The sequence below is a fragment of the Onychomys torridus genome, chromosome 6 (genome assembly GCF_903995425.1).
Source record: "Onychomys torridus chromosome 6, mOncTor1.1, whole genome shotgun sequence".
NCBI classification, from domain to species: Eukaryota; Metazoa; Chordata; class Mammalia; order Rodentia; family Cricetidae; genus Onychomys; species Onychomys torridus.
Window position 1 is genome coordinate 103,028,583 of NC_050448.1, and position 288,358 is coordinate 103,316,940.

At 42.4% G+C, this 288,358-nt stretch overlaps 5 protein-coding genes across 11 annotated transcripts; 2 read left to right on the forward strand and 3 right to left on the reverse strand.

Moving 5' to 3' along the window:
* The first annotated feature begins 4,543 nt into the window (after positions 1-4,543).
* Neurog2 (neurogenin 2) lies at positions 4,544-7,014 on the forward strand. Its single transcript, XM_036190992.1, has 2 exons — positions 4,544-4,917; positions 5,165-7,014. Exon 2 carries the CDS (start codon positions 5,166-5,168, stop codon positions 5,967-5,969), a length of 804 nt encoding a protein of 267 aa, XP_036046885.1. The 5' UTR covers positions 4,544-4,917; position 5,165; the 3' UTR covers positions 5,970-7,014.
* A 36,227-nt stretch (positions 7,015-43,241) lies between these two features.
* On the reverse strand, positions 43,242-166,481 carry Alpk1 (alpha kinase 1). Of its 2 annotated transcripts, XM_036189410.1 has the most exons (14): positions 166,158-166,481; positions 120,899-121,129; positions 116,133-116,287; positions 78,101-78,299; positions 72,595-72,654; positions 70,840-70,926; positions 69,204-69,280; positions 68,315-68,410; positions 66,991-67,095; positions 63,089-65,195; positions 62,696-62,849; positions 55,309-55,471; positions 45,426-45,612; positions 43,242-43,810 (listed from the first exon to the last, which is right to left on the reverse strand). In XM_036189410.1, exons 2-14 carry the CDS (start codon positions 121,017-121,019, stop codon positions 43,611-43,613), a joined length of 3,711 nt encoding a protein of 1,236 aa, XP_036045303.1. In that variant the 5' UTR covers positions 121,020-121,129; positions 166,158-166,481; the 3' UTR covers positions 43,242-43,610. The 2 variants fall into 2 exon arrangements, with proteins under 2 accessions (XP_036045303.1, XP_036045304.1); XM_036189411.1 differs by lacking the exons at positions 43,242-43,810; positions 45,426-45,612; positions 55,309-55,471 and adding an exon at positions 55,751-55,794.
* Positions 166,482-174,348: 7,867 nt separating this feature from the next.
* Positions 174,349-182,975, forward strand: Tifa (TRAF interacting protein with forkhead associated domain). 3 transcript variants are annotated; one of them, XM_036191003.1, is made up of 4 exons: positions 174,349-174,646; positions 175,038-175,229; positions 176,156-176,199; positions 181,753-182,975. In XM_036191003.1, exon 4 carries the CDS (start codon positions 181,766-181,768, stop codon positions 182,321-182,323), a length of 558 nt encoding a protein of 185 aa, XP_036046896.1. In that variant the 5' UTR covers positions 174,349-174,646; positions 175,038-175,229; positions 176,156-176,199; positions 181,753-181,765; the 3' UTR covers positions 182,324-182,975. The 3 variants fall into 3 exon arrangements, with proteins under 3 accessions (XP_036046896.1, XP_036046897.1, XP_036046898.1); XM_036191004.1 differs by lacking the exons at positions 174,349-174,646; positions 175,038-175,229 and adding an exon at positions 175,238-175,247; XM_036191005.1 differs by lacking the exons at positions 174,349-174,646; positions 175,038-175,229 and adding an exon at positions 175,400-175,455.
* A 15,165-nt stretch (positions 182,976-198,140) lies between these two features.
* On the reverse strand, positions 198,141-230,432 carry Ap1ar (adaptor related protein complex 1 associated regulatory protein). Of its 4 annotated transcripts, XM_036190863.1 has the most exons (11): positions 230,079-230,432; positions 216,740-216,788; positions 215,789-215,815; positions 212,875-212,900; positions 208,136-208,232; positions 206,564-206,662; positions 204,549-204,604; positions 203,666-203,739; positions 203,346-203,474; positions 199,578-199,836; positions 198,141-199,455 (listed from the first exon to the last, which is right to left on the reverse strand). In XM_036190863.1, exons 1-11 carry the CDS (start codon positions 230,153-230,155, stop codon positions 199,386-199,388), a joined length of 963 nt encoding a protein of 320 aa, XP_036046756.1. In that variant the 5' UTR covers positions 230,156-230,432; the 3' UTR covers positions 198,141-199,385. The 4 variants fall into 4 exon arrangements, with proteins under 4 accessions (XP_036046756.1, XP_036046758.1, XP_036046757.1 ...); XM_036190865.1 differs by lacking the exon at positions 206,564-206,662; XM_036190864.1 differs by having other exon boundaries at positions 199,388-199,836.
* A 28,913-nt stretch (positions 230,433-259,345) lies between these two features.
* On the reverse strand, positions 259,346-286,784 carry Fam241a (family with sequence similarity 241 member A). The gene is made up of 2 exons (XM_036190812.1): positions 286,507-286,784; positions 259,346-261,486 (listed from the first exon to the last, which is right to left on the reverse strand). The coding sequence occupies exons 1-2, from the start codon at positions 286,648-286,650 to the stop codon at positions 261,241-261,243; spliced, it is 390 nt and encodes a 129-aa protein (XP_036046705.1). The 5' UTR covers positions 286,651-286,784; the 3' UTR covers positions 259,346-261,240.
* Positions 286,785-288,358: the final 1,574 nt, after the last annotated feature.

Here is a 288,358-nt window from a genome sequence, read left to right on the forward strand (position 1 = left end):
GGGGCTACACAGCAGTTTCTTTCTGCAGAGTGTAGACACGCGCCCTCTTGGCGTCGTCGCGGGACTCGAATAGTCGTCTGTCGAAAGTCTGGACCATTTGTCCTCTCTTGCCACTTGTGAGGTCGAAGTGCTGACCTCCCCACAGAGACACCTACCCTAAACTTTAGGGCTTTGGGCCATCTCAAAGTTCAAGCTTCTCAGAAGGAACAAAGGTTTTCTAAAAATCTCCACCCCTTGACCCCTCCCCTAACTTCAACTTTTTCTCTAGCTACACGCAACCCGCCTCCTTTCTAAGGCTTGGTTGGGGATGAGTTTAAATCACTAGGCTCCCATTTCTTGATAACAGCATGCTTTGAGCTTTTGTTCTCTTAAAGTAGGATTGCACACTGAAAGAGGGACTGAAGACTAACAGTTTGACCCTTGAGGACAGTTCACGCTCTGGCCAGGCGCTGCCTTAGGTCGCCAGCCTCGCCGGGGCTATTCACGAGATCCCCGCCCCCTTCACACAACATTTCAGCCGGGTTTCATCTACACAAACTTTCAGACCACACAAGTGCCTCTTGAATTTATTTAAGTTAAAAGAGTGCTCCAAGGATCTAGCTAAGGATGTTGGTCACGTCTTCGCAAAGCTGAGTGCAAATCCAAATTGCTTTTTCTTTCGTTTTCTGAGCAAAACTGAGCACAATCTCGAACAAACAGAAGTCTGCTGTCCAGACAATTGAACACGGTCAGTTAGCTGGCCTCTGGGGTGCACAGTATTGTTAGCTTGTCTCCGGACTTGTTTCTTTTCTTTTTTGAATATTATTTTTCTAGTGAAAAATATGTATAGAAGTGTTTTGGTATTAAGAGCTAGCAGAAAGCTGGACCTTGTGGCACAGGACTTTATTCCCAGAACCCAGGAGGCAGAGGCAGGGGAATTTCTGAGAGTTGGAGGCCAGCAGTCTCCATAGTGAGCTCCAGACAAGCAAGAGTTAAAGGGCAAGACTCTGTCTCAAAAAATTAGAGGAGGTGGGGGTTGGGGAGGGGAGAGAGAGACAGAGAGACAGAGAGACAGAGAGAGACAGACACAGAAAATAACTCTTGAGAGCTACTGGCACAAACACACGTAATTCTTAGTCTCCAAACATTTACATCTGTACTTCACAACGTAACCTAAAACACACTCATCACATAAACCAAAGAGCTTTGTACTCAAAAAGTGAAAATCTGTGAACCCATAACATCTTGATGTTTAAATGAATTGGGGATTGATAATATCAAAACCTGAATATGCACATTATTCTAAGTTTCTTGACACTTTTGAAATGTATTTTTGCATTCTTTGAAGAAAAACCTCCATAATAAGAAATGTGCAGCCAATCTTAAAAACTATTTTACCATTTGTCAACATCCGCTCAGACAATTCTGTGTGCATTATTTGCATGAACTGCAGACATAGTATGGATTTGTCCTTTAAAAAAAAAAGATTTGTTGCTGGGTGTGGTGGCACACACCTTTAATCCCAGCACTCAGGAGGCAGAGGCAGGGGGATCTCTGTGAGTTCAAGGCCAGCCTAGTCTTGCACAGTGAGTTCCAGCTGTGTGGTTACACAGAGAAACCCTGAAATATTTGTTTATTCTATTTTATATGTATGAGTGTTTCGCCTGCCTGCATGCATATATACTCTATGTGTGTGCCCAGTGTCTGTGGAGGCCACAAGTTGAGGGAAGAGGGTGTCAGATCTGGAACTGGAGTTAGGGATGGTTGTGTGCCTCCATGTGGGTGCTGATTACTGAACCCAGGTCCTCTGCAAGAGTAACAAGTACTGTCAAGTAAAGTGCTAAGCCATCTCTCCAGCCCTTTAGGTGTGGATTTGGCAAAGGGAGGCCTGTACTTACTCAGGGAATCGGAACAACATAAAACAATAGCAGCATTAAGAAATGGGGAGTCAGACACCCCCATGCTGCTAACAAGCAGTGTGAGAATTCCATCGTGTGTTCCACTGGCACTAAGTGTTAGGCCCAAGTTGATGTCATTGTTATTCTGGGCTACACAAGGCTCATCAGCTTTCCCTTTAAAGCTTGTATTTAACTGAATTATGATTATGTTCTGCCAATATTTTGTCTTTAAGTCACCCAGCACTCCCTGCTAGGCAAAGAAGAAGAAGAAGAAGAAGAAGAAGAAGAAGAAGAAGAAGAAGAAGAAGAAGAGGAAGAAGAAATTTGCCCATTTCTACTGATACCCAAATAAGCCTTCCTTTGTTTTCTGCTGCATTAATTTAGTAGCTTGTCTTTGCTGGCAGGCAGCCCCTGTGGAGAGGTGGAGCTATCCCCAGGCTGACACAGCAGGTTCCTCTCATCACCCTGGTATTTGTTTTTAATGGTCTTTGATCATTTCATCAGATCCTACTGTTCCCATCCTTTACTCCACTCAAGTTTATGAACAAACACAAACTCAGCACTCACTCCCACAAGTTCCTCCAGCTCCCATCCTTCCGGCCAAGGCCAAAGTGGCCCTGAGTGGGTTTTCTTTTAGGGGGATGTGAAGAGTGGTTAAGGGCTCGGTGTCAACGGTCGCTACTTATAAAATAGTGACCACGTGCACCTGCAGCCTGTGGAGTAGCCCCAGAGACCCCAAAGAAGACACTCTGAGAGGGCCAGATGCTGGATGCTGAGGACACAATGTGCCTTTTCATGTCCAGCACTTCAGTCCTATCTACAAGGGAAATCAAGCTGTTCTGAGAGGATCTAGCGGTAACTAGATGAACTAATGCTTTTAAATTTAAGAAATTGGTTTTTAAAGGAAGAAATGAAAACATGTATCAAAAAACAAATTGAAAATCACTTCCATTTTGATAGAAAAATCTGAAGGTTGGGGAGCTGCAAAGACCAAGAGTCTTGCCCGGGACCTTAAATTTCCTCTTCCTCATCCTCTGCACTCCATCCAGTCTTGCTCGTTAGTACTCTGGGGAAACCGAGCCAACACGCACACTCCCTGGCAGCACTCTTCTCGGAAATTCAACTTATTTTCACGTTGCCTTCGGGGATGCTCCGCTTCTGAGGGTTCCGAGACGGGGAGTGGGGCACCTGCGGATCATCTCTTTCTCTGACTCGGGTAGACTGCTAAAGTCACTCTGAGACGCTCCTAGTTTGCAAAAAGTATGTCCAGGGGTGGAGTCCCGTGACACCCACGACTCGTCCAAGATGGTACTCTGCCCAGGACTCACTTCTGGGGCTCTGGTTCTGCGCCTAGGAGAAATCTGTAGAGTGACAAGAGGGGCCGCGCGCGCGGCGTCGGGGGAGGAAGCTAAGGGGGAAGAGCCGAGAAGCAATTTGGAACAAGTTTCCTCTCCCCACCCTCTCCTGTGGTTGGAAAAGCTGGAGATTCTGGAGGAGGGGCGCAGTGTCTCAACACCGCCCCACACAAGTGGAGCCGAGGTCACACAAGTGTCAGCGTGGCCCATTCGCTTCTAGGAGCAGCAGCCTCTGCCACCCACACGGGAAGTCACACTGGTCTAACCTATTGTCGATACCCACTCCCTGTTGCACCAGAAGCCCCCCAAATTATGACAGCGCGTGAAGCCTTACTGTGCAGCAGGTCAAGTGAGTGCGTTTCTGTCTTTAAATGCCTATCAACTGCTCTCCCACCGATCTCCTCTTCTTGGGGACGTCTCTGTGAATTCCCACCCTCCTCACGGTCCTACTCGAGTTTCTCCAGAACTCAAACACACTCGCTCACATAGTGCCTACTGCCTGGGCCCCGTATGTACCCCTTCCCTTTCCTAACCAAACGAAGGTTTTTATGTTTTGTTTTTGTTTTTGTTTTGTTTTGTTTTGTTTTAAACCGTCTACTATTTGATTCAGCCCCAAAGAGGCTTTGCCTTCTCGGGGATTCTGACCCCCATTAACTAATTCCGCGGCTCCCATGGTCCGCGAGGCCAGACTGCAATGGGTGGGACGCGGCTCCGCGCATCCCGGCAGGGGCAGCCCCTGCTGCCTTGAGGACCCGGGAGGGAGCTATACTCCGGGTGCACCCCCCTCCCTGCTCCATGGGCCCCCAGCGCTCGGGCCCCTAATGAGCTGCTGAAAGGGAGCGGGCTCCGGTGCGCGTGGCTCGCAGGCCTCCCGGAGTCCCGGGAACACTGATTGGCCAGCTGCGCCTCGCGACCTCCTTTCATTAATAAATTAGCGGCACGCTCCAGCCGAGCGCGAGCTACCAATCACAATAGACAGCGGCGGCGACAACGGCCGCAGCTTGAGCCGCCGCCGCCGCCGCCGCCGCAGCTTCGGGAGCTCGGGCTGCAGCCTGGAGCGCCAACAGGAGCTTTAGAACCATTTTATGCTGATTAGATAAAGGGGGGACGGAGGGGAGGGGGTGATGGAGGAGGAGGATGGATGGCCGGGCCAGGGGAGGGGGAAAGAGACTAAAGAAAGGGAAAGAAATGAATGATGATAATACGATGAAAAGAATAAGCTGGGGAGGGAGAGCGGGGGAGCAGGAGGAGGAGGAGGAGAGGGCGGGGGAAGGGTAGGTGAGGAGGGGGCCCCGGGGCAGATCTGATTGTTTTCTTGGTGGTATATAAGGGGTTTTAAGGAGAGTCGTGTGCCAGACACGCAGCCACTGAACCACAAGCAGCTCGGCTTTAACTGGAGTGCCTGGGAGTCGCGTGCCAGCAGCCGCACGGCCAGGGACTGACTGACAGACAGACACGCACGAGCACGACAACACACGAGACCCGGGCGGGCTGCCGCGGTCGCCGGGGCTCTTGGCAAAGTCACCCAGCAGAGAGGCCCCCCGCAGAGGTGCGCCTAGGAAGCGCCAAGCCCTCGGCGCTCCAGAGGAGCGAGGGACAACGCTCTTGGTTCCCGGCTGCGGGGACATTCCCGGACACACACCAGAGCAGCAGCTGGTACCGGCGACACATCTGGAGCCCAGTAGGTAAGTGCGCGCTCCGCGCCTCTCAACTTCGCTGGCAGTTTCCCCGCACAGGCTGACTTTCTTCCGGTCGCCCTAGACGCAGTGGCATCTGTGACCCGCACAGTGCACGGTCAGCTGGTGGCTCAGCCAAGGGCCCTCCTCCCCATCCATTCTCGCCTTCTTTACGGGTGCACCTTGCGGGGACCCGACAGAGACACTTCTACCGGTCTGTTCTGGTAGTAAATTTCATCTGCCTCTTCTTTTGCAGGATGTTCGTCAAATCCGAGACTCTGGAGTTGAAGGAGGAAGAGGAGGTGCTGATGCTGCTGGGCTCGGCTTCCCCGGCCTCGGCGACCCTGACTCCAATGTCCTCCAGCGCGGACGAGGAGGAGGACGAGGAGCTGCGCCGGCCTGGCGCGGCGCTTGGGCAGCGTGGGGCGGAAGCCGGGCAGGGGGTGCAGGGCAGTTCGGCGCCGGGCGCTGGGGGTTGCCGGCCAGCGCGGCTGCTGGGCCTGGTGCACGAGTGCAAGCGGCGCCCCTCGCGCGCACGGGCGGTCTCCCGAGGAGCCAAGACGGCGGAGACAGTGCAGCGCATCAAGAAGACCCGCAGGCTGAAGGCCAACAACCGCGAGCGCAACCGCATGCACAACCTGAACGCGGCGCTGGACGCGCTGCGAGAGGTGCTGCCCACTTTTCCCGAGGACGCCAAGCTCACGAAGATCGAGACGCTCCGCTTCGCCCACAATTACATCTGGGCGCTCACCGAGACCCTGCGCCTGGCGGACCACTGCGCGGGCGGCGGCGGCCTCCAGGGGGCGCTCTTCTCCGAGGCCGTGCTGTTGAGCCCCGGAGCCGCGCTCAGCGCCCCGGGAGACAGCCCTTCGCCCTCCTCTTCCTCCTGGAGCTGCACCAACAGCCCTGCGTCTTCCTCCGCGTCCTCCAACTCCACGTCCCCATACAGCTGCACTTTATCGCCCGCTAGCCCCGGGTCAGATGTGGACTATTGGCAGCCCCCACCTCCGGATAAGCACCGTTATGCACCTCACCTGCCCGTCGCCAGGGACTGTCTCTAGAGGGGCGGGCGAGCCTCCCTCTCCAAGTCCTCTCCCTGGCCCTCCTCCACCCGCTTCTCCCGCCCCCACCTTCCACGCCCTGGACTCCGCTGCACAGAGCAGAGGTGGCCGTGGCCATCCCTCGGCTGCTGGTGCATTCTTCGGCTGTGGGTTAACTTCACCCAGACAGTCTCTGATTTATTGAAGATGTGAGGATTTATGGTCAAAGAGGATTGTGGCATGTGGGGTTGGCATGGGGGGTTAGGAAGGGAGACTTCGTGAGACTCTAAAGACAGACACTGAGAAAAGATGCCATAACTAAGGAGTCTGCAGAGCGGACTGGCGCTCCTCCCCTCTCTGAGCTGCTGGAGGAGAACTCCAGTGGCAGTTCGTGTGAATCTCACAGAGGGAACGCAACGGGTCCCTGTGATCTTTTCACCTTCGTTTCTACAGAGATGTTAATGTCAGTGGAAAGAAATGTATCTTAGCATCTGAATGAATTTACCGGTAATAATATTATCCACACATTCGCAATGGCTGGCATCTGCTCTATTCCCATTGCAGTCTGCAGGCTGTGGGAACTTCACCTGTCAAACCAAACTTTCCTTCTCTGAGATGCACTTTGTTCTTTTTCCCAGATTCCTCACAATGCCTATTGTCCCGCCCTTCTCTTTCCTTTTTTTTTTCTCTCCATTTTGCCATCTGTCTCTTATGATTTATAAGGGGGAAAAACTTGTTTTGTTAGAGGGCCAGGTTAGAAGTCATTGTATAATTTGTAGGCTTTTGTAAGGATTGAATGCAAGCGTGGAAATTTAGGCTGAACTCTCTATCAAAAGGAAAAATGTGGAGGAAAAGGGAAAAATCAGGAGGGAGGACTGCTTCATGCATTATTTATCTCGACCTCTTAGGGGAGAAGGAACTCCCCCATCCTTTCAAAAGATTAAAAATAAATCAACAGTCTGAAAACCTAAGCAGACACGGGGCATTACCAGGATCAGCCACACACGTGTTCCCTTCTATTTATTTTGAAGAAAATTTTCATGGGGAAAGTATGTATTTTTTTGTATATTCTACAGAGTTTATTCTAGTATGTATTTGTATTTACATCTTGAACAAGAAAATTGTTTTGTGATTAAGCTATAAATAAAGTATATAATTTTCATAAATTTGTATTGAGTTATTTTTTGCTGATGTCTTTAATGCAGAGTGAGTTGTATTTTACTAAAGTTCTTGGCATGTTGAATTGAGTATATTTGTATTTCTTGGGTAATGTTTGGAATTTCACTAAAAAAATTACAAAATATGGAATCAAATTTGAAACACCAATACTGAGATAAGAGTGTATGTAATTCATCACCAACCCAAATTTTGCCTTAAGAAATCACTTCTTAGAGGCAGGCAGATCTCTATGAGTTCAGAGCCAGCATGGTCTACAGAGTGAGTTCCAGAACAACTAGGGCTACACACTGAGGTCCTGTCTCCAAATAAATGCATCATTCACTTCCTAAGATGGGGAGGTAATTTAGTGGTAGAGCACTTGCCCAGCATACCAAAGTCCTGGATGTCTAAATGAATAAATACGTGTTTAGTCAAAGAAAAGAATAAGGGGTGTGTGTGTGTGTGTGTGTGTGTGTGTGTGTGTGTGTGTGTGTTAAATAATAATTACATCTCAACAGGCTTCAGAGTTCAGAAAAACTTTGATTTTAATAATGGTTGGGTCGGGCACACCTTTAATCCCAGCACTTGGGAGACAAAGACAGGGGATTGATGTGAATTGTAGGCCAGCCTGGTCTACAGAGCGAGTTCCAGGACACAGCCAGGGCTATATAGACAGACAGACTGTGTGTTTGTTAAGAAAAAGTAAGAAAAAGAGGAAAAGAAAAAAGAAAAGAAATTTCTTGGTAGTGTGTGCAGCTTTTTTTTTTTTTTTTCCAGTTAACTTCTGCTGGATTCACCTTTCATCTTTAGATAAATGGTAGGAACTGTGTACTATCCCCAAGGACTCCCACTTCCAGCTCTAACTTGTGGAACATAACAATATATTGTTAGTTTGTTATGGCTGGCTGATTTTGTACTAGCCACTTTGACAAGCTAGTTGGCTTCCAAAGGTGAAGTTCTGGAGAGAAGGAGACATTCAGAGTTGGCTCAAATACAAAGGGTACACTGAAGGAAATAGCTCTGCCTTCTAAACTTCCTTAGAGTCATTTGAAGAGGAGGCAAAAATGACGCCACTTACAATTCACTCTCAAACACTTCGATGGCTGAAAAACGACCAAGTAAAAGTTGACCACATTCAAGAATCAAGTCCCAGGTGAACAGGTGAACACAACAAAAATAAAATTATGTAATTAAAAAAAGTTGTTCATGTACTTTCTTCCTATGGATGTCATATTTGATTTTGTCCTGACTAAACCCTCGGTTCCTTTGCATCAAGAAATAACTGCTTCTTCTGGGGTTTCTGTCTGAAATTCTCCACAAATAAGGAATTTTCAGTGTTTAACACCTTTGAAATTTTTAATTTTTTTTATATTTATTTTATAAGTACGGTTTTTTCCCTATGTGTATGTCAGAGCACCATGTTGTGCAGTGCCTGGAGAGGCCAGAAGAGAGAGTTACCACCATGAGATTGCTGGGAATTGAATCTAGATCATCTGGAAGAGCAACTGGTGCTCTTAAAAACCACCTTCCCAGCTCCAGTGTTTAATATCTTCATAGTTACATTTTTAATCAAAGGAAGAATCAACCCAAAGATTTGTTCAGCTTTCATACTGGACAAAAAAAGGGGGGGAGAGGTCTGCTGGCCCCACCCCCTTCTTGTGATAAGCTAGGAATTGAACCCAAGGTGTCATGGATGCTAGGCAAGCACTTTATCAATGAGCTGTTCTTCTGCCTCAAAAACAGTCCCTTGTAGTTTAGAACCAACCCATTGTTCACGGGGTGATGATATGTTTTGGGAACAAAGTGGTATTTTTCTTATTCATGTCTGTTCTTTTAGTACTTAAAAAGCTACCCAGCCAGCAGAGGTTGGCAGTGAGAAAAGTCGACGACAACAAGGTTTTGATGCCAGGTGTGTCATCCTGTGTATGATGATTACAGTCCTACATCGCATCTTCTTTGGAAAAAAACCCTGAAGAAACAGCAGTTGAGAGCCAGGCCTTAAGCAGTAGAGGGCACAGCCATGATAGCTTTGAGTAATGGTAACATGGTCGATGACTCACCGCCAGGCATCTGGTAGCTTCCCCTCTACAGTTTCTCCAGGCCCAGAGGTTTGCCTACTTCCTGAAGGTGGGGTCTTGCAGGTAGTCCACACATACGCATCACATGCTACACGCCAGGGGTTCTGGCTTCGTACCCAGAGCCCTACAGAGCTCTTTCTTTCCCCATTTAATAGAAGGTTACCATACACCAGATTTGGTGTAGTTGTTTTTATGGTGCCCAATCATCATCAATAGTTAAAACATCAATAGTTAAAAATGCTGTTCTCGAGGTAGTGATGGCGGCTCAGTACAGAGCATGCTTGCTGTACAGTAGGACCTGCATTTGATCCCTGGCGTCCAAGTAAAAAAAAAAAAAAAAAAAAAAAAAAAGCCAGGCCAGGCAGTTCTGCTGCAATCCCAGCGCTAGAGAGGCGGAGACAAGCAGATTCCTGACCTTTACTGCGTGGTCAGCTAAGCCCAATCGTGAGCTCAGGTTCAGCGATACCCAATTTTTTCTTTCGAGATTATTATTTAATGGCAGCTTTTCTCCCTTCCCTTTCTTCCCTCCAACCCCCCCCCCCCCCCCCCGTGCACCCCCCCCTGTTCTTCAAATTCATGGCCTCTTAAAAAAATTGCTATTGCATGCATATCTGTATATGTAATACACATATATTCCTAAACATAACCTGTTAAGTCCGTATGATGCTACCTATCTGTATGTTTTCGGCGCTGACAGTTTGGCACCGAACAGCCAGTTGGTGTGCTCTCCACACCCATAGAGTCTCACCAACGTGGCAGCCCACATGTGAGCTGAACAAATATGGCACCAATGAACGCGAAAACCGGATGGAGAGCAGCAAACGAGGCCTCAGCGCTACACACAGACTCGGCTTGATACAAAACAACAAAAGGTGAGCAGGGACGAGGGAGAGGCCTGATGTTGACTTCTAGCTTACACACACACACACACACACACACACACACACACACACACACACACACACACACACACACTGCTGCTCTTCCTGGCTCACTTAGCCCTGGGAGTTCTCCATGTCTAACTGTCACTCCTAAAGCTAGTGGGCTGAGTCCTTTCAAATCCTTGTAAGGATGAACACAGGCAGAGGATAGAAGCGGCTGCTGAGTCTGCAGTTGGCACCAGAGCTTTCCCATTCTCCCTGCTCCACACTGTGAGGTCTTGGTGAGCTGGGTCTGTCTGCCCTACGGTCTCGGTGACTCGGGACTACGTCATTCATTCCAGCTCGGCAGGCTCTAATGAAGACAGACGCTCTTCTGGGGACAGTTCACTGCGCTGCGCTGCTGTTCCCAGATCTTTCTAGCAGTGGGGCTTAGTTTCGGTTGGTCCTCGAGAGACAGTAGGAGGTTTGACATTGGATGCATTATTGGTTGTAATGTATAAAACGATCTGAGGCTGCGAAGTGGGGAGAAAGAGCAGGACCTGGCCCAGAGAAAGGCCTGAGTTCAGAGGAGCAGCTGGGGCTTATGGGCGGTTCCAGGCTCTGTTGGAGGAGAGGGTCGTCGGTGGCCTTGGCCGCTAGGGCTGGGTCTTCAGTACAGCTCGGGAGGCCTTCACGCCCACGCTGGCCTCCGCAGAGCCACTGGATGGTCGCGGTCGCAGGTGCTGAGGCTGAGGAAGGGCTTGGCTCTCAGATCTGACTGGGAGCTGTGGCGCCCCTCAACCCCGAGCATCTCCTGCATCCCACAGCCGTGGGCGGGTGGTGACTTCTGGGCACTGACACCTGGAACCCGTTAAAAGCTCCTTCTCGGGCGGGTCCAGGACCCCCCCCCCCCAGGCTCCCAGGCAAGCTTTGAATGTATTAATTAAATAAAGCAGGCTGCCCTTGAATCGGCCAGTGGTGGGAGCTCCCAGGAGCGTGAAAGTCCTGGCCTGCGAATCAGCAAAAGAAATGTGTGAAAGGAGAATTAGTGAAATTAGGTTAGGCCAATAAAACGTGAGGGCTGCAGCACCCCTCCCTTCCTGCTCCCCAAGCCTGAGGCTAGAAGAGCTATCTGGTCTGATCTCATTGTTTCCCGCCCTGGCAGGGGGTTCATTGTGTGATAAATAATTCCCCCTCCGTTTTCTTTTATTCTTACTAAAAATGGGTATTTGCATAATCAGTGCTTTGAAGTGGCCAGAAATCAGAGGTTTGTGTGTCCCCCAAGTCTGCTATTGGGAGTGAAGCAACAAAGCTCGATCCAGATCTCTCTTTCATTTCGCTGCGAGCGTGTGGGGCAGACTGTCACTAACAGCAACGTTAAGCCGCTGCCTCCCTTTTAAAAGGATCTACTTTAATGATTAAACTTAAGGAATGTCCAAAGTGTGTGCGTGTGTGAGAGATGAACGCTCTCACCCCTCTCCGGCTTCTGCCTTCGGAGTTCATTGTCCGCCGAAGTTTGTTTTCCAAGGCTCTTGAGGTGGGGGCGGGGTGAGCCTGGATTCAGGCCGTCCCACGTGGCTTGGAGAGGGTCCCTACAGGGGTCCCCAGGGACCTGGGAGGCAAGGTCTGCTGTAGAGTATCTTTCTGCACCCCTCCCCCTCCCTCGGCGTTTGATTTTTCCAGTTTGGTTTCTTCAAGCAAAGGTGGACCATGTTCATCTAATGGAGGATCCGGATCAAAGTAGAGATTCAGTCTCCGGGTGCAATCTGAAGGTGGGGGTTGGGGGGCGCAGATCGGGGCCAGTTTTAGCGGGTACCCTTCCCGGGATAGAAGAGACGCAGTCATGCGGAAAGCAGAACGCCAAAGCCGGTGTGTCGAGCTATTATTATTCCCACTGCAAGGTGGCCGGGTGGGAAAGTTTCCTGATGGTGCATGCTCTGTAATAAATGACTTTTCCTCCTCCCAGGACCAAGGTCCGAGGGTGGGGAGGTGGGGACGGGTGTGCCTGCGATCTCTTACTTTTTAGAGTTGGATTATTGATGTGAAGCTCCTAGACCCAGGCCCAGGCTCAGCCTGCGTACAACCACCATCTCTCAGCAAGTGCAAATGGATGTCGGGAAGCAGCCGGACCCTGGGAACACTCTCACCGCCAGAGCCGGGTTCTTCTCCTAGCCCGCTCTTCACCTCCCGGGTCATTCTCCAGGTGACCCACCAGCTTTGGATCTCAAAGCTTCAGCGGTGGTCCGCTCACCTGCCCTCTACTTACCCTCTGATTTTTTCTTTTTACTTTTCAAGGCTGTAGCTGTGTAAGTGTTTGATTTTCTTTGTATCTACAGTTAAAAGAAAAAACAAAACAAAGTCGATACACGTTAGGAGAAAGAAAGACAGGGTCTCTCCAGTGATTCTTCCCGACAGAAGCTTGTCCTCAAGAACTGGCTTAGGGTGTTAAGACTGCTGGTACCTGGCGGACACTACAGAGTACACCCAACTCCAGAAATGAAGATCTGAGAGTTAACGCCGTCTCTAGACTCACGCCTCGTGGGGAAGCTGTTCCCACTGCAGGTGGCCTTTGAAAAAGGACTAGAGCTCTCTGGCAGATTCCATCACCCAGTTGTCCGCAACGCCCCTCCCTTTCTAACGAAGCCACCTTCTCCCATTTGTCCCCCTGCCCCTCTTCACCTTGCCCACTTGTCCTCACACCGTCATTTCCATTCCCGGTGCCCTTTGCTCCCTACCTGGAAGCATGTCTGGAGACGTTACACAATGGAGAACCCAGATCTCGCGATTGTATTTGATGTAGGAACGAACGAAAGCGTGAAACTCCATAGAAAATGGAAGCAGGAATCTTGAAAGTGAGAGCTGAGAGCCGGTTTCCATGGCAGCACCTTGCAGTAAAGCTTAATTCTATGTGACAAAGAGGTCATCTTCCCTTTCAAACGTGTTTATGATCCTTTTGTGTATTGTGTTTTGGCATAAAAGCTTGTGTGCCCTGACAGGGCTCGGCAGGCCTCTCTGTGACTCTCAAGGGGGTTTATTGCCTCCTTGGCATAAGAATAGCAGAAAGAAGCCAAACCAGTTCTGTTGTGACAAAGGAGGGATGCTATAGCTTACCATCATTTCCCCCTGTAATACATAAATCTCACTATGCATCGAAGCAATTAAAAATTAAGAATTATTTTTGTTTGTGTTTTCCACAACCTATTGCATTTGCTGAAAGACCTATGCAAACCAACCTGAGAAGACAGATACAATGGAAGGCTACAATTCATTTATTTCTTGCTTTATTTTTACCAATCATTTTGGAGAACAAGGCAAACATGGTAAAAGCTTTAAACATGCCTAGGAAGCTTTGTAGCAGGATGGCTAAGCACCAACTTGAGAAGAATGTTGTATTAACACATTTGTGCTTCTCCTACCCCAAGGTTCTTGGAATATGGCTACAATGTGTTATCAAAAATCAAGTTTATCTAAAGTAGTCCTAGCTTTTCTAGCTTGGAGGCAGATGAGGAAGAAACAGTGTATGTTGCTGATGAAACAGCAATGCTCCTCCAGGGTCCTCTGTTCAAAACCAGTTTCTCTTGACTTAGGAGGAGGGTCTCGAGATTATGTCTGTGTAACAATAGACGCGTGCACAGCAAAGATTTCCAGTGGCGCCCTTGACAGCGTCTGCAATGGAGCCCCATCATCTTCATTGGATATAGAATGCTTCACCAGACACCTTCAGCTACTGGGAAACTGACTTTTATTATTCTGTACGAAAATAATTTGAAAGGGGTTTGTTTCCGTGCTCCATGGCTGCATGCTCAGGTACTTTAGACTGTTGTGGTCTCCAGCACTGGCGCGGGGTGGTGGGGGAGGGGATTTCTTTTCTGGATTGCCCAAGTGTTTCTTTTTCAGGACATAGCTGTTATGTGCTCCAGCAGATGAAGCTGGACTGCACAGGGCAGCCTGCAGTAGTGCCTCCCTGACCTACACAGTGCTCAAAGCTTTGTGGATATTGCCTAACTCCCAAGCATTAAGATAGTGATGACCACAAGCACTGGAAAAACAGGTTGATGCAAAACTGCCATCCTGACATTGATGTCAACACTTTTTGGTTAGCACTTATTCCTTGGGCTTCTCACTCATCCCTTTTATTTGTAATGCATCTTCAAATTCTAGACATTTTTTTTTTTTTCAAATTCAAAAGGATTAGGATCTCAAAAGAGCATTAAAGCTGTGCCCAGTGGCATGGCACACACCTATAATTCCAACATGGGCAGAGAAATCTTGATTTTGAGACCAGCCTGGGCTAAATAGGGAGGCCCTATCTCAGAAAAGCTAAATCATAACAAACAATGCAGGACAAAGTATCATTATATTATTATAGAATTATATTATTATATTATATTATTATAGAATCTATGGTATCAGATGACTTGCCTGGTTTCCTTTCATGTATTTTAAAATTGGTAGTAGTAGTAGTAGTAGTAGTAGTAGTAGTAGTAGTAGTAGTATTGTTGTGTCTGTATGCATGGTATGTATGTGTGGGCACATGTACCACAGTGCACGTGTGGTGGCTAGTTTTTGGAGTCATTTCTTCTTTTGTAGTCTTGTGTGGATACCATTGGGTTTCAACTCAGGCCATCAGGCTTGTGTGGCAAGCACCCTTTACCCACTGAGCCATCTGGCTGGCTCATCATTCCATTAAAACAAAATCTTGGGCTGGAGATTTGGGTCAATGATTAAGAACATACACTGCTCTTGCAGAGGACCTAGGTTCAGTTCCCAGCAATTCACAGTGGTCTACAACTCCATCCCCAGAGGATCCAATTCCCTCTTCTGGCCTCTGTGAATACCATGCACATATGTAGAACACATACACACATGCAGACAAATACTCATACACATGAAATAGAAATAAATAAATCAACAGTTTTTGAGTGTACAGTATAATTCACTAGTGCTCTGTGTATCACATCATTGTATAAATGGAACAATGTTTACAAATTTCTACTATGACTTTTTCATTCAGCAAACCCGAACTTTGTACCTACAGGACTGTAACTCCCCACTTCTCCTTCTCCTCAGCTCCTGGCCACTGATAGTCTACTTTATGCTTCTGTGAGTTTGACAGCATAGTGTATTTCACATAACAAAAATGATTTCACTTTCCAAGCATGAAAGGCAGTGTTTTTTGTTTTTGTTTCCTCCCATTTGACTAAACTTCCATTTTCACCTTACTGGTGTTTGTATAAAACCCCACCCCTCACCATATCCAGTCCTGCTGATCAATTACATGGAGCCCTTCTTCCCTTTGCACAGCCGCTCATCCAGGGCCATTTTCCAGAAGTGCTCCCACTGCCTGGGCCCTTGTCCCTCCTTAGTGACGGTATCTACTCCTGAAGAGTCCTATAGGTAATGTCTTAGGGTTTCTATTGCTGTGATGCTGTGAAGAGACACCATGACCACGGCAACTCTTATAAAGGGATAGAAGATTATAAACATTTAACTGGGGTGGCTCACTTACAGCTTCAGAGGTTCAGTCCATTATCATCATGACGGGGAGCCTGGTGGTGTGCAGGCAGACAGGGTGCTGGAGGAGCAGCTGAGAGTCCTACATCTTGTAGGCAACAGGAAGTCAACTGAGACACTGGGCGGTATCCTGAGCCTAGGGAACCTCAAAGCCAGCTCCCACAATGACACACTTCCTCCAACAAGGTCACACACACTCCAACAAAGCCACACCTCTCAACAGTGTCACTCCCTATGAGATTATGGGGGTCAATTATACTCAAACTACCACAGGTCGTTATGGTTTTGTCTCACTTGTTCTAGGAAGGGCCCAAGACAGTTCTACAGGGCTGGAGGGTTGTTTGAAGAGTAGATGGATCTTGGGACACATGGATAAAAGTCACTGAGATAATGAAGCCTAAAAGGGTCAAAGGTATGGTCAACTCTATTTTCAAAAAGCTCTTAGTTTTTAAAAAGCTCATATTGGTGATCAAACTAGCCTCAAAAGCACAGAGATCTGACTGCTTCTCCTTCTGGAGGGCTGGGATTAAAGGCATGTCCCATCTTTATTTTTTATTTTATTTTATTTTGCATGTCCCATCTTACATGACCTCCTTAACAAGCTTTTTATGGCTATCTCTTTAAAAGTGAAAGCCAGGGACTAGAAGAAAGACCCAGTAGGCCAAAGCCCGACTTGCATAAGCCTGGAGACCTGAGTTCAATCCCTGGAATCCACATAAAGCGAGAAGGAGAACACAGACCTTATGAAGTTGCTGTACATACATGCATCCATATGCTGAGAGTGACGATAAATACAAATTTAATAAAATAAAAGGTAAAAGCTTAAGGAAGGCAACCAAAAGTATCCTTCAAGCTACGTTAAGTTTTCTCACTGACGTCTGACTTGCCATGTATCTTTGAAGAGAAGCCGAGTATTTCAGTGGTGGGGGCTGGGGTGGGGAGGTGTCTCTTTAAGCTGATTCCAGGTGTGGGGAGCATGATTTCTCTCATTCACAGACTCACCCTCATCCTGCCTCCTCTCCCCCTGGCTCCCTGATCTTCACAGGTGTTTCTTGATTTAGGCAACATGGCTCTGTAAGCCCATCACATAGTCATTTAAAATTGCTCTTCTTGGGGGAAAACAGATTAAGTCTCAGCTCTTCATGAATAGCTCTGCTCCTTTTTAATAAGGAAGAGCTAGACTGGACAAGTGCCGACGGCATATTTACCTTCATGAGCTAAAAGGGGGAAAAAAAAGTTAATTACTGCTCCGAGCAAGTTAGTCTGGCTGTCCTGAGCTGTCTTTTATTAGTTATCCCCTTCATTAATTTTCCTCACTGGATTTGCTGCTAATAGCTGCCTGGTCCAGCCATCTCAAAGCTGCATCTGTGCCATTGAGCTGAAAAGTAGGAGCCTGGCCAAAGGGGGATGGAGATGGGGTGAGGGGACTCTATTTACAGATCAGTTCTGATTAACATGACGGGCTGGTGTGCTGAAGAGGGGAGAGGGTGGCCTCAGAGCCTAGGGCTGGAGAGCAGAGGGAAGGCCGTGAAATCTGAAAGACCCAGAGGAAAAGGCTTTTGGATTCTCCCTTCTCCTACATGCCAGTGTTCCTTGAGCACCAGCTTAGATTTATGGGCTGATACAATGTGCTACTTTCACTAGAAGTTGTAAAAACATGTATATTTTATTAAGGAAACTTACTTTTCTTGTGTTTCCCTTTAATAGCTTACAACCTCCTAAAATACATTAATTCAGTCATAGGCAATTATAGAATGATATTGAGTTTCCATTTTTTTTTATTTAAGATTTATTTATTTATTATGTATACAGTATTCTGCCTACACGCATGCTTGCAGGCCAGAAGAGGGCACCAGATCTCATTATGGATGGTTGTAAGCCACCATGTGGTTGCTGGGAATTGTGCTCAAGACCTCTGGAAGAACAGCCAGTGCTCTTAACCTCTGAGCCATCTCTCCAGCCCAAGTTTTCATTCTTGACCCACATCAGAGGTATATTGTTTTGGTTATACCCAACTGTATTTATTTTTCATACATTATCATTGACAAGCATCCTCTCATACTGACTTAGTTTGGACTGTCTCCCCTCATGAGAATGTCAACTTCAGGAGGACAAGTTTGTGTTATGTTAATGCTGCTGGCTCTAGCATGAACATAAATGCCCCCACAGAGTAGAGGTTCGAGAAATGTGTGTCAGAGCTGGATGCAGCGGCACTGGCCTGAAGTCCAGCTACTCAGCAGGACGAAGTGTGAAGACTGTTTAAGATCATAAGTTGGAATCCAACTCAAAACAAATAAATAAACACTAGAGATATTTAAAACTGAAAAGTATTTGAGGTAAAGTCAACGAATGAAGAGATATTTCCACAAAGAATAGTTTTACTTCCTTGTTTATGTACATAATAGTTTAGTAACCAGTGAACTTTGTTTTTGCTATGAAGCAAATAAGTAAAGCATTGGCCTCCATTTGTAACACAGGCAGGCACCATAGCAGGTCTACTGATACATTCATTTCCCCTGCCTTATGTAGTAGTTCATCTTTTCAAGGTGCGCCTAGACTCTTCAAGGACTTCAAGCCTGCTTTCAGTGATACTGTAAGATCGTGAGTCGGGGTTCAGAATATAGTATCTGTAAATATAATTGCGTGAATAGCAAAGAGAAAATGGGAACATTTTCCTGCCTTTGTTGTGACACACTTGAGCCTGAATTTGCATTGTGTTGTTATGATCAAACAGATGACATGTCAGTACTCTGTTATGCGCAAGTTTTTATGTCTATCAGCTCAAGTTCTGATCTCACTTCTAACATATATTAACTTTGTCTTATTAAAAACAAAAAACTCAACTTACCTTGTTTCTTTTTTTCAAAAAAATTTCTTCTTTGAGAATTTCACACATATAAACAATAAAATATGATCATATCCATCCATTTTCCACTTCTAGTTCCCTGTTTTCCTGTATCACCCAACAGGTCCCCCTCCAACTTGGTGTCCTTTCCTCCTCTCCTCCCCTCTTCCTCCTACATCTCCATCTTCTTTCACATCACCTACTTGGTCACTAGGTTCAACTGGTGCTGTTTGCATGTGCATAGGTATGAAGCCTTCCACTGGATGAGGGGCAACACCCCCAAAGAAGAAGGATCCTCCGCGCTAGCAGCCAGTTGCTCCTCAGTTATAGTGAGGCCTCGTGAGCCCCTCCTCCCCATGGATGCTGGCGTTTTTGCTATCTTGATCTTGTGCAGGCCCTGTGCAAGCAACCACAAAAGCACTGAGTTCATGGGTGCAACAGCAATGCCCTGTCTAAACAGAAGACAGCATTTCATGGCACCCCTCTCTACCCTACATTTTTTCCCACCTCTTCTTCCCTGATGTTCCCTAAGCCTCAGCAGTATGTGTGTGTGTGTGTGTGTGTGTGTGTGTGTGTGTGTGTGTATGTGTGTGTGTGTGTGTGTGTGTGTGTTAAAGATGTCCCACTTAAAGCTGAATATTCAGTTACTTGCTCTCAGCACCATGACCACTTATGAGTCTCCATGTTGACTACTGTCCACTGCAAAAAGAAACTTCTCTGACAAAGGCTAACAGCAGCCCAGGCCTATGGATATCCATATTTAGAAGGCAGTTTGACAATGTGACCATTTAGCAAGAAAAGACCTGTAGGTTCTACCCTAGGGTCTATGACCTTTCCAGCCATAGGCTTTGGACCAGGTTTGCTACTACATCCCTAGTACTCTAGGGATGAGTTTTATCCTTTGGAATAGGCCTCAAATACAGTCAGAAAGTAATTGTTATCCTATAATACTCATGCCACTACTGAACCAGTAGGCTCACCTTCCCTGGAAGGTTAGTACAGTAGCACACAGGGTTCAGTTCTTGGTAAGATCAGTGACATCTTTCCCTACCATCAGCCCGCATATACCTCCAGGAACTGTGAAAACTAGCCAGCAGGGAAGATGTTTGTTGGTGTTTGAGACTGACTCTCTACATTCTGTAGTTAAATCATGTGGTACCTTCAATAAGAGTCTTAGCATGTTGTTTTGGTGGACAACCAAGACCAATGATTTAGTCTGTGTTGTTTGGGAGAGCTCCAGGGCCTCCTGGACCAAAGACTCATGGGGAGGTAGCCCGTGTCTGGCACTGTGATTTTTGTTTAATGATCTGTGTGCGCTGTTTGTTTCCTCTTTGTCACCTCGACACAAGCTAGAGTCACCTGGGAAGATGGAGTGTCAGTGGAGGAATTGCCTCCATCCGATTGGCCTGTAGGCAGATCTGTGGGGCGGTAATGATTGGTGTGTGATGGATGTGTGAGAGCCCAGCCTACTGTGGGTAGTGCCTTCCTGGGTTATATAAGGAAGCTAAGTGAGCAAGCTATGGGGAGCAAACCAGGAGGCAGTGTTCTTTTCTGCCTAAGTTTCTACCTGCAATTCTTTTCCCATCTTCCCTCAAGGAGGGACTATAAGCTCTGGACTGACATAAACCCTTCCCTGCCCAAGCTGCTTTTGGTGGTGGTGCATATGGCAGCAATGCAGACAAGCTAGGGACCATCTCTTCTGGGAGTACCACCTACAAAGGGGACTTCTGATTATCACTGCCCCCAACGTTACTTATTTTTATGTGTGCTGTGGATGATTGATTGATAAACAAAACACTGATTGGCCAGTAGCCAGGCAGGAAGTATAGGCAGGACAAGCAGAGAGGAGAATTGGGAGAACAGGAAGGCAGAGTGGGAGGAGATGCCAGCCTGCTGTCCAGGGAACTTCGTGTAAAGGCGGTAGGTAAAGCCATAGAACACGTGGCAACATATTGATTAACAGAAATGGGTTAATTTAAGATAGAAGAAGTAGATAACAAGAAGCCTGCCACCGCCATACAGTTTGTAAGCAATATAAGTCTCTGTGTGTTTACTTGGTTGGATCTGAGCGGCTGCGTGACTGGTGGGTGAGAGAGATGTGTCCTGACTGTGGGCCAAGCAGGACTGGAAAAACCTTCAGCTACATATGTGCATGAGTGCTTTGCCTACATGTATGTATGTGTACCATGTGCATGCCTGGAGTCCTCAGAGGTCAGAAGAAGGAGTTGTATCCTCATCATGTGGGTGCTGGGATCCAAACCCAGTTACTCTGCAGGCCATCTTTCCAGCTCCACCCCGGCTACATTTTGAAGTTAGTTTATTAACTAGTGGGATTCCATAAGACTTTATCATGCATCCTCAATTTTGCTTAATCCACCCTCCTCTACTTCCTTCTCTCCATCCCTTTACCCCCACCCCTGCTTAAACCTTTAACCTCCAGTAATTTTCTCTTTTTTAAAATTTTGTTTTTATTTATTTTTAATTTGTATGAGGGTTTTGCCTGCATGGTTTTATGTGTGTTATGTGCATGCCTGGTTCCAGCGGAGGCCAGAAGAGGGCAGCATCAGATCCCCTGGAACTGGAGTTACAGACAGTTGTAAGCTGCCATATGGGTGCTGGGAATTGAACTCAGGTCCTCTGGAAGAGCAACCCAACCAGTGCTCTTAACCGTGGAGGAGCCATCTCTCCAGCCTCTCCATTCTTCTTTCATATACTGTGTTCTACTAGCCTTTCTAATTGTATTTTTTAAAGCTTTATTTATTTATTTATTTATTTATTTATTTATTTATTTATTATGTATACATTATTCTGTCTGCATGTATCCCTGCCAACCAGAAGAGGGCACCAGATCTCATTTCAGGTGGTTGTGAGCCACCATGTGGGTGCTGGGAATTGAACTCAGGACCTTTGGAAGAGCAGACGGTGCTCTTAACCACTGAGCCATCTCTCCAGCCCTCTGATTGTATTTTTTAACTGGGTTGTGAAATAGTGGTTTCCACATGACTTCCCTCCTCTCCCTCTCCCCATCCTCCCATCTTCCTCCCTGCTTAAGCATTTCCTCCCCCAGAATTCCCTCTTAGTGTCTCCTTTACCTGCAGTCTACTCACTTGGTAGCCCAGGCTAGCCCTCAAACTCGCAGAGATCCACCTGGCTTTGCCTCCCGAGTGCTGGGATTACAGGCGTGCGCCACTGCCGCCGCCAAACATTTTCTCTCACTTGTTGCTGGGCTGCGACATTTCTCTTTCTGAGATGAGCTGGGCGGTGATCACAGCTGGATTGGCTAAGCGGAGCAATCCTACACTGTATAGCATCATTGTGTTCAAAGATAGACCACACTTACCACAGTAGTTCCACAAGGTTTATAACAGATAACCTGGACTTGGTGGCACACACCTTTAATCCCAGAACTCTGGAGGCAGAGGCAGGTGGATCTCTGTGAATTCAAGGCCAGCCTGGTCTACATAAAGAGTTCTAGGCCAGCCAGAGCTTCATAGTGAGGCCTTATTTCAAAATAAAGCAAAAGTATAGCAGAGCTGAAATTTCCTATAGCCTAGCCTAGCGGTGTCTAGTTAGGGTCACTGATACTACACTTACATAGATTTTTTTTTTTGAAATAAAAAAGCTTCACAAGGACCCCCCAGATACAGGCATTTTCTTCTCTTTTACAGAGGAAAACAATGACCTTTAAATAGTCCATCTCAATTGCCAGGCATGTTTCACTCTCCCCGTTCTGAATCCTTGTCATTTTCTTCCACATAGTAAAGTCTGACCTAACTTCTCTGCTATCTGTTCATTTGTTCCTAAGCGGAAGCACACTGTCTGAATGATGCCTTTAATGGTAGTTCAATTTTTTGATAGCTTTCATTTTTCCTTCCTTAGGCCTCAAGATTTATATATTTAGTATTTTCATATGAAACTTAATGATTAGTCAGATTTTTAAGAGAAAATTTAATGCTGTTTTAATAAGAACTATGGATTGGAAAGTGTGTCAAATATAACAAATATAAGGCATTGAAGGTTGATCTAAAGTGGCCAAAGCTAATGAGGGAACATTTGGGCTCCATCTAGAGATGAACTATGGATATAAGCGCGACTTGTTTGGGGTCCCCAGTGTCCTGGGGAGACTCAGCTTCTCTCTTCTAACTGGAATGTAGTTGCCTTTCCGCCATACTTGCACTTTGTGGCTTTTCGATTGTTTACACCAGGAGGTCCCAGGTAAGAGACATGAACAGTCTTCACTAGCGGTTAAGGGCCTCGCTCTGCAGCTCTGGCTTAAGGCATGTACCACCGTGCCAGGTGATTCTTGTGGTTCCCCATTCTGCCCAGGAACCTGAAACCCATGTTTGGTCAAAGTAGGATCTCTGTAAGCCAGTAAGAGTCGTTCCAGTGACTCGGGATGATGTCCGGGGATACTGCAGTTAGCCTTCAGTTATCTGTTGTCCTCTACCGCAGAGGACGTCTGCTGTGGGCCTTTCTGGGAAATGCCGGCTGCAGTGGAGAGCTGATTAATCCAAAGACCCACTCACTCCCGGAGCCTATCTTGGCTAATGTAGACCCAAAGGGCGGATCTTTTGCCTCATACTGAGTTCACTCTGAAGACTCATGCAGCTGAGACACATTGAAGCCACAGTGTCATCTCATTGGCTCATCGGGCTCCAGTTCTATATGTCTCATAGCCTCAGGCAGCTAGAGTGGCAGCTATGTTTCTCTTAGACTGTCTACATTCCAAGTAGAAAAAGAAGGAGAAATGTAAACTCCAAAGACAAAGAGGAGAAAAATCAGTGAGAGAGGCTTTGATTGTGTTAATGGTAAATCGCCAAGGTGGAAATTCACCAGCTCCTGCTATAGAGTCCCAGGTTGTCTTCCTGGTCTTGGATTAACACGTGAGATCACTGATGTACCTGTCACACGTGTATTCTAACTAATGATCTTAAAGGTGTCTATGTTCCCTGCAACTGAAAACTTTCTAGGATCAGAACCCTACTTACATTGTACAGAAGGCAATACAAAAATGGCGCTCTAAACATTCTCATCTTTTAGTTACTCAAAGTAACACAGTGGCTTCTGCTGAGAGATTTTGAGGATGTCATTAAAGTTTCAAATCAGGTGACACTGAGATTTAGACATTATCCAAGTGGATCTAACTCAGCCAGATGACACCTTTTAAAAACAGAGATTTGCTCTGACTAGATATTATTCAGTGTTCTGTTGCTGGCTTTGAAGGTAGAGGGTAGCTGAGGGTGATCCCTGGCTAACAACCAAGAAGAAATGGAGACTTCCATTCTACAAGTGTAAGGGACAGAATTCTGCTAGTAACGGAAATGGGTTTGGAAGAAGACTCCATGCTTGTGAGAGCATAGCCAACTGCATATAAATTTTAATTTTCTTAGACCCATGAGCAGAGATCTCACTCACAAGATCCTAATCTCTGATCTATAGACCTGTGAGATCATGAGCTGATATAGTGTTAATCTGAAGTGCATTGATAGATGGCCAACACATGCTGCTTCCAATCTAATAGGTCTCTCTGATGCTGTATGGTGCTTTGGCCCTGATGGCAAAAGATTTTGTGATTGTACATTATCAGAACCAGATGCTTTTGGAAAACCATGTTTATAGAATCCCGATGGAAAGTCATGATGTTAAGTGGGTACAGAAATGGAATCATAGGAACCTGGAGAGAAGGTCATGAAACAAAATGTGAATGAACGGCACTAACAACACAGAAAGGGGATGTTATCAATAAACAGGAATGGAAACAACTCACATGCACAGAGCGAGTACTAGCTAAGTGGGAATGGACACTAGTGCAGACCACTGTGGTTCTGCTGGTTGAGGGGATGAAAATATGATGCACAAACAGTAGCCGCAATGACAAAACCACCACTAAGCCTGGAACATCCATGCTGGGCTAGGTGGTATTTTAGAAACTTCTAGGCGCTCTTTCTGATTCTTACAGTTCATCTTCTCCTTAGTCACTGGGCAACAGGCATGAAGAATAATCCCGAGTTAATCAGGAAAGAGAGAGGAAATTAAGGACACCATTTTGGCATCGGAAACTTAAGCAGCCCTTTCAGCTTCATTGTGGACTTTAGATGCTTTGTATATTAAGTAGGAGACACATTTTTTTTTTAAACTCATGAAACATGAAGAAAGCTATGCTAGATGGTTACTAGATATTTAAAAAATAACCCATGCTTGGACACTTGCTTTGCAAGTGTGTTGACCTGATTTTGATCCTCAGCACCCGCTTGAACAGGTTTAGTGGTCTGTCTGTAGTCTAGCACAGAAACAGACCACTAGATCCAGAGGGCTGCTAGACAGAGACGGGATTTACAGAGCAAGTTGGCTAGCTGGACTAGCTGAACCACTGAACTCTGGGGCATTCAGTGTGAAGATCGGACTCCATATGCACTTGCACACTTGTACACATGCACCCACACACGTGTGTACTAAATGCCAACACATAGGCACATGTATAATACACATGTGACTTCATGTGTTGAATACACACACATATATGTTGAATGCACACACATACATGCATGCCACAAACATATGCACACATAGAATTAAAAAAAAGCACTTGAGCATGATTAATCTCAGCACTCAGGAGGCAGAGGCAGGTGGATCTCTGGGTGTTCAAGATCAGCCTGGTGTACATAGGAAGTTCCAGTCCAGCCAGGGCTATACAGTGTGACCCTGTCTCCACCTATATATATATATATATATATATATATATGTGTGTGTGTGTGTGTGTGTGTGTGTTTCATCGGAAGCATGGCACATAAGAATACAGTTTAGGAGACTATTATTTGCCCTAGAAGATTGGGGTTCAGTACATTTTGGCTACACAGCAGTAGAGTACTCCTAGAGATAATGACATCCCATCTCCAGAGTGGCAGAACAGATGTCCCTCAAGTCTCCCGGGTGTGTGACTTGCAGATCCATAAACAATGACATGAACCCGGGGTGGCACAACACTAGTATCATTGCTTTCCCTGCTTTTGATCCCTGTACCACAGATGACTTAGTTTTAGTGAAATAAACACTAGAAACTCCCACAGACCAGAAGAGGGACAAATCTCTGTAAGTGATGGTGCATGGTTCAAGCATTTTTGTTATTTTAAAAGCCCAGACAAAACCCAATGAACAACTGCCCCACACCTCCCCCACACCTCCCCCACACCACCCCACATCCCCCACCCTGTCCATGCAGGAGCCAATCCCTTTTCCACAGTCATTATCATTCAGATGAGTCTTTTCTGAAACAAAGATGTGGGCTTGGACACAGCTTCTTCAGACTCGGAGAATGCCTTTCTTATTTGGATTTACAAATAAAGAGGGCCCTCTGGATCTAATTAAGAGAGTTTCACCTGCCATCATTTATTCATTCACCTCACAAACATGAAGCACGTGCTGTGTTCAAGGCGGAATGCTAAATACTGGTTACACTGAGAGTTGGCCCACAATGGACCAATCATAAACTCATACTCTTAATTAATTTTGTGATTTTTAATGATTTAATTCTTTCAGCCACTGAGGCCTTATTAACTAGGAAGTGCCAGGCTAGGCACAAGGGTTGCCAAGATGAACTCACAGCCCCTGGTTTTATGTGCTCATAATCTAGTGGGGGTGTGTGTGTGCGGGACAAATAACTAATTATTGTGCAATTTAAGTCTCATCGGAAAGGTCTGCAGAGGCTTAAAGGAGAGAGAAAAGGAGGAGGAGGAGAAGGAGGAGGAGGAGGAGAAGGAGGAGAGAGAGAGAGAGAGAGAGAGAGAGAGAGTTACTAGGAAAGGTTGCTCCTAGGGGAGTCACAGGTCTTCTTGAAGAGAGTCTTGAAGAACAAGACAGTTTTCCAGGCTGACGCAAGTACAGGGAGACAGGTTGGAGAGAGCAGGTCTGCTTGCCTGGGAGAATGGGATTCTACCTGGAGATCAAGTTGGAGAACTATGGAATGAGAGAATCATGCTTGAGAACATTTAGCGAACAGCCAGGTGCTCTTGCCGATATTAGAACAGCCTTTAAAACAATCCTCTTACTAATTCTGTGAGAATTTCATACAATGTATTTTGGTCATATTCACTTCGTTCTCCCAGTTCTTCCCAGATCCTCCCCAACTTCGGTACCCACACAGCTTCATGTTCTATCCTCTTCTCTGTTCTTTAAGAACAAAACAACAACAAACCCCAGGCAGTCCAGCTTGCGTTGTCTGACTACTCTGGGGCATGGGGTCTGACCTGGAGTTTAATACATCTACTAGGTGTCAGATCATTAAAGAAAAGTGACTTTCCTTCTCCCAGAAGTTATAAAACACCCACAGCTCTGCAGTTAGGGTTGGAACTTCCTATCGACTTCTCTTTTCTATGCTGGGATTCTGCCTGGTGTGAATTTGTACGAGTCTTGTGCATGCTGTCACAATCACTGTGAGTTCATATTAGCATCTTCCCTGTTGTGGCTGGAAAACACCATTTTCTTGAAGTTATCTGCCATCTCTGACTCTTACACCCCGTATCATAGATCCCAGAGCCTTGAAGAAGGGGTGTGACAGCAACATACCATTTAGAGCTGAGCATTTCTGACACTTTGCATGTTGTCCAGTTTTGGGTCTCTGTGTTAATTACCATCTACTGCATGAAGAAGCTTCTCTGATGAGGGTTTTGAGATGCACTGTTCTATGGATATAGCGATTAGTCATTATGAGTCATTTGGCAGAATAATATTAGTAGGCTTTCTCATGGGGCCTATGCCCTATCTAGCCTCAGGTTCTTGGCCTAATTGACAGTGTCAGGTCTCATCTTGTGGATGAGCCTGAAATCCAATTGAAAAAGTGATACTCCCATAACATTTTTGTCACTATTGCAAAAGTGGGCCTATTTTTGCCAGGGAGGTTGTTATTGTAATTCAGGATTCATAGCTGGGTGATATAAATGACTTTCCCTCTGGTAACATGCACTGCACCTTCAAGCACTGTGAATGTTAGTGTGGGATGAAGCATCCAGGTAAGGTCCAGCTTGATTTCTCCATGTTCTATGAGTGTTCAGCAATAAGAGCTTACTTTCAGGTTCTGAAGGGTAATTAAGAGCATTGATTGGTAATTGGCTGCAATGTTTGTGGGTCTATGGGTCCCCACTCACAAACAACTCAAAAGGAAGTAACCCATTCCTGGTACCAGGGTTTTTATTTAGTTAGTGAGTATGGGATATCTAGTTAGGGTATTGTCCTGTATTATAGGGTAACTCCACTTACAATTTCTTTCTACATGTATTTTTATCTATTTTAGGAATCTCCTACAGTGATAGTTTTCCATGTGGTCTTTCAAAAGGCCTTTTGTATTAGTTATGCCTCCCATATTTCCTCCCCTACCCTCTCCTCCCACCCCACATAATTTAATCCATTCCCCTCTGTTTTTAATATTTTATTTTATTTCCCCTTCTTTGAAAGATTCCCCCATATCTTCTGGCCTCTTGCTATGGACATTTCAAAGGAAACATACATGTCTTAAGTTAAAAAGCTAGCATCCACATAGGAGAGAAAATGTGATTTTTTTTTTTTTTTAAATCTGGATTACCTTACTCGGAATGATTGTTTCTGGTTCCATCAATTAACCTACAAATTCAATTTTTTTCTTAATAGTTAAATAATTATTCCATTGTTTGAATGTGCCATTTTTTTAATTACCCATTTATTAGTTGATAGACATTTAGGCTGTTTCCATTTCCTGGCTATTGTGAATAGAACATCAATGAACATGGATGAGCATGTATCTCTGTAATATGATATAGAGTCCTTTGGGCATATGCTCCAGAGTGGCAAAGCTGGATTTTGCAGATCTATTTTCTGCTTTTGGAGGAACTTCCACACTGATTTCCACAGGGGCTGTACCAGTTTACATTCCCACCAGAAGTAATTAAGTGTCCCCCTACCCAATCATTGACAGCTTCCGCAATCTTCTCTTTTGTTTTGATCTTGGCGATTCCGATTGGGGTAAGAAACCTCAAAATATGGCTGGGCATGGTGCTGCACGCCTTTAATCTCAGCACTCAGGAGTCAGAAGCAGGTGAATCTCTGTGAGTTTGAAGCCAGCCTGGTCTACAAACTGAATTTCCGGACAGCCAAGGCTACACAGAGAAACTCTGTCTTGAAAAACAAATATAAAAAAACAAGAAACAAACCTCAAAGTAGTTTTAATTTGCATTTCCCTGAAGAGTAGGGACATTGAAACTTCTGTTTAGTTCCATGCTCTGTTTTTCAGTGGGGCATTTGGGTTTTGTTGTTATTGTTTTGATCCTTAGGTTTTTGAGTTCTTTCTGTCAGATGTTTAGCTGGTAAAGCATCCCCACCCCATTCCATAGGATGCTTCTGTATTTGATGTAAGGTGTTCTCTTTGGTACTAAAATTATTTAGTTTCATTGTGGTCCTATCTATTAGTTGTTGGTCTTAATGTGTTTGCTACCAGGATCTTATTCAGAAAGGCCTTTCCTGTGTCCATGAGTTCAAGCCTATTCCCCAGTTTCTCTACTTTCAGATTCAGGGTATTGGGTGTTACGCTGGGGTCCTTGATCCATTGTAGTTGAGTTTATGCAAGCCAGAGATAAGGATCTAGTTTCTTCCTTTTACATGTGGCTCTTTTATCAGGACCATTTGTTGAAGAGGCTGTCTTTTCTCTAGTGTATAATTTTGGTCTCTTGGTCAAAAATCAGTTATCTGTAAGTGCATGGACTTGTGGCCTGGTCCTCAATTCTTCACTGTAGCTGACCTTTAAATGCCTCTACTAGGCTATTTTTATTATTATAGCTCTGTAGTGTAACCTAAAGTCTGGAATGGTGAAATTACCACCAGTTCATTGTTCAGGGTTGTTTTAGCTATCCTGGGTATTTTGATCCTCCTGCCTCAGTCCAGAGTATCTGGGACTCCAGCTGCGCAGTACCACACCCAAGGAGTTAAGTAATCTTGGAAAAGTGAATTTAACAGAACTATATTGGGGAAAGAGGTAGGGTAATACTGACATCAAATGCTGTTCTTGGGGCTTAAGGTGTCGGTCAGTGGTAAGGTATTTGCAAGGTATACACCAAGTTCTAGGTTCATATCAGCAGTTGCATCAAAACAAATGAAAAACAACACTTGGTCCTTTTCTGAATACCAACCAAAATGTGACATTTTGCAAAGTCCTTCACAGACATTACTTCTGACTCTTAAAGCAGTGTCCCCAAGGTGGATCTTTCAAACAAACAAACAAACAAAAAATTATATGTGGGGACACCAAGGCTCCCAGTGGTCAAGAGGACTTAACTGGGACCAATTTGCTTATGAGTGACAGATTTAGATGTATTTCTATCTAATTTCCTAGACACTGCCCTCCACGGAGGCCCTAAAGTGTCTATAAGCAGCGAGAATGGACTTGACCACTGACCGAAGTTTGCCAGGCACTGCCTGGAAGGGAAGGACCGGGAAGGATATGCAACTCCAGGAATTATTGCAGAGTGCAGCATTTGTTTACTAATTTCTTTTTATTTTTTTAGTCTCAGGGAAGGAGAAAGAAGAAAAGTTATAGAAAATGGGTGTGGGAACAAGGCAGAAATAGTGAAGGCAGGGTACCATTCCACAGCCCTGCCATCTCATGCAGAGGAACCAGCTGGCTCTCTAATTAAAGCCTTTGTTTATTGAGGCAAGAATAAAACACTGGGCTTAGTGATGTGCATGTCAACTGGATTCATATCAAGAGGGATAGTTATATCATTAGATCTTCACCAATTTATTCACTTAGAAGACATGCCCAGCAAGGAAGATGTAGTCAAGAGAATATTACATGAAAATCTGAAACCAGTCAGTAACGGGGTGTTCCTAAATTTTTGAAGTGAGACAGTACCATCATCACGTTGCAGTGGCCATGGGGTTGAGCCCCTGCAGTGCCCCACAGTTCATAGCTAAGCTCTGGAACGTTATAGCACCTAGGGAGATCAATGCATCAGAAGTTCTACTGTGAGCATAGCATCTCAGCTATTATCCTGGGGGTCTGTTCTAGAAACCATCTTTTGGGTGTGTTTCTTCATTTGTTTCTTAAGTCCCACCTGCTGAGGGTCGCTCCTTAATACTGAAGAAAATACACTCAAAGTAAATTTGTCAACTGAGAAACAGCCATTCACAGTCAGTATTTTAAACCAGTTTGAAAAACAAAAAACAAAAAACAAAAAACAAACCCAAACCCCCAGGCTCAGCAGTTGGGAACATAGACTGTTTTTGTGGAGGACCTGAGCTTGAATCTCAGCATCCATACGACCACCTGGTAAGTTCAGCTTCCCAGAATCCTATGTTCTCTGCTGGCCTCACTGGGCACTTGCATTCATGGGCCCACACCCACTTCCCAACATACACATAATTAAAAATGAAATAATAAATATTAAAAAAATCTTATCAGCTTGAATCTAGACTTGGGTTTCTCTTGCTTTCCTAGTCTTAGCACTTTTGATAAGAAATGATTTTGGTATGGTTGTGACTAAGGAAATTGCTCAAATTCTTTTGTAGGGTCAAAATATGGAGTATTTAATTCATCTTCAGCAATATGGAGTATGTAATTCATCTTTCCAACAGAAGACACTGAAATAAATAAGCAACCCTGCATCCAGCTCTGCTTTAGTAATTGCATGGCATTGGCATGACCAAGCCAGAATAATATTTACTGAAAACATCATTTTCTTGATTACTGAAGTGGCTATTAAGATGAGTGGCTATAAAGACATTATCTTTCCTTTTTCATTTTTCAATTTTGTCTTTTAAGCATTTGAGATGCAAACTGGTTGGAAGATGTTTGTAATTGGACCCTTCTGGGCAAATCTTTAAATATGATCGAAGAGATAAAGGTCAATACATACCAAAGGACCCTTGTGCTCAGTTCATCCCGAGTTGCATTTTAATCAAACTTTTAAAAACATTGAATGACAAAGTCTTTTGACATCTTGGGCAATTTAGAATTGTCTATCCTCTGGTCATCAGCTGTGATTTAGCAACCATACTTTAAAAGTTGTTGACCCAAGTAGGTTGGACCTTAAACAACAGTGTTTCTGATCACCTTGCATGTCCCCTCTCCCGACTGGGAGCCTAGTGTTGAGTGCAGTAAAAGCTTATCCTTGGCAAGGCAGAGCACTATAGACTGTAGTGTGATTCACCCTTGTACCTAGTTACTTACATCCAAAGATGCTCAGGAAAACTTTCCTGTTGGTTGGCGGCATCCCAGCTTAATTCAGGTAGGAAAGCGGGGCACTGCGGAGTGGAGAGAAGACAGGAGGCAGAGGGTGGGCACAGGTCTCTCACAGCGAATGTTGTCAGTCATCGGAGCTGGGGAGCTCTGACTAGCCAGCCCTGTTTCAATCTGTCCTAGTTGGTGTTGGTCAGTAAGTCCCGAGCATTTGCAATTGCTTTTGTCAGGACAAAATGCAGTTTTGAATCTTTGCACATGTTATATGGCAAGAACTTCCAAGCTTTTTTGCTCTGAGCCTTTATGTTTCCCCATTGACAGATCTTGTTAACTTGTCTAGGGTGAGGCTGAGGCTGGCGCTAGGATGCTTGCGTGTGGGCCCAGCCGGGCTCTCTGCATGAGCTCGCCCTGGAGGCTGGGGAAGGATACAGCTGGCCAGAGGCTCCTGGCCCTTGTTTTCCATCCCCTGCAGGTGGCTGGGTGACTGCCGTCCAGCCCAAGGGAACATAGCTCACAATCCAGGTGCTGAGTCCAGAGAGAGTGTTCCCTATTGAAATCATGTTGGGAACATGGCCCCTCAAAGCCAGTCGCTGTGTGTTCTTCTGTTTTGTGGAAAAGACCATGGCAAATGTCTAACAAAAGTGTTTAAACGGTCCCTTTCATTTTTGGTGATTTGTGGAGGGAAAGGAGTTTAAATCTCATGACTGTCTTTAACAGAGAAAATACATGAAGTCCAATGTTGACTCTTGATCATATGGTATTCTTAAACACACACACGCTCATATAGAGTGTGTACTATGTGTGTATACACTATATATATTTCACAGAATAGAGATTAAAACAGATGAAGACCACAAATTAGGATATTCTTTGACTTGAAATCTCTAGGAATATAAAAACTGTGCTTTAAAATTATAATAATGAAGAAAATTTTAATAATGGTTTTGCCCAAAAATATGAAACTAGAAAGAAAACACAGAATTCTTTCTAATCAGTATTATTTATGGTAAGGTTTAAATGTAGGATGTAAATTAAAGTCTTTCTAGTTAAAAATAGTTCCTTGGCAAGCAATGGCCCTTTCTTATGTATTTTAACTGCTACAACTGTTTCACGGGACACCACGAAACATTTTGATACTTAATTTGTCTTCCTGCTTTTGAAAATTTCCCCTAAGAACAAGAGTAACAGTTACATATTTGACTGTGTGAAAGTAATTCTTTGTGTAAGGCAGTTATTTGCCTCTGCCTTGTGAAATAAAGGTTATAGCCTTGTCTTTCAATATGAGCTTTATGGCTATAAGAGATTTATTGAAAATTTGATTACTGTGTGGCTAGGACAATAGAGCAGCAGCCTTGATAACTGGACACTGTGGCTGACCGATCTGAAACTTCCTCCGATGAAGCCCATTGCCTGGGGGCCAACGGCTGCTCATTTATTTCACCAAATTTAAATCAATCCTGGAGGCAATCAGACAATAAATCGTGTGTCCATCTCTGGTAATCAAGTTGGCATCTTCAACAGCGAAGACTTGTACAAAGATTTCACAGCTCCCTTTTCAGGCTGGATTCCTCTTTGTGCTAGCTCATGCAGGGGATAAAAACGGTGCTTAGCTGTAAAATAACATTCTTTTTCTGTTCTCTTAGTACACTCCCTGCCTTACCACCTAGAAGTCGAGATGAGGGTTTTCAGCTCCTGTGAGACTGCCACTTAACTGCTTGAGGGGGATTCTTTTGTCTGGGCTTTGGAACAAGATAACCGACTTAATCTTCCTAGAAACACGTGAGTCGCCATGTATCATTTTAATCTGTAAAACACTAGGGCTGAGTAGTGTCACATGCTGATTTTACTTTTCTATGAGAAAGTGACTCCCTGGCTCAATGATGGATTGCTTGTTCCCTTTAAACAACAGTCAAGATGGTGAATGCCCTGGGGTGATAGACAAGAGTGTGCAGTGGGAAACGGGGCAAAGCTGATGGCCCAGTTCAAGTTCACCTGACAAAGCTGGTGCAGTTTGCAAGCAGCATTGGCGAGAGGATTATTCACACTTGCATTATATTTCTGAATGCATTTTCTCTCCCGTGCAGCTGCAGAGCTCCGGCACACTGGAGGCTTATGCACCATAATAAAGAGATTTCTTTTCTCTCTCATTCTCTCGGTTTTTTTTTTTTTTTTAAAACATGTTGCACCTAGTTTCCACAGAACTGTTCAGGCTGAGGACGTCTGTATATCCAAACAATACAGAACCAAACACCGTTTTCAGAACAATAGCCCCATTAAAGTCAGCAATGCTAAAGTCAGTAATGCCAGCCTGGTATTTCTCATCTCTAAAGGGGTAAAGACTAAACATTTTTAAGCTGAACTTAACTCCTGAAACTCAACTTTTAAAACAGAATTTTACACACTCAATAAGTGTGAGAATAAGATCAAAATTAGTTCACATTAGAAAAATGATAATGGAATTTTCCGAAGACCTCTTTGCATTCTCAATGTTCATCTGATGAAGAGTGAGATACACTAAAGAATGGAGAAAGAATCTGGAAATCATTGAATACACTAGTACACAAGGTTTCTGTATAAAATAAGGGTTGGACTGAGGAAACTCTGAATTTTAATTTCTTCCAGCCACCAGACTGCTGAGTAACTTTCTGAAGTCCAGAGGCTCAGACACTTTCCTATTGCTTCACATCTTTGTAGCAAGAAGGAGGGAGCAATAAGCAGTTACTGAAAACGTGAGAGTCACAGACATTCATCTCCAGCAGCTCCCTCCCTCCTTTCTTCAGTTTCTCACCCTCTTACTAAAGCATTGGCTGTTTAAGAAGACACTGTAATAAAAATGTGCTACACTGCAGGCCTGGTGAGACATTCAGCCATGTCCCTAAGGCCTGCAGTGATCCCAACCTGCCTTTTTGCTCTTCCCCATACTATTCCAGGATGTGTCTGTATGCACAACACAGGGTGGGCGTGGTGGTGTAATTTCTGGGGTGAGGTGTGACAGACACTATGGTTTCTGCCTGTCTGGCTGCTGGATTTCTCACTCTGCCTGAATCAAACTGTCAGGTCCTATGGAGGAGGAAAAACAGAGGCCGCTGACCCCCATGGCTGTGGGAGAGACAGTGGATGCATTCTTTCCAGGCCCAGTTAGGCTCTCTGATGATGACCACCCCCACTGACATCTCTACTATTATCTAATAAACCCCTCGTCAGAACTACCTAGCCAAGCCTACCCCAATTTCTGATCTGCAGACACTGCAAGGTAGCTAAGAAATGCAGGTTTTAAGACCTTGTGATTAGGAACTATTATTTGTGTTAGTGATAGTGTTAGGTAAATAATAGAAGACACTTGGCATGCAGCTCCAGTATGGATAATATGGTCCAATCTTAGATTAGCATTGGTGCTGGCTGAAAAATGACAGCTATTCAATTATTTTGAGAGTTTAAAGTAGACTTCCATAGATTGTAATGGGGCCTGGGAGAATAAAGGCTCTTAGGGAAGATGTTTTTCACTAGAAAGTTGGAGAATTAATTTTTATCTAGCATACAAAATAACGGACGTTATTATGACATTTTCTTTAAAAATTTAAAAAATTTTTTTAGGGATGAGAATGCTGTGTGTGTGTGGAGGTGAATGGACATATTTTACCAATTGGCTCTTTCCTTCCACCTTTTTGTAGGCTCCGGGGTTTGAACTCAGGCCACAGACTTGTACAGCAAGTGCTTTTATCCACTGAGCCACCTTGAGGGCCCCATTATCACATCTCCGTATACTCATATTTCCCCTCACTGTTGTTTCCCTTCACTTCTCCCCCCAAGTATTGCCTCTTCAGCTTTCATGTCACACATACGTGTTTCAATCTAGATTGTAATATGACCAAATGTACAGTATCCGTCCTTTCCTCTCCATTACTCTGGTGCTGTAGGAATCCACACCAGAAAGATGCAGGCAGCCATGCTGACTAAGTCAGCTAAAGTATATGAGTCCTTTACTAACTGGCAACCAAGAATGGGCTCATGAATAAAAGTATCTTGGTGTTGAAGCTCAGGGATACAGTGTTTTTAAAGGTAAAACTCACAAAGAGCATAATTCACGTCAACGTTAGATGGGCGCCAAAATAGCCTTGGTTTCTGGCAGGGTGCAGTAATTATTTCAGACATACCATGACAATTATTTTTTTTTAAGATTTATTTATGTGTATTATGTATACAGTGTTCTGCCTGTGTGCCAGATCTCATTACAGATGGTTGTGAGCCACCATGTGGTTGCTGGGAATTGAACTCAGGACCTCTGGAAGAGCAGCCAGTGCTCTTAACCTCTGAGCCATCTCTCCAGCCCCCGTGACAATTATTTTCTACTTATACTTTCTTTAGTTATTTTAATTTACATTAATTATTTAGGTTAATACACTGGGACCACCGTCAAGGTCATGGGAATCTCAAATGTGTTACCAAGGCAGCTGTAACTGTTGGTGGGTAGAGGGCAGAGAATTGTCTAAGCAGGTATGGAGTCAGGAAAAAGATGGTAGTCACTTCACTGTGACTTTCCTGGGGAGATGTGAGCAGATGTCTGTTTACCCCAGACAGCACCAACAGCAAACCAAAGCAATTATCCCATTCAGTCTAGCTTAGTGAATCAGTGAAGTTTTTGGGTTACTTACAGGAGCATGGGTGACTCAAAGCCAGCTACTGTCACCAAAAAGCCTACCCCAGCATGCGTGATGATTCATGAAAGCGGTGTCCTTAGAGCTAGCTCCCTGAAAGCTACTCTGGTCTGGTCAGAGACTATCCTTCCCAGCAATGTTAACTGCTTATGTAACCCTGGGAAGGGCCTTGTGAGCTTTTAAGTTTTAAAGCTTCCAAACACCTTAAATTTGTTTACTTTCTGAGCTCTTTACGTGGAGATAACATGAAGATTTGTCTGAGTTCAGCTTATTTTGCTTAACATTTTCCTGCAATGGTATACTTTCATTGTTATGGTTGGATAATAGTCCATTTTGTATGGATAACACATTTTCTTTACTTACCATGGGCGTCTGGGTTAGGATCTTCTGCCCTGGTGTGTGTGTGTGTGTGTGTGTGTGTGTGTGTGTGTGTGTGTGTGTGTAATATTTGCTCTGCCCATGACCTTGGGCAATATGGCCAGAAGGAGGTGGTGCTTCTTGCCATTGTACATACTGTATGTGACCTCTTAAAAGGAAAGGGAAGGGTCACGAGGCCCCTTCTCCCTGGTTCCTGCTTCCTGGTGTGAGCGGACTGCCAGGTGGATGACTTTAGCTGTTTACTTGGTTCTGTATTCATGAATGTATTTCCTCAATTTATATCCTAATAAATTCCATAATACTCCTTAAGTAGACTCCTGTGGATTTCTTGCTTATGTATGTGTCTTTGATCATGTTTGTGCTTATGTGGAGGCCAGAGATCTAATCATCTTCCTCTCTCCTGCCCCATCTTATTTTTTGATACAGGGTGTCACGCTGAACCTGGAGCTTTAACAATTTGGCCAAATCCACTGGCCAATGAGTGACCTGAACTCACAGGAATAAAGGGTTTGAGGAGGAGGACCAGGGATGAGAAAATAAAACAGACAAGCTGAAACCAGCTAAGCAAGTTTATTAAGAAGTACAGTATCTCAATGGGACAGAGTCAGCAGAAAGCTAACTAAGCAATGTTGGAAAGAAGAACACAGGATGCCTCAGCTACCACTGCCTTAAGACGGATGACCACAGGCCTTCAGTGGGGAGAGTTGGGCTCCTAAAAACCACAACCTTGACTCCTTTAGGGCTCTGGTCCCAGCCCTAAGACTGGATCTTGCCATGTCTGCCCCTGGGCAAGAACACAGAACCAACATTCCCTCTGTCCTTTCATCAGAGCTTCTGAGAAAGCCTTGCATAGTCCTAGCTCCCAACCCCTTCAAGCCATTATTTCATATCTCAACTGTACCAGCTTAAAATAGCTTGTGTTGATTGTCTCATGGTTCTTTTAGGGCAGGAGACTGGACATAGAGTGGGTAGCCCTGTGCTCAGTGTTTCACAGGGCTACCATCAAGACAGTGACCAGGCTATATGCTCATCTATCTGCAGCATGACCAGGGAAGAATCCATTTCTAAGCTTGCCAGTTTCTTCTCAAATTCCTTTAAGTAAAGAAAATAATAAATAGTATATTGGAGTCTGATAGTATTTTTCTCCCAGTGAATTTTGAGGAATAGATTTTATTTCCTACTTTAAGAGTCATATTTTCCAAATATTCTGTAATAAGCTTGTATGTGTCCTATCCCAAAGTAATATTGAGTAACTCAAAGCTAGGCATCGTGGTATATGCCCTGCAATCCTGCCGCTTGAGAAATCGAAGCAGGTGATATTGGGAGCTAGACCGACCCAAGACTTTCTCAGAGTCCCTGATAAAAGGACAAAGGAAACATTAGCTCTATGTCCTTTTCCAGGAGTGGACAGGCCATTCTAGCAGGAGCTGGGAAGACATCAGTGCTGAGAGCTATGTGGACTGCAGAGGTCCAGCTCAAGCAGTTTCGGCATAAAACAATATTAGCAGCTTGTATGGAGACTGTTCCTGTGATATGGTGTCAAAGAATCTGGCTGCTTTCCCCCCCCTCTCTTAAGAGCTTGTTTGAGGCTAAATTAAAAACTAATGGACTAATTCTTTGGTGGAGGCAATTTAGGCAGCATAACACTAAATCTTTGGTGTGGTTATTGTTATTACTATTTTAATTTAGTTAATTTATTTTATGTGTGTAGGTATTTTGTCTCCATGCATGTTTGTGTACCACGTGCATACTTGGTCTTCTCAGAGGCCAGAAGAGGGAATTAGATCACTTGAGACTGGAGTTACAGGTAGTTGTGAGCTGTTGTGTAGGTTCTGGGAATTCAACCTGGGTTCTCTGGAAATATGGCCAATGTTTTTAACTTCTGAGCATCTTTCCAGTCCCACAGAGTTATTCCTAATGAATGGTTTGCAGATCTACAATGGAGAAGAACAAGTGAGGCAGAAATACAAGATGTACAGTTTGAAGAGAAAAAGAGCACCACTGAACTTAATGTTGTGGGCAAGGTTTGTGCTGTAAGAGATGAGGGCATTAGTGCCATTAAGGAGAGGCCTCCTGCACAGCATGGGATAAAGAGAAGGGTGCCTTTGGGCAGGACCCACCCAGCTAAACTTGCAACTTGTGAAAGGAAAAGACTACGGTGTGTTCTGCTCCAAGAACACAACTCCAAACAGAATTCAGAGGGGTCAGGGATCATTCCAAACTGGCAGCCAAGCTTGGCAGTGTGGTCCATGTGGTGCTGGCTTTAGGATCATGACGGGTGAATGAGGGTGAGAAGGGATTGCGAATTCTTCCTCTGTGGTTTCAGAAAGCTGTGGAGGCAGTGTATGAAGGAAATCACTGTATGAAGGTCCTGAGAGGCTGACGTGTGAAGCTGTGAAAGTGAAGCCTAGGTTGTAGTTGAGATCTGTATTCGTTATTTTTCTGATGTTGTGATAAAACTATTTAGAGAAGAGAGTGTTTTTTTTTTTTTGGTGGGGGGGGCTTATGGTTCCAGAGGGACGAGTCCACCATGGCAGAAAGACATGGTAACAGGCCGCAGGCATGGAGGCCGGAAAAGAAGCTGAGATCTCTTTGCAGAGCAAAGAGAGTAAACTGGAAATGGCATGAGTCTTTAAAACTTCAATGCAGGGGTTGGGGATTTAGCTCAGTGGTAGAGCACTTGCCTTGCAAGTGCAAGGCCCAGGGTTTGGTCCTCAGCTCTGAAAAAAAAAACAAAAAAAAAACCTTAAATGCCCACCTCCAATGACATACTTCTGCTAACCAAGCCACACCTTCTAACCCTCCCCAAAGTGTTCCACCAACAGGGGACCGAGTGCTCAAGTACTCAAGACTATGGGGGGACATTCCACATCCAAACTATTAAAGGACCACAAAATGTTGGAGATGCCAAAGCTGTGAGGTCTCTGCCAAGGAGAGCAGCTAACAGGAAGTGGAATCAGCCCGAGAGAGAGAGAGAGAGAGAGAGAGAGAGAGAGAGAGAGAGAGAGAGAGAGAGAGAGAAATGTACGAAGTCAGCAAAGCTGAAGGGGCAGAGCCACCCAATCCTCATAAAATGAAAACCCCAGACTCAAGATCTGGAGCTATTGGATTTGGTATTTTCCCTGATTGGTTTCTATCTTGCTTTGGTCCAGTATTTCTTCTTCAATATTATGCCCCAATTCCCCACTTTGTGAGTGGTAATGTATATCCTGTGCCATTCTAGGTTAGAAGTATGTGATCTGCTTTTTGATTTTCACAGGGGGTTACAGTGAAGAGTCTTTAGTCTTAGAAGCAACTTTGCACTTTGAAACAGTACAGAGACTGTGCAAAACCATGAGGAAAATTTGAAGCTTGATGAAACGCATTTGTATTACATGACCAGGAGCCTAACAGGCCAGTGGGTAGAATGTAGTGGTGTAAACAAGAATATCCCTAGAGTCTTGGGTATTTAAAGATGTGGTTCCCAGGTGATGGTGCTGTTTGAGGAGAGGAAGGTAGTGCAACTGTATTGGAGGAAGTCCATCACTGGAGGTTGGTTTAGGGATTAAAAGCCTCATGTCATTTCCAGTGCACCTTACACTTTCTTTGGTTCAACCCTGGGGTTCTAAATGTGAGTGCTCAGTTTTCTTTTCTTTTCTTTCTTTTTTTTTGTTTTTTTTTTTTTTCCTGAGACAGGGTTTCCCTGTGTAGCTTTGCGCCTTTCCTGGAACTCACTTGATTGCTCAGGCTGGCCTTGAACTCACAGAGATCAGCCTGGCGAGTGCTGGGATTACAGGCGTGCGCCACCACCACCCGGCTCTTTTCTTTTCTTTTCTTTTCTTTTCTTTTCTTTTCTTTTCTTTTCTTTTCTTTTCTTTTCTTCTCCTCTTCTTCTTGTCCTTGTTTTTTGTTTTGTTTTGTTTTTCAAGATAGGGTTTCTCTGCATAGCTCTGGCCATCATGGAACTCACTCTGTAAAGCAGGCTGGCCTTGAACTCAGAGATCTGTCTCTGCCTCTTGCATGCTAGGAATAAAGACATGTGCTACCACCATCTAGTGACAGCAAGTGCTCAGTTTCAGTTCCTGCCACCATGCTTGCTGCTTGCTGTCAGGCCTCTGCTCCACCGTCATAGACTCTTACCCCTCTGCAACCATGAGCACAAATAAACTCTTGTATAAGTTGCCTTAGTTGCGGCGTTTTAACAGCAACAAAAAAGTAACATTTGTTTTTCCTGGTATGGTTTTAATAAAGCGGTGTGCCCATACATTCTCAGTTCACCCCAGTAAATTTATAGGTGGCACCCCATCTAATCAAGGAATGCCACTTATTAGTCTGTGTTGTTTGGATAGGTGGTGTTTACTTCTCCACTCAGGGACCTGGTTATCCTCTACCCTGACCTGGAATCAAAAGTTGCTTATAAGACAGAATCTCCCTGGGCAAGTCTGGAAAAAAAAAAACAAAAAAACAAAAAGCAAAACAACAACAACAACAAAAAAACACTATTTGAAATACAGAATAAGTCAGAATTGGACATAGCTTGATCTCAACAAACATCCACACTGGGCCCAGACAAGGGAGGAATGGGAAGTAAAGTCACAGTGGATTGGGGGATAGGACTGGTCCAGATCAGCACGGCTCTTGGCTATGTGCCCTGAGCAGAGACTCCACCTGCTTCCTTACTATGAGTCCCTGGATTGGTGATTGAGGGATGTCTGGAGCCCATCAGCAGCTGATGGCCCTGATGGCCTGGAGGCTTTGGAGACCAGGGAAGAAAGTTGTTGTGGAATAATCCTTTTGTACACTGTGAAGATTTGTCACTTGGATTGGTTTAATAAAAAGCTGACTGGCCAGTAGCTGGCTGGAAATATAGATGGGACAACCAGACACAGAGGAGGCTGGGAAGAAGGAGGGCAGAGTCAGACAGAGGGTCACTAGCCAGCCAGAGAGTAAGCAAGACATGCCAGAGAGGTAAATCCCACAAGCCTTGGGGTAACACATCCATTAACAGAAATGAGTTAATTAAGTTGTGAGAGCTAGTTAGTAAAAAGCCTGAGCTATCAGCCAAGCATTTGCAATTAATATTAAGTCTCTGTGTTGGTTACTTGGGAACTGATGAGTGGGAAAGAAAAGTATGCCTACAGAAATTAGCACATTTTATTCCAGAAGGAGCTGTTGGAGTGGAGCTTTTTAACAAGGCCTCAGTCTCACAGGTAGGGGCAAAGTAGATTTCCTTGCCTTATATAGATGAATTGTTAAATGGTCTTACTAATAAAAAAAAAACCCAGAGCCAGATATTGGGGGTTAAAACCTGAAAGATCAGAAAAGCAGAAAGAAGCCAGCCATGTTCTCACCACTTGGAGATTTGGCAGAGGATCCAATCAATAGTATCTGTTCTTTCTCAGTGGCTGTCCATTTCCCTTTCTCTGCCTGTCACTCTCACTTCCTCAGCATTTTTGGCTGTCACATCCCTCCAGTCTGTCACTTTTGCTTTCTCTGTTTGGTCTTCTTCCTAGGATGTACAATTCTTTGTCCATCCCTCTACACAAATTCCATGGTACTCCTCGATGACCCCTCACCCCAGACATCCATATAACACTGTATGTGATGGTTGATATTGATGGCCAGTTTGACAAGATCTAGGATCATCTAGGAGATAAACCTCTAAGCATGTCCATAAGGGATGGTCCAGATTATGTTAACCAAAGTGGGAAGACATCCTAAATGTGGGTGGTGCCATTGAGGCATTTTCAGCCCTCCCTTTGTACAAATCTTTTAGCAGGAAATAAAACTACTAATCATGTGTGCAGAAGATCTATGGGGCAAAGAGTGGGCTGTGGTGATCATGTGGTATGTTTCCATTTCTCTATCACATCTTTCATAGATAGAACTGCAAAGAAACCCAGAACACAGAGTTATCTTGTATCACACACAAACATATAATAAAGATTGGTGAATTCATCTCAATGAAGCAATTCTCTTTGTGTTGTTGTTTGTTTTTGCTCTTTTTGGGGGCTTGCCACCCAGCTCCCAAATGAATCACACATGGAGGCTTATTCTTAACTATAAATGCTTGGCCTTAGCTTCGCTTGTTGCCAGCCAGCTTTCCTTAACTTAAATTATCCCATTTGTCTTTTGCCTCTGAGCCTTTTATCTTTCTCTATTTCTGTATACCTTTTCTTTCTTACTCTGTGTCTGGCTATGTAGCTGTGTAGCTGGCCCCTGGTGTTCTCCTTCTCTGGCTACTTCTTCCTCCTTCCCTCACAGATTTCTCCTTCTATATATCCTCCCTGCCTGCCAACGCCTCCTGTTCCTTTCTCCTGCATCACTATAGGCCATTCAGTTCTTTATTAGACCATCAGATGCTTTAGACAGGCACAGTAACACAGAGTTAAACAAAGGCAACACAAACAAAAGTAACACATTTTAAAATAATATTCTACAACATGTATGGATAACAGTTTTATGAACAGTCAAATGTTAAAAGAAAAATAGAAATTGGAATCTTATCAGAAGACTCTGGGCTTTTTAAATATACAAGGAACTCTCAAGTTAGGAAAAGAGCAATATTGTCAGTTATAATAGACAATGACCAAAAACCTCCAAACAAACAAACAACTAAACCCACAAAAAAAAAACCCAAAACAAAAACAAAACAAAAAACCCAAATCACAATGGCTTAAATGACAGAAGTTTTCAGCTGAGCGTTGTATCCCTTATGTTGTCGTCACCATACAACTCAGGACCTCCAATATCACATACAACTGTAAGACCTAGACAGCCCCCTGGCATGTTCCTGTGTCAGAGGGAACAGGTCTGTAGGATTTTGTCCTGGAAAGCAAGTGTGGGCCTGGAATTGACACTTTTCAATTTCCCTGGTAAGTCAACAGCTGGAATCATCCAGTGGCTGAAAGGATCAATATATGCCATGCTGTGTGTCCTGAAGTAGGCAGATCTGATGCTGGGCTCCTGAAGTCCTGTCAAGCTGCCAACCTACAGCCTACATATTGCTTGGTTTCTCTAGTGAAGGTCTGGTCAGAGAGAGACGACGGCATATTTCATTACAGCTTGCATGCTGGTTATTAAAGAAGTAAAATATCCCCCGCTTCCCAAAATTTGTAGTGACGTCTTTCTGATCAACTGAGTGAATTTGAGGGTCTGTAAGATAGATGAGGCCTTTTCCATTGCCAGTCACCCAACCTAAAAGAGAATGAATACATCTGAGCACCACATACCCTAGAAATGTACACACATGCAAGTTTACACACATGTGCACACACACATGCATGCTTAAAGAGATACATTTAAAACTTGATCATCCTGTGGTTTATATTTATTAAGTTTCTGCCAAGGAATTTGAGATGAATATCCCAATTATTAATTTAAGGAGGAGAACTGAATACTATATTGTTACATGTGTCAAGTATGACATACTGAGATAATGAATATTCACAGAATTGTAGAGCATAAAGTTCATTCAGAATAATTATTAAAATCTCAATGTTGAGCATTTCTCTCTTGATTTAGAAGCTTCTTTATGCCTTATTCACTTATAGGTAAATACTGCTTACCCTACACTTGTTTATCAAGCACAGACACTGTACAGAAAAGTTTTAGACACTAAGTCCATAGTAGTGAACAAGATAAGGAAAAATGTTTGTACCAATTGAGCAAACATTTTCATGAAGGCAGACAGATCAGTAAACTATGAATATGTAAAACATTCAGTGTGACAGCTATAAATGTTATGAAGGAAGAACAGTGGATTAAAGAGTTCTTGTTAGAATATTCACTGACATGAATTATGGTGAACACAGTAACCAACAAACTGAAATATCAATATTAATGTGGATTTAAAGAAAAGTCAGTTTTAAGTACACACATCTTTCTGTTTTAAAATGATTGCAATTATGAAATTCAATTATCAGCTTTCACTATGGATAAAGGGCTAGAGAAAAGAAAAAGTGGAGATGATTTTAAATTCAATTAATTGATTATTATTAATTTGCCTGTGGAGGTGTGGTGGTTTGAATTAAAATGTCCCCTATACACCCATAGGGAATGGCACTATTAGGAAGTGTTGCCTTGTTGGAGTAGTGTGGCCTTATTGGAGGAAGTGTGTCACTTTGGGGGTGGGCTTTGAGGTCTCATATATGCTCAAGCCATGCCCAGTGTGACAATTCATTTCCTCTTGCCTGTAGATCAAGATATAGAACTCTCAGCTACCTCTCCAGCACCATGTCTGCCTGCACACCACCATGAAGATAATGAACTAAATCTCTGAAACTGTAAGCCACCACAATTAAATGTTTTCTTTTATAAGATTTACCATGGTCATAGTGTCTATTCACAGTAAGAGAAAATCCAACTAAGACAGGAGGCCAGAAGGAAGTGTCAGATAAGCTGGAACTAGAATCACAGACAGTTGTGAGCAGCTAGCCTTGTGGGTACTTGGATTGAGCCCAGGCCCTCTATAAGAACAGCAAGGGCTCTTAACCACTGAGCCATCCTCAGTCCATTGAAAAGAGTCGAGAGGATTCTAAAGTGAAAGGCAGTAATAAGAAGCTGATTTTATTCACATCCACTCAAGTGAATAGAAGCTCCTAGGGACCACTCTGTGACTGAGCCCAAGAGACCACAGCATGGATAATGAGATGCTTAAGTCACTCAAGAATCATTTCCTACATGCAGTAAAATCAATTAACCTTAATTCCAAATTGTACCCTGCACACAGAATGGTCTATGAAATATGATTAATGATTAGGGAAATCAGTTGCAATATTCAGAATAAAAAGTAAACACCTTCTTTACATACCTTGTAAATCAACCACAACATCTCTGTGCTTAGAAAACTCATAAGAAAAGTGGCCATAAGCCAAGCCATATTCTGTTGCTTTGTACTCAGTTTTGACTACTTTAGTGTTATTTGATAACTTGACAAATTCTCCCAGTATGTAAGGTTCCACACTGATGCATCCCTTTATAGTCTTGTCTTCCAAAATCTGAAACATAAAGATGAGAGACAGTATACACAATGGTGAAGTGTAGTGGATAGCCATCCCAGCATTGGCCTGGAAGTTCCAACCCCCACTGAGGCTTCAGTAATGGTCATGCCCACAAGGTGGGGCGGAGGAGGAAGCGGAAGACCAAGGATCGGGAAGAGCTCTCTCTCTTGGTTCCTGGACTCTGGACGCTGGAGGTAGACCGAGCAGAGTTCTCCAGAGAACACCGCCCAACTGCGCTATACCCTTGCCAGACCCTGTAACCTACCCCTTCATTAGTAAGTTACTCCAGAAAATAAACCTCCCTTTTAACTACGTGGAGTGGCCTTAATAATTTCACCAATATCTGGCGCTCACGTGGGGCAAATTCCAAAAGCCTAGGCGGCTCCCTTCCTCAGCCTCCTCCCCGGCTGGCGGGTACCTAAACCCACCTGCAAAGTTCCATTTAACCAGGGGACACCTACATGGTTCCATTCCCGAAAAAGGGAGCAGCTAGTCCAGTCTCAGTTCCCTAGCTTATCCCCCAGACCAGCGAAAACCGCTGTGAGTGAGATCTTCCCACTCCTCTGAGTGCCGTTTCCCCGCCATCTTGGCTCCTGCCTTCAGCTGCCACCAGCCAAGGTCGCCAGCAGGCCCTGCTTTGGAGCTATACCAACGCCTCCTGCTGGCTGAAAAGTGCTACGGCACCCCTGAAAACCACGGAAAGGTAAGCTTCTTTCAAGTAAAAGTACTTGATAATTTTACACCTTAAAACTGACTAACAAATTTTGAGTAATTCTTGTAATATGGCTGACAACATTACCTCACAAGAATTTAATAACCTTTTTGCCTGTATGATGAATGACATTTTCCTGAAAATATACGACCTCCCTAAGACATATCTGGCCTGTACCATTTTGACATTCATTATAATAATTCACACAGTGTTCAAACACTGGTTTCATAATAAGAACAAAGATGAGTCATTATTGGGACTGATACAGGCTTTAAAAGATAGCAATGAAGGCTTACAGAAAAAGATTCTGTCTATGGAATCTGCTGACCAGGACTTACATAAAAAGATTCTCTTTCTGGAATCTGCTAACCAGGAATTACAGGTTTTAAAAGATAGCAATGAAGGCTTACAGAAAAAGATTCTCTTTCTGGAATCTGCTAACCAGGATTTACAGGCTTTAAAAGTTAGCAATGAAGGCTTACAGAAAAAGATTCTTTCTCTGGAATCTGCTGGCCAGGACTTACATAAAAAGATTCTCTCTCTGGAATCTGCTAACCAGAATTTACAAAACAAGCTTGTACCCAAAATTGCTTTTATTGATAATAAATATGAGTATTTAATGGATAGAACACTAACTCTCCAGAGTGAAGTTGTAGCTACTCAGACAATATATAAGGAAGAAAAATTATCATTACTTGATAAGATAAGGTCCATGGAATCATGTGTTTCAGAAGAACATAAAAACTTCCATGATTCCATGAAAAATCTGGAATCCCTTACAAGAGAGGAGGTTTACTCCCTGGAACAGACCCTAGGTACTCGTTTACAAGCCCTGGAGGAAACTCTAAATAAACATGACAAGGGACCTAATAAGCAGAAGGGCAAGACCATACAGGTTGTAACATCTCCAAATGGCTCTCATACAATGGCTTATCCTGTTATCATCCATGAGAAGCCAGCAGATGACACACACCCTGAGCCATATACGCCATATACATTACAACCAATTTCAACAAGGGACTTTAAAAATATAAAGGAAGCAGTAGTTACATATGGGATACACTCCACATACATAAAACAGATGTTAAATTCGTGGTCTACCTCACATAGAATCATTCCAGATGACTGGCATCAGTTAATTTCAGCTGTTCTAGAATATAGCCAGCAGTTACAGTGGAAAAGCTGGTTGAGAGAAGAGGCAAGAAATTTAGAACAACAAGGTAAACTCAGAGGTTTTTGAGATCTCCCAAGATCAAATACTTGGTGAGGGATGTTTTGCTGACAGGAATGTACAAGCCATTTATGATGAGCATACAATATCCCTATGCCGTACAGCAGCTCTAAATGCTTGGGAAAAAATTCCAGAACCTGGAAAAGCAACTGAAGTATACACAAAGATATTTCAGGGACCACATGAACCCTTCACTGATTTTTTACAAAGGCTGAACACAGCTATAACAAAAGCTGTATCAGATAAAGAATTAAGAAAAGTATTAACTGAGTCCTTGGCATTCGACAATGCTAATGCAGAATGCAAAAGAATACTTACACCATTAAAGATCAGATCAGCTCCTTTGGAAGAATGGATTCAGTATACTAATAGTGTTGAATCTCTTAACTACAGTAATGAGGCTTGGATAGGAGAGACAAATCCCAGAGGTGTAAGAAGGCCCCGTGGTACCAAATGTTTTAAATGTGGTACACCAGGTCATATAAGTAAAAACTGTACATGGGGTAATCCTAGAAGTAATACTCCTTCTAGGAATAGCCTAAACAGAAGACCCCAACCACCTCCTGGATTATGTAGAAGATGTGGCAAAGGCCGACATTGGACCAGTGAGTGCAGATCAAAAATAGATATACGAGGCAACCCTTTATTAGCAGGAAATGCCTCAGGGGGCCTCTTGCAGGCCCCCAAATCAAATGTGGTAAGAACATTCCCAGCCACTGTGGAAGACATTCCTCTCCAGGACAACTGAATAAACCAATGTCTAATGTAAAAACTGATACTGCAATGGATGATAAAACAGCTCTGATAGATGAATCACAGTTTACAAAGAACACAATAAAACAAATATTTTGGCAGACTTCCATAAATGAACAAAGGCCAAAGCTTAGAATTCGAATTAATGGCTTGGTTCTGGAGGGCCTGGTAGACACAGGTGCGGATGTGACTGTAATTACACCAAAATCATGGCATCCAAATTGGCCTCTTCAAGAGGTAGATGTCCAACTTTTAGAAATTGGCACCCTATCTCAGATAAAGCAGAGTTCGAGATGGGTTGAATGCATAGGGCCAGAAGGACAGAGAGGAAGGCTGAAGCCATATGTAGCAAATGTAGCAGTAAATCTATGGGGCCGAGATCTGTTACAACAGTGGAATACCCAGATTAAAATTCCTACACTCTCAGAAAAGGAATACAGGCCAATGCATGTTTCTAGGAATAATATCATAACATGCTATAAAAAACAGTCACCAACCATTCAGGCTGTACACAAACAGAGCACAACTGCTGTTGAACTCTCAGAAGTACCAACTGCCTTACCTTTAAAATGGCTAACTAATAAACCTGTCTGGGTTGGACAGTGGCCTTTGACAAAAAAGAAGCTAAAAGCTTTAGAACAGCTGGTTCAAGAGCAGTTAAATGCTCAACACATTGAAGAATCTACCAGCCCTTGGAATTCTCCTGTATTTGTTATTAAAAAAAAGTCTGGTAATTGGAGAATGCTGACAGATCTGAGAGCTATTAATAAAGTAATTCAGCCAATGGGTTTCCTACAGACTGGGATGCCCTTGCCCTCTCTGCTACCCAAAGAATGGCCTATAATAGTTATTGACTTAAAAGACTGTTTCTTTACCATACCCTTACAAGAAAATGATAGAGAAAAATTTGCCTTCACAGTTCCTAATTATAACAATTCTCAGCCAGTCAAGAGATATCAATGGAATGTCCTCCCACAGGGAATGTTAAACAGCCCTACCTTATGCCAATACTTTGTGCAAAAACCATTGGAGTTAATTCGTGTAAAGTTTCCACAATCCATAATTTATCACTATATGGATGATATCCTATTAGCTGATCAAAGGTTAGACACATTAGAAAGCATGTTTGAAGAAGTAAAAAAAGTTTTGCCTCGCTGGGGACTGCAAATTGCTCCTGAAAAAATACAAAGAGGAGATTCTATTAATTACTTAGGATATAAGATAGAGTTACAAAAAATTAGACCCCAAAATGTACAACTGAGGAGAGATCGATTAAAGACTCTTAATGATTTTCAAAAGTTGTTAGGAAGCATTTCCAACTTATTGGGTATCATGGGAATACCCAAAGATGGACTACAAAATTTGGCTAATACTCTAGAAGGGGACAAAGAATTAAATAGTCCAAGAGAATTATCAGCCGAAGCTGAGAAGGAATTGGCTCTAGTAGAAAAGACAATTCGAGAAGCACATGTGGATCGTGTGGATCCAGAACTTAAATGTATTCTTGTCATATTCCCCTCCAGACATTCCCCCACAGGTATTTTGATGCAGAGGGACGATATTATATTGGAATGGATATTCCTACCACGTAAACCAAATAAGAAATTAAAGACTTATATAGAAAAGATCTCTGATTTGATTCGAAAAGGTAAATTAAGACTTCGTCAGTTGACAGGAATGGACCCAGCAGAAATTGTAGTACCTTTAACTAATGAGGAAATTTCGTCACTATGGAAAGATAATGAATACTGGCAGAGAGCCTGCAGTAACTTTTTGGGAGAGATTAACAACCATTATCCCAAAAGCAAGAGAATAGAATTCATAAAGAAGACTGAATGGGTCCTTCCTCACATTGTACGACACAAGCCAATTTCTGGAGTCCTCACATTCTATACAGATGCAAATAAATCAGGGAAAGCAGGATACAAATCAGGAGACTTAAGTAAAGTGGTACAAAGTCCATACAGCTCTGTACAAAAGGCAGAACTGTATGCCGTTCTTATGGTACTGATGGACTTCACAGAACCCCTCAATATAGTCACTGACTCTCAATATACAGAGAGGGTTGTTTTACACATTGAAACTGCTGAATTTATTCCTGATAATACAGAATTAACTTCATTATTCATACAATTGCAGGAAATCATCAGAAAAAGGGAACATCCTATATATATAACACATATCAGATCCCATACAGGTCTGCCAGGACCTCTAGCACAAGGTAATGATGAGATTGATCAGTTACTAATATGTAATGTGCTAGAAGCCTCAGAATTTCATAAGAAACACCATGTAAATGGCAAAGGTTTGAAGAAGGATTTCTCCATTACTTGGCAACAAGCTAAGGATATTGTGAAAAAAATGTCCTACTTGTTCCTTCTATAACCAAACTCCATTACCTGCAGGAAGCAATCCAAAGGGTATACAAAGAAATGAAATTTGGCAGATGGATGTGTCTCATTTTGCAGAATTTGGAAGATTAAAGTATGTACACCATACCATTGACACCTATTCAGGATTTCAGTGGGCAACTCCTATGAGTTCTGAAAAGGCTGATTCTGTGATTGCACACCTATTAGAAGTTATGGCCATCATGGGAATCCCTGTACAAATTAAGACAGACAATGCCCCAGCATATGTCTCCAATAAAATGAGACAGTTCTTTGCTTATTACAATATAAAGCATGTTACAGGTATACCACACAATCCCACAGGCCAAGCAGTCATAGAAAGATCCAATCGAACTTTAAAGGATATGCTAAATAAACAGCAACAGGTAACAATGACTCCTAGAAATAGATTGCATAGTGCTTTATTAACCTTGAATTTTCTCAATGCTGATGAGAAAGGAACAACAGCTGCGGAGAGACATTGGACGACAGACAAAACTCCTGAGCTAAACCAACCGGTTTATTTCAAAGATGTGTTGACCTCAGAATGGAAACCTGGATATGTCCTACGTTGGGGAAGGGGTTTTGCTTTTGTTTCCGCAGGAGAAGAAAAGCTATGGATACCAACAAAATTAATAAAAATTCAATTTGAACAGGAGAAACCCCTTGATGAGGAGAAGTAAAAGATCATCCACCAATGTGACATCTCTTCAGGTTGTAAGAAAAATTTAACAATCAAAGGTTGGGGTAGGGTTCTGTTTTTGTCTTTCCAGGATAATGGAAATACCCATCTTCCAGAAATCATAAGCCCTTGGATATCCGGATGTTTACAGCAGAAAGAAAGAATCTATTGGTACCAATCTACACAGGGTAAGATATCACTGTCTAACATCTATATCTCTATCAATCTAGAATAGTTGTGGTTCCAATTTAATTATAAACCAAGCTGGCTTTGGAGATGGAACTGGCTCACTCCTTCTCTAAACCCAAGCATATTGATAAAAGAAAAGGTTGAGAGATTCTTCAGTCCCATATCAGAAGAGCCCTCTGGTGTGAGACAGAAGGAAACCAATTATAAGGGACCATTATCTTCAAGATTCTAATTCTCTCCATGCTTACTCTTGATTTCTTGGAATCCTTTCTTACATGTCATGACATCTTTAAATCCAAACCTTCCATTCTGATAAAAAAATAAGTTTTTTCCAATAGCAATCTCTGAAGTCTCCAGAAGGAAGATGGGGCCCCAACAACAACAACTCTACCCAATCCAGAATGATGCCATGGTAATCATCATCATACTACACTTTTTGCCAAATTTTCAGATAATCTTACCCGTTACTCTGAGAGTTGCTGCAGAATCTACAGTTAGTCTAACTGAGATTTAACTATCTGAGCTTTCTCACAATACCCAACAGAGATACCATCGCTCCTTAAACAGCAGGAAGCAATTCTAAGAAAACGACGCCCCTTCTCGCTAAGGTTTCATATTTCTCAGGGTTATGGATAATGGTTCTAGGGTTGGGGGTGGAAGAAACTGTTAAACTCAGTACTCTCCTTAAGGAAAGAAAATATGTCTCAAAAAAAAAGGGGAAAAGAAGAAATGGAATGGATAGGTATAAGATATTATGGTAGACAGTAAACAAATTTAGTAATATACCAGCCTTTGCACTGTTAGGAATTCTTATATGTTGATACAAATATAAACTTTTTACATTCCTATTTAAGATAATTTGTATATTGATACAAATACAGAACTATGTTTGTTATATTGTACACATATTTTTACTCTTATGTGAAATATTTGTATATTGATACAAATGTGAATTTATATCTGTCATACTGTATGTATGTTCTACTTCTGTTTAAGATATTCTGTATACTGATATATATTTAGGATTATTATCATATTGCATACTGCACTATACATTCCTACCTCTGTTAAAGATATTTTGTGTATTGTCACAATTTAAAGTCATTGTCCTTTTACTGTGCATTTGCTTACAGACTGTTTGCCTTATTTATAGGAAGCTTAGTCCTTAGGTTGTTTAGGTAGATAAGACTTACATAGTTGTTGTCACCTATGCTTGTCATCTCTATAATTATGTTAGTTAGGTTATCCAGATTTATAAATACATAGGTCAGATGGACAGGTAATCTTCAAACACTTCATGGACCTAGAGAACATGGCATTTAAATAACTTAGAATTCTGTTGACGTGAGACATAATTGCTCCTGGCAGCACCAATTTGTTCCCGAGAGAATGTTGGGCTTCTAAGACATTTCCATTTGGGAGTTTGTCTTCTTGGCACAAAATGGCCTACTGGGCAAAGAACTGCCCTTGCCTCAACTGCTGACAGTACAAATGCTGTCCTTTCTGGACAAGCGGGACACAAGGAAAGCGACCACTATACTTTGCCAAGACAGGGTAAGATGGTCTTTCAGAATTCCTGCTTCTGAAAATGGTCTGTCAGATACTCTAGGCCTGTAGCCAATTTGAATGCACCAACGATGCTGAGAAACATTAGGTGACTGTCCAGGCTGCTAGCTGTCTCTGTCTACTCTTGCAAGACTCCCGAAAGTTGCTTGTGTCCTTCTCCCATTTCTCAGGTATTATTATATTCCTTCTCAGGTCTTTGATGAGGTTGGAGATTAGCAGTTATAGTTACAACTTAGTATATATACATATATAATATCTTAGATAGGATATAGTAAGTATTAGACTCAGATTCTTTAGGATAGGACACCTTTTGGAATGATCTTTGTAACACGCCACCTACCCATGCCCTAGACTTCCCTGGATTTTACTATGTGTTTTTTGCTTGATTTTGTTTGTACTTATTGTAATTCCAACTTATCTAGGTCATTATCCCTCATTACTCCTGGACAATATTTGATAACCATCTCTTTGTATATAGTCTTGTATTAGGTTAGAACTTTCTTATTTAGACAAAAGGGGGAGATGTAGTGGATAGCCATCCCAGCATTGGCCTGGAAGTTCCAACCCCCACTGAGGCTAATGGTCACGCCCACAAGGCGGGGCAGAGGAGGAAGCGGAAGACCAAGGATCGGGAAGAGCTCTCTCTCTTGGTTCCTGGACTCTGGACGCTGGAGGTAGACCGAGCAGAGTTCTCCAGAGAACACCGCTGGACTGCGCTATAACCTTGCCAGACCCTGTAACCTACCCCTTCATTTGTAAGTTACCCCACAAAATAAACCTCCCTTTTAACTACGTGGAGTGGCCTTAATAATTTCACCAATAGTGAAGGCCACAGTCTCTGCAGTAGGGTAGATCTCAGTTTGGACTGAGTCTTTGCTGTGTAGACTTATTACTCTAGATTTCAATTTCCTCAGAGATAAGTCTAAGAGTAATAATAATAACTCTTTAGTTTTGTTAATAGGATTAAATGATAAAAAATAAAGTACCTAGCATTACCTGTAGCATAAAATAGAATCTAAAGTGATTATTCTTCATAGACTAAATTTCTCACTTAAAAGAGTATATACCACAGGTGCTGGACAGATGGCTCAATGGTTAAGAGCACTGGCTGCTTTTCTAGAGGACCTGAGTTCATTTCCCAGCATCCATACATTGGCTCATTTCTATAAATCCAGTTCCTGGTTTCAATGGCCTCTTATGGCCTCCATAGGCATAAAGCATACAATGGTGCACAGACAATGCAGACAAAATATTCATACACATAAAAGAAATCAGGGCACTATGACTTCACCTCAGGCTGGCTTGCAAGAGTGTATGAGTGGATCATGCCTTGGCACTAGAGGCTACTATCTCATGCATTGCCATATGATGAGAGTGACTTACAGGTTAGTATCAATGCCTGTTAAGATGCTTGAATACTTTCTGACATGAAGACACAAATCAGATGATATTTGTATTATAAACACTAAAAAAAATGAGTCAAGGTTTCTCTGGCCAATGAAAAAAATCATTATAAACATGAACACAGGAAGGAGCCAATCTATCTAGAGAAACAGGGTACTCTTAATCCAAAAAGGATAAAGTAGTAGGAAGATTTGCCTTCATCTTTCTAAAGTAATGTTTAGCAAATAAAGAATGGTTTCAATGTCCAGACTAGAGGAAGGCAGATTAGGACAAATCTAAGAACTACCTAAAAATTATTTGAAAGTGAAGTACTTATGTTTTTTTTTCCTTACTAAATGTGTTTAAGCTACATCTCAGTATCACTTAGTTGCAAGGATTTGGAGAAAGAAATACAAAACAAAGGGTTATGTATCATGCTGAAGGAATAATTTGTACAAAATACAACCTTGAGGGTTCCTTTGAGGAGAGACAACACAAAGAGAAAAGTCTAGTAAGTATGCTAACTTAACCAGATGTTAGGAGCAACTGTTACTCTAATGTCCCCCATTGGACTGTCTAGTCCAAATGAATGTGTTGGAGGGGGACAGAGGGTCATTTCCCCCTTTTTAACAGGATGAAGTTGATAAAGCAGAAGAAGGAGCCAAGGAACTGGGTGTGTAAGATCTTATTACAACCATGCTAGAAGTAGACTTGTAATAGAAATATAACCTAATGTATTTTTGTAGACTTATGCAATCAGCCAAACTCATACTTTTTAAAGCCTTACCAGCAGCACTGTAGATGGGATGTAGAATATCTGCGTTGGGATCTTTTGTTCGTAGAGTCTCTTGTTAAATTCCATCACGTAATGTTGAGCTGTCATCTGCCGCTCCACGTCAGTGAAGTGGTGCCGGAGCCCCTTCCACTCTTTGTATTCCTTCCCAACGTATCTATGGATGGACAGAACCCACAGAGCAACATGTGAAATGATCGCTGCTAGAGAGTAAGTGACAGGTGATAGGAGACATGCAATTTAAAAGGCATTTTCTGTTCCTTATCGAATCAGTATCGATTATCTTAACTTCCGATTTAAATAATTTTATAAAAGCCATTTCTACACCAGAGCACAACAGCCCATGCTAGCTGGTCTGAAATGATACGGGAATATGGAGGGAAACTGACCTCTCATTGTAGCAGTTCCTCACACCTCTGTGTAAACCAGGGTCAACACGGTGTGCTCTGGAGCCCGATACTCTGTCATCTGCAGTGTGGTCTTAAATATATCAATTAGTCAGTGTGAAGTCCTTCTCTATCCCTTCCTTGTGTGATTTCGTTCTTGTGAATACTGACTTTACCAACACCTACTATGAGCACACCAGTGTGCTATTTCTGAGGCTACTGAGAAAAGTGTGAGATTCAAGACATGTAACTTCCAAGGGCTCATAGTCAAATTAGACAGAGACTATACAAGGTAGTAAGTAATTAAATATGACAGTAATTATAGTACTGTATTCCACTGTAGTGATCTCTACTATCAGTTAGCATGAATTTATTGGTAATGTTTCATGTGCTTGGAGTGACCTACAAAAACCAGAGGCGTTGTCAGCATCATAGACCATAATGAGAGCAACCTCCCCACCTAGAAATCTCTGAATACAGTATGTAACTGAACTCAAGGAGGCTACAGCTCTGAAATTCAGACTCCTTAGGATGACAGGGGACCTGGCAGTGAAAAGCGCACACACAGGTGGAGTCTCTGCAGCATCAGAGAGTATCCCAATGAGAAAGTGTCCTGAGAGGGACACCCAAGGCTGAATGCAGGTCTGCAGAGGGTTTGAACCAATCCAGAGTTTCCTTTATTGACTGAGGCCAGAAGTGTGTACAAAAGGGCTGCCCCTGTGGGGTGCCAGCACAGAAGCATATCTGGAACATTCTTCCAGAAGTGTGGATTGTCCCTCTATGAATAGGGAGACACGTTTCTTCTCACTTTATGCTATTTTTCCTTAGCATGGGTTTGTTAGCATCAAACTCCTGTGGCCACTTCTATTTTAATATGCAAATGTCTTCATTGTTTCTTCCATTAGATACCTTCAAGTATGTGACTGCCATTGTTTATGATTTCTATTGTTGCTACTGGGAAGTCAGCTGTCTATCTAACTGACGTTTCTTTGTATGTAAATAGTTTTGCTTTGCTTTTTTGATTGACTGTAAGATTTAAGATCATTTCTTTGTTTTAGGAAGTCTGAAGTCTCTTCTTCCTTCCTTCCCTCCCTCCATTCCTCCTTCCCTTCCTTCCTTCTTTTTTTCCTTTCATAGCCTGTTTGAATCCAATATAATTTTTGTATTTGAAAACTGGTGTCTTTTGGCAATTCTGGAAAATAATGAGAAAATTTCTGCTCAAACACTGCTTCTGTTCTCTTTTCTCTGTTACATTCTTTCAATCAGACATGTCTTAAACCTCCTCGTTCTGTTCTCTATGTTGCTTATACTCAACAAATTTCTCATTTCAGAGCATCCTGTGATATCTTGGTGCATTAGCTTCCTGGGGTTGGCACAGTGAAGCACACAAAGGAATCAGATTCTGTCATAGTTCTGAAGCCCAGATGTCCCAGATCAAGAAGCAATAGGTTACTGTTTTCTCTGCAGGCACCAAGGAAAGATCTTCTCTGGACCTTGCTCCTGGTTTGTGGGATCTCCTTGACCTAATTTAGCACAACTATAATCTTCATATGCACTCTCACTGTGTATAGGCCTACCTCCAAATTTCTTTTTCTAAAGGACAACAGCTGTGGTGAATTGAATAAGAATGGCCCTCATAAGCTCAGATATTTAAATGCTTAATCGTCAGGGAATAGAACTGTTTGAAAGAATTAGAAGGATTAGGAGGTGTGGCCTTCTTGAAGGAAGTGTGTCACTGGGGATGGGCTTTGAGGTTTCTAAAGCCTGTGCTAGGCCCAGTCTCTCTGCCTGAGGATCAGGATGTAAAGCTCTCAGCTCCAGGACCATGCCTGCCTACATGCTGCTATGCTTCCTGCTATGATGATAATGGACTAATCCTCCTAAACTGTAAGCAAACCTTTAATACCAATACTCTTGAAATTGTTCCACACCATAGAAGCAGAAGGAATATTACCAAACTCCTTCTATAAGGCTACAATTACCCTGATTCCTAAACCAAACAAAGATGCAACAAAGAAAGAGAACTACAGACCAATCTCCCTCATGAACATTGATGCAAAAATACTCAATAAAATACTGGCAAACAGACTCCAAGAACACATCAAAACAATTATCCACCATGATCAAGTAGGCTTCATCCCAGGGATACAAGGGTGGTTCAACATACAAAAGTCTGTCAATGTAATACGCTATATAAACAAACTCAAAGAAAAAACCACATGATCATCTCACTAGACACAGAAAAGGCATTTGACAAAATCCAACACCCCTTCATGATAAAGGTCTTTGAGGGATCAGGAATACAGGGAACATACCTAAACATAATAAAGGCAATCTACAGCAAGCCAACAGCCAACATCAAATTAAATGGAGAGAAACTCAAAGCGATTCCACTAAAATCAGGAACAAGGCAAGGCTGTCCACTCTCCCCATACTTATTCAATATAGTACTTGAAGTTCTAGCCAGAGCAATAAGACAACATAAGGAGATTAAGGGGATACAAATTGGAAAGGAAGAAGTCAAGCTCTCCCTGTTTGCAGATGACATGATAGTATACACAAGTGACCCCAAAAATTCAACCAAGGAACTGATACAGCTTATAAACACCTTCAGCAACATAGCAGGATACAAGGTCAACTAAAAGAAAATCAGTAGCCTTTCTATATACAATAGACAAACAGGTTGAGAAGGAAATCAGAGATACATCACCCTTTACAATAGCCACAAATGATATAAAATACCTTGGGGTACTCTAACTAAGCAAGTGAAGGACCTATATGACAAGAACTTTAAGTCCCTTAAAAAAAGAAATTGAAGAAGATGTTAGAAAATGGAAAGATCTGCCATGATCATGGATAGGCAGGATTAACATAGTAAAAATGGCGATCTTACCAAAAGCAATCTACAGATTCAATGCAATCCCCATCAAACTACCAACACAATTCTTCACAGACCTAGAAAGAATAATACTCAACTTCATATGGAAAAACAAAAAACCTAGGATAGCCAAAAGAATCCAGTACAATAAAACAACCTCTGGAAGCATCACGATCCCCGACCTCAAGCTCTACTATAGAAGTACAGAAAAACAGCTTGGTACTGGCATAAAAACTGACATGTGAACCAATGGAATCAAAGACCCTGACATTAGTCTGCACACCTATGAACATATAATTTTTGACAAAGGAGCCAAAAATGTACAATGGAAAAAAGAAAGCATCTTCAACAAATGGTGCTGGCATAACTGGATGTCAGTGCGTAGAAGGCTGCAAATAGATCCATGTCTGTCTGTCACTGTGCACAAAACTTAAGTCCAAGTGGATCAAAGACCTCAACATAAATCCAGTTACTCTGAACCTGATAGAAGAGAAAGTAGGAAGTACTCTTGAACACATTGGCACAGGAGATCACTTTCTAAATATAACACCAGTAGCACAGACACTGAGAGAAACAACCAATCAATGGGACCTGTTGAAACTGAGAAGCTTTTGTAGAGCAAAGGACACAGTCAGCAAGACAAAGCAACAGCCTACAGAATGGGAAAAGGTCTTCACCAACCCCACATCTGACAGAGGGCTGATATCCAGAATATATAAAGAACTCCAGAAATTAGACCTCAAAATGCCCAACAGTCCAATTAAGAAATGGGCTATAGAACTGAACAGACAATTCCCAACAGAGGAAGCTCATATGGCTAAAAGACATTTAAGGAATTGCTCAACATCCCTAATTATCCAGGAAATGCAAATAAAAAAAATGAGATACCACCTTATACCTGTCAGAATGGCCAAGATCAAAAACACTGAAGACAGCTTATGCTGGAGAGGATGTGGAGCAATGGGAACTCTCCTCCACTGCTGGTGGGAATGCAAACTTGTACAGCCACTTTGGAAATCAATATGGCACTTCCTTAGAAAATTGGGAATCCATCTCCCCCAAGACCCAGCTATAGCACTCTTGGGCATATACCCAAGGAATGCTTAATCATACCACAATGGCATTTGCTCAGCTATATTCATAGCAGCATTGTTTGTAATAGCCAGAACCTGGAAACAACCTAGGTGCCCTTCAACTGAAGAATGGATAAAGAGAATATACATATACACAATGGAGTACTACTCAGCAGAGAAAAACAATGGCATCATGAGGTTTGCAGGCAAATGGATGGATCTAGAAAAAATCATCCTGAATGAGGTAACCCAGACTCAGAAAGACAAACATGGTATGTACTCACTCTTAGGAGGATACTAGATGTAAAACAGAGATGACTAGACTGCTACTCACAACTCCAGGGAGGCTACCTAGAAAACAGGACCCTAAGAAAGACACAAGGATCGCCCAATGACAGAGAAATGGATGAGATCTACATGAACAACCTGGATGTGAGTAGGGGTAATGAAGGGCAAGGTTTGAGGGAAAGAAAGCTTAGGGGAGCAGGAGATACCAGATGGATCAAGAACAGAAAGGGAGAACAAGGAATAGCAGACCACGATAAATGAAGACCACACGAGAATAGGAAGAAGCAAAGTGCTAGAGAGGTCCCCAGAGATCCACAATGATACCTCCACTGTAGACTACTGGCAATGGTCGAGAGAAAGCCTGAACTGACCTAGTCTGGAGGTTGGATGGCCAAACACCCTAAACTGTGGTGCTAGAACTCTCATCCAATAACCAATGGAAGTGGATGCAGAGATCCTCAGCCAGGCCCCAGATGGAGCTCCAAGAGTCCAACTGGTGAGAAAGGAGGGACTGTAAGAGCGTGAATTGTTGAGACCAAGATTGGAAAAAGCACATGGACAAATAGCCAAACTAATGGAAACACATGAACTATGAACCAAAAGCTGAGGAGCACCCAACTGGATCAGGCCCTCTGGATAAATGAGACAATTGAATAGCTTGAACTGTTTGGGAGGCACCCAGGCAGTGGGACCCAGACCTGTCCTTAGTGCATGAGCTGGCTGTTTGGAACCTGGGGCCTATGCAGGGATACTTTGCTCAGCCTGGAAAGAGGGGACTGGACCTGCCTATATTGAATCCACCAGGTTTAAATGAATCCCCAGGGGAGTCTTGGCCCTGGAGGAGATGGGAATGGGGGGGTGCTGGGGGGAAGGTGGGGTCTGGGGCGGGAGGGGGGAGGACAGGGGAACCCATGGCTGATATGTAAAATTAAATTAAATTAAAAAAAAAAAAGAAATACTTTGTTTTGTAAGTGTTGCCTTGGCTGTGGTGTCTCTTTACGCCAGTAGAACAGAGACCGAGATCTGACAGTAGTGGGGTATGGGTTCATCCTACTCCAGTATCACTTCATCTTAACTATAGCTGGAATGGCTCTTGTTTCCCCAGTATGAATACTGAATTTCCACCTATGAATTTGGGGTGATACAATTCAGCTCGTAGCACCTCATTCTACCACTTATATATGACTTGGGGAGAGTTCTTAATATCACTGTGGCTTAATTTCCATCTCTTAATGTCCATCAGGACAACAGTAACACCTGCCTCACAGGATTTCTGAAGATTGGCTGAATTAGCATAAGGCATTCAAATGGAGCCTGACACCTAATATTATTATAACATTCAACTGTTCAAAAACTGTTTGGAGTCACCCAATTTCTCTATCTTTCTCCTTGATTTTGTACATTATTATGGTGTATGAACAGGGTCAACTTTTAAAAGTTTGAGGTTATCCATTATTTATTTTGTATGGGTATTAAAAAATGCAAATGTTATGAAATTAGATCCTAAGCTTAATGAGGGTATCACTAATTTTTCAAGAGATGTTTTGTTAAGTTTTATTCAGGAACAAAGCCAAATGGAAATAGGACTGCCCAGACATTTGCATCCATGTAGGTTTTCAAAGATAACCTCTCTGCTGACAATGCAGCCCTTCCTGAGTCAGCTCTGTATATGGGGTCTCCAAACACACTTCCTCTTCATTCAGCTTCTGCCTGCAACTATATCCTCACTCCATCCCACTTTGGAATTCTATGGCCGTGACTAGAAGGCCCAGGGATCGTTTATATCACTCTGGGTATACTCCATCCTTGAGCTCAGAGGATTCCCTTCCCTTTCATGTTGACTCTCCGATTTACTGTAGGAAGCACAGCTTAGTATGAGCATTGGAGAAACCAGGACTGTCAATCATGCAGGCCTGTTTTCTTCAATGGAAGGAAATGAATGATGCCTAGTCACCTGGAATGCCAGAGTGAAAAGTGGTCCATCAACCTGGTGATTCTTTGCCATTTTATTAGGAGCCAGCCTCCACCTGAATTCTCCCAGTATTCTGAACATTGTTTAGACCCTAATCCTGCAGTGAACAGAACACATCCCTATAAGAGAGGCCCCATGGACTTTGCATCCTCCACCAATAGAATCTATCCTTTCGCTTATCTCAGATCCTTTCTCTATGACTTAGCAAGAGCTCTGTTTAGCAGCCAATAGAATTCATTCTTATTGTAAAGGTCACAGGTCACAAGTTCTAGTGTGTTTAGATATAAGAAAAGTAAACCATGGGATCAGTCTCTGGAAGGCTACAACCCAGTGTCTGCAAAGACAGCACTGTCTTGAATTTCATTCAATACCTCTCACGGATCATCCCCACCTCTGCAGGCCATGATGCTTGTGTGTGTGTGTGTGTGTGTGTGTGTGTGTGTGTGTGTGTGTGTGTGTGTATATGTGAGTGTGTGTGTTTGGGGGGTACCCAACTATCTATAATATGGCTAAGTTCTCTAATTTTCTTGTCTGTACAATGGGTTTAAAAATGTTTCCCTAGTGAGCATGAGGTCATGTATACACAGCATCCAGACACTCACACAGCATAGTTCCATGATATACAGAAACTGTCATCAATTGACTAATGATGAGGAAGGAAGTCAATATAACTGAAAGCATATATTTTGGCCACATCTCAACCCTTTCAAATCTCATGAATGGCTACTTAAGCAAAAGAAAAATTAGCCTGATTATGCTGACGACAGAAGTTTTCCAGTAATACCTCCCCAGAGTTTCCTCTTGATGAAGATAGTGGACCCAGAATGCATTTCTCTGCTTGCCTTTCTTCTTCACGTTCAGGTAGTCCCCCAAATACACTACAGTTTCCTGGGCGGTCCACAACTCAGACTTTTTGGAATATTTTAGCAGAAGGGCATCTGGAAAAAAAAATGTTAGACTTCTCTAAGTCATTTTGAACAGGGCTTGGCACCCAGTAAGTACGCTTTGCATGCTCACAGTAGGTTCCCGGCAGGAAATTCCATGGCTAGAAAACCAATTTTCCCAGTAAATCACAAAATACATCTTTCATGAGTGGTATACCCAGCAAACTGTTCCAGGGGTTCACAACAGAAATGTCCAGAAGCCTGGAGCTATAGACTAAAAAGGTTGTACTTACTATGTGCTTGTTGGAGTTGACTGGGCTTTAAAACCCCTGTATTCTCCAGTCTCTGAAGCAGCCAATCATTTCTCACTCCTGCCAGAAGTTTTTCAAGGTCATCAGGCTGTAGGGTGCGAGCTTCAAGGATTTCTTGCCTGGTTTGCCCTGGCAATGAGACAAAAGAACTCCTACTGGAGTTCAGAGGAGACCATGAACTTTCCCCCTCCAAAGAACTGCTGGAAAAGGCAGGTGATTCCCGCCACCACTGTAAGGATGAGCTGGAGTTCTGACTACACTTCAGCAGGCTTCCAAGTTCCTTTTTTTCCTCTGTGGTGCTCAAGTCCTCCTCAAGGACTGGGAAGGGACTGTAGCCACTGACAGAGGAATTTGGCTTCTCATCTCTCTGACCTGGCCTCAAAGCACCTGGTCTGTGGGCACCATCCTGGCCAGTGGAGTAGACCTCTGTGCTGTCAAGCAGTTGGCCCTGCTCATACTCTGTAGAGGCATCAGGATCCACCCCTTGGTCTTTGACTGAGATGCCTGTCTTTGTTGAATCAACGTTTTGAACAGACCAATGAGGAGAGAAAGTCCTACATGTCAGCATTGAATGGTTGCCTTCTAAACATCCCAGGACTACCTGAGAGTGTGGCGGCTCATCTTCTTTGCTTTCTTCTGTTTCCCCTTTGGGGTCATCTGTAAAGGAGGGCCCTGTGAATCTTTCAGTGAGCTTCCCCCCATTCTTTCCTCTACACTGGTCTTTGATGTCATACTTGGTTTCTGGAAAATGACCAGGTATTTCACAGGTTTCTTCTTCTTGAACGGAAGGACATGTGGCCATGTCTGGGAACTTGCCAGAACCAGACGAGGATGAGGATGAGGAAGCAGAACCACATGAAGGGCTGCACTGAAGAGAAGTATTCCTAAGACCTTCATTCCTGAGATCCTGGTTTCCTCCAGGGGCTTCTGACCGCTCTGGACCCGAGGCCAAGCAAGTGTCAGTTGTGCTGGGAGGCTTAAGAGACGTGTGTTTGTGAAGCTGCCTTTGTGAAGACTCTAGGTTGTGATCTTCGGTTGCCTGAAGAGAGACACCATGCAGCTTTGAAAACGACAAATATGTTACTCTGCATCTTCTGTCACTCTTGGGCTCCTCAGACACAGCTGTGGAGCACTGAGTGTCCACAAGACGTTCTTCTTTGCTGGGTATTTTCCTTTCTGTATCCTCGACACCACAGCTCACTTCCTCCCAGCTTGTAGAAGAGCTGAGCCCTGACAGTTTGCTCCAAGAACTGGAGCTACGGCTGTCACTCAGAGACGAATGGGGAACATCTGCTCTGCCATTGCTGTGGCTTGGGGGCTCAGTCTCAGTCCCCACATCTTGATCCAGGGAGACTCGAAATGCCTCAGAATGGGTCCAGCTTCCTCTTCCTCTTCCGCGCCTCTCCTGGTCTTTCTCGGCCATCGGGGAGGAAGCTATACTCTTGCTCTCTTGAGAACACAGTCTCTCTAGACTAGCACCCATCGTATCCAGGCTGTTTGTTTCTGTTTTCAGAGCAGTGATACAGACATCTGGTTTTGTGTCTCTCTGGCTGCTCTTGCTGTTCCCACAAGTGCTTTCAAATACCTCACACACTGAAGTATGGTGTTGGGAGTAGGTTTCAAGAATTTGTTGGAAATCCACGTGCCCGTGCAAGATAGGCTTATCCAAGCCACATTTAAAACTCTCTGGGATGTAAGATCTATCATTTGGATTTGGGAAACTTTGAACTTGTAGATGTCTCTTCACCTGGCTGACAAGAGACATGATTTCCTGAGACAGGGCTTCTCTGTCCTGGCTTGTAGAGGACGTGCTAAAGGTGTAAAGCTTCCCCACAGCCTCCCTGCATAGCTGCCTTGCGGCACGGACTGCCTCGGTCTCCCCGTGGAGTCTGCATTGCGCCGTGGCGAGGCTGAAGGCAGCTTTGATGAAGCTGTGAAGCTCCTGCTTCCCACTGACCAGCTCTCCATCTTTCTTGGTCAGGAGGCCAATTGCAAAAGCCTGCTTGGCATCACACAGATACACACTTCTCATTCCCAGAGGACAGTCAGCAGAACAGCTGTATGACAACAAGCACGTGCCACGGATGGTCTGTGGAAAACAGTGAATGCAGGGCAGATAGTGCATTGGGTACTAGATGTGAATCAGAACAAACTTCTTCTCCTTTTCCCTTTACTTTTTTTTTTTTTTTGAGACAGGGTCTCTCTATGTAGCCCTGGCTCTTCTGGAACTCACTGTGTAGGTCAGGCTGGCCTCAGTCTCACAAAGATCTACCTGCCTCTGCCTCCCGAGTGCTGGGATTAAAGGTGTGCACCACCACCACCACCCAGCAACCCTTTTTATTCCTGGAGGATAATCTCTTGAAATATTACAGAAACATAAATACACACCACAGGCATCCTAAAGAGGATTCACAAATATTTAATGGAGGGTGTGAGTTTTCTTTTGGCGAGTGAGAAGGTATGGAAACATGAGTCATTGACTGGTATGGAGGGTAAGACATTATCTTTCCTTCAATTCTGCCATAAACCTGATGCTTGTGGACTGAACACGGCCAACTTATGATCTTTGTTGTTGTTCATTAGCAAATGGCATATGGTGGCTGGGTTGTCCATTGGATTGGTTGGAGAAGTCTGTGAAGACTTACCAGAGACAATTGCATAAGGGATGCAAGACCCCACCCCCAAAGGTGTATTGCACCATCCAATAAGCAGGAGGGAGTTTGAAATAAAAGGGGAAGAAGGAGGATGGATGCCTGCTAACACTGGCAGCCATGAGACTGAACTTCTTGTTCTCGATAGCTCCTGGTACTGTGATATTTTACCTTGCACCAGAGCCAAGTAATAGAGCCAATGAACCACAGATGGAAACCCCTGAAACTGTTAGCAAAAGGCAAACAACAACAAAATCAAAGCAAAACAAAAAACGAAGAACGGCCCTTTCCTCTCTGAAGACTATTTCTCACAGTATCTGTGTTTGTCACAGTGACAAAAGTCTCACTAACACACAGTCTATACCCAGGATACAAACATAAAGAATTTCTCCATGATTTAATTATAACCCAAACAACAGAGCAGTGGGTTTTAAACCTCTCTGTGTATTGAATCTGTGTACTGGCTTCCCATATGGATACCAAAATCTGTGGACGCTCAAGTCGCTTGGATAAAATGGTATGCATATAAAATATGTACACACATCATCTGTAGATCACTTATAATATGTAATACAGTGTCAATACTGTGCTGTCTAGGAATGACAAGAGCAAAGGTCTGTCTGTCCATGTTCTCTACAGATGCAAACATTTTGATCCAAAGTGGACGAAATAAAAATAATGGTGTGGAACTTGCAGATATAGAGTTGACTATATATATTTTTAAATTAATTGTTAAAAGTTATGTGCATGTGTGTCTGTTTGCAAGTTCATGCACTTGCCCATGGAGTCCAGAGAGGGTGTTGGATTGCTTGGAGCAAAGTCACCTGATATAGGTGCTAGGAAGCTAACTCAGGTGCTCTGCAGGAGCAGTCCTTGCTCGTAACTGCTGAGCCATCTATTCGGTCCCAAAGTTGAATATATTTCAAAATGAAAGATTTTGGAATGTTAATCGAAGAGATTTGCATTTAATGAGCATAGAGTAGATCCCAGGAACATGTGTTTTGAAGAGGCTCCTTGGGTAGTTCTGATTGGCTGCCAGCCTTAGGAACTCTTGCTCTGGAACAGGCAGCGTTATATGCCTGGACTGAAGTAACCTGGCTGCCATCAGAATATGGCCGTTCTGACTAACAGTACTTTCCTCTCGTGGGGTCTTAGCATAGCTGCCAGTGAGGAGCCAGAACCTACGTCAAGGTTAGATATTCCCTCCCTGCTGCACGGAGAACCTGTATTTACCATAGCTGTGAGCACAAACAGGGGTGTGTAGGCACTGAAGGCCGCCGCCAGTTTGCAGGCTTCTGCTGCTGACAACAAATGGTGGTCAAACTCCTGGAGCAAGGCCTGCAGGGAAAGAGAAAGGAATGTGAAGCAGCAGGTACTGTTTCTGTAGTAGTAAAGTAACACCTGTGGCATTCCAATGCTTTTCCTTCAAGATTCCAAGGGATCCCTGCCTTTCATCATGAATCTGTCAGAACAGTGCCAAGAAAGTCTCAGTGGGTCTAAAGATCCCAGAGCATCAGGTGTCCTGTCCTCTAGCTATGCCCATCCCTGTCCTGCATGCACAACCCAGAGGGCCTAGCATGGACAACATTAGTAAACCAGATGAGCCTCTCTGGGAAATGGGGGCAGTTCCTTATTCATAGAAACTGCACATTCTGCATCCAGGCTGGCTGGTGATCTCTGTTGTTCTTTGCAAAGGCCTCGTATGGCTTCACACCAATGAGGATTCATCCATTCATTCTGGAGACATATACTGGGCACCTCCATGGGGCCAGATATCATTCTAGATTTGAGGAAATGGTAGACTGTAAGTCTGCAAGGAGCTCATTTTCTATTGAAGAAGAGATCAGTACAAGTTATTAAAAAGAGCAGTAATATTAGACTAAGAATATGGACCAATGCTCTGATTTGAACAACAACAACAAAAAACTTGCCCGTGGTTGTCTTTCTCAGAACCTATCCACTCTTTATCTTTATTTTTATTTTTTGAGACAGGCCTCTCATTGGGACCTGGAACTCACAGATTCAGCTACAATGGCTGAGTAGCAAGCTCCAAGGTTCTTCCTATGTCTTCAGCACTGGGACCACAGGCTTGTGCCATCAGGCCTGGCTTTTATGTAGGGTTCAGGATCAAACTCAGGTCCACATACTTATATGGAAACACTCTGCCAACTGAGTTATCTCCTCCTGCCACCCCCACAGTGGTTTTGTTTTCTTTGGGTTTTTTAATTATTACTCCTTTATCACCAAGTTTGGACACTGAATTATGTAATACACTGAAAGGAAATGTATGGGACTGAAAGTCACTCTGATGCTATCCTCTCATTCACTCACTTGAACACTCCCAGTGCCCTTTGTATATTTGATCCAGTGCTAAAGGCTGGGAAGACCAGGATAAGTAGAACTGCTCCCATTAATATATGAGGGACTGTGCTCCCAACCCCTACCCTACTGGGCAAGAAGTGGGGTAACCAGCGCCAGGAATTGGTAGCCAAAACCAGCATTGACAGGTGTCTAGGAGATGCCACTCCAAATCATGTTTTTGACAAATGACAATTACCAAGTTAACCTGTGGGCTGTTCTTAAACTTTTCATAATCTGTTTTGCTCATGGAAACAAAGATGTCTGCCAGTATACCCAGTGATGTGGAAATGCCCTGTAAGGAGAACAAACAAATCAGACTGGAATTCTCTCATCTTATGTCCTACAGTCAATGACTCCATTCCAAGTGAACTATCTGCTTGTTGTTATTCTATGACTGTGACGTTGGAGATACTTTTGAATTGAACATCAGTGGGCTTGAGAGAGCATCACACCCCAAAGCACGAGGATGAATTGAAATATGGCTACTTTGAAGTTAGGTTTTACTGGGTTATCAGCACTAATTTATCTAATTAATAGACCCAAATAGTTGGCATGGGAAGAGATCTCATACTACTCTCTATCTGTGCTGCAAAAGAGGGTAGGTCTCACATGGACGGCCCAGCTCTGGGGAATGGAAGGTTCAAATAGTGAAGAGGACAGTCCCACAAAATTACAGAGAGTGAAACTACCAACATCAGAGCAAGGGTTGATTTTTAGTTTCTTAAAGATGCTATCGTGTGAACAATTAAAGGAAGCTTTGCTCACTCGACTCTTGGAAAATGACTTTATCCATAAGTATTGAGGCCATATCAGCTTTGTCAAAGAACCAAGTGAAGGCTAAATACATGATAAGATGGACACAGTGGAGCAGAGAGCTAGATTTAGAGTTGGTTGGTTAGGAATCGTTACAGAAACCTGTCACAGGCCAAGACTGACTATAAGACACAAGAAAGTTCCTAACTCTTCCTGGTCCTGTGCTTGTGTGGAATAAATAAGATGGTGCAGCTAGAATTGATGAATGATGAAGTTAATTGTGTTGTAAAGAGACAAGCAGGGAGAGGAGACGTGGCATGTAGGCACACAACTTTTTTATCTGGCTGAGGGAGTGTCCAATAGCCCACAACCGAGGCCCATATCAACTCTGCTGCTTCATACCACATGCCTGAAAAACAAAGGAAGAATGGGGTGGGTTGTTAGCAGCTGTGTCTTAGTGTACAGATGAATAATTAACAAGTAGTTATTTATATTTACAAATAGTAATTAATTAATTAGGAAGAAATTAGAAAACCAATACATTGGCAACAGTCATTGACTTCTGTTAGGAAAACTTAGGTAAGATTAGACCGACACACTCTTTGTTTCTTTCCTTTGGTTGTATATTGATAACTTTCCCGCATCATCAAGAAACTGTAAGAATGATCATACATTTGGTACCTGTCTTACTTAGGGTTACCATTGCTCTGATAAACCACCATGACCAAAGCAACTTAGGGAGGAAAGGGTTTATTTGGCTTACTCTTCCACATCACTGTTCTCCATTGAAAGAAATCAAACAGGAACTCAAACAGGGATTGAATGAGGAGGCCGGAATGAGGAGGCAGGAGCTGATGCAGAAGCCATGGAGGACTGTTGCTTACTGGCTTGCTGCTCACGGCTTGCTCAGTCTGCTTTCTTAGAGAACCCAGGACCACTGGCTCTGGGATGGCATCATCCACTATACTCACTAATTAAGCAAAGGCCCTGCAGGCTTGCCTACAGCTTGATCTTACAGAGGCATTTTCTGTATTGAGACCCCCTCCTCTCTGATGACTCCAGCTTATGTCAAGTTGACATAAAACTAACCAACACAGTCTGTAACATACAGATACATACATATATAATCTATGGTCATTTCCATTATTTATAAGAATAATAGTTACCATCTTCTATTAAAATTTTCAAAACTTTTAGTTTACCTTTTAGTCTAATTGAAAATTTTGCTCAAAATGAATGAGTAACCAAAGTCAGTGAGTAGCCACAATTCACAACTGTAAATTTTGCTAACAAAACAGAAAAAAAGATTTTCTCTTATTAATGTTGTTTGTTTGTTTGGTTTGGTTTGGTTTTTGATTTTTCGAGAAAGGTTTTCTCTGTGTGGCCCTGGCTGTCCCAGAACTTGCTCTGTAGACCAGGCTGACCTCAAATTCAGAGATCTGCCTGCCTCTGCCTCCCAAGTACTGAGATTAAGGGCATGTGTCACCACTGCCTGGCTCGTATTAATATTCTTAACAGTTATGGAATTTAAAAAAAAATTTTTTCAAGGTAGGGTTTCTCTGTGTAACAGTCCTGGCTATCTTGGAACTTGCTTTTGTAGAGTAGGCTGGCCTCGAACTCACAGAAATCTGCCTGCCTCTGCCTCCGGAGTGCTCAGATTAAAAGCGTGTGCCACCATCACTTGGCCAGTTACAGGATTTTTTAAAACTTGAAATCTCACTATTTTGCCCAGGCTGGCCTTAATCTCCTGGCTCAAGCTATCCTCCTGCCTCAGTCTACAGAGTTGGCTACACAGGTGTAGCTCAGCTCTTAACATCTTAAATGTTGTTTTCTTCTCAACAGGACAACTAAAGGAAGTGGAATGTGACAGTCCTGACCAGATAGAGTAAGGAACCTCCGCGGTACATTCTTACAGCCAGCCTCTGTATGTGAGCCCTGAAAGGGAGGATGATTGACACCAGACAGTACCTAGTTTTTGCAGAATTTGCCCTCTGATCTGTATACAGACTGACTGCACCAGGATTTTGTCACTTTCGTTTCTATACAGCCAGGTACCTGAAATAAAAAGGAAGACATTGGATGGAGTCAATAAGGAAAAGGCATAGTAAAATAAACCTATTTTCATAGATGTCTTCATGAACACATGCGACTTAGATTTGAGAGATGGCTCTAGTCCCCATGGCTCCACAGGGACCAGCTTCCACATGCTCTGCAGCTGTTTTATCGACAGTTCTTGCTCCCTAGGGCCTTCATCTCTCTCTTGTTTCACGTACCTACCTGTTTTCATGTCATATCAACCCAGGACCCTCTTCTCTGGCTTCTTAAGAGTTCATCTTGATCCCAGACTCAGTGCTATTCTAGTCTTGAAGGCTCTTAGGTTCCTGACCCCAGGTTGTCTTACCCATAGTGAGATCCCACTGTCTGTGGCTGTCTCACAGATGGCAGCAGGGGCAGTTCCAACAACACAAGATTCATTTGGATAGTGAAGGTGATGACTCCACACAGACCAAAAACATATGAGAGAACTCAATACCCATGTAATAAGACTTGCTAGGGATCCCTAGCCTGGCACTCAGGCTGGCCACTTGACTGCTTGAAGGGAGTAGTGAGTGGCTTTGATTTTTTTTTTTGTGTGTGTGTGTGGTGGTTATTGTGTGAGGTAGGTGAAGTTCTGCAAAGTTGGGCTGGAGTTCCTGGGCAAGCAGGCTGGGTTTTCAGTTGTGTGTTAGCATATTGAATTCTGCAACCGTGGGAGTTTGTTATGACATTTCCCCACAGGTACACACAGTACTATGTACTCTGTTATCTTTTGTGTTCTGTCTTGTCAACTGGCCCAGGGGATCGCAAAGGGAAAAAGGAAGGATTCTAAGTGTCAGTGGATAAACATAGAGTTGGGCTTTTCATTGTTCTGCTGCACGGCGCTGTTTTCTTCCTAGTTCCTGTGTGCGTGTGTGTGTGTGTGTGTGTGTGTGTGTGTGTGTGTGTGTGTGTGTAGGGGTATGTGTTTGTGTGCGTGCATAGTGTAGAAGACAGAAGATGTGAACACTGTGGCTTAGTGCTGGTGAAATACCGCAAAAGAAAGGTGTGCCCTGAATATTTGCATCCCAACCTGCCTTCCTTTGGCACTGTCCACAAATTCCAACAACCAAGAGCCCATGTGCCTCAGCCCACTGAACTCAAAGCTCACTGAAAACTGGCATAAATGCTCAGAACCCCCAACAAAACCTCTGGAGCTTTAAATGACCTGTCAGAGAACTTTCTTTCATGTGTGACTGAATGCCAAAAGGGAAGTAACTTCAAAAATAGGTTTTTATGAAAGTTGTTACATAACAAAGTGAATTTCCAAAACACGGAAACGCATGAAGCCCTAGGAGCATTCTTCTGAACCAGAAGCTCCATCCCCATCCCCACCCCGTGATTGTGTCCAAGGCTTCAACTGAGCCCTTGCAGGGGTTCACAGACTATCTACATTAGCAGTTACTATACACTAGATGAGGTCCTTCATGACGAAGCAATGAAGGACCAAACCTCTTCTGCTTTGCAGTTGAATTCAGAGAAAATAGAGACAGCAATCAGCAAGAAGCTGACAGAAGCCACTTCATTCCTCACTGCAGACCCAGTCCCAGGGAGTCCCGTGAGTAGCCAGCACAGACCGAGTTGTTATAAATCAGAACCACAGTAGGGCCTAAGGGACACATTGCTCTAGAGATGTGAAACGCTTACCAGTTGCTCCGTTGTTGCGTATCAGGCTGCTCAGGATGTACTCTGCCTTCAACAGTTTCCCTGAGAAGAAGCAAGCAGACACCAATGAGTTAGTTCCAAATATCCACATATTTAATGATAGTTTCTGTGCTAGGATTGATGCACTGTTACAGGGACCATGCCCTCTTTTGGAAATTCTCTGATTTAAAATTTTAATCAATAACTACATTATAAATAAAACTGAAAAAAAAGATATATTTCCAGAATTGGGAAACTGGGAAACTATATAGTATCTGAAGAGGTAATTAGATTCACACACACACACACACACACACACACACACACACACACACACACATTTATTGATACAGAGAAAGCAAGGTAGCAGAGGCAAATCTGGTAAAAGGTGGCTTGTCTGCTCTCTGAGAAAGCTGTACCACAACAGATCACAGTTGCCTAAGAACAGAACAGTTTCAGCCCCTCACCTATGCCTAGGGATTTGCAGTTATCTTTATTTTTTCAAAATGTTTTGTTTATTTTGCTTGAAACCACATGGGGGCCTTCTCTACAGGTTGCTGTTTTTCACCAGCAGGAAATGCAACTCATCCTTTTAATCATCCCCCCTTCCAATTGACTGGAAGCCCCACATAATCCGGACTCCTCTCCCTCTTTGCAGTCATGTTGGAGTTCTTGCTCCTTGCTCTCATCCTACTCTGTCACAGCCGCTTCCTGTGGCTCCTGTGCTCTCTTTGCCTGGCTTTCACATCTACATTATCATACTCGGAATTATTTTGGCCTGGAATGTCATTATTCCACATGTCTCCAAGACCTGCCCCTCCTCCTTCTCCTTCTTTGATCCTTCATTGAACTGTGACGGCCATGGGACTGGGGAGATGATTGAGTGGTTGAAGGCACTTGCTGCTCTTGTAGATTTCAGGTCCTAGTACTTATGCTGGGTGGCTCACAATCTCCTACAATTCCAGCTCCAAAGAGATCTGATATCCAGTTTTGGGCCCATGGGCACCTGCACTCACACACACACACACACACACACACACACACACACACACACACAAATTTTAAAAATTAAACAAAAACTTCTAACTGCCATCATCACCAATGGCTTTCCCCGATCGCATGGGTTGGTTGTATCAGATGGCGTTTCCAAAGCTTGAGGCATCATCTTTCACCCACATGCTCTTCTGTCAGTCCTGAATTCATTTCCTCTCTCCCTCACCATGAGCTGGCCTTGTGACCTGTCTCAGCAATGACACACTGTCTAATAGACACCATGGACTTTGTCTCATTTATGCACCAAGAGGTCTATCTTTCTATGTTTAATTTCACCCTTAGGAAAATAATCCTCCAAAATGCCTATTTTGCCTACAGTTTTAAATGATAGCTTTGCTGGTTATAAAATTCCAGGTAGATTCAAGTTATTGTCTCAGATTTGTGTTAATTCCATTGCTTTTTTGAGTATTTCTTTTTTTTTTTCTAGATATTTTAAAAATATTTTTGTTTGTTTGTTTTGATTTTATTTTTTTGAGACAGGATTTTACTATGTAGCCCTGGATGGACTGGATTTCTGCATATACACCAGGCTGTCCTCAAACTCACAGAGATCTGTTGGTTTCTGCTGCCTGAGAGTTGGGATTAAAGGAGTATGTCACCATGCCTGTCAAATATTTGTTTTATTTCTAATTATGTTGAATGTGTGTGTGTTTAGGGGTCTGGGCTTTGGGGTGAGCAGGATATATGTGTGTGTGTGTGTGTGTGTGTGTGTGTGTGTGTATGCAGGTGCCCACAAAGGCCAGAAGAGGGCCTGGAGCTGGAGTTATAGGCAGTTGTGAGCCATTTAACATGGGAGTGAAAACTGAACCCAGGTCTGCTGCAGGAGCAGTATGTAGTTTTAACCATTGAGCCATCCCTCGTTATGTGTAATGCTTTTAGTTGAGTCTAATTATATTTCCTATGTTAATGACTTGTTTTTTCTTCTTTCCTTTAAGATGTTTTTTTCATTATTTATTTTTGAGTAGTTTTGCCACACTGGGTCCAGGAAGGGCTTAGGGTGGGCAACACTCTTTCACTGTAAAGTTGGTCCTTTGTCTCACTTCTGGACATCCTCAGTCCTAAAAATCCCGTTGTGTTCATATGTGTGTGTGTGTGAGTGTGTGTGTGTGTGTGTGTGTGTGTGTGTGTGTGTGTGTGTGTGTGTATTCTTTTCTCTTTTAGCTTTTAGACTTCTCCTTCTCTTTTTCATCTCTTTTGTTTATTCTCACCATGTTCTTTAAACTGATGTTCCTTCCTGTATCTTTCCCTCTTGCTGATGGTGTTATTATGAGAATTTAGGTCAGGACGTCAGGGTTGGAACACCTAGGGAGCCTGCCCTAGGAAATGCATCTTTGTTTCCAGTTACATAGTGAGGGGAACAGGCGGCACGTGGTCTTAGCTGGTCCCTGGCTCCCCCATTGAGCAGCATCAGACCCAGACCTTCAGAAGCAGAATTCATGATTCATCACATTCCCAGGGTGTCACAGACATGTGACACCTTCCGGTGGATAGCACTGCCCAGGAGCACCATTCACTGTGCCTTTTTATGAATGGATGGAAAGGAGACTGAATGAAAATTATAGAGCACTTAGGAAACTCTATTGTCACGTGCCAGGTGATTCCATAACTTTTGAAACTTGTTTATTTATTTTTTTAAATATTTTTCCCTTTTACTTCACTTTCCCAACCAGATATTTTCTTGCCGTGTTCTCAATGACAGTTTTCAGTAGTTAGGCAACCCTCTCAGCCATGAAATGCCGGAAGTTCAGTGCACACATGGGGAGAGCTGCGGGGTACACTGGCTCTCTCTGCACCAGTGGTTCTCAACTTTCCTAATGCTGCACCCCTTTAACGCAGTTCCTCATGTCACCATGACCCCCACCATTAAACTATTTTCGTTGCTACTTCATCACTGTAGTTTTGTTGCTGTTGTGAACTGTCATGTAAATATATGACCTATAGGATATCTAATACACGACCCCCATGGTTGAATAAGCTTCCTTGCGACTTCTCCACAGTATCTGGGGGTGGGAGAAGTCACTATGTATCCTTTCACAGCCTGTGCAAAACCTTAAGAATTCTATCTTTCTGCATCTATTTTTAATCATGTGACTCAGGGTCCTGTCTTTGGTCTCTGCACAGAGATTCAAACCCCAGTCTCTTCCCTTAGGATCATGTCCAATGCAAACGCCGCTGGATATGTGTTGTGAGCAGTAGTCTAATGCTCTGACCCTGAATACTGACTATGTTATAGGCACTGCAAAGCCTTCGCTTCACAGTATTTACATGTTGGTAATGAGGGAAGGTTCTGTACTGGCTCAGTTCTTTAGGGAACCGGAAGTCTGTGCCTTTCTCTGTCACTGTGGTTTGAAATGTCTGCTTCCTGATTCAAAGTGAGCTGAGCAGCAGCCCCCCTGGGGTCTTCTCTTGTCTCCCTGACCCCTGCTATTTTGATACCTGCAACATATATTGAGTGGAAATCAGCAAGGACTTGATTGGAGGGGATTTCAGTTGTATAACTGTCTTCTTGCCTTCTTTACTGTCTTTCCTTACCCTGTTTATGAATACAGTCCCCAGCGCTTCCTTCACATGGACCAACTCTAAATACTCCACACCCAAACACACATACCCATTGTATTCGAGGGCTATGTAGGCGTACAGATGTTTTAGGGCAGGAGTTTATAAGAGCTAACCCTGAGGCTGTGTGTTTTAGCAGCTCTCAGGGAAATGCCTTTGAGCAAAAGACAAGCTCAACTGTTGAGAAATAAGACCCAGGACCTTTATTTTAGACTCAAGTGAGACAAGCAATATACCTTCCACGATAACATGAAGGCTTCATTGGAAGAAAAGCCCTCTGTCACCTATGTGATAGGTACAAGGGTATTAATGGTAAAGCAAGGTAAAGGAACCACTGGGGGGTGTCGCTCAGTGGTAGACTACTTAACTGGCAAACATGAGGTCATGGGTTCTATCGAGAGAGAGAGAGAGAGAGAGAGAGAGAGAGAGAGAGAGAGAGAGAGAGAAAGAAGAAGAAGAAAAAGAAGAAGAAGAAGAAGAAGAAGAAGAAGAAGAAGAAGAAGAAGAAGAAGAAGCCATTAGTTGGCTGTGTGAGAAGGTAAATTGCCACCATGCCTGTCTATCATTTGATCCTCATTTCCATACCATATCCCAGCAACTCTGTAGATGCAAAATATGCAACATAACTCTCTTGCAAGTGCAACGTGATGGGAACCTACATGAAAACTCTGCTGTTGCGTGGAGCCCTCATTGGCTTGTTCCCCATAGCAAGCTCTTGGCATGCCACTGTCATTGGGGACTGCCAGAGGCGCGTCTGTTGCTGGGTTTCCCTCATGTCTCCAATACCGCTCATGTATTAAGAATATCTGAAGGAAGATATTTTCCCAATGTTCAGCTTTCCTAGAGTTGCTCTGAAAAAGTGAAGAGTAAGTCACAGGCACAGATTTCTTATAGTTAGAAGAAGTTGCCAGAGTAGAGCTGAGCTTTTGCGGTGCTTGGACTGAATCTGACCTTCACATGGGCCAGGCAAGTGGCTCTATGCTGGGCTGTATTCTAGCCCTGGCGGGCAATCTCTACAAGTCCATTTTCTCCCGTGCTATTTATTTTATCGTCTCTTCTGCCTTAGCAATTGTCCCATTTAGTACAGTTACTGCAGCCCCCTTTCCAAAGAAATGAAGTAAAGAGACTTCAGCCTCCTACAGACCAGAGTTACTAAAATAACAGCAATAGCTGAAGCCAAGCAAGAAAAAGTGTGTGTGTGTGGATGGGGGAGGGGCGTGTCTCTGAGAGGGGCGATTCGACTTCTGTTTTCATACTTTCGCTCCACGTTTCTAAATTTACAGGTTATGAGTAATCGAAGTAATTCTAGACCTGTGAGGGAGCGGGCTGTGCTGTCACACACCCAGCCCCCACCTCGCCCCGGCTCCCCTTCTACGTCTTAAGTCGGCCTGTCAGCCTCAGTTTTCATTTCATTCAAAGTGACAGGGGGAAAAAAGATACTTTCAGCCCTAATCAGGTACTGTACCGGTGCTCTCAATGATGAAAAACCCTCAAATTGCTTCAGTGGGCTGTCAGCTCCATTGTAGGCTTAGTCAAGTGGCCCTACAGAACGGAGACAGGGGAGCTAAGAGAAAGGAGTCGATTTCTAATCAGCTTTTTAAAGGCTCTTGGTCAGAAGTATCGCAATTCAGATGCCCCTGTTTGAAAGCAGCGGGACAGATTTGTTAGCAGACAAAGGCTCCAATTAGTATTTTCCACACCCTTTCACAATTTTCTCTACTGCTTTTGGCTCTGAAACCCTTTACGCCGGGCCTTTGTGCCTGCCGAGAGGCGGGTGCAGGGGCGGCGTGGGCTGGGGCGGCAGAGGTGGCACCCGCCGGTGCCCGCGAGCGCCCCGAGAGGTCAAGTAGCTGGGAGCAAGCGGGCTGGGGACCAGCAGGCGCCAAGGGATGGAGCCCACCTGAGTTGACGGAGATCCGGGCTTGGCGGATGACCACCTGCGGGGCGATGGGCGTTGCGGGCTGCAACTTATGCAGGCCTTTGGCGACCTGCAGGAGTTTTCCCGAGACGTCGAGTCCGTACAGGAACCGGTCCATCAAGAAGACAATAGCGGCGGCGGCAGCGCAGTCCTGGGCGAGGATGGAGGCCCGCAAGGCCGCCTGCAGAAGCAACCACAGGACACAATGAACCAGACAACACCGCAGGTCCCCAAAGAAGGCCGCCCTGAGCCGAGCCTAGTCATCTAGGTACTCTTAATTAAAACAGCAATCAAGCTTGTAGCTATTGGGAGAAGTATACCTTAGTAAGTGATAAAATCATAAGAAGGAAAAATAATTAAGGAAAAGTTCAGTTCTGTTGATTAAATAGTATGTTTTGATTGCATTTCCCCCCTTCAGTGTCTAAAACCATAGCGGTGGGAAGTGTGTATTCTTTTTTTTTAAATTTATTTATTTATTATGTACACAGAAGAGGGTGCCAGATCTCATTACAGATGGTTGTGATCCACCACGTGGGTGCTGGGAATTGAACTCAGGACCCTTGGAAGAGCAGTCGGTGCTCTTAACCTCTGAGCCATCTCTCCAGCCTGTGTATTTCTTGTGAAATTAAAACAATGCAAAAGTGGGCACAGACTTAAAGTATGTCATTTCCCCACTCCTTAGTAGATTTATTTCCACTCTCCCCTGTGTCTGCTCTGGTTCCTAGTCTCCCTGATAACACTGAGGTCAAACTCCTTCTGGACAGGTGTGTCTCTTATTTGTACACAGACAGTAATTGATTCTTGGTCTTGCCTGGCCTCTTCTCCTCTGTCTGTCTGTCTGTCGTTAATGAGATCACACTACACACACTGGCTTTTTCCCTTCTTGGTTTAGGCATGATTGTATCAGTGAGAGCTTTTCACATCAATTCCTCTCTCTCTCTCTCTCTCTCTCTCTCTCTCTCTCTCTCTCTCACACACACACACACACACACACACACACACACACACACGCACACACAGGAGATTGAAAATTTTATATATGCATATAATGTGATTTGATCAAATCCACTCGGTAGTGGGTAGCCATTCCAGCTTTGATCTGGAAGTTCCAACCCTCATTGAGGCTTCAGTAACTGTCATGCCTACAAGGCAGGGCCGAGAGAGGACCCTTGAAGACCCGAGATCCAGATGCGCAGGCTCTCTTGGTTCCTGGACCCTGGACGCTGGAGGTAGACCGAGCAGAGTTCTCCAGAGAACACCGCCAGACTGCACCATACCTTTGCCAGACCCTGTAACCTACCTATCCCTTCACTTGTAAGTTACCCCACAAAATAAACCTCCCTTTTAACTATGTGGAGTGGCCTTAATAATTTCACCAATACCACTCCCCTTACCCTCTTCAGTTTCTCCTGGCCTTTACCCTTCCTTCATGTGTTGTTAAGCCATTGAGTCTACTCAGTGTGCATGGGTGTAGGACAACCCAATGGAGCATGGTCAGCAGCTACATCCATGAAGAAAACTTAATCCCTCTCCCCCAACAGCCATCCATTGTCCATAGCTCCTCAGCTAGTGCCGTAACTTCCTCATTCACTTCTGCTCCATGTTGGGCTTATGGCTAACCTGATGATATGCATGTCTTGTATATGTAGGTAGAGTTGCTGTGAGCAAAAACACTGTTCAGCAAACACTGTATCATTGCAGATGTTCACGCCTCTGGCTCTTACAATCTTTCCTCCTCCTTCTTTGGAAATGATCCCTGAGCCTTGGTGATAGCTGTCCCGTTTAGGACTGAGCACGTTGGCCTGGCATTCATTTCAACTGCCCTTTAGGGCAGGAAGGGGCTTTTTAAATGAAGGCGGAGTGACCCTACACCAATGGTCCAAGAGGAAGAACATCCAGGCAGACTATGCACATGTATTTGACATAAGCTGGCTTGAATTCCTGCTCTTCTCTCCTGCTTCAGCTTCCTAAGTGTTTGATTACTGATATGTACCACCACATCCACCCCTATTACATACATTTCAATTAAGAAACAATATATCAGTTCAGATTTTAAATCTGATTTTTATTATCTTGTTAATATAAATCACAAGTTTATAAAGGGGAAAAAAAATAAATATAACCTGAAAGTATATCATGAGTGAGAAGTGAAAATAAAGTCTAGGACTCAGTTGGTGGAATGATTGCTTAGCATACGTGAAGCCCTGGGTTCGATCCCCAGCCCCGCATAAACCACATGTAACCACTGTTCAATGTCATCCTGGGCTATGTAGTGAGCTAGAGGTCAACCTGGGCTGGAGACTCTCTTTTTAAAAAAAGAAAAGAGAAGTAAAAATAAACAAGGTGAGTTTCTATGGAAAACACTGTCATCTGTGTTGTTAGGGAGTTACAGTGAAGCCCTGTGATCTCGTGGTCACACAACTCAGCCTAAGTGCACACATCACTTAGCACTTTCTTTGTCTTCTGAACCTAACCCACCTGAGTCTTTTCTAGGCCCCTTCCCTCCTATATGAAGCCTGGAAAGCACTGTAAGGGAATTCTGGCCTCAACAGGCTTTCACACTCAGCCCTGTCCTCTTCACAGTGCCATCCTAAGTCTTAACCCTTGACGTACAACACCAGGCACCAGGCACCAGACACAGCAGCACTAAGTACATTCTGTGAATAATTCACCCAGTTGCCACAGCAATGTTCCCCTCCTCGAGGATGCTCCTATTATTAACCCCATGTACAGAAGGGAAACCTGGAAGCTCAGAGGTTAAGTTTACACCGTCTGGTCCTAGGAGCTGACTGGGGGTAAGTGCAGGAGAGGCAGGTGCAAGTCGACCAAGCTCATACCTCTTAGGCTCACTCTACCTTAAGAAAGCTAGAGGAGTCTGACATGTCAATTACTTAATAACTATGTACATCAGCACCATAGATGTGGTCAATATTGCTGTAGCTGCTGATCTAAGCATGGTGTAATAACACACCGAAAGAATTCAACCCAAATTCAAAGAGTGGGGCATCTTAGGCGATCTTGGTAGCAGTCGTAAATGCAAAGAAAAGGACCAGCTCCTCTAGCCAAGAGGCCACCTCTTTCACCAGGAAGTCTAGGTAGAAAATGTAGAGTCAGAGGACATGAGCCAAGACACATTTCTACAGTGAAAACTTGGGGAAGCAAGGCACATGTTAGTCACATGGGGCCTGCACACTGGCTGCAAAGAGAATGGGTACGGAAGCACAAGCCGGGAGAGAAAGCTCTGCCCGGGAACAGTAATCCATGCTTCCACATTGGTTGGGCCATGAGTAAGGTCTGGTGTCAGTTAGCGGTGGTGACATGATTGGAATTAGGTGTTAAAGAACATCCAAAAGGAAAAAATACAGAATGGCTTTTTGTTCCTTCACACTCTGCTCTTCTTTCCGTCCATCCTCCCGTCCCTTTAATTAGATTTAGGACACACCAGGACTGGAGAGATGGTTCAGCATTGAAGAGCATGTGTTGCTCTTGTGGAGGACTCAGGTTCCTAGTACCCACATTAGGCAGTTCACAACAGCCTGTAGCTCCAGTTCTCCAGTTGCAGGAGATCCAATGCCTACACACACACACACACACACACACACACACACACACACACACACAGAGAGAGAGAGAGAGAGAGAGAGAGAGAGAGAGAGAGAGAGTAATAAAAATGCATCTCTACATTTAGAACATGTCAGAATTTTTCTCCTCTCAAAAGTAACAAAAGATGCATTCTTATTGAGAGAAAATGCCTTCTGCTTTTGAAACCTTCACAGCAACAGCTCTGCAGAGTTTCAACACTTTGATCATTTTCCCTTTCTCTCTGGAACAAGCTGTCTAAAAGGAAGCAGATCTCTTTCTGCTCTCCCATACCCCAACTCTCACCTGGCAAGACTATATAGGGGATGTTCTATATTCCAAGTCTCACTTAGCAAGCCCATATAGGGGATATTCTGCTTGGCCAGGTAATTTCTGTGACTATGGAAATCTGTGTAATTGTGCAGGCCATATTGCAGATCTCCTATGCTCTAATATGAAGCGTTATCATCTCGCCTGACCTTTATCAGGGTCAAAAGTCATATTTAATCTCTAGGACTGGGGAGATGGCCCAGCTACTAGAGCATTTGTTGTGCAAGCTGGAGGATCTGAATCTGGACCCGCAGCCCCCACAGAAAAGCCAGGCATGGCTGTGTTCACTTGTAACCCCAGAACAGAGAGTGACGAGGATGGGGGGGAAACAGAGAGACAGGTAGCTTCTGGAGCTCACTAATTAACCCGCCGGGCTGAATGGCTAGCTCTAGGTTTAATAAGAGACTTTGTCTCAACATACACTGTACATACACATACACACATATAATATTTAATATCTTGTTGGCCAAATTTTGGGTTATTTCCTAGTTTTCTCAGAATCCAAGAAAGGAAGAGATATGATTTATTGGATATTCTCAAAGACCATGGGATTAATACTACCTTTCTTTTAAAAGTCACCATAGTCCCTGTCCTTGTCTTTGAAGCAACCATGTATTTTGCTACTTGATATCTTTCTACACCCCTAGCCTCCACCAGACTGGGGTAAACCCAAGAATAGCCATGTCACACCCAGCCTCGAACCACCAGAAAATGAACCTTCAATGAGGCATGTAGAGAGAAACTGCCTGTTGCTGCAGAGTGGAAAAAAGTATGTGTGTGTGTGTGTGTGTGTGTGTGTGTGTGTGTGTGTGTGTACACATGCATGTAGATGCCCACTGAGGCTAGAAGAGGCACCAGATCCCTCGGGGCTGGAGCTACAGGTAGCAGTTGTGAGCCACCTGATGTGGGTGCTGGGAACCAAACCCAGTTTCTCTGCAGGAGCAGCACTCACTCTTGTTTTATTGTTCGTTTTTTTTCACAGGGTTTCTCTGTGTTGCAGCCCTGGCTGTCCTGGAATTGGCTTTGTAGACCAGGCTGGCCTTGAACTCACAGGGATCTGCCTGCCTCTGCCTCCCGAGTGAGTGCTGGGATTCAAAGGTGTGTGCCACCACTACCACCAGGTAATGCTCATTCTTTTTTTTTTTTTTAAGATTATTGAATCTACTTTAATCCAAAAAACAACAGTTAATCTTACATATTTTACATTGTTATGGATTTTAGTTTATTGACACAAATTTAAAGTTATTTCTGTCACTGTATGTATATTTCTACTCTTGTTTAAGGTATGGTTTTTATACAGCTCAATTAAAAATGTAATGTATGATTAAGAAATACAAATTAATAGTTATCTATAATAGCCAAACTTCTAGTCAGGTTAGATATGTTTTCAATGTTGTACACAGATATATTTAGATAGATGGTCTTCAAACACTTCAAAGATCTATAGAATATGGCATTTAATATGTTTAATAACCTAAGGCTTTTCATGACAATGAGACATCTGCTCCTGCACCACCAATCTACTTCAGAGAAGGTGATGGGCATCAAAATACTCCATATGGAGTTTACTTTCTTTGTGGCAAAAGTTAGCCACCAGGTAAGAAACTGCCCTTGCCTTGACTGCTGACAGTATTCTGTCCAAATTGGACAAGCAAGACAAAAAAGAAAGTGACTACCAAGCTTTGCCAAGACAAGGCGGGATATTCCTTCAAAAACCCTGCTTCACAGAAAAGTCCACCAGATATTCTAGACCTATAGGCTGAAGATGGATGCCCTAATGTTACAGAGAAACTTTGGGTGACTTTCCACTCAGCCTGACCTCTGTCATTAGGTAATATTTCACCCTTCTGGTGTCTTTGATGGAGCTGAAGACTAGATAGTCATAGTTAATAATTTTTCTTAGTTATGATGAAAGGGTAAATTAGATATAAAGCTTCAGACTCACCAAGACAAGATGGACAATTTAATGTTTTCTTTAATTTTGTCAAATACAAATAGACTGGATATTGTAAGTATAATCCTTTCTTGATAACTGTTTTGTTATGTGTAATTTTATAACTATATATAAATTTATAACTGTTAAAGTTAAAAACTTTCCTTTTTGATTAGACAGAAATGGGGAAATGCTGTGGGATGATCCTTCTGTATGCTGTGAATGTGTGCTGCTCTAATTGGTTAATAATAAAGCTGTTTTGGACAACAGCCAGGCAGGATAAGTTTAGATGGAAAAACTAAACTAAGTAGGGGATGAAAAAGGGTGGGGTCGAGAGAGTCTGGAGCTAGATGGAAAACAAGTCAGACATACAAAATGGGATAGAGATAAAGGCTATGACCCTCGAGATTAATAGAAATGAGTTAAGTTGTAAGAGCTAGATAGTAATAAGCCTGAGCTAATGGCCGAGCATTTATAATTAATATAAGCCTCTGTGTGGTACTTTGGGAAGTGGCTGCTGGGTATTTGGGAACAGGTGGGATGTGGGGTTGGTGAGTAAATGCCCCACAGAATGGCACCATGTATAGGGACTAAAGACAAAAAAAGGGGAAAAGAAAAAAATGGGACTAAAGGAAAAAAGGGACTAAAGAAAAAACATAATAGGGACAAAAGATAAAGGAAAATAATAGTTTTATTACAGAGTTTTTGGCGAAAGTGTGAGTCAGCCCTGCCAGTGGAAAATGGCATGCCAGTGTCATGTAATATATGTATGTATGTATTATTATATATACACACATATATACATATATACATACACATACACATATACATACATATACATATACATATACATATACATATACATATATATGTATATGTATGTATATGGGGCAGAGGTTTTATCCTGGAGAGAAAAGGAAAACAGAGTGGAAGGATGTCCGATGCTGCAGTGCAAAATTCTCTTCTGTCAAAATTTTCTATCTTCTATCCCGTTCTCCATTTCTATCTGTGAAAAATAAGTATAAGGTATAGCATAGTAATATAGTGTAGGAAAAACTTAGAAACGTAAGATTGTGTAGAAAAATTTAAGATAACTAAAAGCAACTAGACAGAAAAACTCCAATTTTCTAACTTTGGGGGCTATGAATGCAAACTGAGGAAGAAGAAAATCTTTCTTTGAGCTTCAGGGGTAGTAAAAAAGCTCTTCTTTGAGCTTATGGGGGGGAAAAAGTTTCCTATGGAAGCTTTTGACCTGGGAACAGCTGAAATGCTAAGTCCAAGTGGCAAGAGAAAGTAATTTCTCCCTGAGGCAAAAAAGTGGGTGTAAAAAGCCAAAATTTAAAGTTGGGAAGTTTTGGGAAAAGTTGGTCTTTCTCTTCTGGGAGAAAAAAATCTTTTTCTTAAACTAAAAAGCTTTTCTGGGAAAATTTTGGGGGAAAAATCTCTCTTTAAAAAAGGCCTTAATCTTTCTCTCTTTAAAAACAAAAACTAAAGCCTTTAACTTTCTCTCTCTGAAGGAAAAACTAAAGCCTTTCAGAACTCTCAGAAGGGCAAATTAGAATCACCTGAATATATTAGTATGAGAATCACATGTGATTAGTTCTAAGGGAAAACAACAAACCTCTTAAGAGAGCAAAACCCCTCTAAGTTCTCTTTCAAGCTTTAAAAATCCTCCCTGCAATGCAGGAGGCAGGGACAAGTTCCTAAAAACCTCTACTAAGCTCTGTCTCTTCAAGCTAGTAAAAGAGAGTGGGTCCAAGTCCCCTGAGGAAAACCTGGGAGAGTGTGGGTAAAGAGCTACAGAGAGCCCAATGGGGCAGGAAACTTTACCTGAGAAAAGCAAACAAGCCAAGCTTTTCAGTTCCAGCCGAGCTGAGACATCAAGGGTTTTGTTTGAGCCTTTTGGAAGGAAAATGTGCTCCTAAATGCCCTAATGCAAAGATGCCCTGAAGTGATACAAAGTGTTAGCATTGTATCCTCCCTTCTGAGCAAAAACCCAGAGGCCACTGGTCAGTGTCTCTGAGTTGGAGAGTATTTCAGGGTATTTCCTGCAGTTGCAAACTTCCTGGAGCACAGAGCTGAGGCAGGAAGGTACAGGACCCACGGGAAGATTGCTAATGAACAAACAAAGCTAAAGCCGGTGGGAACGGCACAGTTGTCTGCTTTCCTACAAGTCCAGGGTTGAAAGAAAGGTTCACAGCTGCAAAAAGAAATCTGAGAAAAGCTTTCCTATGAGAGAAAGGACCTTTCTAGGAAAACAGTAAAGCTGAACTGTGTCTGAAGCAGTTGTCCTGCTGGTCAGAAGCTGTCTGGGGAAAGAGCCCAGCCAGGGCAGAACAGAACCATCCAGGAGTAAAGCTTTCTTCTGTCAGTGAAAGCATCTCTTTGAGAAAAGCTTTGTTTCAACTGACTCTGGGTGAGATGAGGGAGTGTATCCCTAAGGGGTGACTGCTCTGGCATAAGCTCTGTTGTTGAGCACCCAGACAAGCAAATGCAACCCACTGGGGGACTGGGCCAGGTGAAGGCCTGATGAGGAAAATCACCTGTCCTAATGCGAGATTAGAAATGGCAAAAACCTCCCTTGTTAGATTTTCAGTCTGTATGCAAACCACACAGACCCCAAAAACAGAAACGGACTAAAGCCCCTACCTTCAGTAGCAGGGAAAGCTGCCACAGAAACTGTTTCTGGGGTAGAGGGGATAAACTGAGACCAAACTGGGAACTGTCTGGGAGAAACAGAGAAGGGACATAATCCTCTCCAGAAAATGCGTGACCTGGAAAAGCTGCTAAGAGTTTGAGGCAGATGGGGGGAAGAAAGCTCTACCTCCAAAGGCAGCTAGCAGAGGAACAGAGCAGCCTGAGATATCTGAAGCTCTGCATCCGTGAGGAAAAAGCGAAATATGATGAAGATCTATCAGTGGGAGAAAATCTCTGAAAGAGCTATGAAAAAGCTCTGTTGTAAATGTTTTTCACTGACTGGCTAAGGCAAACACAAGCCCCGAGGAAAGTTGCTATCAGAAATTGCCCACCTCAATGCGCACTAATGAGGCAGGTGTAGTTCTGCTTCAGGGGCCAGTGTCAAATGAAGGAGAGACGCCTGTTAAAGCCAGCTGAGGAGAGAGTAGAAATCTCTCAAAGTCCCATAATTGAAAACTTAAAACTCTTGGTTCAAATCTCTTGTTGCAAAAGCAAAAACATCTAAAGCAAGTCTGGGAAAAGAACTGGAGGTTGACTCCAGTACCCCAAAAGAGCTATGGGAAATGGAGTCCATAATCTAGCTCTTAACAGTGAGCTGATGAAGAGAAATGCATTCTGTCTGGGAAATGTAGTTTTTTCAGCTAAAGACGGCAATACTGTCCAAAAACTTTTCAGCTCAGAATGAAATTTCTTCTCAAAGCAAGCTAGAAAGCTTAATCTTACCTCCTGAGAACTCAGATCAGACAAAAAACTACCAACAAGAGCAAACAAGCCATTTTAAATTCCTTAACAAGGCAAAGCAGTCCATATACTGAACATAGTGTTAGAAGAAACATATGGGAAATTTTAAAAGTTCTTTGCCTTGAACGAACAGCCTGCAATGAGTGATTCCTTTGCAAATCTAATAAGGAGACAAGGAAACAGGCATTCAAAAAGAAATGACTGCTTTATAGACTGGGAAGAAACTTCAGAAAATCTGTTTTATAAAATAGTTGCTTCACCTGAAAGTTCCTTGTAAGAAATCAATGCTAAATAAAAACAGCTGCTAATAATATCAAGCATTAAAGCTAACGAGGTGAAAATACTAAATCCTGAAAATGCTTTTTCTCAAAGTAAGCTATTGAAGGATATGGCTCATGAAAGAACACCTATGTTCTGACTCCTTTGAATAGTAACAGTTTTGGTGAAAATATAGGAAATAACAATCAAGTCAAAATGTTTCAACAAATTCAAGACACTATTCCACAAAAGAAAGCTGCCATGCTTTGTGGGCCATATTAGAGCTCACTCCAATCTTCCTGGTCCTTTAGCTGAGGGTAATGCAATGACTGAGCATTATCTCAAGTGGAAATGGCTCAACAGTCACATGCTCTTCATCATCAAAATAGCAAAAGCTTAAGAAAGCAATTCAATCTTACCAAAGAAGCAGCTAGTCATAGTTAAACGATGTGGTATATATCCAAAATATTTTCCTGTCCCTCACTTAGGGGTAAACCCTCGAGGTCTTCTTCCTAATTATCTATGGCAGTTGGATGTTACTCATATTGCAGAATTTGGCTAATTACAATATGTACATGTGACCATTGACACTTATTCAGGATTTTTAATGGCTAGTGCACAACCTGGGGAAGCTACAAACATGTAATTGTGCACTGCTTGAAGTGTTTTTCATATATGTGTATACCAAAAATTATTAAAACCAATAATGGTTCTGGATATACAAGTAAGGCATTTCAACAATTTTGTACCCAATGGGAAATCGTACATAAAACAGGTATTCCTTATAATTCTCGGGGACAAGGTATTGTGGAAAGGGCTCATAGCAGTCTTAAACTACAACTTCAAAAAATAAAAATAGAAAAGGAAGAAATTTACCCTCAATTGCCACACAATGCATTAAATCATGCTCTTTTTGTTCTGAACTTTTTGAGTCTGGATGTCTGTGAGCAGTCTGCCATAGATAGATTTTGGCACAGTGACATCCAAGTGACTTTTGCTCAAGTGAAATGAAAGATTCCTGCTCAGAATTATGGAAGGGTCCCAATCCTATTTTAATATGGGGTCGAGGACATATCTGTGTTTTTTCACAAGAGGAGAATGAAGCTTGGTGGTTACCTGAGCGTTTAGTAAGGAGCGTGGAACTAAGGAAGGTCAGCTTCAATGACGTTCCTATCAAGGAACCAAAATGAAAGTGACTCGATTAGTGTTTCTGAGGTTTTGTCACTGGTTGATGCAAACAGTGAGGGAAATAGAGTTCGGAGCTGTGCCGCTTTTGGCTTTACTAGCTCCTTTAGAAAAAATACTTTATATCACCTAAAAGCTGTGCAGTATTTTACAAAGGGCTTCACAACAGCTAAATATGGTAATTTCACCCTCAGGGTGAAGTGAAGTTTTTCCATAGAACAAACCAAAAGCACTGCTGCAGTAGAAATGTTTGTCTGAATTGAAGCACTTAGGGGAGCTATTATGAATTTGGGTGAAGGGACAGCCTCTAGTTAAAAACCATTTACCGCTGACAGTGCATCTCTGCCAGTTTCGAAACAGCTGAGAGAATTCAACTTTGGGATGTGGCTTAGTCCTGAGAATGTTACAGTTCCCTAGCAACAAGTATCACAACTCTATAATGACAACACTCACTAAATCCCAATGTTTTATAGCAAAGCTGACTATAAACTCTAAACTTTAGAAATGATGTATGTGCTTCCTGTCTAGTTAAGAGAATCTTTCCAGTAGAAATAGTGATAATAATTAAGAGTAAGAAGTAGAAAAAGATGAAAATAAGAGATGTGAGTTTGTAGAAATTATTCTGTCTTGTTAGATCTGTGTTAAGAAATCTTTAGGTGTTTGCTAAGTTAAATATATGCTAATGGTAGCCCTATATAAGTTTGTAAAATAGATCTATAGAGTTCCTTTAAGAATCTAAGCTTGCATGAAGTATCTAAGGTAGTCTTAATAAGCTTGTAAGAAGTAAAGATGCTAGTTTTAAATGCTAAGTTTAAGAAATAAGAAGATGGAATGAATATAAGCATATAAGAAGTAAATAAGAAATATATTTGCTAAAGTAGTTCTATAGTTTCATTAAGGAGTATAAATAAGTAGATGTTAACGTTATATGTGAGTTTGTAAAAATATGTAAATGTTGAGTGTGAGTTTATGCTTAAGCACATGTTATTTGTGAGTTTGTGAAAAAGTGTAAATATTGACTGTGAATCTATGCTTAATATACATGGTGAAAGAACCTGAGACACACAAGGTAGTGTCCTAGTAGACTGCAAAGCAGGCAGTCTGAATGGTTTCAAAAGCTCCAGAAGCCGCTAAGAAGCTAAGAATGGCGGACGCCAGAACCAGCATAACAAGGCATCTGCAGCTGAGATCCATGGAAAATCAACGTAACACAGAAAAACCTGAGCTAACATCAAAATCGGTGCGGTTTAGAATACTACTGTACCTAAAAAGTTGCAGAGATGCTTGTTTGAACTAAAATTGTTAACTGCAAAGTTTTGGTTGTTAAGCATCTCTTCATATTTGGAAGTGAAAGCCTGATACCAGAATTTATTTTTTTGAACTTTTTGAACTTAAAATAATGACATAAAACTACAAAAAGATTTTGGTTATGGATTTCTTCATATTTGGAAGGCTAGTACCAGAATTTATCATTTGAATTTGAGACTTAAATGAAATGAACAATAGAGATTTCATTGCAATGGGACAATTTTGAGTTTACTTATACTAATAACCTAGGAACTGTTTTCTGGAATTGGGTTAAAATTTGAACTGTTTAAATGAAGAAATTTATTGTTTCTACCTAGAATCAAGATGAAGTTTTGTGTATGCATATATGTTTTATTAACTGGTGATTCATGAATTGTTTTATGGAACTTTATGTAAAAATGGAATTACTTATGGAACTGGTTTTGTGTTGCAAATGGAACTGTTTAAACAGAAAAGTTTGGGTTTTCTAACTAGGCTTGAGATTTTGCTTAAAAAATTATAAAGAAAAGGAAGAGTTAATATTCCTTAGTCTATTTAATTTAAAAATATTTTCTTTTAAGTGGGTTAATGTCATGTTTTGTTAATAAGAAATGCAAATGGGGTATATTAAGAGACTACTCTTAAAATGTAAAGAGTTTTATTAAGAAACTGCTTTTGGACGTTTTGCTAAAAGTTTTCAAAACTTTTCAATCCTTCTATCTAATATTTTCTGCTGCTCACACTCAAGAAAACTCTGGGGAGCTGTGGGGTTGGTGGGTAAACCCCCCACAGTGGGACAAAAAGCTCTGCCTCTGTTTACAGCTATGTATTAGTTTAATCTATAAAAGTTGATCGTATGGGCTGGGTTTGGTGGTATATTACTATCAATCCATGTGAGTCTATTAAATGTAACAGAATTTATTAAGATACAAATTGAGGAGATACATTCATGATTACAGAATGGAGTAGACAGCAGAAGTCATCTTCTGATCTGACCTGGAGTGAATCCACTTCTCAAGCAGGAGCAGGGAGCTGGGCATGCGACCCTTCTCCAACTCCTTATAAGAGGTAAAATTCAGTGGTGGGAAGCACCACTCCTTTGGGCTGTATAGCCTGAGGTCATGGACGGAGCAAATACCACTACAGTGGCACACGCCTTTAATCCCAGCACTTGGGAGGCAGAGGCAAGAGGATCTCTTTGAGTTGGAGGCCAGTCTGGTCTACAGAGTGAGTTCCAGGACAGCCAGGGTTACATAGAGACCAAATCTCAAAAACAACAACAAACCCATCTGCAAACTAAAAAACAAACAAAAAACCCAACAAGACATAACAACAACAACAACAAAATTGATTACATGGGAAATCCAAGGCAAGTAAAGTTGGCTTTTACATTGTTCTCTTAAAGGTCGATTAAACAGGCTGAACGCACAGTAGGGTAGCAGTCTTAAGTGAGCTCAAGGTATATTATTAACTCTAGCTTGTAAGGTCCAGCAGAAGTTCTATTGTCTTAGAATATATTTTTTTTATCATATATTTCAGAACCAAAGGAAATTCTTCAAGCTGCTCAGCAGAATGTGGCTGCTTAATAGGTGATGTGAAACACTATGAAGGAAAACAGAAACAAAACAAACGCCACTCGGCCCCACTCTCTTGTGTGACAAAATATGGAAAAGGCAGCGTTCCCCCGCTCCCCTGGAGTAAGCTGCAGTGGCATTTCCAAGGCGCAACAGAAATGCCGGTTGAATCTGTCCGTTTTCTCTAAGAAAACGGTAAAAACATCTCATGTCTTTCCATCTTTTGTTTTTTCGTCCCTTCACCAACCCTGAAGACTGATGCTTTCTGAGAGTGGGAAAGAAAGAGGAAGCTGCACGGCCTCGGTGTTCATGGAGAAAGTGGGGAGCTAGCTCTTCAAAGGGACCCTCCCAGCACTCTCCTGCGCATGCGCGTTGCCTTGGGCTGGGGCCCACCGGGGAACCCCTCCCCCAGCACCTGTAGGCGCATTCTGCATCCCGCACGAACACGCCATATATTTGAGCAGGGAACATTGCCTCATCTATTTTCTCCCCTTCTACTCTTAATAGATTGGCGCACAAAAGCCTGGGAGAGGGTGACCTGCCAGACAAAAGGGCCTTTGAGTTCCTTAGAGAAGGAGACTTGGAGGAGGATGGAAGGAATCCAAGTGGCCCTATTATTTCCACTTGCACTAATTAGACATTTTTCTGTCAGCCATTGAGCACTGCTGAGAGGCCAAACTCACTGAATTCATTTCTAAAGTGTTTACAGAAGTTTGCATCTGTTTGTGTCTCTTCAGGAGGAAAATAAGCACTTCAATAGCATTGTGCAAAATCTAAACGAAGCATCCTATTCTGGAGGCCCTGGCGGCCCCGCAGCTGCATAATTTAGCTCCGTTCGGGGGGCCCGAACCTCTCGCATCTCCATCCAAAACCTATGATGCAAAATACAGGGAAGTCAAGTCAGGGGATTCCTCTTCCCTTTCATTTTTCTCTGCCTCCCTCCTTTGAAGCGGCAGCGTGCTGCGTCCTACGTGCAGATTTGGGTGGTGTGGTTCTTGAAGCGCTGCTTTCTGTTTCTGCCCGCTCTTGGAGAAATTAATACCCACTTTCATTTGCTGCCAAGTGAGGGGACAGTGCATTCCTCAGCAGCGAGGCAGAATACATCACCCTTCTGGGAATCTCTCCACCCCAGAGGGCGGGGTGGGGGGAGGGGAAGAGGGGGCTCTGACATGAGAAGGGGCAAATGAAAGAGGCTGGAGTGTGTGGTAGGGAAAGGACACTAAGGAATCTCCCTGCGTGGCAAAATGTGCCTGGGCTGTGCACAATTAGATTAACATGAAAGGGAGCCCCTTGCCCTCCCCACCCCCCAAAAAGGAAAGAAAAAGAAAACAACACACTCACACACACAAACCCTAACCCACAGCCTGCAATAGGATAATGCTTTTGAAATGCATATTGGTTCACAAAAATATGGATTTTTGTTGTTGCTGTTGTTGTTGTTTGGGTTTTTAGACCCATGATTGACCTACCATCTCTGGGGACTCGACAATATGTCGGAGCAACAGAATTTCCGTGTTGTTGGGAGCCCAGCAATGTTATGTTCAGAAACAAATGAGAATTCCACTCCTTTATCTTTCCTCGCAGGCTGACTTCAGGGGAGACAGAACAAACAGCAACTGTATTCTTCTTTGCTGAGTGATCATGTTTAAATAAAGTACTTAGAGACCACGAAGAGAATTTACTAGATTCCTAAGGGGACAGGCTCACACTTGCGCACACAAAGATACACGTGCCGACAGCCCGCAAACATAGAGTTGTGTTTCCACATCTGCTGGCGGGATGGGAAATACGGGATTCAAATTGAGTTTAAGGCACAAAGGGAACTTCATGGCTAGGAAGCTGAGTCAGGTGGCGAAGGAATTAAACTCCACAATGAGATTTCCATAGAAGATTAAAAAATGTTAACGAGTTCTGTCTTTTAAAGGTCCAAAGCTGCAAAGCAGCGAGCTCCTCCCGGTGCTGTGCCTCAAGTTTGGGTCCCAGCTACGAGTTCAAAGCCAGGATGTGTTCACAGCGGTGACAATGGCATCTGTTCTCAAGGGGGCTGGGCGAGGAGCCTCCCGTGCCATCTGGCGCTGCAATTGGTCGGAGTTGTGTGAAGGGAAATTATTGTGGAAGATGGAGAAAGGGAAGGGGAAGATGTAAGGGGGGGGGGGGGGGCATGTTCTGAGGTGAGGAATTAGCAAAAGAAACAAACGAAAAGCGATGAAGGCTGGCAACAGTCAGAGTGGAACCCACCAAAGTGGACCGCCGCAGGTCAAGTGAAGACCAAACATGGCACACTCCACATTGGTCCACCTTCTCCACAGCGGAGGAAAGAAAAACAGACATATCTTCAGATTTATGCCCAGGCTCTCTCAACATTTACCGACTGTCCATTTTACCGATGGAAGATGCAGATTGACACGAACACCAGTTGTGAGATTTTCTGCATGTCTGTACTTGAGAGAATCCATTGGTTTGCTCCTTTCCCCTGCTCAGATCTACCATCAATGGAGTTGCTTATTCATTAAAGGGAAAACCAAGTGTCAAAACAGGGAGCCCTGGTGCCACCTGTGGCTTCTGACAACCGTGGAGAGGCTTGTTCATTTCTGGACTCTAGGTGTCTTGACTCCCAGTATAAATCTTGGTCATTTTAAAAAACCACATTGGTAATTCATCTGGCACACTGGTCCCACTTGCCCAAAACCTCTTTGTCTTTGATGATCTTGTTTTATGTCAACTTGGGACTCTATGCCGAGTCTTCACTATCAAAAAAGCTCTTGCTGTGCAATGCCTTGAGTTTGGAACTTTGTTCTTTATACATTACCTAATCTGTAGTTGTTAGTTATAGTAACAGGAAATTGACTGAAACAAACGCCATTTTTGATAGGGAGGTGTCTTATGCCTATAGAGAGGGTGCCTTTTGGTCTGTTTCCATGTTCTTTCCATGGTGCCTAATTCAAGAGTCACCTAATCTCCTCCTCTTTCTTTCCTCACTTCCAATTTTTCTTTATTCCTTAACTCTCATCTTCAACACTATTGAACTCTCTCTCTCTCTCTCTCTCTCTCTCTCTCTCTCTCTCTCTTTCTCTTTCTGTGGCTTTTCGAGACAGGGTCTCTCTGTGTAGCTTTGGTGCCTGTTCTGATCTCCCTCTGTAGACCTGGCTGGCCTCGAACTCACAGAGATCCGCCTGGCTCTGTCTCCTTCATGCTGGGATTAAAGGCGTGTGCCACCACCACCTGGCTGAACTCACTCTCTGAGGTTGCCCATAAACTCCCGGTCCAACAATATCTACTGACCATCATCTCATCCACACTCCCAGAGGCACGTGGCTGAGCCAGCCCCTTTTCCCCTTCGTTTTTCCTGCCACCTCTGACAGGGCCATTCTCCTGGTTTCCTTTCTGCTTCATTTGGGACTTTTCTTCCTACTGCTTCCTGAGCCTCAGTGTTGTGGGTGCTTCTCTTCCTAGCTACCTTCACTTGGATCATCGCCTCCTCACACACCTCAGTTGGTGAACCACACATTTAAAACCGTCAAGTCTCTGCTCTGAAATCCAGATTTGTATAGGAAGTTGCCCTGGAGAGCCTGGCTCAGGTGCTGGTCCACGCTGAAAGTTCATGTGCTTAAAACAGAACCTGTGTTTTCTCTACCATCCATGCTTCACCGGCTCTGAGACAACACTTCATTAGCTCATTTGTTGAGGATCAAACCTCACAGTCAAATATATATATTTTAGTTTGACTATAAAATAATAGATTTCACTATGACATTTTCAAACATATTTTATAGATTGTACTTGCACATACTCACACCTGCCACTACCCTCTCCCATCCCACGTTCTCTCTTCTTGCTGATCACCTTTCTTTCCCTCAAATAGGTTCTCTTTTGATTTCATATCACACACGCACACATACACACATTATCATCATCATCATCATGTTAAGTGAAATAAGAAAGATTCATTAGAAAGACTCAGAAATACAAACATCACATTTTCTGTCGTATAAATCTAGGTTTCACAGGTGAAAGAAAATGTGCTATTTGTCTTTCTTATTTTGCTTAATATGATGGTCTCCGGTTCCAGGTATTTTTCTGCAAATGGCATAACTTCATTCTTTTCTCATAGGGTTAAATAAAACTATAATATATATGATATAGTATATTATATGTGTGTGTATGTGTTATAGAATACGTATGTACACACACATTTTCTTTATCTATTCATGCACTGACAGGCACCTGGCTGCTTCTATACCTTGACTGTTGTGAACAGTGTCTCAATAAACATGGGTATGCAGTGTAGTAAGTGGAGGTCAATACAGAGACTTGCAGCTACTCGACGTGGAGAGAATAAGTGTCTAAGGAGTGCTCAGTCACGAGCAGGGCATCTTTACCATACCTCTCCCCAAAAGGCTCAGGGAGCATCATGGAAGAATGGGTGGAAAGACTATAGGAGCCAGAGGTCAGGGAAGACAGGAGCAAACAGCTTTTTCTTGATGTGACAGGCAGCTGCCCTCATGAACTCACAGCAGATGTAGTTGCCTGTACAAGACCCACACAAGAGCAAGCCAGTCAACATTCCAGCGTGGATGGGAAAGGGACACATGTACCCCTGTCCTAGCTGAGAAACTCATGACTGTTGATGGCTGCTAAGGATGGAAGAGTCAGTTTCCTTCAAGGATGTGGTCTCTGACAGGCTGGCTGTGTTCCACGGGATGGCCCCCACTTATCATGTATGAGAAGATGTAATTGAACTCAGTGGATTGCAAAAGAAAATAATAACAAAAAGAGAACGCGGAGTAGAAGGAAGATGTGGGGGTATCTGGGAAGCGTTGGAGCAGGGGTGAGGGAAAAATATGAATGAAATACATTGTGTGCCTGTATGAAATTCTCAAGGATAAATACAAAACCTTACATCAAGTAGAAGACAAAGATGTGTACGTGCTTCTGTGGTGTGCTGATGTGGGCTCCTTAGATATCTAGAGAGTTCCCCTTGCAGTTTTGATTCCAAGTGTGTGGCTGGTATTCCTCAGGACTCTAATCCACACAATCGGAAAAACGTTTAGAACATTGAAAATCTTCATCTTTTCATTTTCTCAGGTCAGCCACTGTAGTGTAAGCCATTGTCATCTGGCCGGAGCATGAGTAGCCGCCTCACAAGTGGAATCCCTGCTGTTCCACCTGAGTCCCTCGCCCCGATGGCTTATCCTTCACCCCAAGTGAGCCCTTTAAAGTACAGACTCAATGACAATGATCTCCTGCTTCAGACCTTAATATGGCCTCTCAGCACCTTTAAAATGGAATTTAGGGATGGGGAGATGGCTCCATGTGTAAGGGTACTTGCTGCCAAGCCAGATGATCTGAGTCTCACACCAGAACCACATGTTAAGAGAAGAGCACTGATCCCTGCAAATTGTCCTTTGAATGTCACACGTGGCATGGATCTATGTGCACACACACACACACACACACACACACACTCACAGATACATGTAAAGATTATAATTTAAATCTATCAATGTAAATAAGTTGTTATAAGTAAATGCCTCTAACTATTTCACTGGCCTACTTCCTCTGGCTCACATCAATTCTTTATCTTTTCCAGCCTTTGTGCTTTGCCTCCAGAACAGGCTGAATGTGTGTCTTTGAACGTTTGCCCTGGCTGCTCCCCGTCTAGATGGCTGCTGCTTTGACTGTCAGCATGGTTCCCCCTTTCAGCCTCAGTGCCAGCCACTCTTTCTAGCATGGCTTGGCCAAAGTTCCTCTTAAAAACATCCACAACACTCACTGTCCTGTGACTCAGCTGTTTTGACCTTCACAGCCCTGACTGCCCTCCAATATTCCATCGTATAACATTAGTAATAACACAGGCCTTTAAAGTGTTCATCTGTCTCTTGCCTGTCTTCCCATGGAAGCTTTTCATTTTCACTGACTGTAAACACCAGGCACTTCGGTTGTTCACCGCAGTGTCTTCCATGCTTGAAGAGAAGTTGTAAGTGTGAGAGGTGAGTCCCTTGAGGGCTCTCTAGTTGATTTCGTTGTTTTCATATATGCATGTATGGTTAGCCAGTGACACCTCAGATTTTAGATCACAAGTTCTTTGTTATATGAGACAAAAGTAAAAAATACTGATGGATCAAAAATTTGGGGGATGGGATAAAATTGAAAAATTAATGAAGATCAAAGCATACAGTAAGGAAGACAGACAATATTTGGTTTTTCAAGGTAGATACCTCTAAAAATAGACTTTTGAGGGCTAGGGATGTAGCTCCATGTGAAAAAGCTTGTCTAGCATGTGTGAGCCCTGGGTACAATCCCCAGCACAAAGTAGAAAAGACAATAAATAAATAAACACCAGGGTCACAGCTCAGCGCTAGAGTTCTTACCCAGCAAGCATAGGGCCCTGGCCTGGGTCCCATCATAGTTTCCGTCTGAAAAAAAGAAAGCTAAACCTTAAGTTACTGGTTTTTATCATTGATTAGGAAGTCCCAAAATGTATATTTGTTATAATAATGTGGAGCTTAGAGGTACTTCATTTAGAACCCTTAAGAAACCCGAGAAGTTAGGGTTTCTCGCTATGAAAAATTCCTCCAGGTCCTCAGGAAAATTGTACTTATTTAGAGATCCTCTCCACTGGATATAAACATATAGAAAGAAAAATCAAAGGTCCATATCAGTTGACAAATGCTGAGAACAGAACTAACTTATGTGGGACCATGAGCTTCTGCAAACAACTTGACATGCCATGGAAGAGGTAACCACTATTATGGGGTTGCCTCCCTCAGTTGGGCCCTTGGGCTTGTCTGTGGGGCATTTTCTTGATTGCTGATTAGTATGGGGAGAGAGAGTTACAGCCCACTGTGGGTTGTATAAAAGAGCTAGCTAAGAAAGCCAGGGGGAGTAAGCTACTAATCATCTTTCCCCCACAGTCTGTGACGCAGTTCCTGCTTAGAGCTCCTACCCTGGCTTCCCCCTATAATGGGCTCTGAGTTGTAAGACAAATAAATACTTTTCTCTCCAAGTTGTTTTTGCTTTGAGTATTTTTGTAGCAAGCTTTTTCATCAGCTGCCAGCTCACAAATAACAACATGAAAACTTATTAATTATGAAAGCTTGGTCTTTAACTTAGGTCTCAATTAACTCTTATAACTTAAATTAACCCACTTGTATTAATCTATGTTCTATCATGTGGGATTACCTCTCTTCCATCTTGTACCTCCTGTTTCCTCTCCATGTCTGGCTGGCAACTCTGCCTTTCTTCCTTCCAGAGCTCTCTCTGCCTGGAAGTCCCACTTACACATATTGTCTAGCTATTGACTGTTCAGCTTTTTATTGCACCAATCACAGCAAAACATTTTCACACAGTGTACAAATATCCCACAACAGTTTTCATCCCAGAAATAGAAAGCAAACTAGAGCAGATGATGTGCTAAAATCTCCACCACAAGGAAGAAGTACTTGTTGCAGTGTGCTCCATTACCATGGGCAAGCAGCACCGAAGCCCAAGGATCTATGATGCTTGGTGGAAGACACTGGTAATTCATTTATCTTTTCACCAAAATATGGATTAAGCATCTCCCCTATGCATTTGATTGACTCTGGAGATGCATTAATAACCAGTGCTATCTTATTTATGAGCATTTTGAAAATGAAAATTTTTGCCTATTGACCGGTATGTAAAAAACATAAAATGGACTAACACCACAGTTTCAAACAATAATCTAGTATTTTGACTTCAAATTTAGAATTCTGACCTGACATTGGCTGTAAGCTAAAAGGAAGACTTCCAAGAGGCTTGCAGGAAAGAAGCATACTACATAATATGGAAGCCAATGTGGCTGAGGAAAGGATGGTGGTTTTTTTCTGTCTCTTGGGAACTAAGTCCACTCCACATGAATAGTAAGTATCTCCATCAGGGTCAAGACAGGGAAGTGTCAGGCTTTCCTCCTAGGCACTCCAACAGACAGTCCAGGGCACTGGATCAAACAGACTCAGCTATCTTGGTAGCTGTCCATGCACTGCTGCAGAAAGGCCTCTCTGACAAGGAGAATCTTGCCATCCAAGGGTCGCCATAGATTAGTGCATCAGTGATAAGTGCTTGGTATTGGAAGGACCATGGCCTCCCACCATCAGGTTCACAGATACCATCCTGAATGTTCAGTTGCTTGCAATCTTTAGAAGATGTGCTAATGTATAATTTTGAGAATATATCACAGTCATATTTTTACTCCTTACAACATGATTCCATTAGAGGGTTGATTACTCTGATCTTAGCTTCTGTATGTTTTGCCTCTTGACTATAAAAATCCCATCTAGAGGGTAGGAGAGATGGCTCAGCAGTTCAGGGCACTGGCTGCTCTTCTACAGGACCCTGATTTGATTCCCAGCACCTTCACTGTGGCTCACAACCAAATGTAACTGCAGTTCCAGGGACTCTGACGCCATCTTCTGTCCTCTGCAGGCATTACATGCACATGGTGCCCAGACACACATGCAGGCAAACACCTAGACACATAAAAATGGAAATGGAAAACATTCCATTTAACTTCAAGCCATGCCCTCTTGTCAATCAACTAGTGCTGACTCCATAGCTCTAAGCACTCCTTGTTATCCACTCAGTTAATCTTTGTTCGTTCATTTGTTTTTTGAGACGGAGTTTCTCTGGGTAACAACAGCTCTTGCTGTCCTGGAACTCACTCTGTAGACCAGGCTGGCCTTAAACTCACAGAGATCCGTCTGCCTCTGCCTCCTGAGTGCTGAGATTAAGGGCATACACCACCACCACCTCCCATTTAATCTTCTAAACAACCTGCAGAGTGGTTCTGTTGTTGCTGCTCTGTAGGGAAGTGAAAGTCACAGGTCCTCCATGCTAACAACAGGCAGCGCTGGATTCAAGTAGTCAAGGTCCTAAGTCCCCTTGGCTGTTGTGAACTATCCAGACTAGCTTCGTCATTGTTGCCCCAAACATGTACAAACACAGCAGCAGGTGAGTAGCACAAGAGAATGCATGAGCTTTCCCCTCAGAGCTCTTGTGTTCTTCTCATTTCTATGGCGCTGGAGATTGATTTCTCAAAACTATGGGATACATTGAGCTGACCGGTCCTGATTGGCTCTACCTATCTTTGCATGTAGTTTTTTTATAATGACAGCAATCAAAATCAAATATACTCTAAAACAAATTGTACCTGCTGCATTTTCTGAGTAGAGTGCCAATCAAGATTTTTGTTACTAAATATATCCAACCACAGTGATGATGTGAACAAAAAGGTTCTCATGCCAGTAATGCAACCATAAGAACTGTTTTTAAACACCAGTCTAATCCTCACCTCAGCTTTAACTTTCTAGCCTATAGAAATCTATATGACAAAATGAACAGGGCATGCATGTGACTAAATAAATAAACCAATCACTCATTCAGTATCTGGGTGGCAGAAGGGTCACAAGTTTAAGGCCACTGTGTGTGACACTGGCCAATTTTCTCTCAAAATTTATATTATAATGTATCACATATAGGAGTTTTTGGCCTACTGCTTGTTCACAAGTTTTATTGATGGAAGCCAGACACAGCAGTGCAATCCTAGAATTCCATTTATTAGTAGGCAATAAAGTGAGATTTCACTTTAAAAACAAAACCAACACACACACACACACACACACACACACACACATACACACACAACACACACATACACACACACAGACACACACGCACACACACACACATACACATGCATATATACACACACATACATACACACACATACATACACACACATACACATACACACACATACACACACACAGACACACACACACATACACATGCATATATACACACACATACATACATATACACACATACATACACACACATACATACACACACACATACACACACACACACACACACACATACACATGCATATATACACACACATACACACATATACACACATACATACACACACATACATACACACACACATACACACACACAGACACACACACACATACACATGCATATATACACACACATACATACACACACACACACACACACACACACACAACACACACATACACACACACAGACACACACACACATACACATGCATATATACACACACATACATACACACACATACATACACACACATACATACACACACACACACACACACACACACACACACACACACACACACACGGTAGGGGGGTAGTAGGGAGAGAGAAATATAAGAAAAGATCATTGATTCATTATGAATCCCTCAATGGGAAAATAGAAATCTCTGCTGTGCTGAATAAACTTCCTGAAAAAAGTAGTCATGCAAATGTCTATGAATTCATTAACATAAAGAACATGTGTTGTGGTTGGGGATGTAGCTCAGTGGTAGAGTGCTTGCCTAGCAAGCACAAGGCTCTGGGTTCGATCCTCAGCTCCACAGGGGGAAAAAAAAGAACATGTGTTGTCCTCTCTCTGTTTGAGACAAGCTTGCTTTATGAGTAGGCAAAGAACAGGACATGATGAGTGGGGACCAGGGCGCACCAGCACCAGGGGAAAGATAGGGCGAGCTTCCATCTTAAACGCACTTAACCTTTTGCTTAGGGCATCTCTCTAACTCTCGAAGCCAGTTGCCTCACCTCATCCGCAAAATGGGCCTAAGCCCCACTCTGCAGGGTTGCCATCAGGAAGAGATGTTGTAAAGAATCTGTCAGCTTGATCCTACGGAATCCAGTTGTTGATATCCATTGATACACAAAGGAGATGTTTTCATTTGCTTCGGCCTAATGTGAACATGCTAGAGAAGTGGAGATGATATTATTGCACAAGCTCCTCATTTAGTCACCATATAAACTTTGAGAGGCGATGTTGCTCGGCTCGTCTACAAGGGTAGGTGAACACAGCCCTAGGGTGATGTGTTTTCTGAAGGTCGCCTCTTGGTCCGACATCCGACCTTGCTCATTTTCTGCTAGCTTTAAGCTGTTTTGTTCTGCCCACAGGTCTGAGCTGCATCAATCCCTCCAGGACTTGGCTCAGTTTCTGCCCTCATTATGAGGACATGAAATTCACACTGTAGGGTTAGCCCTCATCAAAGGGATAACTGGCATGCCTGATTCTGTGGCAACCAGGGTTTCGCTGGTAGAATACTAAGGACAAGCCACACCATTTTAATTTACCTTCCATTGAAACTTAAGAGTACTTTATTAAAAGCCCCCTCATTTTGGCAGAGTTTTAGAGCAGGGTTTAAATCCTCAGTGGATTTCGTCATACTCTTTTTCTAAGTTCTGAAAATACATAGGTCTTCAGTCTGTTATTTCTCTTTCTCAGACCCATTCCCTTGGCAGCTAATTTTCACTTATTAAATAACATTTAGTTCTTCTCTGACTTTTTTTCAAAGCAAGAACCAGAATATTTAGTAGAAGAAATTAAAGTTTAAAAAATTTTAAGTTTAATTTGTTCTTCTTAGTGTGTATGTATGTGTAGAGGTCTTGGTAAGCACATGCCACTGTGCATATGTGGAGGAAGGAAGAGAGAGAGAGAGAGAGAGAGAGAGAGAGAGAGAGAGAGAGAGAGAGAGAACACCTTGGCAAGCATGTACTAGTGTACATATGTGGAGGTATGAGGGTAACTTGTAGGAGTGTGGGACTGAAAACTCAGGTCTTCAGGCTTAGAGAGCAAGCATCTTTCTTTATAGGCTAAACCATCTCATTGGCCCACAAATCATAGTTTGAAATGCTGGTGATTAGCTTTTATGAATTTCTTTTAAAATCAAGTCTGCTTGAATAACAGAAGGACAGAAGACCTGTTATTGGCAGTAGAGAGATCAGAAGTTGCTGTGGGATGTCGTTCTGTATGCTGTGCATATATATATATATATATATATATATATATATATATATATATATATATATATATATATATGTTACTTTGACTGGTTGATAAATAAAACACTGATTGGCCAGTAGCTAGACAAGGAGAATTCTGGGAAGTGGAAGGGCTGAGTGAGGAGTCACCAGCCAGACACAGAGGAAGCAAGATGACAAGGCAGAACTGATAGAAAGTACCAACCCACACGGCTAAACATAAATAAGAATTATGGGTTAATTTAAGTGTAAGAGCTAGTCAGTAATAAGCCTGAGCTAATGGCCAAGGAGTTATAATTAATATAAGCCTCTGTGTGTTTACTTGGGGGACACGAGTGGGAGAGATTTGTCCTGACTACTAGCCGGCTGGGACACAGAAAAACTTCCAGCTACAAGGAGTACGTTTAAAAAAATTTAAAACAACAAAAACAAGCCAGGTGGTGGTGGTGCACACCTTTAATCTCAGCACTCAGTAGGCAGAAGCAGGCAGATCTCTGTGAGTTCTAGGCCAGCTTGGTCTACAGAGTGAGTTCCAGGACAGCTAGGGCTGCTACACAGAGAGAAATCCTGTTCCGAAAAACCTACCAACCAATCAACCAACCAACCAAATAAATAAACAATAAGAGAAAGTCTGCCCCAGGCCAACGACAGTTCTGTCTGTGTAGGCAGAGAAATGTCAGGCTCAAGTAGGAAACCTGATGTGGCTGCTGCCCTGTCACTTTCAGCAGTGGTTGACAATGAGCACTTAATCTTTCTAGGTGTCATGTTCCTCAGCTATCCAACAATGGGCTTGAAATAGAGGGCCTCCATCTCCCTTCTTGAAAAGGAAATGCTGGATAAAGTGTTCAACACCTTTGTTCGTTTCACAAGAGGTGTGAGTACACGTGGCAGCACGAACGATCTCTGAAGACACGCAAGCGAATAATGATCCTTTACCTGTAGCAAGCCACCTACTATGAAGAAAAAGAAAATGCAGACACTCAAACGCTATGCTAAGAATTCTTGTTGTATTTGGTGACAGATGCATGCATTGCCTGAGTCACTTAAGACCTTGGTGTCTGCATTGTTAGGACAGTTCTCAGCTCAGCGTTTCATTTAACTGTTAATTAAGCAGGGGAAAAGTGTGTTTATGTACATTTGAACCTATCTAGCTTTAAAGATACCTGATTAATAAGTCCCATCCCCTTTCTTTTCTCTTCTCTTTCTGTCTTTTACTACAGTAAGAGATGCTTGCTGGGAGGAATCAAAGAAATCTAAGTCACCATGACTCCATCATGCAAATGAAATGCCCACTTGCATGCCTTTAGAAGATCTTTCTCATTCAGGATTAGTACTAGTATTAGACACTGTTGTGAGATCTGCATAGTTGGGAGGGAGATGCTTTTAAAAGATTAGTAGGATTTCTGCTCACTTTCTAAACTCACGTTGGAAAACTGTTGAGAACGATGCTGAGGCTGCAAGGAAAGCTGGCAGCCCCAGACGTTCTGCCTGCCACCCCATCTTCAGAGCTGTCTTTAAAAAAAAAATCCCATTCTTTGATGGTTTGTTGTATGCACACACACACACACACACACACACACACACACACACACACACACTGTACATGTAGAGGTCAGAGGACAACTTTTGGGAATATGTTCTCTTTCCTCCACCACCATGTCTGTCCCAGAGATAGAACTGAGACCTTAGGGCTTAGCAGAAATTGGCTTTACTCTCTGGGACATCTCTCTAGCTCTACAAGGTTTTCTTCTACACACAGTAAGATTATGCTTGTTTGGAAGAAATATATGTTCATGCACTTTCTCTTGGCCAATGATCATATCAGCATAGAAGTATGTAAGATGCAGTATGGAATTCTTAATTTCTGACCCCCTTCAATGGCAGCCAGTGATATTCTAGGATGATGAGGACATAGATACGGGTCTTAGGGAGAGAAGCTTAAAGCACGGCCTCCCACTGATCCCATGTGGACATGGAGTAAGAGGAAGGAGTGGTTTGTAGTGTACTATCCCCTAAGTTTCTGAAGCTTTTATTTCTTCTGCAGCATAACTTTTCTGTTTTTACTGACCTAGGAAACATGGATAAAATTCGTGAGAAAAACTGGACATAACACAGGAATGAGATGATGTTGCTAAACCATTGTAGTTGCAGTAGGATGGGAGGAAAGAAAACCGGATCTAGAGACTGTGTGGAAAGTCAGCAGGGGAGGCTGAAGGATGTGGAGGTCTTCTAAGGTGACCTCCAGGTCTTCATTGACTTGTGGTCATCCACACACCGTACTTCAGTAACCCACAATTTTATGTTTTATAGCCTTCAGCAACAGATCTCTTTGACTGTTGTACATATCTCATATTGGCTATAGCCTGGGTTATATACTTAGACCCTAGACTTCTCCTTATGTGTCTGGCTCTTTCTGGGATGCAGGCAGAAGAAGTGGTCCTATTTTCTTTATTAAAGGAAAGAAAATTTCTATTAATGGGTTCAAGACCAGCTAAGGTTACACAGAAAGATCCTATTTCAGGAATAACAGAAAACTAAAATACCACCACCACCAAAAGCCCTGATAACTCCTAATTGCTGAGCCGGTACAACGGTTCACAAATCTGCGGTGTGTTGTGGCACTCCATTCACCTCTTTGTTTCTTCCTCTTCCTCCTTTTCTTTTTTTTGTTCTGAGATTGAACCCATTGACTTGCACACACTAGGCAAATGTTATATCACTAAGCTGCATTCCTAGAGGTTTGTTGAGACAGAGTATACCTATATCCCTTAGTCTGGCATTGAATTGCCAGGTAGTTCAGACAAGCCTCAAACCCTCAGGCCTCTTCACTCCCACATATGTGATTCCAAGTATGCCCCCCACCTTGCCCAGCTCCCAAGCACAAACACAAACTCCCTCCATTTCAATTTATAATACACACAGTGACTAAGACTACCTTCTTCAGCTGTTTAATTCCTGTCACAAAGCCTGTAAAGCATTTACACAAACTCATCCCATTTCTGAAAAGGAATGTAGCCATTATACTCTGGTCGACTTCTCAGCCAGTTGTGTGGGGCCTGTATTTGTATGCTACCATACACACATGGCAAACACCTTGATTTATGAGTAAACACTGTATTTCATTCATATGCACGCCTTCATTCAAGCATTTATATCCAAGGACTAGTGAGATGTCCCAGTGGTTACAGGCACTTGCTACCAAGTCTGAAGGCTAGAGTTTCAGCCATAGTATACACAAGATGGAAGAAGAGAATCAAGGGTGTTTATTGTGAACATGTCAGGGATATAAATGTCAGGAAAAGAAAGGCATGGCAGCCAGGGCTCCTGTTGTCATGGAGCTGATGGTCAGTAGGAGACAGAGAGAACAATAAAAGAAGTTCCTCCAACAAATGTAAACACATAGTGGCACATGTGTAGAGTATGTGACTGGGGGATGTTAATCCAGTCATGAGAGTGAGAGACAGCTTCCCTGAAGAATAGAAATGCATGTTGACATACAAGGCATGTGTAGAAACTCATCAAAAGGAGAGAGAGTTGCGGGAATGGAGAGCAGCCCTGTGCATGCAATAATCAGTGTAGGAGTGAGGACTGAAAGGAGGCTTGCAGGCCCCATAGCAGAGGCAAGGCCTGTATCTAGTGAGGCTGCAGGCCTTGCTGTACAACTGAGGATTCACTTGGTATACGGAGGTTGACCAGGGTTTTAGCCCACATACTGCTCTCTTCATAGGAAAATATGTAGAGCCAGAAGACACTCAGGAAGCAGCAGCAGGGGCCCATCAAGATACAACTGCAGCTTGGGCAGGGTGGTGCTAGAGTTTGAACGTTTCCCTTTCATTTTGTTGTGGGAAACAACCTTAGTGCAACAGTGTTGGGACATGGGGCATAATGGGGCCTGGTTAGACCGTGAGGACTGGGTTATCACCATGGGGATGAGGTAGTTATTTACTAGGGAATTTACTATGAAAGCCAGTGTGGTCCTTCCTCACTCTCAACCTCTCTTGCCCTTTCACTTCTGCCAAGAGGTGACAGAGCATGGAGGCCCTCTCTAGAGTCTACGCTCTTGGATGTCCCAGCCTCTAGAATGATGAGCCACACCAACCCCTGCTCTTTATGAATTATCCAGCCCCAGGGATTCCATTGTGTTACAACAGCAGAAAGCAGCCTGAGACAGATCAAGACACTGGTGGGAGTGAACTAATGAGATATTTATAAGCCAAAGCTACTGGCAGGCAAGAGAGGGGGAAATGACAAGCATGACGGAAGTCCCCAGTGTGTTAGTGAGTGGCTGGAGGTGCCATTCAGTGGAGCCGAGGAGAGGACTGTGTCTGGAGGTGAGCAGAGCAGGCCCGAGATGTCTATAAGATGTCCATGAGAAGACACTGAGGAAGAGCACACAGCTCCGTCTCCAACGCCCTTCCCTCAGGAAACCATGTCAATCCCTTCAGGGCTGAGGCTGCAAATCTGTCAGCAGTGCGCACCACCCACATGCCACTGGCTCGAATTGGCTATTCTTGGTTGTCAACTTGACTGCATCTGGAATTAACTAAACCTCCAAAATAGAGGGGCACGCCTGTGAGAGACTTTTGCTTCATTTGAAATGGGACTATCTACTTCAAGGTGGGAAGACACACCTTTAACCTGGATCTTTGAGATGGGAAGACATACCTTTAATCTAGATCTTTCGAGGTGGGGAAAAAAGAACCCTACCTCTAATCTGGGCCATGCCTTCTGCTCCAAGCCTGTATAAGGACATGGAAGAAGGCAGCTTTTGTTCTTTGCCTGCTTACTTCCACCTCACTAGCAAGTCCATTCCTTTAATAGCATTAGAATCTATTTCTTCCAGATTCCAGTATATGCTGAAGACCAGTTGAAACGCACAGCCTCATGGAATGAACAACTACTGGATTCTTGGACCTTATGTTCATAGGCAGCGTTGTTAGGTCAGCTGGACCACAGCCTGTAAGCCATTCTAGTAATAATTCCATATATGTGTCTATCTGTTATAAAGGTTCAGTTACTCTGGAGAACCCTGACTGTTGTCTATACTTATGTACATTTTTTTTCGAGGTTCTGAGGGTTAGACCCAGGGCTTTCTGCATCATAGGCAAGTGTTCAGTCTGTATGAACCCCACAACATAAGCAAGTGTCCAGTCTGTATGAACCCCACATCTAACTCTCCACTTCTGAAATGTGTGCCCTTCCCATCGGACCTAACCAAAATAGTTACCAGTTGTTGAAATGTTGGACACATCATTTAGCTGAGCAGGCTCTTTCCGAGACCACCCTCTAGTTTTCAGATCATGGAGATGACCCGGAAGTCCTGAGTCACTGAGGGTATGTGGGACAGTGGTTTCTGGGTAATAGCTGCTTCCAGTCCCTGGTATCTCAACATTTAAAAAGCCAGTCTAGGTCTGCAATAAACCTTGATTGTAAAGAGCAGAGATGTTCATATAATGAGGGCAAGTCATAACCTTGACTGTGTTATGAAACTTCTCTGAGCATTGATTTTTCTTAACTGTGAAAAAGATTAATGATACTAATGTAACAATTAGAGGAATATCTATTGATCCTTTTACAGATTAGGTAGGTGATAAATGGAAGAAAATATTTCAACATACAGACTTTGGGCAAGGGCCACCTTCTCACTTCAATCTTATAGAAAAACTACTTGGCTTTATCCATTCTTCACCTTTCTTTTCTCAATAAATAATTTATTTTTATTTATATGTATTTTATGCGCATTGGTGTTTTGCCTGCAGGTCTGTCTATGTGAGGCCTGGAACTGGAGTTAGAGACAGTTGTGAGCTGCCATGTGGGCACTGGGAATTGAACCCAGGTCCTCTGAAAGAGCAGTCAGTGTTCTTAACTGCTGAGGTCACTTTTCCAGCCTCCACCCTTCATCTTTAAACTGATGTTCAATAACCAAGTGCTCAGCACATGGTGACATGCCGAGGTTTGGTTGAGTAGGTGGGTACATTTATAGTTTATGGTCACTTTTTTCACTCCCTGTACAGATGAAGAAGGTTTCCCTTATTAAAGCTCCAAACCACATAGCTGAAGTTGGAAAGCTTGTTTGAGAAAATCATTACTGGAAGGACAATAATCTAGATGGTATCCATTGATAGGAAAGCCAGCAGCAGGAACAAGTGAGTTGGGTTAGTTTTAAGACCATCTTTTAAACACCAGTATATTTATGGGGTGAAGTTCTCTTGTTTTCACAGATAGTATCTAACCCCTTAAGTTGGTGCCTATGCCACACAACTGTCTTTCTTGAATCTGACATTTCATTTTCTAATCGATTCATATTTTGGTTTCTTTTACCTACCTCATTTCTAAATACCCACCTCCATACTCTTTGGTCCCAAGATGGTTACAACAGACATGTGTGTGTGTGTGTGTGTGTGTGTGTGTGTGTGTGTGTGTGTGTGAGGTTTTCAGCATGTGCCTACCACATTGGGCACGTGGAGATAAGAGGACAACTTTCAGGAACTGGTTCTCTCCTTCAGCTAGGTTCCAGGAATGGAACTCCAGACCTGAGGTGTTATGAAAAGTACCTTGACCCTGTGCCGTCCTGCCAATCCACACTAGAAATTTTCAAAGCATTTCCCTATGGACTTACAATGACCAACTCATATTTATTCATGTTTATGTTTTAACTCTTGTTCCTTTAGTATCTCAAGTAGTTCAAAAATACAAATAACAAGTTAAAGGCACCAAGGTTATATGAAAGGACATCCTTAGAAAAATATTCTAGATGCTAAATGTACCAATATTCAACCATTAAGATACTTTCCATTCAAAATAACATTAGGAAACATCAAAACATTTTTTGGGGAGGAGGGCCTTTCCAAATTACTCCTATGCAGGATAAATCTTTCAAAAAAAATTTTCTGTGGCATAATAGCTACAGCTATTCATATCGGAGCCGGGGGAAAAAAAAAAGAAATGGGGAAAAAAGAATCCACCCTGAGCCTGCTTTACCTTCTCAGACTGTGGTTTTATGTCAAACCATGACATATCACCACTGTCTCCTGCATGGGGTGGGGTGGGGTGGGAGTATGCTAGAGGCTAGAGTGACTAAGGACAGGATCCTCCCTTTCTGAGACAAGTGTGGTTACCTAGTAGACCTCACCTTCCAGTTCAGGGTCTAACAAACAATTCTGTTCCCAACTGCCAGAGACATGCAAAATCCAGCCCTCCCCCTTTCTCCTTTTTTAAAAGCTTGATTTCCAGATTTCTTTTTAAGTAGTGACTGTTCCTTTTAGAGAAATGAAAGTTCCTGGAAACATTTCCCAAGGAGGCATCCACATAGCAATTTGGACCCATCTTCCTCCCACGCTTCAGGAGCAGGGGCAGACTTTCCTGTCGGTGCCAGCCACTGCAACCAACCCAGAGCGGAGCTCCACAGAAGCCTGCGCCAAATGCCTTCACTGGGTTTTGAAAACCCCATCAAAGGTTTCACTGAATGATATCTATAAGGGCGGTACTGTTCCCTTTCAGAAGCTGCAGCGCCCTTCTCCGGCACTTGAAAAAGGGCTGCTCTTGCTTTTCATCTTCTCCTCTTAGAGTGTAAACATTGTTTTGAGTGAAAAGGGCTGAAGGAGCGCTTGCTTTCCCTTGAAATTTCATTTTTAAATAAGAGGGAGAGAAAATCCTTTTTCTGACTGATACTAATAATACAGGTCAAAGTGTCAGGCAATCTACAATTAAATGGAAAACAAAAAGGTCCCCCCCCCCCCCCCCCCCGCCCATTCCCACAGCACAATGGCGCTGGAATATAAATTACCGATGAAGATGGAATAAGGCTTCAAAGCTTCCAGGGCAGGGGCAGTGCGGTGTTTACAAAGTGTTTTCCATGGCATGATGAGACATTAAAGATGGCGGTAACCCATGGACTTGGGGTGATACTGAATAGACCAAAGCTAGCATGAGGTAGGGTTTTAGGTCCCTGTAGCCTGTGACCCCATGATAGGCTTTGTTTTACAAGGGCAGCTGCAGTTATCAACAGATGTTTCAGCTATAAATAATTGGTATCATCTCAGAAAAGGCCCATCTACCTGGGGAGAGGGCATAATACCCAACCCCCTGCCCGGCTATTACAGCCACATTAATCTCCCATCTCACCAGGTTTCTCAGAGAGTGTCCTGCAGGTGTTTTTTCTGCAAGAGCGCTGACAAAGTCTCTCAAGTCAGCAAGCTTTGTGTGGACTGTAAAGGAGGCTAGCCCCTGTCATAAATTTCTGTCGGTGGCCACACACCAAAGGGGAAAGGATTGGAGAGCGGGGGCGAAGGGAAAGGGCGGGGGAGTGAAGGGAGCAGTGTCCGTCCAGAGAGCAGAGCACAAGATATATAAGCTATTCTTGGTGAAGTGGGGATGGAGAGAGCACCAGGCTAAAGGAGCCTTGGTTTCGCCAGCTCAGAAATGGCGAAGAGCAGTCTGGAGTTGCCCCTTTTCTCCAGCACTTTAGATTTTTGCTTTGCTCTCTGGGTTGTGGGATTAGCTAAAGACAAAGTGTTCACATTCAAGCTGAGAAAAATTCTGCTTTTGAAGGCTGAAGGGGAAGATTTTTATGGGAAGAATTCATGTTAAAACTACCCAGGAAATGTAAGAAGAAATAATAACTGAAAAAGACAGATATAGACATTTAACTACCTCCCCGGCCAGCAGAATCGGGGAGTTCATCGGTTATTAAAATATTAAATATTTAATATTAATATTCAGCTCCTTGGACTGCGACACTGCAATGGGTAGCATACTTGACTAAAATAAGTCACAAGATTTACTGGATCCTCTCTTATGAAGCTACAATCTCAAAAGCATTAAGAGTTCCAGAGAGCCTGGCCCGCGGAGAGCTATAGTTCTCTCTGTATATACTCGGAGTAGTTTAGCAATTGTGCCCTTGGGGTCTGGCACAGGAGAAAAGTATCCTAAAAGTCTGAGGAGGTGTGGCTGCTGAATTTACAACTTGCTGGGAAAGCTGAAGAAAAAGCTCGGAGTTAGAAAGCTCCCAGATTAAACACATCAGGGACTGAAGGAAGCCTAGTGGGCTGATTCTTAGGGCTGCCACTGAGTGACTTTGTGAGGGGAACAGGCTTTCTATTCTCAGTCTTCCGTTTCCACAGTTGGGAATCCATATGACTTACAGAGTTACATGGATTATAGAGTACAGAAGGAGGAAAGGTATGTTTCTCTTCAAATGGTTTGGACAGCCCCGAACAGCTTCCCTCCCAATTCACGCTGCAAATGCAAATCCAGAGGCTGCAAACTTTAATTCCAGCAGCTCCCATTCTCAACACTAGGATGGTGATGCTGCTACCAGCTTTGGATGCATGGGGGGGGGGGGGGGGGGATGGACTGCATCCTTCCTCCTGATCTGGTAAAGATTATTGATCACTGTCATGTGGTGTGTGTGTGTGTGTGTGTGTGTGTGTGTGTGTGTGTGTGTGTGTAGGGTCTCACTATAAGAACCACTGCTGTAGGTATTAGCAGCATGATTCTAATACTCATGTCATATGCCTCGCAGGGAGGTATTAACCAGTAGGATGACAATGCTGCCAACCCCTGCTGTTTCTGGTACTTCCCTGGGTTGTTCTTGGGTGCTCATATATTAAAGACACTTCAACTCACCAGGCAAATATAATGTCTGTTGACATCTTGTACATAGAGAAAGATATAAAAAGTCAACAAAAGTACAGATACAGTTCTTTAGCCACACTGGCTGTTTTGGGTATCAGGAGCCCCATGTGGCTAGTGGCTGCCACACTGGAGAGCACACATGCTGATGCATGCCGTTGCTCATGGTCATTGGCTTCACAGTTAGCAACCTGAGTATCTGCTTTGGCTTTCAGGTTCTTCTCCTTAGACTCCCTGGAAAACTGAAGGGAAACAGGAGGAGGCTACTCTCTGGTACCCTGTGTAAGAGGATAATAATCACTACAGGGCTATTTTGACAAGTAACATCTGATGCAGATGTAAATTCTACACTATACAAATTATAGTTATTATTTCACTCTACTTTTATGTTGATACCAACCATAGTTATTAAAATTCCCCACTTAAGATAGGTTTGCTAGCATACACCTATAATCTCCACTGTGGGAAAATTTGGAGTGAGTATCTAGAGTTCAAGGCCTGCCTGGGCTACCTACTGAGACCTTGTCTCAAAGACAAAACCTAAATAAAACCAAACTAAAATCTCTAGGTCAACACTTCACTCTCCACAAGGATTTATTTTCCTCTGCCAATAATCTCCAGTCCGCTTGACCTATTTTACCCTGTCTAGGAACTCCTGAAGATGCTCTCTCTGAGAGTTTTTCCTACAACAAGAGAAAAACTGTGTCTATGTATTCGTTGGGAATAATCCCTAAACATCAAACCATGTAAACAATGTAAAAATTCATTTTGATGCCTGATACCCGCATAAATATGTTTTTATGTGAGGAAAAATACGTTTAAGTTATTGAATTTCCTTGATGGTCACTGAGAAATTAAAAGTGAAAGCAATGTTACCATGAGGCTGGAGAGATGGCTTAGTGGTTAAGAGCACATACCGCTCTTACATAGGACCTAGGTGCTGTTCCCAACATCCAGGTATCTCACGATGATCTTTCACTCCAGTTCCAGGGAATCTGACACCCTCTTCTGGCCTCCTCAGGCACCAGGAATGCATGTGGTACACATACATACATACATACATACATACATACATACATACACACACATACAAGCAAACCATACATACACATGAAAGAAAAATAAATAAATCTTTTTAAAAAAAGTAATGCTGCCACAAAGGAAAATGGTACTCCTTTTAACTCCCCCAGAACTCAAGCCTGTGTCTTCAACATTATCTGGCTTCATATGCTGTTCTTAAAAAAATACAAAATTTTTATTAGTTCTTTGAAAACTAATTCATATATTCCATTTTGATCATGTTCACCTCCCCATTTCTCTCCATTATTCCTCCTGGATCCCCCGAACTTCATGCCCTCTTTCTTTTAAAAAACCCTTACACTCTTCTCAGTGTTCCTTCTTATGAGATGGTGGTATCAGTTTAGCTCAGCAGTTCTCAACCTCCCTAATGCTGTGGCCCTTTAATACAGCTCCTCATGTCGTGATGACCTCCAACCATAAAATTATTTCATTGCTACTTCATAACTGTAATTTTGCTACTGTTACAAATTGTAATACAAATAACTAATATGCAACCCCCAAAGAGGTTAAGACCCATAGGTTGGGCTGGAGAGATGGCTCAGCCGTTAAAAAAAGGCTAGTCTCACAACCAAAAATATAAGACCCATAGGTTGAGAACTTCTGGTTTAGTTGGTTTCTTTTTTTTTTCTTGTGTGTGTGTGTGTGTGTGTGTGTGTGTGTGTGTGTGTGTGTTGGTAATGGTGGTATAACTTTCATTTGTAAAGGAAAGCACTGATATTTGTATCCAAAGTATACACACAAGTAGTAACTGACATAAATCATTTCTTGTGTCCCATCAGATCATAACTGACCAAAACTTGACATAGATAGCAAGAACAACTACAGAATCTATAAAAATATGAAGATCCATATATATACTTCTGAATGATCAGTGAGTAATGGAGTCAATCAGGGGGTAAATTAAAAAAGTTACAGAAACCAGTGAAAACAAACAGAACTGCAGATTACTGGAATCCTTTGGGCACAGCAAGGACAATTCTAAGAGATAAGTTTAGATAAAAGTCTAGGTATAATAGAGGTATGAATACCCATATTAAAAAATCAAAGAGATTTCAAATAATCCAGTGATGTATTCAGATTGTCTGAAAACAAGTTAAACTTCAAACAAATAGGAAGAAACAATAACCATCAGGGTATAAACCAATGAAATGGAAATTAAAAGAATAATACAAAAATTAATGAAAGAAATAGTTCTTTGAAAAGATAATGAGGTAGGCAAATGTTTAGCCAAACTAAGAAAAAAGTAATGAAAACCAAAATCAATGAAATTGGAGGTTACAGAGCTACTAGAACAGATGCTGGTGAAATCTAGAAGGTCATTAAGGAATATTTTAAAGCCTTACATTACAACACATTGAAAAATGTGAGTTGAATACTAAGTGCATCCATGACCTTGACTTGATGCTTCTGGAATGACCTTAGTCATGAGGAGCCAAGAGAGTGAACAGGACTGCCAGGGTGGGCAGAAACGACATGGCATGGATCAGTAGCCCACATGAGATGGTGGGGAGATTACTTTTTAATTATCCGACTTATAGAAAGTATCATTTAAAAATAAAAGTTTTTTAAGGCACCAAAACAACTCAGGCCCACCAAAAAGATGGGGCTTTTTCAAGACAACAGACTTCAGACTGTGCGATCCACCCAGCCTTCTTCACTCACATTAGGTTTGTCTTCCCAACACAGGAGGTTACAGGAAAACGACGCTTTTTAAAAAGCTATTTCCTCCACATTAGTCAATCTGGCAGAGCTGACCGTAAGAGTAGGAGCTGCCTTGTATTTCAGAGAAATTTAATCTGTTAGACCACTTAGAGTCTAAATGCCTCATTTGGGGGTGTCAGAGGGACAGGTGGTGTGACTTTTCCTACCAGTAACTGCTGCAGCCTGGCGCCGATCATGTCCTGCAGGTTTGTTTTGTCCCCTGGGCTCACAGCTTGTTTGTACTGCCACTTCTCAGGCACGAAGGGCCACTTCATTTCCTTTGCCTCTTGGATCAGGGTCCTTAACTCGCAGGGGAGGGAAGCTGGAAAGGTCAGAGTTCAGGTAAGGAAATTGCAGTCAAAGAAAGGGCTGTTGAGCTCCCCGTGTTATGATGAAGCACCCCAGTGGCTAAAACACTCTTCCTATCTGACGCTGGCCGGTCCAAGCTGTTGGGGCTGCCTTGAAGAATAATAGCGAGAAGCTATCTGTCATGGGTGGCCTGCATCGACTGTGCCCTACAGGTAAATTGGGGTAGTCAGGCATTAAGAGAGGTTTTTAACAGGAAGTAAAGCACTTGAGTGACTGTCTCTGCATGAAGAATCAGAGAAAGGTGCGAAGGAAATGTTCTTTTCCCTGTAAAGTGAGAACAGAGCCAGAGTGGAATGGTATCTTGAGCTTGTGGTACCTGAGAAGGGAATCAATTTGCTCAGCCTCTTTTTGCTTCTCTAAGACCTTGTCCTGTCTTACCCTTTAATCATTGACTCTGCTTAAACACACAAAGTACAAACCCACAAATGGGATTTCTGATCATGCCAATTAATTGTGAAGTGGACCCATTTCAAATTTGTAACTGTGTTAAGTCTCTCAGTGGGTACTAATCCTAATAATTCGGGTTGACCATCTCTTGTCTAAACTTCAGAAACACCAAATAAGCCCTGGAAACTGCAAGTGTTTCCCCTAGTTTTGACATCCAAACCACACCAGAGTTGAGTAGGGCTGACTGTCCTACTTGACACTCAAAACTCCACAGCAAGAAGTTCTCACTGATGAGGCCCATTGTCTTTTTCACGCTGAATGCAACAGATGGTACACACTCCACACAACCTTCCTCATAATGGAAACAGACTCAGTTTTGAGTATATGTGATGAACAAGGTTGTCTGTAGACCTCTGTTTGTCTCAGGTCTCATATTGAGCATATTGCAAACTTAGTTTATCAGATGCTTTCTAATTCCATTTCCCACTATATTTTCTTTTGATGAGTGGGACCATCACACACTGTGACATCCAAATCTGAAACCCAGTCATTCTAGATGTTTGCTTTCTTCCCCTCCCTGAATCAAGCTAACTATAAAATCCCATAGATCTTAAACCCGTCTTTTTCTCTTTTCGGTATTTTCAGCGCATCCTCACAACCTTTTATACCCCTTCCCACCTTTCTAACAAGGGAGACTAGGACAATACTTCTCATAACATGTTTTAGTTCTTCAGTTTTACACAGTCTGTTCTGTTTGTAACTGCCCTGCTCCCAAAGCCTGGCGACCATACTCAGGCCCACTGCCTTTGGTATTCGAAACAAACACTTCCTGTTAGTCTGTCATGACCTCTCAGTGGAACTGAAATGCCTCTTCCATGTACTTCCAAACCCACAGATTCATGTTCACTTCAGCCTGCAACCCACTGTTCCGTGACCACATCTCCTGTCTTCCTGGGCTGAGGACATCCTTGACACAGCTATCATGTTTCATATTCCATCCCTTCTGTAATCACATCGCTATGGTAGCATACTGTCATGGTTAAACACAAAGATAGCATCATATCTAACTGGGACATACTAAATAGAGAAAATAGAATGTGACAGATGAGCAGAATAAAAAGGAAGAAAATCTGTCTCGGTCCTGGACATCTTTATGTGAACTGCCACCAGCAGAGCAAAGGTAAGGATGTTTCTAGGTGGTGAAAGACTGCTTGGCATTGAGAGGACCACACCAATGAGTGGCTAGTGCTGATGACCAGAGATGACTCTGTTGTAACCCATTGAAATTACAACTCCCAGTTCAGTGGCTCCTGGGCCCTTACTCTGCAGTAACATCCCCATGGAAGCAGAGTCCTAGAACGATGTGATCTCATTTTTGTAACTTTGTAACTGCTAGCCAAAGAATTTCAGTTTCTAAAAATGTAACATATGTGCAGAGTAAATTTCTTCAAGTGTACTTATAGATGGTGATGAGTAAGATGACTGTTGGAGGGGATGGTCCCACAGTCCAGTGGACTTACAGATAATATCCCTTTCCATTCTCAGTGTCTTAATTTGACTGTAAATAATCTAGACACAAAGAGTAAAGTATAGTCACTTGACGATGAAAATCCCATTTCTGAGTTCATGACTTCCATCGTGGTGTGGATTGAGTACTTTCTTCACAATATTGGAGAATGTGTCTTCTTCTGCCTTCTTCTGTTACTATTATTGAAACAGGGTATGGCTGTTAAGCCTAGGCTGGTCTCAAATTCTTGATCCTCCCATGCTGGAATGATAGGTACAAACCACCATGCACAGCCTAGAGAAAGCTTGTTTTTTATCAGCCGTTTTTGTCTCCTCCACAAGCCTTCTTGAAGCCAAACTGCAAATAAATTCCACCACAAATAGGCTGGTGGAGCACACTGAAATATAAGATACCTCTAAAGGACAGGTTTGAAAGCTACACTACATTTCAGTTTGTATTGCAGTTCTTGCTCCATTTCCCCAGGCTAGCAGAAACCAGGAGAGAGGAGTTGAAGGTAAAGACAAGTGACTATACTGTGTCAAGTTCACCAAGTTCCCAAGTTCACCAGCTGCTGTACCCATAAGTGAGTCTGTACTATGGTGCTATATTGTGTCTCCCAATATATTGTGCATCCCACTAAACTTATCTGGGGTCAGAGGACAGAACAGCCACTAGATATAGGGGTCAGAGGACAGAACAGCCACTAGATATAGAGGCCAGAAGATGGTGGCACACACACCTTTAATCCTAGCATTCCAGAGACAGAGATCTGTCTGGATCTCTGTGAGTTCAAAGCCACACTGGAAACAGCCGGGCATGGTGACACATGCCTTTAATCCCAAGAAGTGATGGCAGAAAGCAGAAATGTATATAAGGCATGAAAACCAGGAACTAGGCTGGTTGAGCTTTTAGGCTTTTGAGCAGCAGTTCAGCTGAGATTCATTTGGATGAGGACTCAGAGGCTTCTAGTCTGAGGAAACCAGTATCAGCTGAGGAATTGACAAGGTGAGGTGACTGTGGCTTGTTCTGCTTCTCTGATCTTCCAGCATTCACCCCAATACCAGGCCCTGGGTTTGCTTTTATTAATAAGACCTTCTAACAATTCGTGCTACACTGTACTAATGCCTTTCTCTATGATTCCAGGCACTAACAGCATCCGTAGTGCCACAAGCAGCAGACCAAAGCTGCTCACAGCCACCTGCCCTCCTGAGCAGGAAGGGTTCTGCACAGATGCAGGGCACAGGGCCCATGAGGGTTGTGCAAGAACACCATTCTGCTTGTGAGAATTCCTTCCTCACTGGCTATCTGGCCCTAGTCCTAGAAGCTTACCCGAAGGGCCATGTCCAATTGAATGAGTTTACAGCCTTGCTTTGCCTTACCTGAAACTAAATTTATTATTTCTCCTATTCTGTGTCACTTGGCAAGAAAACGGCATCTGACTAAGGCCTCAGACTTCAACAGGGAGAATGTGAAGCTTAAGTGAAGACATAACACTAGATACTGAAAGAAGAAAGAAGGCAAACTCCAGGAAAAAAACAAGAAAAACAACTCAACCCACACACAGCCCCAGGAAGCCAGAAAACCAGCTATCACTTATTGCCCGGGTACCTAGAACCTGTGGTTGATGACCAGGCACTGACAGGAGGAGCCTGTGACCCCAGGGTGACAAGCACATGCAACTAGCAGGCAGTCACACCCTTGTTAGTCTAGCTAGTAAAGAATGGAGGCACACACTGAGGCTTGTTTCAGGAACTGACTGCATGTTCAGGGCTTCATCCAGAAGGCAGTAGAATGACAGGTTACATAGCTGAGACATGCCCTGTTAGACGTGTATGTGCCTGTCGACCATACCTGGGAGAAAGCCCATCCCACGACCTTCCCATTACACAGTATATTTTATTCAAGCATCCTACTTTTAAATGAAACACCAAAACGCTAAAAGTACACAGTAAAAATATTAAAAGCACAGATGAAGAACAGACTTAAACAAATGAAGGGTAAATTATTTGAACAATTAAAAAGGACCAGAATAAAGAGGTTGCCTCTCCAAAGAAGAAAAGACTCTTTTGTAGCTTTCTAGATTTTGTGACTGAACCTTCTCAAACAATATCTGTAACCATAAACAGCATAAGCCAGGAAGCAAGAAAAAAAACCTAGACATGATTATGATGTAAACAGTCTCTCTTAGATCATTGAATGTATTTTTAAAAGGGCATAAGGAGTTTATTGGTGACAAAGAAAACAGAGACTGTCCATGCTGGTGAGGTGACCCATTTATGGAAGCCTTGGAAGTCTATGGAAATTGATGAGGCACAAAATCCTTGTTTGAGAAAAAGTGTATGCCACCATTCAGAAGTTGCTTCAATTTTTTAATAATTGAAATTTGTGTGCACCAGCCAACTTGGACCCTTTGTTCTTCCTGAACTAAACTGTTTCTCGTAGCCTCATGTTTACTGAAGCCTAAAATTAGAACTGACAGCAATTCTCTGCAACAAAGTGGGCTTCTTCCCTGCCCTTCAGCCCGCAGCCCGTCCCATTCAGATCCTGGGACTCCACTCATCTCTCGGTGGTCATCTGCCAGGAGAAGGAAAATAGGGCAGAGGGGAGAATGTGTCATTCAGGCAAGGGTGCAGGCTCAACCCCTGGTGGTGTCTCCCATCAGAACCTCACCTCTGCACCGCTGGTCCTCACTTTTGTCTTCTGTAGACACATCTGGCGTTTCCAACAAGAGATGGTCCAGCACTTGCTTACATTCATGCAATATTGAGGCCACAGCATCTTGACTATTCATGATGATTACCCGCCCTCCAGGATGAATTGAGTGTCCCTGGGTCTACGGTGATCAATTACCTAGGAGAGGCATTGATTCTCAATAAAGCAGCCCCTTGAAGGCTGAGGTACCTGGTGAACAAAAGAGAGAGAAGGATGATTAACTCAAGCGTCATCAATTATCTGTGAGTCTCAAGCAGGGAGGGATAATAGAGCAAACACATGAAAATACATGACAGGCCCTGAGGATGCTGTTAGGGGAGTGTGTGAAATGATTGCAGGGTCTGATCTAGATGGGCGGTACCTCGAAGGCATAGAGTGCAGAAGGGAGAGAGTCTGGGTATAGAGCTAGGTCACCCACGGTGAGGTTGGTGAACTCACATGGGCCGAATAAAATGAATGTGCCCCATGATTTATGTACTTTCTGCATACTTCCCTCAGTGCCTCTGGGTCCCTGTAGCATTGAGTTTTCTGCCTTTCTGGAAGTCTACAGGAAGCATCTGGCTGACAGTTATAATAGCCATGCTCAAGCACATGGTAATATGAAGTTCACCACTTTCACAGCCCACTACTGATTTCCCCTGTGCAGTATTCTTCATGGTATTTAGCACTATGTAATTTGGATCAAGATAGGCAATGACAGATGCCAAGTTTAAAGCTCTTCACTGCCAGGCATATTGCCAAGTAAAATAGAGAAATGGTGTTCCAGAAAACCCAATTTCCTAGAGCTTTGACTCAGATGGATCCATCATGCAGATGGATGGATGAACTGGTGCTGGCAGATGAGATGTAAGAAGTAGACTCCTTATGCAAAAATGGAGAGAGAAGAAGCTACCGCACTCAAGGTAAGTTTGAGAATAAAATAACTTACTAGCAGGGTAAAAATGCCTAGCCAATAAACAAAAAGCAATTCCTGGTTAACAGATATTTTGGTCTGTCTTCCTTTTGTTGAGGTAGTACCTTATAAACAAAAGACATTATCCTCTTTGCCCTTGACGGAATAAGGAGTGGTATTTCTCTGGTTTAGACACTTGGTGTGTGTGGTGTGTATGTGTGTGGGGGACATGTAGTAGTGCATTGCCAGAGCAAGAGTCTGACTGGGAAGATGGTAACAGTTACAAGGATGGCACCAGTGCCTCTGCCCCAGAGCTCATCCACACAATGACAAAAATCACTGAGAATGTTAAAGCAGAGAATTGTTGGGTTGGTATTAAATGTGCCCTTCTATCCCATGGTCTTGATTTTAAAGCATGCCAAATGAAGCCTTTGGGTATCATAGGCTTATTTCACTCAAAATGATAATGTATTTATTGGTGAACACAAGCAGAGTTCTCAAGTTAAAATTTTGTCACATTTGAAGAGTATTTGCATAATTGAGGTAGTGAGAAATTAGTCACGAAATTATTTAAGGCTCGGTGTAAATTTACTCTCTCTTTCAACTAGTGTGTTTCAGAAAGGATTCCTGCACAGATTGGGTTGTTGCACTAAACTGTGCCCAAAGTCGCTTTTAACTCATGTCTACAAGTCACAGTGTTTTGTGCAATAAGCTGGCCATGAGTGTGTCTAGCTATGAAGAGAACAGGACTCAAGGGCGGTGGTGGTATTGTGTTCCCTAAAATATTGTGCACCCTAATAAATTTGTCTGGGATCAGAGAACAGACAGCCACTAGATACAGAGCCAAAAATGGTGGCTAGAAAATGGGTCAGGGCAAGCCAGAGCAGAAGCTGGGCAGTAGTGGTGCACGCCTTTAATCCCAGCACTTGGGAGGCAGAGCTAGCCTGATCTCTGTGTGTTCAAGGATACAGCCAGCATGGCGACACACGCCTTTAATCCCAGGGAGTGACAGAAGAAAGAGAAAGATGTATAAGGCGTGAGGACCAGAAACTAGCAGCATTTGGCTGGTTAAGCTTTCAGGCTTTGAGCAGCACAGTTCAGCTGAGATTCATTAGGATGAGGACTCAGAAGCTTGCAGTCTGAGGAAACAAGACCAGCTGAGGAACTGGCTAGGTGAGGTAGCTGTGGCTTGTTCTGTGTCTCTGATCTTCCAGCATTCACCCCAAAAACTGGCCTCAGGTTTGATTTCATTAATTAGAACATTTTAAGATTCCTACTACAAAGGGCTAGTTGGAATTTTATCCTCACACTTTGGTTACAAATAAATGAGGACTTACTCAACCCTCTGAGTACTGCAAGGAGCAAGCAAGACTTAGTTAGTGGACTAGAGTGGCCAGAGACCCTGTCACAGTGACATCCTATTCCCAGCACTCCGCTGAAGAGGTATGGGCTGTAGTGTGAGCTTGGTTCAGAGACTAACACGGAAAGGGAAAACCAAACTGCTGGTCAGGACCTGCAGGTGAATCAGGTCATCACTTCAAGCCCCGCATTAAAGCCAGAAGTGGACTATCTTTCCTAGAATCCTTTTTTTTTTTGGGGGAGGGGGGAAGGCTGCATAACAACAGAGTGGGAGGAACTAGTCGGTGCACAGAGGAAGAAAAGTGTGTTACAATATGGTCCCAAAAGGAAGGCCATCGTCTTGTAGAGCTCATAGAAGAGAGAGAAGAGAGGAGATTCTCAGGGGCCTATAGGGGAGAGACATTGGGAAACATTGTGACTATGAGGAAATGTGTTTAGATCTTTAACATGAAACATGAAGAACAAAATCCCTGTCTGCAGCCATACCACCCCAAAAGTGGAAGATAAGCAGGGTCAGGCCTGGATAGAAGTTGGATGGGAGACTGCAGGGAATACCAGATCATTATAGGCATCGACAGTGACAATCCAGCCTCCAACCATTTCACCTTCCCTTATTGAAAATGTGAGTAAAGGCACAGGCTGCCTCCATGTGACTGCATGAAGAGGAGTCAGAATGAGGAAAACAGGCTCTATCTCAATGAAAGAAATGGGAGGAAACCCAGAAGCCCTCAAAACGGGGGTAGAGAACAACAAAAGTGTATGGAAAAAGATGGGTAGAATTCTTATAACTGAAACATAAAATTATTAAAAAAATATTAAGTTCAATCCGTGGAAGAATTTGATGATATTAGCTCAAGCATAAGATAGAATATCTGAACTGGGTGATAAATCAGCACACACCACCCTAAATGCATCAGACAAGGGAGAACAACATCTAAACTCCCAAAGAGAGGTTAAGTAACAGGAAACAATTGGGTGGAAACCTTGAATCCTGGATGGGAATAAGAGGGAGAAAAGGAACAAGTGTTCTGAGAAATACAACTTGCTCGAGAGCTTTCTGAGTGAGAGAAGGAAACCATGAAGATAGCCGCTACCCTCAAGCAAGACAATGAAAGAGTACAACTCCACACCTTGAGATACCACGGTGAAATGAGAGACCATCAAAGACACAGCAGACCCGGAAGCAGCCAGAGAAAAAGAACTGCCTTCAAAGAAACACATAGATTGTGGGTGACTGACTAAAACCAACAATGTCAACAAGAAGGTACAGAAAGAAAACCTTCGATATGTTGGTACATGGATGCCTTGTAACATGAAAAGGTTCTAAAACAAAAACCTAGAGATCATTACTAAACGAACCTCTAAAGTATCAATAGACCCTTAGCTGAACCTGAACAATACTGGCTGTGTAAAGCTGCTGCAGGGATCCCATACAGCTCTTCATCTTCACATCACTCACAAGATGCCAGACAAGTCGTCAACCAAGCATCCAGCACAGAGTTTTCAGGGAGCGATAAACACAATGAAACCAAACTTTAAAAGAGAAAGAAACCCCACCATCTGCAACAGTATAGCTGAACCCAGAGGACATGGATTTAAATGCAATAGACCAGATATAGAAGGGCAAGTACCATATCACCTCCCTTGTGTGTGCAATCTAAAGACGTCAAGTCCATAGAGGCAGAGGGAAGAATGATGGTTGTCAGTGGATGGCACTGGGGGAGGAGATGTTGGTCAAAAAATACAAATTTTCAAGAGATTTGCTGTATAGCATGATGATTATAATCAATGACATGTTAAATGCTTGAAAATTACTGAGTAAATGTAAATTATCTCACCATGAAATCAATATGTAAGGTAATACATGTCACATGACTTTCTTTATTCATGCCACAGTATATACGTATTTCAAAACATTATGCCCTATACTTTGTCAATTGAAAGAGATAGATTAGGGGCTGGAAAGATGGTTCAGTGATTAAGAGTACTGGCTTCTCTTGCAGAGGCCTGGGATTTGGTTTCCAGCACCCACATGACAGCTCACAACCACTGCAGTTCCAGAGGCTCTGATGCCTTCTTTTGACCTCCCCAGGCACCAGGCACACACACCTGTGTACATATAAAAAGAAAACCATCAAAATCTTATAAAAAGGATAGGTCAAAAACATAATGCATATAAGGAAATGCACTGGTGAAAATACAAACATTATGTAAGTCATAAGATGAATTGATGTTAACAAGTTCTTTAGCTCTGTAATTTGGCCAGGTGGAAGGGAAATTTTAATTTGGACTGTAATAAAATGTCCAAGACAATCCTTAAAATTTGAGATAAAATGTAAAACTCTGAAACTAGTAGAAAAAAAAATAGAAAGTGAAATCAACAAGGATGAGGAAGAAGGAACACAAAGGACAAACTAAGATGGTTGAAATAACTTTCAAATATATTAGTATTTCTAAAAATTGCTTCAACTATGAGTTAGAAAAGATTACATTAACAGTCAGTATGTGGAAGTTGAAGGGATGGCTCAGGAGTGAGAACATTGACTATTTTTCCAGAGAACACAAGTTCAATTCCCAGCACCCCCATGGCAGCTCACAATAGTCTGGAACCCCAGTTCTAGGGGACTCAACACCTTCTTCTGACCTCCATGGTTACCGGATTCTCTGTTGTGACCTCCATGAGCACTATGCAAGCAAGTGCTCTACATACATGCATTCAGACAAAACATTCATACACATGAAATATATACTAATTTAAAATTTTCTAAAGTAGTTATATACATTTTTTAAAGCATAAAAGTATAGAAAAATATAGAAAGAACACAGAAAGGCAGGGAAAGGATACATCAGAAAAATAATAAAAAGGAAGCGAATGCAGCTAAATTAATATCAGATTTAAAAAAAAAAACAAAAACAAAAACTGAGAGGCACAAACTACAGATAAAAAGATCACTTTGTCAGATTCCTGGCCAGGTCACCAGGAAGGTCCAGCTCTTCTAACCTCGTGTGAATGACTCATAGTCTTAATGAAAGTTAGGCAAAAAGCTAGGGGCTGGACAGACAGCTAGCACCAAGGTGTTCACTTAGCACGCAATGAAGATTTGAGTTGATTCGATCCCCAACGCCACACACACACACACACACACACACACACACACACACACACACACAGATGAAAAGAATTCAACAGGAATAACAACAAAATAAAGTATTGACTGTTTCAGAAGAAGAATGAAATTCTGTTGACAAACAGCTAGCAAACTTGTTTGAGAAGCAGACAAACAGAACTAGACAGGAATAAAAAAGTTGGAGACAGAACAATATATTCTTTTATAAAGCCAAAAAATATTAGAAATACTGTATACCAATGATTTTGAAAACTCCAACAAAGCAAATTAATTTTATAAAATATAACTCAAAAGAAATCAAGGAGAAATAATAAAATTTATGAGTCTATAATCTTAAAGAAACTTAGTGAGAAAAAAATTTTTCCTATGAAGGGAACAATAGGAACATCATACAATGTTAGCAACAGTAAACAAACCAAAAATCCAATGCTAAAGCAATAAAATGTGAGAAATAAAATTTAATAAGAGTAAACAGTTGTTGTGGCATTAAAAATATACAATGTATCATAAAAATCATATATATGATTTTATAAATTTTATGTAAATGATTTAATATAATTATTTTATTTATAATGTATAAATGTTTATATAAATTATTTATATTTATATTAATTTTATTGTTTACTTATTGAAATTATTTATATAACTTATTTATATAAATTGTATAATTACAATATGAAATTCAAAATTTTATATAAATATATCTATATAAAATGTACAAGGACATAAATATATATATATACACAAATATATGTAAGTATATTCAAGTATATAAAATATGTATGTAATAAATATATTGTATTATATAAAATAAAATTGTATATATATATATATAGTGCCTAGGAACAATTTAATTAACAAATGTTAATAGGGCTTTTAGATGAGAAATTATAAAAGTCCATGGGAAGGTAGTCCATATTCATGTCCTGAAAACTCACTATTGTTAGGACATCATATTCTTTCCAAATTAATCTATAACTTTAATACAACACCAACAAAAAAATCTCAACATCTTTGTATGTATATCTGTGTGTGACCTCAAAGGTCACCCTGAAATTTATATGGAAGAGTAAAGAATAATAAAAGGCTAGACATACATCTCAATAATGGAGTGTGCTGGGTTAAAACAAAACCAAACAAAACAGAATCTAGATACATAGGTTAGGAAAACAAGGAGGAAAGAAATTGAAACACCAAATGCTGATAGTTAATATTAAATGATATTGGATTACATAAATTATTACCCTAGGAGAAATCAACCTAGGAAACACACAAGGAGTCCAGCAAAGGCCCACACCTGTGCAGAGACTCGATCATTGCAGAGCAGGGTGTGGCATTGGGCTAAAGTGGTACTTTCTGAGAATCAGGACTAAAGGTTTCCATGTGAAAAATAAAGTTTTGTGCACCCTCCAAAGGATCTCAAGAAAGGAGGACTAGGGTGTGTGAAACAAATTGTATTTAATTCCAAAGCAAAGATAAATTTCAAGATCAAGTCATGTATCAATTACTGCCATGTTGATGTGGATGATTTAGTGGGTTGTTTTTTTTTTCATGTTTTCACAACACATTTACAACCATCTTTAGCATCTACCCTCAGAATAGTCTACAGCCTCAAAAAGGAAGCACATATGTGCTAAGTCGTCACTGCCTACTCTCTCCTCACCTCTTGGCATGCCTAACAGTTCCAGAAAACACCATGGCAAAGTTCAGAAATATAGACAGCAAGTCACCTGTGGGTGTGGACATGAATCTATTAAATGCTGGTGTCTAAGTAATATATTGTGATGGGGTACAAATACATACGGTGAAGTCACAAAGGAAAACAAGGAAATCATCTACATTTATCAAATTACCACTAGGTACTGCAAATGTGTGTAGTTAAAATTTAAAAATTTTTAAAGAAGGAAAGATAAAGTAGAAATCTAAAACGTCAATTTTTAGGGGAAAAGGGAGAAGATGGGATGGAGTTGAGCACAGGCGACTGAAGGTAAACTTGTAGGCACTATACTCTTCTGCTAAAACCAAATTGTTCCCATGCTCACTGTGTTCCACACATATGGTGCCAGTCTTAGAAGTCTGTATATCTATGTGACAATCAAAAAGCCCAAAGGATAACGTTGTCCTGAAGCCTAGGTGTATTGAACAGCTAATTAGTATCAGTTACTGTCCCGAGGGCTGGAACCCATGACTCCAGGCAGAAATGGTTAGAGCTAAAGCCTTTCTGAACGGAGGGGGCTCTTAGGCAGGGAACTGCGGGAGAGGTGGGATTTGGACAGTGGTATGGACAAAGAATGTGAGTCAGAGACTCTCATGTGGCTGAGGAGTAAGTTCCAGAAAGCCTTGACAGGCAGCTTGAATCACTAGGTAAACAAGTTGCAGATTGAAAGGACATCTCATTCATCCTTACATGTTCTTTGAGTAGAAAACAAAAACAAAAGCATGTTTTTTCTTTTAAAGGACGAATAGATCTTATAAAATTTTGTAAGTGAAAATATTTCTTCACATCTCTTTCTTAGTTTCCAGCCTATGGGCCATACCTTACTTAAACAGGAGACTGGTTGGTGAAGCTGCCTCCTGCCTTTGCCTCTCTGGTCCTGTGTCCATCCTCTCCAGTTCCCTGCCACTGAGTATGTTTACCAAACTTGCCGTGCACAAAAGTACAAGGAGAGTGTTCTGGGTCACAAATGGGTTAGGTGGTGGTGGCGGTGGTGGTGGCCTCAGGAAGGAAGAAGAGGAAAAATAAAAGGCCACACTGCAGGGGCTGTTGTGGCGGCTCCCGGCTATAATTACCTGCTCCATCAGCCATGGTGACATCTGAAGAATTATTAGCCTGGCCCCATGGATGAAGAGCTATATCTCAGGTCAAGGTGAGTCAAACCTGCCATCCGGTCCTGGCTCCAGGCTCCTGAGCGGATGGCTTTGAAATGGTTCTTCCAAGAGCCTTTTCTCTGCACATCTGCACTCTAAGTGACAGGAGAGGGCTCGCTCACATGTGATCCATATGTCTCCTAATCAAGACACCATGGGGTGAGGAGCCTTCGTGAAACAGGAAGATACTTAATAAACTTTAAATGCTTTCATTTGAGGTATGCTCCCTGGGAGGCGGATATCATCTACCCAAACTTTAGGCCAAAAAAATTGAAGAGGAGAGAAAGCTGAGAAGGTTGAGATTATGTCCAGGACTCTGACCTCAAAACCCATGACTACTTCACTTCCCATTAAATAGTACTAGAGATGGGAGAAAAACCCAGCAAGAATAACTTTATGGAAGACAGTTAATTTTCAGGAGAAGAAATGAAATAGCCGGAGTATATATTGTGTGCTGCAGTGGGTGAGATGTGGAAATGTCCAGCTTATATTAATAGTCAGATGGCAAAATGCTGTGTATCTGTGGGGGCTGGAAGAGGAAAGCCAGGTGATGGTGTCATACATATATAGAAATGGCACACAGGGTACTCTGGTGTGAACTTGCCAGGGATGTGTAGGAATGCACATGTTTAAATGAATTACTTTTATTATATGTGTATGTAAGTGTGCCTGATGAAAGTATGTGCACCATGTGCTTGCAGTACCTGCAGAGGCAGGAAGAGGGCATTGAGTCTCCTGAAACTTGAGTTATAAGTGGTTGTTAGTGACCCAATACCAGGTGCTGGGTCCTCCAGAAGAGCAGCAAATGCTCTTTGTTGCTGGGCCATTTCTCCATCCCAGCAATGCACACTTTGGATGAGAGCAATAGATGTGGCAATAAAGGTTCAGTATACAACAAAATACTTCCAAGTCTGCAATTATAATTCTCACAGTCAGAACAGTTCATTAATGTTTCACAGAACATCTAGATTTTGATGTGAGCAGTAGCACACAAAGGAACAGTTTAAGGAGAGAGGGCACGAGTGGGCTTTGAAATTATATGGCCAAAAAATAAAAGAAGGAGGAGGAGGAGGAGGAAGAAGAAGGAGAAGGAGAAGGAGAAGGAGAAGGAGAAGGAGAAGAAAAGAAGAAGAAGAAGAAGAAGAAGAAGAAGAAGAAGAAGAAGAAGAAGAAGAAGAAGAAGAAGAAGAAGAAGGAGAAGAAGAAGGACGTGAAAACAAATCATTACGATTTCACTCTTAGTTATCAACCAACAGACAAGACAGGTACTTGCAGGTTACAGCCAGGACTCCAAGGTTGAAATTATACTAGCATTAGGCAAATCACATCTCAGTTTCTTTATCTCCAAGAGGCATATTAGGATAAATCTCACAATGTTAAGAGATCAGTTGAATTATATATGTAAATATATAAAACATACATCTTTGTAATAATGCTTTGTAATAAACGCTTTGTAGATTTCAATGATAGCTTTCAATAAAATTTCATGCAGTAAAATTTTAAAGTTTCAAAAACTCACCCAATTTTTCACATTTACCCCATCAAGATATTGTTGAGCTACCATCTATCCACCCAACCCTTCAGTTCCACATTACTTTTCTAAAGAGTCATACAATTTTTCCACATTTACCAAGCAGAGCATTACTCCTATTTGACTTCCTTACCATCTAAGATTTTGAGAAAGAAAATTGCTCAGCCATTCAAATTTTTAAGTTCTTGATATTTTCAAAGCGATATTAAGCTACATGATAATGAAATTGCCCTTTAAATAATTCCTCAGGCCAGGCGGTGGTGCTGCACGCCTTTAATCCCAGCACTCAGGAGGCAGAAACAGGTGGATCTCTGTGAGTTCAAGGACAGCCTGGTCTTCAGAGTGAGATCCAGGACAGGCACCAAAACTACGTGGAGAAGTTCTGTCTCAAAAAGTGAAAATAATAATAATAATAATAATAATAATAATAATAATAGTAATAATAATAATAATAATACTTTCTCAAGACCATCTTTGATTAACAAATAGAAATTCTGTTAGCAAACTGGAGAAATATGAGCAGTTAGACATTTTTGAAGAGAAAGATGTGTTGCTTAAAAAAGAAAAAAATCAAAGCCCAAGCAACTTGGTGTAATCAACTGTTTGCCTTTAGGCACTCAACCCCCTCTGTCAGGGTGTTGGAAAGGGGGCGGGGCTGAAATGATTGACAGGAAAGAAGAGTGTCCAAGGCTTGCAGCTGAGACAGTAGCAACCAGAGCCGCATCTTCTCTTTCTCTCTAACACACACACACACACACACACACACACACACACACACACACACGAGCACATACACCAGTTCTATTTATTTTATACTTAATGTCAAAGGCACCAGGCATGGGCTCCTGGACTGGTGATGGGCAGAACCACAGTCCTGAGCTGACATAAAATCTACCATGTGGCTGTGTAATTCACACAGTGTGTGCATGTCACCAGCAAATGATTGTTCTTGGCAGGCAGCCTTCTGCTGGCTTGGGAACAAGTATGGACTTGCATGTCCAGAACAGCGGCAGAGCACTGGCTCCCTGGAGAGCTACTTGTATTGCTGAACACATAGGTAGAAGTATGGTCTTCTACCCACCAATCCCCTTCAGTCCAGTGGCAGCTCAGCAGGCTTAGCACTCAGAGATTCTTCAGGACAAGGAACTGAGTAGGATTTTACAGCTCTTGAGTGACCTGAAGGAAGAACCCGTAAAAAGGTCTACAGAGACATGACAGCACATTTAATTGTTATTGTCCCTAAACATCCTATAGTATAGACAAAGGGTCTTTAATATGGTTCATTGTTAAGCCACAGCCTTTCTTAAACACTGTAGCTCATCCTGTAGCCCATGGCTCTGGGTCAAGTCATTAGGCTCACTTGAAAAATGAGTATAGTTTGAGAATGACAGAATTCTGGTGTGTGTGTGTGTGTGTGTGTGTGTGTGTGTGTGTGTGTGTGTGTTCATGCACACATATTAACATTAGAGGTAAATAGAAGTAAACAAATGAAACACATTAACTTTTACACAATTTGATGAAAATACCCACTTCCTAGACTTTTCTTTTTTGTTGTTGTTTTGTTTTTGTTTTTCAACAGAGTTTCTTTGTGTAGCCCTAGCTATCCTGGAACTTGTTCTGTAGACCAGGCTGACCTCAAACTCAAAAATCTGCCTGCCTCTGCCTCCTGAGTGCTGGGATCAAAGGTGTGCACTACCACCACCATCACTGGCTCCTAGACTTTTCTTATTGCTTGGCTTTGAAGCCAACTTAGAAGTTTCAGACAGACTATTTGTAAACTCCTCAATGACATTTAGCATTTGCTGACTGGCACACAGTGTCTTGCATACAGTAATGTGGTGATTTTGAAGCCTACCAAGAGAATCAAAATAAACATTTTCAACCTCAATGACAAATATCTGGAAGTAGGCACATACATAATCCAACTTCTGAATAAGTTTCCCTAGAGCAATAGTCTGGCTCACAGGATCAGCTTGTGCAAACTGAGACAAGCTATATGCTCATACCATCCTTCTTACCATTACCTGACTCAGAAGGAAAGGCATAGACACTCAGATCCTGACAAAGAAAACAGAAGGATTGGGTTTATAATCCAACTGTTATGAAATTGTGATGATAGCACTAATTGGAATTTATTATAATGTTGGCAGCAAGAAATATGGTCTTTGTGTGAAAATGGAGGGGTTAAAGTCTGGGGAATGGAGAGGCAGCTCAGTAGTCAAGAACACCCGATGCTCGGTCATGAGGACTGGAGTTCAGATCCCAGCACCCAGAACTGCCCCTGTAACTCTAGCTCTGAGGGATCTGGTGCCTTGTTCTGACATCCAAGGGCACCTGCACACACATGTGTATCCACTTCTACATAGGCACACACAAGCACGTGCACACACATCCACACATAAGAAAACAAAACCTTTAAAAAGTTTTTGAAGTTTCATTGATGGTGTAAGTTTACACAACTCCTCCAAGTTACAAGGCAGGAGCTAGATCTGTGCTTTTAAAGATCCAGTCCACTGCGGCATGAGATTGCTCTACGTCTTTTTTTTTTTTTTTTTTGAGAAGAAAATAACAATCCCACCCCAAAGTAGAAGAATTGATTAGTGATTCTATGATATACATTGCAGTCTCCTTAAGCAGAGGTGCTTATACTCAGCCCTCAGATCTGAAGGCACTGAAGTACTAAATGATGTATTTTCCTGGGGAAACAGGATCCTAATTTTCACCTGATACAAGTGACAATATGACTCCAAAGGGACCAATGAAGAAGATGAGCAAAGACTAATGGGGTCTAAGTACTGAAGGTGTTTATAGATTAACCCTGATAGGAGGCAATATATCTTCTCCCATGAGGCCTCAGTTGAGAGTGGGGTCCTTATTTATGAGCATAGTGGATTTCTCCCCTTGCAATAAATCCAGTAATAACTTTAAGTGAAACATTTTGCTCAGGAGGAAGCTGACCATGCCCTGCAGATCATTTCTTCCACACTGCTGTGTGTGCAGCCCACACTGCGTCCCCTGCCGTTTATCGTGTGAAATCACAATGGGAAAACAGTGTACATCTATGAATAGCATTTTGCACGCTAAAACCTGCACGTTTAAGAGAGGGAAGATGGACCAGATGAATGGTTGGCAGCAAGGCCCCAGAGCTGGCTCATTTCTGGCTACTTTATGTAGTGGCCTCCCACATCAAATTTCATTTGAAGCCAATAGGTTAGAAAAGAATTTATAGTATATATTATATACAATATATTTATAACAGCTTTTAGTGCAACATGCCTGGGTTTTCTATGTGGGTGCTGTGGAGTCAAACTCAGACCCTCCTGCTTGTACAGTGAACATTAGCTGAGGAATCCCCCCTCCCTCCATTCCGAAGTTATATTGTTTTTTTCTGGTCCCTGGTTTTGGCAGTAAACAACCCTGGACATCAGCCTCTATAGTGTGACCATTAGCCTGAAAAATGCAGTTCCTGCTTCATCCAGTTCTGCAATTAAGCCCACACAGAGCACATTTGGATTATCTACTCCATGTGTGATGAACAACACATTGTATTTTCAATCAGGGCCTAACCGCCTCCAGGCCTGCCAACAGAACGTTCTTAGGTTCCTCTGTTGCAAGGTCCTGTTAATGTGTGCTTGGAAATCACAACTGAGATTTAATATTATCTTAAGCAAAATGCAAACAAAAGGTTAAATGCCCAAAATAATCATACCGCATACTTCAAAGCTATCAGCAGAAGCAAATGAGCATGATCTATAATGCTCCAGAAGCACATTGCCTAGTAACACTGCCCTGGGAAATCAGAGGCTGTGGCTGAATGAGGAGAGGAGTCAGGCTTTCTCTGGCCCAAACTTGCGCATTTCAACAGGAAAAAATAAATAAATAAACAGCTGAAAACAAAAATTATGAATTGTGGAAAAGAAAATCTCTCATTTTATCTCCCTTTAATATGTTGTTTTTTCAAATGCAGAAAAACATTGCAGTGATCAAAATGATGAGAAATTTTATAACATCTTAAGGCTTTCAATTTACTATTTGCCGTCCTGGGCAAAGGAAAAGGGACAACTGCCAGAGGCTAAGGACTTTCTGTGGCTTCGATACTGTGCTGTCCACCACAGGTCTGAAACTGTAATGTGAGCTTTAGCCCCACTCTAGAGATGAGAAAGTTGAGGGTAACGAAGGTTAAGTAACCTGCCGAGGTGATACACTTTAAAAGGGTTGTATTCAGAATCTCAAGAGCACTTTGACCCGAAGGTATTTTCAAACCCATTTCCCTACAAGCCTATGGCCACAACCCTGAATATTTCTAAACGTATCAAGACACAGAAAGATAGGCTCCACGGAAGTTCACTGAAATATACTCTCAGACAGCCACTGAAATCCTCCTTAGACTCTCTTCCGCTTTCCTGACGAATTTCTACCTATCTTTCGGTCTTAATAAAATCAATCAAATCCCCCATCCCCTCTGTCTATACTAAAGAGAGACAGCTGAAAAGTCAGGAGACTAATTCAACGGGACAGTCCTATCATTTTCACACTGGAAAATAACAACTCACAACCAAATTCTCTCTAGACCTCCACTCCAATAATTCAAGCCAGAACAGCTCTCCTGCCAGACTCTAGGAAAGGGCGGGGGCATCCTGTCTCCTACCAGATAATTACAGATGAGGTACTGCCTCTTGCTGGGGTTTTTCTCCTTCGCTTTCACCCCTTATAAAAGAAGAAACTTTAAAGATTAGGGTTTTTTTTCTTCCTTCTTTTTTTTCCTCTAAAGCTGGGTACACCAACTGGCATGGGCTGTATTAAAATCAGGAGAAAGCTCAGTCAAAAAGCCTTTCGGAAGGCAGGCGTTCTGGTTAATATGCACCAACATGAAAGGCTTTCTTTTCATCCCATACAACTACAGTGTGTGTAAATTGCGGGGGGCTCATTGGCATAAATCTCGCCGCGACCTCTGAGGTAAACTGGATTTACATTACTTTCTGACAAGAATTAAATGAAGGCCTTGTGGATATATGAACAGCCTCGTAGGCTGCAACAGATGGGCATGAATGTGTTCCCTAGGAAAACTATCAGTGACATCTGTGTCCTCCAAATTCTGGTGGTCTCAGCCAATTAACAAGGGGTGGGGAGAGGTGGGGGTGGGGAGGCCAGTGCACAGCCCCCAGCCAAAGCGAAGGCAGAAGTGTTTGTGTTTGGAGATGGGATCAGGCCGGCCTGCGGCCTGGAGGTTAGCACTCATCACCACCATTTAAAATGGGGAATGTGGCTTACAAGCTATTTGTAGACCACAGTGAGGATAATATGATTTTTTTTTCTCATTTGACCGGAGGAGACGGTCCTCCCTTGCAGCTGATATCATATTTCAGGCAATCTCTTTGAGGGTGTTTACTTTGGTCTCCTCCGAGGCAGGCTGATGGTGTTGCTGCCTGCCAGCTTCTGTCGCTCATTTACATGTCACAGAGCAGGTGAACTCTGAGGCAATACAGAGACCCTTCCCTTAAAAAAAAAAGTGCCTCCTTAAACCCCACTACAGGCCCCATCCTCCATTTACCGATTCCACAAGGAAAGCAAAAATCAAGGTTTCTGGGTTTAAATGCCCGTCAAGAGAAATCACATCAGAGTTCTGTAAGGAAGGGGTTGTTTATGACACGGAGCTGTGAATCCTGAATCCCACTGTCCCCACTGAGCAGACCTCAGTCTCTGTCTATTTGTTGGGAGCACAACAGTAGGGAAGGGCACTGGAACTGGGGAGCTGAAGGAAGTGGGGCCGAAGTTTCACAGGAGCAGTCAGGACAGGTCCATTCATGAATTGTAAGCCCTGTGCCTTCTGACCCTGCATTACCAACGCAGCTTGAGATCCCAAGTTCTCAAGTCTGAATTCTGGGTGTACCATTGACTGAATGTGAGAAATGGGCACGCTACTTGGGCCCTTAGAACCTCAATTTCCTCATGGGTGAACCAGAGCAACCGTACTATCGCCCCCCTCAGTCAGAATGAACGGACATAACACAGAGCGTCTGGCATTGCAGAGAAAGCTGTGGAAATCCTGGTGCCTGGGAAGCGCTGAGGGCCCCTGGTTCCCTGGTGCCAGACTAGCTTTGCAAAACTATGGTACTGTTATACTAGATGCATTTTTGAAAATTCAAAGAACTAATTTTCCAAAAGAAGCAATTTCCACTACTTTTAGGAGCCTAAGGACATGCTTTAACAACACGTGTTAAATACATTTTAACATGTTTACAAATTGGGAAGGGGGGGCGGGCATAGCTTGGTAGCAGATATGAGACCCTAGGTTTGATTCCCAGCATTGGGAGAAGAAATTACATATTTTTCGAATGTATAAGATTTTGAAATTATGACATCCCCAAATTAATTTCCTAACCTAGGTATTCTGAAATTGCAAGAAATGGAGTACTTGGGACTTTCTTGTTTTCTTACTTGGATTAAGCTGTTTAAACTTTTCTTACCTGCAGGAGTGATCACCAGTGGTTTGCTCAGTCCAAAACTGATTATTATATGTGATGTTTTAGAAGTAAATGGTTGATTGTGATCCTTTTCGTGGAAACTATTTCCCCTTTGTTCTAGGTGTTGTTTAAAACAGAGTGATCTCCTGTAACCATGGTTCAAACCAGCAACAGCAGAGGCGAAGGGTCCAGAAAGAGGGCCTGCTCCCCAAGTCAAAAATGCTCCTTAGGCTCTGAAGCTTTTGTTCTCTCCCTTGTAATATTTTAATTTGAAATTTTTTTGTATTATAAAAACTTAAATATACAGTAAAGTTCAAAGAATAATAAAGCCTAATTACCCAATTATGCATAACTTTTTGCCATAGATGCTTATTTACATATGGATTTGAACTACTTGAAAGTAAATTAAAGATAACCACAAAACATTCTGCTTAAATCATTCAGACTATTTCTCCTATGAGTAATGACATTTTTTGCATTAAAATGTTTTTTATTAATTCTTTGAGAATTTCATACGATGTATTTTGACCATATCGTCCCCTCGTTTCCCATTTTCTCCCAGACCAACTCCGAGCTATTGTTTTAAAGTCACCTTTCGTGTAGTTCCATAGAGATTTTTATCCTCTTGTTTTGCTGCTTTGTATAATCTTCCATCAATCCAATTAGATGACCTTAATCAAGCTAACCCTCAGCCCAGGGGAAGACTGTTCCTGGTGGAAGCCAAATTGCTTATCAACAAAGACGTCGTGCCACCTCTGCACAGTCCCTGTGAGCTGGCCTTCGAAATCACGGGCACGATGGGGGTGGTGGTGCTGCAAGACAACTGTTGGCACAATTTTTGTATAGAATGTTTCTTTCCCTTTGTGGAGCTGCGATATCTAACGTCGTTTTGTCTTATCCCGTTGGTACCGACATCGCTGTGCATCCGTGAGCAGCAGCGGGGCTCTGTGGCTCAGGGATTCAGAAGGCAGTGGGAACAAAAGCACCTGTTGTTTGCTTCTTGTAGTGACCTTAGAAGTGGCCAGTTGGCTGCAGCCCCCAACCCCTCCTTAGGCTCTCCCAACACTGCATCTCATACATCCTTACTGGAGGTAAAAGGAGAATAATTGAGGAGAAGATCAATAAATTTAAAAGCTCTTTAAGGAAAGACATAATGAATTTGGTACAGCACATATTTTTAGATCAAAGTTGCCTTTGAAGTGACAAAGCCCTGATCCCTGAGCTACGGAAGTACTTCCTCTCTCGCCCACAGTGCTTGTGGTCAAATAAAATGGAAGTTAAGGAAATTATCGTTATCTGAAAATGGCCAAAAGAAGCCATCACCTAGTGACAGCCTTGTCACAAGCGACAATTGGGGAAATTGTCAGGAAGGGAAGGCCTAACAAGCAGAGGAGTAGGCTCGCTGTTGGCACTAATCTGGCCGTGCAGCCCCCACACACAATTCCAGTCAGCTTGCTGTGTGAGACAGCTAAGGCTTTGTCAGAGCTAACAGGGAGTGGAGAGTGCATTCTTTCATGAATATGTATCACCGTCCCTCTGTGTCCACAGACAAGCCCTTCAAAAGTTCGGTAAATACACACACACACACACACACACACACACACACACACACACACACACACACACACACACACACACACACACACACACCATTTCTAACCAAGAAAGCCTAAGCTCCCCAGTCAAGTGCAGTGAAAATGGTAATAACCAATGAAAGCTCACGCATTAGAAACTGAGCCAGGGGCACTGGGTTCCATGTGTTTGCTGGATCTGTATTTCCCAGCCATTGAGATGAAGTCTTCAGGGGGTTTTCATTCTCCAGGAACCATGTGCAAGGATACTATATGTGGCTACATGGGTTGCAATCACAGCCTTACAATGAATTCACCTTGACCATGCCAAATAGGCTCTGAAACTGAAATACTAAGTTGAAAGTGACTTATGGATCATCACCCAAGCACACAGCAAGTTGTAAAAAACAGCAAATCTCAAATCTGAAAGAGTGGAGACATGATCTGGGAAGTTATGATACAGCATTTTCCAACACTGAGCAAAAGGACACTGTACTAGCAAAAAAGAGAATCACAAAAAGAAATTCTAAAGTGAAGTTGGATATATATTTCTACAAGGATAAATAGTTTTGCATTTATCTCTTTGGGCAGATAGACCTAGTAAAAATATTTTTGAATGACTGTCTATAAACAGGCTTTGATTTTCTGCTTACATTGGAGTTGAATTTAACTTAAATGTGAATGTACATGTACTTAACTTCATCTTTTATCCAAGCAGATATTCAAAGCAGAAAAACTAGTCCTTCTGATATGATAAAGTTTGGTTTCCCACTGTGGCAGGGACAAAGCTGAGTTTGGAAGGGATTTGATATTACGAAATGTTTGCCGTACACATTACCATTTCATTAGCATATTCAGCTCGACATGAAATCCAGCTTTGAATGCTCTCAGCACGCTGGGCTAATCCTCTTTAAAGAGCTACAGGCGATATTACATGTGGCCACAGCAGCAACCATGCCATCGCTAGCCCACTTTGAAGACCATGAACAGAGTCCTCTTGTGCGGCTGTCTGTCCCGGCCTCATAAACCGCTGCTTTCTGTGTTGTGAGACCCTTCTGTTTGCTTCAAGGAGAATTACGAGGCTGAATCCAGGTCGCATTCTGAAGGCTGCACAGCACTTGAAGGGGAGATATTATTCTGCCTTCACTTTTCCCTAAGTGTCCATCCACACTCTTTTCAGCCAAGATTAAAATGAACTAGATCCAAGTATTTGGGGTCCTTTGATTAGGATCAAGTACCAACCACATGTCCTGACTGGGGGATCTGTTCCTGAATAAGCAGGGGAGCCAGGCTCAGCCATGTCACCAGTCTTCCCCTGGACGCGCACATTGGATCGCACTCAATTTTTATGCAGTTTGTAGGTAGCTCGCTTTCCCACAAAGACAGTTGAGCTGATCACATCCTGCTAAGCAGTAGATAAATTATGCAGGGATCGAAAGTGAACACATCGAACACACTAGAAACTAACTGTACAACATTGTAGAAAATACATGTGTGTGTGTGTGTGTGTGTGTGTGTGTGTGTGTGTGTGTAAGTCAAAAGCAAAGAAAGAAGACTGGTGAAATGGATAAGCAAAAGGTTTTAGCTGCCAAGCCTGAGGACAAGAGTTTGAAGGAGAGAACTGACTCACAAGATGCTCTCTGACCTCCACATGGACACACACACACACACACACACACACACACACACACACACACACACAAACTAAAGATATTCCCTTAATATTTCGACTCTATAAAAATAAGAGAGTTCTGTGTCACAAGCAAGGCTGGCTGTGCTTTGCTTACTTTTTGATAACTCACTTACAAATATGAATTGGTTATAAAGTTATTAGTTTGCAGGTTTGAAAATTACTTTGTAAAAACTGATATGGAAGGTCTATTATAATGATCATGTGATTTTGCTTAGAGCCCACCCAGTAAATTCTATGACTGCAAAGAAAGTGACCCTTGGATTTCTGTGCCAAAGGATCTAGTTCTTTTCAGCTGATTACAAACCCCTGACCCTCATCATCACTTTTTCCCAGGAAACTCAGAACTGGATTTTGTGCTCATTTCCAAGCATCTCTGATTTGGATAGTCTTCTATAAAACATTTCCTTTGACCCTACCTTCTTCCCCTTGGTTCAGTCCTTCTAAAAACACCTGTGTCTTCCAGTGAGGGGAATTTGAAATATGTTTGAAAGTACATGCAGCTTACAGCACATTTTTTCAATAGTACTCTTTATCAAATGTGGTTATTTGCTTTATGAGGAAAGCACTCAGGACTAGGAGTCAACGGATGCGCCGTGAGATAGGCACGTACCACCACTCTGCTGAGGTGACCCAGAACCAGGTCACCATTGACAACTATATTACTGATCCTTGACTCCACTCTGTGCCTTGAGAAATGCACCAGAAACTCGGCCTTGTGAGCATGGAAGCTGCCTCCCCTGATGAGGTGGATGCAATTCTGTCCCTGCAGTGAAGCTCACTTTAGTGAGGTTCTCTGAGAGGAACCTAACTAACAAGTTACTGTGCCTGCTGGGAGCCGCTCCTGAGTCTGAACTGCTCAGAATCTATCAGCCAGTGTTTCCAAGGGTGATCCCATTCTCTCAGGCCTTGGAATGACAATGTGTGTACGCCAACTTCCTCTCACACTCAACATAAGAAATGAACTTAAGCTGAGCATCTATTCAAGAAAATGTATTGAAAAAATGGCCTTCATAGACACAAAACACTGGGGATAGTTATAGAAATAAAAATGACGTATAATAGTCCACTAATCAAAATTATTTTTAAAGTGCATCTCTACAATATTATCTGAATACGTGTGTGTGTGTGTGTGTGTATAATATGCAACTAGTGAACTGTATTGAAATCAATACTGTAACAGGCTCAAAAGAAGTCCAAAAATGAGTCCATAAAAGGTAAAACAAATCTGCCCACATGTATAAAAGCATTATGATATTTATGGGAAACTAAAATTTTATAGTCAAGTCAGTTGGAAATTTCCCCTAGATACAATCCTATCATTTTTCAGTATACTTCTGAACCAAAAAATTTTACCAGACCATATTCAGATGAAAATTCATAGCTGCATGGTCTCTAATGAGGAAAATGGAGAAGTTACAAATCCTCCTTCGTTGCAAAGCAGCAGAGAGAGAGCAACAAACTAGAACCGCCAGGGCTATGAGTGGCCACGACCACAAAATAATTACATGAGCCAGGCAATGGTGGCACACGCCTTTAATCCCAGCACTCGGGAGGCAGAGCCAGGCGGATCTCTGTGAGTTTGAGGCTAGCCTGGGCTACCAAGTGAGTTCCAGGAAAGGTGCAAAGCTACACAGAGAAACCCTGTCTCAAAAAACTAAAAAACAAAACAAACAAACAAAAAATGACATGAAACAGTAGACACAACTATCGTGGGCTGGAATGTAGGTCTGCTGGCGGAGTGCTAGCCTAACATGCCGAGAGTCCAGGACTGGCCCTGGTAAACGGGGTATGGTGGTGCATATCTACAGTCCCAGCACTCACGTTTGGAGGCAGGCAGACCAAAGACGCAAAGTCATCCTTGTCTACACAGCATGTTTAAGGAAGGTCAACCCAAGCTGCATGAGAGCATGTTGGGTAAAACAAACAAACAAACAAACAAACAAATAAATAAACAAAAAAAGAAAAAATACTATGAAAAAAATCAAATCTAAACAACGATTAAAATCTCATGAAGTATATGTATGTTTTCTAGGACAATTTTGATAGACTATTAAAATTGGTTGAAGAAAAACCTCAAGATCTAATGAAGAATTAGTTTGTCATTTTTCAAAATGCTGTCAGGTTAAGCTCCACATCATGTTTCAGAAATGTTATTTTCAAGATATTTAGATAAGATTATGTATTTAGATATTTAGACTTAGACAAAGAATATGAGTTTACTCCTCACTTGTGAGAGTGATAAAGTACTGTTATTAATACCTGAACCTGACTAAAAAACAAGATGCCTGCAGGTCACACTGCTGTTGCCCACCCATATCTCCAAAATACAAACTGCCAACTATACAGTTATTAAAACCTTAATTTGAGGGCTAGCAATAGTTATTAAAACCTTAATTTGAGGGCTACCAAGATGGCTCGGTGGTTAGGAGCATCTGCTGCTCTTCCAGAGGACCCCCTTTTGGTTCCCAGAACCCACCTTGAGTGGCCCACAGCTGCCTCTAATTCCAGCTCCAGGGGATCTGGCACCTTCTTCTGGCTTTCATTGGTGCTCACACATCTGACATACACACATACTCATAAACTAAAAACCCCCAAACTTTTAAGTAAATCTTAAAAAAAAAACAAAACTTAATTTGAGGTTTCTATTTAAAGAAAGTATTGCTAAGGTAAACAGCGGTCACGCAGACGATATTCCTGGGTTTAACACTTTAGTATTTTTAAAATATGATTCTTTTTGATAAGCATTAGTGAACTTCACAAAAGTAAAAGACATTTTTAATAAACTTTAAAAAATTAGTATATGGGCAGTGGTAGTGCACGCCTTTCGTCCCAGGACTTGGGAGGCAGAGGCAGGCAGATATCTAGGAGCTAAAGGGCAGCCTGGTCCACAAAGCCAGTTCCAGGGCTGTACACTGAAACCCTGTGTCAAAAAACAAAAACAAAACAACAAACAACAAACAAACAAAACAAAACAAAAAACTACCCCAAAGTGTAGAGTCAACGCTGACACGTGTCTAGCAAACAGTTCTCCTGAAGGAAAGCCTGGTTTGCAGTGTGTGCCAGGGCTGTGGTGAAAAGGCATCAGCGTGGTGGAGTCCACACTCTCAGTAGCAGTGCATCAAAATCCGAGTTGGGGAGAGATGCGCAGCAGCCCATCCATCATTGTCCTGCAGGCCCCCACACAGAAACTGTAGACACACCCACTGCTAAAACACAGACACCAAGGAAAGGCCACAAAACAGCTGGGAGACAAGGCTCATCTTTCTCTCTAAATCATTTATTTGATTTTTGTTTATATTTGTGTTATTTACCTGTCTGTAACCCCAGGACTTGGGAGATGGAGGCAGGAGAATCAGACGTTCAAGGTCATCCTTGGCTACCAAGGGAGGCCAACCTGGGTTACAAAGGAGCCTGCCTCAAATAAACACTTCAGTCTCCTAAATCGTATCTTAGCTGTTATTTAATTCTTGATAAAGCTGACATTAATATTTATATGATCATTTCTTTCATCAAGATAAAATCATATTCACTACAATAAAAAAGACAAAAAAATTAACAAAATTAGGCAAGGATAGGAGAAACGGTACTCCTGTTCTTTGTTGGTAGAAATGTGAAGTGGTATAGTCTCTTTGGAAGATAGTTGGACAGTTTGTTAAAAGGTAAGTATCAGTTTCTCAAAAATTATTATTCCTGAAGATGAACCCAACAGAAATGAAAACATGTGTGGCCCACAATTGCTCACAGCAGCATTAATCACATTGGCTACATAGCAGAACCCAATTGTCTACTCACCGATGATAGCTAAACAAAATGTGGACTATCCATACACTGGAATATTACTTGGGAATGAAAAGAATCTTTCTGCAAAGTAGTAGATCTCATGGTAACTACGCTCAATAAATGCCAGAGGCTTCCTGAACTACCTTTCTTATGCCTCCCAGGACCACTTGACCTGGGAGTGCACCACCCACAGTGGGCTGGGCCCTCCCATATCAATCATCAATCAAGAAAATGCCTCACAGACTTGTCTACAGGCCAAAAGAAGAAGGCATTTTCTCAATTCAGGCTCCCTCTTCCCAGATGACTCTAGTTTATTCAAGTTCATGGAATACTAACCTATACAGTTTCTATCGGCACAAACTGTGGAGTGTTCGTGAAAAGGAATACTAAAGCACCGACTACAGAGGAGCACAGGACCACTGTTGCTGTTGTTCAAACTTGCTAACTCCAAGTCATCTACCTGAGGTTCTGGATTCTCTGCACTAGTGTGTGTGGTGGTGGGGGGGGGGGACACAGAGGTCTCTTAGTTTCTTTTTCTGTTTCTGTGATAAAAATAACTCAACAAAAGCCAAGCCAAGAGACAAAGAGTTTTCTGACTCACAGTTCAAGGCATAACCCATTGTGCTGGGGAAGTCAAGACATGTAGAGCTAGAAGCTGCTGCCTACATTGCATGCACAGTCAAGAACCAGAAAGCAACAAATGTTTGCTAGAACTCAGTGTGCCTTCTCCATTGATACATAGAGACCCAGATCCTCTGCCCAGGGAGTGATCTTGCCTACAATTGAGATGGGCCGTCCCACATCAATGAATGTGATCAGGATAATCCTTTCCAAGTATGTCCAGAGGTCCTTTGGAGTCTGTCAAATTGACTAACCATCACTGGTGTCTGTGATAGGTCACATTGAACTCAACAGTGACCCACACTTAATGAAGTCAAGATTCTAGAAATGTAGTAGAATGTAGAAGAAATATACACACATAGGAGACAGGATGTGGGAACAGATGTTTTTCAGAATGGTCTGCTCACTAAGTCTGTTACTAATTCACTACAGTATCATTCCTTATATCCCCACCATCACCATAAAGCAAGATGGCCACTGGGCTTTCAAATCTTGGAATGAAAGTAAACAAGGTTGCTATTGTGATAAGCTGCAGCATAGACTCTCGTTAGAATTAAGAGGGTGTCAAAGAGGCAGAAGCGAGGAGCCTGGTCAATCAGGATGGTTTGACCTGCAGAGATCTTCAGCTTCAGCTAGAATGTGTAGGCAGATGCTAAAGTCTTACTTGGAACTAAAAGTCCCTGGCAAAACTGAAAAGCCTGGCAGACATTCATGTTACTTGAGAGTGCACAGTGAAGATTCAGAACCTCTTACTTTCTTCTGGAGCTGATGTGGTTGACAGACCCGGGGCAGCCTTGAGGAAGTAGCTTGAAGAGGTAGATAGTGATTTTTCTGGAGTGAATATGGAGTGGACACACAAAGCACTGAGATTTGTTAGCTATTTTTGGAATTGTTTCTACCCTACCCAATAACCAGACTAAAGACACAAGGGAAGGTAGGGTATAGCTCCATGACTTATTTGCCTAGTATGTACAAGTCCCAGAATCACAAAGAAAAAAACAACAGGAAATGCTTGATTTTAAGGGGTGGTCATTCTGGCTCCAAACTGTTTATTTTCCAAATCCCAGGTGTGAAACTGTAGGTGACCTATCAAGCAGCTGATAGAATTCCTGCATTGGCTCCCTGACAGTTCTGTTCATCATTTAGTGTGTGCAGACCCTGAGCATCACCACCCTTCCACAGGACATCACTGAAATCATGTCACTGGTGCTAACATATCAGTGAGCACATGCTAGTGGACAATCCCAATGATGCATTGGTAAAGAATATGCAAGTATCAGAGAGGAACCCTGCAAGTGATCAGAGATTTACAAATGCATCTGGCAGTTATGGGTCGAGAGATCGGAGACATGCTGAGAAAGGTAATTTGCTACACTTTGTATGCAGTTTGGGGAAGAATGGGTACATACACTTGGTAAGTTTCCACCAAAACAATACAGCCAAGATAATACTGCACAGATGGCTATTCAGTAAACCACATGCCTTCTACATGTGAGGAAGGCCACAAACAAAGATCATTCTTCGCCTGGAAGGAGGGGACAGGACCTGCCTGTACTGAATCCACCAGGTTTAAATGAATCCCCAGGGGAGTCTTAGCCCTGGAGGAGATGGGAATGGAGGGGAGGGGATAGGGGGAAAGTGGGGGTGGGGGCGGGAGGGGGGAGGACAGGGGAACCCATAGCTGATGTGTAAAATTAAAACACAAATAAACAGGCTTGATGAAAAAAAAAATCTTTCTTCATTTGGTTTAGTTCAAAGGATAAACCACTTAGATTTTGTGAAGTAGGAAATACAGTGCAGGTTCAATGTTTGTGGCAGACTGGGACATTATTTGAAGCTGACGAAATTCTGATATAAGGAAACTATAGTTTAGCTGCCCCCAGAGTTGACAGCAAACCTGTAGCTCTTTGAAAAATAACTGCTTTCCTTGAGAAATACCCCTCAGTGTTTGTTCCTGGGTTCTGATAGGTCCTGAACATCTGGTCTCAGGAAACAACTGCCTGTGCATAGAAGCTGAGAGGCTCTTGTCTAAGAGATGATATTTGACACAGCAGCTCTATACCATCACATTAAGTGACATTAGAAAACCAGACTGAAGGGTACGGAAGGCACACAGTAGTTTCTGAGATATTGGCTAGTTCCCATGGCACCTGATGTTGTGACACTTCTGCCCACATAAACAGCCTCCTGGTGATTGCTCCATGGTCAGGGAAGATCTCAGACTGAGATGACTGTACATAAAAACTGCTACAGCATAAAAGTTTTTCCTACAGCTCTCAGAGAAGAACAAGTAGAAAGCTGCTTTCCCAGTGACAGGAATTTTGATCCATTAGCCTAATTGCATATTTTTTTCCCAAAGGAAAAATGTCCACAGAGCTGATTCATACAAACAAATCCCTAGGTTTTGATGATAGGATAAAGAAGCTGGGGCGTGGGGTTGGGGGGTGAACAAGACAGAAAGACTGATGACAAGAAGCCTTAAGGTAGGCATGCATGGACCGTTCTGTTCCTTGGCAAGAACACTGAATTTAGTAGTTTTCATTGGTGCTGGTAATAGGGTTTCAACTCAGGGCCTCATGCTTGTTAAACAAACATTTTAACCACTGAGTGAAACTCCCACTTTATAATTTGTGATTCAGTGGATTATAAATCCAGCCTCATGACCAGTTGCAAAATTGTGAACTATTGCCAGAGCTTACACTTTCTTGTTCATTCGGTATCATATAGTTTCATACATGAGTTCCATTTTCCTCTCTCCCCGATGTCGGTTGCTTTATGTGGGCCTTGCTGGTGCTGAACCCAAATTTTGGCCCATAGTAACACATATGTAGTGTTCACATAACTGTTATCAAACATCTCCTCCCCCTCCTCCTCCTCCTCCTCCTTCTAGTATTCTATAGTAAATTCTTGCTAGAGATAACTTCTAAGAGTGTGTGTGCATCTCAGACACACTGACATGCTTCCTTGGCAGGCTGATGAGAGTTGCGTGCTCCAGCTTGCTTCCCTTGTGACAGTTATCAGGGAGCTCGGCACCTACAGTCATTCCTCTTGTGTGGATTAATTCACCTCACCTCCCAGGGTATTGTTTTTTTCTTTTTTCCTAAATAGCCTACTGTACAAGTTTCTTTTCCTCTCTGGTGTGTGTGGTGCTCATACATGTGTGTGAGTATACAGATGTGTGATGGCCAGTTGTTCTCTACCTTATTCGTCAAGGTAGGGTCTCTCAGTTGAACCCAGAGCTCATCAATTCAGCTAGTCCAGCTAGTCAGCTTGCTCTGGAGATGCCTTGTCTCTGTCTTCTGAGAGCTGGATTTATGGGTGGGCAACTGTACCCACTTGCTATTTATGTAGGGTCTGAGGATCTGAACTCAGGTCCTCACACTTGTGCAGCAAACACTTTAAACACTGAATCATCATCTTCCCCAGCTCCTTCCATCCGAGTTTTTCAGGTTAATTTCTCCTCCACTTGTTGATGTACATTTTAATAATGCATGCCATTCCACTTCCTGAATCTCGGTGCCCAAGTAACTACATAAGCAAATAAATGCCTTACCTTTAGTGAGGCTTAGCAGTTCCGCCACACAATTGCTTGTCTAGTTAACAAGTCTTTATTGGGTGTTTGCCGTGGCAGAGATAGCAGTCCTGTACTCCACCAGTGTGTGTGTCCTTGTGTCCTTGAACGTAGCTGTTATTTCGTGCCAGATGCCCACTGTCCGCTCCAGGGGTACTACGTGGAAGTGACATGGGCATCACTTCTATTTGGATTGTCAACCATTCCCCTCAGCCACACCCTCCCTGGTCTGCCTTCCCTGACAGTATTTTCAAATCCAAATCTAATCTTCAAAAGACAATTCTTAAAATACCTATTTTTATTTTAATTGGTGTATGTATGTGTGTATCAAGGTACATGTACAAGGGTGTAGGTGCCTGTGGAAGCCACAGGCATCAGGTCTCCTGGAGCTGGAGGCATAGGTCATTGTGAGCTGCCTAAAGTGGGTGCTGAGAATGGATGCTAGGTCCTCTGTAGGGTCAGTACATGCTCTTACCTCCTGAGCTAGCTCTCCGTCCCCTAAATCCATTCTGACAAAACATCATTTCCAAGTTTTCTGGTAGTTTCTAGTTTACCATATCATAGGTGAGCTGCCACCTTACTATTTAAAAGCTATCGGCAAACCGAAATTGCCTCATGCTGACAGCTAAGGAGTCTGCTCTGAAGACATGAAACTCGTTTTAGGAAAGGGTAAAAGCAAGCAAACACTAAGGTCTCTGGAGACTTAAGTTTTTCCTGGGATATAGTCACCAAAATTCAGTTGTACCTTAGCTTCTTGAGAGCGTAAAAATAAATGGAGTACATTAAACACCCCCTTTTGTTGTTGTTTGTTTGCTTGTTTATTTATTTATTTATTGATTTATCTATTATCTATCTATCTATTTATTTATTTGTCAAGACAGAGTTTCTCTGTGTAGTCCTGAAACTCACTCTGTAGACTAGGCTGGCCCCAAATTCAGAGATCCACCTGCTCCTGCCTCCCAAGTGCTGGGGTTAGAGACATTGGCCCCCACAGACGGCTCTTTTTTTTTTTTTCTGTTCCTTAGGAATGGTACTGTCTAATATTGGGTACATTGCTCCTTAAGCAGCTGGCTTGTGTTCCCTCTTCTAAACTGGTCTTCACTTTGCTCACTGTCTTATCATCATCTCCAAGCACAAGGATTTAGTCTTCAACGGAGAATTTTCCAGTGTACATGGCAGACATGAGCAAAGAGTTAACAGGTGACTAAGGCACTGATGTTTGGACTCCAGCCGCACTCACTGGTGGGGAGCCCAGTGTGTGGAGGTGATAATTACAGCCCTGTGATAAATGGCAGGGCAGAGGGCCATGGAAGCCTAGAGATGTCCCTTCACCTGACCCACAAGCCAAGAGGCTCTTTGGAAACAGTGACCCTGATTCGTAATGCAGTAAAAGGTCACCCATCTATCATGTTGGGGGAGTTTCTGGGCTTTCACAGCTGAAAAGACCAACAAAACCTCTTGGGCCACTGCATGAACAGACACAGTTTGGGAAGTCACACCGATTTACCCCCACAAATCCACAAATATTGTCTTTGTGGCCTGGGATGGTAAAAATTCCACCTTACTCCATGGTAGAATTTTTAGGAGAGAAAAATGTTTCTCAAGTAGAACAAATAGATTTTATGAGAATATTAAAGAGGTCCCTTAGGAATCCTGAATGCCTGACTGTCACTCGGGAAATCTTTGTCAGCCAGCAAAACGATGTCAATAAAGGATGATAATTGGTCTCTAAAGGGTTACCGTGGGGAGTAGGAAGAACAAACACTCAACTGTGGCCACAAGCAAGCACCAGAGAGCAGAATTATTTATCTAGATAAAAAGGTATAGACACTGTAGACACAGCCTGGACTTGGGTTATTGAGTACTGGTGTGTCCACATACTGGAGATGCAGCACTTTTGTACCACTCAGGGACTGCTGGGAAAGCTGCTTATGGTCTCTGCATGATGTGCCTTCCTGTCACCTCAGACACTACAGCCAGTGTAGACTCTCAGCCTGAAGCAAACCTTCCTACCAGCCCCTCAACAGTGTGTCCCAGACAGACAAACAGTCCCATCAGAGGTTTCCTTACATCCTAAGGAATTCTGTCACAGAACCACAGTCAACCTTTATTAGTGAACCAGGGTTTTTTCTTCATTAATTTGGTTTTTATTTTATTTTTTTTTGTTGTTGTTTTGTTTTTTTAAACACAAATACCAGCTTTCTTTGGCCAGGCAGTCGTGGCTTAGTGTTTCCATTATCCAAGTTCGCCATCTGCAGGTCACACAGTTTACAAAATGCTTTTAAGGTCTTCAGAAGATGGAATCTAAGAGTTTACACATGGCTTCTTTACTTGGAAAGTTTATTTATTATCTATCTATCATCTATCTATCTATCTATCTATCTATCTATCTATCTATCTATCTATCTATAGATTGATACCCATGACTGATGAGTATTTGCCTTGTCGCTGACGTCTTGTTAGAAATTTATTTTGTCCCCTTTTATTCCTTACTATTTAGGGAGTTATTTTAGGATGTTAATAGTGAGGAAGGCTTGAACATGAGCTTCAGTGCCACATTTCCACACTTAAAGAAATTTATTGCCTTTTCTTTTGACTAACAAATCTTCTTTTCATTAATGTTTGCATTACAAAAGCACTGACAACTTACATGATGCCTCCGCACCCCAGTACTGACCACTCAGCTGCTAGCACTGGTCTAAGAGTTTACAGGCATTATCTGATTTGGCACTTCAGGTACATCTAGGAAGTAGTGTTATTCTCAATTACTAGAGGTTTGCTGCCTTGACCAAGGCCACAGAGCTAGTTCGAGGGTGTAGAGTTGGTGTTAAAACCTACAAGGGAGCAATCTCCTAGTTGCCTTCAAGTATTTTGTTCATCTATTTTTCAGACCTATGATGATTGTTCATGGCTTTTAAACTACAAAGTCGCCCTCTTTTTTAAGTTTACAAAGTTCTCCAGGGCAGGGGTGCTGCCCTACTGCTTGGTGGGCAGGAAAAAAAATGATTCTCCTTCGTCTGCTGCACAAGAACTGAGTATAGAGGCAGAACCTGCAAAGAAGTCCCCCACACTACCACAAACACAGCTCATTGGTATTCCGGAAGTCTAACATAGGCCTGCCCTGCTCCTGTCTCCAGAGCTCAGGTTGGCAAATGCCTCCCGACCCATCCCTATCCTTCCTGTAGGCACTAAATGACACCATGTTCCACCAACAGTGCCTGGATCTATGGTTGCTGGTTTCCAAGAGTGTACAATGTACCTGTGTCACTGGAGATTTGTGGGACAATGACTGATGGGGCTCCCAAGTTAAGACATTCTTAGGTTTAATTTGATCACGGGAACTAGATGCACTTGACTAACTTTAGCACAGACAGGGTTTGCTAGGCAGACACAATCATGTCTCTTAGAAATAAGGATAGGAAAACTTTTTCTTTGTGTGTGTGTGTGGGGTGGGAGGTTAAAACCAGGAAATGGAAGCTGTTAGAGAAGCTGTCTGTTTGTCTTTCCCTGTGACTGTGTTTCATGGGGCCTACTATGTGCCAGGCGCCATGTTAGCTGGTAAGGGAGCAGAGTTGAAGCTAGCAGGTATTTCTGGGCATCCCTTTCTAGCCACGCTTCTGATTAGCTCTACACACATGATCCCTCCCTGACTCAGGCCCTCAACAAACAGTGACTCAGTTACAGCATCTTTAACTCAGACATAAAGTCTTAGCAAATGTGTAGCTTCAGCAATTTCTAGACTTAGCTGTCCATCCCTATTCAATCATAAAGAGTAACCAAAGGATTCCTCTTGCTGGTTGGCAGGCATGGAGCAATCTCAGTAGCAGGAAAGAGCACAGCGAACACATGAAAATGGGATGTGAGAAGGAATGGCTTGATTATTGATTATTGGTGTGGGAGGGCCCAGCTCATTGGGAGTAGTGTCCCCTCTGGGCAGGTGGTCCTCAGTGCTATAAGAAAACACTGAGCAAGCCATGCGGAGCAAGCCAGTCACCAATGTTCCTTCACGGTCTCTGCTTCAGTTCCTGCCTCCAGGTTCTAAACCTTGAGTTCCTGCCCTGACATCCTTTTATGATGGACAGTGATTCTGATGTCTAAGCCAAATAACTCCCCCCTCCCCCCCAGTTTCTTTCGATCCTTATTTGTCACAGGAACAGAAACCAAACCAGGACAGAGACAACACCAAAAGTGTCAACTGTACTGACCCAAGGTACTTTTAAAAATGTTTCTATATCTTTCATGCTGTACCCTGTCTACTATAAATTCTGTGCTCTTCCAGAACACCAACTCATTTCTTTTCATTTTTGTTTTTGGTTTTTGAGACAGGGTTTCTCTGTGTAGACCTGGCTGTCCTGGAACTCGATCTGCAGATCAGGCTGGCTTCAAACTCACAGAGATCTTCCTGTCTCTGCCTCCTAAGTGCTGGGATTAAAACCGTTCGCCATCACCGCCCAGCAAGAACACCAATTCGTAAAAATTAAAGTCTGTGGCAACTTTCTCCCACCAATAAAAATTAATAAAAATTTTCTGAGCACTTGATATGTGCTAGGTTCTGGATTGGCTACAAGGATGAAAAAGACATCAGAACTTTAGGGCTCAGGGTTCACAGATGTATATCAAGACTCCTATGATCACAAATGGTTGAATGTCTGGGGAAAGGAGGGATTTAATTATGTAAGGCTTTGTTCTGAAGACCAGTGGAGGCTACACATAGAAGGGCAGAATGATGTCAGGAAGTGATGGGTAGCAGGCTGGATCTGAGGAGCAAAGCAGTAATGTGGAGGGGTGCACACTGGCCTGAGGGAGATGGGGCAGGGTTGCAGCAAGGACGGAGGTGAAGGATTCTATAGACCATGTCAACTGTCGTGAGTTCAGGCTTGGTTGGTTAGAAGTTCCCACAACAGCCTGAAGATTGATGGAGTGTTTCATAGAAGGTGGGAATTGTGAAGTAAATTCATGGGAGATTCAAACTAGAGATATTTGGGCATCATCATCCACATGGGGAAGACACCTGAGTCTCCAGTGCAGGCAAAGATAAACTGTGGCCTGCTGGCGGATGTGGCTCAGATGTTGAACACACAAATAGCAAGCATAGGTCCTAAGTTCAATCGGTGAGTGGAGGGAGGATAAACTATGGAGAAGAGCCAGAATTTGAGAGGATGGCTGAACTCAGAGGCCAGACAGTAGGAAAGCAGACTAAAAAGCAAGATCTAGAAACTTGAAATACCAGAGCCCTCAGGGTGCAGTAGACAGGATGCTGTGCCCAGCCCACACTCTATAGAAGTTCAAGGAGAGGCAAAAGGCCCAGGCAATCGAAGCTCTTGTGATTTAATGGGCATCCATTCCTCTGAAAGGGCGGACTGCAAGGGGCTGATGGGAGAATGGCAAAGAAGTAAAAGGGATAAGTGGACATCCATACACTGTTTTTAGAGGCACTTCTGTTAAGAGGAGAAGGAAGGGGGGGAGTTAATAGTCTCAAGAGAAATGAATTTTTCATGAGAATTATTCTGTTGCCCAATATCTGCCCAGTAGCTAAGGAAAAGATGTCAGTAGCAAAAGTAAAGTCAAACTAGAAGAGGGAATTGGAACAATGAGAAGAGTCATAAAGGAGGTCCAAGAGGTTGGCTTAAGAAAAGTGGAGCAGGCTTGGGCACAAGCAGAACATGTTTCTCCAAGGCAGAGGGCAGGATAAAATAACGGCTGATGATTTACAGGCAACCCAAGAGTTCTTCCTGGAGAGTCAGGTCTCTAACTGCAGAGAGAGAAAGCTGGGCATTAGGAAGCAGGAGTGACTAAGCTGGGTTTGGGTTGAAATGGGTGCTCTGGAGACAGAGACAGGTGAATGAAAGAACCAAGATGTGTGATGGAAAAACCAACTGAGGCTCATCCAGAACCAGTCACAGCCAGCTGGGGACTGTCAGATTTAACCCCAATTGCTCCTTCAACCCCAGTCCAGGAAGTGATGTGATGGAAACCAAAGGGAGAGAACAAAAGTCTATGGGGCTTGTAAAAACACAAGCAACCTATGTGGCCAACAAAATGCAGCCAGACTCAGCAGATCGGGGGTTGGGGAAGGTGGATCTGCCTGTAAAGACCATTATGTTAGCTGATGGCTGACTTGGAGTTGAATCATACAGTCAAGGAGGCTTGGGATGTTTTATAACCCCAAGCTCTGGAAGTTGGCAAAGTTGGTGCAACAATTAATATTGATTTTCCTGATTTTCTTATAGTTAAAATAAAACAAAACAGTATAAACGGGCCTTAAAATCAAGAGAGGGGAATTGCACCACACTGGCTGTGATCTCAGCTACCCAGGAGTTGGAAGCAGGGGGATCAGGAGTCCAGCCCTCCCACCAAGCCCTGTCCCTGCCCCAACTAACTTAAAATAATTTCTCCTCGAGTCCTATTTTCAATTTCACTCTCTTCCATATCAACTCTTGTTTGTAGGCCTTCAGGAGGCTGCTTTCCTTTTTTTTCTTGCTGAAACAAAATTCTCTTAACTAGTAAATTGCTCAGTTTTATTAAATATCTTTCTTCCTCACAATAATATAATACTCTAAGACAGCTAAGAAGAATCCGTCTTGTTTCCTATGTGGAGCTGATGCTAGTATTTCTTAGTATTAGTACTGACGTCTAGTAAAAACCCCTCCATTGTTGTTCAGCGTTTACAACAGCTGTGTGGGCCCCATCTGGGAAGCCACTGTTAGTGCCAACACCTATGCATTTCTCACCGGCGATAACTTGGAACCATTTCCTTTTATTTCGAGGACATCTGCAATGTTCCAAGAAAAGAAGATGCTTTTTGCTAATTTTAAGTCATTCTCTAGCCTTTTTCTACAAAGAAGTGCAAGTTTTTCAGAATACCTCTTAGTATCAATCCTCATTGGTATTAACAGAAATCTCCACAAATGTTACCTCATCACACTATGGTATTTCATATGATTTTTCTGAAATTTTAGCAAATGTCTTTCTGGAATTTTCTTTTTTGAAAATGAGTTAGTTTTTAATAATAACTAGGGTATCAGCACCGGGAATTTGTGCCTTCCCTATTTATAACCCTTGGTCTACCTGTTTTAAAGCCATTTTTCAGAGCTGATTAAAGCCATTCTTCTTCTTGGAGTATCACTGCTGCCCTCTTCTGGTGGAACACAACCCAGCAGCACAGACACACTTGAACTTCCTACTTACTTATTAATGGAAGCGAATGGTGCACTCTGAAGAGCAAAAATGGCTCACGTGATTTTCAAAACAGGTGATGACCCAGAGAAAAATTTACGGGGCATTAAAATAGCTGTGCATGCTGTTAACCTGATCAATCATCTTTTTGAGCTTCATTTCAGTGACAGTGCACTAATCTGTCCAAATTTCACCTCGGAAAACAACTTATTCATCAATTGTCTCAAAAATCCATAGTGCTTAGTGTGGTTTGCTACCGGATCTGTGGACAGCATCGCAAGGCATGCTTAAACTATTTGGGTGTATGTTGGGTATGTGTGTGTGTGGGGGGGGTCTATTAAATGAATAGTTTAGAATGGCTGAGTATAAACACCAACAAGGTAAAGAGCCTTACATATTGATCAAATGCTTCAGAGACCCTCCACGGGCTGAAACCCCAGGGTGCTTCTGACCATGCACTGTTATCTTCCCTCTCCTTGGCCTTAACACATCTGACAGCTGATGAAGTCGGCCAACTGTGCCTCATAACCGTGGTTTTCATGTCTTCTGTGCTGGACTCTGTGTATCTCCAGTTTGGACCATTAACTTCCATACTGGTCTTCCTGCCCAGATCTCTCAGCTCTTACAGCACATCGTTTACACACTGTCAGGGAACTTCTTGAAAAGAAGAAACTGTTGCCTTGTTACTTAAAAGCAGCTTGTGTTGCCTGGAGAATGAATTCCAACCTCCTCAACTCCAATCTGCTGATTTAGCATGTCCTGCCATTTATGTAGCTTCTGCCATATTGAACTTGACTGTATTACCCTGGAAATGCATTCTTGATGTTTGTTTCCTATTCTATTATTAACAGTAGTAGTAGTAGTAGCAGCAGCATAAATAAATGGGCTTTCACATGTTATTTCTTTCATGTATGACATTGTACCTTGCTCATATTCACTCTACCCCCCTTATCCATTTGCTTTCTATGCTTTGTTTCCATTCTGCTACAGGGTTCGATGCCACCTTCTACCAGAAGTCAGTCATCTAACTGCCTCCCAGTAGACAGTGCTTCCTGTCTACAGGTACAGCAGCATCGCACAGGTTCTCTATTGTATCCCCGTGTCTAACACTGTGACCAGCATTGAAGAAGTTCAATGCAGGGAGGTGAGTAGATAAATGGATGGATTCTCTTCTCTCCGTCTTACTCAGCTTTTCCCTAAATCTTGCCATGGCCTCTAATGGAGGAGACTTTATTGCTCAGCATGATATTTGCGTTCACTTTACAGATAGCTGTCTTCTAAGTCATAGAAAAACCCTGAGTCAGGAAAAGCTATGAGGGCTGACAGTAGACAGCCTTGAACTTGTCTCCGAGCCTTACCACAAATCACTGTGCAACCTTCAGTAACATAGTCAGGCTTTCTGAAATGACCTTTAGTTTCATCAATCTCTATTTTTTTAAATTTAATCATTTATTTGGTGGCACTGCAGGTTGAATCTTAGCATCATGCTCTGCCACTAAAGCTACACTCCCAAACCTAGCTTCATCAGTGTCTAAACGAGGCTAACACTACTTCCTCCTCCACAGACTGACACAAAGTTTAAATGTGAGAGAGAAAATTCATGACACATTTAGACTTGAATTAAATTGTCGGTGAGGTAAGGTCATCTGTGGCTTGTCCTGTTTCTCTGATCTCTCAGCTTTTCACCCCAATATCTGGCTCTGAGTTTTATTAATCAGACTATTTAGCAACGTGTCTTACCTCTGGTGCCCAACGTGGGGCATGAACCCATGACCCTGAGATTAAGAGTCTCGTGCTGTACTGACTGAGCTAATCCCAGCACTAACCATGAAGGTCTGGAGGTCTGTACAGACAGACAGGAAGTGATAGATCTGGGCAGGAAGAGGAAGTGATGTAGCTGGGCAGAGAGAGCAAATGAGAGAACGGAACAGAAAGGCATATAGGAGTAGATATACGGGAAGTAGGTCTCTGTGGAGACTGAGGTGTCAGTGAGGTGAGGTTGGCTGTGGCTTGTCCTATTTCTCTGATTTCTCAGTTTTTCACCCCAATATCTGGCTCTGAGTTTTTATTAGTAAGACAATTTGGCAATTCATCTTACATTAAATTATAATATTGCTTAGTATTTACTTCCTCCAAAAGCAATGATTCTGTATAATCCATGTTCTCCTGGTTTAAAAAAGAAACTCAGTAAATATTTGTTGAGTAAGTAAATAAATCCCAGAATTGTAGTTATTCAAACTTAATAGGTCAATACTTTAATAAAACTCTTTCATTATTTCCTACTTCATATAAATGCTGTATTCTAAAGTTGACCTCATCAGTCAGATTTTTCTCATATAGTATCTAAAATATACAAAGCATGTAATTTGAGAAAAATATTTACACATGTCATTGTACTATTATTTGTGTACTATTCTGTACTTAACCAATGAAAACTATTTCTCTATTGCAGTTTTAATGGCATAAATACATAGCAGTAACCAAAATAAATATAAATTTGTTCATATAGGGTGGCAGCAGCTATTTTTGTTTAAAATGAATGAAAGGGGATGAGCTAGAAGGAAGTATAAGGATACATGTGTATGAAAATGGCATAGCAAGACTCATTACTTTGCATATTAACTTAATAAAACTTTAAAAAGTATTGAAGACTGAAAGGATCACACAGACACCATAACAGGCTGCCAATCTTCTCTCAGAGATCAGGCCTCAATTTCAGTTTCCTGAGACTTGAGCAAGCAGTTTCTGGGAGGGCCATGAACAAAAGACACAGTCCTTGCAGTAGCTCCTTTTCTGCATGGACTCTGACTGCTCAAGGTTCAGTCAGTTGTTTACTGTCTGGGACCCCTCACCAACTTAGAACTGCGTGCATGAGTCAAGGACAGAGTCTGGGCCTCTGAGTCAGCCCCCACAGTCAGGACATGCTAGGCCAGCCAGCCTCCATGGCAGCTCAAGGACAAAGCCTGGGACATGTCCAGGCCTGCCCCAAAAATGATAACTATAACCACAACCAGTACATTCAAAGGTTACACACCCTCACCCAATCATGTGATGAAAAAGCTTGTACCACTCTGTTTGCAGTTTTTCCCTTTCAAAACCCCTCACTGTCAGAGCTCAGGGCCTTCCTCCTCCACCCTCTGTGTCAGAGTGTTAGACAAGGACCAAGGCTAGGCTTGCTTGTTACCAATAAATCCATGTGCATTTTGCATTAGATATTGGCTCTGTGGTGGTCTTGCTCTGTTGGGGGGGGGGTCTCACAATGTGGGCACAACAATAATAATTTTTTTTGAAATTAAAAAATCCAGCAAAACACTCATATAGAAAGTGAAGTATCCCTGAATGAACAGCTAAAATAATTTTTTAAAAGAAGAATAAAGTTAGAAGACTTTTTAAAACTTGTTACAGAGGCTGGGCCAATGGCTGAGGGGTTAAGAGCACTGGGCTGCCCTTTCCAGATGTCCTGGTTCAGTCCCTGGCATCAACATGGCTGCTCACAACAGCCTGTAACTCTAGTTCCAGAGAAATTTTTTTTCTGGCCTCCTGGGGCACTTGCATGCATTTGGTGCACAGCCATACACATAGGCAAAGCATTTGTACACATAAAATAATAAAGTAAATAAATAAAACTTACCACAAAGCTATAGCATTCAAAAATCATAATATACATCTGTTCAGATCAATGAGAGACTGCAGAACAGACCACCATACTTGTGGTTAAATGATTTCAGCAAGACTGATGAAAGCCTTCAGTGAGAAAAGTACAGTTCTTCTTCTGTAACTGATGCTGAGAAAACCGAATGTTTACACACACACACACACACACACACACACACACACGAAGTTAGACTTTTACTTTATACAAAAAAACCCTCAAAATGACTCAAAGGTTCAAATGTAAGACTTAAAATTGTAAAACTCTTAGAAGAAAACACAGAAGTTGAGCTTCATGACCTTGGTCGTGGAAACAATTGCATCAAAATCACACGCAATAGAATAAGAAGATAAATTCAGAATTAAAACCATCTGTATACCAAAAGATACTATCAACAGAATGGAGGCTTCCAAAATGGGAAGTTGTTTATAAGTCATATCCTTGCTGAGGAGTTAATATCCATAATACATAAAGAGCATCTATTATTCAATAACACACAAGAAACAACCTAACTTAAAGATACTGGGTAAGTCTTTAAATAGACATGGAAGATACATAAATGACCAACAAGAACACAAAAAGATCCTCATTGTCATTAACTATCACAGGAATCCAAACCCAAACCACAATGAGATGTCATCTCACATCCATTAGGATATTCACTATAAGGAGAAAGTCATAAGTGTTGAGGAAGGAGCAGAGAAGTTAGAACCCTTGTATTCCTTAAGAAAATTTAAAAAAAAAATAGAATTCCCATCTGATCTAACCATCCCACTTCTGAATATACACCCCCCCCAAAAAAACTGAAAACTGTGTCTCAAAGAAAGACCTGCATAATCATGTGCACATCAACAGTATTTGCAATAGCCAAACAGTGGAAGCAACGTATACATCCACTAATCATCAACAGATAGACAGATGTTGTATGTACATGTACGGAGTGAGCATGAGAAGGAAGCACACATGCTACAGCATGGATGAACTTAGATGGCTTATAGGGAGTGAAACACACAAACCACGAAAGGACAAAAGCTGCTTAAGTCTACTTCTCTGAGGTACTCTGAAGAGTCAGATTCCTTGAGAAGCAGGACAGTGATGGCGGGGCTCAGGTGAATGAAAATGAGAGGTTAGCATACGTGGGAACAGGGATGCTTCTGTGAGATAGCGTATTACTTAATGACATCAAACTGTGTACTTAGAGTGGTTAAGATGACATGTGGTATGCTATGTGGATCTCATGTGGGTTTCTCTGTGTAGTTCTGGCTGTCCTGGAACTCACTATGTAGACCAGGCTGGCCTCAAACTCACACTGATCCTTCTGCTCATGGCTCTCAAGTGTTGGGATTAAGGGCATATGCCACCACATCTGCCCTATAACTACCTATTTTAAACACCATGAGTTTGCTGACAACTTCTGATTCCCATCTCCAGCCCGAAGCTCTCTCTTGAACTTCAGAGATATGTTTCCCTTGATATTTACTTTATCTACATATGAGTATTTTGTCTGCATATTTGTATGTCTATCAGAATGTGTACAATTCCCTGGAACAGATGGCTGTGAGCCACCACGTGGGGACTGGGAACTGAACTCAGGTCCCCCAGAAGAGCAGCCAGTGCTCCTAACTGCTGAGCCATTTTTCCAGCCATAAGCACGACATTCTTAAGATGTTCACTTGCAGCTCAGTCAGTGATCCTATGCTTCCTGCTTATGGCAGTGACTGCTCCTGCTCTCAGAAGTAGATGCAAGGACCTGAAGATGAAGTAGATGAAGGCACATGCTCAGGGGCCTCCTAGATGCTCTGCATCACACGCAACTTCAGGAATGTGCAGTTCCCATCCAGGGAGGCTATTTCTTATCTACTGTTACTGGGGAATAGCTGTGTTGAGACACTGTGGAACTTCTGCAGTGTGTTGCATAATAGTTAAGCTTCCCCCCTCTTGTCTTTAGCTCTGACTTCCGTTTTCACAGACTGTAGCTGCCTGGCAAGTGAACACACTGAATGCTCCCCAATTTCCGAGAGGGGCTAAGTCATAAAAGTCTTTAAAAGTCATCATTATCTTTGCTTTTTTTAAAGATTTATTTATTTATTATGTATACAGCATGTATGACTGCAGACCAGAAGAGGGCACCAGATCTCATTACAGATGGTTGCGAGCCACCATGTGGTTGCTGGGAATTGAACTCAGGACCTCTGGAAGAGCAGTTGGTGCTCTTAACCTCTGAGCCTTCTCTCCAGCCCCTTTTGTTGTTGTTGTTGTTGTTGTTGTTTTAAGCTATAGACTTTTAAAAGCATTGTATTCGCCTAGCGGTGGTGGCGCACGCCTGTAATCCCAGCACTCAGGAGGCAGAGGCAGGCAGATCTCTGTGAGTTCGAGGCCAGCCTGGTCTACAAAGCTAGTCCAGGTCAGGCTCCAAAGCTACAGAGAAACCCTGTCTTGAACCCCCCCCCCAAAAAAAAAATGAAAAAGAAAAAAGAAAGAAAGAAAAAGAAAGCATTGTATTCTTGGGTTGGAGAGATAGCTCAGTGGTTAGGAGCACTTGCTGCTCTCGCAGAGGACTTATGCTCAGTTCCCAACACCCACGTGACAACTTATGACCATCCATAACTCCAGCCGCAGGGGACCCAATGTCCTCTTCTGGTGTCCTCCAGTACCAGGCATGCATGTGGAGCACATACGTATGTGTAGGCAAGCATCCATACACATCGCAATAAAATAAATAAATCTAAAAAAAAATTAAAAACGCTGTATTCTTATGAGCACAAAAAGTGATATCACAGTTTGGCATAAAAAAAAAATTATGGTTCCACCAAGAAAAAAAACTCACAAATATTTTATATCCTCATTTCTCAGCATAGCTATAGTAATTATAGTGAGGTTTTATAAAGAATAGGCCTTTAAAGTTTGATGGCATACTCCTTGACTGAGATTAATCAAGCAGTCTGACTTTGGCCTCTCGGTTAAAATGTGCAGTTGTACTTGGAAATGACTCTTGGAGTGTGTCGCTTCCTCCCATTTGTATCTTAACTAACCCAGCGATGAACTTGGTATGTACCAACTTTGATTTTTCTTTCAGATTTTCTTTGAAATGTGTCATTCCTTCCCCACCACACACACACTCTTCCTGGCCCTTGTCTCCAAACACAAACAGGGTGACTGAACAGTCAACCATCATCGACACCCTCCAGCCTTTATCAAAACTTTTCCCTGGGAACAGACCCTTCACATCCTAATACAGTCCCGTATGGCTGCCATCGGTGGGATGGAAGTGAGTGGATAAGGCCAGGACCAGTGGTAGAAGGGGAAAGAAGCTGTGGATTCTGGGAAATGTCTGGTCTGGAGAGAATGCCAGCTCTGTCAAATCAGGTTCAGACAACTGACAAAGTTCCTGTAGATGCTGGACTTAGAGATTGAGTATCCAACATGAGGAAGAGGAATGGGGTGGTGCTGACATCCAATGAAGAGGAAGGTGTGGCAATCACTCCTAAGAAGAGTGCCTGACCCATAAAATTGCAGTGAGTATTGAACAAGATAAAGTGTACAATATGTTTGTAGTAGAAAGTCTGACCCACAGGACACATTCAACTGATATTTCTCAATGCCTTCTACTTGCAGTGATCACAACAACCTTCTCATCCACAGTTTGATTTTTTTTTTCTATCTGAAGTAAACAGTTAACTGTGTTCAAAAACATTCAATGGAAACTTCCAGAAAGAAGCGGCACACAGTTTTAAGAATGATGTGTTGTTATAAATAAGGTAATGCAATCAGTGCTACTTTGTTTTGCTTGGGGACATTGAATCGTTCCATTGACCAGTGGAGAGCAACAGAATAAGAAACATAAATTCTACCTCTGTCTTCTATGGGTGCATGTATGGGTGTGTCCACAGGCATATGACACACACACACACACACACACACACACACACACACACACACACAATTAGTTGAGCAATAGAAGTAAGGTGATGGTATTGGTTGTGATTGTTGAAATATTCACATTTATTTAACTAAACCCTTCTGTAAAGTTGGCTAGAACCTGGATGTCTTATCAGGCACAATAACAAGGAGCATTTTTGTAGAGAGTGGGTATGAAAGAGTGTAATTGAGAGCTACAGAGTATCTTGGTGATTGCCAACTCCGGAATCTGAATTTAGAAGTAAGTGCGGGTAGGGGTGAGGAAAGATACTGGAGTAGAAAAGCTCAAGACACAAGGAAATACTGTCTACAGAGACAATGGAAGAGAACAGTGGGAGAGCGTGGGGAAGTGGTGCTCACATTAGTACCTACGTCCTTCATGAAGCTGGTATCTGCTCGCGCATAACACAGTGAGAGTTCATTTGATTGAGTGGAAACAGATTGAGAGAGGTGTTCTCAGAAGGCTAAAAGTATGAGGTTCCCCGTCTTACCTGCAAACAGAGGCTGTCACCATACATCACAGAGTGGGTGTGCCAAGGGTGTCTCTGGTGGCTGCTGAGAGACCCTGTGCTCCTCACCCCATAGCCCTCCATCCTCACGCTGTCTCTCTTGCCCACCAGAGAGGGAGAGGGGATAGGAAAGTCTGGGCACAGAGGAATTACTAAAGGCACGTAAAAACCACAGAGATAACCATCAAAACCGATTCATCAGCATTCACTCACGGTGTTTCATTCCTTGATTATTATTGGAGGACGTGAGTCATGGGAGACAACTTCTGGGTAGTGACATGGTTATCTTGGAAAAGGATGACCCGCAGTGTGGAAACCTTAAATATAGGCTATGTCAGCAGAACAACACGAGGTAGAAAAAGGAAGTGTGCTAAAGCCCTAAAGTGTGTTTTATAGAAAAGAAGGACTGGGATGAACTGGCAGGATGTCCTCGCAAGTTGACAGATGTCATTGCTTATGAACCAGGGGACGCACCAGAGTAAACAGACAACTGGGGTTTGGGAAGATCCTAAGCAGGGCTTCCTGGGCCAGGCAAAGGCACACTCTGGAGTGCGAGACACAGCGATTAAATATGGGTGCAACATTAACAGTCATAAATGACTGCATCCAGGGTATGGCATCTATAAGGACGGAGTCTGGCTAGGATGCTATTGGCGCACACAGCAGGTAAAGTTTGTATTCCTCTCTTTTTCCTTGTCTACAAACGAGTGCTAATTAGACTTCAGTGAGAACTATGAAGGGTAGCTATGGAAACAACCAGCTTGAGAATCTGAAATCCAAAAGGATCGAGAACGCAATCTTTTTTTTTTTTTTTGAGCGGTGATGTAATGTCACAAAGTTCCATACCTGACCTCATGTGATAAGCCATAGCCAAAATGCAGGTGCAGTAAATATATAAATAAAAAATATAAAATTACCTTCATGCTCTGAGTATATAGAGAAGAAATGTAAGTAGATTTTGTTACCTGGTCATCTTTGCCAAGTAACAATATCTTATTCTGCATATGCAAATGTTTTGTTTTTAAATCCAAACTTCAGCTGGGTAGTGGTGATGCACACCTTTAATCCCAGCACTTGGGAGAGGCAGAGGGGTCTCTGAGTTTGAGGCCAGCCTGGTCTACGGAGCAAGGTCCAGGACAGCTAGGGCTACAAAGAAAAAACCCTGTCTCAAAAAACAAAAACCAACCAAACAAAAAAGCCAAACTCTAAAATACATCAAGTATTTCAGGTCAGGGACACTCAATGTGCAGCTGTGTCTCAGCTGCCACTGCTGTTCACAGCCCACATGGAGGTCAGGGGACAACCTGTGAGGACTGTATCTGTCTGTCCATCATGCAGGTCCCAGGGACTGAACCCAGGTCATCAGTCTTGACAACAAGCACCTTTTCCCACAGAGCCACATCTCCCGAACCGATAGTTACACTTTTGATGCATGTTAAACTAAGACTGTAATCTAATGCTTCCATGGTAAGGGCTTGACGGGTGTGGCCTAAAATCAGAAGCATGTGTAGTTCAGGGAAGGTGTGACTCGGGCGTGCAGGGTCTACGGTACAATCACCAATGCTCTCAATCAGTCAGCAACGTTGAGAAGAAAAAACCGTGAAGACATGTCCAGATTTGGGCAGAAGCAGCACAAACACTTCAGGAATTTTAAAATATTTTTAGCTATGAGGTCTCAGCCAGGCAAAAGTCAGTAATGTCTTTTTTAGGAGAATTAGAAGGTCAACGTTTTTTTTCAAATGCCAAGAAACAAGTATTAGAATGGAGATGCCACTATGTTGTGACATAAAATTCTCTCATCTGCTCCTTTGTGCTGGCATGCACTGTAAATCCTAACAACTTCAAAGGCTTTAATTTGTGACTTTCAAGACTAGAGTTCTACTTCCAATGTTAAAATTTTTAATGAAAGGACTATTCTACCCAGACACGCAAAGGAATTTAATTTTCATTCGTGCTTTCTTTTTTAACAAAAATCTTGCCCATACCCAGAATTCCTGTCACTTCTTCCCAAATGTGCAGTGATTTTCATCCAGCTGTGTCCTGGCAAAATTACTGATTCCATTCTACCACAGCTTCCTTACGTGCTTCAAACCCAGTTTCAAATAAATAATCCCAACAACCCTCTATAATGCCTTCATCCAACACTTATTTACTGAGCAACAAGGTTAGCTGTTCACTAGCAGGTTTGACAAGTTTTGTGACAAAGTACATTGCTATTAACCCTTATATTTTAAAAAAGAGTTCACCCCCTCCCCCCGCCGCCGCCCAACTGAAACTTACTATTGTAGGGTAGGTAGTCCTATCCTGTCCCTGCTAAAATAACGCAAACATTTCTAAGAGCTCCATAGTTATTTAAATGCAGTCGAGACTAGGAAGTGGAACAGGCTGAGTCTCCCGCAGTCACCTCTAAGGAAAAACTGCTGCCTCCACCCTGCATCTGCACCCGCATCTCCTGCAAGTTCTCATGTGAAGGCTGGTACTCACTTTGATCCCAGAGAAGAGGAGAAACTTAAGACCAGCAATGTGACTCTGAAAATCCTTAATTCCGGTACAACCTTCCTGGAAATACAGCGTTTCTCCTCAATGGTTTTGGTTTCAGGAAGTGGGAATCTGAAAGGAAAAGCCTTTGCTTGCACAGAACCTGCTGGTGTAACTCCGCCACGGGACACGCCCCTGTGGCGGCTGCTACCGGGAAAGGTATTCTGGGAGTTGTGTTACCACGGCTGGCACCTTCTGCTAGAAAGAACTCCAGGGCAAATAAACAAGCTGATACACGTGCCTTTATGGCACCTAGTCCTCTGAGCTCTAACTCCGAGATAGATCCCAGAAATGAGACTGAGAGCTCGTCTTTTGATGACGTCAGAACAATGACATCCATCATGTCATCTCATTGGTGATCCCTTCTTTCACTCTTTGGAGGACTCCATTCTGCCCTAGTCCAAATAAGGAGTTCCCTTCCAGTTTCACAGAAGGACTGTGTGTGCTGACTGATTTGTCCTTCGATGAAGCAAACGAAATTTGTGACTCGTTTTGACAAAAGCATGTCAAAGATACATGAGAAGACATTAAAATGTTTACCAAATTCATTTTATTGGAAAAGATTAAGAGGTCAACAATATTTTAACTTTCTAAAGCCTTTCTGAGCCTGCTTTGGTGAAGAAGTTTAGAGTGAGTAAAGAATGGATTAATAGCAACCTGACAGGTTTGGGTAAAGCCTTTGGCACACAACCCCCAAAATGAGGAAATGAATGGCTCCACACCTTGGGCAACAAACGCTATGGCCGGTTGAATAGATTCCAACTCTTCTACCCAACAAAGTGGAAGGAAAGAAGCAAATAGTCAAAAGCTAGGATGACTAAAAATGAACTTACGATAGACAATAATTCTTTATCTATGACTTTAGAAGTTGTTCAAGCAGCCAGGCAGTGCAGGTGCATACCTTTAATCCCAACACTCCAGATGCAGAATCCAGCAGATCTCTGTGAGTTCAGCTTGGTGTACATGGTGAGTTCAAGGCCAGCCTGTCTACACAGTGAGTTCCAGGACAGCCAGGGCTACATAATGAGGCCCTGTCTTGAAATACAAAAACAAACAAAGAGAAAATAAGTTGCTCAAGCCAAGCACATAGAATTGCTACAATAAAACTCTTTATTTATTTACTCATTTATTTATTTAAAGAGTTTCCTTATTTATTTATGTACTTTCATGGAATGTTGCTTTATTGTAGCTATATGTACTATGTATCTGTTAACTAATATTTAAATTCCATAAATCACATTGAAAATGCACTCTTAAATAGTACTCTATTATTTAATATTGATCAAATATGTTACCTTGTACTGTCATTTAAATCAATTACAAATTTAAAATACAGGTATTATAAGTATTGTAAATATATGTCAGTCTTTAAAATGTTTATTTGATAGTGTCTGTAGCAAAGAAGAGAAATAATTTGGATATAAACATGTTTTCATTGTATATGAATGATGAAAACTTAAAGATATATAGTCTTATATTACAAGAAAGTCTGTGAGGGAAATGGAATGAAAATAGAAACTTAGAGAGATAAAAGAATAATATAAAATCTTCCGAATGTTGAAAACAGATTTCATGCCTTTATAGAGAGATGTTAAGGAGTCTCAGATCATTTGATATGTGATTTTGTTTGGCCTTTAAGAATTTGCATGGGCCTGGTGGCACGCACCTTTAATCTCAGAGCTTGAGAGGCAGATGTGAGGGAGTATCTGTGAGTTCAAAGCCAGCCTGATATCCTGATAAACAGAGGGAGTTCCAGGTCAATGAGGGCCACGCAGTGAGACCTTGTCTCAAGAAGAGGGGGAGTGGGGAGGGAAGAAGAATATAAAGAGTTCTGTTTAGGAAAACCACACAGAAATCTTTTGCAATTATTTAAAGTTGTAATAAAAGATGAACATCAACTTCAATATATGTTACTTTTTTGTCCCCGGTTTGGGGACAGACAAGTAAAAAAAAAGTTAAGAATTATTTGGGGAGGAGTGAAATTTTAGTGCCTAAAAGAAGGCCGTGGACCCCTGGAGAAGACAGACAGAAGAAAAGGAAGAAACGGGAGGTTGAGTCATTAATCTTCATAGAGTTTGGACAAGAGCCACATCTGTCTCTGATAATGATTCCTGGCAAAAGTCCTAGAGCCATAGAAACATGAGATGGGATGTTTTAGTTTTAATCACAATGTTGAGTTCCAGAAAGCTTTCCAGGACAACAGTTCCTAGCAGAAATGTAAAAGCTAACGCTTCACTTTCAGAAAATGTCTGCGGTGAACACTGTAAAGGAAGCACATTATGACATACTTAGAAAAAGTGGCTACCCTGCCATACTCATTTAGGTTTCATTTTTTTAAAACAGTTTCTTTTCTTTTTTCTTTTTTCTTTTTTTTTTTAAGGATTTATTTATTTATTATGTATACAGTGTTTTGCCTGCATGTATGTCTGCAGGCCAGAAGAGGGCACCAGATCTCATTACAGATGGTTGTGAGCCACCATGTGGTTGCTGGGAATTGAACTCAGGCCCTCTGGAAGAACAGCCAGTGCTCTTAACCTCTGAGCCATCTCTCCAGCCCTCATTTAGGTTTTATAATTTTGAATAGAAAATGCTGAAACAAACTGATGTCACTCATTCATTTGTATTACATGATGGAGGTGTGTGGTTTGTGCCAAGTTCTGCCTTGGAACTGTGGGTGCTGACAGTGCATACAAGCAATGCCCTCAAGGACCCGTGGTGACAGGTGGGTAGAGGAGGAGGAGCCCAAGAATTAGCTGGGTATACGGGCAGGAGTTAGCATACACAATGAGTGCCTTGTGCTTTATTATAATTAGTGTGCACTTTTGTCTTGAAAACACTGGCAGATCTTGGAGAACCTTCGGATATATGATAATAAAAGAATAAGTTTTAGAAAGAAAACTTTGAGTGGGAAGATTGGATTGTGGGATATGGTAGAATCAAGAACCATGAGTTCCAAAGTTACTGTGATATTCTAGGCATAACTGATGGCTGGGCTCAATTAATCTTGATAATGGAGGAAATAGACAGGTTTGGGTGAGAAGATATGCAAACAAGAGTAAATGACTTAGAGGTGATTTAAAAAGAACTGGAGTTAGAGATGAGCAGGGATAGACTTTGGAAGAGAAAGACACTCTGTAATATAAATATTATTCTAATATGTAGGTGACTTTCTCCTTCTTCTCCAACTCTTTGTTCTGAAATCCAGCGCTTGACACATATCTAACAAGCCACTGCCACTGAACCAGACCATAAACCAGGATTTATGGGGAAAAAGAGGGATTTGATCTACAAAGAACTTGGGGAAAGAATGTCCAAAAATGGCAAAAGAGAAAAACCAAAATTATGTTCCTTGAATTAGACAAAGCGAGCAACATTATATGTAGTTCCTCTTCAAAAGTTCCTCTTCAAAAGTGGTTTGGTTGAGGATTTCTTTTTCCTTTTTTTTTTTTTTTTTTTGACACAGAGTTTCTCTGTGTAACATCCCTGTCTGTCCTGGATCTCGCTTTGTAGCCCAGGCTGGCCTGAAACTCACAGAGATCCGCCTGCCTTTGCCTCCCGAGTGGTAGGATCAAAGGTGGGTGCCACCACCGCCTGGCCGAGGATTTCAACAAGACGACAACGGAGTCAGTCAGGGTCATGCACTTGATGCTAGCCCTGCCTGAATGCCAGGCAGGCAGGAGAGGTGATAGCAGACATGTTTCTGGAGAAGTAGTTGAGAGTTCTACATCTGGATCTGCAGGCAGCAGAAAGAGCGGGACATTGGAACTGGCTTGGTTTCTGAAACTCCAAATTGCACCCCCAGTGACATACTCCCTCCAACAAGGCCACACGTGTTATGTAAACCCGCGAGAGTCTGTTAAAGGATTTCAAGAATTTATTAAGGTATAAAATGGGGATAATATACTCACTGACACAGAACAAAATAGACACTGCTGCTTATCTGGCTGTTGTCATCTATTCTGCCCAGAAGCGATGGGAACCAACCTTCCTGATCTGTCTACCCATGAGAGCCCACAACCTCTATTCCTCTACTCTTAAGCGGTACATACACAGGCAAGACCACACCCTAGGACTTTCTACCTCAAAGCCATAGGCTGAAAGGAATGAATTCCCATAACATACAACTACTCCAACAAGGCCGCACCTCCTTATCCTTCTCAAGTAGTGCCACTCCCTGATGACCAAGCATTCAAATATACGAGCCCATGTGGGTCATTCTTATTCAAACTACAATATTCCACTCCCTAGTCCCCAGAGGCTTATAGCTATATTATAACTCAAAAATGCATTCAGTCCAACTTCAAAAGTCCCCATAGTCTGTTATTAATGGCCTCAACACTGTTTAAAAGTACTAAGTTCAAAGTCTCCTCTGAGACACAAGGTAAAAAAAAAAAAAAGGCAAAAAACTGTAACCCACTGCATAATCAAATAAAAAAGGAGACTACCTATTTCCAACATACAATGGACATACATTACCATCCCAAATGTAGGAAAAAAGAGCATAATGAGGAAATACTGGACTAAAGCAAGACCAAAATCTAGCAGAGCGAACTCCAAACTGTGCATCTCTGTGTCTAATGTCAAAGGGCTCTTTAGATCGCCGACTCTTTTCAACTTCTTGACTGCCACATACTTCTCTCTCTTGAGCTGATTTTAACTGGCTCTGCAGCTCTCTTTGGCAGATATCTCACAATTCTGGTGTCTCCAACATCTTAGAGTCTCTAACACTACCCAGGCTTCACCTTCACAGCTTCACACACACAATGGCCTCTCTGGGCCTCCATTCAGGGACACTCTTAATACGCACCTAGCCTCAGCAGCTTTCCTTAGCCACAGAGGGAGATTCCACAAGCCCTTTCTTATATTTTAGACTCTAAGAACAAAAATACCCAGCTAAAGCTGCCAAGTAACTAAGTATGTGAATTAGGAATTATGGGGAACCTATATCATAGGGATTGGCAGTGATAATGGGCAGGCCATTACAGAGAGACAACATCAGTTGAATAGGAGAGCCTTGACGGATTTTCCTTAATTTTAAAACACAAATAGAATTTATATATCTCAAATTGTTGAAGGATTGATAAAAATGAGATGAGTTGTGGGCATTTAATGTAATTTTCAAGCTAAATGCTAAGTCACATTATGATAGGACACCCCTTCCTTTTTCATTAGGAACATATGATACTCTGCTCGCTTTTGTTTTGGCGTAGTGAACAGTTCAAGTTTGGCTCTTGGAGTATCCACTTCCCTAAAGAGCTCAGCTCAGACCCAGTATACTTCCTAGGAACCCCACAACACTCAATGCCTTTGGCTCAGTTAAGGCAGGCTAACTAAGTGTAAAAGCCAGTGAGGCCCTCACTAAAGTCTCAGCAAAGGATTCAGCCCCTGATGTAAAGGATGCTGGCAGCTGCAGGCATCTCTGAATGCAAGAAACCTCACTCCTTGAAGTCATCTTGAGAAAAAGATGAATTTGAGGGCTGGAGAGAGGGCTCAGCCATTAAAGGCTAGGCTCACAACTCCCCGAAAGATGAATTTGTTTACATGACAACCACAGCAAAGCAAAAGGAAAGTTTTCTTCCTTTTCAAAAAGGAAACCACAGAACTGGGCACAGTGGCTCACACCTGTAATCCTAGCACTGAGGAGACTGGCAGGAACAGTGTGGACTGGAGGCCATGCTGGGCTACACGGGGAGACCTTCTTTCCCCTTTAAGGAAACTGCAGAAGAAGAAAAAGTGGGGTAGAAGAGAAAGAAGAGGAGGAGGAAAAGAAGGTGGAGGAGGGAGGAGGAGGAGCAGGAGAAAGAAGAACTGAAACATGAATTCCAACAGCCATGTTCTTAGAGGATTAAAAAATATTTTTGAGGCCGGGCGGTGGTGGCACACGCCTGTAATCCCAGCACTTGGGAGGCAGAGCCAGGCGGATCTCTGTGAGTTCGAGGCCAGCCTGGTCTACAAAGTGAGTTCCAGGACAGCCTCCAAAGCTACAGAGAAACCCTGTCTCAAAAAACCAAAAATAAATAAATAAATAAATAAATAAATTATATATTTATATATATATATATATATATATATATATATATAGAGAGAGAGAGAGAGAGAGAGAGAGAGAGAGAGAGAGTCTCACGCAACATGTTTTGATCATATTCTTTCTGCCCTCTGTCCTCAGCAGATTTGTAAGGTCAACACACGCTGGGCTGTGCATTTCTCCAAGCTAACGTGACTCTGCCTAAGATTTGACTTTGAATAAAAATGAAGCAAAATCTGGAGTAACCTTGTGAACCGATCTCATTTAAAAGCTGTTTTTAATGGTCGTATAGGAAAGGTCAGTGATAAGGCACAGTTAGAAAAGTCTGCCTAATCTAGGAATGAGTGAGTTGAGATCACTGATTTTGTGCATGTCTTCCGGGGAATCTCCAGAAGACTCAGCGAGCTGAAATTACAGGAAAAGTAGGCACATTTCTTTTTGGCTCTTGTCTGACTCAAGGTTTTAGACTCCTTTGGGGCCTTCTATCACTTGTCAGGAAGTCTGGCAAACTGAGATTACTGGAAAGACCACATTGTAACTATCTGGAAGGAGATAAGCACAGGTCAGTAACCTCAGCCACAGCCAAGTGTCCTTCAAGCCCTGGGGAAGCAGAAGCTCCACGGTGCACACGCCTGCCTGATTCTTGTTGCCCACAAGCTCATTTTCACTTTTAAGATCCGTTATTTTTAACCAGTTGTCAGAGGGAAGCAAGATTCTAAGTCAAACTCCATGCTTATTTAAAGTCCCATTCTGGGTCAACCAAGTCAGTCAATTTAGAGAAACTAAGAGAATGCTCTCTAGTACCCTGAATTTTCTTTCACCTGTGTTGTTCCCTATCAGTGTTATTAATAGCTCCTATCTCTATATTAATGGTATTAAGTAAAGGTTCCCACACCTGTGTATAATGCACTTTGATCAAATTCACTGATTTATTACTCCTTCTTACTCTCCCTGTTTCTTTTTCCACATTGTCTTTGATTTAACCTTAAAGATAAGGAGTTTGGGGTGATGGAATAGGCTCATAATGCCAGCACTCAAGAAGCTGAGGCAGGGGGATCTTGAGGTGGAAGCTAGCCTGAGCTATACGACAAAGCCTTGTCTAAAAATAAAACCAGTAACAACAAAAAGATTAGAGATCAGAAACGCCAATTTTTACATTACTTTATTGCGTGAGTTTACTGGTACAATGAAATTGGCAATGTCTTATCTTCCACCTGCCTTGATATTGCTGAGCTGGAAGAAGATACTGTGGTTGTCTCTCCAAAGAGAAATAATAAATGTTGATCATTAACAAACGAAATTACAGCCCTTACCGGAATCTGCCTCACTTAAATGCAGACTTCCTTGCCCACCCTTGGTTTCGAAACTGAATTTGAAAAAAAGTCCTCCCTCCGGGAGACTGCCAAGAGAGCGGAAGCCACAAGAGTCCACATCATTTTTAGTGCCAGAGGAAAAGACTCACAAATAATGTTCCTCCCCTGAAATTAAGGACAGAGTCCAGACAAATAAATGGCTTCCACAGGATGACTGTGGCAACTGGTATGCGGGTTCCCAAGCCCAGAGGACCGCCAGAACATCCTCCGCTACATCTTCAGTCGCTCTGTGTTCTCCCTCTCTTCTCCATCTCCTTTCCATCTCCACACCCGCCTTCTGTTTTTCCCACCCCAGCCTCCTTGAACTTTGGAAATTAGAGTGTCCCCTCTGCTATGAAGGACCCCCGCGAGGCTGCTCCCTGTCTCACCACCCAGGACTAAGTGTTGGGCGAAGAAAGGATGGTCAGCCAGAAATGACAGGTGAGGCAGCTTCTGGACTGCTTGTGTGCGGGGTGGCAACATCCCGAGACAGGTGCCAGTCCTATTTGCTAAGGCTGGACTCTTACCCACTCCCCTGGCCTCGGGTTCGGCATCCTCAGAGCGTAACCACAGCCCCCTGAGGCCGGAGAGCAGGCACACATCCTTACTCCCTGCCGCTCCACCACCACCACCACCACCACCACCACCCCTCCGCCATCCTTAACCAGGAAGAGACCCAGAGCACTTCTGCAAAGCCTAGCTCCCGGGTCACGTGTCGTCTAGGGCAGCCTTTTGTTGGAGAAGGTGCGGTCGCCTGGGGCTCCTCGCTCCTCAAACCCGGTCTGGAGACCTCAGAAAGGCGTCTGGGGGCAGGGCTTCCTGTGGGAAAGGGCCGGGAGGACGCCCGTGGCCTCCTGGCTGCTGGCTCTGCCCGCTTCCTGGCCGCCGAGGGCTTTGCCGAGGTCACCCGCGCCAGGCCGCTCTGGGCGCGCGCGTGGGAGGCTCCGTGGCGCGGGAGGATCGGCCACCCGCGGGTTCGGCGAGCTCGCACGGCCCTGGCAAGCCTCTGGCAAGTTCACCGGAGGCTCTTCAAGGCTCACCGACCCTCACGTCCTCAGGTATCTGTTGGTCAGCAGTCTGGGGGTGAGGGGGAGATCTGTTGCTTTCTTTTTTTTTAAATCTCCTCCAAGAGGGTAGCTTTGTCCAAAAGTTTTCAGGGTGCTGTCGTCATCTACGCCCCCCTCCACGGTTTGGTTTATAATAAGGAAAAGTTAAAAACGTTACAGACAGCTCGATCCCAGCTTTATAAAATATGTGGTCTTTATAAAGGGAGGAATCGAACGATACTGGGAGCGCTCGATGGTGTGTGTGTGTGTGTGTGTGTGTGTGTGTGTGTGTGTGTGTGTGTCTGTCTGTCTGTCTGTCTGTCGGTCTTTATTTTTTCCTATTCTTTGTAAACTTTTCATCTAGTCGGAAACCAGAAAAAAGAGTGTCCTTTGTTCTTTCCAGCTCTCGAGCTGACGTCCTGGTTCCCTGCTGCCTTGCGCCCTCGTTGAACTAGGGAGACTTTCCCGCCTACTCGAGGCTCCCCGGAGAGCCGTCCCCGGTGCACCAGCTTCGTCCAGACCCACTTCCCGGCTGCAGCCGGGTCACAGGAAAACCCATCTTCTTCGTGGTCCCGGGACTTTCCGAGGCTTTCGGGTCAGAAAGGACTTCCGGGTACTGGGGGAGGCTCCGCAGGGGGTTCGCAGCCAAGGAGGGGGGGGGGGGGGGGTTGGAACTGGCTGGTGCGCAGAAGGAGACGGAGAATTACAGTCACCGAAAAGCGCTGAGCTCTCCCGACGCTCTGCACTCCTGGTGCTTGCGCCCCCTCACTCCCTCTGCAAGATTGGGGACTTACAGGATTGCTGCTGACTCTGCAGAGCAGGTCTGCTTTGGCCTAAAATTCGGGGACCGATGTCTTCTATGCAGGGGGCCATGGCAACTGAGGGAGTTGGGCAAGAGGATCGTTTTGCCTTTTTTTTCTTCCAAGTTTCTCTAACCCCCTTCTTCTACCATCTCAGTTTCGGGTGTTTGTCGGGGAGAAACGCTTGCGTTAAAAATAGAAACGTCCTTCTTGCAATCATAGTCCCTCCTAGAGACTAAACCGAAGCAGAGGGCAGTGACGGTAAACGTTTTAGAGAGGACCCTTCCTTAGCTCACCATTCAGAGGCACATCTGTTTACAGCCAGCGTTGTTTTAAACAAAACAAATTCTCAAAACATGAGAAACCTCAATGGCACGCGTGACCACCCTCCAGGGGGAGCCGTGCAAACTTCCTGTTAAACTGTTGGTACACCTGGTTCACTTTAGTAAAAACATCGCTCTGCGTCTTCTCATCTGTGGCGTTTGAAACCAATCAGCCTTCAGCGAAAGCAGAGCCAGGCAGCCCTTCACTGGTTTCACAGGACATAGGGGTCAGAGAGCAGCAGCTTGCTTGGCGTGTGTGTGTGTGTGTGTGTGTGTGTGTGTGTGTGTGTGTGTGTGTGTGTGTGTGTGTGTGTGTGTGCGCGCGCGCGCGCGCGCACGCTTGGGATGTTGAAGCTGCTTTGTACCTAACATACCTACTCATATGCTCTTTTTCTCAGGAGAAGAGACAAGGCTCCAGATCTAGCCACTGGAAGGCTCTCAGGTGAGTGTGTGTCTCTTGGGATCCAGCCTGAGAAAGGTTAGCACTGAGTGTGGGGTGGAGGGAGCACCGGTGCCTTTGGTTCATGCCTGTTCTCAGAGCTTGTTTTTCATTCCGCTTACCTCCTTACTGCATAACAGTTTCTTTGCTAACATACATGACCGTTTGCTGGACGTTAGGATTTTACAGCGTTGTGTTGACAGATAACAGTAATATACAGGGTAATGCACACATTGCTAATGATACTTTACTATCGATCATTCTATTTCATTCCACAAAAAGCTGATGACTTGTGGTTTTTGTAAAGAAAAGAATTGTTAAATGTTTGATTAGGTCTTTGTGTACGTTGTGTCAAATTCCAAAGGTGCAGGGTGTGATGTGAAAAGTCTTGCTCCTGTTCCTGGCCCTTGGTTTCCCTTTCCTGAGGCAAACACTGCTATTACTGTATAGCCTGTTGGCTGCCTGTGCTATTTGGTCATTTAAAACTAGCAGAGTTCGAAAACTTTTTTTGAGCTTCCTCCTCCTCCTCCTCTTAAATTTGTTATTTTAATTGTTCATTTCTGTCTTTCTACTGAATACCGAAGTGCTAAGGATACAAGCCACCTTGTAGAGGGACCTTGTGCCTCTGGAAATTAACAAATAGATTAGTTTGTCCGTTGGCCTTTGTGACGCCCCTCACATCCTGCACAGCTGCCAGTGAATGGCAGGCCTGTGCTCATATTCTCACGTGCAGATGTAAGAATGACTGACATTTGTGGAAAGCAGTGTTTTGGACCACATTCTCTTACAAGGCAGCGCCGGCAGCGCTTCCCTTCTTAACGGTGGTGTCTAGGTGGGTATCCCGCTGGTCTCAGCACACATACTTCTGATCCCCCCCCCCCACTTAACTTCTACAGTTTGCAAAACATAACGGTTAGCCCCAGAAGGGAGGCAGTTTGTGGCGTGATAAGAGACAGTGTGTTAGAGTTTGGATCCTGGCTTTGATGCCTTGTTTTATACCTGTGCCCATTCTTTAAATTGCACAAAACTCCATCTCCCTCACCTGTAAAGGGCAGTTCAAAAGACTATTTTGAAGATAAGCCGAGATGGTCCAGGTGCAGAACCTGGCATCCCGTGCCCAGCCTGTGAAAGGCATAAACGCCTTTAACTGTCAGCTTGTCATCATTTCCTCTTCCTGAGACAGGTGAATGCGGCTGACCTCTTAGGCTACCTTAGGGTGCAGTAACAGTCTCGAGAATCTCAGGGAAGAAGAATGGATTTCTTGTTCATATGACACATGCCTTATGTGTCTGTCTCTGGTCCTTCTCTCTGGCACTCAGTCCGAACTGCTTCTTTAGGGGACTGTGATATTGTGGCACGAAGGAGTGAAACTACACAGTGGTGGCGTACACCTTTAATCCCGGCACCCAGGAGGCAGAGGCAGGGGGATCTCTGAGTTCGAAGCCAGCCTGGTCTACAGAGCGAGTTCCAGGACAGCCAGGGCTACACAGAAACTTTGACTCGGGGCCAGGAGAGATCTGCTAGGAAGTAAGCTTCTGCATAGCTCCCACTCGTGATGCGAGTTTCTATTTGTGTTGATATCGTTATCAGTTTAAAGAACGAGAGAGAGAGAGAGAGAGAGAGAGAGAGAGAGGGAGAGGGAGAGGGAGAGGGAGAGGGAGAGGGAGAGGGAGAGGGAGAGGGACAGCAAATGCTTGACCTCCATGTGTGCTGGAAGGAGTCACAGTTGTGGACTCAGAGGTTCATCAAACCCTAAGAATGAATTCACACCAAGACTACCATGGGCCCCAGGTGCCAGCTTTCCCCTTACAGCGAGAGTCCCAGGTCTGAGAGCCTGTTTTCAGCAGACACTTTTGGCAAATGGATGCACTCAAAAAGACAAAACTGCAAACTCATGGGTTATATAAAGCATCCAAAACAATACTTACCTGTCACCTAAAACATTGTATTTGGGAAAGCATCCAGTTTTTAAATTTTGTTATGTTTTGGTTTTGTTTGTTTTTTGAGACAGGGTTTCTCTGTGTAGCTTTTGGAGCCTGTCCTGGATCTCGCTTGGTAGACCAGGCTGGCCTCAAACTCACAGAGATCCGCCTGGCTCTGCCTTCCAAGTGCTGGGATTAAAGGCATGCACCACCACTGCCCAAGGAAAATACCGTTTTTTTTTTTAACATAGTTCTGTCGTGACTGTGAAAGCCCAGGGATGGGCTGGAGTTGAAGCACTCCCTGGACAAAAATGGAGGTGGTTTCTGCTTTTCTTTTTTTCAGAGTCTTTGCTTCTTATCAGAAAATCCTGTGTGTGTGTGTGTGTGCACACCCGAGTGTGTGAAATGTGTTGTGCACACAGGTATGTGCATGCATTTGAAGGCCAGAGGCTACAGTCAGGTGTTAGTCCTCAGGCATCTACTACCTTCTTTGAGACAAGGCCTCTCACTGGCCTACACTTTGCAAAGTAGGCAATACTAGCTGGCCAGGGAGCTCGAGGGACCTGCCTGTCACCGCCTCCTCTCTTACCAACACTGTATGTGTGACATGCTCCTCGGTTTTTTATGTGAGTCCTGGAGATCTAGGCACACTCCTCACACTGGCAAGGCAAGTGCTTTACCAACCCCACCATTGTTTTATTGTGATGGTTTTAACTTGCAGGTGTAATGCAGTTTTACTGCAGAAAATTTTAAGCAAACAGGGAATATGGGTGGAAAGTGGATGTCACCCAAGATTCACAGCAATGGGTTCTTTTTATCAATGGCTAATCACTAATTACATCAATGTATTTATTCTCATTCATGTTGTCTGCTTCTTGAATAATGAGACTTTATTATCATGATGGAGTGTATTTAAATGATATTATTCCATCCATTGCATGTTAGCTACTGCTTGCTGGCTTCAGTTTCAATTATTTTTACATCCTTGGCCCAAGATTTTGAGGAGTCCTCTCATTGCTTTCCTTTTTTAACTTACAAAAGGATCTCTTACCTTGCTAGGAAGTTGAGTATGCTGCAACAGTGTCTAAGAGATAAGAATATGACATTAAAATTAAAGATTAATTTCTAAGTTAACAAAAGACATATTGCTCAGCTGTCATTTATGGAATAAGTGAGCAAAGCTTGATTTTAGCAGCATGACTTCGTAAAACAGAGAAAAAACGATGCCTTAAAAGTTAGACAGCACTGGGTATGATGGGAAGATTGGGAAGGGCTATGTACTGAGACCCTGTCTTAGTTATGACGTCTCTGTTGCTGTGATACAGCACCATGGCCAAGGCTTTCTTTAAGAAGAAAAGAGTTTATTTGGGATTACAGTATCAGAGGGCTAGAGTCCATGACCTTCATCATGAGGACCATGGCAGCTGGCAAGTAGGCGTGGTACTGCAACAGGGAGAATTAACTCAAAGGCCACCCACCGTCTCTATGCTTCCTATAACAAGGCACACCTCCTAATCAGTCCTGAATAATTCCACCAACCATGGACTAAATATTGAAATATATGAGTATATGGGGCCATTCTCTTTCAAACCACCACAGACCCACTTAAGAAAAACAACACTGGACGAGGCAAAGATAAAAGGGTAGTAGTGAAGGTAGTTTTCAAACCAGCATAGTTTTGATACCAATATCTAAGGTAGCTAGTAGTTTAATACTAACAGATTTTTGCTTTGGTATAAACGAAACCAGGACAACTATAAATTTCACTTAATTATAAAACCCCATTGATGGGGGCTGGAGAGATGGCTCAGTGGCTAAGAGCACTGGCTGCTTTTTCAGAGGACCAGGTTTAGTTCCCAGTACCCAATGGCAGCTCACAACTGTCTGTAACTCTAGTTCTAGGGACTCTGACACCCTCACACAGACATATGCGGGCAAAACCCAATGCACATAGTATATAAATAAATAAATAAATAAATTTTAAAACCTCATTGAAGACTATTGCTTCAGAAGCCCCAAATCAGCATAAGCACATAAAAACCAACCATACAGACAAGTGGGAGTCATTCAGAGGCCACAGTGAACACTCGGCAGCTGTTGATGGTGGTGCCTTCAGCACACTTGGTCGAGAGAGTTGTGTGGCTATGGCAAAATGTCACCCATGTGCATAGCTCGATCAAGCTCCAGAATTAAATAATTAAATAGAATGGTTTCTATTTGTAGGAGAAAAATTATTCTCTGTGGGAAAACGTGTGTGTGTGTGTGTGTGTGTGTGTGTGTGTGTGTGTGTGCTCACATAATTATGCTTGTGTAGAGAACCTGTTGGTAAAGTTAAAGGCAACTTTTTAGTGGTTGGCTCTAGAACAGAAAACTAAATGATTGGGATTGAGTGAGAGCCTTGTTTCTAAATGCTTTTTATTTTTTGAACTTTTAAGTCATGGGCATGTGGTTTTAAAACTGTTAGGGTTTTGTTTTCTTTTGTTTTTTTTTTTTTTTTTTTTTTTAACGGTAGTTCTGTATCAAAATAGCTTCAGAAAATTTTAAGAAGTGAGTTTTCCTTTCCTGTTATAATCCTGTAACTAATCCCCACTCCCACTGGCATTGTAGTAGACCCGTGTACAGTGAGGTCTAGGTGGGACACCTCAGGCCTTGGGCTCCAGTGATGCCAACAGTAGCTAGATGGAACCGCTGTGATTGATGACTGCTTTTCAAGACATTTACAGAAAACATGGACACAAAGGACTCCAGTACCAGTGAAAGCTGTGGTATTGAGGCAGCCTCATGCCAAAAATGTAATGTCTAAATGATAGAATATAGGAATCATGCGAAGCATTTACTTTTTAATCATTAATCTACTAGAAATTTAAGACTTAATTTACTCAATTAATTTAATTTAATTATATAAGGCGATAATATCACAACTATAATTTTAATGAAAAATTTTTATCTTATTTTTGTGTCTGTGGGTGCTTTGCTTTTATGTACATATGTGCATCAGGTACATACAGTGCCTAAGGAGGCCAGAAGAGGGTATTGTATTCCATGGAACTGGAGCAGCAGGGGGTATGAGCCACCATATAGCTGCTGGGTGTCTCACCAGGCTCCTCGGAAGAGCAGTGACCTTAGCAGCTGCTCCATCTCTCCAGCCCCATTTATAACCTTGAAGTTTTTTATTTACAAAAGGTTTCACAATTTATAATAATCACGTAGAATTAATAGACTATAAGTTTTCTTTGTGTATAGATCGTCGGAGGATATTAAAACGCAAATCACTTGTTTTCGAGACAGCTTCATTAGGTAGCCCAGGCTGGGCTTGAACGTGTGATCTTTTCTGCCGTAACGTCTCAGGAATTACAAGGGTGTGCCACCACAACACACCTGATTTTATTTTTAAAGTCCACCCGTCATATTTCTAGGCGTGCCACTACTTAAGGAAAAAGGAATCGAGGCTTCCCTCGGCCCTCCCCCCCAATCACTGCACTCTTAATAAGCACCCCATTATGAAAGTGGTCAGAGCAGAAAAACATCGGGAGAAGAAGGATTAGCAGGAGTCTGTGTGTTGCTCTCTTTGTTTAGAATCCCCTCTCAGAGAGGGCAGTGTGGCTGAACTAACCACATGGTTTGACTGTTGCAGGCCAGGGAACGTCATGTCCTCCTTTGAAGATGCTGACACAGAAGAGACAGTGACCTGTCTCCAGATGACTGTTTATCACCCTGGTCAGCGGCAGAGTGGAATATTTAAATCAATAAGGTTTTGCAACAAAGAGAAATTCCCTTCTATTGAAGTGGTGAAGTTTGGACGGAATTCCAATGTCTGTCGGTATGCTTTTCAGGACAAACAGGTTTCCCGAGTTCAGTTTGCTTTACAGCCGTTTAAACAGTTCAACAGCTCGGTTCTCTCGTTTGAGATTAAAAACATGAGTAAGAAGACCAGTTTGATGGTGGACAATCAGGAGCTTGGCTACCTCAATAAAATGGACCTGCCTTACAAGTGCATGCTCAGGTTTGGAGAGTATCAGTTCCTCTTGGAGAAGGAAGATGGAGAGTCGGTGGAATCTTTTGAGACTCAGTTTATCTTGTCTCCGAGACCACTCTTGCAAGAAAACAACTGGCCAACACAGAGTCCTGTACCTGAGGATTCGGGGTACTCATCCTACTTCACTCATAGGACTTCCCCTACAGAAATGGATGAAAATGAATTGTGAAGAGAGCCCATGTAGAGAAACCTGAAGGATGGATGAGGACACATGGGTAGACCCTTGCGAGGCATTCTACTGCTTAAGAGTTTATGAGTGTAGCATAGTGCAGATATCTGCATGCTGGCTTTGGATTTAGTAATAGCATTCGGAAGTCTATATAAAGACTGTGTTTGCCATCAACTTAGTCAGCTGTTTGCATTCCAGATCTACAAAGAATTAAGTGTCCGTCTGTCAGGGTTAGTGTAGAAAACATACCCTCTGTGTAATGCTATTCTTGGTCCTTTTTCTGCTTGATGGCACTCCCAAGCTTTGTTTTGGTAACAGCCAAGCTTGGTCACATCATTTCGTAGCAGCCTTTGGTTTTCAAGTTCAAAGCGCAGGCGGTTTGTTCACGGGTGTCTGTGGCGTGCTAATACTTGTAGAGCTGGAGTCCTGGAATGAGTTCTTGAGTCTCATCTGAGTCACTGTGGTTTCGTTATGGAAAGACTTGAGAAATAACACCTTGATTTTCTTTCTATGGAATTACAATTTTTATTCCTAAGATGCCAGTTTTGCTTTTCTGTATGTAGGAACTACAATTAACATTTAAAGAACATGGAGATTAAAATTGCAAATTGCCGGGCGGTGGTGACACATGTCTTTAATCCTAGCAGTAAGGAGGCAGAGGCAGGTGGATCTCTGTGAGTTCCAGGACAGCCAGGGATACACAGAGAAGTAATGTCTCAAATAAAATAACACAAAACCACCACTAGCAAAAAAAAAAAAAAAAAAAAACCCAGAAACTGAAAAAATGACTTTTATATATCATGCACAATTTAGAAATTGCAGAAATCAAAACTTTTAACAGCCTCTTTGCGTCTGATAAAGTCATAGCTCAGTCCACTAGCCACTTCCCTGAGACTTCCTAAAGAAGGAAAACGTTCATGCTCAGACTGCTCTATAGAAGTAAATATATGTGAATATTTATAATAAATGCTTTCAGATGTCTAACTTTCAGTTTCACAACTTTTAGAAGCTGTATGTATTTAAGAGATTCTCATTCAATTCCTGTTGGCTAGATGAAGATGAATGTTTGTGAAAGTTATGTAAAAGAGAATGTCAGCCGTCAAGGCAAATCCTAGCATTACCAGGAAGCAAGGCTCCCTGTGTAATCACCTTAGTAAATGAAATTCTGTGCTCTCACAGGTGGGGAGAACTAACCATATATATATTGTTTTTGAGACAACATCTCGCTTTGAAGCTCAGGCTGGGCTTGAACTCATTATCCTCCTGCATCAGCCACCCGAATGCTGTGCTTACAGGTGTGCAACGCCCCCCCCCCATCCGTGCTTCGCTTAATGTAACTGTATTTCTGCAACAACCCTTGAAAACTATTTCTAATAAACTTTTCAGCCTGGTGCCATAGGAATGTCATGCACAGTGTGTCTCTTGATGTAGATCGCCAGTCACTCCTCGACTATGAAACAGGGCCTCAGCTGCTGCCCCAGCCCCAGGCCTGTTGCTATGGAAACTGTTTTCTGTCTCTGCTAAGTGCCCAGATGACTGTTTCATTTCGTGTCTGGTTTTTCAGCTGACTTTTGTGTTAATATTCTGACCTGCCCCTTGGGGCCACCCTGTGATCTGATGTAGAAGCCTATTCTTAAGGGAAAACTCTGCCCCTTCCTTCTCCTCTTCTCCTTCCTCCCATGAGGTGTGCACCTTCTCTCTCTCTCTCTCTCTCTCTCTCTCTCCCTCCCTCCCTCCCTCCCTCCCTCCCTCATTCTGTCTTTCTGCCTCTTTTTCTCTCTATTATAAGCTCTCCACGTGGATGCAGCATCTGGGGTGTGTATCTCCCTGCATGGCATGTGTCTCCCTGTATGGCCTGCATCTCATTGCATCTGCCCAGCATGGCTCCCTGCATGTGCAGGATACCCTCGGGGAACCTCTCTCATACAATATCATAACATTGGTGATATCATAACAGATGGGGGAGCAGAGTTACCCTGGGACTTAGAAAACACCTTCAGATGGTCCCCAAACTTTGGCGGGGGAAGGACTAAGTCTAATATATCATAACACTGGTAAAGAGTGGCATACAGGTGTCCGGGTGTCTCTGTGCTAACTGCCAGAACCTGTGAGTGTGTCATGACAAAGCAAAAACAAATGAATGCTGTGGATAGAATTGAGGTTGCTCATTACCTGATTTCAAATTAAAAGAGGTCAGCCTGGATTATCCCAGATCCAGTTAATAACAGGGTTTTTAAAAGCAGGGGAGTAAGACAAAAGACACCAGAATGATGGAGTGTGACAAGGACTTGGCCTGGTGAGAAGGGTTTTGCACTTGGAGGAAGGGGGCCATGAAGCAAGGAATGCAGCAACATCTTGAAGCCAGGGAATGTGCAGAGAGATCCACATGCTGGAAAAGACAGAGAAACCTCAGCAAGAATCGAAATCCTGTGGACTCTGTAGTCCACAGACACCTACCTGCCTTTAACTTCTAACCCATAGGGCTTTAAGATGCTAGATCTTTGTTACAAATTACAAACAGAGCTACTCCTTCTGATGTAAGGTTATGTATGATCTTTGTTACTGTTCTATTGCTGTTAAGAGACACATGATCAAGGCTACTTATAAAAGGAAGCATTTAATAGGGGCTGGCTTACAGTTTCACCATGACCATCGTGGTGGGGAGTGTGGCAGCAGGCAGGCAGGCATGGTGCTGGAGCAGCAGGTGAGAGTTTACATCCTGATCCAAAGGTAGAAGGTGGGAGCCTGGGCCTGGCTTCGGCTTTAGAAACCTCAAATCCAGTGACATCACCTCCAACAAGGCAGCACCTCCTCATCCTCCTGAAACAGTCCACTAAATAGGAGCCAGACACTCAGATATCTGAGTCCATGGAGGTTATTCTCATTCAAACCAACACTGGCATTTCTTGCCGCTGTCATAACAGCCTTCATTATGCTGCCTAGCTTTAGGATTACACCTTCTGGGATGATGCAAATTTGTGATCTAGACCACCTCGATCGTTAGAAGTGCTTACAGAGGAGGGGAGGTCGCAAGGGCAGAGGGTAGAAGCAAGGAGACAGGGAGATGAGTGGGATCATGATGTAGCATGTGAAGTCCACAAAGAATCAATACAAAGAATTTTTTAAAAAGTGCGTACAGTGTGAAGTCTCATGGCAAAGGCTGCCTAGGAATACAATAGGTGAATATAATGTATTTGGTTACAAATAACCAAACCATTTCTGAGCTCTTCAAGCACACAGAGGTGATTAAAGGGAATCTGAACTAGCTCCTGGCACGAAAGGAAGGACTACTGCAGGCTTGTGCTAAGATTGCACCCCCTCAACTTCATTCCTTAGTGTACAGTGGCCCCATTGCCCACGCACATGTCTGCCTTTCTTTCTTTCTTTCTTTCTTTCTTTCTTTCTTTCTTTCTTTCTCTCTCTCTCTCTCTCCTTCCTTCCTTCCTTCCTTCCTTCCTTCCTTCCTTCTTTCTTTCTTTCTTTCTTTTTTTTTTTTTTTGTAACAGGGTTTCTCTGTGTAGCTTTGCGCCTTTCCTGGATCTCACTCTGTAGACCAGGCTGTAGATGTAACCGGCTTGTTAAATAAGAAACACAGAACCAATTGCAGAGTTAAAAACCACGAAGTCAGAGCAAGAGCAGAAAACCTTACCCTTAACTGCTTCTGCTGTTCTTCCTCTCCACAAGAGACCTACTTCTGTGTGTCCTATCTTTTTTTATAGATTTTCTGTTCTGTTTTCTCATTGGTTGTAAACCCAGCCACATGACCTCCTCATCACTGCCTATTTGTACAGACCTCCAGGTCTTCTATGGTTGAGATTAAAGGCGTGTCTCTGCCATGCTGGCTGTGTCCTTGAACACACAGAGATCTACCTAGCTCTGCCTCCCAAGTGCTGGGATTAAAGGCGTGCACCACTACCACTCAGCCTCTGCTCTGGCTTGCTCTGACCTCAAGGCAACTTTATTAACATACAAATAAAATCACATTTCAATACAAATAAAATATCACTATACCAGGCTGGCCTTGAACTCACAGAGATCCGCCTGCCTCTAGACAACCACCGTAACAAAATCACCACCGTTGAGTGGAAATGAGGACACAAGAAAAGTGTCTGATGCACCAAACTGTGTAGCTCAGTAAAAATCTTCCACGCAGGTGGTAAGGACTCTGCCTTTGGGAGTTGGTATGGGGATTTTAAAGGGGCATGTCAGCTGGTGGTAGTGTTACAGCATTCTTTCTTGATCTGTAGCTTCATGACATGGCCAAGGAATCCACTGGGGAAGTAAACTCATATGGCATGTGATTTTTAACCTTTTTAAAGAATTATGTATATCAGTTTGCCTGTGTGGGGTATGTGCTAGAGTTACAGGCTGTTGTGAGCAGCCCAGTGTGAGTGCTTGGAACCCAACTTGGGTCCTCTGCAAAGGCAGCAGTCAAGCCTTAACTGCTGAGTCTTCTCTCCAGGCCCTGGAATAGGGTTAAATTCTTTTTTATTGGATTTATTTATGAGGGTGGAGAGTTACACACATGAATAGGTGGAGGTCAAAGGATGACTTTTGAGAGTATCTCCTCCCACATACACTTTTTACAACTGCTTTCTAGAAAGTTCTATTTTTATGCCCAGTGCCTTTACTGACAAGCAGAAGCTCTAACATGAATAAAAGTATGTATTTCAGTGGGTAGAGGATGGGGTGTGTATTAGAATTCCTAGCCACTCCCCCACCTACATGACCATGAGTGCGCTGGCAAGATACTTAGTCATCCCAGGGCCTGGTGTCCTTTGTAATCCATTTACTGCATGATCATGTAATTTGTGCACAGCGTGATCACATAATCTATGCGCATGTACCTGCATGGCGTAGCTCTGTAAGCCCATATTCGCATGTGCAGGGGGGACCTATGAAAGTGGGTTCTACTTATTCCTCCCCGCTCTTCCTACACAGTCATTCCATAGGCCTATGCACATCTTTCCTATTCCCTTAGTAAACTCTTACAGTGGGTTTTGTTGTACCTCATGGCTTCTCTTGCACAGTAAACAGTGCTGCCTAATGAATAACATTACACCACTTAGTAACTGTGTGTTCACTGGAACTTTAAAAAATAATTTGTATATGTAGATAATATCTATGCATTAAGACAACTGGCCAAAAGCTCGCTGTCAGGAGATACTGTTCACAGTTTGAGTAGCTGTTAGACCTGGGAATCGTGAGGAGGAAAGACCAACTCCTCAAATGTCCAATTAAAGCAAGCTGTATTTTGGGGTGCACCCAGGACTGGCCAGCCGGCTGTCCCACCCTAAGTCAGGATTTGAGAGAGCAACTCCTGCAAGACTCTTGAGGTCCTTTTTATAGGAGAGATAAGGTAGTCACAGGGGCAAGAGAGTTGGCTGTTACACATAGTTAGGAAAATAGAGTGACAGGGAAGGAACAAGGGTCAGGATGTGCATCGTGTGAGTGGAGTTGCAAATTCAGTGTAGGCTGAAAAACTCGTTTTACAGTTTACATCAGATCTAAGAAACAGGAACTTTTTCTCTTTTGTTTTTGGAGGCAGGGTCCCTTCTGTGTAGGCCTGGCTGTCCTGGGACTGGCTTTGAAGACCAGGCTGGCTTCGAACTCAGAGAGATTCACCTGCATTTGCCTCCTCCTCCCAACTGCTGGGATTAAAGGTGTGCGCCACGACTGACCAGCTGGAATTTATTCTTAATTACCTATAGAAACCTTAACTTGTGAGGACTTTCAGCAGGACAAAGAGGAACTTACTCAACTACAGACAGAAACTGTAACCTGCCCAGGGCAAACAGGAACTTACTCCCATCTTAGCTGCGAAGGTGTACTGTCCCTGCTTTGGGTCTCCTACTAACTTGCAAGGCGTAGTGTGTCTGTTCTGGTCTCACACAGCAGCTGCTTCTTTCTACGTCACCGAAGGCTCCTTTGTTGGTTTTTGTTCTTCACTCGATAGTCACACAGTTCCTTGACTGTCACTTGTTCATGTAGTAGGCATGGTTACCACTTTGTGGGCTGTGATTGAGATGCCAGTGCTGACTAAGGAGAGCCATGGAAAGCATGGTTGGGATTGAGAGGATGACAGGGTTGCAGCCATCTTAGAGAAGGGTCAGACTGGGGGCAGCAGGTCCTGGGAAACCCACCAGAAGATGTGCTGTCCCTAGACCCAGACAATTAAGAGCCACATAAAAAACAAGTTCCAGACATTTCCTGCCATAACCTAAAGGACGTGATAGATTATATACCATAGCTGCTGAGGATGATTGATCGACAAATAAAGTGTTGATTGGCCAGTAGCCAGGCAGGAAGTATAGGCGGGACAAAGAGAGAGAATTCTGGGAAGTGGAAGGCTGAGGCAGAGAGACGCTGCCAGCCTCTGCCATGAAAGGCGAGATGTAAAGTACGGGTAAGCCACGAGCCACATGGCAACTTACAGATTAATAAATACGGGTTAATTTAAGATATAAGAACTAGATAGCAAGAAGCCTGAGCCACTAGGCCAAACAGTTTAAATAACATAAGCGTCTCTGTGTTTATTTTATAAGTGGCCTTCGGGACTGTGGGGACTTGGCGGGACATGGAGAGAAACTCTCCAGCTACACATAGCTGTTAGAGGGAGTGAGTTTCCTACAGATAAGAAGTGGGATTTCTCATTGTCAGAGAAAATGGGTCTGTGACGATATGAACTGCTAGAGGAGATGGCAGTGTCCTTGCAGCTGCAGCTCTCCAATCAGTTCAAGCCAAGCATCTCTAACCTGAAGTAGGCACCAGTCCTGAGCTCGTGACTATATAGAATTGGAATTCCCCCGGATCCCCTACCCTACCCATTATAAAATCCCTGCTTGATTGCTACTCAGGGTCTCTCCTGCTCAGCTGCTGCGTCAGATGGATGGGTTCCAACTTGTCAATAAAGACTCTGCCTTTGCCTTTGGATGGATGGTGGTCTTTGGGGGACTCTGGGTACAACAGCATTCCTGGAACTTCTAGTTGGTCTGCGTTGCTCCAGAACCCAGTTCCTCATCCTTTGGCCATTCTGTCTATAATCTATTTCTTTGCCTGAAGCTCACTTGTTAAGTACTGGGTTTAGGGTCAGGAGCTATGGGGAAGCGAATGGGAACAGTGGCTTCAGCTCTGTGGCTGGTTTCTTTTTCTTCTTGATGGAAGGCCACCAAGGAACCAGAGGGGAGTACGTGGCCTTGCCACCAGCACCAGTGAAGTCAAACTTGGACTTTACTGCTCTAAAGTCCAAGTCACGGTAAAAACAGAAAACTTGTGGGGACAATTAGAAACCATGGCAATGGAACCTCACCTTAGGCCAAAGTGGTTTTTGTTTGGTGACATCTGCCGCTCAAATCCCTTTACAGAGGAAGACATAAATAACATTTACCCCTCTTCCCAAAGTCCCAACCACAAAGCAAGGTGTGGTTCCAATGGAGTTTATTCTGGGAGGCTGGGGAGGCTTATTAGGCTTATAGACAGGGCAGTGGGTGAGGGGTAATGGGCAGGGGCATTGCTGGCCTTAATGGAGCCACACTAGGAGGAAGGTTTGCTGCACGTAGGGTGGATGATGACTCCTCTATGACCACGAAGATGGATCCTCCTTTCCTAGTCCTTCCTCATTTATGAACTCTAACTTTCCCTGCAGCCAAGTGCACTAAGGGCAGGTTTACATATACGAGCTTTCAAAGAAGGGATAGCTATTTGAGTTAGGGTCCCAAGACCCCCCTCCAGGGAAGGCAGTCACAAGTCAGCAAGCCCAGCTGTGATGACCTGTGGTAGGTGGGCACAGACGATCCTGAAAAGACAGCAGTTTGGCTCAGAGATATGGACACAAAACCCACAAATCTCAACTCAAAGGGGATGAGAAGTAGTTTTATTCTGGAGCCAAATACGAGTGACCATGGCCCAGAAGCACAGATTCAGGTTACGCCACATTCCGTGCATTGACTTGGAAGCAGTTGCATGAAGTTTTCATAGTAATATAACAAAGGAAGTCATAAATCAAGGTGCTTTTCAATGCACTGGTGTAACACTTGAGTGGGTGGTTACAGCACCGTGGAAGAAATCTCTGTAAGCCTGGATGCGGTTTGATGACTCACAGTCTTTTGGCTGGTGGGAAATTAAAGTGTTGTTAATAGACTTCCAAAGGTTTTTAATCTGTAATTAGGAGGTTAGGTTCTAACATAGAGGAGAGCCAGGAATGGCTATGTGGTGGGCTAAAAATAGCCCATGATGAATTGCAATTAGTCTCTGGACCTGCAACACTCTACAGTTATTGAGGTTCTCACAGATCCGGCTTCTGTCCAGGAATTCTCATGCACAGGAGATAGCCCTGTACAAAAGCAATCACTGGGGTATCTTAAAACAAGTTTTAAATCCTCAGCTAAGTAAATAAGACAAAACAAACCCCAAACTTCCCAAGCACCCATAAAAAACATTGACCTAGTTTCTAGAGAAAGAAACATGCTGTTCGATATGGGCTATTGTGAGAGCCAAAGTTACATTTGAAGTTTTAATTACTATGCCTAAGAGATCCATGAAACAAAAACATCTCTGATCTTCAAGCCCCTTGCCCAAGGACAGAGAGTTTCTGAAAGGCTGGAGGCTGTTGTTTATGGGAGATAACAAGCCACATTTTTCACTCTCCTGAACAAGTTTGCTTGACTCTTCTGAATCGATGTGCTTGATCCCATGTGGACGGGCGGTTCACAGGATGGAGGTACGTGAGGAGGTATGCTTGCCCCAGAGCGGACCTGATGGGAAATGCAATGAGTTATGGGTTTTCTTTTTTAAGCCACTACAAACCGTGATTCTGGGCCATTTCCCCAGGAACCTGGGTATGGAACTGGCCAGAGCCCAAACACCTGGCCAGTATTTAATTAAAGCTTGCCTTAAGTTTGGCTTTAAACTGTGGTAGTGTTCTTATTCTCCATTGGTGGGATTAACACCATGAATCACAGTGCAGTGTTTATCTTTATTTCCTCTGTATCCCGACACCTTTTTCTCTTTTCCTTTTGTGAAACTAAGGGTCAAGACAATGCCCCCCCCCCCCCAGGGCCTCTGTGAAGCCCAGCTGAGGTGTGGCATGCAGTCCCTCATCACAGTGCTCCATGCTATGTTAGGAGGAGCACCGAACAACTGGTCCTTTTGTACCTAATGTTCTCTGAATGAAAACAGCTCTCACCTCCATGGAACCAAAAGGAGATAAGAGAGAGTTTATTCTTGAGCCAGATTTGAGCAACCACATCCCAGGATTGCCCCAAAAGATGTTTCATAAATGTGGCTACATGCTATATATTTATATATTCATCAAAGAATACATTGTTGGGGCTAGTAGACAGGTGGGGTAGAGTCATATCTTCTCGATTGGTGAAACTACTCTGTGAAGAACATATTTCAAAGGTTTTGATGGCCCTAAGAATTTTAGGTGGGACAGAAAGGTGAGCAATGGAGGCTTCAAAGGGACCACAAAAGGTCAAGATAATTTCGTTCTGAGTCTGCAACATTCTAACTCTCCCCAATCATTAAGTTTCAATTGGCCGCTCAGCCTTGTAGAATCCTCAACACTGGGCGGCTTGTATTTCCCTAGAGAACTGATTTACAAAGGGCGTTACTAGGTCTAGGTGTCAGGGAAAGTGTTTCCTTCAAAGAAATTTGCAATTTTAACCAAACACTCATAATGATAATTTTCAAATTTCACCTCATTTCTTCTTTAATGTTTTCTAAGGATGTTAAGTATCATTTTGGTGAAGCAGTTCCTTTCAGAGTTCCATTTTGCTCTCTACAATCAAAATACTAATAGGGATACTAAATGGAGATAGGAAAATATTGTGTTCAATATAGTATCTTAGTAGATGTCTGTTAATAAACTATGATTGGAGTAACTGTATCCAAAGTAAAATGCAAAGTCTGCCCTCTGCTAGAAAATATTTATACAACTTCTGAAAAAGACCATGGTTTCAAATTATATCATTTTAGAGGTAAACTGTAGACTCTTCAGGAAGATCCCTCACACAATTCTTCATCCCCCTCCAGCACTTCTCTGACAGAAAAACATTGCAAATAAAGTATCTATGCTGACTCTTCCCTTCATTTGTCTACCACACATCATTCCATCAGACTTGCTGTTCCCTAAGCTCACTGGTCATCTTTGCAAACCATTTGATGCCAGTGACCCCACTCTCAAATTCCATATCTACATCAGATAGGTGCCTTCTTACACCCCCCATGCCCCCCAAGAAGCTGGACTCCTCTGCCTACACGTCCCTGGAGGAACTCAGCTAATGACTTAAAATAGCACCCATTTACTGTGACGGTTAATGTCAAATTGACAGGATCTAGTCATCTAAGAGACACGCCTGGGGTGTGCCGATGAGGGATTATCTAGGAAGAGCCACCTTAACCACGAATGGTCCATTTGAGGGGATGGGGTCTTGGACTACATAGAAAGAAGCAAGCTAGCCGAGGACCAGCATCATCATTCTCAGCTTCCACAAAGTGTCCATCTGCCTCAAACTTCTGGTGCCAAGACTTCCCTGCTATGGACTGCACACCTGACCTGCTATGGACTGCACACCTGACCTGCTATGGACTGCATACATGACCTGCTATGGACTGCATACATGACCTGCTATGGACTGCACACCTGACCTGCTATGGACTGCATACATGACCTGCTATGGACTGCACACCTGACCTGCTATGGACTGCACACCTGACCTGCTATGGACTGCACACCTGACCTGCTATGGACTGCATACATGACCTGCTATGGACTGCACACCTGACCTGCTATGGACTGCACACCTGACCTGCTATGGACTGCACACCTGACCTGCTATGGACTGCATACATGACCTGCTATGGACTGCATACATGACCTGCTATGGACTGCATATATGACCTGCTATGGACTGCATACATGACCTGCTATGGACTGCACACCTGACCTGCTATGGACTGCACACCTGACCTGCTATGGACCACACACCTGACCTGCTATTGACTGCATACATGACCTGCTATGGACTGCATACATGACCTGCTATGGACTGCATACATGACCTGCTATGGACTGCACACTTGACTGTGAGCCAGAACAAACCCTCCTCCCCTGTGTTGCTTCTACTTAGGTATTTAATGGGAGAAACCAGACAATTACCAATAATTGTCTACCAATAATCCTCAAACTTACAGTAGCACATCTTCCTTGAGCAGCAGACATACACAAACACCTTTCAATCTGCCCCATGGAAATATCTCATTTAACTTTCCCAGCAAAACTTTTCATTTCTCCCACTTCACTAAACCTGTTCTTTCCATTGCTCTGATTAAGTCAAGTCAGAAGCAAGAGGTTATTGTCAGGTAGGGCTGTAACTGCTAGGTTGGCTGTCAAATATCCATAGATTTATCCAGAAGGAAGCAATGAACCAGACACATTATTTCCACAAGCAAACCGAAGGGGCATGGAGTCATTCTCAGGGATGCTCTTAAGATGTCACTGAGCCAAGGAGGCCAAATCACAGGTGACAGAAGCAGAATCAGAGTAGTCTATGTTTATGTTGTCGAGGAGCCAACTGTGAACTGGGGCCATCAACTTTTGTGGATGTCTCTGTATCTGAACGGGTGACATCAGTTCTAGGCTTCACTGGAGTGACCGAGTTGGGTGAGCACTGTCTCCTGGCAGAGAGGCAGATAATAAATGGCCTGACAGTTCCTCTAAGGACTGACTACTTTCTCACATCCCAAGGCTTTCGGCCAAGATCTGCATCAGTCTACATCCTTCCTGCCTGTGTGGACTGTACACACGGAGCAGATTATCTGATTCAGCCCTTGCTTTCATCCCCACATTCAACCCAATGGGAATCCCTCATGGTTCTCCCTCTAGAATTAGCTCTTACCCTCTATGGCTATTGTGAACTTAAGCCACACCCTCAACCACTGGGAGTGCTGTGTCTGTGCTTGCCCTTCTTGTGACCTATTCCCTATTTACCAACTTTCAGAAAAGCAAATCTGATCACTGTATGTCAGGAACATTCTATCACACATCAAAAAAAGGTTTTCTCTTTTACTTTTAACAATGGCCTGTAAAGCTTCTGTGAATTGGCCCCAGACACTCTTCTCCCAAACACTCTCCTACCATCTCCTACAACTCTTCCCCTTATTCACAAGACTTCAGTCCCCAAGTGTAGATGTAACTGTCTTGTTAAATAAGAAACACAGAGCCAACTGCAGAGTTAAAAGCCAAGAGGTCAGAGCAATAGCTGAGAGCTGAAAACCTGATCCTTCACTGCTGCTTTGTCTTTCCTCTCTGACAGAGACCTACTTCCTGTGTCCTGTCTTTTAGACTTTCTGTTCTGCCTTCTCATTGGTTGTAAACCCAACCACATGACCTCCTCGTCACTGCCTATCTGTACAGACCTCCAGGTCTTCTATGGTTAGTATTGAGTATTGAGATTAAAGGCGTGTAGCCATGCTGGCTGTATCCTTGAACACACAGAAATCTTGCCTAGCTCAGCCTCCCAAGTGCTGGAATTAAAGGTGTGCACCACCACCTCCCATCCTCTGCTATGGCTTGCTCTGACCCCAAGGCAACTTTATTAATATACAAATAAAATCACATTTCAGTACAAATAAAATATCACTATACCTGAGTCTTTTCCTTCTCAAAACATTTCTTTTCCTGTTTCAGGAACTTTGCACATACTCTTCTCCTTGCCTACAACATTCTTTATCAGGCTCTCCCTCCTGCTCAATTAAGACCCACAACAAATGTCTCCTCCATCAACAAGTCCCCTGACCTGTGGGAAGATCTCACCAGGCCTTCCTACCTTGCCCTATCCCTTTGTTTCTTTCCTAACTGGTTTGTGCTTTTTTTAAAAAAAAACATGTTTGCGGTGGTCTGAATAAGAATGACTCACACAGGCTCACATACTTGAATGCCTGGTCCCCAGTTGGTGGAACTGTATGTAGCCTTGGAGGATGTATGTCACTAGGGGTGGGTTTTGAAGACAAAGCCCATGCAATGTCTCAGCACTCTCTCTGCTTCATGCATGTGGATCAAATGCGAGCTCCCAGCCACTGCTTTAGTGCCTGCCTGCCGGTAGGCCGGCCTGCCTACAGCCATGCTTCCTGCCATGATGGACAGGGACTCTAACCCCCTGACCTGTGAGCCCCCAATACACTTTATCTAAGTTACCTTAGTCATGGTCTCTTCACAGTAACAGACAAGTGGAGACAGAAGCGGCTACCAGGGAGTGGGGTACTGCTGACAAGGTTGACCATGCTGCTTTGCGGAGGACGTGGAGGGAGGACTTTGTATCAGGTGAGTGGTTGGATGCTGTAAATGAGGTCATCCTAGCAGGAGCCTGAAAGATGTGCTGACAGCCTTGGTGCAGGGGGAAGGGGCTTGGACTTGCCTAGGCTCAGCGTTGGGGGATGTGGGGATGCGGGGTGGCTTGGGTGGGAGGAGGGAGGAGGATAGTAATGTGGCGTGAGTAGAAAATTTCTTAATAAAGAAAAATGAAAAGAAAAAAAAAAAAGATATGCTGAGAGCAGCATGGACCACAGAGGTTTCAGAGGGGACAAAATTAGCAACCGGGCTCGAGGCCCTTCTGGGAGTATTTTGGCAAAGAATGTGACTGCTTTTCACACTTGTCCTGAGGAGTTCTGGACAAATTTTGTTGGCACAGGAGACTGTAGGGCCCTGACCTCCCAATTTGGGTAGCTGTTGCCTGCTTGCTGACCTTGACCAGATGTCCTCCCTATGCTGATTCCTTGCCAGCTTCCTGTGGTGGGTAGCCCGGACCCTGGCAAAGGTATGGTCCAGCAGTGTTCTCTGGAGAACTCTGCTGGGTCTACCTCCAGCGTCCAGGGTCCGGGCACCAAGCGCTCCCTCTCATTTGGATCTTGGGTCTTCAGCGTCCTCTCTCAGCCCCGCCTTGTAGGCGTGACCATTACCTAAGCCGCAAAGGGGGTTGGAACTTTCAGGCCAAGGCTGGAATGGCTACCCACTACAGCTTCCTTCTTACTGAATGCTCACCTGAGGTTCTTTGTTCCAGTATCCTGCTTTTGGGGTAAACAGCTTAGATGCAACAATGTAGAACATTCAGTAGTGAACTTCTGCCCTCCAGAGTTCCTCCATTGTGCTGTAAGCCTGTATTTAAGGTTTCCTCCCTCCTTCAATAATTGGCATTCAGCATTCTGCTGGGGCAAATGACCTGCTGTCTTTTGTCTCTCTTTTTTTTTTAATCCACAGCCCCTCACTTGGACATAGTGAATGGGTGGTGGTAGCGCGGGCGTCTAATATCAACTGTTGGGTGGATATTAGCGATCACCCTTTCGTAGGTCTACAGTGAAAAGGATCCAAGCAGGACAAAAGCACATACCAATGGAGTTTGAGGGGGAAAAAGAACGCCAGGAAGGTTAATGCTGAAGCGTGTCTTGTGATTAAAGAGACAGAAGCTTAAAGAAAGGCCTAGTATGAAATGGAATAATGGGGCAAGGCCCTACCCAGCTGTGCTTCCCACTTAACAAAGGAAGTGCCTAATGCATATTCTAAAACAAAGAAAAGTTTATTCAACAAAGGAAAGTACCAATAAATCAAAGCTTTTTCAAATGTAATTTAAGGAGAGGGCACCCAAACCTGCCAACCTTGGCCATGTGGTTTTCTGGCTTTAGTTGTAAGGATACGGGAGTAAAGGGATTGGGGAATCTCCAGTTAAGGAAAGCCTGAGGCCAGGTGTGGCACAGGAGTCCCTGCATGGAGACTGTTGAGTGAAGTGTGAAAATGAAGCCTAGACTGTGTAGGAGACCCCAGGTTGTTGGAGACCCCAGAGCCCTGGGATGTCTGCCAAGGAGAGCTGTACAGAAGTAGCAGAACCAGCCCTAGAAATGGAAGTGTGTTGCAGTCAGCAAAGCTGGAGGGATGGGTCCATGTAAGCCTGTTGGCATTGGACACAGAGCTACGGAAGCTGGGGTTTGCTCTACTTTGCTTCTGTTTGCTTTGGTCCACTATTTCCTCACTTGTCACCATCCCTCCCTTTGCAATGGTAATGTATACTCTGCGCCACTGTATACTGGAAGTATGTATTTCGCTCTGCCATCTTACGAAGGGTGACAGTTAAGAGACTGCCTAGCCTCAGATGAGACTTTGGACTCTGAAACTATGCTGAGACCATGAAAGCCATGAAATTGGACTAAATGCATTTTATATTATGGTATGGCCACAGGCCTATGGGGAAGTAGAATTGGACAACTTGAATAAGAATGGTTCCCAAAGGCTCAGACATCTGGGTGCTCTTTGCACAGCGGGTGTCACGGGGAGTAGGTGTGCTTTGAGGTTTCAATGCCCATGTCATTTCTCAGTTAACTCTCCTCCTCGTGCTTGTGGATCAGATGTGAGCTCTCAGCTGCTGCTCCAGCACCATGCCTCACTGCCTGCTGCCATGCTCCCTGCCAGGATGGTCATAGACTAATAAGCCTTTGGAACCATAAGCTCTCAACAGACCCTTGGTCGTAGTGTTTTGTTTTGGCAGGAGGAAAGTCACTAAGACAATGTTCATCCACAGCACTCATCAGAACAGTAAGTCTGAGAGCAGAGACCCTCAGACTCTACCATACCCAGCAGATTCGCCAATGTTTGCCAAACAGATGTTATTCTTAGCATTTTATAAACATAAAGAGAAAAAAAAACCCACTAGGATTCTTCTTATTTTTGCATGTAGTTCATCTTTTTATCTTCATATCTGGTTTAAGAAAATAAATATATGCCAAGAGTCACACTACCTGTTATAAAGCAATACCGGCAATATGCAAATATCATTAAATGTAAAAATGTTTATTCACAATCCTTGAGAAGTTACCATTCCTTCAGAAAATTATTTATGAACAAAAAGCCAAAAATTACAATAGCTTATGCCAAACCCAAAATATACATCTGATGTAATATAAACCTTAAAAAGCATTAACACAGGCAATGTGAATATAGAGTACTTTTAAATTATTTTCATGGCACAGCTACAATTTAAATTTTAAGACAGATATAAATAATAGCATAACCTAATGTATATTTACATATCAAAGTATATTTATTTCTATGAGATTAAAAACGACAAAACCACAGCTGTCATTGTACAGCAGTTCAAACATTGAAAGGCCCACATCATTTTTCACGTACAGCGAGAACTTCACTACCTCTACCTGGACCTTCCTGTTCTGTTGAGAGCATGCACCATCACTGCCGAAGAGAAGGAACAGCAAGGGAGACGGAATACAGTGTGCTTGCCAAAGTGACTCAGTCCTCAGCCGAACCAAGGGCTGCAGTTCGGGAGCATTTCACAGCCCTGGTCCCTTACACAGGTCGTCAATACACCGACACATTAGTTCCATCCCACAGAGCACCTTGTACTACAAGGCAAAGTAAAGGGCAATACAATCAATGGACCTTTCATATCAGAAAGGATTTTATTTACTTTGAAATACCCGTATTTTAATGTTTTCTTAAATCATTCAAACTACGTTCTGTGTAAAATCTTTCAAAGATCATTCACTGGAAATATAGAATTTAAAAAGAGAAAGTAAAAATGTAAGATCTCAATTTAAAGCCAACACAGTGGCATGTAAAAGAAGTAAAAATTTAAATTTACATCGTTAAGTATTACTTTTGAATTATTACCAACTCCAAGTGCCCAAACTCTGGAAGCTTCTTTAACCCTATTGTCTTTTATTCAGATTGAGTGAACATTGCATTAGGATATGTGTATGTGATAGGTGTGCAAAGAAACCTACACGTCAGCACGCTTTGGGGTCATCTCCAGTTACCTGCTAACTGCTAACAAAACTAAAGGAAATCATCAAAGGGAACGCTGCTGGCAAAGGGACCAACCATCCCTCCTCAGGCTGCCTTTACATCTGCTGAGAATTAACACAAAGTACTTTCAGATTTTCATTTCTATAATAAAATAGGCTTAGTAAAGCAAAGTAAAACAGTACAATTTAAGATGCAGAACTTGACCAGGGTGAACAAGAACGCCATGAGTGTTTGATATGTCAGATCGCTGAGTCAGTCCTGGGACACAGAAGGCAGATGTTGACACCGCACTTGATCAAAGCGTTCAGCTGTCTCTCCACTCCTAAGAAAACAAGCACTTGTCACGTGGTTCCTATGCTGCCTTACAAAAAGGCTCAGCAGCCATCTGTACATTCTAGCTAATTTTGAACATTTGGTAGATAAGGTCACACAATTTCATCCTACCGGATCTGTTGATCCATGTCAGACTGCTTGATGGCAGAATCTGACAGTTCTAAGACAGGATTCACGAACCCAGAGTACTCGGAATTGCCGTTGTCATCCATCTCGGCGCTGACGAAGTCATTCTCCCACTCCAGCCCATTGGAGTCCTCCGAGGCGGACGTGGGGTTGCTGCCCTTCTTGGTGCTGTACTTGAGTGCCGCCCGAAGGATATCTTCTTCTGTCCTGGAGCGCTCTCTCACTGGCAGCATCCTATTCATTCCTAGCATGTGAAGAACATTGAAAGACATCTCACTAATAAAAAGCTGCATTAAAAGACTTGCCAGCTAAGCCAGGGGCCATGTCGCATACCTTAAATCTCAGTACCCAGAAGGCAGAGGCAGGCAGATATGAATTTGAGGCCAGCCTGGTCTCTAGAGTGAGTTCCAGGACAGCCAGAGAAACTGTCTCAAAAAACCAACCAAGCAACCCACCCACCCAGACTTGTCAGCTGAATAATAGGATTGTTCTTGTTTGACTCTGATTTGTGAATTAACCTAGGGAGCCAGTCCTGTGGAAGCTTTCTTAACAGAATAATCTGGAGTGTGATATCTACATGTCACATGTCTTTGATAAAAATGCAACACTGATCCCTGATAAGATCTCTGAAGGGCCAAAAATCAAACACAACAGAGACCGAGAGTCCATTGCCCTGCGTCTCATAAGGCCACTCAGTATCTTTGCCAAGCAAGGCCTTTTCCTACCCAATGACCGCTGCATTTCCTGGAGAAAGGCGAAGACTGCCCTGCCACGATGACACAGGCTTTTCCTGTACCTCCCAGGTCCCTGCTCATACTGGTGCACTTCCAGCACATTAACCACCCCTGGGAAGGTACGGAGAGCACCAGCATCCACTCCATTTCAGAGTGAAGGAGACTGCAGCAGAGAGGTACATGTCCACAAGGACACATAGCTATGTGGTGCAGAGACTGAAGTCCAGGGCTCTCTCATGCTGGCCAGTCTCTACTGTTGAGCTGCGTCCTAGCCAAGGCTGAATTTTAGTGTACCCAGTCTGGCTCCAAAGTCTGTTCTCGTATTTTGATTCTTCACTACAATAGGGTGTAGATGTTTCATAGTTCTAGATTTAATTCTGAATATAAATTGTTAGTAACATGAATCTCAGAAACACTAAAGTAGTCAGAGGGGAGAAAAAACAGACATTTCTAAATACCAATCAACACTGGTAAAAGAACTAAAATCTAGGGTGGGCAAAGGGTTATAAGGCACAGGAGTTTTAACTCTCTACCACTGTTGTCTGTCACTCCTGTAAAAAACCACAAAGACTCGACTCAGTCGAGCAGTTATTATACGAGACGAGGCCATTACAAACAGTGAGCTAGGGTGGGAGACTGCTCAGCTGGTAAACTGCTTGTCACACAAAGGAAGAGGACCTCAGCACCCACGCAGAAGGCCATGCAACCTAGCATAATCAGTGAGCCCCAGTCCTAGAGACCACCTCAAAAACCAAGATAGACAGCTCTAGAGGACACCTGAGGCTGACCCCTGCCTCCACACACATGCGCGCGCACACACACACACACACACACACACACACACACACACACACATAATGTACATATAGACAGACACACATCTACATCCACTAAGAAAACTTTGTGAGCTGAGAATTCCTATGACTACAGATTTGTACCTTGGATACAAATTTCTCTAAAGAAAGCTGCAATTATGTACTCACCAAAAAGAAGGTTTTCAGTGGACTCTGCCTACCCTTGTTGAACAATTTTGCTAATAAGCTGAGTAATGACCAGGACAATCGTATCTATGAATATGATTAGCACATGCAGATGATAGAGTAGTTACAAATGAAATGGTGACTAGGATCCAAACCTACAGGACTGAGGATGGGGTGTTACTGGGAAGACTTAACAAGCTAAAGCAGCCTGTCATAATGCTATTCCAGCTCTGCCTGTAAGTCTTCCAATTGACAAAACAAACTAGCACAATCAAAGGGTATCTAAGATCCATTCCATCTCAACATTTTATGAATTGCTTAAAGCTTACTATTTTTCTTTGAGTTCTATATTCTGTAATTCTTTCTTACATTGCCTATTTTTTAACATGAAGATGAAAAATTGGATCTTACTTAATGAAATTGTGTTGAAAACAAGTAAATACTTTAGCTATAATTCTGAGCATGTGTATGCACCATTCCTTATATTAGGTGTTTTATATATATAATGTCTCCATAGTCATTTCCCCCTAATATTTATTTTTTATTGTTTCTTTTTTGTGTTTTGAGGATCAAACCCAGGTCCTTGCACAAGCTAGGCAAATATTCTACCTCTGAGCTACATTACCTTCCTTAGACAAATATTTTATTGTTTAGTAATACATTAGCACTTATATAAAATATGAAAAAGTATCCTTTATTCTTCCTTTTTGAGGATGAACAATCATGGCTTAGAGAGATTAAATAATCTATGTAAGGTACTAGGGCTTGGAAGACTAACTGGATAAAATTCAAATTTATATCTGAACAACAGCTTGTGTTCTACAAAAAACCCTCGAGAATTAAATTGCTTACTTACAGTGAATCAGACATTAACTGACTTCTGAATTTGAACTGCTCAGAAAGAGGCAGTAATCCTTCATGTGGAAAACTTCCTGAGTTAGGTTAGAAACACTTTTTTTTTTTTTTTTTTTTTGGTTTTTTGAGACAGGATTTCTCTGCATAGTTTAGGTGCCTATCCTGAATCTCGCTCTGTAGACCAGGCTGACCTCGAATACACAGAGATCCATCTGGCTCTGCTGGGATTAAAGTGCTGGGATTAAATCCCATAATGGGATTAAAGGTATGAGCCACAGCCAAAAGTTTTTAAAAAAAATTAACATTTGCTTTCTAAATCCCAAGAAACATTAAAACTTAAGTAATTTTCTAAACAATTTATTAGGAGATGATAAATGGTGATAAAGTAATAGTCATGGGCTTGCAAGATGGCTGAGCTGGTAAAGGTGCTTGCTACCAAGCAGGATGGCCTGAGTGCAGCCCCTAGGCCCCACATGGTGGAAGGAGAGAACTGACCCCCCACAGTTGTTCTCTGACCTCCACACACGTTGTGGGGTGTACATGTGTGCTGTGGAATAGTCTTTTTTGTGTCACTCTGATTGGTTTAATGAAAAGCTGAATGGCCAATAGCTAGGCAGGATTCTAGGCAGAGAGGATGCTGGGAAGAAAGGAGACACCAGGAGACACCGAGGTAACAGAGTAAAGGTAACTGAGCCACATAAAAGAAGGTAGATGAAAATAGAAATGGGTTAATTTAAGTGATAAGAGCTAGTTAGAAACAAGCCTAAGCTACCAGCCAAGCTTTCATAATTAATAAATCTCCATGTCATGATTTGGGAACTGGCTGGCAGGAGAGAAAAAGACTCAATACACATGTGTATACAAACACACACACACACCCCACATATAATAAATGTAAGAAACACATAACAGTAATTGTCAGCCAGGTATTGTAGCTCATGCTTTGAAGCCCAGGACCCAGCAGGCAGAGGTAGGTGGATCTCCATGAGCGCAGGCCAGCTTAGTCTACAGTGACTTTCTAGTCAGCTAATATTACACAGGGAGACTCCATAAAAAAAAAAAAAGTCTGATTATGATTTTTATGGGCTTGAACATACTCAATTTAAATACCACGAAACACAAGGCAGAAAATATCTGGCCCAACAAGGACCAGAGCGACTCTGAGGGACACTGAGGTAACAGACCTTCTTCATCTTCCCACTCCAGGTCCAAGGAGGTGCTGTCGTCGTTGCCGCTAGTTGACTTGGTTTTGGTCATTAAGTCACAGCTGCTTTCCGTGTTTGGAGTCAATACTGTGGCGTCAGAAGAGAGTCCTGGAACACACACCAAATGAACACACCGTCACCCGTGCCCTGACCACAGCATCCATCCTTCTTCCTTTCTTTCGTTTTCTTTTCTTGGTAACGACTGTCTCTCTAAATCTTACTGTTCCTCCAAACTCCCACAAATACAATGTGGCAAAAAGTAAATTCAAATTGTTCAGAGAATATTTTAAAAGACTTACTACTACTTCGGAAAACTTCGTACTGTGACTTTATGTTTCTCAAACAAGATTCAAAGTCGTCTTCTGGTCCTGCACTGTAATAAAAGTGAATTTAAAAGATGCTTTTGGAGTAGATGCAGCAGAATGAATACTTAAGTGAGTGATGGTATTTCTGGCTTCAAGCCTCTTCCCCAAAGTTGTAAGTGCTGTACAATCAGAATACTCTGGTGAAAACAGGTCTGAAATTTGTTTAATGCTACATGAAACTGAAAACAGACTGACCGTGAAGGCCAGTCCTCAAAGCAGATTTGTAAGTAACTTTACAATAACAACAAGCATGCTCTTAAGTAAGGAAAATAAACAACTAAGGTTACTATCAGCTTACCTGAAGGAATCCAGTTACCACATCCCTTTCTACATGAAGATGTTACTCTTACAAGTGCATTGAAGTCAATTTGAATAAATGATCACTTACAGCTTAAAAAAATGTTCTCAGTATTCACTAAGACAGTGTCTTAGAGGAAGGTATATATATATAAAAACACACACATTTTTGGAGGTGTTTTACACACACACGAGGGGGGGCTAAGGACTGAATCCAGGGCCTTGAGCATGTGACTATATTTATTTATTTATTTATTTTAATTTTTTTTTTGTTTTTGTTTTTCGAGACAGGATTTCTCTGTATAGCTTTGCGCCTTTCCTGGAACTCACTTTGGAGACCAGGCTGGCCTCGAACTCACAGAGATCTGCCTGGCTCTGCCTCCTGAATGCTGGGATTAAAGGCGTGCACCACCACCGCCCGGCTGTGACTATATTTATAAACATCTGGAGAAGAACAGTGTTTGTCTGGAAATCGCACTTTCTGCCACAATCAGAGGAGAAAACACACGTTGCTCTTTACCTTTGATAGTCTCCACTGCCGGGATGATAGCGCTGTGGAACTCTCTGCTTTTCTTGCTTTGGAAACACAATGTAATAAAAAGTCATTCTGATGTCAAGTCAACGTCTTTTAAAAAATACCCATGCAATGCCAACACCGTCTGCCTAGTTTCTAAAAGCAAACAGTTAGCATTCTTCACTGAAGCCTCTTCCTTCATCATTACTTTACATCCTCGTATTTAAGGACAGAATTATCTCGCCTCATCAGTGTGTGATGTACCGAGAACTCCTAGTGTCGTGGAGTGCTCTGCTGCCCCTAACTCTCTCAACACTCCTCAGAGCCTCCGTGACTAGAAGGGGGAGGCAGGAAGCCAACTGTGAGGTCTGCCGTGGTCCTCTTTGCCATGGACGAAGGAGCAATGTAAGGGTTTGTTAGGCTGAGCTGACTTGGGTACCTTAATGGCAGTGGATTATTTGGGACTAGGCACAGGATTCTGCAGACCTGTCAAAGCTGTGCTTGGATAGTGGCTGCATATTCCTGGCACGGTGTGACCTTCCACTTCTTCATCTGTTAAACAGATGGTTACTGTCCTGCCTCAGCAGACCCGGTTACTATGAAAAGCAATGGAGTGGCACATGTCTGTACAGCTGGGTCCACGTATGACATGCAGAGGATGTACTCCCAGAACAAACATTCAGTCATGGAAGCAAGAACACAGAGAACCTGGATTACCCAAACTGACACATGTGTCGATGGGAGGCTTTAACCCAGTGGTTCTCAACCCTTTAACACAGTCTCTCATGTTGTGGTGACCTCCAACCATAAGATTACTTTCATTGCTACTTCAAAACTGTAAGTTTGCTACTGTTATGAATCATAATGTAAATATCTGATGTGCAACCCCTATAAAAGGATCCTTTGACCCCTAAAGGGGTCAGGACCCACAGGTTGAGAACTGCTGCTTTAACTAGACTCGGTAGAGAGTTCATTATTATAAAAAAGAATGCCTATATTAAAAGCAACAATTAGTTTGATAGAAAGCGAAGTTCATTTTAATGTTTTCCAGTACTTAGGATGTACTAAAAAAAGGCACTTCCCCATAATGAATCTGTTGGAACCCACCCCCTCAAAGAGAGAGAGACAGTTCACAGGAATCTCAGTTTGTCTAAATTTCCACATGTGATTCAGGTTTTGAACTCCTGAACACTGTACCACAGCACTGGCGGCAAATCAACACAGGCAGTTAAGAGGGAGACCGTAAGCAGTGTCCTGCTTAAGCACACGGTACTTGGACTCTGGCTCTCCCGTGCCCCAGCTGTAAAGCCTGTCCTTCAGCTTCCTTGTAGGTAAAGCAGGGGTTTCAAATGCCCCCTCTCCTAAGACTGCTGTGAGTTTTCAACTACGAGCCTTCTTAGTAGTGTTCCTGACACGTCCTTCTATACAAATCTGTTACAGTTGTCAAGCATTGTGTGATAATGCCCTATTCCCACGTCAGGGTAAGAGATGATAATCTTTATTTCTAGGAAATCTATATTTCCTAATCTGTCAAAGAGGTTCTCAAGACTCTACCTCTTAGTGTCTCAAATACGTAAGAAATTGAGAATTAAACAATACCCCTAGTAATCATATATCTTTTCTTATATTAAGTATAAGACTCTTACCATTTAAGAAACTGTTTTAAAAATCTTTACTAAAATGCTTGAGAAATTATACTGAAGGCTAGTTTTGAAAGATTTACCTTCTAAACACATTTCCCCCCAAAGAATTTGAATTCAGAGCACTAGAATTCATCTTTAGGCTAAACAAGAATTACCTCCTGCTAAAGCTACACAGCACACAGTATCAAGCTCACGTTCATGTTTTTTCTAGGAGGTAATGATGGATTCATTTGCCTTTGAGAGTCCCAAGGACATATGCGTAAGTGCATCCTCTGCTAACCAAGGAGCTGTTGGTTCTAGCAGGACAGTCCCAACTTGGAAGAGTCAGAGAAAAGAAGGAGAGGTAACCCTGGTGTGCGCTGGGGTCGCCCCCCTCACCTCCAGGAGCTTTCGCTGCCTTGCTGCCCTGGCTGCTTCACGCTGGGCAGCGTATAAAGCTTCTTCTTCTAGTCTTAACTTCTCCTCTTGTAAGGCTAACTGTGCATGAACAAAACGGTAAGGATTAACAGAAACCAGAACCTGTCTAGCTGCTCTAAACACCAGCTACTCCGACTATAAAACAAAACAGAAATCACTGAAAATAACTGATATCTATAAAGCATATCAAGTTGGTATTTCTGTGGCTGCCCATTTCAAATTCTTTTACAAAATACCCCAGATGACACATAAGACATTACTGAACTCCTTAGAAAATGCTATGATCTTCATTTTCAGTCACCATTTAAATACTTATCACTCTGACTACAATGGTTTTGGCCCTCACAAATCAGAGATCCCTATATCTAAGGCCAATCACGCCTATGCTTTTCCCAGATTCCTGTCTTTCCACTTCACTGAGATCCATACACATTTTCCTCAATTTTATTAGTATTCATTACTCAAAAACTACTTTCAAATTAAGTTGTTACCATTCTTAATAGCACACAGAACCTTAGTGGTAAGTACTGCATATCAAACTTAATTTAAAAAAACAAGTATTAACCTCTTTTTTCTTCAGATACTATGAGCATCTCTTGTGTAGATTGAATTAATACATTTGTAAATCACTAATGGTACTAAATATACTGTTTTTTTTTTATTTTTACTTTAAAAAATTCCTTTTGGTACTGCAGACTGAGCCCAGCAATTTGTACTCTATAGCTGGCCTAGATGAACAGAATGTTAGTTTTGATAAAGGGTCTCATTATATATAGTTCAGGCTGTCCTTGAACTTGCTATGTTCTTAAGGCTAGCCTGAAACTCACTCTCCTGCCTGTACCTCTCAAGTGCTGGGATTATAGGTACAGACACCATGCTTAGCTCCAAAGACTGCTTTTAAGTATAGAATGGAATACAACTAATTCTCTTTAGTTCAGTGGTAATGAAGCCATGACTACAGGCCACATCCATAAATTTATGTAACAATGGGACTGGCAGGGGTACCTGAGAACAAATAAATCCAAGACAAACAGAGCAGTGGATTTAGACCGACTGAGGTAAAGGTACTTGTTCTTGCTTGTTACTTCCATTAGTGAACTGAAAACTATCTTAAAGAGTACTCTGCTGTTGTCACATGACATATGTCACATGACCTCTTAACATGCAATCAATCTAATTCCAGTAAGCCAGAATGAGCTTCCACTGTCAAATCATTTTCTGTTTTATGCAGACAGGTCAGTGACTGTTGGTAACACATCGGGCAGCACCCCCACAACAGGCTTCACATGAACTTAAACCACAAGGCACACCCCCCAACAGGCTTCACATGAACTTAAACCACAGGGCACCCCCCCCCCCACAACAGGCTTCACATGAACTTAAACCACAGGGCACACCCCCACAACAGGCTTCACATGTACTTAAACCACAGGGCACACCCCCCACAACAGGCTTCACATGAACTTAAACCACAGGGCACACCACTCCACAACAGGCTTCACATGAACTTAAACAACAGGGCACACCACTTACCTCCCTCTGGATTTTCCTATCCACATCTTTCTGTTTTTCAGCAATCGAATCATAATGCCTTTCTTGTAAGTCAACAATTTCTTCCTCAGTCAGTGGCCTAGAGAAGACAGGGAGGGAAGGAAAAACAAAACAAAACAAAAGCCTTCTGATGAACCTGAGTCCAAATAAAACATTCCAAAAGCCAGGGGAATGCTGAAATTTTACTGCCAAAATTTGTATTAAAGCAACTGGATACAGCTTCAACTGCTATGTGAAACTATAAATTGAAATACATAGTCCCCCATTCAGTTTAAGATGATATGTGTTCTTTCACTCTATAGCTGCCTGTTAAGAAGTGTGGAGTCTGCTACTCTCTACACATGCTCTACTTGATGGCTATCCTAGACTACACCCCAAATATCCCACCACAGAGCTTCACTTCAGTATGCCGTACTCCCTTCTCAGTGCTCACACAGACAGAGCCTAACCCTCCCACCAATCACTCTGGGCTCCCCAGACCCTCATCCTTCCTCACACTGGTCCATCCTCAGTAATTACCAGGCCTCCACTTAGGACAATGGGATCCCTCAGCAGGTCTGAATTCCTTTTTCACCACTCACTGCCCTAAGTTCCTACAGCCGTGGAACAATCCTTCTGTACACTGGGAATGTGCATTACTCTCATTGGTCAATGAAGAAGCTGACTGGCCTATAGCAAGGCAGGATAAAGTTAGGCGGGACAGTCACACTGAGGATACTGAAGTGAAGAAGGGCGGAGTCGGGGAGACACCAGCCAGCTGCTGAGGAAGCAGGACATGTAGAAAATGAGGTAACAAGTCATGAGCCATGTGGTGAGGCACAGATAAGAAATATGGGTTACTTTAAGTGCAAGAGTTAGCTGGTAACAAGCCTGAGCATTTATAAGTAATATCAAGCCTCTGGGTGGTTATCTGGGAACTGGTGGGCGGGAGAGAAACATCTGACTATATCCTATCATTATATCAATTATGCTGCTTACTCATTCTGGGCCCTGAATATTTTCCACTTTAGTCCTTTCTGCTGTGGGTTGCCAGGAAAAAAAATTCAGCAACAATTTGGTGTTCAGTCTCCAGCAACAGTCCTTGAACTTACTCAGGGTGACTGCCTACATAGCTCAGTAACTTCAGGAAGTTTCTTACTCAAATGTTTTCTTAAAGGTAACTTAATTTCACTTCTACTCCCGTGCTTAAATGTATCTTTGCTTCCCTTCCCTAAAGAGGCAGGGCCCTTAACCTACCTGCATTCATTACTATACTTATGATTCACTCTTCCAAGTCAATGGTTTGCACCTCCAGGACTTATGATGTGCCAGCTGCTCCCACAACCATATGGAGCAGAGGTGGAGATTACATCGAGGGAAATGAGATGGACATAGATTAAGGATAAGCATGCTGAAGAGCCAGGACTTAAATGCAGGCAGTCTAGCACCTTTTCCTACTGTGTCTCCTGCCTTCACGTCCTTGCCTCCACTCATTCAGCAGTATACAGTCTTCAGCTTCCATCACTCCTGTAACTCTGGGAACCAATGGCTTCTACACTGTTAAACAACTTAAGTCCTTCCTACTTAAGTTTCATGAACAGTCTGGGCATCCTCTCTATCCTGCCTGTGTGTCTGGACCTTCTCATTGACCTTTGCCTTCCTAGGCTCCGATGGTTCTTTGTTTCTACCACTTCTCATTCATTCTCAAACTCGTTCCCTGTGTGTCTATTTAATCCTCACACTACTCTCTTCCTTACACTCTAAGAACCCTAGTCCATCACCCTACCACACAGGCATGTGACCCCACCCCTCTGGTGGTGGGGAATGACCCTAGACTTGATAAATGCTAGAGAAATGCTCTACCACTGAGCTGGTTACATGTGGGCATGGTGAAGAAGGCTAACGATACCAGCACTCAGAAGGATCAAAAGTTAAGGACCACTATGAAGGACACATTACCGGAGGTCAGTCTGGGCTGGGCAGCAAATTCCCAACAAACACATCCCAAAACAAAGCAAAGCACTAAGACCTTACATTTATCTATTTAAAAGCTTATTTAAATTTTTTTCATACAATGTATTTCAAACATAGTCTTTCCCCTCCCAGATCTTCCCTATCCCTCTCCTCATTCAATTTCATGTTCTTTCTCTCTTCCCCTGCCTCAAAAATAAATAAATAAATAAATAAATAGATAAATAAATAAATAAAATAAAATAAAATAAAACAAAAATGAAAATGGACAAGCTAGAAAGAAAGAAAAGTTAATTAGTTACAACCAAAAAAAAAAAAAAATCAAATCAAAACAAAACAAAAGGCTTACAAAAAATGGAATCTGTTGTTTTGGCCAACCCTCCTGGACTGGGGCCTGTCCTGGAGTGTGGTTGATATACTGTAACACTCCACTGGAGAAAACTGATGCTCCTTTTCCCAGCAGGGGTCAACTACAAACAGCTTCTTGGTTAGGGCTGGGACTTGGTGTGCACTTCTCCTTTCCAGTACTGAGATACTGTCTAGTTGGACCCCGTGCAGAGACCCTCGACTTCTACTGTTTTCTTCACCCCTTTCACTGGAAGCAAGGCACACATTTCCATCACTGCATACAGTCCCCCAGTGAGTGCTTCCTTCTAATCGGTTATCTCACTCTGTTTTGCAGTTTTTGACTATCTCTGATGTCTCCTCTCCCAGGCTAATAATGGCTAGCCAAGTCTTTTTAGATCAAGCCAGACATCATCTATTTAAAAGAAGCCCTTTGGACACACCTCCCCACACACATTTTGGTAACAGGGATTCTCTAGGTTTACTAGTATGCTTTAATTGCTACCTCGTATTGAAATGTTATCTTTAGGATTTTTCTCTCAGTAGGATACACTTTCTCTAAAGCAGAGACAAACACATGGTGTGTGTGTGTGTGTGTGTGTGTGTGTGTGTGTGTGTGTGAGAGAGAGAGAGAGAGAGAGAGAGACAGAGAGAGAGAGAGAGAGAGAGAGACAGACAGACAGACAGACAGACAGAATGCCCGAGGCTAGACTAACCAGCGCTTTGCACATGTAAGGCCCTGTGCATGCTACTCAAGCACTCCACCACCGAGCCCCGTTCTCAGCCTTTGTCCTTGTTTTCCAGAGGGTCTCCTGCAGCCCAGGCAATGCTCCTGGGTGTGCTATCGGAAGCCTACTTCACCTGATTTTGTTCTCCAGTGTTGCCATGCCAGTCTGCACCACCACACCAAGTCCACACTTATCTTTCATTCCCGCTGTCTAACATAGCACCTGGCACATGACTAACTGCCCAAAAAAGGTTTGCTAAACTAAAAAATGAAGTACAAAATAACCAAAGTAGGAAACAATTCCCTTGACACTAGAAACTTAGTTTCTTCTGAAATATTTTATGTGTATGGTTGTTCTGCCTGCATGTATGTATGTGTGTTTATGCACTGCTCACATGCCTGGTGCCCAGGGAGGCCAGAAGGAGGTATTAGAGTCCCTGGAACTGGAGTTACAGATGTGAGCCACCCTGTCGGTGCTGAGATTCAAACCTGGGTCCTGTGGACCCGCAGTCAGTGCTCTTAACCATTGGGCCACCTCTCCAGCTTAGGAACTTCCTTTTGGGTTAAAGACAGATGCGTCTTTTTCAAGTAGTCTATGCACTTTAATAGCAGATAAAAAGGCTATATTATAAAAATGAATTACAGAATAAGGTTTTAGTTACTTCTGAAGTAGTGAGAGGGTTTTTGATTTGTAGAATGTTTTAGAGCAGTGGTTCCCAACCTTCCTACTGCTGCGGCCCTTCAGTACAGTTTCCCACGTTGTGGTGACCCCCAACCATAACATTATTTTGTTGCTCCTTCATAACTGTAATTTTGCTAGTTATGAACTATAATGTAAACATCTGATATGCAACCCCTGAGAACAACTGTTTTAGAATGTCATAATAAAGAACAAGGGTAAAAAAGAGTTATCAGTATTAAGTGGCTTTAAGAAAACGAAATGATTTATAACCTGGGCCTAATTAAAAAAAAAAAAACAAAACAAGAAACTGATATAAATCAATTTTTTTCGTTATTCAAAATAGTGTTTGGGGAAATATATTATTTGTCTTACTTTTATGTAAAGAGATAATTTTGTTTCTGAAACAAAGTGTTCAGTGTCTCGAAGGCTATAAGAATCTCTCTGGAATTCGGACTTCAAGAGCTCACATACTGTTGTTTAAAAGTTTCCACTCCATCCTGTAAGGAATTGCTTAAGGTAAGCAACTCAAAATGGCTTCAGGAAGTCCCTGAAACTGATCAGATTCACTAGGCCCCTCCCTGCCAGAGTAAGCAATAAAAACTGTAAGTTCCTCTCAGATAAGCCAAGCTGCAAAGAAAATACAGACAAACCAAGCTGCAAAGACAACTCTGAGACCAGACGCCTACAAGAAGTTTAGACCAACCAAGGCACCTGCAAAGGATACTCCCCAACTCACTGAACTACTTGCAGGCTATGCAGTAAGCTCTAGGTGCCCAGCTTTGTAGGCTGTCAATTGTGCTGGGGTGGCCTAGGAGATCCAGCTGTCCTGGAGTCATTTATGTTCCTGTAAGTAACTGCAATAAACTCACTGCCTTACCAAGTTGGACTCTGGTGGTATCTGTACTTTGGTTTCCCATGGGCTCCCTAACTGGGGTGAGTAGATGGGTGTGCTGCATCTCCCCAGGAAAAGTTTTGTCATATAACACTTACACATTTTGTTGTTCTGAAAAGCCTTACCTATGGCTGCTTCCTGGGCTCTCCCCCTGCACAAAAATTAGACAAGTAAAAATTTCACTAGTTGAACTCACTATCTAAGGCAAGCCAAAGCAATTTTCGTCTAATCAAAAATATTTTTACTTACCTAGTTCTGTCACAGTAAGCAAATTTCATTATTAAAAGGATTTAAAACAAACAAACAAAAAAAACCTTTACTATTTTTCAAAGGCAAAACTCAGTTATAGAACAACCAGTTGCTGGATAATTTTTATTTTTTCTAATATTTCTTATCTAGCAAATGAACTCATAGTTAGAAGTGCCAGAAAACACACTCACTATGCCTTCAACATTTGTGGCTGATCTCTGTTATTTAGATTTTAAAGTTTTAGAATTTACATACCTATTAAAAGTTTTTTTGTAACCCTCCCATGGAAATCAATACCCTTTAGTCTAGGTGTTCCCAACTCGTGAGCTGTGACCCCTTTTGGGTGGGTCACATATCATTCATAACAGTAGCAAAATTACAGTTATGAAGTAGCAACAAAATAAAATGGTTGGAGGTCACTACAACATGAGGAACTGTATCAACATTAGGAAGGTTGAAATCCACTGCTTTAGACTTTCTGGCCACTTGAAGCATGCAGAGTAGCCAAGAACTACGAGTTGGCCAAGGTTGTAAAGTACAACGGATGTCACTCTGCCCTCTTGTTACATACACTTCTCACACTGAAGGAGTAACTTTTGTTACACTGCCTGCATTTTGTGCTTTGTGGTTTCATGTTTAAAGTAATCCTGATAGAGAGATTCTGACTGAAAATAAAACAAAATCCCCCAAACATGGTGTCTAACTGCTACCTGATATCCTAAGCACAAGAAGGTGTGATGTGTCTTGTACAGAGACTATGTGGGGTAGGCAAGTTTCAATAAAGCATGGTGACAGTGAGCTCAAAGTCAGGGTTGGCATCTATGCTAAGGAAAGTATTTTCAATAAAAACACATGAAATAAGCCTATACATTTATCAGGTGATGAAATGCTATGACCAGGGGTTTCAGAATCTTAGTACCCCTTGGAGGAAGGATTTGCTGACAGCATTCATGGGAACTCTGAAACATTTTAACTACCATATGAACTGGGGCTGGTGAAATGGTTCAGTGGTTATGAGCAGTGCAGCTCTTGCAGAGTGATCTGAGTTGAGTTCCCAGCACCCACACGTGGTTCATAGCTGCCTGTGATTCCAGCTGCAGAGGAGCTGATCTACTGCCTTCTTTTGCAATCTGAAAGTACCTGCACATATGGCTTAGACTCAGCAGAATATATACATACATGAATAAAAATAAAAAGTAAATCTAAAAAGAAGAAAAAAATTGACTAGCTCAGTTTCTTTTACAAAATAATAAAATCCAGTAGTTGCCCTTTTTTTCCTCCAAAGCAAGCCATAATTATTTTGAAGACAAATTTGGGCTTCTGAGTATTTCTTACACATTTAAATTATTCCTATCTGTCAGCTAAGATATATTACTAAGTTGACAGTGGCAATCAAGTTCTCAAAGGTCCACACTCATGTAGGAAGTAGCATCACAAAACAGGATGGCATGTCACCACAGCTATCCCAAGCGGGGTAGAGACAGGCCGGTCAGCAGAGGAAGAAGTAGCAAAAAGCCCCAGGCAACTACTGAAGAGTACCTTGGGGAAAGGTGCCAGCTCTTCTGAGAAGCAGGATGCTGCTGAGATGGACCAGGAAGCTGAGAGAAGCCTTATTTGTGAAGGAGGAGGCAGAGGCAACTGCTGGGAAGGGAGGAAGGAAGTTCCATGGAAGGCAGATGCTGCTTCTCTAGGACAAGGAAGCTGGACAGTTCCCTGAACTATCTACTAGAGGATGTATATGCCTTGCTACTGGAGGGCCATTTTGTTTTGTTTGTTTGCTTGTTTTTCAAGACAGGCCTTCTCTGTGTAGCCTTGGCTGACCTGAGACTCACTCTATAGACCAGGCTGGCCTCGAACCCATAGATTTACCTGCTTCTGCCTCCCAAGTGCTGGGATTAAAGGCGTGCTCCACCACTGCCTAGATCGAGTGGTCTTTCTATCAGCTCACTTTGAAATGTTGAATTGGACAAGTTTAAACAACTTTAATCATTTAAAATTATATTTTACTCTGTGTGTGTGTGTGTGTGTGTGTGTGTGTGTGTGTGTGTGTATGCTCAACTCCACATGTGTGCCACGGCAGGCATACAGAGGTCAGAGGGCTTGTAGGAGTCAGTTTCCTCTTCCATCAGGTGGGTGCTGGGGGCTGAGTCATCTCACTGGCCCCAGGATTTAAATCTCAAAGGAAAGTTGGACACATTTTCCTCTCAGAGGACCCTAGGAGGTGAGTAATCAGCTTATTCACAAATTCACAGCTAACGTTGGACATCAGCACACAAACTCACGCTCTCCTAGTGATACCTCTGCATATTAAGATACAGCATAGTTCACTGATTCAAAATTACACTTTTTTTTCATATTTTAACAGTTCTATTCTTAGGTTCATCTTAAATTTGACCAAGCTTTTAATAAAACAAGATATAAAAAAATCAATATTAAGAACAACTGATGGGAGGTAATGGCTAAAGTGAGGAATTTTATAATCATACATACATTCTACCCTCGAAGATCCACAGAGAACAGGGGTTCTAGGTGGAAGTATTTTACTTATGTAAGGGAAAGACATTAGAAATATCTTCTTTTTGAAGTTTCTTGGATTCTATAAATGGCAAAAAAAAAAAAAAATCTATGTGCAGCATTAAATTCACGATACAGTAGAAAATTCTGAATCCTTACTAACATAATTTAATCAAAGAAGGAAAAGATGAAGAATGAATGAGAAGTAAAAGGCAAGACAGACAATGGTATAACTTAGCAATTAGTAAGAACAAAAACAGTGAGTTAAATACTTACTTCATCACTCTCTACTAGATTCTCAAACTGAAAGGACAAAAAGGTAACCATTAGGAGGGACATTTCTCTAGTGTACACATCTCACAAGAAACTGCCACTTCGTTAAACCTTAAAAATAATACACCTTTATAAGGTACCTAAGAAGTTGAGTGCCTTTTATAATCAGCATATTTGGTACACTCCAGTCCACAAAAAGGCCAACCCAAGCTCATATATATATTTATTTTTCTGTTCATCAGAATCTACGATACTGAGTCAAGCCTGGTGGGACAGACCTGTAACCTCAGCTACTCTGAAGGCAAAGGCAGGAAGATGCAATACTCAAGCCAGCTTTAGTGACAGCGTGAGTTTAAGGCCAGCCTGTGAGAGTTAGTGAGACCCTGTCTCAAAATAAAAAGTGGAATAAGAGGGATGAGGATATGGCTCAAGAGTGCTAACTCATGAGACCTGCCTCCTAAACAATTGATATTATTGAAATAAACATTGGGTATATATAATAGATATTATAGTCTATACTAGATGTGGTTCTGATCCTTCTCCATTATCTTAAAGACCCAGGTTTGGTTCCCAGTGCCTACATAGTACCTCACAAAAGTCTGTTAACTTGGCTGGGTAGTGGTGGCACAGGCCTTTAATCCCAGTACTTGGAAGGCAGAGGCAGGGAGATCTCTGTGAGTTCAAGGCCAGCCTGGTCTACAGAGTGAGTTCCAGGACAGCCAGGGCTACAGAGAAACCCTGTCTCTAAACAACAACAACAGGGGTGTTGGGGTCGGGGGAGGAAGTCTATAACTCACTAGGAATCTGTTGCCCTCTTCTGGTCTCTGTGGGCACTGCACACACACGGTGCACTTACATGCAGGCAAAAATCTCATACACATAAAACAAAACAAAACAAAACAAAAAACCAAATCTCTGAGCATTTTGGATCCCATCCAACGCTCAAGGACTCACCTCTATGGTCAAGTGTTCTCCTCTTGGGCACGTTCTAAAATACTTCGATCTAGGAAGAAAAACATAAAAATGTTAAAAATCACAATGAAGTCTAAAATAGGATCAATATTATGGCATAAAAGTATTCATACAACAAACAACTATAAATTCTCTAATATAGAACACTTGTATTTCTAAAAACAAACCAAATTTACCTGAGACTTTATAGTTCAGATTTTTAAGTTTAGTTAACCAATCTTTTTTTATTGGCACTAATGTATATTAAGGCTGTAATAAGTTAATTTATACAAATATCACACAGAATAGAATATAGTGACATTTAAAATTTTATTTTATTTTACCATATTAAGTAAGATATCTTGTTAAAAATGGTGGTGAGGGGCTGGAGAGATGGCTCAGTGGTTAAGAGCACTGACTGCTCTTCCAAAAGACCTGGGTTCAAATCTCAGTACTCACATGGTGGCTCACAGCCATACATAATAACTCTAGTCCTAGAGGATCTGACATCCCCCCCTCCTCTGTGGGCACTGTACATACATGGTGCACAGTGATACAGACAGGCACAACATCCATGCACATAAAAATAAATTGATAAAATGGAGGTGAATATAATCAAATCACATTATGCATTGTACGAATCTTAAGGAAATCTATTATTATGTATAATTAACATATAAAAAAACTAGAAAAAGCCCTTTAAAAATACACAAAAGATCATACTAAAACATATACAATGAGTATGCCCTTTACATTTTAGATGCAAAGCAATTCTAGAAGGATAATATAGGCCAATGTGGGAGGAAAAATGGTTATCCTCAGCTGTGGGAGCTCCTGTCTGTACTCCCATTGCTTAAAAGGCCGAGTCAGGAGGGTTGCTGTGCGGCTGAATCCAGCTCAGGCTACATAACCAGGTCTTGGTCTCAAAACAAAACAAAACAAAACAAGCCTTTTAGATAATGGCCATATATTCATAGAAGGCTTTTTGTTCTTTTCTTATGGCTTCACAAAGGAAATGGAAAGGAACTCATAAATGTCAAGTTACACAGAAATAGGTCAGTATATCCACTTTTCGGGGGTGGCACAAATATTTCCTTTCACTTTGATCACTCATTCTGCTCCTCTTGCTGAAACTTGGACACAGCTAAGGGAGCACTGTCTTCCCCATGTCTGCCCCAGCAATGCTGGTACTCTACTTCAATACCAAGCCCATCTCAGACTCAGCCAATTCAAACTCCCTTGCTACTGCAAGCTCCAGGCAACTCTGAGACTTTCACACACATGCCGTTACCAAAATGAATCAAGTGAAGGCCCTGCATGGCAGCCACACTCACTCTTACAGTTCCTAGCTCGTCAGGTTCACTAGACAGAGAAGACCTCTTTCACAATGAGATTCCTAGGTCAGGTCTGGTGCTTTGGATGTGTACATATGCGTGGAGGGGGTTAGGAAGAAAATGACATATTATGGCCACTAAAGAATAAAAACAGCAAAGAAATTTAGTTGCTATTTTCTCCTGTGACAACATTTTTAAGCTAACAGATGTGACAGTTGATCTTCAATGTCAACTGATTGAGTTCCGAAGCACCTGGGATCTGTGACAGCATTTCCCTGAAGAATTAACTGAAGGGGAAACACTGTTTTAGTTTCATTTCCTGTTGTTGTAACAAAACACTGTGATGAAAACAAGTTCAAGGAGAAAGGGTCCCAGTTCCAGGCTACAGTCCGTCACTATGAAAGAGTCACAGTGCAGGGACTTGACACAGTTAGTCACATCACATCCAGTCAAAGCAGAGAGCATGAGTTCCCGGATGCAGCCGAGCGCCTTCTCCTCCTCCTGCCCCGGCCCAGCCATGAGACACATTCACGATGGGTCTTTCCATCTCAATCAACACAATTAAGAACATCCCTCATAAGCACATCCACAGACCAACCTAATCTAGACAATTTCATGGGACTCCCTTCCCAGGTGATTCTGGATTGTGTCAAGCTGACAAGGGAACCTTCAGAGGCACCACTCCACAGGCCAGGATCCTGGACAGATAGAAGGGACAAAGAAGAGCAGCAGAGCCTGGCTGCCACGATGGATTAAACCCTCTGAAACTGTGAGCCACGGACTACCCTTTCTCCTGCTTTACCTATGTATGCTGGGTATTTTGGTCAAACAATGAATACCAGTGTAATATAATTGTTTTGTATCTTCCCTTCTCCCAGGTTATTGGTAAAATGTAGAGGATTCTGTCCTGTCTTTAAAAGGAGCTCACAGAATATTCTCGTGTAAACACAGTATCTTTTATTCTCTAATTACCCAGGATCTCCACTCTTCAACTTCTCAAGCAAACCCAGAAATGAGCTGAAAATTCCAGAAGCACTGTGTTCTGGCAATAGGACTCCTGCTTCTGGTGTTAAGTTGTCTCTCTGTGTGAGACGATTACCCAGTTGCTGGAACAACCTGTCTCGGATTAAACTGGTTAGGAAGTAAGTGGTGAACTATCCAGTGACATTAGGTTACATGAGTACCACAACGTAAGTTTAGTAGAGGCCAAAGAGTCTCTGGGCTCTCTTCCACAACTGGTTAGAGAACGATCATATTCTTGCCCCACTGAAGAGTCAAACTACACACCCCTAGACTTCATTTGATTGGCTTAGCGTTCTCTGGAAACCAAACATAGATACTATCCTCCTGAGATCGGTATGGCTTCACTTTCTAAAAAAATTAGACTGAAACCATATTCACAAAGAACATACATTGACTCCTACAGTAATAAGAGCATATTGATTGGTTAAAGTATATAAGCAATTTGGCAAACTCAGGCACTGTTTTTTTAAGAGAAGCTTTACTGTGGGGTTTTTCTAAAAACAAGTGGGTATCAGATTATACATATTTTAAAATGAATTATGGATGTCTTTATTTATTTAAACACCGCTGGTGCCTGTACAGACCTTCTAGACATGTGCAGTATTAAACTTGTCAGTGACACTTGGCCAGCTTTGAGCCATATTAAAACTATGCTGGTTTCAGTTTTTTCCACGTTTTCTGTATGGCAGATATTTGGAACACGGTTAGAGAGGCAACTGTTCTGAGTACCACTTCAGTGAGGACGCTTCCTTAGCGCGCAGGCAGTGTGTCAGTCCACGAAGTGTCCTGCAGTAAGCACGTCATCACTTAAGCACATGAAGGACACCAAGACTCAAGGCTCTCATACCACTGACTGCTAAAAGTCTAACAAATTTGGAACATGTATTTTTAGTATCTCCTACAAAAAGCTATCTTGACTTTTTATTTTCTCTCTCCCAGTTCTGCTCCAGAGTGAAGAGTGAGCCTTTTGTCAATCACCCACGATCCTAACCCATCATTGTTAATGGACCATATTAACCTTTTACCATGGTTATTGGCATCCATTAATATTCACTGCTCTGTTTCACTAGAATATTCAAGTCCATAATTTTTCAAATTCTTTACAGATTCTTTAGAAGCCCTCAGCTCTATTAAGATCTCCCCTAGGGGATCTTAGAGATGATTTGCTGCTGTAGGAGGCCAACATAAAAGCCACTGAGGCAGCACTGTGAATGACGGGCCAGGACCACAGTGCTAACAGCAGCCCTGAGAAGTGCTGTGAGGACAAGACAGGAGGAATGTGCTAACAGAGGTTCGAGTATGTACGGGGCAGAAACCAAGATGGAGCCGTCACAGATGAGGGTGGTTAGAAATGGAACAAGCGTACAGCCTGGAGAGCAGCGACCACACAAAGCCAAGAGTCTGGGTGTCAACACAGTGAAGAGCACAGGCTCACACTTAGAGAATCACATGTGTCTTTATAGAAATTTCCTTTCCTCAATCCCCCTATGGCCACAGCTACCCCACCCCAGGGCGATCTCCACTGTCCGGTATGCCAGCCACTAGCGATAAGTGCTATCAAGCACTTGAAATGTAACTGGTCTGAATTTGGAGGGCTATGAAATGTCAAGTTGATTTTTCAACATTTGGATGTTAAAGACAGTGCAAAAGTAACTGAAATATCCACTTCAGTAACTAAGCTCTTCAGCATATTTGCATGAGTAGATGTGAAAAACGCTCAGATCTTCTTTGATTCATTCTCTTTCCAAGTTTAATCCATCAATTCTACAGCTGAAAACAGCACCACACATGTTCAAGGACCAAGTGTGCAGCTTTGAGTCTAGCTGTGCTCATTTTACATGTCATGCCATCCACATTAATGCTTTCATACATGACACGGTTGCATTTTTCATAAAAAAGATTTCCACCAAACATTGGTAGTAAATAGCTGACAACATTCAAAAACAGTCTGGTCTAATAATTAAAATCATACTATCTATAAATAAAGGAAAACAGTCATCCTACTTTTTAGAACTACTATTGTTAGCACATAAGTGGGTCAGATTGTACAAAAGTCCCTGAATTTACTTTAAAAAAAAAAAAAAAGCCAGAATGGAAAATCTGATTTTTTTTGCTATCATGCTTATAAGTGAAAACAGGAAGATAAAAACTTTATTCTTTGCCTTCATATTTGTACAGTGTGACTAAAGATACTGAAAGAAGAGTTGGCATTCCTTTGATAGAGATTTCAAACACCAGGGTTAAGAGAAGAAAAGATACACTTAAGAAAGTAGGTAAGGGCCAAGCTACTCAACCTCAAATTGATTTCATTTATGATAATACAACAATGCCATGAGACAACTCCCAAGTTCAGAGATTCTTGGAGGTGTGGCTTTTTAGCAAGTAACAAGAGAATACGGTACTAGTAAGTATGAGGGGGCCTGCTGTGGAATAATCCCTTTGTACACTGTGAAAAACTGTCGTTGTGACTGGCCAATAGCTGGACAGGATTAAGTTAGGTGGGAAAGCCAAACTGAGAATGCTGAGAAGGAGAAGGGTAGGGTCAGGGGAGCCAGATGGAGAACCAGTCAGACATACAATGGGACAGAGGTAAACGCCAGGAGCCTTAGGGCAGCACACAGATTAATAGACATGGGTTAAGTTGTAAGAGCTAGTTAGTAAGAAGCCTGAGCTACTGGCCAAGCATTTATAATTAATATAAGCATCACTGTGTTTGAGAGTGGCTGTGAGACAGGAAAACTCTGCCTACAGAGGCCCCCCCCCCAGGTCTATAGCAGAAATCAACAGAACAATGAGTTATTCCCTCCAGGACACTGCTGCCCACCTTTGGTAGTTGAGCTAGGGAAAGAAAAAAAGAGGAGAGGGAACACGAGAAAGGAAAAGTCTCTGAACTGGACAAAATACATAAAATAACATTTTCTTTTTTAGTTCCACTATTTCAGTGAAGCAGTCACTCTTCCAACTTGACAAGTTATGACAAGCACCTTGTTATGAAGATGACTGTGTTTCACCTGCAGGTACTCTATTCTCTCTCCCTGTCTATCTTTGTGCCAACGCTTCCATTTTTTTGTTTGTTTTGTTTCTTCGAGACAGGATTTCCCTATGTAGCCCTGGTTGTCTTGGATCTTGTTCTGTAGATCAGGCTGACCTTAAACTCAGAGATCCACCTGCCTCTGCCTCCCGAGTGCTGGGATTAAAGGTGTGCCACAACTGCCTGGCTACTGCTGTAGTTTTAAACATTTCCAATTATTTATTCCTAGTTTCTTATATTTATTTCCATTGCTATCATTAAGAGGATTTATGCACATTCTATTTGCTACAGGCACATAGGGCTATAATGAAGTTCTTGTACAAATACTCAACATTTCACGTTAATGAGCTGGAAAAAAATACCTTCTCAGTACTAAGAAAGTGGAGCAATGGAAATCTCCTATTGGTAAAAGTATAAACTGGAAGGTATTTTAATACTGATGAAGATGTGCATAAGCTAAGGACCTGTCCTGTCATTTCACTAGGGACTCTTTTGTACAGGTGCAGAAAGGTGTACCATTAGAATATTAATTGACAGTGACAGCAAAAACAAAGGAAAAAACCACACCCCCCTGAGATAACAGAAATGCCCATCAATAGAGTGAATAAATCGTGGTATTTCAATATATAACATAACATAACATAACATAACATAACATAACATAACATAATACTACACAGGAAGAGAAATGAGTGGGTAATTAGGTATGAAAATGAGAGTTTTGGAAGAGCACTGTTCAAAGTCACTGAAAGCAAAGACAAACATAACTAATATTTACTGTATTTAAAGTTATTACAGAGGAACACGACTATAATTCTTTCCCTAAATCTAGCTGGATGAGCCAGCATAAGAAGCTTGCTTCAAGTGCCAGGAACCACAAGAGTCTGAGAGAAGTGAGTGGGGAGGATGCAGAGTGAACGCATGAATAATACATGTCATCAACTTGAGGGTAGGGAAGAAAGCAATGATCAGTTGGACTAGGGTGGTGTCAGAGAAGCAGACAAACACTTAGCAGATGAAAAAACCTGATCTAGGGGAAGGACCAAACAATGAGAGCTGATGGGAAGTAGTGTCGGAACCCTAATGGGTTACAATGGGCAAGAAGCAAAAGGCAAGAATGGGCAGAGCAAACAAGTCAACAGGGCAAGTCAAAGACGCAAGACTTCCAGCAGTGAAAGTAGATGTGAGAAGCCAGGAGAGGCCTCAGGAAAATGGCAGGGTCACTCAGAGCTGAGCTGCGAAGAAAACGATTAAGTCACATCAATTCATCAATTCAACATATGCTCAGGAGAAAAGGGAGGTAAAAAATAACCGGGGCACAATTTGACCACCGCTGTAACAAAATGTCCACCTAGCACCAGGGTGACCTTACAGTGATTAAAGAAAACAAGTGTATTTTCTCTGAGTCTGGCGCACTCCGAAGTTCAGAGTCACCCATGGATGACTTATAGACAGAGACTCTCTATGTCCCGAGAGGTGTCTCAACATGAGACAGTGTCCTGCACAGTAGTCAGTCATTCCACTACTGAAACTGAATGTGGGCTCGGAACGTGAAGAGCAGCAGAGAAGTGAAAGAGACTGGTTGGTACATGGGGTGTTGATAAAAAGAAGTTAGCTAGCTAGGAAGTAAAAAAATGGAGGTTCCTGCAAACTTACTACCTTGTTATCAAGATAGATACTAAGATAAACTGAAATCTTCTTGAAAACAGGCTGAAAATGCAGTTTTTAGTGTTTTTCTGTTATGCTGCATGGTGGGTTAAAAAAACCTCTAAAACTCAAAATTACACATTCGTGGGACAATTTTTCAGTTCATTTTATATCCTACCTGGTGAAATACAGTAAAACAATCCTTTGTATTTTGTTGAAGATTATAAATAAATGATGAGCAACCAAGGTAAATGGTTCCAAAGTCCACTAAAAATTAAAAGCCTCCCAAGCCATCCCTCACCCCCAAACAAAAACTGGGCAGGCTATAAATCATATTCCTGGCAAAACCTATTACAAAGATGATGATGGGCACTGTATTCCAGCTAACATCAAATATTTTAGCACAGGTTTAACTACTCAAATCTGAATGGATAAGAATTGGCAGATGTCTCAGGGAGGGATATCAACACATGCCTATGTCACGCCTATGGTCACAGGTCTAATTCTTTGCCTCATTGCTTGAGCTGACACCCTGAATGTCTTCTACCCAGGTACTGGGACTCAAATAATTGGCTTTCCTGGGTCACTAGCTTGCACACAGAAGACAGTAACAGTTTGCATTGGAGCCAATTCCTCCTAACCAATGTCATTTTATATCTACAGTTGCAGCTACTGGTAGATGCATGGTGTTCTTCTAGTGGTTATGTATCTATGGAGGCCTTTACAGAACTGGTAATCGTAAAGTCAAAGTAGTTACTATTAGCAGTGCCTCTGAATGATGAACTTTAGAATGGATATTCAGAAAATTATCTTTATGCTTTGCAAGACCAGTGGAGATAGGTCTTCCCTTTGTGCATGGCAAAGACAGAAAACATAGGCTGAAAACAAACAACCCAAACAACCACTGCCTCTAGAGAAGAGCATGCTCTAGAGGAAACCAGTGACAAATAGGGAGCTCAGGCCTCCAGCTTCCATGCTGTCTGCAGCACCCCAAATCACCCATCATCTGCTTTTGGAAAGTGAGATATGTGACTTCATATCACATGTGACACTGAGTCTTCTCTTTTTCTTCCTTCCCAAAGTTACTGAATGACAGGCAAAGCAATGTATTAATATTTAGAACATGGAAATCAATAAAAATTAATCTCACAAGTCAAATGAAGGTATATGTAAAGGTTAAATTACAAACCAGGTTGTGTTTTAGTCCTGAAGAGGAGGAACCAGCACATTCCCAGATATGGGAAAGGGTGGTTCAGAAGTATCAGAGATCAATAGGCAGGAGGATGTGAAAACAGTGACCTACTTAAGAAACTACTTCCACGGAGTCAACAAGTATTAACATCTACTATGGACCAGGAACTTAACTGGGAGCCAGGTATTTAACAGGAAGTCAAGATCAGCATGACACGGCCTGGCCTGAGATGCATGTACTCAGAAGGCTAAGTGGGAAAGTGGAACTCAGACGAACAGACTGTTCAGCAGAGCTGTGAGCTCTTATTTCCAGAGGGCTGGTGATGCTTCGAGAAAACGCTGGAAAAAATTCTCGAATTGCCAGTGAAAAGATGAGTAAGCAGGTGTTATCCAAGGGAAAAGGGAAGAAATGGATTCAAGGAAGAATGTAACACAGAGACAGGAAAAGAAAAAGTAGGCAAGAAATAATGCAGAATCATGGAAAGACACATTAAAGGTTTTCCAGATTTTAGCTTTCATCCTAGAATTAGGGTAAGCACTAAAACGAGGAATCTAGAAGCCAATGTGATAGAGTAAATTCATCAATTGAGATTCCCTCTTCTCAGGGAATGTCTAGGTTTGTGTCATGTTGACAAAAAACAAAACAAAACAAAAAACAAAACAACAAGAAAGCAAACACAACTAACCAGCAGAGACACAGAGGTTGGAAGAGACAGTGGGGCGGAGGGGAAGAAGGGCTATCACGATCCTCAGGTTCATGGCTCAGGTGACTCTTGGTCTTCTACATAGAAGGTAGGAAACAAGAATGGAAATGACTAGGGTTTTAGAAACTGGAGGAAGAAAGGGCTGGAAGGAAGGACGAGTGCAGCACCGCAGGATGGGTTTAAAGTTGTATCTGACAGCAATGGGAAGTGAGCAATTAGAGGATTTCAGAATGCAGAAGGAGCAGACAGACTCAACAGGACACGGAGTAGATAAAGCCATGGGTTTCACGGTACTACCCAAAGTACACTGGGAAAAAAAATGTTTTTTCTTGTCTATTTTGTTTTGTTTTGTTTTTCGAGACAGGGTTTCTCTGTATAGCTTTGGTGCTTGCCTGAATCTCGCTCTGTAGACCAGGCTGGCCTTGAACTCAGAGATCTGCCTGGCTCTGCCTCCCAAGTGTTGTGATTAAAGGTGTGCACCACCACCGCCCAGGTTTCTTGTCTATTTTTATTGATGTGTTTGGCTGAATACAAAGTGAAGTTACAGATACTCAAACACAGACATGCACACAATAAAATGGATATATGACAAGCATAAGTTCCACAGAACTCATCAGGTTGCCACAGGAGAAAAACAAGATCTAGAAATTTAGCTTTAGGAAACAAAGCAGCCGAAGTCATTAGACAAGGAAAAACATGATATAGTGTAGTTTTAGAAAGCCCAACTACTATGACATGCACCTACCACAAGGAGAACAATTACAAGCCACTAGTTGGGTGATGAGAAAGCCAACACTTTAGACAAACACAGAACAGAGTCCATGTGTGGAAAGGGAGGCTCAAACAAAATCTAGACAAGAGCGTCTCTCCAGCATGAAGGCGCACGAAGTGGGAGAGACCGAAGTAACCGGAAAGGCTGAACTTGCCTTGGGATGGCAGTACACATGTAAAGGTAATTAGTGAGATAAAGACACCAGAAGACTCCACTATGACAGCTAGAAAGGAAAAAGACAGAAAAGGAGAAGACTGAGTATGACAGCTAGAAAGAGTAAGGCTAGCCAGGAAAAAGACAGGAAAGGAGAAGACGGAAGTGGTGCCGCAGAGATGAGGCACAGCTTCAAGAAGCTTATCACACGAGACAGGGTCAAGTTGTTGAGCTATCCCTAAGTTCTTCACCAACAGCATCCAGGGTAATTCACCAACACACAGGGTAACCGAATGTTATCACGGAATAAAAAGTGACGAGCTATTGCCAGTTAGAGACAAGGGCCTCCAGAGGGACTTTGACCACAATTCCAGCTGTTATCTTAGGCAAGTCCAACTCTCTAAGCTTTGGTTTTCAGCCTCTAACACAAGTACAAGTTGAGCGGCATTAACCTAAAAGTTCAAAATCCAAAATATTCCAGGCTCTAAAACCTTTTGTGGGCCAACAGGAGGCTGCAACGTGGAAATTCCACACCTGACTTCACATGACAAGAAGATGGTCAAATTGCAGGAGAGTATGAGGCCAGCCTGGGTAACACAGTAAGACAACGTGCTGTCTAAAGCACACAGTGCAAAACCATAGGCAGACAAAAAATACTACGAAATCACTTTCAAGTGTAAAGGGTGTTTATGAACTACAACGCAGGTCCCATGTCTAAGAGTGTTGTGTATAGAAATATTCTAAAGTCCTATTAAAAAGGGAGAAATTGGTCTCAAGCATTTTGGATAGAGTACACAATTATCGATAACACTTACTACTTGACAGGAGTGTGTGAAAGAATGAATAAGATAACATGTAGTATTTAGAATACTGCCTGGCACACAGGAAGTAGCTAAATATTTGAGAGGCACTAAAGTCCTTTCACTGGGAGAGGAAAAGCAAATCACTGTAAAGTACTACCTCGAAGCAAGTCTGCTGCTGGAATCCAAGGGGCTGACGCCTGTTAAACAGAGCACCCCAAACATGATCACACCTTTGCATATGTCATACAACTTAAGTGGACCAAGTGTGGGCAATTTTACAGTGACCTAAAGACAGGAATTAAAACACAACACAACGAAGCATGACAAGGTTCCTAAGAACCTATCTAAGAACAAGTAACATGGAGGCCTGGGGATGTAGCTCAGTTGGATTTCAGCCTAGCACTGCATGAAACAGGCATGGAAGCACACACTTCAATCCCAGAATTTGGGAGTTGGAGGCAGAACAATTAGAAGTTCAAGATCACTTTAGACAGGGGCATGTTAAAAGTTTCTCTCTCTCTCTCTCTCTCTCTCTCTCTCTCTCTCTCTCTCTCTCTCTCTCCTAATATCGTCCAGAGAAACAGAACAGGCCAGCACTTGGAGTTCTCCAAATTGTGCTGGTAGAAGGCTAACCCCTTAGGATATCAATATTCTGTTTCTTGGCAGTAAGGTCTCCAACTTGCCTTAGCACTTATACTGATATTTTGACTAGTCAACAGTTATCCTAGCATATAAAATATAAAAGCACATTCTAGTACAGTTGGTAATTCTAGTGTTGAGACTGCGTAGTGTAGAGTAAGTGATCTCATTTTGAGAGACTCCTGGGAAATCTACAAAGCTAAGAAATCAGGCCTCAAATGACAAAGCACCCTGTGGAGTCCACCCTAATTGAGTCTAACAAAGCCTAGGATGTCCTATTTTTTTTTCCCTAGCCATGATAAGTACAGTAATATAAAAATTAAGGTAAACTTTTGTGATTACCCAATTTTTTTCACTTTAGAAGTAACCATTAAATATCCAGATGCATGTAAAAAAAGAAAAAAAAAGACTAACATCATAGCAACTAAACTGAAAGGCAGTTTAATCTTACTGTGTTTAAGTAACTGCATGATTCCAGACACTGCTAGGAATTACTATTAAGTAGCAAGTTTACCAGAAGATTCAAGTAAGGGAATTGTTGAAACCAATGCTTACAGATGAAAAGAAACACGATTGGTATGCTCATGTGGTCTTAGATGTCAGCATCCATAGCACAGACTTACTCAAGGTGTCTACCAAAATCGAAGAGCAGATTCACAGCCATACATTATGACATATCTACAGATAATGTACACATGACTCACTCATTTCCTTCTGTTACTCCTAACCTATGATGCCAAGCCCGTGCTCAACCAGTAGAATCCACAATTTTAATGAATAGGATATATAAAGTGTAGTTTGTATAATCACTGTGGAAAATTAAAAAAAAAAAAAGGTCCTTACAAAACCCAGGTAATGTACTCCTAAGTCAAATATGTTGTCTACCACAGAATTCAAAACACTCCTTCCCAGAGTTAGAACGTTACACCTTCCAAAGCAATAACACTTTAAAATAATAAAGTCAAAGATGATGCACATCAGTTCTTTTGTGAGCCTATTTGCATAGCTTAATGAAAGGGTTCATGAACCACATAAAACTTAGAAGCAGCATGATTTTGGATCACAATATTAAACAGCTGTCACATCCCTATGACAGTAACAGTATAGAAATCAGGAAAATCAAAATACCAAACTAAGCAGAAATCTTTTAAGTCCATTCACTCTGATCCTAGGGATTACATAGTGTAAAGACTTAGTCATTTTGTATCACAGGCATATACTGCCTGGTTAGTGAATCACATTTTATAATGTCTCCATGACCCAAAGATTCTATTTACAAATCCCTTGGTTTCAGTATGTATGCTGAAAGCTTCATGAAACAATGCTATCGGCTGAAAACTTGGCAATATGCTTAAGAAAGTACAAAAATAAATTTGTTCTTTACATAAAGTGTTTGGCTTAAAATTTTCCATTCTAGGTTTAAATGCCTGGGGGAATACTCAGTAACAATAAAATCAGCATCAATGCTATGTGCTATGCCCCCTCCCCAGTACTCTAGGAAATAAAAGGCATAACAATGAAATAATCATAAAAATTTTGCTATTGGGTGGTGTGGAGAGAAAAATCTTAAGCATATTCCGCTTTGACACAAGAGAAGTGATGTTCGGTGATACTTGAATTTGATTACCAAGCATGCGAGAAGCAATCACTGCATGCTATCCTTTCCAAATTTCTAAGTATTACTAGGAAAAGAATCCCATACTGCCGCACCAATTACTTAAATGCCCAGAGTGCACTGTGATCCGGCAGCTCTTTAACCTAACAAGAGTTCATCAGAGCCTGGAGCAGAAGTGACTTCTACTCAAAATTCACCTGAGGCATCAACCTCGGGGCCAGATTTTCACCTGCTCTGTTAAGGCCCAAAGGAAGATCAAACACAGAAGACAGAAGCTTTGACATTAAACAAACTCAAAGCAGGGTGTGTCCAGGAGGCAACGCCGGGTGCACACTGGAGACGCAGCCTCCCGAGGCGGGTTCTCGGGGGCGGCAGGCACCATCACCGCCAATCCCCGGCCGGGCCTCCCACGGCCCGCGCTGCCGCTTACCCTCCGCCGGCTCGCTGCAGCCGACCCGCTTCCCGGCGGAGCAGCCCGAAGCACTGCGTCCAGCAGCAGTTCCCCATCGCATGCCGCCCGGCGCCCGCCGCTCCACCTCCAGCCCCGAGCGCGAGCCCAGGCGGAGCAGCTGCATCCGCGCCGGCCGGAGCGCGGCAGGCGGCGATCCAGGGAAGAAAGGCCGCCGCTAGGCACGCGGGCTCCGGGCTACCGCGGCGCGAGGGACGAGCGCAGGGTCGTGGGATCCCGGGTCGCCAGCCGTCCGCATGGCCTGCTCGCCACCCGCCCGCGCCGGTCACCGCCCCGGCAGCCGCGGGAGGCCCGTGCCGCCACGCCCCCCTGCCGCTCCTGTGCTCCCATTGGACACGCTTCCTGCGGCCCCGCTTCCGGCGGCCGGCGCGTGCGTCATTTCCTCCAGCTTCCGGGTTGGCCGTGTCAGCCTGGCAGGAGGCGCTGCCTGGGGCTCTGTGTACTGTGTGTTGAACCCTGATCCTAGAGGGCGAATTGCTTTCTCTCGGTGCCGTTTCTGGCTTCCTCGTCGCTGTCCAGCGGGGAGGATCCCACGGGGAGCCTCGAACGCAAGCCCAGCCTTCGAACTTTGTACCTAAAGCGTGCGAGCCTCCCGCCTGCAGCAGCGGGTTGGGTATCACCCAGCGAGTGGGTTCCAGAACTGCACCGTAGCTGGAGGTGGAGGCTGTGTATGGACTCATTGCCATTACTTAGACGACACGAAGAGGGTTTTCTTCAAATATGCCCGTTTGCGTGGCAGTCTTTATACTGCCAGCGTGGTGGAGAGACATTAATGGTGCACTACTAGCCAGTTTTTGTTGTTGTTGTTGTTTGTTTGTTTGTTTAAAAAACAACAACAAAAAAAACCCGGAAAGATCCAGGCTGGAGATGTAGCTCAGTTAGTTGAAGTGTGGTGGAAAATCTGCAATCTCAGTACTTGAGAGGTGGAAGCAGAATCCTAACTTCAGGGTTATCCTCAGATGAACGTTAAGTTGGAGGTCATCCTGGGCTGCCTGAGACCCTACCTTAAAAAAAAAAAAAATTAAAAGTTCAAGTGATTTCAGGTTGGGAAGTTGAGATCAGAGGAAATCAGCAAAAAAAAAGTGGGGGGGGGCGAGTTTTTCAGGAGCACTAGCCGTTGCCAATTCAAACATACAGCCCCAAAGTGGAGCAACCTTAAGGGAAAAATCCATATCCTAAAATGCTGCTTTAAAACCCAGTTTCCAACACCAGGTAGCCTTAACAGCGGAAGGTAGGAGTATTATGATTTGGAGGCCAGCCTGGTCTACAGAGCCAGAACCTGGCCAGCTAGGACTGTGTAATGAAACCTAATTGGATATAAGGCATAGTTTCATACATGCCTAGTCCTGTAGGAAATATGCCTCATTGCCAACCAGATCTTACCATCTTAACCTACTTTATTGCGAGTGAAATAGTTACATTAAAAAAATAGTACCAATGATAAAACGTTTTTCAGTGGGTCATTTTGTGGTTCTTGTCATCAAGACCAACCAGGATTTCAGTCCTAGTACTTAAACTAATGAACTTGACTCTTTGGTATCCAAGTACACTCACTGGCTTAGGTAGGGGGTGCCAGTGAAATGACTTAATGGTTTGAAACTTAAATTGTTACTGCATTGTCCTTCTCTCTTCCAGTACCTGAAATCAATATTAATATTAATATCTTTGAAATTGAACTATAAATGTTTAAGGAAGCTGGTACGTGAATCCTGTGGATATTACCCATAATGTTGATCAACATACCTTGAGAGAATGAGTCTGCAGAAAATTATGCCAAATTAAAAACTAATTTACAAAGTTTACATATTGCATAATTATTCTCACAGGAACTTCTAAAAAAGGACAGAGTGATACAATGGCAAGCACAGTAAAGGGCTGCTAGGGGCAGATAATGAGAAGTGGATCCATGAGAGGAAGTCTGCATTTTGGCTTTGTGGATGTCAGCATACTCTTTGTTTGTGCTGCACTGTAGTTTTGTAAGACACTGCTGTTGAGAGAAAGTAGCTTAAGGTACAATGGTGATAATAATAAACAATACTCTGTGTTATTTCTTTTCAAGATGTGTGCATGCCACGTGCATACATATGCCCATGGAGACCAGAAATGAACTACATTGGTGCTTTTCAAAGAAAGTAAGCTCACGGAAGTATGTTTAAAGACACAAAAGGTAATTATGTAACTGGATCACTAGCAGCTTGTTGTCTGCCTTATGGGTGTGTGGTAAATGAGTGTAGTTGCTCAACATCATTCAGTACAAGACACTAGGTGATTTGCTTCCCTCTTTGCGTGCCAAGCATTTCCATTTTACAAGAGAGGCATTCACACAAATGATTATGTAAGTGGCATAATGCATTTGTTGGGCAGAGTTTGTCTCAAATCAAATATTACTAACAGAATTGTCTTATAACGTCTTTCAAATTTATACACTTACACCTCTTAGTGAGTTTCTCTTCTGAAATTCTTAACAAGGAAAACTATAACTATAACTAACTGATCTCCAACTCCCTCAGAGACCCCAGAGGAAATAATACTACCTAATAAAAAATAAAAACAGGAAGTGCATGCAAGCAGCTTCCAAAAAAAAAAAATGTGAGTTGACAGAAACAGCCAGCTGCATGGACAGTCACCTGAGGTTTTTCTGCAGTGTTGGGGCATCATCTTCAGCCTATAGGCTTAGCGTATCTGACAGACTCATTTGTGAACTAGGATGTACAAATGCCAAGCCAGAAACCACTTTATTAATTAGAACAGGGAGAATTTAGTACAGGGAATCACTAAGTCAGTTAATGGTGCTTAATGCTAGCAGGCAGTTCTAAGGTCACACAGAGGTAGCTATTGCAGGGAACAGCTACCACACCTAGACACTAAACAAGGAAGGAATTTAGAAATTCAGAAGTTCCTTGAAGGCAGACACCAATTTCTGAGATTGTTCATAGGTGCCATGGAAACATGCTCCCTTCCATTGTGGTAGCAGAGAAAGATAACAATTGAACCCACACACTGTGCACGAGGGTGCCCACCACTTGGGAAACATGGCAAGACATCTTTCTGTTCATCCACCTGCTGTCATATGGATAGGACAGTAGAAAGGGGGATATTACCTCTACACCAAGAATGTCCCTGCAGTGCCTTCCATTGGAAGATCCTCACATAGAACCATTCAGTTAGAGTCTGCATGGTGCATGTGTCACATCAGACATCATGGCAAAGAAGGGCAAGAAACAGCACAGGTTTCACCATCCTCCTGAAAACAGGAGAGTCTTGAACCCCCAAAAGGGGAGGAGTTGAGACCAAACATGGTAAAGCCAGAGCATTCACATGATTTCATCATCTCCCACCATCAGTGTCCTGTCCTACAGTGCAATTTTAACAGTTTTTCCATTGAATGGTACATTCCATGATCCTTCCCTTCTATCTAATCAATCTTTGGATAGTGGCAGAAATATCTGTTATCTGGCATTTATCTCTGAGACTAAAAAAAAAATGATAAAGCTTCTGTATAGTCTTGAGGCAGGATAGAAAGATGGGGGACTTATAGGAATATGGGAGAAGAGAACCCTTCACTTCAAAGTGGAAGTTGGAAGCCTTTTGCCAGCTGAAAACAATTAATTGTTCTGGAGGTTGATGACCTAAAGACTATGTTCCTTTCATATAGAAGTGTTCCAAATAAGAATGCTAAAAGAGCAATTAACCATCCTGTCTTAGAGTTTTATTGACACACCATGACCATGGCAATGCCTATAAAAGAAAACAGTTAACGGGGCTGGCTTGCAGTTCAAAGGTTAGTCCCTTATCATGGCGAGAAGCATAGCAGCGTGCAGGCAGACATGGTGCTGGAGAAGGAGCTGAGAGTTCTATATTTTGATCTGCAGGCAGCAGAAATGTGTCACAGGGCATAGCTTGCATTTATCACCTCAAAGCCCACCCCCACAGTGACACACTTCCTCCAAGAAGGCCACGCCTCCTAATAGTGCCACTCAAGCATGGAAACACATGAGTCTGTGTGCTATTCCACCAGACATACCTAAGGCCTAAGCGTGCATTACCTTCAAGTGTGATCTTGTTCCTTTTCTGGCAATTTTCTGGGAACTCATGAACAGGACCATAAACCTTATTTATAGTAATAATACGTCTTAGCTCCCTTGTGTAATAATCCTATGACCTAGGGTTTTACCTTATCAGCTATAATCCTGTCCTGAGCACCTCAGGGACACCCTATCATCTCATTTAAATTCCTTAATAACTCTTTGAAAGTAACTTCAGAAGCCTCCAAACAGGATTGACTTGTACTTGACTGCTGTAAAGATAGTTAAATGCAACTCTGAGAAGCCGAGGCCCACATTTAGATGTATCTTACCTTTTCCCCTGCACCTCCTTTCCTATTATCCCTGGAGCTTAAATCCATCTTAGAATCTGTTATTTAGATTAACTCCAGCTCTGTTTATACTACTGACTCTTCCTGAAATTCTTTTCTGTGGCAAAACCCGCTTCACCTGTCTCTCAGAGATCTTCAGGTTCCTGTAGGTGGCAGTGTGGAGCAGTCTCTGACTGGTGCCCCACTCATCACATATCTGGTACTTAAAATTTTGCAAATCCGATTTCAGGCCACAGTATGGGGAGCAGTCTTAGGAAAGTGTTTTGGACCACGTCTATCCACAGTGCCAGTCGGCACACCGGTGATCAGAACTGCTCCTTGCCATGGGGTCCTAGCCAGTCTGATTCATGCAATCCTTGATCCTAGTTAAACATTTCTTCTCATTTCAAATACTACTGTTTGATTTCAGTTCAAGTTTTTTTCATTTTTCAGATTTAGACCTACCTACAAAACCTGGGGTCATGTGTAATAATGCATGAGGTAAGCAGAATACTCGGGAGATTTGAAAATGAAACACTTCTTTTCCCACACATCGTCCCAGGATCGTCAGGAAAACAAGAATAGAAGACAGGTAGGGCAGCAGATGAGATAGATACACGTTCTTCACATCCCATAGCTCTTCCATTCTTGGACCCAGTGACCGAACGTGGCCTTGAGTCAAAACTGTGAAACTGTAACCCCCTCCTTTGAGCTGTAAAATCAAAACAAAATGAAAACACCAAACAAACACTCCAAGGACACAGCTATTGTTTGAGTATTAGGCAAATTACAGGTGAATTAAAGCCTAAATAAATGTGGCTCAAGTCTGTTCAACATGAATGTAGGGAGAATTGGAATAATTGCCTTCACATCAAAGGAAAAAAAGAAGAGCCTTACTCCTTAGGAATGATAGAGAAAACAAAACAGAAGTACACTTTATCTTTAATGTGGCCTTTTAGACACTGGCAACTGATTAAAGGTTTTAAAATGGGCACAAGAATAAGTAGAAAGGAAGAGAAAACATAGACAGTGAAGGTGTCCTTTGGACATAGACCTCATTGCGAGACTGTGGAAGAGGTTGGCAGAGAGGTTACAACCCCGTGAACCACATGGGCATAGTAGGTTAAGATACATGGTATTTGAGGAGAGAAAATAGAAATGCCACAAAGCAAGCAAGCAAGCTGTGAATTAAGAATCGGTTCTGCTTCTCTTCTAAAAACGCAAAGAACATACCAGTTTAGCTCCCGGCAGATCGAAGGGTGAAAATGTAAAGGCGTAATTCACTTGAGAGCAGCTCACTGCAGATGGAGAGAGCACAAGGGACAGGGAACTGATGGTGGTATGGAGGCCGCCCGGAGGCCGCGTCAGGGGACAGGGAACCCGGGCGTGGATCCAGAAGCAGAAGAGAGTGGAGAGGAAAAGGGATTTGAAAACCATGGTAAAGAACTGGGGTTCGTTTTACTTAGCTTTTCTCTTTCTCCCCAGTTAGGGACTCGTGTAGCAGTTGGGTCTTGAGCTCCATCTGTAGAGGAAGCTGCCTTTGAACTCTTGACTGTCCAGCCTTTCCTCCCAAGTGCAGAGACTACAGGTGTGCACCCCCACATCCAGTGCAGACGAATCATTGTTATTTGATAAAACGCCAAGCCATAGATTTAAGAGTCCTCAATGTACTCTAACAGGATAAATATAAACTCTATGCACCATGTAACGATAAATCTATTTAAAAAAAGAGAGAAAGAAAAGTTAACAGCGAAATCAAAAACCCCAAAATAACAAAAAACACATAAGGAGACAAAGAAAAACCCACAACACAGGAGGAAAATCCACTGTAGGAGAAACAGCAGTAAGAACAGCATCTGAGGGTTAGCAGTTTGACTTCAGAGAAGGGCCCTTGACAGCACTCTTCCTGGCTGGATCCTGACCCAGTACCACAAAACAAAACAAAACTACTCCCAAACAAAGAAAGCAGTATCTCTAAAGGGGGGCTGCAGTCATTCAAAGGGCGGGGAGAGGAGACTGATGGATTCCATCAACTAGATGGAGGGGACAGAGCTTTGACAAGTGAAGGCAAGCACACTTTCCAGCAAACACAGGAAACAGAGCTTTACTACAACGAAACAAAACCCAAACCAAACCAAATGCTCCTGGGAGCACACCAGCCTCCAGGAGACAGCTGCAGAAGGACATCCAGGTTCTAGGAAAGGACAAATGCAGAGCACTGAAAGTGGATACACACAAGCCACTGCTGTTTACCTGTGGTATTGTGTTCCCTGAAATATTGTATGTTCCCCGAAATAAACTTAACTGGAGTCAGAGAACATGACGGCCACAATAATAAACATGAGAATAGGCAGTGGTAGCGCATGCCTTTAAATCCTAGTATTTCAGAGACAGAAATACCTCTGGATCTCTGAGTTCAAGGCCACATTAGAAACAGCCAGGCATGGTGACACATGCCTTTAATCCCAGAAATCCAGCCTTTAATCCCAGGGAGTGATAGCAGAAAGTAGAAAGATATATAAGGCGAGAAAACCAGAAACCAGCAACATTTGGCTGGTTAAGCACTTAGGCTTTGAGCAGCACAGTTCAGCTGAGACCCATTCTGGATGAGGACTCAGAGGCTTGCAGACTGAGGAAACAAGACCAGCTGAGGAACTGGCGAGGTGAGGAAAGTGTGGCTTGTTCTGCTTCTCCAATCTTCCAGCATTCACCCCAATAACTGGCCTCAGGTTTGATTTTATTAATAAGACCTATTAAGATTCCTACTACATCTGACGCCCAACGTTCGTGGTACAAATTCACAAAAAAACCTCTTACCTGTGGCCTTGTGAGCCCCATCTCAGGCCTGAGCTACACTTAGCTGGTTATGGTGGTACACGCTAGATGGAATTACTGAAGAAGGCAAAGGCAGGAGGATCCTGAGTTTGAGGCCAGCCTAGGAGGCTTACTAAGGAGAAGCATCAGCCTGGGCCCAGACACAAACGGTGGCAGTGGGACCATGGAGGCAGCAGCTGCTGCTCCGAGTTGCCGGCTCCTTCCCATCGAGTTGGTGACTGAGGTGATGCTGCTACCTGGGACAAAGTGTTTACTGCTGTTTGTTCAGAGAAGAATTGCCAGGGCCATCTTGTTACAAGAAAGCATCGGCAAAGGTCAGTTTGGAAAAGTTTGGCAAGACAAATGGTGGGGAGAAATTGCTGTGAAGATTTTCTCTACTAGGGAAGAATACTCATGGTTCCGAGAGACAAACAGACATTTATCAGACTGTGATTGCTCCAAACCACAGAGGAGGCACAAAACAAACAAACAAACAAACAAACAAATAAATAAAAATTTAAAAAAATCTAAAGGGAACCATGACCACGCCTAACAGTGACTTTGGAATCTTCAAAAGGATGATGGGACCCAACAAAGATGAATTCATGTGGACTATGGTAAAGCCATTAAGCTGATTAACACCACGGAAAGATCGACTTTAGACTGCAAAATTAGGACAATTTTGAGATGGCTAGCTGAGATGATCCAGCCTGACAGACTACTTGAACAAGGACTTGAAACAAGCCCTGTACTTTCTCATTAGGCAGCAGCTGGACAAATGATACAGGACTTGACAATTAACCCAAAAATAGAGTTTTTGTTTAAAAAAGAAAAAGGAGAATATAGATATGAGGTAGATCACTGAATCTACCCTGAGAAAAAAGATGAAGAAATAATAGGATAAATGGGTACATCATTGAATCTACACTAAAAAGAAAAAGGGAAAGATATAAAAATGACAAGGTAGATTACTGAATCTATTATGAAAAGAAAAAATTATTTTAAAATGGAACTACTTGTTTTACAAAGGAGAAGTAACAAAAATGTTTTTGTCTGAGTTTATCAAATGTTACTGGACTGAACATTGTTATATATTAATGGAGTTTTTCGCCTGATTCTGTCAAATCTTAATGGACTAGACATCATTAATGTAATCTTGACTGTGTATATTGTATATACTTAGTGGATATGATTTTTCTTGTAGTTGTTATAAGCTTTTTTTAATTTTAGACAAAAACAGGGGAAATGTGGTATTGTGTTCCCGAAATATTGTGTGTTCCCCGAAATAAACTTATCTGGGGTCAGAGAACAGGACATTTACCTTAAGAGGAAAGTTAACCTTATTATTAGAAAATAACAGCATAATTTAGAAATCGTAGAATGTTGAACAAAATAGATCAATAAAGGAGGTGTTCATTGGAATCGTGAAATTTACATTGTGAGCTTTTTCTATTAGTAAAAATGTGGTTTAATGTAATTTCAATGTAATCTGGTAACTTTAGGATGTATATATAGTCTCTAGTGCAGGACATCTCAATCTTAGCATTAGTGTCTGGACCGAATGATCCTTTGTCACTCGGGCTGTCCTGTACACCGAGGGGTGTTTAGTAGCATCCTTGGGCTCCACTCAAGAGATGGCAGCTACACATACCTTCCCCTGTGACAACCCAAACTTTCTTCAGATAGTCATTTTGTGTCCCCTGGAGATCAATATTGTCCCTTGTTGAAAATCACCAAAGACATCTAATAAAGGAAATACATGCTCATCTTCCCTGCAAATATTCCTAGGAATGAATGGGTTTAACTTAACTAAATATGAAATGTCAATAAAAAGCTAATGGTCTCTATGTAAATAATTTGGCAATAATTTGAGGATTGGAAAAATTTAACAAGGTCAATTTTTTTTTCTTTTATAGAATTGAGGTTTAACCCAGGGGCTCCCACATGCTAGGCAAGTCCTCTGCCACTAAGCTAAATACATCCCTAGGCCACAAGTCACCTGACTACTATTGAGTTGGTGGGGTAGTTATTAACCCTTCCCTGAATCAAATCTTGGCTAAAAGAGAGGAATCATTAGAGTAGGGACATCTGTGTCAAACAAAAGATTGCAGTGATGAGATGTCAAAGTCTGCAAAGCATTGGGAATTACTAGAGTGTTGATGAATAAGATACACATTGCAGATTTGATGTAGGCAAGCGCTCTACCACTGAGCTAAATCCCCAACCCCTACAAAATGCATTTTAAATCTTCAAATCTGTACACTGATTTCTATACTAACTTAGAATAGCTTATCAATTATAAAATACTTTAATGCCATCTTAGAAGTTCCTTAGAAAATGGGACTCTAGAAGTCCAATCAGACTGGTCATGGTGGCACACACCTTTCACCCCAGCACTCAAGAGGCAGAGGCAGGTGGATATCTGTGAGTTTGAGGGCAGCCTGGCCTACAGAGTGAGTTCAGAGACAGCCAGGGCTCTGTTACAAAGAAACTCTGTCTCAAAACAACAGCATCAGCAACAACAAACCCCAAACCAACCAAACAAAAAAGGCCAGTCAGTACTGAAATCTACCTTTACAATATTGGTCGGTCTAGTCTGATCTCCATGGGGAGTTTTGTAAGTTTCCCAGAAGGTGTTAATGTTCTCAGGTTTGAGAACAACTGTTTCATGACAGAAGTCGACAAACTACAGCCACGTCTTCCTGTTTTATAAATAATGTTGTATTGGAACATAGCAATGCTCATTTATTAATTTATGCAAGAACTTGAAATATTTTCTGACCAGCACTTTACAGAACACGTCTTTCAACCCTCTCTATGTAGCAAGAAGGAGGAATGAAACAGTACTATGTTTTAAAACATCCAATAAAAATCTAGTGAAAAAAATCAGTCAGTAGAATGATGTATATGTATCACCCAAACTCTGGCCTGCAGTAGTTACTCCCTAAACAGGAACCTCCTGCCCCTTGGCAAGCTACATCATGTTTATGACATGAACAACCTCCTGGATTGGTATGGCATGAGTATCACCATGATGAGTGATAATGGCAATACTGCGTACAGTGCAATATTCTTTATAGGGAATTCTGTCATTGGCAATACTAGTACTAGGCTGGCAAGATGAATCAGATGGCAAGGGTGCTTGCTGCCTAGTCTGGTGACCTGAATTTGCCCCCAGATCCCACATGGTGGAAGGAGAGGGCTGCTTCCTACAAGCTCTCCTTCCGACAAGCTCTCCTTCCGACAAGCTCTCCTTCCTACAAGCTTTCTTCCTTCAAGCTCTCCATGCGATACTGTGGTATGTGTGTGCCTCCTGCACGCCCCCCTAAAAAAACCAAATTAATTTTTCAAAAAGGCATGACTAAGCATTAAGATTTTACTGAGATATAATTGACAAAAATAAGATATTCACATGTTAAAGTTTTTGACAGTTTCATACAAGCATATATACGATGCATTATAATCAGTATATGGTATGTGCAAAATGTATCGCAATCCCCATTGCCCTCTCTTATGATCCCTCTATGCTGACCTCCCTTCTTTCCTTCCTCACTAATCTCCCTCCTGCTTTTCTGTCATTTTCTGTTTGACCTGCTGATTTTATTTAGGGTTGCTCATATGTGCATAAGTGGTGGGTTATTTACTGGTTAATTACTGGCTCTATCACTAAAAATGATACCCTCCCCCTTGGCAACTATTAAGTTCCTTAGAGAGGGTTGGGGCCTCATGAGCCCCTCCCCCATCCACAATGCTATGCTAATGGGCCCAATCTTGGGTAGGTATCCACAGCTCCTATGTGTTCATGTTGCAATGATCCTGTTATATCTGGAAGACAGCATTTCATAGCACCCCAGCCTCTAGCTCTTATATTTTTACCTCTCTCTTCTGCAATGCTCACTGGGCCCTGGAGAGGGTGGTATAGATGTTCTCTTTAAAGCTGAGCGTTCAACAGTAAGTAACTTATTCTCAGCACTTTAACCACTTAGGAATCTCTACATTAATACATTGTGAAAAGAAGCTTCTCAGCCCAAGGCTGAGACCAGCCTTACTCTCTGAGTAGCTACTCATGTTTAAGGCACACAATTTTTTAAGCTTTGATACACGTAGACATGTGCAAAAATTTCACTACAATAAAGCAAGGCTTTATGTAACCTTATTTTCTACAGCTCTCAAAGCCTCTAGGAGTATTTTTTTTTCTTCTTGTTGGAGTATTTCTTCCAGGAACATTTTCCAGAGGGTGTGTATGTGGTAGGTGTCATGATGTCCTCATACACCAGGGCCTGTCTTTATTTCTGTCAGATGCTACGTATAGGAATATAACCAACAACTGGGAATATGTAGTTATGAAGGAGAGTCTCTTCATACTATGGAGAGGATGCATAGTGCTCAGACTAGTGTGGAGGGATCAGTGCTTAGGCTCCACCCAAGTACCTGCATTCTAGAAAGGCTGTTAGCAACATCTTTCCCTGTAGTGAAGACAGGCCTTAGTTGATAGTTTCATCCTGTGTAAAACTTTACAAAGAAGGGTATGTCTGTTCTTTGAAGGGATTGCTTCAGAATACTTTGCCACGCAGTTTTATCTTCTATCTTTATGTGAGAACTGGACCAATACCACAATGCAGTCTGGGAGAAACACAGGCAAGATGTTGAACCCAGGGCCCTGTGCAGCTGGAGCAATGTAAACAATGTGCAAACAATGCAGTCTGGTTATTTTTGCTTGTTATTGTGACAGTGTATTCAGAGGACAGCCCAACACTTCCTTAGTGAAATTGTTGGCTTTTAGAATGAGGCAAGACCAGGAACACAGTTGAGATAATGCCTCAATGGCCTTCACTACCAATTGGAATTGTTTGTATCTATCTGGTAAATAATAAAGTCATACAAAGCTTTACAGTTCTACAGTGACACTTTGGAGAAGCATTTTAGGACTTGTGTTGCCAACTACAGCCATGCTGGATACCTGGGGGAAAGACACCAAAGGCAGGGCCGCAGCAACAGTGCAGACTGGGAAACAAAGGTCTCAGCTCAGATGCTGGAGATGAGGATGGAAAGCAAAGACATTCTCAGAACAAGGCAGAACTTGACGCAGGTCCTGAGTTAGAGTACCACGAGTTCCGATCGTCAGCCCTGGAGACTGGGAGATGAAGTGCCATGAACAGAAATAGTGGTTTTCCACAGGCAGACAGATGGCCTGGATGAGACATATGTTAGGAGTTAGTTGTAAAGGGGTTTTGGTTTAAGGTGCCTCAGGATCTTCACAGCAGGATGAACTGGAGACTACTGAAAATGTGGCTGGAACTCAGGCTGTATGTCCAAATGGGAGACACAGACTCAAAGATGGGCAGCTCTGGTCCTTGGCTATCTAGCTCACAACCCACTTTGCATAGCTCAAAAACTAAGGCTCATTTTTGCCCAAAAAGAAATACACTAATTATTAAAATTCAGTGAAATGTAATGGCTTTCAATTTCAGTGTTGAGAGATGGTTTTGTTGGAATGTGACAGTAGTCATCTTTTCCTTTTTCTTTCTTTTTTTTTTTTTTGTGGAGCGGAGGATCGAACCCAGGGCCTTGCATGTGCTAGGCAAGCACTCTACCACTGAGCTAAATCCCCGACCCCAGTAGTCATCTTTTCCACCATGGGCTGATTTTGTGCTTTATTCGAAGATTTAAGAAGCTGCATCAGAGGTCATGTAGTTGGTGAAGCCTGAGATGTCAACTGTCTGGTCCTTGGCTGAGAGAGCTCACTCTCCTATGTTTATTGCTGAATTAGCAAGGGCTGCCATGTGCTGTGGGATGTTCTGTATGTCAAATGTGTTGCTCTGATTGGTTAAGATAAATAAAGTGCTGATTGGCCAGTAGCCAGGCAGGAAGGATAGGGTAGGCAGGACAAGGAGAAGGAGAATTGTGGGAAGCGGAAGGCTGGGTGGAGACGTCTCCAGCTGCTGCCATGACAAGAATGATATAAGGTACTGGTAAGCCATGAGCCACGTGGCAAAGTATAGATTAATAGAAATGGGTTAATTTAAGATAGAAGAAGTAGATAACAAGAAGCCTGCCATGGCCATACAGTTTGTAAACAATGTAAGTTTCTGTGTGTTTACTTGGTTGGTTCTGAGTGTCTGTGGGACTGGCCGGTGAGAGAGATTTGTCCTGACTGTGGGTCAGGCAGGAAAAATCTAACTACAGCCATGCCTTCTGAGGCAACTTCCCTAGAACGGAGACAGCAAATGGCAGCAGCTACAGAAATTAATCAACAGCTGTCTTCCCCTCCTCAGACAAATTCTATCAAGTTGTCTAAACATTTATATATGAAAATTTACATTTTATAGCAAACGTGTTGGGAACTGTGAGATGGTTCTGCTGGTAAACTGTTTATTGTTGTAGGCCTAGTGACCCCAGTTTAATCTCCACAACACACCTAAGAGGGGAAGGGGGAAACTGATTTCACAAAGCTGACCTCTGACTTCCAACATACATACCATAGCAAAAGCCCTACCCCCACCCCCATGGCACTGACTCCCCACATCGGATTAATAATGAATAATAAAGACAATTTTTAACGTTTCAGTTAAAACCCTCTAAATACTTCAGGCAAAACCAAGTCATTTGCCTTTTAAATGAAGACTAAAATTCTAGGCCTATTATAAAAAATTCGAGCACATCATTAGGTCATACCAATTAAAGCCTCACACAAAGGCTAACAATGAGATGCGGTGGGAAGCAAGACTAGCAGCTTCTGATCAGCCAAAAGGGGGAGTCATTGTCACCTCAGAAGATCCAGTTCAGTTTTGCAGTTATCCAGAAGTTGACTTTTGGGCACAATTCTTTTTTTTTTTTTTTTTTTTTTTTTTAAATTTTACGTACCAACCACAGTCCCCCCCTCCCATTCTTCCTCCTGCTCCTCCCTCCCCCTTGGGCACAATTTTTCCCAACAAGAAGGACTTCTCAGTGTTTTAAAAGATCGCATACAAAGAGCAGCAGTACTCAGTGAGGTCTTGAGCTAGAGGTGTAGCTGAGAGGCAGAACACTTGCTGTGCCTGCACAGGGTCCTGGGTTCAGTATCTTGCCTGTGTTTTCCCCAGAAATTTCAGAGTTACAGGTTTTGCATTAAGGTCTTTGGTACATTGTGAACTGATTTTTGCCTTGTTTAGGGTGAGAGAGGGATGACAATTCATTCTGTTCAAAGCCTGTGGAACTCCATCTAGTGTTACCAGCTCCATTTGTTGAAGATACTATGTTTTTTCTCATGCAGTTTTTGACATCTCTGTCGAAGATTAGGTGGCTGTGGTGAGGCAGCTGACTGCACTGTGGAGTCTTGTTGACTGAGACGGGGTTGAGTTCCCTCTGCCTGCAGTAGTGTAGTAAGGCTCCTTCCCTTGCTAGAGGCAGAAGCCTTGGTGAGTCTGTCCCTGGAGTCCTGAAGGCAGTCATCTACTCCTCTTCCGTTTCCTCCTCCTCTCAGGGATACTAAAGTGCCCTACATTCCAAAGTCCAGATTTAAAGGGTACCAGCTGGCCCCGATTGCCTGAATATTTTCTTTCTGTTGTTATACGCCCCCCTTTGTCTCTAATGTTACTAATTTGGATCTTCTCTCCATCTTTTAGTTAACTTGACAAAGGACTATCAGTCTTACTGATTTTTCTCAAAGAACCAACCTTTGTTTCATTGATTTTTATTTTCTAGTTTATTGAGTTCAGCCATGAGTTTGATTAGTTCCAGTTGTCTACTCCTTTTGGGTGTGATTTCTTTTTTGTTCTAGAGTTTTCCAGGTGTGCTGTTAAGTTACTAATACGAGATGTCTCCAATGTATTTATGTAGCTATTTAGTGTTATGAACTTGCCTCTCAGAACCACCTTCATTGTGTTCCACAGGTTTGGGAAGGCTGCATTTTCATTTTCATTCGTTTCTAAAGCATTAACATTTTTTTTCTTCATTTCTTGACCCATTTTTCATTCAGTAGAGAGTTGTTGAGTTTCCATGAGTTTGTATGCGTTCTGTTGTTTCTGTTGTTGTTGACATCCAGCTTTAACTTATGGTAGACAGACAGGATGCAGGGTGTTGTTTCAATTTCCTCATAACTGTAGAGACTTGTTTTGTGTACATGTATGTGGTCAGCTTCGGAGAAGGTTCTATGAGGTGCTGAGAAGTTATCTCCTTTTGTGTTTGGGTGAAATGTTATATAAACTTCTGCAAGGTCCATTTGATTTATGACGTCATTTTCCTCCAGCATTTCTCCATTTACTTTTGCCTGGATGACCTGTCTATTGGATGGTGGTCTTCTACGGGAGCATGGTTGACTTACCAGGGGCTGCACTCTTAGAGGAAACTGTCTTTCCCTGTCCCAGTAGCTAACACTTGTCAACAGCCCCATGGCTTTTTCTTATTTTTTTAAACCATGTTTTAACAAATAACTGAATAATTCAAGAGAACCCCAGACTAAATAGCCATTTTCACTGGAATATAGCAACAATAGACTTAAAAACAACAAGTTACTGCAATAATAGTTCAACATTCAAAAGGGATCCTTGTTTTAAAATCAGTCATAATAGCTGGGTAGCTACATAAATTTACTATATATAATAGATGGGTGGCTCATCCTGTAATCTCAGCATCAGAGTCACAAGGACTAGCTTGGACCACATAGGGAAACCTGTCTCAGTCACAATAATATTTGCTTTATAGTAATTAAAATATAGAATGTACAATCTATGTGTAAAACAGGAAGCAAGCTGCTAAGATTCTAACTTGATATTTGGGGCATATTGTCAGTTTTCACTATATGCTAATTCAAGTTCAGTGATAATGTTTAAATAACCAGGTTCATGATCCTATTACAATGAAAGTATCTGTCTCTTACCTATCTGTCTGTCTGTCTGTCCCCCATCTATCTATCTATCTATCTATCTATCTATCTATCTATCTACCTATCTATCTATGAAATTCCAGAAAGTCATTTTCTCTATATCTGTTTGTCTGTATATCTGTATGTCTGTCTGCCTGTAAAGTCCTAGTGGGAACCCCTATCAGTTTCCTCCAGTCCTCAAAGTTTTTCCCTTTGGACCGCACTGGGAACACAGATGGTTGCGTGCTGCTGGTGTTGCTATGGGAACAGCAGGCTCTGGACAGAGACTTGCTTGCCTCTTTAAGATTGGACAAGGAGGCACTCAATCGACAGGTGCCTTTGTGTCAGGGAAGCGCCAATCTACTTGAGGCCATCATCGGTGGCTAAGCTCTTCACCAAGTCTATCCTAGAAGACCTTGGCCATCATTTCCAGTGCTCCCCTCCTTCCACCTTGAACTCTGGGAGAGATCACCTTTTCAATGGTCCATTCCCACATGGAGTGGGGGCGCTGTAAAGATGCTGTCTGCGCAAGCGACCGTGTGGAGATGGCCAGAATAGCTCCCACTAAACTTTTTCCCTGTGGTTCTTTATGTTAAGCTATTACATCCAACTCCTAAACTACCCAGGATATGGCAAGGATCATCTGAGCAGGACAGCAGAGCATTCTGAAATGTAGAAGGAGGTGTTAAATGTAAGGAATGAGTTTTGGCCAGTTGTTCATTTAGTCAAATTAAGACAGGCATTATTAACAACTTGAAGGAAAAACACAAGAGTGCTAAGCAGATTCCCCAAAGAGCTTCTTGAGAAACTCCTCTTGGTCCCCACTTGGGCCTATTCCCCATTTACTGGCATTCTGCTTTGGCAATGGAGGGGAAGCAGAGGCAGGGGACTTTCTGAAAAATGTGTTCAGGGCTTCCAGATTTCAAGCTTTCATCACTCACCCCCGCCCCCGTTGCAAACGGTTGTGCAAGTAATTGTTTCAAAATTAAGTTAAAGGATAAGCAGTGGTGAGTCTGCACTGCCAGGATCTTCAGCGTCATGCCTGACTTTTGTTGCCATTAAACGTGCTGTCCCAGGAGTCAGTGATGACACAGCCTCTGCACGCCCACAGACCAAGCGAAGCCTGAAGGAAACAGCTTCACATCTGGGCCTGTAACCCTCCGTCATCATCCAGGCATCACCTGCTGCCCCCTCTCTGATCAGGCCTGACCACTCATGTGGTATTTATTGTGGCAAGTAAAAATACTGTGGAAATTTCCATCTTGAAGGCCAGCCCCTTGTGGAAAACTTTGAGAGGAATTCTATTTACTAAAAGAAACCCAGTTAATGTATTTTTTTTTTGTGGCACTTAAAAAAATATAGACCATTCTTTAGAAGAAAAAGAAGAAAGAAAACTTATTTCCTTGTGGCAGATAACAGACAAGAAGTAGAGAATCTTATGCACTAAGTACATGAATTATCACACATGAAGCCGACGCTTTGGGTACTATCCAGCACTATTTGGCCTCTTGGAGAGCTATTTGTTGGCGTGTACAAGTAGGGAAACTAAGAGACAATGTCATTTCTAGAGCAGCCTGGGTGTGCTGTTCCTTTTGCTTTGTTACTTTACATGTTCATTGTGCGCATGTTCACAGTCATCACTGGAGACCCAGGCAGCTGAATAACAATGAGTAGAGTGGAGAAACTCAGGTTCCTGTGACTGGAAGGATCTCCTAACGAGAGGAAAACAGGTGGTGCTGTCAGAAGGGGTTGTCAGACCTTGGAAAACCTTATACTCCAGAGGGGACTCAGCACCTGCTATTTCCCGCCAAGGAGGGACTCTGGGGGATATGCTGATGTATCGAAAATGCACCACACCTGGCATGAATAAAAGGAGGAGTTGCCAGGCTGCTATCCTTCCAGGCTTACTCTCCAGGGCCCTTCAAGGCTTTGCTGCTCAGATTGTAGCAGCCAGTTGGTTATTAAGAGCTCTTTCAATTGTCAATTCAATCTACTCCTCTCTCTCTCTCTCTCTCTCTCTCTCTCTCTCTCTCTCTCTCTGATAGACTGATATAGATAGATGATAGATAGATAGATAGATAGATAGATAGATAGATAGATGATAGATAGATAGATGATAGATAGATAGATAGATAGATAGATAGATAGATGACAGAGAGAGGAGGGATGGGAGTGAGAGAGAGAGAGTTTCAAGTGGTCCTGGCACTGAGCACTGGAAGATATTTCAGGCTCATGCTGGATGCTTCCTGCCCAGCACTGAAATCAGCTATTTCTCCAGGGACTCTGGGATCCTTTTACAGGAGGACAGTATTAGAAACACACTTACTTCTGGTTTGTTGGTTGCTTTTGGGATGCTGCTGCTTCCAGGCACTCTAAGCTTGGAAAAGGAGTATAGATTAACATCTTGTCCTAGCTTTTTTCCCCATTGCTCTACAATTCAGAAGGATGCAGCCTGCTATGGTGGTGAAGACATGGCAACAAGGCATTACAAGTGTGCTCAACAGGAGCAGAAGGCTGGCTGCACCTATCACTCAGGAGGCAGAGAGTAAACAGAAAATGCGCCTAGTTATCAAACCTCATGGCCTGAGATCCCCTTCCTACAGGAAGGCTCCACCTCCAAAAGGGCTCACAACCTTCCCCCAAAGTGTCACCAGTTGAGGACCAAGTATTCAAACTAAAACTGCAAACAAGCCCCTAAATAAATGACTTCTTTTGTAAGAATTGCCTTGGTCATGATGTCTCTTTGTACAACAGAACAGTAGATAAGATAGAAGTTTAAAGACAATGGGAAACTACAACAGCCCAATCCAGGATGACAAAGGGCACAGAGGCACAGTGATAAGGTATGGGTCACTCCTCCAGGAAAAGAACCAAGACCTGCCAAGGAGCTTGCAGAGAGTAGAAGAGAATACAGAATGAGTAATAGAGGAAAGTAGTTATAAATACTGGCTTGTCATGTAACCAGTTGCAAAAATGAGGATTATAATTGACATGAGTGTTTCTGTCATATTTTGTTAAGAATATGTTTGTGCAGGTGCTGGAGAGATGGCTCAGAGGTTAAGAGCACAGGCTACTCTTCCAGAGGTCCTAAGTTCAATTTTCAGTAACCACATGATGGTTCACAACCATCTATAATGAGACCTGGTGCCCTCTTCTGGTGTTGCAGACATACATGCAGGCAGAACACTGTATACCTAATAAATAAATAAATCTTAAAAAAATATGTTTGTGCAGAAATTTGTATTTTTTTCTTGCTTTCTCATGTAATGTAACATCAACTGAGAGAATACCAGTACATGTTATATTTAAGTTTGAGATTCTAAAAGAATGTTCCTTAAGGGACCAATTCCACCTATTCTAAAATATATTAAGTGTTTGTCATAGTACATTGGATCGTTACATCATGTTAGGCATATTTATGACTTGGTAATTGTTTTCATTTGGAAACTAACCATGACATAAGGAGATACAATTGTGCGTCACGTTGACAATGGGTGGACTTGTGATGGCTGTTCTTGGTTGCCAACTTGACTGCATCTGGAATTGACTAAAACCCAAGCAGTTGGGTACACCTGTGAGGGATGTTTTCTTAATTAAATCATTTGAAGCATGTAGTGGGTATCCGTTCCAGCTTCAGCCTGGAAGTACTACCCCCAGTGAGGCTTCTGGTAACTATCACACTATGACTGGCCCCCCAGGTGGGGCTGAGACGGGAGTCCTTAAGACCTGAGATCCAGATGTGCTGGCTCTCTTGGTTCCTGGTGATCCTGGATGCTGGATGGTAGACCAAATGGAGTTCTCCAGAGAACTCAGCTGGACTGTACCTCACCTCTCCCAGATCCTGTAACCAACCCCTTTACTACCTGTAAGATACTCCCCAAAATAAACCTCCCTTTTAACTACATGGAGTTGCCTTAATACATTCTCCAATAGAAGTGGGAACACCCATCTTTAATCCAGATCCTTTGATGTGGGTAGGTCCACCTTAAATCTGGACCACACCTTCTTGTAGTAGCCCTTATAAAGGACATGAAAGGAGGAAGCTGTTGTTCTTTGCCTGTTTGTCCTGGCTCTCACTGAAAAGTTTAATCCTTCACTGGCGTAAGAGCCTCCTTCAAGATTACAGCATATACTGAAGACTGGCTGAGACATCCAGCTTCATGGACTGGACAACTGCTAGATTCTTGGACTTTCTGTTGGAGATGGCCATTGTTGGACTAGTTGGATCACAGTCTGTAAGCCACTCTAATAACTCACATATATATGAACACTCTAATACAGGGGGAATTTTACATTTAAACCACAACATTTTTAGTATGCATACTCACTTCTGAGCTTATTTCTATATTTATTTATCTGCAGCTATATTAAACTATAGATGAGTTCATAGCAATGTCCCTTGCTATGTATTTAAAGGCAAAAAAATGGCAGCAGATGGTGTCTCACAGTAAATTCTATTTCAGTTTTGTTATGATTGCATGTTCAAACTATTCAAAAAAATCAACATTTTAAATCTTTTCTCCAGGCTACCTCTAAAAATCAGATTGTAGTAAAATCATAGTTCCGGGAACAGGGCCCTGCATAGACTTCACAAGATAAGACAAGCTAGTCATGAGGCACATTCATTCTGCTCTCTGACTAGCAAAGGTGACAGGCCATATGAAGTGAAATATACTCTGAGGATTCAACAGTCCCATGTTTCTGGTATGAGTATTCTGCATTCATAGACAGAGATGGGATTCATTTGGTGAAGGACAGTGGTTTCAGGAGCTCTTTGTCTCACGTGATTGGCAGAGACCATAGAGTACCACCCAGCATCAGGAAATGGTGCTAGGAAAGCCCCTGTAATCATAAACAAGGCTTAAAGTCCAGGTCTTCCTTTCTCCCTAGGTATTTATGCCATTTAAAAAACATCTTTTCGGGGATTTAGCTCAAGAGTAGAACGCTTGCCTAGCAAACACAAGGCCCTGGGTTCAGTCCTCAGCTCTGGCAAAAACAAAACAAAACAAAAACAAAACAAAACAAAACAAAACCCCCAAAAAAGTCTTCTCCCAGGTTGTGGTGGCACACACCTTTAATCCCAGCACTAGGGAGGCAGAGCCAGGCAGATCTCTGTGAATTCGAGGCCAGCCTGGTCTATAGAGTGAGATACTGAATAGGCACCAAAACTATACAATGAAACCCTATCTCGAAAAACCAAATCAACCAAACAAAAATGTCTTCTGATGGAGGAGGAGTGGATTGGGGGGTGAGGGAGACTGGGAGGAGAGGAGGGAGGGGAAACTGTGGCCAGATGTAAAACAAACAAACAAATAAATTTATTCAAAAACTATTTTCTGATATCCTAAGGCTATTGCCAACCAGGTTGGTAGGAGAAAGCCTTGCCTGGGTGTCAGCAATATGGTATGGCAGGGAAGACGCAGTGTTCCATTCAGAGGCAATTGTGATCAGTTGGCCCAGCACAGAGCTCCCAAGAAACATCTCTTACGGTTTGCAAATGAAATGCCTGAGGAGCTTGCTACTTGGCCAAGCCCAGCTCTATCTGAACATCTCATAAATGTCCCTGCAAGCATAACCTGACAGTGAAGAAAATGTGGGAGAACCAGTTTTGAAGTGCTATGAGATGGAATAATGATCAGTCACAGCTGTTCATAAAAGTTCATATCCATGAACATCTAACACAAGAAACTACTGTTCAGGCATGGAGAATTGTGTGTACAGAAAGAAAGTATGAAGGGGTGGGCCAGATTAAAAATATTAATGGGTGGGTCAAGATAGGACACTTTTAATGGCAGAATTGGCTTGATCAAAACAAAATCAAAGAAATAGCACATTATATATGCAACATGCTTTCATAGACCAAAAGGGTAAGATTTATGAAAACAATCCTACTCATTTATCACATTGCTTGGCTTCTACTTGTATACAGACTGTGTCCATGGTCATTGGCATGGGTTGGATTTTTTTTTTTAACGTGAGAGTACTATTTTGGGTGTGAATTACACCCAGTGCAATCATGTTTAACTGGTGAAGCATCTCAGTCATGGCATGAAAAATATAATCTATGCTAGTGAATTAGCTTTTAACTCTTACTTTGATGACAAAGTGTTATATGTTCTCTTTGATTCTGTAAACATACCCATAATTCTCTTGGACAGGTTACACAGAAGTTAGAAGTGTTTTCAGGATTGCTTTTATTTCGTAAATGTTCAAGTTCACAGCAGAATTGTGGGTACCCTACTGAGTGTGGTTTTCTATCTGACTGCTAAGAAAAGGGGGCACAGACACTGTGTGGGACTGTGGTTAAGTGTTTCAAGCAAACAAAGGTAAAGCCACACAGGACACTGTATCCTGCTCTTCAACTCTGGGGACTTCATCATTCTACTTCATGAAGCAGTATCAGTTCACAAAGATTTAAATTGTGAAGATTCAAAAACAAATTTTCTTTTGTAGAATTATCTTTACTTTTCTTCCACCATCAACAGAATAAGCTTTAATAGCTCTCAGTGTGTGAGCTTTAAAGTAAATGCCATGTCTTTGATACCAACATTTATATTTAATAATGGTAACATTGACAGTTTTCTATATGTAAATCACTTTATTTAGTTATATTAATTTCACCATTTCACAGGTAGGTATTTGAAGTTTAAAAAGATGTAAATAAGATTTTTACAAATCCTACAGTTAGTAAACAGCAGGGCCGACTCTTAAATTCAAATCTGACATAAAGAAATCTTTTGATCTCAAAGTTTGTTTGAACATAGTTCTAATATTTTCCTATAAGCAAAGGGAAAAATTATGGCTAAACACTGTTATAGTTTTGGTATATGAGTGGCTTTGGGTCATTGTCTTACTTGATCTTGTTATATGACTACAATTCCAGGGATAAAAAAGGAGGCTAAAGGGCTCCACAATATTCTGGACTAAGACTGGAGAAAGCTTTCTGTGTGTGTGCCTCCTGAATCACCAAATCTGGATGCAAGGATCTTTTGTGCTAAAAATAAGTAGGAAAATCATGATTAAAGCCAAGTCATAAATAGGCTGGGACTCTATGCTAGCATGGTGGTGGGGGCATAGGACATGGTTTCTTTATAAATGAGTTCTTCTCTGACATTGAGTACCTTATTTTCAAACATGCTCTGGAAGGTCTTCTTCCTTTTCTTTTTCTTTTCTTTTCTTTTTAAAAATTCAAACTACTTTGAGAACTGGAACAGAGCCAGAAAGCTCAAACCAGAGTGTTGGAAACACCTATATCCACTCTTGAACCCTCCAGCTCAAAGCTAAGCTTTGAAGATGGTTTGCCCCACCTGAGGCCTTGGGTGAGATAGTAATCTAAGCAGTTAATGTGCACAAAATGGATGTCCCATGACTTTCAATGGTGACATTTTATGTACTTTTCACCATTCCTAATACTGTCAGGAGGTCTTTGTTGGACAGTTTAAAGTCCACAAAAACTTTATTGCAATTCATTATCTGACTTGCTAGAGAAACGAGGCAACACAGCTAAATCACCATGTAGTCATTTACACAGCACTCAGAAAGAACAGGCGGCCTCAGATTCAGAGGTCTGCCTGCCTTTGCCTCCTGAGAGCTGGGGTTAAAGAGGCACACTGCTACTCCACCCAACTAAAAACAGGGCTTTTGGAGGGACTCGGGCACTATGGGATGGGAGGAAAGAAAAGAATAGAGTCTGGAGTAGATGCTGTTATTGTGTGGCTCTGATCTCCCTTCAAGACTGAAGGGTTTACTGATATCCCGCCTCCATCCCTTAGACATATCTGAAGATTGTTTTTGGCCAAAGAGCACTGCCTTGTGCCAGTGCCAGTGCTGAAGAGCCCTGATGGTTTTGGGGCACTCCGTGGTGCTACCTGGGCCTGTTCCATGGGTGTAGTGGGCAGCCATTCCAGCCTTGGCCTGTAAGTTCCAACCCCCATTGAGGCTTCGGTAATGGTCACGCCCACAAGGCGGGGCTGAGAGAGGAGGTTGAAGACCCAGGATCAAGAGAGGCCGCTCTTGGTTCCAGGACCCTGGACGCTGGAGGTAGACCCAGCAGAGTTCTCCAAGAGAAAACCGCAGGACTGCGCCATACCTTTCCCAGACCCTGCAACTTATCCCTTCATTTGTAAGTTACCCCACAAAATAAACCTCCTTTTTAACTACCTGGAGTGGCCTTAATAATTTCACCAATAAATGGGCTTGACTCTCTGCAGAGCTGGCTTCTTTTCTTGCTCTCAGGTGCTGATCCCAGGGCCTCCCTGATGTTCCCTGCATGCTCATTTGTTCTGAGTCAACTTCCCAGGGAACCTGACCTAGAGTAAATACCACAGCAGCAGCCTTACTCTTATGCTTTATTTGCACAGATTATCCCCGATGAACATGGTTTGATTGACTCGTTTTTAACTTTATAATGGCGTGATAGCAAAGCCATTCAGTATAGACTGTACTTTGAAATTCGGTTTTGATCAGTTCCCAGGCTAGTGATATGCAGGAAGGCAGTCTTGTGAGATATGGCAATGAGCCACAGCTCTCAAATCATTCACAGGATCAAGGGCATAAATAATTAACACTCTCCTGCACCAACTTGCTAAACTATGATATTCTTGTGGGTTAAGGTTAAATGTATTTCTGATCCACAAAAGATATTTTCAACTCATGACCACAGTTTCAGAAACCTCTGTATATGGAATACTCATGTAGGATTTGAGTGAAAGCAAATCAAACTGGTTTCACACTTAAATGTTTTACCTAATAAGGAAAAGTATCTCCATGGGTTTATGTGCAAGGCTAATTTATTGCTCATCTTTGTGGTAGTTTGAATGAAAATGGCCCCAAAGGGAGTGACACTATTAGGAGATGTGGCCTCCCTTTTGGAGTAGGTGTGGTCTTGTTGGAGGAAGTGTCACCATGGAGGCAGGCTTCATATATGCTCAAGCCACGCCCAGTGAGACAAACCACTTCCTGTTGCCTGTTAGTCAATATGTAAGACCTCTGGGCTCCTTTCCCATGTCTGTCTGCATGCTGCCATGATGATAATGGACTAAACCTCTGAACTCCAAGTGAGCCCCAGTTAAATGTTTTTCTTTATTAGAGTTTGCTGTGGTCATGGTGTCTCTTCACAGCAATAGAAACCCGAAGGGAGAACTGTTCCTTTTTCCTTCTGAGCCTTTGTTTTCATATTGTACTTATATACACATATGCTTGTGCCTTAGAACAGAAAATATATTATCTAATAGAATGCATGACTATTTTTAATGTTACATTCCTAAAACCAAGAAACCTCATTAACAAAACGATTATAACAATCCAAAGAAGGGAGTCTCAGTACATGATGTATGTTCTCAAGCAAGGGCGGTGTTTTTACATATTACTCTAAGGAAGAATAATTAAATCTTTTTCTTAAGTCAACTTATAGTATTAATAATTTGTGTATATAGACTTTTTATTTCTTCATTAAAAAAGTCATTTTAAATTGCATGATCATAACATGGGGGTACAGAATCATACAATAAGTCACTTTAACCTCTAATGTTCTGGGAAATTTGAAAGAAAACTTACAACGATTAAAGGTTAAATTAAGCAAAGATAGCTCAGATTTACTAAGCGTATGAATACCTGTTCTGGATCTCACCAGGCTTCTTCCAGAATTCTAATTTATACAGCAGCCAAATCAACAAAAGGAATAGACACCGCGTGGAGGTAGAGGGTAATCTCGACCTCAGTTTCCTGCTTCTCTACTGTCTTTTATGTGCCACACACATAAAAGGCAGGCTCTGGCTTTTTGCTCAGGCTGCAGGGATGAGTAGGTACAATTTACTCTGCCTCAGGTGTGCTGTTACTCTGACAATTTCCAAACTTGACGAGGTAGCAATTACCTAAGGAGCAGCACATGGTGCAGGGAGACAGTGGAGATGCTGAGAATGCAGGGTTGGAAAAGAACATTGTTTATTAGGAAGATTAGCAAAGTACTTCATACGTTTGCTATTTAACATAGAACATTTGGGCTGCTGGGCTAAGTGGAATGGTGAACTTTTTCTTGAGCCCTAAAATATCAAGATCAGATATTTGAAAATTCTTGCTTTAAAGTTCTTTAAAAAAAATAAATTTAGCAGATAAAACCTAATTGAAAAATATTGGTAGAATGAAATTTTAGTACCATCAATAAACATATCTATTATAAAACATTCTTTCTTGAGAAATAGTTACTCAACCAAACATGGCACCAACAATGCATTTTTCCCTAAATATATGAATGTATGGTAGCAATACTGTTTATGTACACAAACAACAACAGTACTCAAGTGAAAAAATGTTATTAGAATATACACACCCAACCACTCTTTATGAACAATTACTATTTAAAAAATATTTGATTATTATATATACAATATTATGTATTTATTATATATGTATATTATTATAATTTACTTATTATATATGTATTATCTATTTATTATTATGTATTACAGTATTCTTCTGCATGCCAGAAGAGGGCACCAGATCGCAGATGATTGTGAGCCACTGTGGTTACTGGGAATTGAACTCAGGACTTCTGGAAGAGGAGCCTTAACCTCTAACTGCTGAGCCATCTCTCTAGCCCCCAACAATTACTATTTTGGGCATTCTGATGTGCAACCAACTCTAGATCTTCTTCCTTCCTCCTTCTTTTTCTTCTCAGTGCTGGGGAAGGAAGCCAGGGCTTTAAGCATGCAAGGCAAGCACGCTGCCATAGAGCCACAAGCCATCATCCCCGGGCTTGTTAATAGATAACAGAGAGAATGGGAATAAATGAGGTTGATTTACTCATTTGGCAATTATTTTGAGAACCTATTACATGTCCTGGTAGGCACTGGCAATGTACCTATAGACACAGACATGTTCTCTGCCCATGAGAAACCTTCTATCTAATGGAAGAAACTGACAAATAGGCTGTATAGCATGAGTAATGTTGATCAGTTTCTGCAGAAAAAGGAAACCAAGCACACGAGGTGCCCCAACTGGACTTAAAGTGGAAGTTAAACAATGTCTAAGTTGAGTGCTCTGTGGAGTCGTTGGCCAGTAGGGGTGGGGGTTGGGCTAATGAGAATAAAGCACGTATGAAGTTCTGGAAGAAAGGGTGTCTCTTTCAAGAAGCTGATAAAAGCATGTAGTGTAGTTGAGTCTTGGAAAGGATAGTGACATGGAAAGATGAGGTGTGGAAGAATAGTTCACGGAAGGCAACATAATTATTATAGAGAATAGATTTTTGCCATAACAGCAACAAGAAGCCATTAAAAACATTGACATCAAGGAGATCAAAGTCCTTTTAGAAATATTGCTTAACTACAGAGTGGGCAATGAAGGTAGGGGAAGCGACTGGGATTCTTAGAGATGAGAATTCTCCCAGGTGAGAAGATGGCTGCATGGACTGTGAGTGATGCTGGGAATGAAGAGAAGTGGAAAGAGAAGCAACATTAGAAACAAAACAGACAGGACTTAGGAACTGTTATATGTGGGCAGTATGGGGAAGGCGGGAGCTAGAGAGAGGCTGGCTGTGCCAATGCTGAAGGGGAGGGGAACACAAAGACAAGGCTTTGGAGAAAGAGATCTTCTTCTGAATGTACTGAGTTTGTGGAATTGTGTAAGCAAGCAGCCAGCCTTAAACTGAGGGATCTTCTAGTCTGCCTGGTACTCTGTCCTGGAGATGCACATGGAGGAGCAGCTACTACACATAGCAACAAACAGGAGGTGTGTGCAGTAATGAGACATCAGGCTGCTGGTCTGACCTCCAGGAAACAAAAGTTTAAGCCTGGGGTAGAGAAACAGGAGTTACAAAAGATTAAATCCACCAACAATGCCAAAGCCTTGGCTTGTGTATTCTTCTTTAATTTGTATGTTCGTCCTGGCCAAGTATTTACTAGTTTTAACAGGTCTGAAAGTATAATTTGATTGTTTTTCTTTTGTTCACTTTGTAAGGCAAACGCAGTTTCAATAATCTGTAATCTAGAAACATTTGTGAAACAACTTAAGTAGAAGCTATAAACTAAAGACCTCTGGATTTCTTGATTTGATCATTTTTAATTTTTTTTTTTTTTTTTTCCTGAGACAGGGTTTCTCTGTGTAGCTTTGTGCCTTTTCTGGAACTCACTTGGTAGCCCAGGCTGGCCTCAAACTCACAGAGATCTGCCTGGCTCTGCCTCCCGAGTGCTGGGATTAAAGGCGTGCACCACCACCGCCTGGCTTGATTTGACTATTTTTAAGATTTTAAATTAAAACTGGCCTTTAACTTAAGCCAAAACTCGTGGTGCCTTACGTCTTGTCTTTCCTCTCCTGATCTCCTGGCTTGTCCTTTGTCGGTCTGCAGCTCACTGACAGTCCAGAGAGATTTTCTGTCATCACGATGTTCAATCAGACACACACTTCAAAGATAACCATGGTCCAGCCTCCACATGGAAAAGATGGAGCGGTGGTTCTGGGTGGGTATGTGGGGACATACTGCATGTGCTTCTCTTGTCTCATAACCTTGTTGTCTGCTTTTCTTTGAAGACTGTGGTAGCCATGGAAATGTGGCCTCCAGGGTGGCTGATTGAGAATATGCTGAGGTTTTTTTTTTTTTTTTTTTTTTTTTTTAACAATTGGCTCTCTAGAAAAGAAAAAAGTCCTCCTTTGTAGTGCTTGCCAAATTTTATGATGTAAATATTTTCACCAGAACCAATTTAATCTACCAACTTGATGTCACCGAAGGCAGGGAAACATACAGTATAGGCTCTTGTTAGCCAGTGCGAGAGGCTCCTGGGTACAAATGCACTCTGTTCTGATTAGAATGGCAGCCTAACACAAGAAATGAGTTGTACAAAATACTGTTCAGTTCAAAGAGAATGGACCCACAGATGAGTGGTCGGTTGGTGTTAGCTCCTGACTTTTCCTTTGAACACAAGGCTCAAAGTATAGATACCATGCACACCAGCAATTTGAGGACCTTAGCACTTAGCTATTTCTTGGTTTACCAGGAATCTTTCTATAACTTACATTTAAAACTGAAATAATTGAGAATCACTTTGAATCTATTTTTTTTTAAAGACCATGAACCAAAGAAATTCTGTTTCACTGCAGGATAGCAGTTCAATTGGTATTCCAACATGTTGAATAAGAGAACGTTTTTTTTTTTTTTTTTTTTTTTGGGGGGGGGGAGCTGAGGATCGAACCCAGGGCCTTGCACTTGATAGGCAAACGCTCTACCAGTGAGCTAAATCCCCAACCCCCAAGAGAACATTTTTTATATGAAGGTTTTTTTCAATACTAAGCAAAAACTTTGATGGCATACTACATTAATCCATAATATATGTGTAGGTGATAGCAAATGACCCCATTTCTTCATAAAATATACCCATTTACACCAGCATGCACATGCATAGTGTTGATGGGGTATTATGTAATAAACTCTAGGTCTTCTTTTAAAGCATTTACAGCAAGAAGCACTGGTAGAACCAGAGCGGCTATCATGTACCCTGCATCTTTTATTTTGCATTCCGAAAGGAAATTAGCCTTCCTGGTAGCACTAGGGAAGAATGTACTCATTAGCATTTTGTGCACACATGCAAAGTCTCATGACTTCTTTTAGAACCTTGCAATCCTACTGTATATACACAAAGGGGACATTTTTCCAAACACCCTGCATTGACACTCAACTCAGAAAGGTGGTGACAAAAATAACCACAAACACAATAAAAACACAATATAGTACAGACTTGCGTTTTTCCAAAGCCAAATTTTAGAGGCCTATGTTTATACACAATACACAGATGCACAATACATGTTAGTGCTCCTGTTTTCATAATTTTCTGTTTCAGAATTTCTTACAGAATAATGTTTAAGACTGCATGAGTAAGAACTTTATGAAGTGGCCTAGTAAACACCCTATTGCTTTAGTTAAGGCCCTACCAAACAAAAATACCTCGCCGTCCCATTTTTGTATTTAAATTTCTTTGTTTAAATAGATGTCTCTTAGACAAAATGGTAAAGATTTCAGGTACTTTAACAAAACCAAAAGTATCAAAGTCACTTTTCATTTTCAAAGTACACTTAAAGAAATGATTGTTTCAATATAAAACCCCATAGTACACAGTAAAAATATGGCTAGCCAATTGGCTTTAATTCTAGAATATTACAAGTGGCCACTGAGTTCTCAATTTAAGCATGTGATTTTATTCTGTACTTTTGTATTCTTCAATACAGATATCAAAGAAAAATGACCTGTTTTTTTCTATTATATGATAGAAATCATTCTTTGGGGATAGGCACCATGCTATGACAGGAAAGGCATTGTTTTAAACCTTAGAATAATTGTTAGAAAAGAACTATAAAATTATAAACTTTAGGAAACAAATGCACTGAAAACATCTCTAGGAAAAACATGCAACTGGCTAGGTACAAATTACAGGCACTGCCAGGCGTGCGGCCTTAAAACTCACAAGGAGAAATGAGCACCAGAGTTGTCTCTAACTTTACAAACAATGTAATGAAGGCCCAAGGATAACACATAAAAAACTTACATTACACTCCAAAACTTCACCAACGATAATAAATATATTATTTTCAGTCCTCTGGAAACAGCTAGCATTATTCATTTTCACAGCACTATGGCGGTATGTGGCAGTTATCATTTACTTTGTTTTGGACTACGCAGAAATGACAGAGAGACAAATGATCTTCCCCAATGGGATATTTCAGTGGAGGTGGGGGTGGAGCAGTTTCCTAATTAAAACTTTTCCCTTCTTCTTCCAAAATGTTTCACTGGAACTTTACAAGATCTGCATTGCTTCACTGCAGTTCCATGCCATGCTATTTCCCCCATCACTGTTGGGCCATGTTCAGATGTGGCACGGGAAGAAGGTGTCTCAAGGTAGGTACAGATCACAGGAGTGAAAAAGAGTTTGAATAAGCTAATATATAGTCAAAAATATATATTCATCCTTGTTATAACAAAGAGTTGCATTTTAAAGAAATTCATTTATAATTTTAATTACAAAACAGCCAGTATACAATATGAAATTTGTCAAACCATTTTGGCTTTCAAAAAGCCCAAGTGTATAGATAGCTCTATCAATTACATACATGGCTACCAAATGTCCAGTGTTTTACTGCTGTACATAAATAATGACAAGGCAAAGAACAGCAACTAGTCCAAGGGCTTGTAGGCCAAGGAACCATAGCATAAGCCAAAAGAAAATGACCACTACTGGTTCCACAATTCGTTCTCCAAAATACATCCTTGTGAAGCCCATGTTGAGGAGGTTTTTGTTCAGTTCACCAAAAAGTGTTCCCATCTTCTTGTAGTCATCTCCAATGGGTTCGCCAGTGTGGTTTTGTGATTCTTCAACATCCTTAAAAAAAGACAAGCCAAGATGTGGACATAAGCAACATGTAAATACCTTTAATAAAAGTGATCTCACTACATCTTCTCCAAGTAACTAGGCACACACTTCTGGTAATCATTTAGTAAAGAAATACTTATTTTGAAGATGTCCACAACTTATGAATATGTAACTTCACATGGCAGAGGTAGTCTCCAGATGCAAGTAAGGCCCTGGTGCTGAGAAGGGGGCCATCCTGAACTCCCTCATGGACTGATCTGACCACAAGGACCTTTACAGTAGGGAGTTGCTACAAAGCATAATGAGATGCTATGTTCCTGGTTGGAAGATGGAGGGAGGAGCCATGAGTGGTGAATATAGGCAGACTGTGAAGCTGCTGGAGAAAAAGGACAGATCTTTGAGGGCCTCTGAAAGGAGCACATCCTTGCTGATCTGGACTCCTGATCTCCAAGAACATAAGACAATAAATTTGTGTTGTAGAACAAAGTACTTGTTCAGACAATGGGAATATTCCTTTGGATTGACATATTATCTGTCCTATTAATAGAGAAAGCACTTACTGATTTTTGTAAACTTAGCACCATGAAATCCCCAACTAGACCACTGATTTGTAAGATGTGGGTACAGTTCATTCACCCTCATGCACTCTCCAGATACTTGGAATTGCATCAAGGTGTCTATGGAGATGAACACTGGTGCTTTGATTTCTCTTCTGAGAGCCTGGTTCTAGAGCCACCTCTCTGCCCATCTCCCATTAGTTGAAACAGGGCTCCTGGCCCCTCAGTTGTGGTGAAGACATTCCAGCAAACTAAGATTTGAACAGTTCCAGCTCAGCTGACTGATGACTAGTTACTGTGGGTAGTCCTCAGCCATTGCTGTTGTGATCTTTCATTTGAAGCCTCAGCTAGCTATGCAGGCTTACCTGGAGCCCTTGCATAGCTTCCTGTCAAAACACTACTGAAAATGTAAATGCTTCCTGTTAATCTCAACAGGGGAAACAAAATGTTGAAACAGGAATCATTTTACACAAGACAGAAAGCCCACTGAGAAGTTGGCGCCCCAGTAAACCTCCATCTATACCCACAATATCTTCTAAGAGAACTGATTTTTGTTATTGTCCAATCTTACTACAATTCAGAACATTGTAATGTTCTTAATGTTTCCCACTCCTGTGGTTTTGATGTTTGTTTCTTCAAAAGTTTATGTGTTGAGGGCTTGGTATGATAGGAGGTGAAAGCTTTATTAGGTGGGGCTTAGTGGTTGGTTATGATGATCAATTCTTTCAAGAGGATTGCTAGGAAAGGCTTAGGCCTTGTTCCAGCCAAGCTTTTGTTTGGATTCCTGTTCCACCATATAGTGATGGCTCCTAAGACTGCAGTCTACCTTGAGGTGAGGCGGCCAAGATAGCTTTTTAGAATCTAAAACCATTTGCTAAATAAAATGTGTTTTCTGCATAAATTAGCCTGTCTCTGGTATTTCATGCCAGTAATGAAATAGAACCAAGAGAACAGTCCTTCGGAATTTTGCAAACATTTCTGGTTTTTATTAAGCTGTGCCTATAGAAGGACCAGAAAGATACCACACAGAGGAAAAGAGAAAGTTAATTTGCATGGATTAATCTTATGTTTATTAGTGTATCATACTTTTATGTTACATGATACCATACTTACATTAAAACCTGAAAATTTGTCCTTGTCTGATATTAAGCCATTTCCCTCCATAGCAGCATTTGGAGAATCTTTGATTTAGCTTGCAATTGTTCTGGGTCCACATCCTGATTTCTCTAGTGTTTAATAATGTTGATAGTGTTTCTGATTTCTTTTTAAAGGGCTTAAAAAACCCTCTTTATAATTAATTGTTACCTATGAATTTATTGTACTTCCATTTTTTAGCAGTTTTCTTGAAGGTTTCTAAGTTATTTTAGTGTTTTTCTAGTTTTAGTATGAACTAAGTACCCAGACCAAACATAATAGGTATTTACTTTGATGTCCTTGTAAAATGAATTAAGTCTGTGAATGTGCCTCAGGTTTTTAGAGGTAGAGATAGGTGTTAACAATACTTAACTCCAGCAGGGAATTAGTTAACTCTGCAGTTCAGGTGTAATGACAGCAAGGATCCTGTAGGAGTTGGTGGACTGATATGGCAAGGTAGAAAGTAAATTTGGGCAAGCTGTAGTTATTGCAGCCTGCTTCTATTCTATTGCATATAGAATAGAAGGGAGGAAATGGGTAGTGTTGGTAAATCAGCAAGGTCAAGTGGACCTCAGTGCTGTGCTTTCTGTGTCCACAGAGAAGTCTGGGGGCCCTTGTATGTTTCTCAGAGGTTTGTTACTTCCAGGGTAACTGTGATATGGGTAGTGCTATTGATAAGGTACCTACTACGTACCAGGCACAGCACTATCTTGATTGATTCCCCCAGAAGTCTCTATTTATATACAGGTAAGGAAGTTGCCAGCCTTGACTTATACTCAGCAGTGGCCAGGTCTGTGAGGATCCACCCTTCATCCCCGTACACTGCTAGTACCTAGTAAGTGGTGAATACCTAAGTTTTTAGATACAGTTTATACATTTTACTTCTGGAGGAAAAGGCTATGGTAACATTTTGTTTAACCCATTAACAGAGCAAACTGAATGTCAGTATGAGTCTTGCTTTACATCCTTTCTAACAGCTTTAAAGTAAGTTTATCAAACAGGAAAACTGTTCCAACTTCTATTTTCATCTCCTGTAAAAATTTAAATGAGGTAAAGCTATTTGCAGACTAGTACATTTTCATAGCTTATAAAGTAGTGACTAGAATTCACATTAAATGTCAAAAAAAAAAAAAGACAGCAAAGAAATACACCTAGCATAACTGCAGTAAGAAAATCTACCGAAGCAGAGATGCAGATGGAGCTTTCCCTGCTCTGACATTAATCATCCGTGTTCCCGCCAGACTTTCTTCTTTGTGTGTGAGGCTCCAGTGGAGACCATTTGTCAAATGGACGGCTCCTTTTAGGGTTACACAGGACGACTAGAGAGTGTTCTCGGTGAGGCACTGACAGCCCTTGTTTGCCCATGATTGAAGACATACTCAAAAACACAAGTGTGGCCCAACTTATTCAAAATCCTTTGTAAAGTTTTCTGGTATTACTTCTGTTGTTGCACGCAAGTGTCTGATGTTTGCATGGGTATACAAGGCATACACGTCGTCATCAGAGAAAGATTTTGTGTAGTGGTCCTCTCCTTCCCCATTTATTACATATGTTCTGGGGCCTGAACTCAGGTTGCCAGGTTTGTGCAGCAAGCAGCTTTACCAGCTGAACCATCTTGCTGGCCCTCAAAATCCTTCTTAATGGTAACAAATTAAAGGTAAGACTTTAAATATGATTTCTGAGAAAAATCCTTAAAATAATTACATCAGTCTCATATTTTAGAAGCCACACCTAAAGGGGTCAGGTTCCATATGCCTAGTAACAAAAAACAAGGCATAATAGTGCACACTAATATATAGATAAACAATTATTGTAAATATTCAGAGGATAAAATGAATACAATAAAAACTGAGATTGGATTTATCTTTGATAATATGAACCCATGAAAGTCAAAATAAGGAAGGTAAATTTACTGTAGTACACATATCAGCATGTATAACAAATAAAAATGTTTGGACAGAACTGGTGACTAGCTTGTGAACTGAGCTTTACGAATAGAGAGATAGATAAATGGCAGCTCAAAGCTTGCTGGATTTTCTCAATTTGTTTATCCAACTGCTTCTGTTGACGGTTTTTCAGCTTCACTGACATTCTGGTCTACTGGCCTCTGCTCTCTCTCAACCAGTCTCTTCTCTTGACAGTTTCTGATAAGTCAGTTGTTAGTTTCCCCAAGTTCTCTTGTATGTGATAAATTGTTTTTCCAGCATGTCCAGCTTGGTGTAGTTTTAAAACAATGATCACAGTTGCTTGTTTCCTTTGTCTGCCCCTTTATGAATTATATTCCCTTATTAGTGGAGTCTGGCTGAAGGGGTACAGGCCATTCTCATTGGCCATGCCTCCACAGAAAAGAGCTCCATACAGGGAGCTGGAAGGGAAGGGAAGGGGTGAGAGACACTGGAGACCCCCTTTCAGGTGATGTTCTAGCTCTGGGTCAGAGACAGGTATGGAGATCCTAAGGCGGCACCAGGAGGGCAACGATGCCAGACGGAGTGGGGTGTCCCTCAAATGCCACAAGCGCTGTCCTTAGGAAGACACAGTAGACTTGCCTGAATCAATGTCTCTCTGCATTTGCTGTCTCCCTTGAAAATGACTCCAGACACGTTAAACTATTGCTGTATTTAGTATCTCACCAGTTAACTATTCCTTTGCAGGAAGAATCTGCTTAATTCCTTATTGTTCCAGAAGCCTGATACTGGTTATCTGTGGATGTTAGTTACTTTTGATGGCAAATTGAAGGCCACTTTCTATAAGGCTGAACCAGAGGATTTTAGATGGTTGAAAATTAGTGCTTCGAAATGAGTCTAGAATTTTAAGCAATCTGAGTGTTTATTATTTTTAATATCCTATGATAGTCAAATTCTGGGGATAAAAGTTTGGCTTTTGATAATGTAGTCAGATAGTTCTCAGTCCTCAAAGGCTCCTCTTTCTCCTTCTTCATCATCTCTCACATAGACTATTAAACAGGCAACTTCCCTTTTGTGCTCTGCAGACTCAACCATGTTCTCTAGCTGGAGACTGATTTAGTTTTCATTCCGCCCAAGGAAGCTAATGGGAATCTAATCTCTGAACAGTCCTCTCTCCCTTAGTTGTGTCTGCCAGACCAAATTTCAGACACAAATTTGTTTGTTAAAACATTTTAGTATAACTAAAGTATCTTCCTTCAATAACATATATATGTAAGAGCTCCAGAAAACTAAGAAATTCAGGTGTCAGAGTTAGATAAGAATGTTCTGTATCAAAACGATCTCCTTTTCATTCCTACAGGACATTACACACATCAAAACAAGTCAGAGCAGGGCTGCCTTAACATTCAGCACATTTGCCATTTCATTGCTTTCAAACATATGTTTATCCAATAAAATCAATTCAACAAACACCTTTTCTGGTGTCAATAATGCATTAAATAAATGACTGGACCTTAACTTCAAAAGACCAGCAATCTAGTATAGAAGGCAGTATTAAGTAAGCATATTTTTTGTGGAAATGTGACATTTTAAAAATTACAAAATACTTTTATATTTTTGCTTAACTTGAATAAAAATATTTAGAAGAGAGCTGGCAAAAAATCTGAGTATTCAAATATTTAGTTTTATGTTTTAAAAAATGAGGTGTTTAACTGCCTTCTATAGCACAACCTATTCTGTGGTTGAGAAAAGAAATAAACAAGAAACAAACAAATAAAAAACCCTCACTGAAAGGACTTTAGAACAACTTGCAATTTCAGTTTGCCAGATGGTGTGGAATTGTACAACAGGTTTCTTTTGAAAAACCTAATGTTGTCCTGTCAAAGAGAGACTGTCATCCTATCTACCCCTTCTACAGGGCTGGTCAATTTATTTGTAGCATAGAAAACAATCTGATCGTCTCCACCATGTAATCTTGTTTAAGACAATCAAATTCTCTGTGACCCAGATCCTTCACTTAGTTTGAGAACATTAGTTTTCTTTGGAGAAGTAAATAAAAAGCCATCTATTGACCGACAAACAAGAAAACCCTTTACTTCAATATTTAATTACTTACAAGGATTAATTTCTTCCATTTTATTTCTCTTTTTCTCAAAAATGAAATATGATGTTAACCTTAAAAATTGACAAACAGATAATGTTGAAATGAAGTTTTCAAGTGATTTTATAACAATCATTAATAAAAGTAAAGTTTATTAAATACCTAGGACTCATGGGTCAAAGTTTTAATTATATTGCTATTCAATGTATAAAGAAACCGAAGGGAAGAGATTTGTAGCTTTGTCAGAACAATCTTATTACTGGTAGAGGAGATGCATTTAGCAGCAAGGCTCCAAGGACCATGTTTCTAAGGCCCTGTACTAATCGGCACATGCCTTCTTATCAATATAAAAACCCATCGTGTCATCATTCACATTCTAATGGCCTTAATATATCAGTTTGACAGCAGTTTAAATAGCTACACATATCCACTCTATCTAGTAAAAAAGTAAGCTAAAATGGCCTTATTTGAGGCTGGCTATCATATTGCACCTGCATTCAACTGTGATATTTATGATTTGGTCAGGATTTAAAATTTTCTAAAAAAAACAAAGCAAATTCTAAATCATTCTCTAACATTAATCCTATCCTTGTCTGCCAGATAAAAACAAAGGCAAGAGAAGTTGGCAAAAGACCAAGCATGTAACCCGGAGCGTTGGTACAGGTCTGAAATCTCAGCTACTTGAAGATGCATCAGTGGGATCTCAAGCTCTAAGGTCAAGTTCTAATCAGTGATAGAGTTCACCAAAGTACCCTAAATTCACTCCTGACTGCCTCAGAAAATAAAAATCTAGCTGGGTGGTGGTGGTGCATGCCTTTAATCCCAGCACTTGGGAGGCAGAGCCAGGCAGATCTTTGTGAGTTCGAGGCCAGCCTGGTCTACAGAGCGAGATCCAGGACAGGCACCAAAACTACACAGAGAAACCCTGTCTCGAAAAAACCCCCCAAAAACCAACAAAAAAACAAAAACAAAAACAAAATCAACAGAAAAAACTAGAAACATAAGAAACAACATAGACTGGTAGTTTTTCCAGTTAGAAGACTATATACAGTAAAGAGAGAAATATATTCCAGTCAACCAGAGCTAACTACCATTCCTCCTCCACAAAATTCTTCTTGACTTTGTAGCAACATACTTAGGACTATCTCAGAGCAAAGGACTGCAGAGTGAGCTCCAATGATCACAATGTGGCTGCCTACAGACATCAGAATTAAAAAAAAAATCCATTATATTTACAGAGAGTTAAAAAGTAAGAAAAATGAGAAAAAGAAATTGGGAGTCACTTACTAACAAAGGACTTTTATATTGAAGTCTTCTCTTTCTTCCACTTAATCCAAATCTACTCCATTATCCCACTCAACCTCTCGAAGGAAAGGTTGCTTTGAAAACTGCCTTGTTACCTTCTTGGGAGGAGACTTACACGCAAAGCAGCAGTAGGATGTAATATTACACAAGGGGACGATGAATATGACTATCTTCCTAAGGAGTTAAGAATTCTGAAAGCCTCTGAATTACTTAGACATTTAGCTCTTTTGGCTTATATTTTCTTCTTGCAACTCAGAACCTTAGTTTATCATGACAATTATGCATTTTTAGACACTGTTCTTCATTCCTCCTGAAGGGTCTCCAATCTCCCCTCTCCTTTTGCTAGGCTGCTGTGTGTTGTTGGTAAACATTGTGTTCAGATGCCTTGTTATAAGAGGATCATGTCTCATGGTTCCTAGTACTTTTCCCACATTCCCAAATCCTTTCAGCCACCTCTCAGGAACTGTTCATCCAATTTCTCATGAGAATTGACCCAAATCTTTTTCACTCTTACATTCTCCTTCTCTAATATACTACTATTTCTGTTTAAGATTAAATTTATAATCCTGTCTTCCTATTTACATATTCATGTTTTGTTGTATGTCTGTGCATGTGTATGTCAAGAGTGCATGAATGCATGCCATGAATATGGGGGTCAGAGGGTAACTTCAAGTCTCTGCCCTTGCCTTGTGTGAAACAGGGTGTCTCTTGTTATTCCCTGCGGCACACATCATGCTAACTGCTCTACAGTTTTCTGGCAATTCTCCTGTCTCAGCTGCCCATCTCCCAGCAGGGCAAGCTAGGATAGCAGTAGTATACGCTACTATATCTGCTTTTTAGAATGTGGGTTCTGAGGATCCACAGGTTGTAGCTGGAGTTTTCTCTTTGTAGTTAGAGTTTTCCTGCCTGGCCCACAGTCAGGACAAATCTCTCTTACCCGCCAGTCCCACAGCCGCTCAGACCCAACCAAGTAAACACACAGAGACTTATATTGCTTACAAAGTGTATGGCCGTGGCAGGCTTCTTGTTATCTAGTTCTTCTATCTTAAATTAACCCATTTCTATTAGTCTATAGGTTGCCACGTGGTTTGTGGCTTACCGGTACCTTACATGTCACTTGTCATGGCAGAGGCTGGCAGCATCTCTCTGCCTCAGCCTTCCACTTCCCAGCATTCTCCTCTCTCCTTGTCCTGCCTATACTTCCTGCCTGGCTACTGGCCAATCAGTGTTTTATTATTAACCAACCAGAGCAACACATTTGACATACAGAACATCCCACAGCAGCAGGTTATCAGGCTTGCACAGCGAGTGCTCTGCCCACTGAGACATTTCTCCAGGCCCACTCATGGGTTTGTAATATAACATATACTTTTTTATTCTTACAGTAAAGAAGACAAAAAAGATCTTGAGTTGAACTAAAACAGATTAATTTTAGGCAAGTTACACTGCCCTTTAGAGAAAAAACGATGTAAGGATATTGCAAAATCAGAAGCTCTGGACAGAACATTGTCCAGACAAGGGCTGGCTCCTAAGAGCACCGATGCCGCTATTTGGGCTGTCTGAACATAATATATTGAAAAGGATTTTAAAAAATGTATGGTTTGTAAATACTCTTCTGTTAAAGTTTGAACAGTATTTTCCAGTTTGTACCCAGGCCAAGGAAGCACAGCTTTACAGATGTTTATAAGCTCTGTTGTTCTGGTTTTAGAATATGCTGGGGTGTTTATAAGAAATATTCAAATATATGAATGGTTGTTGCTAGAATTAAGTTTCTTTAAAATTCATTTCTCGCTGGGTGGTGGTGGCACACACATGTAGTCCCAGCACTCAGGAGGCAGAGGCAGGTGGATCTCTGTGAGTTTGAGGCCAGCCTGGTCTACAGAGCTAGGCCAGGACAGGCTACAAAGCTACAGAGAAACCCTGTCTCGAAAAACAAAACAAAACAAAATTCATTTCTCATTAATTTCCAAGGCCTATAGTGGGATTTGTTTCATCAAAGTCAGTAGTATTTATGAGTCTGACAACTTTTCAAAAACTTACACAAATACTATTCATACAGGAGGCTTGGGAGTTGCTCCTTACATCCTGCTCACCAGCAGCTTCTTGTTTTGTGTGCTGATTTTTCTGTCAAATCTAATGACGTGGTTGATTCTTTTCTTTGCTGTTCTGAAATAACCACTGTGCAATGCTTACTAAGTGAAGTGTCTAAGTTATCAATCATTGGACTAAGGAGAGGAAACGGTTTTACTAGCTTTCATTATGTATAGCACTAACAAACCTGCAGGAATCTACCCTTGTAGATAAAGAAAAGTGTATGATAAATGAATGAAGGGTTTGTGTGTGAGACAGCAGGCTAGAGTTGCATCTCTGTGAGCTGATGAAGCAGAGTCAGAATATGAAAAAACAGACTGTATCCCAAGGAGAGAAATAAAGGAGGAGCTTGGGAAACCCACAAAGGGAATGCAAAGGTACCAGACCAGATCAGAAAAACAAGATGGGCAAAGCAGTGGAACTGAACTCCACCTCTTCCAAGCTCTTCCTTGGCCATGGGAGGGAAGCAAAAGCCTCTAAAAGGGAAGCCAGATAAAAGCTGGGCAGCCCCACCCCCAGGACAAGTCCATGGCTTTCATGAGCCTCAGATCCCGCTGCGGGTTTTGGTGAGACAGTAATTTCTCTGGCGTATGGGTCAGTAATGGAGAGAAATCCGATTTTGTCATGTTCCATGATTCATAGGGCCTGGAGCCATCTTGAGAGAGCAACTACTGTTAAAAACTGACCCCACAGGCCTCAGACCAAGTCAGGGAGATATTAATTTGGCCTGGCACAGCTCCTGGGTAAAAGGAGGCCCAGAGAGAGCTGGAAGAGCAAGAGTCAGGCACCACAGTTGAAGGGTGTAGATGGGGACACTGGCTCAGGCAGGGAAGGGCCTAGAATGACAGCTTCCCTGTCAGAGGCTGGCGACAGATACCCTCATCTGAGAATAACCCTGGTATCTGAGGCCCACGGGCGCATCACACTCTGGTGCCACCTTATCTGTCGTTCACTGCTGTAGAACTTGAGCACTCAGAAATTCCTGGAGTATACTCGACACCGAAGGCTGTACCACTCCAGTGGAGTGCTGAACACTTCAAGGTATGAAGATAGGTCCTATGCCTGCACAGCCTCACTGCTGGGACTGCATCCCCCATCCCTCATGCACTTGGAAGACATCCTCCAGCTAAAACATTAGCCACACCAGGGCATCTGTACAGAAAGAAAGATAGCTACTGCGAGGCAGCCTGGTGGATATCCGACACTTGTCTAGTATAATCACAGGAAAGAATCTGCACGTTCTACCGCCCTTCCCCCTCCATGCTTTAAACTGACTTCTTCAATATCTCCTGGATATCTTTTTCTGACACTTTGATTGCTGTCCCCACTTTTTACTCAGTGTACAAGAGAATTTTAACATGAATATACTACATTTAAATTTTTGCATTTCCCTTTACGCATCTATCGAACATTATTTACACATTTATGAGGCATGATCTGTTCCTTAGCCCCTCACTGTTTTCAACCTTTGTGCTCCACGATTCCTCCTCTATCTTCCTCAACAAGTAGTAGTGTTTTGTCTTTACCTTTTATTTTATTTTATTTTTAAAGAAAATACTCTTATGCTTTAACTTTTGCTCCTGTTTACACATATCTATTTTTGTTTCTGGACACTTTCATTATCGAGATGTCTTGTTTTTGCTTCTCTCCCTTTCTCCCCTAATCTCTTGCTTTTTTCCCCTTCCTGTCCATAACACCCCACTCTTCTTCCTCAGTTATTTAATTTTGCCTCTCTGCTTCTTGCTTCTCCACATCACCTTTCTTTCTTTCATTCATTTACTTTCAGATGTCTTGCAGTCACTGGTGACGTACTGGTGACTGTGATGGACGTTAAGTGTGTTTCTACTTCTTGCATGGGCAAACGTTGCTGATACAGCAGCTCATTATCTCCTTGTGGCCAGCACTGGGGATTGAGACTGTCCAGCAAGAGCCCATGCCAAAATGACAGAAGGATAGACGAACAAGGAAATGTTCAAACGGAAATGTAGGAATTCAAGAAATATGAAAAAAGACTCTCCCAGATCATAACTCCCAACTCAAATACTGAAATATGTAAACTGCTTGATGAGAATTTCAATCATTTTCTGATAAAAAAATTGATCAGTGATCTCAAAGAGGATACAAAGAAGCAAACATATTTAGCTCCACACCTGGAGAGGAAAGCCAGCAACAGAAGAGGGAAAAGTCAACAAAACAGATGAAAAGTTACCTACATGAAAGAAAAATTCAGCAAGGATATTGAGATTTTTGAAAGAAAACAACAACAAACCTATTCTCCCAGAAACCAACCAAACCAAAACCACCAAATAGAAACTCTGGGAAAGAAGCAAATGAATCAAATAAAAGCACAGTGAAAAACATCACCAACACACTTGGCCCAGTGAAGGAAAGAATACATGAGGAAAGAGTCTGGATAGAGGACAAGGTTGAACAAACAGCACATTCAAATACCAACAGGGAAAAACATGCCTGACTGAAGTAATTAAACACTCTGGGACATGATCAGACCTAAGCACACACAGAAAGGAGGTAAGAGAAACACTACAGACATAGTCAATCTATTCAAGAAAATTAGAGCAGGAAACCTCCCAAAGTTAGAGGAAGATACAACATTCAAACACATGAAACATGCAGAACCCCCAAGACATATGACCAAGTTAAAATTTCTCCATGCCATGTTATAGTCAAGACATCAGAAATAAGAATCAGGGACTGAAAGATAGCTCAGTGGTTAAAAGGGCTTACTGTTTTCCAGGGGACTCCAGTTCAGTTCCCAGCACCCACATCAAAGTTCCCAGCTGCTTGCTACCCAGCTTCAAGGTATCTGATGCCCTTTTCTGGCCTGCACAGGAACATACCCCAGACACACATACATTCACAAATACACACACACACACACACACACACACACACACACACACACACACACACACACACTGAATCTAAAAAACAATCCAAGACAGTTTGAAAACTGTAAGAAAAAAAAGGCACATACAGAGGCAGAAACATCAGAATAATATCAGATGTCTTGCCAGCAATTCTAAAAGCCAGAAAAGCCTGTAATTGTTATATTTCAAGCCCAGAAAGCAAATAATTGCCAACCAAGATTGCTGTTTCCAGCAAGGCTATCCCTTCAAATGGACAGACAAATAACATATCAAGGCAAGCAGAGGGAAGGCAATTCTATAGCCATCACTGCAGAAGATACTTAAAGAAACAGCACACAGAGAAAGAAGAAAGATACTCAGAAGAGCACGCTTCACAAGAGGAACAGAGGAAGTCATGAGAGCTGGGAAGGAATCCATCATGTCCAACACGGTAAAGCAGCTAACTCCTAATGCTAACAGAGGAGAGAGGAAAGAACACTCTAACAAGAAAAACACCCAGAAAATTACAGGAATTAGTAAATGTCTCTTAAAAAAGAAATTAAATGTTAATGGTATGCCTCAATTTGCCAACAGATGCAGACTAGCTGATTGAACTTAAAAAAAAAATTCAGCTATCTGTTGTTTCCAAGAAACACCCACAGACAGAATTAAAGGATAAAAAACAAGCTGTGAAGTGAATGGAAACCCCAAACATGCTGACATAGTTATTCTGATACTTGGTAAGTAGATATCAAAATTCCTAAGAGAAGCTAAAGGAGGTTATTGTATATTAGTAAGGAGAGCAATCCCTTGAGAATATATAACAATTGTAAATATATATACCCAATGCCGGGTTTCCAATTTCATAAAACAAAGAACTAAGGGACATAATGGACACAAAGGTCAAATGGATCTAGGTAACAAAGCAGTGACTCCAAGAAAAGCAGTGGGTGACTCCAACATGCCACTCACATCTCTAGTGAGGTCACTAAAACTGAAAAACAACAAGGAAATATCAATTGGATTACAACAAATCAAATGGAACGGATATTTTCAGAATAAACCACCCAACAGATACAGTATACACATTTTTTCTCAGTAACAGATTGATTCTTCTTCAAAACAGAACAAAGTCTAGGTCAAAAAGCAAGCTTTAACGCATATAAGATAATTCAAATAATTTCTTATCATATCTCAGTGGAACAAAAGTAGAAACCTTTAGGAAGAGCAACCACAGAAAGGCTGGGAAGCTGGCCCATTTGGTAAAGAGCTTGCTGAGCATGAGGACTCACGTTTGGCCCCCTGAACCCACATAAAAAGACAGGGGTAGCTTGCTTACCTCTAACTCCAGCATTGGAGAAGTAGAGATAGGTGGTTCCCTGGGGACTTTCTGGCCAGCCAGCCTCGCCTGATTGGTGAACTCCAAGTCCAAGTGAGAGAACTCATCTCAAACACAAGGTGGATCCCTGTCCTGAGGGGTAACACCCAATGTGGACCTCTAGCCTTCAAACATGTGAATGCATACCCCTACACATGTACACACATGTACACACACACACACACACACACACACACACACACACACACGACCACAGAAACTGTACAAATCTTAGCTACAAACAAAACACTCTTGAATGACCAAAGGGTCATTGAAGAAATAAGGGAGGCAATTTAAAAACTCATAGAATCAACTGGAAATACAAGCACACTTACCAGAACTTTTAGAATGAAGTAAAGGCAATTCTAAGAAGAAGTTCATAGCCAGTACCAAGCTGTTTCAGCTACCATGATGCTAAATAAAATTTGATAAGGAGGAAAAAATCTTGGCTAGTTACACATCAGACAGGATTAATACAAGGGCATAAAAATAACTATAAAAATTAAATGCCCAATTCAAATGTCAGTCAACAAATGGAAAAATGAACTGGACAGTTTTTTAAAAAGGAAAAAAATGCATATAGCAAAAAAATATTTGATTAGGAAAATGCAAATTAAAACTGACATTATAGGAAACAGCTGGAACTAGAATCCATTATGTGAAGGGAAATAAGTCAGACTTTATATGTGGAACATAGATTTAAAACTGTATATGTGTTTATGTGTGTGTATGTGTCAGTCTCAAAAACAGAAAATGGATCCTGGTGGGGAGAAGAACTCTGAAGAGATGTAGGAAAGAGAACAATGAAAAAAGTGGAAGTGGAGAAGAGGTGGGAGGAGGGAAGGGACCAGCTGCAGGGGTAGAGGACAGTGAGAGTGAGGGACAGTTGGAACCAAGCATAATGATATACATGTGTGATCAGGCCCTGGGGAAACTCATTACTTCCTATGTTAATGTAAATAATTAATAGAATAGTTAAGAAAACAATATGGGTTTATTGCACGTCTTATAAAAAGATCTTTGAAAAATAGCACCTATAAATGAAGTCAACTGGCTTCATCAGAGTCTTTTTGTTGTTTTAGGTGAACGACGATGCTGTTCACAACGAGTTTTCTGTTTAGACACACAGTCTATAGTTACATTCCAAACCTAAAAACATTTCCTTGTGGCAAGTTTTGCACTGGTATTTTATGCCCCGCTTGTGGCAAACAAGCCTGCACAGACTTGATGAATCTGCTAGACTGACTGACAGCTGCTTTCTTTCAGGAAACCACACTCTGGGTCTTGGTGTACCTAAGTACCACCTAACTTTGATTGCTAAACTTTAACTCTGATGAGTCACAATGCTTGATTCATGGAACATGTAAGGTTGAAAACAAACAGACCCTTCAGTCAATTTGCTCCAGGTTAACAAATGATCGACTACACATCACAGGCAAGGCAGGTGCTGTGCGGTCTGCAAAGTAACTCTCTGTCACCAAGCTGCTTAGTGTGTAAAGAAAGGTAGGCATACAGATCCTCACATTTAAACACAACTTCCCCTGCCTTCCTCATCACAAGAGACAGTTCAGAGCACTGTTTCTGAGCCCATGCAGCTCTTCAAATTTCTAGCGTGACATGCTCAATCACAGTTTAACATTTCCTAGCAGAGATCCTGAAACCCCAAAGTCGACATGTTCAGTACCAAAGTGAATCATTCAGTCTCAAGTTGTGTTTTCCCAGGACAGCCTGTTTTAGTGAACGGCATTGTCTGAAGTGTAACTGAAAGTCTGCTGCTCTTTCTCCACGTCTTCCTCTTTCATCCTTTGCTCTACTTTCGCCAAGTCATTTCCTCCTGAGAGATAAGCTAGAGCCCCTATCATTTACTTGTCCGTGATCTTAGTTACTTTATATTCTCTCTAGGGAGAGGTTTTATCTACTTTAACGATATTATTAATGCTTATATAGTTTATAGGATGAAGATGCTTTCTTTGAGACCGGGACTTATTTAGCCCAGGGTGGTGTCAAAGTTGCTACGTGGTGGAGGATGACCTTGAACTCCTCCGAATCCTTCTGTCTCCACCCCCTTCAAGTGTTGGGATTACAGGCATGCGCCACCTCACAGTTAAAATGATTCGTTTTTTAAGTCATATCACGGTCAAGAGAAAATTATTGGTTAAGTTACCATCTCCTCAGAAAAGAAGTTCTTGTCATTTAAATCTGGTGTCACTCAGTTTTCATGGCCTTTCTTTCTTTATTAGCTATTTGTTCGATAAACTTCTGCAGTACTTACATCTCAGACACCTGTCATCACAAAGATGCTACACCAAGGTGTGTGCTATTAGACTCTTGAGGCCTAACACACACTGCAGGACTTCCCAAGTACCAGCCAGCCAGGACTGACACACACAGGAGCATTCTGACAGCAAATTCTGAATCAGTCTAACAAATAGTGCCACAGTGTTTTGAAAAATATTGTGTGTGTGTGTGGGGGGGTTATTTTCTTTAATGTGCTTTACTCAAAATAACATATCTTCTTCTTCACCCTCACCCCTTCTCAACAAGGAATCAAACCTTTAAATCCCTTACTACCAAATTATAACCAGTCATTAAAACAAAACAAAAATGTTAACAAATGCATTATGAGATATGATTATAATTCTCAGGAAAGTAGTTAGAATATATTTATTATGTGTATTTGTTTATACCTAAATGTGTGTGTACCACATGTGTGCAGGTGCCCACCAAGGCCAGGAAAGGGCATCAGATTCCTGGAACTCAAATTACAGGTAGTTGTGAGCCACTGATGTGATATGCTAGTGTGACTGGACCAAATCAAATTCAGCAGCAAACTCTTAACACTAAGCCATCTTCCCAGCCCTTCAAGAAATACATACATAAGGAGGGAGGGAGAGAGGGAGGGAGGGAGGGAAAGAAAGAGGGAGGGAAGGAGGGAGGGAGAGAAAGAGGGAGGGAAGGAGGGAGGAGACAAGTCCAGGGGCCATGCAGATGACTCAAAGGGTAAAATGTGATTGCCACACAAGCCAGACCGTATGAGCTTAATCCAGAACCCATACAAAGCTGGAAGGACAGAACCAACTCTAGAGTAGTTCCCTGACCTTCACTGTGGCACACCCATACCCCTGCATATAAAGATGATCAGAATAATATTAAAAACAGGCCCGTAACTGACTTATCCTTTGATCTTTCAAGAAGGATTTGAACTTGCTACAGTAGAAATGAATAAAACAGTAATAAAAAATAGAGAATCAAAAGGATGGGTGGGAAAAAATGAAAATTGAGAACCTAGATTGGGAAGGTATGTTAGCACAATTGCTAAAAGGGAGCCTCGGATTGGCTCCACCCTACTAGGGAGTCAAAGCAAAGTACAGCTGAGCAGGCCTCTGAGCAGGTCCACCATCACCTCAGTGGACCCTTCTGAGATCACCCACACCTGTCATCCCTAGCCGGCTCTCCACTTTTATCTCTTTACAGTACCCATAATCCACTGACTGACTAGTTCCTTTATGCGTGGTCTCTTGTCACCCCATGAATAGTGCCAGATTAGTTAGAGGAGAATTCTGAACATATTTTTATTTGTATACCAGCCTACAGCAGGACCCGGAAAATAGTAGGTGACTCTACTCTGAACTTTTGATTGAACAGATGAAAAGTCATCAAGGGTACATATCCAAGCGAAACCAAAACCGAACAATGAACAGAATGCAGAAAACTTTCTGTAGTACAACAATTATAATCACCTTCTAAAGTAATTAACGTTCAATATGATATAAGTGGATAGAAAAGGCCACTTTTAGTATATGGCCAGTTTGTTAGAGCAGTAATCAAATGTAGAGTGCCTAAAGACTTAGATTCTATGAGATTGCAGAAACATCTGGAATTGTCACAATTGTTATACCATTTTCATTACATTGTTACATGCACTAGAACATAACTGATCAATAAAATAAAAAAGGGGATGGGGCTGGCAGGGCAGTGGCGCACACCTTTAATCCCAGCACTGGAAAGGCAGAGGCAGGTGGATCTCTGTGAGTTCAAGGCCAGCCTGGTCTACAGAGCTAGTCCAGGACAGCCAGGGCTACACAGAGAAACCCTGTCTCAAAAATCAAAATAATAAATAAATAAATAAAAAGTATGTGTGTAGGAAGAGGACACATCACTAAACATAAAACGTATTTATGATCTATAATATACCTTATAAACCTTGGCTAAGGATAAATGAACACACTTTGTTTTCTGTATACTTGAGTCGTGACTGTAATGTGTTCCTTCAGGTGTGGAATTTACCACTGTGGCGTCTCATCAGATTTGGGTTCTGGAGGACTTCAAGTTTCAGTTGAGAGGCACTCGGCCTATTTTGTACAACATGATTTCCTGTAACTTTCTTGTGATGCACTAGTGCATCTTATAGTCTGGATAGTAACAGTGGAACAGATTTCCCGCCTAAAGACCGAACTCACTTGTGCCTATGTGAGAATATTCCTTTTTGGACTTTATAAACTCACACTCATACCACTCATTTTTTTCTTTAATAACTTTAGGGGAAAAGTCACTTTTAAGCGTTTTAATTTTTTATTTCTTTTTTTTGTTTTTATTTATTCTTAGGGAATTTCAAATAATATATTTTGATCATATTCTTTTCCATCCCCCTAACCCCTCTGAGATCCTCTCCCACCTCCCTATCCACCCAACTTCCAAGTTCTTTTATTTATAATAGGACTGGATATGCTTCATGTTTACTGGACATCACATCATATCCTACAAATGTAAAAATGATATATACTTATAATTAATAACTTTATAAAGCTTTACCTAATCATAGCACTTCATGTTATGTAGCTTACCAGCACATTTATAGTTTGCTTGTCATTTATCACCATATGAAAAGTTACAGTATTCTTTTATACATATCTCCCTCTAAACTAGATGGAGCCAATAAAGGTAAATGTACTTTTTGAGGGATAGATAAAAATCACTGGGACTATTAGCTAGATCTTAAGTAGTCTCTGAAATTACTATAAACTGAAAAAACTAATATTTTTATTTATTTTTAATTTTAGCTAATTGTAGTCAATGACTTTAAAATCATAATTCATAGTTGCAAACATGAAACAACATGATATTCAAAAATATGCTCAGTTTCACTGACAGCTATCGGAGATAGCGAAACTGTTATAGTAGAAGGGGATGGTTATATGATAAAAGACAAATTAATTACGTAAATAAGACAAGACTTTGTACAAACAATTGATAGACAGTAGTGAATACAGTAAGCTAGAAGTCACCACAAAGGAACTAGCCAAAGTCAAAGTAACTTTCCCTCTCAAGTCTCAATTTGTAGCGGTGTAAGATTATTTTCTGATATATGAAAAACTACCTCTGAAAACTATGGAATGAGAAATTCTGAGTAACATTTAGGAAACTTGTAATACACAAGACCTTCGATTTCAATTTTCTACCTCTATAGACAGACTGCATAAATATAGGTAAAAATAAGAACAAAGAGGTTAAAATAATTTCTACTAATTGGAAGAATGAAAAATATCCCTTGGAACTGGCATTACAGAGAAATATATATATATATATATCTCAAAGGAAATGTAACAAAACTTTAATTACAATTACGTTACAACAGTAGCTATTAAAGATTTGGTCTTCACTTTCCCAAAGTTCAAAGCACTTGCACTGTGCTTTCCTTTGGATCACAACTCTGATAAGCTGCTGCAGTTCCTGTCGTAGGAAAACAGGCACAAACAAGGAGGCCATTTCCTCTTCCTAGGCCAAGATTAGGCACAGATGCCAACGTGAGAGAGAAGTGAGAGAAGAAAAGCCTTGTAGTTACAAGAAAAAATTAGACTGCAGAGTGGAAAATGTATTTTGTATCCAGTTCATTGAAAATCCAATTAAGCTAATTTTCCAATGTCTTATCAACTCCCTTACACAGGCAGGTACGCACATACCATAAGTAATGTTTTTGCAAACACATGGCTGCTACTGAAGATGAGACTGTGAGCCCCGAGAGAACAGGAACTACAGATAGTAGACTAAGGTGTAAAGGTACAGACAAAGGTAAGGTTTCTACTTATGCTCCCTGAGGCAACTTGACAGTCATGGTGTCTTTAGTTGTCCCTTTAATCTTGCTTTATAGTTTCTCTCAAGTAGAAAAGGGAGAAAGTGTTCCATGGGGTTATTCTTTCTCCTGTCAAAGATTAGTGATATACAAAGGGGAAAGATCCACTTAAGATCTTTATAAAACAAAACAAATTTAAGTTGGTCAGTTTTTTCTTAGAGAATTATAAAACAATTTATCTAATTTTTAGATTATAAAATTATAATACTTATTCAATAGATAACATCAGTTCCATAAACTAGAGAGCAACATTTGGTAAAATGCAGTTCTATGATGTGATTAGTTGAGGTGAATAAGAATGGGGCCAGAGGGAACGGTGAAAAGAGAAAACACGAAGTAGAAATAAGGAGCTAATACTTACTGAAGGCCTACTGTGTGCCGGGCATTTTGTGTAAAGAATATCTCAATTAAAATGGCATTGTACCTATTACAAATGAGGACACTGGTCTTCAGGTTCAGGTTAATAAAGCAGTAAAGCCAGGGTTCAAACTTGGAACTATCACGCTAGAAAAGCTTCTCTGTTTCAGAATAATGTCCACAAGAAGAAGAAGAAGATATGGGAAAAGAGAGAATGAACCCAATAGGAAATAGGCAGAAAAGAATGTGAGGAGAGAAAAAGCAAGGTAGTTAGAGGTGCTGGAAGATACATGGAAATAAGTGGTCAGTTGGGACTATCTGTTGGAAATACAGACTTCAAGCCAAGATAGAAGCTATTTTTACTTCTCTTTTGGGGATAGAGACTAGCAGGGTAATGTCTACAACTCACAGCATTGTCCACGCCCCCTCGTATTTTGAGTAGGGTTTGGCATGCATGACATTCTAATCCAGATAATACTTTTGCAGTGGTATTGGTTCCTTTCCATCACTCTGACCAAAGTGCTTGGCCTAGGTAGTAAGGATTCATTTTGGTGCATGGATTCAGAGTTAGGGTGTAGAGCGCATGGCAAAGAACAGTTCACATCAGACAGCCAGAAGTAGAAAAAGAGGCACACAGGGAGGGTTTTCCTCACCTCCGATGTTATCATCAGATGATCTACTGTAGGAGTAATCCATGCACTAGGTGAGAGCTTTCTGATCTGCCTCTAACCTTTTGTGACCTTGCAGCCTACTCAGAGGTGTGTTTGACTAATCTAGGCATTCCCCTTCCCTAGACAGTCTTACTCACTACATTCTAAGCTGACCTTGAACTCACCGTGGAGCCCTGGCTAGGATTACAAGTGTGCACTACAGCACCTAGTTTACTCTTTCATATCTAATCATCTCAAGAGTACTGTTTTCTACATCATAGGCTGGTTAGCAGTCTTCCTGGCCACTTCTATTGGATACCTGGTAGCACCTACTGCTCCATGTATCGACAAGCAAAAATGTTAACACATTGTCACATGGATCCTAAGATAAAACTGTCTTCAGTTGAGAACTACTGATCATCTAAACTCGGTATCAGCACAGTTTTGTTTGCAAGCTGCTTTTAAAAGATGTGAAACAATGTGGATATAAACAAACACCTAGTTTTGAGCTACATAATGTAAGGGAAAGCAGCAGAGCGATCAGAGATGGTTCTCCGTGAACGGTGACTGTGTGTAGGATAAGAAAACTGGCTTTGGCAATTAGAGACCCCGGTTCTCTGCTCTGGTACAGACTACTAGGATCAAGAGCAAATTTCTTGCCTTGTCGGCCTACCTTGCCTTTGAACTCTGCCTGATCAAGAGTTCAAATATACACTTCAGGGAAAAACTGTTAACTAACTTCCTTACATACATCTATTACTGATACTGTTGCTGAAGGGCAATTACAGTGAACACTGTGGATCGGTGTGCTTATATTTCCCCCATTTGCTTGCCAAAGTGTGGTCTGTGGTCATGGCACCAGCACCACCTGAGAATCTGTGAAGAGAGGCCAAGTGTGAGGCCTTACTTCAGATTAGCTGCACTGAAGTCCTTCCTAGCAAAGGATGATACTTAATGAGCACATTCGAGGGTACTGCTCCAGGGCACCTTCAGCCTAGACTCCCTGTTAGCCATAGATACGGAGCATCTTACTAACTACTCGTCAGATTTCTTTTCGGTTCTGGTTTGTTTGACCATTAGGTCTCAGAGTTAACACTTGTGTGTAGCTAATGTACTAGGGACCGCCCTAAGAGTACTTTTCAAACATTACTAACTCGTGTGACCCTCCCAACCCTCCTATGAGGCTGATGTCATTCTCATTATACAAAAGAAGAAACTGAAGCCCACAGAGGAGGGTTAGTTTTACTCCCCCAGAGCTTCAGTTATAAGTACAAACCTATGTACTCTGGATCCAGAATCCATAGTGAATCCTTCTTCTAATGATAAGACCAAAAAGGACACACAGGCTACTCCACTATTTTTCCAGATCATCTGTGAAAAACTTTGATAAACACTATCATGAAAGTTTCTGTTATATACTTAAATTTCTAAGCCAGTATCATTCTTCGTAAAATTCTAAGGCATTGCAAAAGGCAAAAAAACAAAACAAAACAAACCAGAAATGAAGCATCATTATTTTAAAGGAAGCAGGGGGAACTCTGTAAGTTCCAGACCAGTGTGTTTTGCATAGCGAGTTCCAGGCCAGCCAGAACTGCACAATGAAACCATGTCTCAAAACAAACAAACAAACAAACAAAAAACCAACCAAACAAAAAAACCAAAAAGCGAAACAACAATAACAAAAAGGTGGGACACTTATTAAATGCATTCTTTGGGCTGTTTCAGGCCACTTCCAGGAGTTTGACTCTCTGACCTATTTTTTCCACTTCTAGGAATCTATTTCAACACAGAAGTGTTATGATTAGTAGTGGGGAATTTTTTATACAGCATTATTTATGAGAGAAAGTTTGAAGCCACTTAAGTGTACACTATTAGGAGAACAGACTATTAGGGAACTCTAAAAACCATTCTTTCACAGGACTTTTCTGACATGGGGAATAATGCTAACTTCTAAATATATTCAATCAGATAGAAAACTTCATTAAAGCACATGATGGATCGGTAAGCCAAAACACAGAGATACAGTAACACCAAGTGCTTGATTTCAAGGCACTGGACTAATTCCTTACAAGTTTTATTTTCTTCACATACATTTTTAAATTTCTGAAGTACACGTTACTTTTACAATAAAAAAGACCTTAAAATTAACAGCTTTCTGTAAATACAGCTGTCTCAGGTTATTGTGAATAGCGATCTATGTTGTAATAAAGCAAATACCACTGCCATTACAGACACAGAGTCAAACCCAGAGAACTTTAGCTTTCCAGCTATCAAGCGGGGCATTTGTCTGCCATAAAACTACCACACAGTCACTGTTATCAGTATATGTGGATCATCTCTTATGAACACAATTATCAACATTGTGGAATAGCTCTGCCCAGTCTCTTCAGTTGCCTGGAGAGCAGCACAGTTACTCTCTCCCCTTGCTTATCTCTGAGAGGCTTGACTTGTACTTCTAATTAGACAGTTAACTTTTTCTCAAGGCTTCCTTCTGAAGAGTACTTGGTTTTAACTGGACCTCTTCTGTCAATCACCCTGCCTGCAGAGATTCAGGCCAGAATTCTACTTAGCTTTTCTTCAAATGGAGTGTGAGTTAAGGACAAACTGTAAATGATGGGAGAGATGTCCCAGGGAGGGACCTGCTTCTTATCAGAAAAGGAAACAGAAACAGAGCGAGATATAGCACACAAAGTTAGTTAGGAACTGGCAAAAAGCTGCGAAGCTCACATGAGGTGATTCTGGAATGGACCACATTGGCCCCACCCAAGATTAAGAAGGCATTTCAGAGAGCTGTGGCCTTCAGTTCCCTCTCAACATCTAGAGGCTGAGACTCCGAACTTCAGACTAATTGAGCACACGTAGCAGAGAGACAGCAGGAAAATGGCCCCTGCCTCATTTCAAGCTAGTTTGGTTTCCATTTTGGTTTCTATGATTTTTATAGAAAATTTCAGTGTAAACTTTAACATAGGAAGCAGTTTTCCAGAATTATCCCATTTATAATTTGGAGTCCTGATATCCTTAAAACCAACCAAAAAAATGAACAAGAGAATATCTCCATAATAAAAATTAAAATGACTCCTTGGAATGTTTCATAGTTATCAACTATAATTCTCCTTCAGAAACTGTATATGTAAAAACAACTCTATGTGGCAATGCATAGATTTTAAAATTTCATTTGCAGGTTGTAAAAAAAAACCCTAGAAAACAGGCTTTGTGATACTGTTGCCAAAATATGATGGGTCACAGAAGTTTGCTTTCTGCATCAGTGGGTTGGTCTGTACCAATTCTGGCTTCCTGGTAGGAGGTTTCCAGGTACCGATACGGTAAGGTTCCACGTGAGAGTTTAGAGTACACAGGTAAACAATGTAGCAAAGACAAAAGGACACAAGTAACTCGTCTAAGGAGTGCAGGAAAATGAAATTTCATGACACCATGGAGGAAGCAGGTATGTGATAGGGCATCTCTTTTCCAGAATGTATATTTAATTTTGTGTTTCATCCTTTTTCTTAGTTCTATTAACAGTTTCAGAAAGACCAGAGCTCCTGGTGCTGTCCATGTCATCGTACTGGTAAAGTCCAGAGACATTCAAGGGAAGTATTTCCCATATGCCACGACAACCACTCATTCCTACATTTACTTTTGGAAAAGGGTTTTGATGGCTGTCTTGTCCGGTCGAGCAATTAAGGTAAGAGGAAATCAAGACTTTACCTACTGAGTCAGGGATGGTAACAGCTAAATAGGAATGCCACGAGAAAGGGAGCCAGCAAGATCTCCTAGCTACCAATTCTGTCACTGGCTCCTATATGGTCACATAGATGAACAATAGCTCTTCACATGGTGAACAAGCCCCAGGCCACATAGCATTATATTTGTTCCTTAAGTAACGTGTTGAAATGTTTTTATGTTGGTAATGTATTAATTTATTAATTTAGTTAGTGATATTAGAGTTTTCAAAATGTGTGAAAAAGGGACAAATGGGGAGTGATGACAAGAGATGGGTATTAACTGATTATTCCAGTAGCATAGGCTTACTTAGGTGATTTCTAAAGGTCTGCGTCTCCGGAGGACTTCTGAGTACCCAATTCCTGTAACTGCCTGTAAAAAAAAAAATTGTCCCACGTAGAATTCAACGTTTACATTCAAACTGAGATCAAATTCGGAGAACTTACAAAGTACCCAGCTTCTCTCTCTAGTATGTCTGGCCTCTTAGTAAAGCTTCCTTCGCTTTGGGGCTCACAGAAAGCAAATGTTCTTTTTTTCGCTTCTAAAATGAAGTTGAGCTCTGCTCCGTGGTGCCGAGTGAAACTTGCTCTGGGACAGTCCCAGTGTCACCCAGGCACAGACAGACACATGCTTCCCCACCCGCTGCGCCGGCCGGCCGGCCGCCTACACCGTCCAGGGCGCGTGCGGCGCTCCGAACCCGAGCGGAGGGCCCACGGAGCCCAAGTTGCCGGCTGTGTTCAGGCGAGGCACCGGAGGGCATTTCCACCGAGGCCGGCCCCGCCCGTCAACCGCTCGCCGCCTGCCCAGCTGCCTGCCGGCGGCCCGCGCTCACCTGCTCGCCCTCGCCCTGCCGCCGCCTGCGCCGCGGGCTCGCCCGGGGCTCCCGCTCCTCCGCCCGCTCCGCCGGCGCCGCCCCGTCCTCGTCGCGCTCCCCGTCGCCGGCGCCGCCCCGCAGCAGCTCCCCGGCCGAGCACATCCCGCCGCCGACACCGCTCGCCCGCCCGCACGGTCGCCGCTTGCCACACTGCCACGCTCGCTGCTCGAGAGCCCGGCACAGACGTGAGCCCCAGAAGCGCGCCCACCGGCCCGGGCGCCAGAAGTGCCGGAGCCGCCCGCCCCTCCTGTCAGCCGCTCGCCCCGCCCCCAGCTTGGGGGCGGAGCCCTCTAGGGGCGGGGCCACCGCGGGAGGGGTGGGGCCTAGGCGGGACGCTGCCCAATGGAGGAGGGACTTGGTAGGGTGGGCCGGACTCTGGGAGGGGCGGAGCCAGGGAGGGGCGGAACCAAGGGGGGGGGTAGCGTTATCACTGTAAGTAACTGCATGGCAGAGACTATGAAAGAGGTTATAGGTGCTTATGGGAGATAAGCACCTATGTGTGCCTGACAGGCTAGTAATGTATGTGAGAGCTTCTGTGTAACTGTATTTGTCACTATCTGTACACAACAGATATTCTTCTGTGGTGTGTGTGTGTGTGTGTACGCACGCATGTGTGTGTGTGTGAGAGAGAGACAGACAGAGACACAGAAATAAATGAGTCGGGTGAGGAAGCTGTTTGTAAGAAACACAGTGACAGACTGTAACCGACAGCCTGAGGGAGATTTTATATATGAAAGAGGCCATAGGTGCATGTAGGAGTTTGTATCTGACTGGCTATTAATGTATAGGAAATCTCCTGTGTAATTGTGTGTCTGTGAGTAACTGTACACAATAGACTGAGATGTTTAATCTCTCTCTCTCTCTCTCTCTCTCTCTTTCTGTGTGTGTGTGTGTGTGTGTGTGTGTGTGTGGAGAGAGAGAGAGAGAGAGAGAGAGAGAGAGAGGGAGAGAGTCAGAAAAGAGGACATGTTTTGTGAGAAAGTGTGTATGAGAAACATTGTAACAGACTGTAACAGTCTGCATGAAGGAGATTATATGAAAGGGGCCATTAGATGCATGAGATTGTGTCTGACAGAATATTATGAAAGCCTGTGTATAATTCTGTGCCTGTAAGAGACTTATCTCTACACACAGACTGCAGAAGACTGTATATACCAAAATCTATTGTGACAAGATAATCAAAAAACTTTATATGCACATATAAAAATGCCATGATGAATCCCATTATCTTGCATAATTAACAAAAATGGAGAAAAAAATGTCACCTCAAGAACTCTATAGTGAGTGTCATTCCTTCTGTCTAATGGCAACATTTCAGTTCATTTTTGAAATTTTGTTTTGGCTGTTGTTTCTTATAAAGAAACACTATTTTATTTAGCAATTGAGTCTTATAAAACAACAACAACAACAACAACAAAAAACAGCAACTCTAGCATTATATGTAGTAGCACAGAGAACATTAGCCTTTACTGCCAACCCTGTGAATGTGAAATGTTGTATCTCTCCTTGGCGTGCATCAGTTAATTGACATGCATCAGTTCATGCAGCAAGTCCAGCAGCAGCTATGCACTGGTCAGATAGGTACAGAATGAGCAGAAACTGCTTGTAGATGTGAGGACTCAAACGGCACAGAATGCTTACAGATGGGTTAGTGAAAACATGCAGAGCTTAGCTTGTTCAGTGTATGAGTCCTTTGGAACACACAGTCTGGTTTTTTATTAACGATGATTTCTCCTCTTCCTCCTCATTTTTTGAGACAAGGTCTTGCTTGTGAAACTGCAAGGAGATGGCCTTCAACTCAAGTCTCTCC

Excerpts from the sequence above, each read along its gene's own strand:
- Tifa (XM_036191003.1), top strand. The coding sequence starts at position 181,766 with ATGTCCTCCTTTGAAGATGCTGACACAGAAGAGACAGTGACCTGTCTC.
- Neurog2 (XM_036190992.1), top strand. The coding sequence starts at position 5,166 with ATGTTCGTCAAATCCGAGACTCTGGAGTTGAAGGAGGAAGAGGAGGTG.
- Alpk1 (XM_036189410.1), bottom strand. The coding sequence starts at position 121,019 with ATGAATAGTCAAGATGCTGTGGCCTCAATATTGCATGAATGTAAGCAA. Across the intron at positions 62,850-63,088 it reads TCAACTCCAACAAGCACATA|ATGCCCTTCTGCTAAAATAT; the intron begins GTAAGTACAACC and ends TTTTTTTTCCAG. Across the intron at positions 45,613-55,308 it reads TCCCATCTACAGTGCTGCTG|ATTTTGGAAGACAAGACTAT; the intron begins GTAAGGCTTTAA and ends TTTATGTTTCAG.
- Ap1ar (XM_036190863.1), bottom strand. The coding sequence starts at position 230,155 with ATGGGGAACTGCTGCTGGACGCAGTGCTTCGGGCTGCTCCGCCGGGAA. Across the intron at positions 206,663-208,135 it reads ATAGGAAAATCCAGAGGGAG|TTAGCCTTACAAGAGGAGAA; the intron begins GTAAGTGGTGTG and ends GTTCATGCACAG. Across the intron at positions 203,740-204,548 it reads GGCAGTGGAGACTATCAAAG|TGCAGGACCAGAAGACGACT; the intron begins GTAAAGAGCAAC and ends CTTTTATTACAG.
- Fam241a (XM_036190812.1), bottom strand. The coding sequence starts at position 286,650 with ATGTGCTCGGCCGGGGAGCTGCTGCGGGGCGGCGCCGGCGACGGGGAG. Across the intron at positions 261,487-286,506 it reads GGCAGGGCGAGGGCGAGCAG|GATGTTGAAGAATCACAAAA; the intron begins GTGAGCGCGGGC and ends TCTTTTTTTAAG.